Source organism: Hypomesus transpacificus, chromosome 8 (genome assembly GCF_021917145.1).
Source record: "Hypomesus transpacificus isolate Combined female chromosome 8, fHypTra1, whole genome shotgun sequence".
Lineage (NCBI taxonomy): Eukaryota > Metazoa > Chordata > Actinopteri > Osmeriformes > Osmeridae > Hypomesus > Hypomesus transpacificus.
In genome coordinates, this window is record NC_061067.1 from 12088836 (window position 1) to 12377193 (window position 288358).

General features: G+C 42.2%; 5 protein-coding genes, 2 long non-coding RNA genes and 1 pseudogene across 20 annotated transcripts; 3 read left to right on the forward strand and 5 right to left on the reverse strand.

The window, feature by feature from the left end:
• Window positions 1–1892: 1892 nt before the first annotated feature.
• On the reverse strand, window positions 1893–3438 carry LOC124470224. The gene is made up of 3 exons (XR_006956387.1): window positions 3260–3438; window positions 2956–3080; window positions 1893–1917 (listed from the first exon to the last, which is right to left on the reverse strand). It is a non-coding gene; the product is annotated as an uncharacterized LOC124470224 (long non-coding RNA).
• Window positions 3439–30752: 27314 nt separating this feature from the next.
• LOC124470376 lies at window positions 30753–57525 on the forward strand (annotated as a pseudogene).
• Window positions 57526–104775: 47250 nt separating this feature from the next.
• LOC124470307 (melanoma receptor tyrosine-protein kinase-like) lies at window positions 104776–166667 on the forward strand. 3 transcript variants are annotated; one of them, XM_047024137.1, is made up of 27 exons: window positions 104776–105079; window positions 151667–151818; window positions 151895–152102; window positions 152183–152320; window positions 152434–152502; window positions 152575–152693; window positions 152970–153111; window positions 153254–153370; window positions 153446–153572; window positions 153672–153745; window positions 153834–153924; window positions 154036–154238; window positions 156512–156644; window positions 156756–156846; window positions 156920–157077; window positions 158770–158808; window positions 158977–159121; window positions 159315–159437; window positions 159534–159653; window positions 159786–159971; window positions 160623–160778; window positions 163105–163180; window positions 163508–163654; window positions 163743–163840; window positions 163972–164130; window positions 165259–165352; window positions 165443–166667. In XM_047024137.1, exons 1-27 carry the CDS (start codon window positions 105010–105012, stop codon window positions 165817–165819), a joined length of 3612 nt encoding a protein of 1203 aa, XP_046880093.1. In that variant the 5' UTR covers window positions 104776–105009; the 3' UTR covers window positions 165820–166667. The 3 variants fall into 3 exon arrangements, with proteins under 3 accessions (XP_046880093.1, XP_046880094.1, XP_046880095.1); XM_047024138.1 differs by having other exon boundaries at window positions 159534–159632; XM_047024139.1 differs by having other exon boundaries at window positions 104777–105079; window positions 159534–159632; window positions 165470–166667.
• Window positions 166668–167544: 877 nt separating this feature from the next.
• On the reverse strand, window positions 167545–206016 carry rmc1 (regulator of MON1-CCZ1). Its single transcript, XM_047024140.1, has 19 exons — window positions 205829–206016; window positions 179596–179672; window positions 179389–179473; window positions 178353–178409; window positions 178141–178227; window positions 177671–177811; window positions 176975–177078; window positions 176764–176853; window positions 176474–176688; window positions 176349–176393; window positions 176146–176199; window positions 173742–173870; window positions 173503–173609; window positions 173293–173412; window positions 169420–169497; window positions 169037–169141; window positions 168770–168838; window positions 168459–168684; window positions 167545–168242 (listed from the first exon to the last, which is right to left on the reverse strand). Exons 1-19 carry the CDS (start codon window positions 205925–205927, stop codon window positions 168163–168165), a joined length of 1968 nt encoding a protein of 655 aa, XP_046880096.1. The 5' UTR covers window positions 205928–206016; the 3' UTR covers window positions 167545–168162.
• A 1747-nt stretch (window positions 206017–207763) lies between these two features.
• riok3 (RIO kinase 3 (yeast)) lies at window positions 207764–226356 on the reverse strand. 2 transcript variants are annotated; one of them, XM_047023891.1, is made up of 14 exons: window positions 226226–226356; window positions 225956–226019; window positions 222862–222977; window positions 222620–222762; window positions 222424–222531; window positions 222173–222282; window positions 213649–213792; window positions 213432–213559; window positions 209572–209754; window positions 209304–209463; window positions 209144–209224; window positions 208923–209012; window positions 208696–208803; window positions 207764–208620 (listed from the first exon to the last, which is right to left on the reverse strand). In XM_047023891.1, the coding sequence occupies exons 2-14, from the start codon at window positions 225989–225991 to the stop codon at window positions 208513–208515; spliced, it is 1515 nt and encodes a 504-aa protein (XP_046879847.1). In that variant the 5' UTR covers window positions 225992–226019; window positions 226226–226356; the 3' UTR covers window positions 207764–208512. The 2 variants fall into 2 exon arrangements, with proteins under 2 accessions (XP_046879847.1, XP_046879846.1); XM_047023890.1 differs by having other exon boundaries at window positions 225956–226355.
• A 5422-nt stretch (window positions 226357–231778) lies between these two features.
• On the forward strand, window positions 231779–234026 carry LOC124470147. Of its 4 annotated transcripts, none has more exons than XR_006956379.1 (5): window positions 231779–231978; window positions 232722–232855; window positions 233063–233207; window positions 233341–233459; window positions 233693–234026. It is a non-coding gene; the product is annotated as an uncharacterized LOC124470147 (long non-coding RNA). The 4 variants fall into 4 exon arrangements; XR_006956381.1 differs by lacking the exon at window positions 231779–231978 and adding an exon at window positions 232064–232092; XR_006956380.1 differs by lacking the exon at window positions 231779–231978 and adding an exon at window positions 232099–232537.
• A 177-nt stretch (window positions 234027–234203) lies between these two features.
• On the reverse strand, window positions 234204–238624 carry LOC124470086. Of its 5 annotated transcripts, none has more exons than XM_047023808.1 (5): window positions 238583–238624; window positions 237613–237746; window positions 237240–237405; window positions 236787–237080; window positions 234204–236558 (listed from the first exon to the last, which is right to left on the reverse strand). In XM_047023808.1, exons 3-5 carry the CDS (start codon window positions 237362–237364, stop codon window positions 235724–235726), a joined length of 1254 nt encoding a protein of 417 aa, XP_046879764.1. In that variant the 5' UTR covers window positions 237365–237405; window positions 237613–237746; window positions 238583–238624; the 3' UTR covers window positions 234204–235723. The 5 variants fall into 5 exon arrangements, with proteins under 5 accessions (XP_046879764.1, XP_046879761.1, XP_046879765.1 ...); XM_047023805.1 differs by lacking the exon at window positions 238583–238624 and adding an exon at window positions 238498–238538; XM_047023809.1 differs by lacking the exon at window positions 238583–238624 and adding an exon at window positions 238400–238419.
• Window positions 238625–269737: 31113 nt separating this feature from the next.
• LOC124470556 (sterile alpha motif domain-containing protein 3-like) lies at window positions 269738–277836 on the reverse strand. Of its 4 annotated transcripts, XM_047024530.1 has the most exons (8): window positions 277538–277836; window positions 276336–276358; window positions 276203–276242; window positions 273563–273702; window positions 272057–273013; window positions 271690–271842; window positions 271265–271351; window positions 269738–270832 (listed from the first exon to the last, which is right to left on the reverse strand). In XM_047024530.1, exons 5-8 carry the CDS (start codon window positions 272999–273001, stop codon window positions 270527–270529), a joined length of 1491 nt encoding a protein of 496 aa, XP_046880486.1. In that variant the 5' UTR covers window positions 273002–273013; window positions 273563–273702; window positions 276203–276242; window positions 276336–276358; window positions 277538–277836; the 3' UTR covers window positions 269738–270526. The 4 variants fall into 4 exon arrangements, with proteins under 4 accessions (XP_046880486.1, XP_046880485.1, XP_046880487.1 ...); XM_047024529.1 differs by lacking the exon at window positions 277538–277836 and having other exon boundaries at window positions 276336–277529; XM_047024531.1 differs by lacking the exons at window positions 273563–273702; window positions 276203–276242; window positions 276336–276358.
• Window positions 277837–288358: the final 10522 nt, after the last annotated feature.

A 288358-nucleotide genomic window follows, 5' to 3' on the forward strand; every position in this document is an offset into this window, starting at 1 on the left:
ACTAACTTACTTTAGGATATCCGGATGTTCGATTAACCACGCCCATCCCTACTTGAGACACACCTATTTCAGCTCCTTCGTACGCTCTCTCTAACTATGCTAATATGAGAAGACTAACTTTGTATGCCAACGAACTTCTGGTTATGATACACATAGAGCACGTGTATCATAGCTAGCTAAAGTAAAAGTTTCTTACATTACATACAGTCTAGCTATAACTGCATTTAGAATCTAACAAGCTATATCTTACGATAAACTTTATGTAAAGCTGGCTGTATAAAATGTGGGTGACCAGACGTCCTCTTTTACCCGGACATATATTATTTTCGAGACCTAAAAAAATAAGTCCGGCAGGGATTCCAAAATTGTCCGGGATTTTGCCTCATCGGACATTTGTGTTTCTCTGGGTCTTTCACGAACTATTACGCCCTTACAAGTTTTGAAAATAGTTTTAAAATAATGCAGTAATTTGATCAATTTACCAGCTAACATGCTTCGGAAACACTGAACATGAATGGGATTGAACGTTGGAAGAATACAATGTTTGGGAATATAGGTCGAAAATGACACGATATATTCGACCTTCTTCGATTACAATGGAAGTCTATGGAAGTGTTGCAACTCTCTTTTTATATGGCTCTGGGTCTACCTAGCTTTGACTACCAAGCCTTTTAATTTGTGGCGTGCTTACATAGTCTATAATGTCCCAGTATTTTAAGAAAATATTATAAACTATATACATGTTTCTTAATCTTAAAGTATTTGTTATAGTTCTATCAGAGTGAAAGTCGCTAGTTGTCTAACAGCATTAACTGTTAAGTCAGTGGCATTGTTAGACATAAAACTGTACTGGGGCACAGGTCCCTTTTCATATCCCTTCTTCCAAGCGTGTTGCGCACAATGCACTATTAGACTATAGAAACTCTCATTGCTTAACCCACTGACCCACTACTAACAATTCAGGGATGCAAGTTTGATATCAGTTTTGGTAGGGACATCTAATGCAAGCTACAATTTTTTTTTGCTTCATGTAATATTGTTTTTGTTTGAGTAAAAATAGGATTATCGGGGGGCCTATCACTTAGAAACTTTCTTTAGTTGTGTAATGTTTTCTTAGCCTACCTCAATTCGGGCTTGTGTGCCGAGTCCGACACCTGGACTTCTGTGTGCGTCCTGCAGTGGCTATTTGGCAAGCTCAGAAGAGCGCACTGACATGCATTGGTTTGTGTTTTCAGTTAAACTGCTTTGATTTTACAAGCATTGACTGGGATACTGCGTTTATTTTTTTCAGGGTTATCAACCTAAATTAATGCACTGACTAAAATAAATTGTTAAAACTCAAACTTGAGATTTTACTGGGGCACAGCAGATTTATACTGGGCACTTGCCCCTGTAAAAAGGGTCTAAGGACGCCCCTGTGTTAAGTTATGTTTAATAAACCAATACAATAAAAAAAACACTGTCCTCTTAAATTTCTTTGTGTGCTCCATACCTTTTTCATTTAGGAGCACATGTACTCCTTGGTGAAAACATTAGCGTAGAGCCCTGTGAAGGACTGAAAATCTTTATGTCTAATCCAATATGTAATGATGGTAATAAATGACACAAATATGTGTTCTAGAAAAAGTAGTCTGGAGTCGCAGAGGTCCGATAAGATCAGCTTTAATGCAGCAGTTGGAAATCAACAAGTACAGAGCTCTGGGATTGTCTACGTTTCCCTACCCGCAACAGAGTTTGGGCTGGTTCACGAAGTCCAACTGGCTATCTGTCCCTGCCCCAGCATATATTATACAGTGCAATTGAAACAGAAATATTTAAAAAAGGGTTGAGCTTGTTCTCTCGTGCATCAGGGAGTTCGTTCTTCCCCACGCATCCCACCTGCTTGGGTGCTGTCTCAGCCCGGTTTCAAGGTTGCTTCTGAAATGGAGAGATAACGACACAAAATACAGCCTGTTTCCCACACCCTGTGTGAGACACCATGTTTAAGCCTGAGCACACTTCTAAGTTCATAAGACATCAATTTAATAAGCACAATACATAACTTTAATACATGCATCCTTTATAAAGTCGTGCAAGCATTGTTCCCGTTGCTATATTCACTAGGGCACAGTGCCCGTGATGCAGCCAATGATAACAGTTCTAGAATTGTATTGTCATGTATTTAAGCAATAAGCCCCAAGAGGCCGTGGTTTACGCTGATTTTAGAACAGGTAAGGGGAGTTGTTAGGCACGACGCGAAGCGGAGTCCCCTTACTCTGCTTTTCTAAAACTGTTATTACAAATATTTGATATGGTTTAATCAATAAAAACAATTAGAAACAAAATAGTTTAATAATAAACCGTCATTCTTCCGCTACTACAAAGTATTGTTCCTACATAAATCGTTGCCACGCAACAGCCAGATGGACTTCTTTGCCGTCTTTTTCAATTTGAAATATTCGATGCGCAGTAATATGGAATGTTAAAGAATGTTATGAGGACAACCTGTGAGGTTATGCTGGGTTTTACAACGGCATGGAATGCGATATAGCCAATCACAATCAAGGATGGGAACAACCAGTTTTAGAATATAAATTCTTTACCTGCTACAGGACTTATTTAGTTTTCACAGTGTATGCTTCATGTTTTGGCTACCCGCAATGTTTGGGGCTATCTCGTTGCTATGATCAGTGACCTATGCACTTTTGTAAAGCTCTCTTTTGGAAGTCGCTTTGGATAAAAGCGTCTGCTTAATGCATAAATGTAAAGCAATTACAGAAATGTAAAAGTCTCATTAACGGAATTTAATGGCTAAATGTTGTCAGTAGTATGTGGATTAGATGATATACAGTTGATTTGAGTCAGTGTGGCCTGTTTTAGGATGAAATCTAAGCACCGTCATGTAATGTGAACTAGTACAATGCACATGATTTTACTGACTAGGAACACAGAATATCTATTCCAAAGCACCTTTACCATATATAAACCAGCCACAGAAAGCAGGTGTAAACCTGGATGCACGCGGGTTCCCTTCCATATGCCTCCTGGTGAAATGACAGCAGTAATCCGAGAAAGACGAAGACAAAGGCCGAGTAGACGATCTGAAAGGATTTTTGCCACAAGGATCACACTTTTCAGTTGAGTGAACACAAAATCATTATGCGTTACAGATTAAGCAGCCATGCGATATTAAAGTTAGTGGAATTTGTAATTTCGGTCCAGATTGCATTTTTTTTGTGTTGGTGTGGAATTCCGACACAATATTTTTGTTTGCTGTTACCTCATGAACAAGCACAATTTCGTTTTTACTAAATCTTTGTTTTCGCTGTTTTGACTTTGGTGGCTTGTCCATTACAGAAAGAGAGAAGGAGGCCTATTCAATTGCGCGTTTAAATGCTCGCAATTTATGGTATAGTGGGCGGAGAAAGGAGCTGATGACCAGATGAACTGCAGGTTTCGTAAATAACAAACAGCCAGGGCTCCAGGGTCCGTGTACCTTGTGGCCATTGGTTTTTCTATTTTGCAACCCGTGTTGACAAACGCAAAATAGGGCCGTAATATCGTTTTGTCATTTTAGTAACTCAAACACACATTTAAGTATTACGGCATGTTTTTGGTTGTTTTGTTTTTTTGGGAATAATGAAATAACAATATAACACAAATGGTATAACGAGCCATTAATCGTTGTTTTGATTATTCCATATCCTTTATGCTAATATCTGCAAAACATGAATAATAGCCTCGTAATATCGTTTTGTCCATTTTGGATGTCAGAACCAGATTATGGGTAAAGGCTTGGTTTCCGTTGTTTTGTTTAATTTTGGAATTACGGAATATCCATATAACACAAACGGTATAACGAGCCATTTACTCATTTGTTTGACCGGCCGTATTATGCACACTGGCACAAGTGAAAGAGAGAGAGAGGGGGAGAGACGTGTAATGATTGGGGGTGTTATTACTATCGAACACCAGAGGGCAGCAACGACTAGCTAAAAAAAATGTCCTGTGATCTGTAGGCCTACAATCTTGAAGAATTACCAGCAGGTTCTTTAGTAAAAGACACACACCAAACTGGAGGCACATGTTGACCGAGTTTTCTAGTTGCTACTTAATTAATAAATCTTTGATGAACCCAAGTTTCTTTAAAATATATTAGAAACATTACAAGACAGGGCTCCAGTGTGTGTTCAAACAAGGCCAAAAGTGTCAGACGGCATCGGTTGAAAAAGATAATCATACCCTTGCAAGAAACACTCCACGCAATCATAGTGAGCAAGTTGAGGTGATGAAGGCTACCTTTGCATTTTACATAGACACACAACTGACAGAGGCACTGTTGTGGATATTGTTTTCAAAGTTCTGAACATATTCAATGTCCAAATTCAACTTCTTCAAAGTCCATAAACAACACGGAGCAGCAACGAGAGGGTTCCCAGGAAAATCAGATTTCATTTGTCTGTGCTACACCTTTTATATCCAACAAATTACACCCCTGAACTTTTAAAACAAATCTTTTGGCCTACTACAATTGTAAATAACCTATGAATTCTGCTCCAATTGGGCCTTGATGCAATGCTATGTCATATTTTCAGCTGTTTCTGCAACATTTTTGAGGACTAACCAGGGACCCAACCAGTTCCTCTATTCTGCCCTACTACATGTGTTTTCCAACACCAGTCGCAATCAACCCTGGGTTATAGCCCTTCACCATTGAATGGTGCCATTCATTCTTCACAGGTCACAGGCATCAAGTCAAAGTGAATAGTAACTGGTCCAACTCCATATCCAAGCCCATGGTATCTGTGGAGGAATACAGTCATCACACTTGTCAAATCCTCCCCACACAAGTCCAATGACTTTAATAACGTGTGTGTAGGCCCATGCTATAGCAGGTTGCAGACATACAACACAGATGAGAGTGAATTAGAGATAATGGTAATGGGAGGGTGTTGCACTTTTCTGCTTCTCTTTTTCTCCACTCACTTTACCTTCTCACGCTTTCCAATTGTTTAAGTCTCTATACTCTATTCTCTCTGTATCCTGCATAAAAGATGACTGTGTACTGTATATCAAAACAATCCGGCATATCAATCCATATATCTCTCCACACTGAGATCCCATCACCCTTTCCCAGCCCACTGCTGTTTTCAACTAATTTATATACTACAACAGCATAATACAATCCCTGAAATTCAGATATGGCTTTTGATTTTGGAGTGCCACCCCAAGATTTCAGTGGCCCCATCTGGCCACTCCTATAAAACATTTCTGGGGGTGCCATTGCTTTTGCCTGTTTATGCTTGCACTGCAATGAAGAAAACGATATGACAACAATAATGTTTAATGTAACTGGCCCCTCTAACAGCACCACTGGCCCCAATGTAACTGCCCCCCCCCTCATGGTCTAGAACCTCGCCTAGCTACATTGCAAATCAAGACAAGAGCCTTTTCATAAGGCCCAGTGGCAGACATGCTGTCTGAGGCTGTCAAATATCAGCACTCATGGAATGCCTCCTGTACAATTAAAGTAGGCCTACTTGGTTGGAACTAACTTAATATTTAAATTACGAACAAACAACAAGAAAAATTGTATGTAGACACAGCCGCCCCTCTAATTGCATTCATTCTCATTCCTGTGGCTACGGTGGTCTCAAGCTAGTATACTAACTTTAAGCACAGAAGTATAGGCTACTATACGAATCGTCACAAGCAGAACAGTAATTTCCTTTCTCAGGACATTTTAAAATGGTGTGTAACAGCGGGAATGCATTGATGTTGGCTAAACAAGTGTAGTGTTGTACATTGATGGAAAATATTATGTTTTTTATTTTTAAAAGGGAAGATTTCCTCACTGATTGCCTCAATGCACTTCATTAAAACGTACAACAGAGCTGAAAGGTAATTTAGGTGGGGGGAGGGATGGTTGGGGAGGGTTTCTTGCACAGGTGTGATTGTCTTTTTCAACTGATACCATCGGGCCCTTTTGGCCTTGTTTGAACACACACTGGAGCCCCGTCTTGTAATGTTTCTAATATATATTAAAGAAACTTGGGTTCATCAAAGATTTATTAACTAAGTAGCAAGTAGCAAACTCGGTCAACATGTGCTTCCAGTTTGGTGTGGGTCTTCTACTAAAGAACCTGCTGCTATGTCGTCAAGAGTGTAGGCCTACAGATCACAGGTCGTTGCTGCCCTCTGGTGTTCGGAAGTAAAAACACTCCCAATCGTTTAGCATTTCTCCCTCTCTTTTTCACTTGTGCCAGTATGCACAATACGGCCGATCAAACAAACGAGTAGGCTAAATGGCTCGTTATACCGTTTGTGTTATATGGATATTCCGTAATTCCAAAATGAAACAAAACAACGGAAACCAAGCCTTTCCCCATAATCTGGTTCTGACATCCAAAATGAACAAATCGATATTACGAGGCTATTTTTTTGTTGTTGCAGATATTAGCTTAAAGGATATGGACTAATCAAAACAACGATTAATGGCTCGTTATACCATTTGTGTTATATGGTTATTTCATTATTTAAAAAAAAACGAAACAACCAAAAACAAGCCGTAATACTTAAATGTGTGTTTGAGTTACTAAAATGACAAAACGATATTACGGCCCTATATTGCGTTTGTCAACACGGGTTGCAAAATAGAAAAACCAATGGCCACAAGGTACACGGACCCTCCAGACTAACTTTTTTCCTTGGTTGCACTGGTGCGCTTAACTTTTTTATTTAGGCGCACCAGCACAAAATGTAGGTGCACCCGAATTTTTCCTTGCGTCGCCACAATTTCAAGGTCACCTTTTCATCACGCTCCATACATTCATATATATTATGTAAATGATCTTAAACAAGAATAAGGTGTAGGTAAGTATTGGTTTTATTTTAAGCAAAATCTTCGTTTTTCATTTTCGAGGGGGCTAACCAACAGCTAACTTTCCTGTCGGTGAGATTGCGCAAAAGCACGTGTGTAAACCGCCTGATCACTAGTCTTTCAGGACTACATATTTACCTCAACACATTTATTTATTTTACATTTTTGTGAGGATGTGAGGAGGTTAGGTGCACCAGTGCGACCTAGGAAAATGTTAAGTCGCACCCATTCAAATTTTGGTCGCATATGCGACTTTGTTGGCACTCTAGAGCCCTGACAGCGTGCGCAATCTGCGGGTTGGCCATGGCGCTAACCTAGCTAACAACGGACATCCTGGGGACGTTCGGTGACGTTCCTATTTGGTCCCCTATAGGTTATACCGTGACGTTATCCTTAGGACGTTGTGTGGACGTTATTAAAGTTCTTAAAAGGTCACAATTTAGTTATAGACATTTATTTTTAAACTTTCAGGGGACGTTCCAGGAACGTCCCTGGTTGGTTATGATATGACATTATGTTTAAAACTTTCGGGGGGTTCCAGAACGTCATTCGTTGGTAATAATGTAACCATCTAAATTCCGAACGAATATTTTCGTTTGTGGGTCATTATGTGATGTGATCTGCTCGAGCTATAGCCTACTGTCACTCTGGAAACTGTACAGTATTAAATCAGTTGTTTATGTATGGTAACAATAACTTAGTAATACATTATAGGCATAAATAATTTGGGGATGTACCATCACTGAAACAAAACATCTAAGCTGGATCCAGCCTATCCAAGCACCAGCTGTGTCTCTAGAAGTGTTCCATACTAGCCTATTACAGCACATCTCTCGCGGACGTCATTGCTCGTGACGTGAACCCTGTTGTTGAGTGAATTAGTCTTTGAGAGACAGCAAAACTGTTTGATCCCGCATCCTTCATTTATAGGTATAATACCGTTTGATAATCAAACTGTGTAAATTAGTGCTGTCAGTTAAACGCGTTATTAACGGCGTCAATTTTTTTATCGCGCGATTAACGCAGTTTTTGACCTAGCAAACTTAATAGTTTTTTTCACATTTTTTTACAACCACTGACGTTAGAAAAACTACAATACCGCACCGGATCTAGCTAGAGCGGAAACTAAACAACAGGCACGCCACACACACTTGTTTGGGCTTGCGAGCTGGCTAAAGAGTAGTAGCAGAGCCCGTTTACGGATATTAGACATTCTCTGGTAGTAGGCTAACGTTACGTTTTGAGTTGATTGCCAGCGCCAGACGCCAAAATGGATGCCAATAAGATTCTGAATGGAAAGTTTACTTTTAAAAGGTTGCCAAATGGTTCCATTGACAAGACCAAAGTGATCAGTGTGTTCTGTCATTGTGAACTGAGCTATCATCGCAGCACGTCGTGGAGTCTAAAATACAATTTTGATGGCCAAGCACACGGCTGTTGCGAATTCTCCGCCCGCTCGTCAAAGCCAGGCGATTGCAATGTTGTTTTCAATAAAAAAAAAACATTTGCACGAAGCAATCGGAACCACTTTTCCATGTTGATAAGAGCATTACAATTTCAAAAAATAATGGATGAAAAAGGGACAATCAAGGGACATTTAGAATAGATAAAAATGTTCGATTAATTGCGATTAATCGCGAGTTAACTATGACATTAATACGATTAATCGCGATTAAATATTTTTATCGTTTGACAGCTCTAGTGTAAATATATCTTCAACTTAAGTTTTAGTGTTGATAGTTTAGTTCTTTGTTATTGTCTTTTTAATTGTGTTTTTTGTGTAGTTAGCTAGTTTAGAGTAATTTAGCGCACTCCTGTGAGTGGGTCACCCGAAGGACAGAATTTGAGGTAAATGTTTTAATACAAACTTTAGCTCTACTGTCTATGTATTTGTATGTTTATCCAACGTGAAATAGCCATATCGAAAATGTATGTATATTAATTTCTAGCCAATTTGAGTTGGCACTGGTTTTCTAAGTCGGCTAAATTGAGACGTCGTACAGTATCGTCTTAATTTGTACAGTAGCTAACAATGTTATCTATAGCACTAGCTAGCTCTAAATCGGATGCCTACACACTAGTGGTGTCGTCTCTTTAAGGATACAGAAAATACAAAACAGCTGAAGCTACTTTTAGACACACTGTAAAAAATAAATAAAAATTTACCACACTTTTTCTGTAAATTAGGCCGCGTTCACACTTGACTTATTTTTTCAGAAAAAAGCGCTGCCTTCAGCGCCTTGTGAGCGCCTTTTGAACGCCTTTTCAGAAAAGCGCTGGGTGATGTCAAACGCCTTTTTGACGAGAATTATGTAACCTTAACAACGGGAATCATTCATTCTAGCGATACATTGTATTTTCCGTTGGTTATTTAATGACAGCTATCATGGCGAATAAAACGCAATTACTTGCTATAGCTTTGGCGTTTGAGGAGGAGGGTGTTGTTGAACAGCCAAGGCGCCGTTTATGGGTGCATGAAATCCTCCGCAGTAGGGAGTCGCAGGTGGCATTCCGCAACCTGGTCCAGGAGCTCCGCCTAGACGATGCTAGGTTCAAGTCGTTCTTTCGTTTGGACAAGAGCCAGTTTGAGGACCTCCTCATGAGGATTGGACCAGCCATCTCAAAGATGCAGACCAAATTCAGGGAGACCATCAGCCCAGAGGAGCGTCTTTGCATTTGTTTTTGGTGGTTAACATTAACTAACGTGAAAGAGAGAGAGACTGTGTCTGTGTGTTAGAGAGAGAACCCATGTGAAGGAGGGGGTAAAGTAGCCTACATAATTGGCATACATTATGTACATCATACACATTTTAACAACCATGTTTTTTCCTAGGTATTTGGCAACAGGGGACTCTTACCGGTCCATTGCTTTCCACTTCAGGGTGGGAGTTAGCACTGTGGCTGGGATAGTTAGGAGTGTGTGTGAGGCCATTTGGGACTGCCTGTCTGGGGAGTTCATGGCTTTTCCCACTGAGGCTGAGTGGAGGAAGATTGCACAGGAGCTTCAAGACATGTGGGCATTTCCTAATTGCGTGGGTGCAATGGATGGAAAGCATGTAGTTATTGAGGCACCTCCATCAAGCGGCTCCTTGCATTATAATTACAAGGGGACATTCTCCATTGTCCTTTTGGCTGTAGTTGATGCCCATTACCGCTTCAGGGTGGTCGACATCGGTGCCTACGGCCAAAACAGCGATGGAGGAACATTAGCTGCCTCTGCCTTTGGGTCTGCCTCTGCCTTTGGGTCTGCCCTGCGGCAGGGGACCCTCAACCTCCCTGGGGATGCCCGTCTACCTGGAGCAGAGAACTTGGGGCCTATTCCTCATGTTTTCCTAGCCGACGAGGCATTCCCCCTGCGGAGAAATCTCCTCCGCCCCTACCCTGGGCACACTAGCGGGGTAAAGCGAGTGTTTAATTACCGCCTCTCTCATGCCAGGAGAATGGTAGAGTGTACCTTCGGCATCCTAGCAGCCCAATGGAGGATATACCGGAGGGTGCTTGGTGTGTTACCACAGGTGGCCGAGTCAGCTGTAAAAGCCACCTGTGTACTTTACAACTTTCTGCGGCAGGGAGGCTCACCAGACGCACCTACTGGCCCAGCAGAACCATCTGCTGGAATGCAGAATATTGCCAGGGTTGGCAGCAACAACGCCAGCAGAGAGGCCATCACTGTGAGGACCAAGTTCACAGAGTACTTCTCATCTGGAGTTGGTCAAGTGCCCTGGCAGAACCGCCCCCTGCACATCCCACATTCCCTTCAGTAAACTGTTCAAAACTAATTCAGTTGAGGTGTGGTCTTGTGAGTTATTATTTAAAGAACAAATTAATCTGGTGCAGTGTAAGTTGCAATAATGACTGAAAGTAATAGTAAATTGTAAAGAAGTAATATCACGGAAGCAAGTAAAGTAAATATAATGATAGGTTTAATTTAATCAATAATAATTACAACAACAAATAGAATACATTTACTCTCCGAATTCGATGTCAAATAAGGCTTGTTGAAAGCGAAGCCTTGCCATGGCTTGCTTTTGAGGATCAAGGCGGTCAAGTGTGGGTGCCAGACTGAGGAGATAGTGTTCTTTTTCTGTATATTCGTTCTGGGCTTGGTCCAATCAAGAAAGTATTTGAGCTTGGTATGGGGTCATCTCTGGAGAGGCCTTTCTTTTCCCCCTGCCACTAGACGTAGCTCTTGGTGAAGGGTTCAGGTGAGGACTTGGTGTACCAGTCGGTGAGGGATGCGGGTTATCTGGGGTTACTTCAGACATTAGGCTACCCTCTAAATCTAAAGTTTTCTCAGTTTGATCCTGTATGAAAATAAAAAATAAAACCCATGACAGCACTTATTAGAACATTAACATTTTCCAGGTTTAAACATTTACACCCCGGTCCATACATAAACACTGATTTTCTGCAAACACACATTCCTAATAGCCTGCTTAATTACCTGTCCTGTCTCTGAACAAATGTTATTTAGTATAACAGTTGCAGACTGTGACAGATCAAAATTGGAGGTAGTCTTCCTGTCCTGGTTATAGGGCTCTAGGAATGCTAAAATGTCAAGGTATTTCCATTTCTTCTTGACTCCCCCCTCCGCACCACTCCTGGCTTTCTCCAGCTCTTCTCTCTTCTCCTTCCTGTATTTGTCTCCCAAATATTTCCACTTCTTACTGCAGGATAGTCCTATGATAAAAATGTACCTGGCATAAGACTACTCAAAACGGAACACACGTTTCAGTTGAAATCCAAACAGGTTAGCTACCAGTCGTAATCTAGACACCCACCGCTAATGTATAGATTAATTGTTTAAAGAGTTTTCAATCTAGGTTTAAAACAGTTTGTCACTTGTTTAATAGCTGGGGCGGAAATAGGTGGGCTTACGATATCAATGAATATTTACATTTTACATTAGCTCCTCTATATCGTATATAGAATTATAGAGCTATACAGTACAGTATACAGAATATACAGTAGGCCTATATGAATGAGAGTTTACGATGTACAGTACTTACCAGAAAAACCCAAAGACCTACCGATCTGTTCCCACTTCCCAGATGGACTCTTTTATTTGTATGTTTGCGTATCTTTTATTACTCATGTCGTTTAACTCTGAGTAGTACGAAACGGCAATTATAAGTTGTTCGACTGGTACCTTGTCCATCTTGGTCTATTTTCGGGGCCCCGGTAACTACAGTAGAAGGTTACTAGGGAAGGTACACGCGTACCTACTCTCCTCGTCCTGTTTGGTCAGCTGTCAAAAAGGCGCTTGACGTCACCCAGTGAAAAATTATCCAAAGACTCGTAGAAAGACCGAGTCGGGAAATGAACAAATCGTTCGCTTCATCCAGCTACAGAGCCTATGCAGGTCTGGTGAAAAATGTTCCAAAGACTCGTAGAAAGACCGAGTCGGGAAATGAACGAATCACTCGTTGAGAGGACTCGTTACTCCCGAGTCCTTATAAGGATTCGTTCAAAATAAACGAATCGTTCACGAACGACACATCACTAGTCCCCACTTGGTCGACTAGTCGATTTTCTGGTCTATATGCTCTTGGTCGACTTGGATTGTTTTAGTCGAGCTGCCATATGGCAGTGTGAGATCTGATTCCCTCTTCTGTCATCATTGCTGAATTAACGAAATGTTCAACAGAAATTGTAGATTATATTATTTAAGACAAATAAACCAACTCTAAAAATATATAATTTAAAAGAAAAGGTGTTACTGTTTTCCCTTTCGTTAATCTGCGCTTTGTTTTGGTTTGGTATTTTGCACACGGCACAAAATTATAAGCACTGAAACTGCATTAGCCAAGGTAGTCAATAATCTATTATTAGCCTCTGACGCGGGCTTTAGCTCTGTCCTGGTGCTTCTAGACCTAAGTGCAGCTTTTGACACTGTGGATCATGAGATTCTCCTGGAACGTATGGAGAACTATGTTGGGATTTCTGGTACTTCACTTCAGTGGTTTAGATCGTATCTATCTGATAGATTAAATATGTCCACTATGATGGTTGCTCATCCAGGAGCTCCACTGTAAAATACGGAGTACCACAGGGTTCAGTTCTAGGCCCTCTGTTATTTTCACTCTATATGTTGCCTTTAGGAAACATAATTAGAAGTTTTGGGGTACATTTTCACTGTTATGCAGATGATACTCAGCTATACATGTCTATAAAGCCTGGAGAATTTCCACATGCTATGGAAAAATTTGTTTCCGGGTTGAAAACTTGGATGACAGCAAATTTCCTTCTTCTTAATTCGGATAAAACCGAGGTTCACAGTTTTGGCCCAAAAAAACACAGAAATAATTTATCCAATCTGACATTAGACTTAGACAGCGTCAATGTATCTCAAAGCCAGCTGGTAAAAAATCCAGGAGTCACATTGGACCCAGACCTTTCGTTTGAGTACCATATTAAGCAAATCACCAGAACCGCATTTTTCCATCTACGTAATATTGCCAAAATACGAAAATTCCTCTCAAAGGATGATGCTGAAAAACTAATACATGCTTTTGTTACGTCCCGATTGGACTACTGCAATGTGTTGTTCTCTGGCCTCCCAATTACCTACCTAAAAAATGTACAGCGGGTGCAAAATGCTGCTGCTAGACTATTGACTAAGACAAGAAAGTTTGATCATATAACATCTACTCTTATCTCTTTACACTGGCTTCCTATCCAAGCCAGAGCTGATTTCAAAGTTTTACTACTAACTTACAAATCTCTGCATGGATTGGCACCACTGTACCTCTCCGGTCTCCTTGCACCCTATTGTCCCGCTAGGACTTTAAGATCTCAAGATGCCGGCTATCTGGTAATACCCAGTTAAGAAAAAAACAGCTGGAGGTAGGGCGTTCTCATATAGAGCACCTCTTCTCTGGAACAAATTACCCATCTCAATTAAGGAGGCTGATACTGTTTCGACATTTAAAACTAGATTAAAAACGTTCTTGTTTAGTCAATTCTATGACTGTTAAAAGGAAGTATGTGTGTACTTTCTATGTAAACCTGGGGTGTGTGCTTGCCTATGTGTGTATCACATGTCACTTTTAAATTGTAATTATAGCTTATGTTCACATTGCCCATCTAGATGTTACAAATAAAGTAAACCGGTTACTGTATCTTGTTACTATTATAGTTGTTATTACTAGTTGGAGACAACGGGGGACTGGTTGTTTTCATCCTTATTCGTATAAGTATAACCTATTTTAGAGTTCTTTCCCCTGGAACAGATTTCATGTTCCAACCGAGGGGGGCTGTCGCTGTTTTGGTGTGTGGGGCTGCATCAAATACCCTTTTTAGCTCTGTTAAATTGCTGCACTAGTCCACACTTGACCGGTGGGGATCTCATTCTATTATGACTGTAACTGTTAGCTGCTCCTGGCATTCTCTAATCCCTGCTCTCCTCTCTCTGTCCCCCCCCACACATTCCCTGTGGTGTGGGGGGTTTGAGCTGTCAGGACCTGCTTGGTCGCGGTCTGCCAACGTTGGACCAGGTCGTCACCCGGAATCCAGTCTCCATGACGGCCAACAGCGAGTTTCCTGGTCCTATCCAACGTCTATAAAGGCGAACAATGGGTTTTGGTGTTCAAAACCCATTGACACTGTATGACTATGTTTAGCTTGTGTTCTGCTCCTCTCTCCTACCAACCGTCTCTGGAGGAGGGGATCCCTCTCTGAATTGCTCCTCCCAAGGTTTCTTCCATTTTTTCTCCTGTTGGGAGTTTTTCTGGGAGTTTTTCCTTGTCTTCCTTGAGGGTTTAGGTTGGTTGAGGGGCAGTCCTATGGGCGCATGTGAAGCCCTCTGTGACATGCTTGCGTGTAAAAAGGGCTATACAAATACATTTGATTTGATTTGATTAAACTTAACACCATTTAAACTTTAAAATGTTGACAAAACGTGCACAGGAATTTTGAAGGGCAGTTGCTCTGGCCTGAAGAAAGCCCCCCCCCCCGCAAAAAAAAGAAAAAGAAATAGCCTGCCCACTAATGATAATAATTAATGTAATGCATTACTTCCATCATTTATTCTTATTGTTAAAACAAAATGTTATAAACTAACCATCAGCGGACATGTAGCTTAGTTTTCCTACCAAAAAATGTGCATGTGATAACGGTCTGGTTGGCTGGTAGGCAAGCTAGCCATCTGATTATTTAGGCTAGTTGTGGCAAACTGAGCCTGGATTTATGAAGATTTGAATTGATTTCATAAAACTTGATGATGATTGTTCGTTTGTTATACATTTCTACAACTTAAAACTCACCTTTTCTGACAACGTCAAATCAGTTTCTTATCGACACAGAATAAAACAACCGTGACCGTCTCTTAAGTGTAAGAAAATGCAGGTTCAGGTGGCGGGCGCGTGCAGTAGCTACCGCAGAGTAAACAGAGTAGGGGGCATACCCCCCTCCCCCTTGTGACTTCCACTCTCGTTGCCTTTAGGCTTATCGATTTAAAGTTTCAATATTCCTATATGTTTAATGTATGCACCTCCCTGCCAAAGTAAATTCCTTGTTTGTGCAAACATTCATGGCGAATAAAATACTTCTGATTCTGAAGTGAATAATGCTACTTTATGAAATGTTTTGGGTGGCGATTTTTAAAATCTAGGTCTACATGAAATTCTGCAGCTGTTGAAATTCACTATTATTTATTTATTTTCCTCGGAGGGGTACTTTGACTCGAGGAGGGCAAACGGGCAGTTGCCCGGGCAACCTTAGCCATGGCGTGTGCACGTCCCTAAGTCTATATTTTTTTATCAGCTTTTTGATATCTATTCAACTTTTTTTATATCACTGATTATGTTTCATACGTTATTTTAACTGTTTCCGAGATTTACATGGGTGTGTACGTGAAAGCCTAGAGTGCAGACTGAAACGCTTAGAGTAGAGGGGAGCTTCGAAATCAGTTTCTAAAAATACTTCTAGTTTGCCAGCATTGCCACAATTTGTTTCGTGGGGCTCACATTTGTTCAGAGCCCCACGAAAGCGAGACAAAGTCCAACTCTCACCCCATCGAGTCCAATGCAAATCTGGTGACAAATTCGTCAGAAAAGGCAAAAACAACCAGATTTAAAAACTGCCTGTAGAGTCGTATTTCTGACCGCACAGACATATAAAGGACATCTCTGGTCTGAGTCTTGGGTCTCGGAAAACATCCTTATTTTTTGGATTGGACGTATAGTTTTGCGTCTAGGTTAACTTGTTTGAGGTGTGGATTCTAGCAAAATTGTATTTTATTCTCTGCCCTCAACACATTAGCAGCCATAGCTGCACCATCACCCTGGCAACCACACAAACACGCGCCAGTCTCTTACACAGGTGATTGGTATTAGCTGATTAGTGGAGACACAAGACAAGCTATTCAGTCAACTCGTCTCATTAAAAAACTAAGAGCACCACAACACAACTACTACCACTACTGATACTGCTATATCTTATGCCACTACTACAACTACTAATTCTGCAGATGCTGCTAATATCTATTTTACTTACTACTATGCTAATGGTACTGTTTTGTTCTAAAACTGGTTGTTCCCATCCTTGATTGTGATTGGCTATATCGCATTCCACACCGTTGTAAAATCCAGCATAACCTCACGGGTTGTCCTCATAACATTCTTTAACATTTCATATTACTGCGCATCGAATATTTCAAATTGAAAAAGACGGCAAAGATGTCCATCTGGCTGTTGCATGGCAACGATTTATGTAGGAACTATACTTTGTAGTAGCGGAAGAATTACGGTTTATTATTAAACTATTTTGTTTCTAATTTTTTTTATTGATGAAACCATATCAAATATTTGTAGTAACAGTTTTAGAAAAGCAATAAGCCCCGCAAGTCCGTGGTTTACACCGATTTTAGAACAGGTAATGGGGTTTTCGGCTAACAACTCCCCTTACCTGTTCTAAAATCAGCGTAACCCACGGCCTCTTGGGGCTTATTGCTTAATTCTACTACGCCACCGAGTGCGTTCACTTGACTATGAGAAACCCGATAGCCATTGTCGGTTTATGCCAATAATACGATTGTTCGGTTTACATGTGTAATTAGTTATGCGATTACTCAAACAGGTCTACATGATTCTTTTTATTAATCGTTGTATGCTCCACGGACCAAACTTGCACCATCATCCTTTTGCAACAAAGTGTCGCCGTGTCTTGCTGTATCAGCCCTAGTGTTGCATGTTTCATTCAATCAACACATTGAACCCTACTAAGAAAGCCGAGTAAACGCACTCAATGATACATCTGATACTGATATTACTATCCCAAGTAATTTTAGCTGTTAAAACTATAATATTCTTTTTACAACTAGCTAGCCTACTTCTTCTGTTTAACAGTTCAACTTTCAGCTTCTCCCGCATTGTAGGCTATTTAAGCTCTTAGCTTTGTTAGATGATGCAGTTCAGCTTCCACACTGCCTCTTGAAATTCAACTTTTTCTCTGATTGCTTCGCAACGTTCAAACTTATTCTCCCGCATTGTATTTAAGCACTTAGCTTTGTTAGATGATGCAGTTCAGCTACCAACACAGTGCCTCTTTAGTGTGACTCACAATTTTTTTAAATTAATTTCAGCTTGCAGGTATTTTTTCATTTCTGTATTTTCAGCCATTAAAAAAATAAATAATCAGATTTCAGCCTTTTCTAGTTTAACTACATATTCACATCGTTACACTAGCTGGGTAATTCTACGAAAATTGTGGCTTTTTGAACAGACAACTTTTTAAAAAAGTAATTCTTTTTTTAAATACCAAATCTTAGTTAGATAATAGTTACATTATAAATCAATTTAAATTACAGCTTAATGTATTTGGATATATTTACTACATTACATAAAAAAATGATTGTGCTGCCTTTTTGTCACTGGTGTTACCTATATTTTAAATGACAATTGAGGCTTTCCAGAATGTAATTTGACTATCTAATTTTCATATATATTCAAAGACAGGCAAAGTTAATGATAATATTAAGAAATGTTTTGATTAGTAATAATTTACTTTAAACAGGGATGTGTAAAGTTTTATTGTGTGACATTTCTCCATTTCTACCATTGTTTTTTTCGTTGTAACATTAGAAATAATTGAGGTCAAGTGATCAAAATTGAATGATCATTTCCTGAAAATGCTTCCTAATGAATGCAGCAACTGTTAGGTAGAAACAAAAAAACATATTCTTTGAAACTGGGCACTCTGATGCCAGAACACCAATATGCCAAGCAGCAACACCAGTGACGCAATGTAACACCAGTGACGCAATGTGAAACCAATTGCATAACATAATATTATTTCAAACAAGTGTTATCAATTTATTAGTAATTTTACATTACAAATAATTTCAGATTTCATAAAATGTGTTAATTAATTATGATTAATAAAATGAAGGTTATTGGTCAGATTAAGACCAAAAGATTAAGGCTTTTGACTAAATGTGTCTTTCATTGCCTTACAAACATATAAAACATGTCCACTAGAACATTAGAAACACTAACATTGAACGTAAACTAAAACTGATTTCCCAAAAGCACTGATACGAACATTTTGTATGCAGCTAAACATGTTCATGGAATATTTCCTGTACTATCTGTTCTTCACTTGTACATGAGACATGTTTGTCTTTGCCATGTTATTGTGTCGCGTGCCACTGTTATAATCATCGAGCCATTGCTTTCTAACCATAGATGGCTTCTTCACTAGTGGCCAGTTCACATCTGCCATTTTCACACATCCAGGTGCTCCTCTAAGTACTTCCAGATACTGTGGTCAACTGATCTTTTGTTCACTGGCAGCGGCTCTGGAATCAGACAAACAATCTGGTCATCTCCATACCAGTTGATATCATTTCTTGGGCTTGGCCAGTAGAACTTGTTGACTCCATTCCTGTGCATGCACTTTACTTGCACATTATGTTCTTCGACCTCCAGTATAACGCCAGGGTATGGTTGTTTGTCATAGTTCACGATGCACCACTGTCCACTGTGGTGAGACTCAATGGCATCTGGACGAAGTGGAGCTGAGGTATCCGGGTCGATGACACCTGGTTGATGTGGAGGTGAAAGATCACGGCTATTAGCCAACACTGTTGGGAGGGTGACTTTCTTGGAGTCCATAACATGGACAATCCCACACGCCTTCCGCCGCTTGGCAGACACAACTTATGTCTCTATATTTCAGGATGCCAGGTGTGATATTTATAACCTGGTGCATTCGCATGGTTCCTTTTATGGTTACCAAAGGTACCCCAGACATCATCTGTGCCTTTCTTTCCACCTCTTCCTCGCTGACATAATATAACTGTATTTGACTGCCAGAATTCCTCAACTCCTGATAGAAAGACATTGCATCAGTTATGTCTCTCCCGTGACGGACCAAGAGGTCGGCTGCCCTCTTCAATGAACCCCCCACTCCATCCGGAGCACCCTTTCTGTGACTGGCCTCGAAAAAGTTCCACGTAGTCCCCTGGAAGCCTTTCTTGTAAGGTTCCGTGCAAACCATGTAAAAGTTGCCCTTCTGTTTATATTGTGTTGCTGGACCAGAAGCAGAAGGAGATGGGGGGCTCCTTCCCCACATAGAGGACACCAGTGTGGAGCGTCACTTGTTTGTGTGACCCCCTGAAGTGAACTGACTGGATCTCTGAAGCATACTTGCAAGTGAAGTTCTCACTAAAATCTATATGGATCAGGCAATCATTGGTCAGGTTTTCCCTCAGGGTCCGGTAGATGCTGTACTGCCATCTGATGTTGAACAGATGTCTCCTGAATTTAAAGAGCCTATTTTGGAACTGGGTCACCAGCTCTTCCTCTGTTATGGCTATATTCTTCTTCACAGTGATTAAGCTACTTCTCTCTTGTCCTTCATTTGCTCTAGTGTGCTCGATCTTCTCCAGACACCACTGGGTGAGCGACACCTCTTTGTTTGATTGCTGTCTGGACGGTGGTACAGTGGATTGTTCACATTCTTGGCATTCACCATAGGCGCATGTCTTTGAATTGTTACAGACTGTTATCTGCCATCTCCTCCAGATTGCTGGACTGTGAAAGACCAAGTTTGTGCATTTTATCCACCATAAACTGTAAGTTCTCATGGGTCTTGCACTGGCAAGTTTCTCGGTCTCTCTCCTGTGGGGTCACCACCCAAAAGGGTCTCTCCCTGCAGAAGAAGGCATATGAAATGTTTTGCCCATGCTCAGCAACAAATTTCCTGTGGAGGTTTTTCTGGGAATCACAAAGGAGCCTCCTCTGTTTCTTTATTTTTCTGAGGGTAATAGTGTTTTTCTTGCCAGGGGTTTGCCGGTTGACATCGTCTCTTAAGTAGAACTGTCTTATAGCTCTCTTTTTTATTTCGGCCAAGCCTGTTTGTCGAGCTCTGTTTTGTGGCTTCCAGGCTTTGTATGAAAAACCAATGGACTGCTCGCACAACTTTTTGAATCTGTATTTCTTGATCAGCTTTCCTGTCAGTATATTTACAAACCCTTGTTTGGCTTTGTCTGCTTTGTATTTTGCTCTTAGATCCCCCAAGAGAGCATAGTGGAAGTTAAGAGTTCTTTTAATGGATGAAGTGGCAGGACAGTCTTGTAGAGCACTTTTTGTCGTTGTTCTTGGACTTTCAAGGTCTTGATTTTTACCCTGCAAACGGTGACAACGTTTCTTATATTTGTGATATAGTCTTTTGTGCTTTTCTAACTTCTCTTGTAACTTTTGACATTTTCTTCGGCTTTTCTGTGTTTCTCTCCTGCGCAGTCTCTGCCCTTGGATTCGTTGTCTGTAAAGCATAAATATGTAATATATAATTGTATTAGATTTCCAATGTGAGATGCATGCGACATAATATAACTATACACAAAACTATGCAGCTTGTTAAAACAGTATCAGTTCTTGTGCCATGTGACAACTATTGTGTAGGCCTACTTAAAGGGATAGTTCACCCAAATTACAAAATGACATATTGGTTTCCTTACTGTGTAAGTAGTCTAGGGAGAAGGAATGTCTCATGCTTTGGTTTTGTGCCACAAATGCTAAAATGTTAGCATTTGAAACAGTGGCCAGGTAAACAAAAGCATGGCTTGCTGTCATACATTGTCCATAGACTGCATACACAATAAGGAAACCAATATATCAATTTGTAATTTGGGTGAACTATCCCTTTAAGTAACTCGGTAGATAAGGCCTTTTGTTTTCCTACAGAGACATTGTCTTGAATTCTGACCTTGAAGTACTGGGTTGACTGTCTGGAGTGGATGGTGGGGTCAACACTGTCTTTCCTGTGCTCAATCTCTCTCTGTGTTTTGCCTGTCTGACCCGCCATTTCCTTCGCTCCTGTCTTTTTTCCCTTTCTGTGAGATCCTTTTCTGTCTTTCTTTTTTGACTCTCTAAATCCTTTAAGTAAGTCTGGTGTTTTTGTTTAAGGTAAGCTGCTCTGCGGTCTGGGTCAGCATCCCTGCACTGTCTGTAGAGTCTTTGCTTTTCAGCCGCACTTAATTTCGCCATATCTATCAAAAGGAAAGCCATATTATGTGTTTACAATATTGAAACAGTAATAACATGATAATAAGTCTTTATTAATATAATTAGGGGCCAAGCAGCAGCGAAGCTGCTGTGGCACCTATTGTTTTTGTTAGTTTTATTATTATTATTATTATTATTATTATTATTATTATTATTATTATTATTATTATTATTATTAATATTATACTTAGGACTAGGAGTCTATAGCAGCCCATAGAACCGATTGGTGTGAAGTTTTGAAATTTGGCACATTGATTTGGAACGGTCTCCTGATTATCGTCACCAAGTTTCATGTTGATCCCTGAAGCTCTATAGCGCCACCTAGGCGTCAAAGTTGGAGGTGCGTTTACGCCCACAACTTTTGAACTGTGAGACCGTTTTTCTTAATTGAGGTATCATTGGATTCCTTGGATGCAGACGATTCGATTGAGCCCTGTGACGTCATTGTCGTCATGATGGTTTTTACGTCATTTGTATTTTAAGAAATTGCTACTTTTTCGAACTCGTCCTAGGCCGTTGCTCCGATTTTCATGAAGATTGCAACAGATCATCTTCAGACCATGCCGACAAAAAGTTATAAAAATTTTATCGATGAGTCAAACCGTTCACGAATAACGCACAAACGATAATGACAAAGAGGACGCCAAAGCGGACGTGAGGCCTTGACTCTGCGACGGTTTACCGTATGGAGTCGAAACTTTGGAAATGGCATCACGAGCATGCAATCTAATCATCTTCTTACCACAATAACCTTGATATGTCAAAATATGACTTAATTACAGCTGTTTATACTTGGGTCAAATCTGACAAAGCTCGCCACGGGAGAAACAGCTTCCTTTTTTTTATAAAGTAACCGAACACAGCATTTTCCAGCAGCGAGAATAGCTCACTGGGATAAAACGGGTTGCTTTGAAACGCAAGGTCGTGGGATCGAATCCAGCCACCGTCATCAAGCATGTAGTGACACTGGATTATCTGTTTAGCGAAGCCAGGTATGCCACAGTAGCTGTGTAGCGGTATAATCATAATGGTAACGATAACGTTTCATTGTCAGTGGATTTATAGTCAAGAAGAAGCGGAGTTATTGTGCTTTGTAGATATAACGCTGCTACATGTACCCAGGGCATTCTGTCTCAAAATGACATGAATATTTTTTATGAAAATTTTGCTTTTTAGCTACTGAATTTCCATATCGAATGATGCTTGGTCCCTTTGATTGCTGCTTGCAGCTATATTTGTTGATGCTTTTATGAAAACCTAAATTGAGGAGTCACGTGGGACCGCCGAGGGTGATGGCTGCCTAAAACTTTCCTCCAGCAAAATCCCCTAATTTTCATGCCAATTCGACAGTTAAAGCCCAGAATTGTCGTGGAAACGATTTGTAAAGTGTACAAAATACCAAATACGAGTGATTAAGCGTGACTATTCAGAGCTTTTCTTCCCCTCATGGCATTTATGTCGAAGAGTAGAACAGCTAAGCAAGGAGTACACTACGCTAGCATGGCTAGTGGAACTACACCGAAGGCGGGATCCAACTCCGGATGTTGTTCAGCCGGTGTTCCCAGCCCTACAATGGATGCCCTAGCCGGACTTCAGGCAACACTGGAGAAAACAATGCATGAGATGGCTCAGGTTAGTGGAATACTTAAAGAGTTACAAGAGGATGTTTCCCAAGTTAAGAGAACGCAAGCTAAAACTAGCGTGGATGTTGCAACCATATTTGAAAGGCTGGAGAAGACAGACGGTCGAATTATGGACTTGGAAACTGAAAATGCCAGGCTGGCTACTGAATTGCAGAAAAGAGCAAAGCACTGTGAGGAGATCGGACAGAGCCATGCCAAATGCAGAAAACAGGGAAAGACAACTGAATTTGCGGCTGGTTGGATTAAAGGAAAGTGAGGGCGAAAATTTGAGGGAGCTAGCTTGTCAGCTGATAGGTGACGTTCTTGGGGTGAATCTAGCTGACAATGAGCTACAGCGGGTTTATCGCCCAGGCCCAGCTTTCGGAGACGAGGATTCCCCTCCGGGGCCGGTCGTTATGAGATTCCATTCTGTTTTGGAGAGGGATCGAGTGATGGCTGCTGCTAAGGGGAAATACAAGAGCAAGACAGCGCTGGAATGGAAAAGGTCCAAGATCTCGTTCTTTCCTGACGCAACGAAAGCTGTAGCTGAGAAGAGGGCATTTACGGACTTTCGGAAGAAACTTTATGAGATGGACATTCGATTTACGCTCGCCTACCCAGCAAAACCTTTCTTCACTTGGAAGGGGAAGAAAATTACTTTTGAAGACCACAAGAAAGCACTACATTTCCTGAACAAGGAGACGGAAGGCTCTGCTTGACTGTGGGTAGGCTTCTTCTATTGATGCAAACCTAGCATAGTCTATTCTACATGGGACATGTCTTTTAGTAGCCTATTAGGGCTACTGCATCAGTACTAGATGTTCCTTGTGGTGTAAATATTGGTTTGGGAACCAACAGGTTATTTTTTTCAGTTTTACTTTCTTCTACCTAAAACAAGCCACTTTCCAAATATTTTAAAGATTTGGTGATTTTGTAATTTGTAATTATTCAACAAGCTATCTGATTTTGCTTTACATACATGGACCACCTATGTTAATATAGGGCTTAAATAGTGTATTGGGATTAGGGGGATTGAATGGTAACCATTGGATAAGCGCCTCATGGACCAGATCAAGGGAGGGGTTTTCCCCATGAAGCTTGAGGGACAGGTTTTGTGGGGGATTGGGGGTGGAGATGGGGTGTTTGTGTTCTTGACCCTAGGTTCAAGGGTTCGTTCAGGTTGGATTGTGTTTGTAGCTGTTAGTGTATGGGCATTTTATGTTATTTTTGAATATGTATTGTCATTCTCTTTCTGTTTGTCTTTCCCCCCTTTTTTGTCCTTACTGGTGGGTGGTGGTAGTATGCCATGATGGAGCATGATGTCTATGAATGCACAGGATAATAACAGTCATATAAGAGTCATTTCTTGGAATGTAAACGGGACACAGAATCCTACTAAATTGAAAAAGTGTCTGCTTTATCTTAAATCAAGGCAGGCGGATGTGGTGCTCTTACAGGAGACCCATATGATAAATTCAGAGGCAATGAAGCTCAGAAAGGGATGGGTGGGCCATGTATTTCATAGCTCATTTGACAGTAAGAAAAGAGGTGTCGCAATACTAGTGCATAAGAAACTGAAGTTGGTTTGACTAAAGGAGCATAAAGATGAAGAAGGTAGGGTTGTCTGTATTGAAACTATAATTAATGGAAAAAAAATTAACATATGTAATATCTACGCACCTAATGAGGATGACGCTGATTTTTTCCACAAAATCAATAAACTTCTTGGGACATTTGAAGATGGATATACGATACTTGGAGGGGACTTTAATAAGACCCCAGACCCTGTGTTAGATAGATCTAATAATTCGTAATAATTCCTTCGTTAATAATTCGTTACAGTTAATTTGTTAGTAATTTGTTACATTAAATATTAATCCAAAATGATTCACACCTTCACAAAATTAACAACAACTAACATATAATTTCTGCATTATGCATGTAGCAACGCTAGTGCTAAACAACTATTTAACTGGTCGGCTCCATGACGTCTGGTAAGTAGCTAGCTCTTGAGACTTCTCACCAAAAGAACGAAGGGGAAACTTCGAGTACTGTAAGTCGCTCTGGATAAGAGCGTCTGCTAAATGACTAAATGTAAATGTGAGTAAGCTACCTAGCGAAAAGTAGCCTCAACTTTCCTCGACTTTTAGCTATGGCACTAATGCTGAAGGCTCGCTGATATAGCTCTCAGTCTTACTAGAACGGCATATGTATGCATTGTTGCTAACGTGTGCTGACGTTGTGACTGCGTGCATATGTGAGAAAGACGCATGAGTGACAGAGAGATGGAGGGAAAGGAAGGGGAAAGGAAATGCAGCTGAACGAATACGCTGCGTTTTTTAAACTAAATTGCGATAAAAAAAAATATTTTACGAAACGCAATGTGTGGCGGCCGGTGTTGATTCTGTGGCGCACCGCCAAAAATAAGTCTATGTGTGGGAAACACTGTACTGCAAGAAGGCTGAGTATGCCATGTTCAGGCTTAAGGCCAGCTTCTACGAAAGCGGAGAGAAGGCTGGTAAACTGCTGGCTAGACAATTGAAAAAGCAACACGCTGCTAGTGCCATTCCAGGAATTAAAGGAAGCAATGGAAATGTAGTTACCTCAGCTAAAGAAATTAACCAGGTGTTTATGGATTTTTATAAAAATCTTTACACATCAGTTTTTGACTCCGAAAAATTGAGAACATGGTTTTCCAAGATCCAGTTCCCGAATCTTTCAACAGAACAAGTGCAGCTTTTGGAAGCTCCAATTGGAGAGGAGGAGGTTAGGAAAGCCATCCAGTCAATGCAGTCAGATAGGGCTCCAGGGATCGATGGGTTCTCGGTTGAGTATTACAAGCTGTACATTGATGTCTTAGCACCTATCTTGACAAAAGTATATTCAGAGTCATTATCAATTGGTCAGCTGCCTAACACTCTTAATGAATCAATAATTTCTGTCATCCTTAAGAAGGGTAAGGATTGTCTAGATCCAGCTAGCTACCGGCCCATTAGTCTGGCTAATGTAGACTATAAAATTCTCACTAAAGTTCTGGCGATACGACTTGAAAAGATTGTTCCTTGTATTATACATGCAGATCAGGTGGGTTTTGTGAAGGGCAGGTCATCCTCTGACAATATGAGACGTCTACTCCACCTTATGTGGCAAAATAGAGAAGCTGACGAACCTGTTGCTGCCTTCTCTTTGGACGCAGAAAAGGCCTTCAACGGGGTGGAGTGGCGGTTTCTGATTCGTGTCCTAGAGAACTTTGGGTTTGGACTGGGATTCATTAAATGGATTCAGTTGATTTATGCAGAACCTAAGGCATCAGTGCTGACTAACGGAGTGGTGTCATCTTTCTTCAACATATCTAGGGGTGCAAAACAAGGGGACCCCCTCTCTCCACTATTATTTATTATATTTCTTGAGCCACTTGCAATGGCAATCAGAGCAGATACAAGCATACGTGGAATAAAAGCAGGAGGAAGGGAACATAAGCTGTTCCTTTATGCTGATGACATCCTTTGGCTGTCTGTAGATCCTGTCTCCTCAGCTCCCAAGCTCTTGGAAATTATGGAAACCTTCTCGGAAATATCAGGCTACAAGATTAATTGGCATAAGTCTGAAGTAATGCCAGTATCTACAACTTGTCTTCCAATGATTAATAATGCACTTCAGTTCAAGTGGATAGATTCCGGTATGTAATATCTTGGTATTCGGCTTACTCCAACTATTAATGATATGGTACAGAATAATTTTAACCCATTGCTTCAGCGCATAAAAGATAACCTGGATAAGTGGAAACTGATCAACATTAGCTTATGGGGCAAAGTAAACACCATTAAGATGATGGTTGCTTCTCAGGTGAATTACATATCAATGATGGTGCCACTGAATGTCCCAGACTATTTCTTTAAACAGTACAACCAAATAATTAGAGAATTTTCTGTGGAATGGCAAGAAGCCCCGTATGAAGCTTGAAAAGTTGTATACTACAAGAAGCAAGGGAGGGTTGGCTCTGCCTAATGTTGAATTATACAGAACAGCTTTTGAGGTGTCTAAATTGGCTAAACACTGGTGTGGTGAGCATTCAAGTCTGGGATGGCTGGATATAGAGAGGGAGCTGGTGTCTCCATTTGAACCAATTGAGTCTCTGTCACAAGGTCTTAAGAAAAATAGGCACCCTAACCCAATACTGCAGTATTCAAGGGAGACATGGGCAAAAGTACATAAGCAACTGCACATATCCCAGTAATAAGCAAATGTGTTCATCCATTTGGAATAATCCCTCAATTAAAGTAGGGAGGAAACCTTTTGTTTGGACCACCTGGCTGAACCAAAACATTAATAGGTTGAGCGATTTATATGCTGATGGCCTGTTCCAGTCATTTGAGGAACTTAAACTGAAATTCAATCTAAGGGATAAAGCAGATTTCTGGAGGTATTTACAACTGAGGAGCTGTGTAACGAGTCTGAAGGTCTCGCTTGATGGAGACACAAATGAGCTGCTCTGTTATTTTAGGGAGCCGGAACTTGTCCGTACTGCCTCTGCTTTTTATAAGATCATGGCAGATAGTATGTATGGTCACTGTGATTCCTTAAGGCAAATCTGGGAGAGGGACTTGAACTCAAGCATTGAGGGTAAGGCATGGGAAAATGTGGTTTTCAATGCAGGATGGCCAGTGAGGGATGCAATTAGTAAATTTACACACTATAAGGTTATCCACAGATACTATTATACACCAGTTAAGCTTCATAGAATGGGATTAATGAAAGACAATATATGTTGGAAATGTATGAAAGCTACAGGTTCCTACCTCCATCTTTTATGTGATTGCCCTCTAGTTTTTCCTTTTTGGAGACAAGTCATTACGGCTATTGGAGGGTGGTTAACAACAGCATTACCAGAGTCTCCACAACTGTGTCTGCTTGGAGATAGGTCCCTTCTACCACCAGAAGTGTCTAAGGCAGAGTCTGCCCTGGCACTAGCTGGGTTTATCACTGCAGTAAGAATTGTCCTTAGACACTGGAAGAGCCAAATAAGGCCTAGTTTTTCAGATTGGCTGAAGCTAATGACAGACACAGCCTCCTTTGAAGATCTTATTGCAAGAGTGAATGATGGTAGGGGTAAATTCTACCAGGTCTGGTCTCATTTCTTACATTTTATTACATCTCAACTGACTACTGCCCCATAATTAACTATTTTCAGTGTTATTCAATCTTATCCAGCACCCCCCTTTTTTACTTTATTTTTATTTATTTAAATTGTGTATTTCTTTTTTCTCTCTGTTTATTGCCCTGATTGTTGAATAGAGTTTGTGTATTGTGTAGAATGTAAATGTGATGTTAAATGTGAGGTGTATGTTGTGTGTTTCTCAAATGAAAAAACAATAAACACTTTGATTCAAAAAAAAGAAAACCTACGTCGAGAGAAAAGTTAGTGGTGTTATTGATTGTCACTGGTGTTATCGTCATGTCACTGGTGTTACCAGAAGGAACAGTAACACCAGGGACAATAGGTGCGTTCGACATGACCCGACTTCATGCGGCGCCGCTGCAGGCGGCTGACTTGAAAAAGTGCATTCTGGTTAGACTTTTTGTCCGACTTAAGACGGCTCCGAGGACACGTCACTGTGACGTCGCAATCAAAGTACCGTGAGATCGATTCGAGAACTGCCGGCTGTGTAGCCGAGCGCATTTTCTCAAGAGCAACTGCACGGGTTCAAGTGACGACACAGCAATTTCATGATTGGCCAGACTCACACACGACAACTTTGACGCGTGTTTTGGAATGTTCGGACACCTTCAGTTTTGCCAACGCTCAAAAAAGTTTAATTGAATTTAAAATGTGTTGAAGAAAGGGTTTTAGTCAGCCTCTTCACTACCAGAAAGACTAAGTTAAATTATAAATAAAGTAAAGTAAGCAAACAGCGCTTGATCGGCCATGACTTACATCAACGCAGCAAACCACGAGAAGCTGGAATGTCCGACTTCACAGAGCCGTTTTCAACTCCTCCCCGACTGCAAGCGTCTACTCTCGTCGGTCGTTTCATGCAGCCGCAGTCCATGTCGAATGCATCTAATAACACCAGTGACAAATCTGCAGACCACATGGCATATCTAAGATGGCGGCCACAGTAGCTCAAACCACACTTCTTAAATTGCAGATAAATCACTCAATCATGCAATTTGATCAATAATTTAATCAAATTTCCTTTCCCCTTACTATAAACTGTAGAACACCAGTGACACATCTTAAGTCCTCGCATGAAATTATCAAATTATTTATCAAATTACTAAAAGATGAAGAGAGAGTGCACACTCACCTTGTCCTTTTCAAATCAGCCCCGCCTCCAATGAACCTTTGACCCAGGAAGAAGTTGGCAAGGATGTTGCATTTTTTGGTTGTGTTGGTTTTTATAAATTGTAACACCAGTGACATGAAACTGAGGGACAGCTATTCCCTGTAAATTATTTATAATATTTAGTTGATATTTTAGTTTTTTAAGTAGTCCCTTAAATAACTATACTATTTTACTTTGTATCATGACATTTAAAAGGGGAGTAAAAAATGTATTTTTACTTAAAACATGTCACTAAACCATGACCGCTGACCCGAGGGACAAGACAATTTCATGGTACTGACTGTGTTCTACAATATATAAAAACTTATTTATGCGATATGACTGTCTTACATATGTTTTATTAACAATAAAAAACTTCAATTAAAATAAAAAATATATATTTAGTGTCGTTATCTGACAATTTTAAGTGTTTTTCCTGGTGGTCAAGGCCGGGACAGAAAAGCCACCATTTATGTAGAATGACCCAGCTGCAACAGCATTGTCATTCGGTGCCTCTTCATCTCCGAGTGCCACATTTTTGGATGTGAAGCCAAATTGTGTGAATGATACACTCTGGTTAGCTTTTGCTTGCTAGCCATTGACTTTCAATGTTTATGTTTGGCGCACATGGCTAACTATACGTGCACAGGACTGGCAGGCTCCGCTTGGCACAACAATTTGTGAATAAATGTTTTGAATTCTGAATACTGGACATGCTGAGCTTTAAAACATTTTAGTGACCATTAGTGACAATATTTATGTATTTTGAAAAGATTTGATACCCCCTTCAAATGTTGCTTTTGAGGATTCCAGGGGGGCTCATGGGTTATTCGGGGGGGTCGAGCCCGTATTTCACACACTGCATAAAGTCATAGTAACGTGGTTAGTGTACATGACGTAACAGAAGTTAATTTTACAGATTCAGTGTGTACAAATAACTGTCTCAGAGAACACACACTGTCTCAGAGAGTAGAGAACACACTGTTTCAGAGAACACCCACTGTCTCAGAGAACACACACTGTCTCAGAGAACACACTGTCTCAGAGAGTAGAGAACACACACTGTCTCAGAGAACACACACTGTCTCAGAAAGTAGAGAAATAACACTGTCTCAGAGAACACACTGTCTCAGAGAGTAGAGAACACACACCGCTTCAAATGAGCTATACTGAAAACGTGTGACACGGGTAGTGGTTCAACATTTATTAGCCATGTTTCAACAGCCCCCCCTCACCTGAAAAGCTTGCAATGCAGCCGTATGGTCCCACTGAAGCCTAGGAGAGCCAAGAGTCTGGCGCTGCCCTCTTCTCCCACAAACTCAGCAGGGAACCCATGGCACACTCCTCTCCACACCTCCTCACCTCTCCTTTATCAAAGCAATGTTGAAGACATGTTTGGGCTTTTCTGTAGTGACTGAGTGGGTCCCTGTAGGTGAGTATGGGGGACGTGTTTGTTTATCAGGCCATCCACACCATAGAGTACTCTCTGGTCTGCATCTCCAACACTGCCTCCTACCTGCGTCTCTGGGCCCTCAGCCTGGCCCATGCTGGTGAGACCTGCTCAGCACATTCACCTATTAATTTATCCATCCACCTATCCTTCCTAAACCGTCTGTGAAAGCGCACCTCTATTTTGCGGTGAAAAATTCTCCGCCTGTTAAAAGCAGGCATAAACCAGGATGCGCATATGCCTCCTGGTGAAATGGTAGCCATAACCCGAGCAAGACGAAGACATAGGCCAAAGGATTTTTGCCACAAGGATCACACTTTTTGAGTTGAGTGAACACGAAATCATTAGGCGTTACACATTAAGTAGCCATGCAATATTACAATTACTGGAAGAAATCAAAGATTACATCGAATCTCCGACTCAGCGTTCAGATTCCATTCCAGCAGTTGTCAAACTCCTTGCTACATCACAAATATTGGCATCAGGATCATTTCAAACAGTCATTGCTGTTTTGACTTTGGTGGCTGATCCATGATAGAAAGAGAGGTAGGCCCATTCAATTGCGCGTTTAAATGCTCGCAATGTACGGTATAGTGGGCGGAGAAAGGCGCTGATTACTCGATGACCTGCAGGTTAGGTAAATACGACGTAAACTGAGGTATTACACCGTGCGCAATCTGCGAGTTGGCCATGGAGCTAATAACGCTATGTTTGTGAATGTATGTACATGAGGCCCTCAGACTGCACTGGTAACACATCACTCAAACCTAAATCTTAAACTAACACTAAACACTATACCGAAATGACATGGACCCTCTGTAGGTGGACCCCAACGTAACTCTTTTTAAAAGCAAACCATGTTACCATGAATCCCAAGTGGAATCCTTTCAACCACCATGACTGTTGTTCTTTTACAGGGTTGAATTCCAGAACAAGTTCTACCTGGGCTCAGGTTTCAAGTTCACTTTCTTTTGAGCGCCTCCTCAATACACAGTGACTGGCAAACACACACACAGCTTTGTTTAGCCCCATTTGTTTATCTATTTGTAGAGTGAGAGACATTTTGTTGGTTGCCACAGTATCTTGGTAATCAGGGGCGGATTAAGGTGGTCAGGGGCCCCTAGGCTGCTCGTTGTGTGAGCCCCCCCCTCTTAAATATTGTGCTTTACTAGAAAATAAGGTGAACTGACATACACACACATTGAGACAGCCAACTCAACAGTGTTTTCTGTACATTCTTACAGTGCTAGAACCTATGGAGAACTATAGGGGCCAAAACTAAATAAATAAATACTTGAATAAATAAATAATTATATAACACAAAACTTACATAAATGACTAATTATATAATAAAATGCCTAATTGACATACAAAATATACAAATTACAAATTAAATGAGACACTAAATATATAAATGTTACATGTATTTGTGTGTATATATATACATATATTTACGTTTAATGTGTTCACATTTATTTATTTATCCTTACATTTATCTATTTATGCTTACATTTATCCACGGTGTAACTTGCTGCAGCAAAATAAATCTGTTGTCTGCGTCACCAAGTCAGGGGGCGGATTTAAGCCTCTGATTGGTGAATGAACAGTATTACACACCAGGTAGGCTCAACCTGTCGATCAAGCTCTCTTCGATCTAGAGGGATCCTCTATCACCTCAATCTGCAGCTGCTAGGGGTGTGCGATACTGCAAAATGTGGTATTGATACGCCATACGGCGCCCCTGCCAATACCAATATTGCTGATTTGCAATATTACTTTTTACTTAGAAAAGTAGTTAATCTACTTTCGTGTCGAGGGCGCAATGCCTTATAATTTATGAAGTGAATGCAACATCAATATGAAAATTTGAATTAAAATTTAAAATTTGAATTTTCATGATCATTTAATGATTTTTCCTTTAATTACTTGTTCATGATCATGATCATAATAAAACTCAGGACAAAATTTTGTCAAAAATACTGTTAGTGTGTGCCATTTCAGCGAAGCTCTCACTCTGGAGAGACTGTCAACCTTGAATTTACCAAAGAGGAAAAAGATCTTGGAATTGTAATTTACCAGGACTTGTCCTTCGAAACCCACATTGTGTCAATTACCTCTGTAACACGTGGGGCCCCTATAGGCTGCAGCCTAGGCAAGCCTGTGCATTAATCCGCGCCTGTTGGTTATGACTTGGGAGATACTATGACCTCTAAAGGTGAGGGGTGGGTGGGTTGGTGGATGGAGGGATGGATACCACTTAGTGTTTCCGTGTGCTATAATAGCAGTAAACCTTCTCTTATATGGTAATAGGAATACATGAAAATTGCCTGTTTGACTGCACTGTATGCCAATTTAGATTCCTGTTGTGGTAGAGATTAGTAATAGCTGCTAAACAAATGCAATAACTGGCAAAGGATTTACATAGTTTCCACAAGAAGGCAGCACACAAGCATCCCTCAGTATGGGTTGTAATAGTCCCCACAAAGGCAGAACAAAAGAAAAAAACACTATAACCGTTGTGTATCTTAAAATTCGAATCACAATGAAATCCCAAACCAATTACAAACTATCTGTCTTTGTTCTCCGTGTGAATGTTTCTCATGTGGAGTTTGTTGATGCGGGACTGGGTTGAAGGCCAAGGGGAGTCTGCTGGGGAGGGTAATTGGTCCTGCAGGGGCCTATCTGAGATCAGGGGGAGATATCTGGTACTGTAAATATTTGTTAATGAGTAATGTGAGATTAATCGCAGTCAAATATGAACTAAATGTGAATGGTTGTGCGGCCTGACCCTTCCACAAATGACTCACTTCTGCATATATGAAGGACAGCACCTGACAGTGGTCTGTCTGGTTTCCTGGTAACAAGGTGTAGGGACCTGGAGCCGAGGGTACTGGCAACTTTCTGTCTGCTGCTTCAGTGCTTCACTACTCAACCAAGTCAGGCTCTCTACAGATGATTGGTGGAAGAGTTTCTGAGGTAGTAGATGGAGGGTGAATGTGATTGTGTGTGCAGTCTGTATGTGTGTGTAAGTTTGGCTTGCAGGTAAAAGCATGTTGATTGACCAGGTTTAAAGGTAACTGACAGAGTGTTAAAGATTTATGGCAGGTGTATGTGTTCCGTATTGAGGGTTATTTGTGGGTGTGCTTGTGTGTATGCGCGTAGGTGTGTCTGTTAAAGTGTGTAAGCACTTAGTGAGTGTGTGTGCATTAGAGTATCAACATTAATATACACAAGAATGTGTGGGCATGCATGTGGAACATAAAGAGGGCAGAGCTTTCACCCCCAACCCCAGGCAGAGAGGCAGAGGCTCCTCTCTGCTGTGTTGCAGGCTGAGGCAGAGGGAGGGGAATCAGGTAGAGCTTTATGTAATATAACGTTGGACTAATATTGCTATATTTACCGAAATGACAACCCAACAGGGCCGGATCCAGGGGGGTGCAGATTCCCCCCCCCCCCCCCCCCCCCCCACCGATAAAAGCTAAATCAACCTTGAAACTCTTGCCACTCACTTGTTCTCAAAGTTATTGTATATCGGTCTTCTGTGGAGGTTTTTTTACGGATAGTAAAGTGTAGCATTGGCGTTTAGAGGAGTCATTGACTGCAAAACCGAATTTACCTCGTCACAGTTGATTAACGACAGTTCAGTGGGTAAAATGGACATACAGTGAACCTCAACGTCTATTGACAACTCCTTCCTATGCAAATCTCACAATACATTTTTTTGGCTGTAAAACGGTTGGTTTTGAAAAAGCCACCGAACTAATGTCAGTTCGGTGGCTCCACCTTTTTTGGCTCTGGTCTGTAGCTTTGTAACGCCCCCAAATTTGCTGCGCGCTGCTCTGTGTACTTACACGGAATTACAAAGAAGAACGTTTTTCAAGGATATTGAAAATGGACGGTCGTAAATGCAGTGTTCCAGGCTGTACATGCTGACACTTTTTAGAGTCTTCCCAAGGAACCAAACACTCGACGGGCTGTGATGTTTGTCTATGAGAAGATCCCTGTGCAGTTCGACCCTTAATTACACATTTGCTCGAACCTTTTCACAGAGGACAGTTTTGAAAACCTGGGACAATGTAAAGCAGGATTTGATATGAAGCTATTGCTGAAAAGAGGTGCTGTTCCGACCTTATGTTCATCACAACCGCAAGCGTTTTTTATTAGTTAAAACTAGCAAGATGGCTAACTGAAGCTGAGTTGAATCACGATAGTTTGGGAGACCTCTTGTTTTTTCCCAGGGCTATTTCAAAGTGTGCATATGGGCACATAGAACTGCACCCGGGCTATTTTCAGCCCAACCAATGTTACATAGCCTATTCGGAGACCTTAAGGAACACTGTGAAATACCCCCAAAAAACTGTCAATTACCCCTTTAATATTAAACACTGCAATTTCTGTTTCAGTTTGAATCTTTATTTGTTTTCTTAGAAGATTCACAGACTAGTAAAACGTTAACAGTACAGTCTTTTAACTTGCTTAGTGTGAAGGAATGATATCTATACTGCTAATTCAATGCTGCCATTTCATATGTTCTATGTCTCTGTTGAATAACATTCGTGGTACGCATAGATTATTTTTTTTAATCTAGATTAATCTCATTGTAATCTTGGAGTTAATCTATATTAATCTAGATTAAAGTGGCTCATTTGAATTCCGCCGAAGGCATTCAGAATATGTGTGCTACCCAAATATTGACTAAAAGTAAGTCTTTGAGAACGGGTTTCTCAAGCTAGGTGGCGCATTAGACCAGGGGCTCATCTCTGTTTCCAAAATGCATCACAAACTGCTTGAGAAAGCTGTTCTACTATAATAATTGGTGATGAAAATCAATTATGTTCAATAAGATGTACTTATGTTTATTAAATGTTTATTAGATTAGTTAGCTTGGCTGACAGAGCTGTGCTGAAGGGCTTGCCTCGGTTGCTCTCAAACATCGTAGTTTGACGAAATTTTACAGTAACTTCTTGTTCTGTCATTTTACAAAGTTTACCTGCATATTGCAATGCATTGTGGGTCAAAAAACGATTACAGTAGCCAATGTTTTTTTTCTACAATAATTATTGTGAAATTACAGGCATATTTGCGCTTGATTGTAAATGATGTAGTAATACAGTTATTTACTGCTGAATGCGTTGCACGAGGCGGTTAGCTTGACAAAAGACCATTTGATGGCAGATTGCAGAGGAGCAGCCACATTTCCACTCCCCTCATCTACAATATGTACGTATACTATTATAAATAGCTGACATAATTAAATTGTGGTTTAACTTGTTAATGTTGGTTGAAATAACCTACATTGACCGTGTATCAGTCTGGTGCAGGCCCCAATATAAAGTTCACTTATAGCTAGCTAACGTTAGCTGGAGAAATTTCAGAAAGCAAAGCAGTTTAGCTTATGGTAATAGTACTCAATTTTAACTGAGCGTAGCAGTGGAAGTGGAAGTACTAATAGTGTTTTTCAACTGCTGAATTGTTTAGCCTACAGTAGCTACAGGTCAAGGAAAACAATTCTAAAGGGAGCGCCATCGCTGCACAGTGATCAACCACATTACATGGCTGAAGACAATTTTCAAGTAAAAACGTTTGTCAGTTATGCAATTATACCTGAATGTGTAATTATGATCTGTGGCATTTATAAATGTTACAATTTGGGTGTTGGTAGGGAAGCACTAGTAGTCTTCAGGGTTTTTTAACGTCACTGTGTCCAATCCTGACCGCCAAGTTGCTTTTGTCCAAACCCTTTGGACCCGTACTTTCCGGTCTTTTGCCAGCGTTTTCTTTTGCGATCGCCAGCAAAGTGTAAGTAGTGTTATCCTAACTAGAAATTGTACTAGTAAATCGCCTTGTAACGTTCCCAGAATGTCCCATATTGGTCTCAATTACCCCTTTTCCACCAACGCATTTTGGGTGCCCGTTCGGAGCCGGTGCCTAATCGCGAACCAGTTCTTTTTCTTTCGACAGACTGGGAACCGGAAAAGTGGTTCGTACGTGGTTCATACGTGGTTCGCAACGAGCACCACTTCGGAGCTGGTCTAGTTTATGAACCAATAAAGAACCGCTTGGGGCGGGGTTACCGTGACCAACAAAACGCTTTGGCCGCCATTGCTCTAAGTTTTTACAATTCATATTTCAGCTAAACGGTACTTGTAAATTTGAATCTGAATGAAAATGTATCGAGAAGTGGGCAGTGTAGTTGCTGAAAATGTGCTTATTTTATTGATGAAACTGCTAATTTGTAAATTTGCTCCGACTTTTATTATTCTCGATTGTAATCTCTTTCTGTACAAATGGCGAGTTGAACAAACACGTTGGATGCGCCGTGTTTGGATGCCGATGTAGGTTCGCAAAACCATGAGCAACAACAGCAACGAAACGTCCGCCATTGTTGATGTTGTGTTTGTGTTTGGCGCTACTGCGCTAGCGTTGCTGGAAAATATGAGACGTATACAGTGACGTAATGACGTGGCTCTGTGGTGGCTCTCGCCCTTGGAAAAGCAAACCGGTTCTTAGTAAGCTCCGTTCTTGAACCAGCTCCGAACTGGCTGTAGCACCAGCTCCGAACTAGCTCCCGGTTCACTTTGGTGAAAGGAGGGTAAATGTGGAGTAACACGTATGGGCTACATCAACTTTGATACAAATATAAGGACACCACCATGGGCTTTTAGCAGTACTGTAGCTACTTGATTCAACCTGATTTTCGTGTGTGGGTATTAAAATGAAGAAACACAATTCAAGTTAATGATCTTTTATTATCAGACTGGCTGTTGATGCCATCAAGGTCTTAAAAGAACTTAAAAGAACTCCAACACAGAAAAGAGAGAACAACGGAACAGAGAAACATAAGTTTTGCCTACAGTTCCGCGTCTTCATTGGTCTCCGCCACCCTCCGACTGCCGAAATTAGAAGAAAAAAATTGAATGTTTGATTGAAAAAAATCACTGTTAAACCAGAATGTGTTTGCCTATGTGTATGTATGCCTAGTTACTTATTACAATACAACGCTTTGACATAACATGTATATGTTTATTTTGCTCTATTAGCTGCTACATCCCTTTAACATTTCTGACCAGTGTGTCAAGAGCGTAGCCTGGTCATAACCAGACCCTCGTACATTTCATTTGTACAGAGGGTCTGGGATCGCTCCATTGCCAAGCGTTAACTTCCTTGAAGGCGGGTCTTCTGTTGAAGTTTAAAACTATTGGATTTGCCCAGAGCCACTCTGATCTGCCATAACCAATCGCAAGCGTTCACCTTAGCCAACTCCTTCACCACTACTGCAACGGAGCAAGCTGCCATAGCTGGAAAATCAAACTTTTCCCGAACCCCGTGGGGAGGAGGGCCACAACATCATGGCCACCAACAAAACTCAGCAAGGAATGTTCTTGCTCCGACTTTAACTTATGGATATTCGACAGCGTTGCCACAACCGCAGAATAGCTTCGCTCGCATCTTTCTCCGCCACCATTACTGAAGTACTCAAGCTATGTGTTTTCTGAAAACCAACTTCCGAGTCAAACTCCCAGACCTAGTACAGAAGCAAAATCCAAATTGAGCAGAAGTACGTAGGAGGGCAGAGCCAGGCTATCAAGAGCTAGCCTACTGCACTGTAGCCGGTTGGGGTCCCCTTGCGCTACCTCTAGCTATAGCCTAGTTCACTTAAACCTAGCTCATTACAGTACATTTACACATTGTTGTAGGCATAAGCTACAAGCAATACTTATCGCAAAACGTTTTGATATTTTTCTACTTCCATTTACTTACCTAATACTGCTCCTTCTAATGTGAAGATAAATGACGGTTTAAAAAGTGAGCGCCTCTGGCTCGCGAGTCTCTGGCTGCTCATTATGGAACTTTCTTGCTCAAACAGTCAGCGATGAGTTGACGATGAGCCGACGTATCTGCGAAGTTTGAAATAGAGCACAGACAGTATGGGGTGCGGAGAGGGACATTCCTAGGCTTACCAGGTACAGCGCCAGAGGAGCGTTGTGTGGTAATCGTCGGTGATCGTCGGTGATCGTCGGTGATCGACGCTGGTCCAAAAAAAAGTTTTGAACATGCACAAAAGTTCTTTTGTGCAACTTTTTTTTTGGACCAGCGTTCTCCGACGACCACCGAAGACCACCGACGACCACCACACAACGCTCCTCTGGCGCTGTACCAGCGCTATACCAGGGAACATGGACGATTACCAAAGTTTCCTCTAACATCATTGAACGTTGACCAGAACGTTATGGTGTGACGGGGCCTTTACATGGCGTCGCCGTCAGTCTCTCGTTTACAATCCCATCAATCCCATTCAAAAATCCACACGGTCTGGCGGCGACGTATGGTTAGGCTGCTCCTTATCCTTCTCCTGGTAAGCCTAGGAATGTCCCTCTCCGCACCCCATACTGTCTGTGCTCTATTTCAAACTTCGCAGATACGTCGGCTCATCGCTGACTGTTTGAGCAAGAAAGTTCCATAATGAGCAGCCAGAGACTCGCGAGCCAGAGGATAGCGCTGAAGAACGTTTGTGGAACGTTTGACTAACGTTGCACGCGTTTGGCTATTGTTAGTCAGTCGTTACACTAGCGTTACTTGGTTGTTATTCATCGTTTGCGAAAGCAAACAATGTTTTCATTGTTTGCTTTCGTCACACGTCGTCGCGACCCAGTGACACGTCGTCACGCTAATAGTTTCCAGGGGTGTCTTACTTGGTTGCTGTTACACGCTCCTCATGCTTCAGTCCCACGACATGCGTTATAGTCACACGTTATTCACACGCCAGATGTGTCCACCTCGCCCTAGAACGCTCGAAATTGAACGATTAGAACTTTCAGAGAACGTTAACCAGAACGTTATGGTGTGACGGAGCCTTAAGGAACGTGTACCGGCGGCGACGTTGCGGCGACGCATGTTCGAAAGTATAAAAAAACCTTACACCTACTAAGTACGTCCGGTATAACACTGAGGTGAAATCAGTTTCGTATTCGAGATTCAACAGACATTCATATTCATACCTCTGTTCGGGCTCCGCGTCATATTTAGGGACCGGGGTAAACGAGTAGACAATCCGAATGTTTCTTCAATATCTTTGTCAAAATCGACCATACAAACTTCAAACTTGTTGAACATTCGTCTACTACTGACTGACCAATTTGTCCAAGCTTTGGTTTGGTGATAATGTTAATTATTGATTAACCCATAGCCAATAAAATCACACATTTTCCAGTATTTCCTCAACATCTTTGCCAAAAATGACCACAGAACCTTCAGACCTGTTTCAAATTCTTCTACTACTAGCTAACCAAGTTGTCCAACCTATGGTTTGGTGATAATGTTGATTATTGATTAACCCATAGCCAATAAATCAATAAAAACATACATATTTCAGTATTTCCTCAATATCTTTGTCAAAAATGAACATAAAAAAGTCAGACGTGTTGATGATTCTACAACTACAATCTGACCAAGTTGTCCAAGCTTTGGTTTGGTGATAAAGTTGATTATAGATTAACCCATAGCCAATAAATCTACAAAAACACACATTTTCAAGTATTTCCTCAATATCTTTATCAAAAATGAACATAGTAAGTAAGTAAGTAAGTAAGACTTAATTTATATAGCACATTTCATACAGGAATTGCAGCTCAAGGTGTTTTACATAAAAATCAACAAAAACAATGATACAAGTGATAAAAGTAATAGATCTAAAACATATAACAAGCCAGACAAGCCGCACTCTATCTGCGGTCTCTCGAATCCGTCTTAGATCCGAGCTGCCACTTGCAGTTTCCACACATATAACAACCCAGACAAGCCGCACTCTATCTGCGGTCTCTCGAATCCGTCTTTGATCCAAGCTGCCACTTGCAGTTTCCACACATGTAACAAACCAGACTAGGCGCACTCCATCTGCAGTCTCTCGAATCTGTCTTAGATCCGAGCTGCCACTTGCAGTTTCCACACATGTAGATCATAGCTGGACCACCAATCACAGAGGTAGCTGCATAGCATTTTCCTCCCAACAACTGAGGCAGCAAAATTCTGATAGGGTTAAAAACAGGATTTTTTCATTTAACTCTTCACATTACTACATAAACTGAATAGGGCAGGATTGAAGGGTTTATTTCAGAAACATTGTCAATTTATGGATTGATAAAATACAATTATAACAGATCACTTTTAAAATATATATTTTTTGAATATATTAGGCCCTAGAGGGCCCTGACGGTTCTCACTGATCTCGACTACTAAGAGCAAAAATCAGTCACATGCTCCTGACCACAAAGGAAGTTTCTCTCCCTATCCCTGTTGTGTCTAAGCTGACTGACGAATCCCAAACAACCTCCCATGGAACAGAACATTCAAACAGCTTCCTGCAAGGACATGGGCCCTGCACCCCCCGGATGAATTCCCTTGTGATGGAACAGCTCAGTGACATAGACCTTCCCAAAGAAAAGCTATGCTAGGACAGCCACCATGCTATTTAATTAGACACACCGGTCATCATCACAAACAGAAAATGGCATGGTAAAATGCATGGTTACAAGCCTGAAACTAGTATTAGAAGTCACAAAACTATCCATATTCTTCCAACAGATTTATCAACCCCTGTTTTATCTGTCAATACCCCACATATGAAACTGGCCCTTCTAAATGTTTGATCACTAAATAACAAAAAATTTCTAGTTAATGATCTGGTCAAAGAAAACAACTTAGACTGCATCTGTCTAACAGAAACCTGGCTAAACAAAGACACTGCAACAGCAACTTTGATAGAAGCGTAAGCGTGTCCGCCCGATTACAGCTTTCACCAAGTTTCTAGGAAATCCAAAAAAGGTGGAGGAGTCGCAGCTATTTTCTCTTCTGAACTGTTGTTCAAAATCACTGAGCTAGGTAAATTCACATCATATGAATATCTTGCTATAGAGCTCAAAACCGAATCAATACTTTTTGTTATTATATATCAGCCACCCAAGCACTCGCCAATATTCATACAAAAATTCTCTGAACTATTATCACTATGTGTCACTAGATAAGGACAAAGTAGTTATAAACGGAGAATTAAATATCCAAGTAAATAAAAAAGTAGACCCAAGAACTATTGTGCTCTTAAATCTCCTCGACAGTTTCAATCTAACTCAATACATAACAGACCCAACACACCGGCACGGAAACACACTAGATCTAGTGATAACAACTGGACTAAATATCAATGGCCGGGTTTCCCAGATTCATTAAGAAGTGAGTCAGAAAGCTGAGCGGTGAGGGAGTCGGGCTAGTAATCAGAAAGTTGCCGGATCGATTCCCCGCCGTGCCACATGATGTTGTGGCCTTGGGCAAGGCACTTCACCCTACTTGCCTCGGGGGGAATGTCCCTGTACTTACTGTAAGTCGCTCTGGATAAAAGCGTCTGCTAAATGACTAAATGTGAATGTAACAATTAACGCGCGCTTTAAGAGAATTAAGAGCGCTCTTAGAACGTTCTTAAGAGGCTCTTAGCGTTAAGAGCTTCTTAAGGAATCTGGGAAACCCGGCCAATAATATTTCAATAACTGATATACCCCTCTCAGACCATCATTGTATACTTTTTAATGTGGAAATTATCCTAACAAAAACCACAAAAGAATTCTTAGTCCAAAGAAGATATTTAGACGATACAGCTATGATGACATTTTCGGAACAATTTGCTCTATATGAGCCAACTAATCATGATTGCTCTCTGAATTAAATGGTACAGGACCTCAATGATGCACTATTATCTATGTTAGACTCTGTTGCACCACTGAAAACCAAAAAGAAGTGCACAAGCAGAACCTCCCCATGGCTGAGAAATACAAATGTTAGTGAAACGAAAAGAAAATTCCGTGCAGCAGAGAGAAAATTGAGGAAAAGATATAGATCAATATCCACTACAATACACAGATACACTAACCACCTGCAACAAAACCATCCGTCTAGCAAGGAGAGAATATTTCTCCAACATTATTACAGAAAATGCCAGAAATTCCAGAGTTTTTTTCTCCACCATTGACCAGCTGCTAATTACTGTCCCTGCCCCCCCTCCATCCTCAGCAATTAAATGTGAAGAGCTTGCTTTGTTCTTCAAGAACAAAATAACTTTGATCAGAGCTAGTATTATTAAGCGAGTGTTTGGTAGTGTCTCAGGTCCGGTGCTAGAGATTATAAACACATCCCTTAGAACTGGCGTCTTCCCAGATGCCTTCAAAACAGCTGTTGTAAAGCCCCTATTAAAGAAACCCATTGGATAACAGTCTACTTGCAAATTACAGACCAATATCAAACCTTCCATTTATTAGTAAAGTACTGGAAAAGATAGTTTCAGTGCAACTAAATTCTTTTTTTGAAGAAAATAACATTCTGGAAGTCTCGCAGTCAGGTTTCAGGAAATATCACAGTACTGAAACTGCTCTCACCAAAATAATTAGCGACCTCAGACTAAACCTTGATGCAAATAAAGTCTCTATCCTTATCCTGTTAGATCTCAGTGCAGCATTTGATACCACTGATCACGACATCCTAATCAATAGACTGGCAAAGCTTATTGGGTTCACGGATAGTGTATTGAACTGGATGAAATCATATATCACAGGGAGGAAGTTTTATGTTAGTTTAGGGGACCATAGGTCCAAGAAACATGAGAACAACTATGGGGTTGCTCAAGGAAGCTGCCTAGGTCCATTACTTTTTCTCTTTATATGTTACCACTCGGCGACATAATCAGAGAACATAACATAGACTTCCATAGCTATGCGGATGACACACAATTATATATATCCACTGAACCCAATGATGGAATGCCATCAATTCCATTACCAACTGCCTGTTGGCATTAAACAAATGGATGAATGATAACTTTCTTAAATTAAATGAAAATAAAACTGAAGTCCTACTATGTGGCCCCAAATACAAAAGAGAGATGCTTATTAAGAATCTAGGAGGCTTAACCCCCTGTCTTAAACCAGAGGTGACGAGTCTTGGTGTAATCCTGGACTCAGATTAGAATTTCAACTCTCATATTAATAAAGTGACCAAAACAGCCTTCTTTCACCTGAGGAATATAGCGAAGGTACAGACCATCCATAAACGAAAATAATGCAGAGAAGTTAATGTCGTGCAGAGAGGTAAGGTTTTTTCGATGTAAATTTCGACAACCTCTGACACAACACTGAGCCCTCGGTGTAATCCCCAACAACGTAGGAGTAGCAAAAATCACTACACTTTATTGGGTAAAAAAATTCATAATAAAAAGCATTGATACAGTAAACTTCAGGCGGCATACAACACTGGGATAGACAAATGTGGCATAAGGACCGGGGTTTGAGATGGAAACAGCCCAAAGAAGCCGAGCACCCTTTAGCCACCTGTTGCCCACAAAGTGCGCGTCCACATTTAAACTCTCAAAATCGCATTGCGAACTGCCACACCCACCCAAGGACTAGACCAAGGAGCTCACTGCACTCAATTTAAAGACTAGAATATATCACGGCACCGCTGTCATGCGCACACGTTAAAACCCAAGTCACACTTCACGCTCTCCGCGCAGGGTAGGCCGCAGGCCAGGCACCGGGGTCTGTCAGGCCACAGTTAGAATTAATTTCGACCCCAAATCCCTGCCCCTCTCCAGTAGTGAAGCCCTTTCCTGAGTTTAGAACATCCCAAACCCACACAAGCAAGAAATTACAATGGATATTTGTCTAAAATACAAGTTTAATTGAAGTCCGCTTTCCATGAAAGTACCCCCCCCCCTCCCTCGGTAGTCAATGGCGCTGATAGTTCGATTGCGATTGCAACCTCCAACCTCAACAGTTCAGACCCAGCGTCCTTGACCCAGCACTGGCAGTTGGCCACCAATAATGCGTCCGTGTAGTCCCGCACCCGATCGGTACTCCCACACCAGTTTGTGGATCAGTCCACTATATTCCAAGACGACAGCTGGAACCTCCGACGCAGTTCGGCCTGCTGCGCGTCGCTCTTCGGAACTAACAAAATACAAGCATAGCTTGGTTAATACAGGCCAGTTTACTAATATGCTTTCACCAGCTTCGCTCGATGGAAACGTCCCTTCGTCTGGCGGTTCTCGTTGCAACAAGTGTGGTCCGTCCTTCGTCTACCGGCTCTCCCATCTTCATGCGGCGTCCCTCTTTTCTGGGCTTGTGCGCCAAGCGACCACGCCCCCTCCGGAGTCAGCACCTGTTGACAATTATCCAACCCAACACTCCCTCAACCAATGATTACATTTATACCTTATGACCCGTGACATTAATTCATGCTTTTATATCCAGCCGGCTGGAGTACTGTAACGCACTTTTCACTGGTCTTCCCAAGAAAACCACTGAAAGACTACAGCTCATTCAAAATTCTGCAGCGAGATTATTAACAAAAACTAAAAGGAGAGAACACATAAGTCCTGCCCTAGCCACTTTACACTGGCTCCCTGTTACCTTCAGAATTGACTTTAAGGTCCTTTTCCTCACATACAAAGCTCTACACGGACAAGGACCTAGCTACATTGCTAACTCCCTTATAAACTACACACCAGCTAGAACACTGCGATCATCAAATGCAGGCCCATTAGAGGTCACCAGAAGCAATCATAAGAAGATTGGTGATTCGACCTTTGTCAATTACGCCCCAAAACTATGGAACAAATTACCCATAAATATTAGGGAAGCAAATACGCTAGACATTTTTTAAAGACAGCTTAAAACCTACCTTTTTACCGAAGCATTTAAGTAATTTTATCTCAAAAGGGTTTTACTACTTTTATTAGTTATATTATTGTTCTTATAGATTTGCTATTTTATTTATTACTTTTGTCACTTGTATTATTGTTTTTATTGATTTTATGTAAAGCACCTTGAGCTACTATTCTTGTATGAAATGTGCTATATAAATTAAGTCTTACTTACTTACTTGTGTTATCATTGCTGAATTAACGAAATGTTCTACAGACATTGTAGATTATGTTTTCTAAGACAAATAAAGCAACTCAAAAAATATATAATTTAAAAGAAAAGGTGTTACTATTTCCCCTTTCGTTAATCTGCGCTTTGTTTTGGTTTGGTATTTTGCACACGGCACAAGAACAATTTGCTGCAAAACGACAAACTCTGTCATAGCCTACTTTGTCGGTGTTATTAGTCAAAATGACAAAGAAATCTGTGGTATGGCAGCATTTCATTAAAGTAGGCTACATTTACATGTACAAAGTACCGAGTGACTCGAAAAACGTTGAATGCAAACTCTGCCAACAACGGTTTATTTTTCATAGTTCAACGTCGAATATGATGTAGCCTACCACCTGAAAAATGTAAGTTGGCCTAGCCCTACTTCGCTCATGCTAACGCGCTGGGTTGAAAAATGAATATGCCTATTATAAGATCCAATTCAATGACATTATCTTCTCCGGCAAGAACAACAAAATCTTTCTCTGTTCCACGGTTCCCCACTCAGCTTCTACGTAAGTTCGCATGCTGCAAGTTCAGGCAGGGATAAGCGCGCTCTGATGATTTGCATGTTAAACAAACAATATTTGTAATTTGTAGTACATTGTAAGAGGTATTAAATACCATCGGCATTCGGTTACAACAGGACTGGTGATACGAGTCTTATTATTAGTAGGCTATTAGCGGCTGAATCTGCAATGTCCAGCAGCCATTGAGTCAGATCGCGAAACAGTTTGTACGTTTTTTTTGTGTGAAAAAAAGCGTTTCAAATTTCGATTCGTCGATTTTCAGACATTTTAGTCGAGTCTTTGTCGACCAAAGAAAATCTTAATCGGGGACAGCCCTAAAAGTCTCATACATTTTCGTGCGTACGTGACCTATGTGAGATGTCTTCTAAATCACTCGGAGCCGGTCAGTTGTTAACATCCAGTTTTACTTCTGCATTTACAATTGGAAAAACGTATGAATGTAGACGGACAACACCAGGCACGCTCCGCCTTGTAGAAAATCCTCCGTTGCTATGAGGAATTCCCCACAATGCCACGCTATAGCTATTCGGAGAAGGTACACATTTGAACAGTAGATGGTGTAGTTCTGACAATTTAGTGAAATTTAATCTAAACCCAGATAACTATGTTACACATACAATACATTAATAAACATTAAGACAATGATTAGGTTTTTTTTGGGTCAAAACATCCACCTTAAATCAATTTTCAAAATGAATGTTGAACTAAACCGCAACGGATGGCAAAGTCTACATGGCCGCAGTGGGCAACGCTCTTAGCGTAGAAAATGTTACACCTTTGCAAACAGAATTTACGTAGCCTGCCTACTCCCGCCCACATGAAAGTAATTAGCATACATTGTTGATATCCAGAATTTAATTGTTGATATCCAAAATTCCAATTCTTGATATCCAAAATGCAATTGTTGATATCCAAAATGCAATTGTGGATATCCAAAATTCGAATTCTTTATTTCCAAAATGCAATTCTTGATATCCAAAATTCGAATTTTTGATATCAAGAATTCATTGGTTAAATGATAAAACGGCTTGCCATAAGTGTGTTTACTACGAGGATAGAAATGCGGTCGGGTTTGGAAAAGGGCGCACGGCTAATTTACCGGCGCCAAGCGCCTTTTTTTCTGACTCTAAAGGCTAAGCTAACTCTAAATTTTTAAACAATATTTAGCTCGAAAGGTAAGTGGTTAAAGCTTAACGTGAAAAACATTAAATCAGCTGAAAACGATCACTTATATCAATATTGTTTTATCAGAATGTTAGCTAAAATCCTGTCGGGATTGGACACAGTGACGCTATATGTGTGGTGGTCTGCAGGAACCCATCGGATGTTCGCGGCCGCACATTGTTGGCTATAAGCCAAAAAAGTTCAAAAATCGTTTTCTGTCAAAATTGAGATTTTTGATGTTTTGTATAGTTAACATCCTAAACTTCATTGTAATGTACAAAAAGTATATGATTCAGTGTTTCCCCTAGGATTTTTTTTAGCAGTGGGGGCAGTTTAGGTCTAACACCCCCCCCCCCCCCCCCTAACACCCCCCCCCCCCCCGGCCAAAACAAAGTGCTAACCCTATATTTCGGAGCAGCTTAATATAATAGTCTAATAGCTAATGTAATATTGCACATATTTTAGTCCGATTTCCCCTAAATAAATAAAATTAGCCTACTTAAAGACACCTTACAGTATGTTCTAAATGGCATAAATGCTGCCAATTAATAATTGACGTAACAACTTATTGTAAATGCAGTGGCCTAGCCTATAGATTAAGGTAGGCCACTCGGAAGCATGTCCACTGTCTGCTTCATTTGATCTTGATAGGCTAAGTATTCTGTAGCAAATAATAACATAATACCCACTATTTATTCATTAAAACTAGGCTACTTAAGCATAATAATGCACCTAAAATACAAACCTGAGCAAGGGCAGCAATCGCTATCGAATCAACAGACGTGCAATTTCGCTAGCAGGGGAAGAATACAAACAACGGAAATCACCAGTTAACTTAATTTAAATTTGCAAGAACTATAGACTAATACAATAACAGGCTTAAATGAACTGACAACATAAATGATACGACTTTCAGTTCTCAAGGGTGCACACGCGCAATCTCAACTGCGCTGTGAAGCGCGTCTGTGCTATTCTCCGACATGCGCTCTAACAATCACGGCTGATAGACGGCCTAAAATTTTGTACAGCTCTAATTCTGATACCGTGGCGGCAGAAATTTAACCGTGGCGGGTCGCCACGGTAAAATCAACATAGGGGAAACACTGATTACTGGTGAAAACCAGTTAATTTGAACTGTTTTTGGACATGTCAGCTAGCAAGATTTTCAAGCCATGTCAAATCAAATGCTCCGTTAGACTTCTCTTTTGAGTATCCTACTGCAGCAGCCCCAAACAACTGATCAATGATGTCAGGCTGTTAAACTTAAAAATAACTTGCTGAGAAGTTAGGCTGATAATGTAGCCTAGTAGTAAAACTGATTGACAATCTGTTTGAAACAGTCGAGTTGAGTGTTGATGTTTCCCTCATGCATCACAATAGAATTAGAATGACACTGAGTGGAATTTTTGAATGCCGTTTTCTCCCTTGTCACTTTTTGGTGTCATCTTAAAAATGATGTAACTTCAGTTGTGATAAAGATATCTGAGTGATTTAAACTGATTTATATTCAGGCTTTAATTAATGGCACACAGGTGGTTAGTTAATTAAAGTTGTGTGTGTTTTTGTTTGGTGTTTCTTTGGACACAACCTTAATGACCTCTTTCTGTTTTCACTCTTTTTGCTTTTCTTAGACCAACAATGTATCACTGCAAACAGCGTGCCCATGAGAATACAACTATAATAAGTTTTACTCAACATATGAAACGTCACAGTAATGCACCAAACTGCCTTTTTACCTGTGGTGTACCTGATTGTACCCGTGCATTCAGAAATTTGCAGCCTTCAAGTCTCATGTATACGGAGATCATAAGGGGTATACATCTCACAGGAGTGCTGGAGTTGAACAAATTGGCACAACTCTGAATTGTCAGATTGAATTTTGTCATATTACATCTACAAATCTGAAAGAGTTTTTTAGTCATTTGAAAGGCCATATGCAGGAGGGCAGGAAAATAACATGTCCTTTTAGGGGTTGTGAGAAAACATTCATTTTTAAATCCACATTTGCATCTCATATTTCGAGAGTGCACAAAGACAGTTCAGTTGAACAAGTACATGAGGCTGTGTTTCAACACCCACCCCAAGAAGGACAGTTTGAAAACCTGTCAGCCCTCCACCTCTCGCATTGAGAATGATGAACAGCTGGAGAAAGGGGGGGCTTGATGATAGTGTGGATGAAGACCTCTTTTTAAAGAACTTGTCTATGTTTTACTTGAAGCTTCAGGCTAAGCTTCTTTTACCAGTGTCAGTAATTCAGACTATCTTCGAAGAGGTCCAAGAAGTACATGATGTTGCTCAGTCACATCTCTTTTCAAAACTGAAAGAGAAATTGTTTTGGGTCTCAGACATGACTATTACAAATGTCATTGAGGATCTCACAAATGATGACATATTAAAAAAGGGAAACAGCATTTTATGTACAGATCAGCGCCGCAAGACGGTGTTTGAAAGGAGCTTCAATTGTGTTGAACCTCGACCTCTGTATCTCGATAAAAATGACTCAGGAAAGGAATGCTTTGCAAAGTATGTACCAATAAGGGAAACTCTTACTTCTCTCTTTGAGTCTGAGGGCCTCATGTACGTACATTCGCAAACGTAGCGTAATTAGCGCCATGGCCAACCCACAGATTGCGCACGTTGTGAAACTTCAGTTTACATCGTATTTACGAAACCTGCAGGTCATCCCTTAGAAAAAAGCAGTATATTAAAGTATACTATAAGTATGCGGAGAATTTTCAACGCAAAATAGAGGTGCGCTTTCACAGGCGTTTTTTGTACATACTGCCGAATACATAATTAGGCACACTTTGCGCATCCCCTCCCATATCTTTATGGGAAACTCCCACTTTCCCCTGACCCTCCCGTGAATGCATATGCATGACACGGAAAAGCGCAATTTGCCATTTTCAGTTCCCGCGACAGGCAGTCTGGGTTTTTACCTCATCGCAGCATGTTTGTACATACCTCGCCATGCTTTTACGCGCAAATTGCTAAACAAATATGCCTGAAGTGGGCGCAAAAGCGTTAGTACATGAGGCCCTGAGGCTTTTAAAAAACAGTATGAAACGGTCCATTCTCGCATCTCTACCCATGATGTGTTTGAGGATGTATGTGATGGACAGAATACCAATGAAAATGTATTGCTTAAAAGTGAAACATCATCGTTAGCCTTGATCCTTTATCAAGATGCTTTTGAGGTTGTCAATCCGCTAGGATCATACCGAAAAAAACACAAGTGTATCTGACACTTGGAGACATATTGCCCTACAACAGATCACATATGGATGATTGATACCAAAAAAGATCAAGGATCTTGAGGACAGTGGTATTGTTTTGAAGAATGGCAAAGTTATTCGAGGTTGTGTATGTGCTATAGCTGGAGATAATCTTTTTTCTCATGGTATTGTTGGCTTTGTGGAAAATTTCAGCAAGACTTCCTTTTTTTGTAGGTTTTGTGAAATAGACAGACAAACATTTCAGTCATGTCTATTATTTTTACATTTACATTTAGTCATTTAGCAAACGCTTTTATCCAGAGCGACTTACATTAAGTACAGGGACATTTCCCCAAGGCAAGTTGGGTGAAGTGCCTTGCCCAAGGACACAAAATAATTTGGCACGGCCGGGAATAGAACCTTCAGATTACAAGCCCAATTCCCTAACCACTCAGCCACCTGACTCCCTGGTTCCCATTATCTGCTGGTTCAAAGAGAACAAAAGAGTCATATCAGCAGCATGTACACGAATTAGGGGCAACAAACACAGACTCAAAGTTTGACTCCATATTCAACCAGCTCGGTTACTTTCATGTTTGCCAGCCTGGTCTTCCACCATGCCTCGGACATGATCTTTGAGGGCATTGTTTCTATTGACGTGGCGTTGTGCATCAACCACTTAGTAAAACAGCAAAAACAGTTCACTTATGTGGAAGTATAGGTCAGTCTACCTACCTTGGAAATGAAGCAAATGACAAACTTCCTGAGTTCAGCCCAGGTAGCGTGAAGTTAAGTGGTCATGCCATCCAGAATTGGTGCCTGTTGAGAGTAATGCCTCTGTTAATTGGGGACAGGATCAAGAATTCTTGCGAAAATGGTGTTTGGAAGTAGATTTTGCTCCTGAGAGAGATAGTCGCTTATGTATGTGCACCAGCAATTACTGCAGATCAGATTGCTTACTTGAATGTCCTCATTGAGGAATACGTCCTAAACTAAAGCACCATTATCTCTGTCACTATCCTGAGCTTATACTTCAGTTTGGACCTCTCATCCGTCTTTGGACGTTGAGATTTGAAAGTAAGCATACTTTTTTTAAACAGTATGCCAGAAAACTGCACAATTTTAAGAACCTGCGTGCTGCTCTGGCAGAGCGACACCAGCTCCTTCAAGCATACTTAAGTGCTGGAAGTATTTTCCCTCCTGTCATCCAGGTTGAGAAAGGAACAGCATTCTATGTTGATGACTACAATGAGAGCATCAAGGCAGCAACTGCACCATATAACTTCCCCCATGACACTACCAAGTGACTAATGCTGTCACTGTCAAAGGGACAAAGTACAAAAAAGGAATGCATGTGGTTCTAGAACGAGATGATGAGGGCATTCACATGGGTGAAATTATGTTGATTTTGATCCATCATAGTGATGTTGCCTACTTTATTGTGGGGAGGCAGAAGGCTGTGGAACTTTCTGGTTTGGGTATTCACAGTCTAACCGACCATGACTCAAACTACATGTGTGTTAAACAAGATGACCTTCTTGAATATTATCCACTGATGGAGTACAAGCTTAATTGCAAATCACTCATCATATTTCATAATTCCCTCCAAGAGTGAAATGGCAGCACTGGGGGTGGACATTAGACAAGCAGTGTTGGCAGTATTACCTAGCCTACCAGAGGATAAACTTCAGTCCATCCTCATGAAGTTGGAAAGTATTGGAGTGGAAACCAGATCTGATCTTCAGTTCATCAAAGACGAGGACCTCCCTGCCAACATTACACCTATCCAGTGTCGGAAGCATCTAAATGCATGGAAAAACGAAGGTATGTCTTCGATAATGTTTATAAAGTCTTTGAACACCAAAGCCACTTTTATCAAATTAAAAGCTGGTTATTTTTATACACTATACATATTACATACTGTAATTTGTAGCATTTAGGTAGGCTAAGGAATGCATAAGGTTCAGGTAAATGTATTGTTACCCGTGGGTAAACTGATGTTACTGAAAATGTTGGATGTTATTGTATTTAGCGGTGCTATTCTAAGAGAATGTTCTTTTTCGTCTTTTTCTCATAGACCAAACAACATGTTTGACACACGTAGAACCAGAGATTTTCTTCAGATCCACTATAGAAGATCCTCTATCTTCTGAATCCACCGACACCTCCACCACTCCAAGTCTGCCTAGCAGTAATAGCTCCAGTATGAATTTTAATTTAAATGCCTGGCCTGAGAACTTCATTGTTTCATGGAACCAAATGCCTGCTGGTATTAGGACCGCCATTTCTGTCACGGCCACAGCCGTGCCCCCCTATTGTTTTTGGTTTTGCCCTGCCCTAGTGTTTCCCTGTCATTGTCGTCACCTGTCTCGTTCAGTTGTCGTTAGTTTCATTGTGTTCACCTGTGTCTTGTTTGTTTCTGTGTATTTAGGTTCCTGCTTTGTGTCCAGTCTTTGTCTTAGCATTACCCTTTGTCCCTGCGTGTACCCTGTCTGTTTCCCGTTTTGAGAATTAAACCTGTGTTCCTCGCTATGCCTCGATACTCCCCTGCATTTGGGTCCAACCCCACCTCACGTCGTGACAGAATGCTAAGACCCAGATGGGACCCAGCAGAGAGTTCACCCAACCCTTTCCTAGGGACCCGCCTGGCCTTTGGTGGACCCCGAAGCCTGCAGCTCAAGGCCCACCCCAAGTCCTGGTTCCAGCCCCAGCCGGAACCCCGACTCCAGCCTCGGTCCTGCCCTGGGCCCCTGCCTCGATCCTGCCCTGTGCCCCTGCCTCATCCTGAGGTTGTGCCGCCCTGCGCCCGGACGAAGAAGGTTGCGCCGCCCAGCACCCAGACCACCAAGGCTGTTCCTGCCAGGGAGAGTCGGCCGCCTGCCTCCAGAACCCAGCCCCGTTCCTGCCCTGTACCCCTGCCCCGTTCCTGCCCTGTGCCCCAGCCTCGTTCCTGCCCTGTGCCCCAGCCTCGTTCCTTCCCTGTGCCCCAGCCTCGTTCCTGCCCTGTGTCCCAGCCTCGTTCCTGCCCTGTGTCCCAGCCTCGTTCCTGTCCTGTAGCCCAGCCTCGTTCCTGTCCTGTAGCCCAGCCTCGTTCCTGCCCAGTACCCCAGCCTCGTTCCTGCCCTGTACCCCAGCCTCGATCCTGCCCGGTGCCCCAGCCTCGTTCCTACCCTGTACCCCAGCCTCGTTCCTGCCCGGTGCCCCAGCCTCGTTCCTGCCCTGTGCCCCAGCCTCGTTCCTGCCCTGTGCCCCAGCCTCGTTCCTGCCCTGAGCCCCTGCCTCGCCCCGAGGTTGTGCCGCCCAGTGCCAGGCCATCCGAGGACTCCTGGCCGCCTCCTCCTCCGCCCGAGGACTCCTGGTCGCCTCCTCCTCCGCCCGAGGACTCCTGGCCGCCTCCTCCTCCGCCCGAGGACTCCTGGCCGCCTCCTCCTCCGCCTGAGGACTCCTGGCCGCCTCCTCCTCCGCCTGAGGACTCCTGGCCGCCGCCTCCTCCGTCCGAGGACTTCTGGCCTCCTCCTCCGCCCGAGAACTTCTGGCTGCTGCCTGCCGCGGTGCCCGCGCTCCCATGCGCCCCGGTGCCCGCGCTCCCATGCGCCTCCTCGTCCGCGCTCCCAGGCGCCTCCTCGTCCGCGCTCCCAGGCGCCTCCTCGTCCGCGCTCCCAGGCGCCTCCTCGTCCGCGCTCCCAGGCGCCTCCTCGTCCACACTCCCAGGTGCCCCGTGCTCCGGCGTCCGGGCCGCCCCCCGGACCTGCCTCTACCCTCTGCCCTTCCTCCGGGTCGCCCCCCGGACCTGCCCCGACCCTCTGCCCTGCCTCCGGGCCGCCCCCTGGACCTGCCCCGACCCTCTGCCCTGCCTCCAGGTCGTCCCCCGGACCTGCCCTGACCCCCTGCCCTGCCTTGTGGGTCGTCGGGTGACGTCCCTTGAGAGGGGGGTACTGCCACAGCCGTGCCCCCCTATTGTTTTTGGTTTTGCCCTGCCCTAGTGTTTCCCTGTCATTGTCGTCACCTGTCTCGTTCAGTTGTCGTTAGTTTCATTGTGTTCACCTGTGTCTTGTTTGTTTCTGTGTATTTAGGTTCCTGCTTTGTGTCCAGTCTTTGTCTTAGCATTACCCTTTGTCCCTGCGTGTACCCTGTCTGTTTCCCGTTTTGAGAATTAAACCTGTGTTCCTCGCTATGCCTCGGTACTCCCCTGCATTTGGGTCCAACCCCACCTCACGTCGTGACAATTTCACAGGAGAAACGTCCATCCGCTAAAGACCGCTGACTGAATTAAATCCGTCAAAATCTCAATGCCTGACAGTGGCCAAGATAATTGTTAGGCAGCATCCTTGTTCAGCCCATAATATGTTTTTGTTCTGTCCATAATGTTTTAAGTATTGGGTTACTCTTGAAACGTTTGTATGTTCACGTGATTTAATGTGTTTGATATGAGTGTACAGGAAGCAAAGCATGTTTGGATGTTTGGAATGTAAACCAACAGGCATCGTTCACATATCAACTGTCATAGAGCTAAATATCAATTTTATGTATTTTCAATCTGTTGTGTGAATCTTAAAGAAAGCAATCACAAAGTTTTACACGATCATAATATGTATATTACCTTAATACAATGAGTTATATTGTAACTTTGATGTTGTAAAAAGTCAAACACAATCGCTGCAACTGCACAATACTACTGTTGCATATGCTACGTTATGTTTTATAATGATATCAGTTATGTATGTATTAAGCATTTTTCTACTTTCTCTTTTTATTTCGTAGTTTCACTCCGTTTCAATGTTGTCAGCTTGACAAATAGTCAATAAAGGAGCAAGAAGGCTAATTTTCCTGGCTCTTGAAAAAAGAGTTTGGCTCGCTGTTGAATCTAAGTTGATGCTAGGAAGCACAACACGTAGAGAGAACAGTACAATCCTGGAAGCTTTGCTGATGTCATGGGAGATGGCACCATAATTGAAAGTGGCTGTGGATCCCTTTTGACTTAATTAAAAACACGAGTAGAACATGTTAATCGTGGAAGTTCTCTCTCCAGACGAAGGATGCAGAAACAGGTTCCAAATTCAGCTGCAGACATACCTAGAGGACCAGGCAGTTGACCAATATGGATGCGTGAGATGGCAGCCTGACTGTCCACAAGGGGAAACTGACGAGAGTCTCAAAGAGAAGCAGAGTGAAATGAAAGACCTCTACCATGTTGAGTTTGAGTAAGTTAATGGAAACAACCTACTTCCTTCAAAGAAAAGCCATCAATGCCAGCCCACCTCCTTCGATTGCTGAGCTGAAAAATGAGTCGCCCTACCTGTTCACACCAAAAGAGCTGTACAGCCATTTCAAATTACTCACAGACATTTTTGTCCTGGATAAGATGGAGGAGGCTATGGAAAAAAAGGGGAAGCTGATCCTTCAGTTTTTCAAATAGAATACACTAATGCAGATGAGGTAAAGTCAGGGCCAGGTTGAGGTCATCTGGGGCCCGGGGCAGAAGCCTCCCCGAGGCCCCCGCCCCCCCACGCAGAATATTTATATATATATATTATTACAACTATGATTTTTATATATATATATTAGAGAGAGAGAAAGGGATTGGTAATTGGGGTGTGCTTGCCTTCGGCGAGCACAAACCATTGTTATCTCTCATATATATTTATTTATTATTGTTTATTTTCGCGCCCCTAAGGCTCAGTCAATATTTGGACTACATAGACAACGGTGGTGTCAAAAGTTTCGAGTTGGTAGTGATTGCGTTGCTTCTATTCGGATTTACGTTATGTTGCACAGTTTAGGAGGTTACAACGTTTTTGTGGCGACAAAGTGCCTTTAGTCGACGAAGGGTAATCTGTGCTAGCTACGTCACCACGTCAACACACGTTAGCAACGACGCATGGATACAACGTCATAGAGACGTTCTAGCACACAAATTGGAGCTTGGATTAAGAGTGAAAAATCCCACCCCAAAAAATCCCAACCATTTGGCTTTGTTGAGAAAGCGATTTCGAGTGGAACTGAAATCTCGGATGTTTGATTTAGGTTGTCAAAGTCTTTGTAATTTGAGCGAGTGCGGGTCGCCCGTGAGACCGCCTAGTCTTTTAGGCGGCAGCCATGCTAGAAAGCGTCATAGTAGTATTTTCGTAGCTAATTTTATAGTTCAATTTTACACGAAAAAACAGAAAGAGGGAAATTTTATGACGATATGACTATTGTGAAGACAGCCAGGTGGTGAGATTTTAATGTAGGTTGCTGTAAAAACTTGTATTTGTTTGCTACGGGAGAGACCCGTCAGCCTCCATTGACGATTGCGGCAGCAACAACAGTGTTGTCGATCTGCGTCTGATGAGTATTTTCTTAATTTCGTACCAGGGTCAATTCTACATCCAAATGGAGAGCAGTGTTTTAAAGATATGGCGATTGTGAAGACAGCCAGCGGGTCAGCATATTTTTGTTATTTGTGTAAAACCTTGAATTTGAGTGAGACCGCGTCTTGTTTTGACGTTAGCCTCTGAGTCACAGACTCGGCTCGCCCACTGGCAGTGTGTAGTAGTAGGCTACAGTACTGTCTTCAATGCCACAGCTATGGCTAAACTTTATTATGTCTTATTACACGGCTGTTCTTAATACTGTAGAATGCTCCATTCACTTGAATGGGGCTTCCCGACGTTCTGCGGTGAACATTTTTCTCATATTTGACCGTTGCTATGCGTATTTGACAGCTGTCAAGGGAAGTGGAATCGTAGCACTCCGCAAGTAGTCCGGTAACTTTTCAACCCCAGCGTACTCTGTTGCTTAGCGACGTCAGCTGATTTGAAGCCTAAAGAATGTTCAAAGTCTATGAAGTTCAACGTCTTTGGCGAACTATTTCTCTGCTGATCAACAATACGAATGGTAACAAATACATTGTAAAAAGACACACTGTGTTAAGTTATTTTTGTTGGCAAGTAGCCGTGTAATAAGCGGGATAATATATAGAACGCCGGTCATTATTGGGAAAACAAGCCCCGACAGGGCGAACAGCACCCCGACGCGAAGCAAAGGCGTTTTGTTTTGCCCTGAAGGGGCTTATTTTCCCAATAATGACCGGCGTCCTATGCACTGGCTGTGTTCGAAAACTTAGACAGCTGTCTTAATCCTTGATGTCTTACTAGACAGGTGTCTAACGATACAGCTCTTTTTGGGGTAAGGTATCTTAAAAACCGTTGTTTTCGAACAGCCTATGAAGACAGGATGTACGTCATCGCGCTGCGTGTACTTATGTGCTCGCACTAGCGCGCTTTGTCAGACGGCAGTCAATTGCATTGAGTTTATTGTCACACTAAGTCAAGTTAAGCTGTATTTAAACTTGTGTATTTCACTTATTTGATAGGATTATGGTAAAACGCAGCAACTAGCTAGTGTCTGCACTGCACTGCGATGCTAGCTACTGTACGTTAACGAAAAGTCGGAGCAAATTTACAAATTAGGAGTGTCATCAATAAAATAAGTACATTTTCAGCAACTACACTGCCCACTTCTCGATACATTTTTATTCAGATGCAGATGCTTGTACATACAAGTACCGTTTAGCTGAAATATGAATTGTAAAAACTTAGAGCAATGGCGGTCAAAGGATTCTGTTTAACTTGTTGCTCACGGTAACCCCGCGCACAGAGTTATGGGTAATACGTGCCGCCATTAAGACAGCAAGGCAGCTCATATGCTTTCTTAAAAAATGACCGTTATGTGACGTATTTCAAGGTATCTTATTAAACAGGAAGAGAAGATTTAAGACATTTCGAACGGACCTCGCTGTCTTAAAGGAAAGAAGGAAGGAAGGACGCATTTTAAGACATTTCGAACAGAGCCATTATCCATTACAAAAGAAACATTCTCATTTCCGGCGCTTTCAAACAATCAGTGAAGTGTGGATAGCAACAGCAGCTAGCTTGCCTCTAGCAAACTGCTTTTTAATTAGCCATGTCCCCCTAAATAAATATTGAACTTATTTACGTTTTGGGGGGCTTATTTTCAGTTAGCAGACGGTACTATTTGAATCGCAATTCCATCTGAAATACTGCCAGTGACAACGTTGTTACAGTAGCTTGTTTCAAAGGTTTTTTTTTGTTTCAAAGGGTGTTCTTGATTAATTATGCAATAGGCTCTGTGCACAATCGTACTGACGAACATCCGCTGTAGCCAAAATTCGGGAAATCAGTTTCCGGTTTACTGGAGACCATCACCTGAGTTTCCAAAATGCTCAGCTTTAGTAGATGTCTCCAAGACCTGCCTTAAATAAGCGTCAGTGACATCCATCGCATTGTAAATGCTTTTTTCCCCTGCTCCAACAAGCAAGCGGGACAAGGGATTCCAACTGTACATATCCAGTTATCTGCACAACTATGAGCGTAAGTAGTATAATGTGGTGTTCCGGTCGGCTAGCGTCTAAGCAAGCGATGTGTTCATTTTAGTGTACTATAGAAGCTTGTTTTTCTTTATTTGAAACGCTAACTGTCTGTTTTTATGTATTATAATTTGTATTTCTGCCCCTCTCTATCCATAATTGTTTTTCTTTGAAACATGATAGCCTAATATAGCCCGATAGCCCGAATTTTGGCTACAGCGGAAGTTCGTCAGTACGATTGTGCACAGAGCCTATATGAGGGGCCAGAGCCTGTTTAAGCCTCTATATTAGACATTCTCTGAGTAGGCTAAATGCTTGAAAATATCACTAGATGGGAAAACGGACCCACCTGCAACCGACGCAAGAAAGCACACCCTACAATTTCCCCAGAAATTGTACCCTCTCTAGTTAAATTATGACAGACAAAAATATCCATACATTGTTATCAGTGGCGGCTGCTGGTCTTTCAAAGAGGGGAAGCTCGGCCTACATCCTAAAATGCTTTTATTTAGTTCACTGGCTAGTTCACCCCAACGACACTAGCCTAGCCTACTGAATGAACGGACGATCTAACAAAACAATATTAATCCAGGAGAAAATCCAGGAAATGTGGAAATTAGGTTAAACTGAAACAAGGAACGTGGTGTGTAATGGTATGAAATGTATGATGACAGGTGGGAAGCTGACAACCTGGTGACTTGGTGTAGCCAGAACAACTAAGAGCTCAATGCTCTTAAGACAGTGGAGATGGTTGTGGACTTCAGGAAGAACACAGCCCCACTCACCCCCATCACCCTGAGTGACTCCCCAGTCAACACTGTGGAGTTCTTCCGCTTCCTGGGCACCATCCTCTCCCAGGACCTCAAGTGGGAACTGAACATCTGCTCCCTCACCAAAAAAGCACAACAGAGGATGTACTTCCTACGGCAGCTGAAGAAATTCAACCTGCCAAAGACAATGATGGTGCACTTCTACACAGCCATCATTGAGTCCATCCTCACTTCTTCTATCACCATCTGGTACGCTGCTGCCACTGCCAAGGACAAGAGCATACTGCAACGTATCATCCGCACTGCTGAGAAGGTGATCGGCTGCAATCTGCCTTCCCTCGAGGATCTGCACACCTCGAGGTCCCTGAGGCAAGCGAGGAAGATTGTGGCCAACCCCTCCCACCCTGGACACTCCCTGTTCCAGCTACTCCCCTCCGGCAGAAGGCTGCGGTCCATCAAGACCAAAACCTCACGCCACAGGAATAGTTTCTTCCCACCCACTGTTGGCCACTTTAACAAGGCCAAGGACTCACACTGCACATTGCAATTTGCACTATTGTATCATTCTCTTGCACTATCTGTATTTTTAGGTTAGATTGTAAATGATGGCTACTTATATTTTATTTTTTATTCCCCCTAGTATTAGCTAGACCCCCCTTAGTATTAGCTAGACTTGCTCCTTTTGTATAGTTAGTCCACATATTTAAGTTTCAATATTCCTATATGTTTAATGTATGCACCTCCCTGCCAAAGTAAATTCCTTGTTTGTGCAAACATTCATGGCGAATAAAATCCCTTCTGATTCTGATGAAAATTGGTTAGCAATTTTGCCAAGCAAATACCAAGAAATAGGTTGCTGCAGATTGTCTTTCAACTACAGTTGCAAAATCCACGCTGGGACTGAGCTTGAATAGCTTTGGTGACTTTTTGTGGTACAAAATACTGTCATTCAAAAGGAGATGCAGTCTTTCGACAGACCCTCCAATCATCACGCGGAAGCCCAGCATCCAGGCCAGCCCACTCCTCCATTCACCCCCAGAGACGCTGAGCGTCTGATGCGGGAGAAAATCTCAGCAATCATCTAATGACCGTATAGTTTCGAAGCACTGACAAAACCTGTTAAAAGCAGCCCCTTTGAATTCCATGGAAGCTGAGCTTCGACAGAGAAATGCACTGTGCTGCTAAGGGAAAGTATGAGAAGGAAATCAGTCAGTCGACCTACTAATATATTGTAATAAACCTAGAATGTAGCCAGATTATTTTAGGAAGGAGAATGCCCACAAAACGAAGCTGCACCAGACTTGCTGCACCAGAAAAAGTTCAGTCTTTATTATGTGTTTACATGTAGTTAAATTCATGCGGCTACTACCAGTCATGCCGAATAAGGGGAGACTACTAAAGGCCCCAGCAAGCTTCGATATGCCACCCAACGACTGGCCGGTAAGGGGAGAGACAACAGCCACCGATCCAGCGCTCGTAGGTCCCCGCGGATGACGTCGGCGGGAAACCTCTTGCTGAGAAGCAGCCGATGAACTTCTATTTCCCCGCCTTAACTATCAGTCACCCTAATAGCCTACCTTCACCGCCGGCAGCTCTAAACAGCGTGCGAACGGCACCCACCCTGTCTCCCTGAGTGCAGCTCGACGTGAGCCATCTAACGCCGCTTCTCAGAACCCTCACCTGTCGCTGTAATCGCCCTTTTATCCCTATTCACGCGCTCATTATCCCATACCAGGTGTAGCTTATTAATTAACACCCCCAGCTCTTCCCTTTGATCCCTCCCCCCCTACAAGGGTCATGTCACAGTATTGCCCACACAACATCATTTCATCACAATATGTAGCTGATCCGAGATGAACGTGTTCTAACGCATTTACAATAACACAATAGTAAATATTTGACGATTAATTGTCAATTTTAGAGGACGCTCAGCTTCCCTTGCAGTCTTAAAGAAATCGCCACTCATTGTAATACATTGTAACACGCACCCCTAGCCAGCCACGATGTTAAATAAATTGGAACATGCAGTCTAGCGTGCACACACACAGCCCAGCGAACACATATAAACAACTCAATCTAACAATTTGATTATCAGGATGTGGCTGCCTACTGAAAAGAACATAGGCTAGATAGTCCACTCGTCTACGTTTTTGAAGGCAAAGTTACGAATCAAATCGTTGAAGTCAATTTAGCGAAGCAGGGCAAACTCGTTTGACATCACCTTCATGCGAAGCCATTGTTGTCTTGCATGCTTGATACCGGCAACGACACGTGACGCTAAGACAACGTGGACTTCACTACGGATGGGTAAATGCATAAAAAATATGTATTATAATTGTTTTACATTTTTTTATCCCCTGCCCTAGTGGCCGGGGCCCAGGGCAGCAGCCCCTCCTGCCCATTGCGCAAACGCGGCCCTGGTTAAAGTGCATCCTATGGATGTACAACCAAGAAGAAAAGTGTGATCCACGGCCAGTCATAATCCTCCTGCTTATGGCACACTTCAAAGAAACACCTGAAGCACTCCTTCTGCAGGCAGATGTAAGTGTGAAATTATTATAGTCCTATTATGAAGTTTTCAAAAACGATTTTGCAATGATGTTGTTACCACCAACAATGTACAGTTGAGCTTGGGAAAATGACTGTACATTTTGAATTTTATACTATACATTTTTGTCTTTTAGGTGTTGGCAACAGCAGCTTTTTAATCAGTTGTAAAGCATTGCAAAGACAGAGATATGATGGACACACATTAGTTTAATGTGGATATGTTTATGTGGAAGGCCACAGATTTTTTGTTCATGTTTTATGTAAAGGTGAATTGCTCACAGCAACGGTTTGGATGCTGAGCATCGAGGGTCAGGTGGTTGTGCCTCCACATCCCAACTTTGTGGCTGGAATGGCAGCTTTGTTTTCTAGCTACTACAACTTAAATCTGGTGTACCAGGAGCAAGCATCTTGCACACTGGAATGCATTCAAAGGTAACTATGTGTAGTGTATAGATACACAGGAATAATTATTGTTTTATTTTGTATTGATGTGTTATACCATGACCTCTGACCTGACATGTTGATTGGATAAACAGAACTGTATAAATGCAGGCGCGGAATCCTTGAGCGCCATCTTCTTCTCTACTGCCTTCTTACGTACAATTGTGTAATAAGATCATTTTACTACGTTAGCAATAAAACTGGAAATATCCAAAAACCTGTTTCGGAGTATAATACCATCACTGTAGATACACGACAGTAAATTGGCGACGAGGATGAGAATTTTCCTTTTTTTCAATGTGCAACGGTTGACTCCCGTCGTGACCAGTAAAAGTTGAAGAGCTAGCTGCTAGGTCAGTAAAGTTGACTAGCCTATCCTAGACGATTTCGTTGTACAGTACAGAAACTGGACTGCAGTTCGACGAAACGGCAGAAACATTCGAAAACTACGAAGAAAGGCTGATGCAATTTTTGGCTGCGAACAAAATCTAGCAAGATCGAAGACGGGCAGTATTTTTGTCGGTGGTCGGACCAAAGTCTTTTGCGTTGTTGAAAGACCTCATATCGCCTCAATCGTTTAGCGATGTGTCACTCGCAAACTTGCTAAAAGTATTGAAGGATTTTTACATGCCAAAGAAAAACGTATTGGCTGAGAGATTCACTTTTAGAAGTCATCGACAACAGACCGGAGAGACCTTTGCCGATTACATAGCCAGTCTGAAAGGATTAGCAGCCACATGCGATTTTGGCGGGAGCCTTGAAGAGCAGCTCCTCGATCAATTCGTTTGTGGGACATCCAGCAAAGACCTACGTCGACAACTGCTAAATGCCGCCATTGGCGAGGGACTGACGTGGAAGAAAATGGTAGAAATAACAAACAATTTTGAGTGTACAAGTACTGGCTTGGAGAGTATGCAGAAGGGACAGCATGGTTCTGCGCCTCCACGTGCGGACCATGTTGGAATGAGGAGACACCGGGAGCCCAGGGCTGCGCAGAACCCAAGAGAGAAGGTCGGTGACAGCAACCAGGACTGCTACAGGTGCCTCAGGAAAGGACACGGACCGCCGAACTGTCGCTTCAAGGATTTCCAGTGTCAGGGATGTGGAAAGAGCGGACATCTGGAACGCGCCTGCAGTAATAAGCGCCAGGACCAAGAGAGGCGGTTTACCGGACATTCATCTGCACGCCCGCTTCGGAACAAAGGTGGCCCAGAGGTGAACTTTGTGGACCAAGGACATGAGACTCCCGAATTGGTTACAGAGACTGAGTCTACTGAACAGCGAACTGATAAGAGACTGAATACAGTAAAGACTGATCGTGAGTATGTGAAACCTTACAAGGTGATGGTTAAATGCAATGGGGCTAAGATGTACATGGAAGTAGATACTGGGGCAGCAATGTCAGTTATCTCAGAGAGCCTTGTACAGATCTAAACTGAGTGAAGTGAAGTTAGAACCGTGCAACGTTACATTGAGAACGTACACTGACCAATCGCTAGTTATGGGAGTCAGATGGCTGAGCGGTGAGGGAGTTGGGCTAGTAATCAGAAGGTTGCCGGATCGATTCCCCGCTGTGCCAAATGACGTTGTGTCCTTGGGCAAGGCACTTCACCCTACTTGCCTCGGGGGGAATGTCCCTGTACTTACTGTAAGTCGCTCTGGATAAGAGCGTCTGCTAAATGACTAAATGTAAATGTAAATGTAGTTCTGTTGGGTAACATCAAAGTGAATGTGCATTGTGGAAAGCAGCAATTGCAGCTGCCACTGTTAATAGCCCGTGGTAAAGCACCTGCGCTTATGGGCCGTGACTGGATTCGAGTGATGAATTTAGATTGGTCGAAAGTAAATCGCGTGGTCATCACTGACCCAGTCGAACAAGTGTGCTCAGAGCACAGAGCAGTTTTCAGTGCAGACCTAGGCCGAGCGAAGGGTGTCACAGCGTCCTTGCGTGTTTCACCGGATGCTGAACCAAAATTTTGCAAGGCGAGGCCAGTGCCTTATGCGCTGCGGGATACTGTTGATAAAAATTTAATCGAGCTGGAAAATCAAGGAATAATCTCGCCTGTGCAGCATAGTAAATGGGCTGCGCCGCTAGTGTGCATTCCAAAACAAGATGGTTCTGTGCGCATTTGCAGAGATTATAAAGTGATGGTAAATCACTTTATAATCTCACAACAATCAGTGGATGTTGATCAATACCCCTTACCAAAGCTACAGGATTTGTTCTCTACTTTAGCCGGTGGAAAGCATTTCACTAAACTTGACTTGACTCAGGCCTACACACAGCTTGAAATGGATGAGAAAAGTAAGTCGTTTCTCACCATCAATACACATAGATGTCTCTATGAATGCAATAGGTTACCATACAGGGTCGCTAGCGCACCCGCAATATTTCAACGAACGATGGGTGACGTTTTACAAGGGCTGGATGGCGTGGTGTGCTACCTAGATGATATCCTAATTACAGGAAATGACACCACCACTCATCTACGCAATTTAAAGCAGGGGTTACAGAGACTTGAAGAACATGGGGCCAGTTGCATAAAAATAGACCTAGTCTTAGACTTAAATGCAACTTTAAGTCCGACTTGCCATAGACACTTCAATTTACCTGTTGCATAAAGCTTTAAGATCAGTGACTAATGTAAGACTGACTTAGATAGCCTGTTACGCTTTGCATTACGGGTAAAATAAGACACTTTGCGAAAAAAGAAAAGATGGCGGACAAAACAGCGAACGGCGAAATATTGATACATTTAAACCTGATGAAAACCTATACAGTATCTGTTGGGGGAATACAATATTGAAAAAGTTGTCTTATTAACAAATAGTTTATGCGTTTTAAAGCTTCTTAATACAACCCCAACGCTACTTCCATTTAGCTATCAACAACTCCAACGCAGATGGGTGGTGCTAGCGTAGATAAAGTGAGTTATGTTGTCATTTACTCACTCGTTTAATAAAACATTTTATTCCACGGAAAAGCAGAACCCAGTCAACATTTTCTGCAGTTAGCTCTACAAATAACACTCTTAATTCCTTTCGTAATAAATTATGCTAAAATGATGACGTAGCTTACTAACAGATCGTTGGCATAGCAACTCAGCCCTTACAGCAAGGTTTAGCCAGGGGGAGAGGTGGCTAACTTTTTTACCTCAAATTAAGTCAGTCTTACTATTTATGCAACAGACAGGCTTAATTAGACTAGTCTTACCTGACAATTTAAGACAGTCTAAGGCTTAGACCAGTCTTAAACTAAGTTTATGCAACTGGCCCATGGTCTCAGACTGAACAAAGAGAAATTTGCTTTTTTTCAGCACAGTGTAGCCTACCTCGGGTATGTAATCGATGAAGAGGGGGTGCGCCCATTAAAAGAAAAAACTGCGGCAATTGACAAAGCTCCAGTGCCTAAAAACGTGACAGAATTGAGGTAGTTTCTCGCGATGCTTAACTATTATGGTAAATTCATACCAAATCTGTCCAGTGAAATTAAGCCTGTGACTGAGCTTTTGCATAAAGATAGAGAGTGGAATTGGACAGTGAAATGTCAGGAGGCATTTGAACGTACAAAAGCACAACTTGCAACAGCACCAGTGCTTACGCACTATGATCCTAAACTGCCTGTAATGTTGGCATGCGATGCTTCTCCTTACGGCATAGGTGCAGTGATTTCACATCAGTTTTCAGATGGCAGTGAAAAACCAATAGCATACATGTCGCGAACACTCACCAAAACTGAAGTAAATTATTCTCTAATAGAGAAAGAAGCGCTTGGGATCATATTTGGGGTGACCAAGTTTAATGATTACTTATGTGGACGGAAATGTACTTCGTTTACAGAGCACAAACCACTCCTAAAGATCCTTGGGCCTAAGACTGGAGTGCCTGTCCTGGCAGCAGCCAGGCTACAGAGGTGGTCGTTAACTTTGTCTGCGTATCAGTACGACATCCGCTACAAACCCTCTACACAACATGCCAATGCGGATGCTTTATCGTGCTTACCTCTACAGACTCAGGATACAGACTCCCCGTATGATTCAGTGTTTAGGGTCTCATTTTTGGACAAGGTGCCAGTTTCTTCACTAGAAATAGCAAAGCAGACAAAAGCGGATTCAGTACTGCAGAGGGCGAAGCAATTCATATTGAATGGCTGGCCAAAGCATTTAAATGAGGAGGAGTTGAAGCCATTTTTCATTAGAAACACTGAGCTGACTGTCGAATCTGACTGTGTGATGTGGGGTTTTTGTGTGGTCAAACCAGAGGTATTAAGGTCGCAATTGTTGCGGGAATTGCATGAAAACCATCAAGGAATGGTAAAGTTGAAAGCTTTAGCCCGTAGTCATTTTTGGTGGCCGAACCTTGATTCCGACATAGAATCTCTAATAAGTCATTGTCAGGTATGTCAATTGAACAGAAACCAACCTGTTACAGCTCCTGTGCACAACTGGAGTTGGCCTAACCGACCTTGGCAGAGGATACACATTGATTTTGCACTAAAAGGAAAGCAAAACTTCCTTGTTGTGACTGATAGCTATTCACGTTGGCCAAAAGTAGCTTTAATGAGTAGCATGACAGCTGAGAAGACTATAGAGGTCTTGAGGGGATACTTCTCTACTTGGGGTCTTCCGGATGAACTGGTGTCTGATAATGGACCACAGTTTATATCTTCTGAATTTCAGACATTTCTGTCAAACAATAGTGTTAAACATATTAAGAGTTCTGCTTATCACCCAGCTTCTAATGGAGCTGCAGAGCGTTTGGTACAGACTCTCAAAACAGCTGTTGAAAAAGGAAAGAATGGCAACAATGTTTTGTTACAGAAGCACGCCACAGTCTACGACAGGGAAAACCCCTGCGGAATTGTTTCTCAGACGTCAGTTTAAAACAAGGTTGTCTCTAACCAAACCTGGTTTTACAGATTCTATGCAACAGAGACAGGACAAACAACAGTCAAAACAAGCTGAGAAAATGGCTCCAGTTAGATGCTTCCTGCCGAAACAAAAGGTGTTGGTTCGTAACCACAGGGGAGGGGAAGGTGTCAAATGGGTACCTGGTACTATTGTGAAGGGGCTCGGTCCTGTCACTTATCTGGTTAAAGTTTATGGGAAAATGTACAAAAGACATGTAAATCAAATGATCACTACTGAAATGGAGATGAGAAATGTATCAGATTAATTTTATAGGGATGCAAGTGATGTGGGTGTGGTACCAAATGTGTCTCATCATACATGTTTTGCCATGCCTGTAAATGATCCAGAATCCATTGAGAGAGTTGAGCAACAAAGTTCTGGTGATATAGCTTCTACTGCTCTAAGTTCAGAGAGTATTCAAACTCAGAGGCCCCAGCGGAATGTGAAGCCACCTGATAGGTTAGATTTGTAAAAATAAAACGTGATACTGTAATTGTATTGGGTGCAGATTTCAGGGGAGGAGTGTAGTGTATAGATGCACAGGAATAATTATTGTTTTATTTTGTATTGATGTGTTATACCATGACCTCTGACCTGACATTTTGATTGGATAAACAGAACTGTATAAATGCAGGCGCGGAAACCTTGAGCGCCCTCTTCTTCTCGACTGCCTTCTTACGTACAATTGTTTAATGAGCTCAGATAATTTTAGCAATAAAACTGGAAATATCCAATAACCTGTTTCGGAGTATAATACCTTCACTGTAGATACACGACACTATGTGCTTGAAGTAGAAGACGGTTGATCATTATTTTGTAAAGTTTGCTATCATGAGTAACAGATTTTATTTTGCTTTAAGTGTACTTAAAACTCTAACATTTTGAGTAAAAAAAAAAGGGTAAGTTAGCAGTTATTGTAAAGCATTTACGATTTGCTCTTCCTTACTCAAGCGGCTGATGGATTTTGAATGGCTTATATTGTAAGATACAAACGACTTCCTCACTATGTGAATAGTTTTAATGTTTGATTTTTGCCTGTTGTTGAGGTGATGTTATTGTAATCCAGGTCCTGATTTTGAATTGGGTCTTCAAGCAATGTATATGGTGAACTTGAATATAGCTTGACCTCATTGCATCTCTTAATTTGAATATTATAATACTGTAATACTGTATTGCGTTTTAATATTAACAGTGTTTCCCCTAGGATTTTCTTTAGCAGTGGGGGCAGGTCAGGTCTACCCCCCCCCCCCCCCCCCCCCCCCCCCCCCCCCCCCCCCCCCCCCCCCCGGCCAAAACAAAGTGCTAACCCTATATTTCGGAGCAGCTTAATGTAATAGTCTAATAGCTAATGTAATATTGCACATACTTTTGTCCTATTTCCCCTAAAGAAATACAATTAGCATACTTAAAGACACCTTACAGTATGTTCTAAATGGCATAAATGCTGCCAATTTATAATTGACGTAACAATTTATTGTAAATGCAGTGGCCTAGCCTATAGATTAAGGTAGGCCACTCGGAAGCATGTACACTGTCTGCTTTATTTGATCTTGATAGGCTAAGCATTCTGTAGCAAATAATAACAATATACCCTCTATTTATTCATTAAAACTAGGCTACTTAAGCATAATAATGCACCTAAAATACAAACGTGCGCAAGGGCAGCAATCGCTATCGAATCAACAGACGTGCAATTTCGCTAGCAGGGGAAGAATACAAGCAACGAAAATCACCAGTTAATTTAATTTAAATTTGCAAGAACTATAGACTAACACAATAACAGGCTTTAATGAACTGACAACATAAGTTATACTATTTAGGACGCACATGCGCAATCTCAACTCGCTGTGAAGCGCGTCTGTGCTATTCTCCGACATGCGGTTTAACAATTACGGCCAACAATTTTGTACAGCTCTAATTCTGATACCGTGGTGGCAGAAATTTTACCGTGGCGGGCCGCCACGGAAAAATCAACATAGGGGAAACACTGAATAAATAATTGTATCTTGGACTCTGGTTTTATTTAACAGTTAAAGAGAATCTAATGAAATGATTTGTGGATTAAAAGCAAACCTGGTCTCATTTAAAACACTTTACAATAGGCATTAGCAAAGCTGCAAATGTAAAAAACAAAGAATAACTGTAATTGTTTTTACAACAACATATTGTATTGTGAAATATTTACAGCTTTTTGCTGGCAACTCGAGTTGCCAGGTAACATCTGTAATTTGAAAAGAATACAAGATAATGTTGTAAACTAAATTACAATAAAGGGTTGTTTTCTTGAACAAAAAACAATACAATTAAATTCAATACAGTAAAAAAAAATCCAGTATTATACTGTAATTATATTCACAGTTATTAACAGCAATTTTACAAGACGTTAATGGCAACTTTTTGCCAGGTGTTTACTGTCAAATCTACAGTCAAATTTGTTTACAGTGTATGGAAAAAGACAGATAAAGCAAAAAAAGCTGTTGGGGGCTAAAAATACAAAAAGAAAGAGGGAAAATAAGATGGCATGTCAAGGGATGCGACGGCAGTTACATAAGTGCATGGTGCAGGCTGCAGCGTAGGGGCCCCACGTGTGCAGGGGGCCCCGGATTGGCCGGATAGTTTTTTTGAATATTTTTTATGTACTTCAGCGGGAACAAAATAAAGACCCTAATTGGCCCATAAGAAACATTTTCTTTTTTAATAAGCAAGTGATTGGGTAGATTTGAAGTCACATCTACCCAATCAGCTGCTGCTGGTCAAATCATGTCAATCATTTTAATTAGGTTTCCTCCGGTAGGAGGGAACCTATTGTTTTTGTTAGTATTCTTCTTATTATTATCATTATTATTTTTCTTCTCCGCTAAATGGCCCAATAGCTCAAAAAGTCCTGGACCCGATTTTTTTCTATTTGGCCCAATGATTCAACAGGTCACTCATTACTCCCAGACGGCTAGTGGCCCATGTGCGCCCATAGGTGGCGCTATAAAACACGTCCAAAGTGTACGTGATTTCCCCTGCGCCCCTTTACTCCAAAATGCCTGAAAATTGGTGTTTTCTCATGGGGAACAAAAAAGCCTCAAGGACCCATATTGTCAGACTTATGAATTTTCTTGTACTGTCCAAATTTGGTACAACCTTCAAAACCCTTGTACTCATAAACCATATGTAGCGGGTTGAATATTTAGTGTTTAATAAATGGAACCTCGGCACCCCCTTTATTTTTTTTAAACATAAGTTTACAAATTGTCAACTGCAATTGTCAGCCTCCACCAGTGCATTAGAGGGCGCTAGAGTGTAGAGTGAAGTGTGAAGCTAGAAGCTTTGGTGACCAGCAAATATGCGCCAGAATAAAATGGAAACCAAAGTATGCACAGTTTGCTAACTGTCTTCACACGACTTCAATCTTTTCTATTCTCTTTTCTTCTACCACAGTTTTAGAACATCTATGTATCGGCTCAGGCACCCCTAGACCTGAGGCCGGTAACACATAGACCCAATCGACTTGAAATTAATTACAGATGTGTAGAATACATGTCTTTACATAGGTTGACATGGGCTGTGTCTACTACCGCGCACTTGTGCACTTCGAGCAATGACTTTCAGTGCTTAGGGCGCTTCACTCACAAAACCAGAAAAATTCAGTGCACTGAAAGTACCCGGATGGCGCACTGCAAACGGTCCCAAAAAACTGTGTACAACGATGGACACTACTCGCCCTAAACGGGCACCATCTTGGCTACGTAGCGGAAAAGGAGGAGCCCTTTCGGCAGCTTTTTCCACTTGAGTGGAGAAACGTGTTCATTTGGCAGGTTTTGCGGGTGTGGCGAGCAGATTTGCGTCCGTCACTTCCACCAAGTGTTTAACGTAGCAGTGTTCCATTTGAGACAGCACTTATCAACAACGGAGTGCACTGAATATGTAAGTGCACTGTTTTGCAGGGAACTGTATTGCAGTGTACTTCATAAAGTGCCCGGTATTAGACACAGCCATGGAATAAGAAATGCAATACAAAATGGCTGAAAGAAGTGTATTTGTGTAAATGTCCAAATTGCCTCAATATTTTTTTTGTAAATAAATCAAATATAATTTTGACTGATTGTTGTTCAAACCTATTAAGGTTCAAGACAACATCAATCTCTAGTACCATAAACAATTTCACCTTAGTATGTCAATATATGATTGAATTCAATTGAATTGCTCCACAGTGCGCGCGCTCCAAATTCTCACAGACTTATCCTGCCCCTTGACACTAGGGTGACTACCTGTCCCGCTTTGCGTTGTGTCGCACAGCATTTTCACCCCTTGTTCCGCACGTCGCATATTGAAAATGCTGTGCTATACAGCGCAAAGAGGAACAGGTGGTCAACCTACTGACACACGCGCAAGCTTGGCGAGACGCACACACATCCTTTCTGGAAATAGTGTGCTGACCAAGCCCCACCCTCACCCTCATTTCGCTTCCAATCGCAGCTCGCCGTTACGAATATAATTTATTTTTTGGCGGCCATTATTGTTTTCAACTGGAATCACCTGAAAGCCGTGTTGGATGCAGCCACGTTCGTTAAGTCCTATTTTTACACATTTTAAGCTAGAATCAATGATTGGGTTCGTGAAGGTACACTACTTTTGAATTATGGTGAAGGTTTGAGCACTTTGAGACCTTTAGATTGTGAGTTTGAAGTGACGGAAAACCGAACTCGAAAAGTAGCTAGCTTTTTCCCTCTGTGTAATTACTGAATCATGTAGCATCTCGGCGAATTCATCAAAAAGGTAGAGGAGGGCAGCTTTTAGGAAAACAAGCAATTCCCCACAGACCTGTCGGCTCAAAATTTTTATTTGGGTCGAGAAAGTCTTTGTAATAAGCCTATGTGCCAGGGAGACCGCATAGGCTTAGGCGGCAGCCATGTTTTGGTCGCGTCATGTTCATAAGTTCACCATTTCACAGTTCGGTCGACACCAAAAATGTGTTTGTTACCAAACCTCGAGGAGGGAAGCCTTTAGGAGATGTAGGAATTGTGCTTCTAGCCAGATGCTCCGATTACTTTTGTGATTTGTGGAAAACTTGCAAGTGGAGTAAGACTGCGTCCCGGGGGTACATTTTTTTGACTTTGCTTCAGTGACAGCCTCGGCTCGCTCACTCACTGGCAGTGTGTAAACGATATCGTAATTCACTAAATTCTAGTCCTAAAACGTCAGGAAGGGCTGCTTTTTGTAAACAAGAGTCTACTGGAGATAGCCAGTATATAGGATCTTTCAAAACAAGCCTATTTCATTTGTCATTTTCCTGAGAAAGCGACCTACGTTAGCCAGGCTGGTTTCACTTGGTCAGCCTATTTAAAGGTCTCTGACAGTCAGAATCACTGTTTACAGGCAAAGGTCGAGCTGGTCTTAGGTCAGATGTGTATATTGACCAGTTTAGAGCTAAATACTCTTGCCAGAGCCTGGAATCGAGCCAAATGTTTTGAGTGACTTTGCATGGCCGGGTCTCCATCAGTTCAACACATTTGGATTCAAGCTCAAGTAATGCCACTGCATTTCACAGTCAAAACTGTAGTTTATGTCAAGTGCAGATGTAAAAAGCTTCATTCTTCACAACTGACATGGATCCTTTCTTCACTTTTACAGGTCTGGAGGGTCATACAGAGGCCTGCTCAACAGAGGATGCTGAGAGAAAAACTGATCCCTTGCTGGACTACCCCCCTCTAGCTGGACAGAATCAGAATCAGGACAGCTTCTCTTCAGCCCTGACCCCAGGACAGCTTCATCCAGCTGGCCTGCCCTGACTGCCTGCCTGCAGGCCCTGCTTGCCCCTCCGAGACAGACAGTCACCCCACAGACACAGTAGCTTTGCAGACTGCTTTTTTGAGGATATTGATGAAAAAGGACAAACCAGCATTTTTTACTTTGATGAAAGTCTAAATTTGTAATCCTTTCCTTGTCCCAGCATGCCAAGCTGCTGACTTTTAGTGTCTTAAGTAATGAAACCAGTTCAAGTTATAGACTTTTGACCTGAATCCAATGATTAGTCATCTGAATAAAAACCACTCAAGAGAAGTACTGCTTCTTGGATGATTTGTGCTCCACATCAGTACATCTCACACATTTGCCTTTGTTTCCATGGGATTCATGGAATTGCTAGTTTCTGCTCCACCATTGTGTAATAAAAAATATAATTTAGGATAGCAATTCCATTTTTGTGTTATCCTTTTGCATTACACACATTTAGTCAATGTACTTAAACTCAACCAGTTGTTGTCATTTTACCATACTGTTCATATTGAACAGACATCAGTGTTTGGGAAGATTACTGTATATTTCCACTTTCGATCTGTATTTCCATCGTAAATTTCAATTGGAAATTAAACTTGTTTACACCTGTAGACACCCTGTGAAGCCCCCACCCCCCACTCCAGAGACAATTGGTGACAGAGAGGCCCAGACATTAAGTTAAACATAGTTATGCCTTAAGAGTAGAGTACAAAATAGAGACTAAATGTGTAAATGGATGTTGAAACTCAGTTCTCTGAGTTGGTGCATGTCAGTTTAGGCAAAGGTTGTCTTTTAAACCTCTAGGTTTAAAAAGAATTCAGATTTGATTGGAACTCTCTCTTTTATAAATTTATCGTTGGATTTGACATTTAACAGCCTTTGAATTCATTAAGCAAGTAGTTTAACTCAAACAACCATAACACAGTACATATGGTATACAAAGCTGCAGTCGGATTTGGCGAAATTGTTATCTTGGATGTTATCTTGACATATACATGGGGTCTTGATGATGATGCGCACGCAGCTTCAAGGCAGAAAGACGCGTTACATTTCAGGAGACGCCGAGACCTTAGCATCTCACTAGCATCTCGTCATATCACTCAGTCGGAACACAGCTAGATCATCAGCGTCAGCGCTCTTGGGTACCCAGCATGCAGTGCGGCATGTCAAAAAACGCCAAGACTTGTGGAAAATAGTTTGGTTACAACAGCGATGCAAGGGATTTCAGTTGTTGCGTTCGTTTAGTTAGATGTTTGTAATGTTGTTGTTTGTTAGTTAAAATAATCTTGTTGGTCACCCTGAGAGTGCATGTTGTGTGGTTTAATAGGAAGTGAGAGTCGGCCCCCCATTCATTTAGTTGGCAAGGAGATGATCATTGGTTGTGCCATAAACCTTTTGCCAATGAGGCTATTCTTGATTGTAAGATGACTGTGGTTCTGGATAGCGGTTTAAGCCATCTTTGAGAAATTCTGGAAACAGTGTTTCGAGCAATGTGTTTTGATTGTGGGAGGCAACTTTTGGTCGACGTCTAAACTTCATGCATCCGCTACAGCATTTCTGCTTTGGCTTGACTTGTGCTGGGAGGGAGGTAAGCGGCATGGATTGGGGGATAGTGTGCGGGCTGGTGTATTTTTATATAGGGTGAAATGGAATGAGAAATGTAATACAAAATGTCTGAAAGGGGTGTATTTATGTATATGTCCACATTGCCTCAATATCTTTGTGTCAATAAATCAAATATAATTTTGACTGATGGTTTTCAAACCTTATTGGGTTCAAGATGACATCACTCTGAAGTACCATCAACAATTTCACGTTGGCATGTCAAAATATGATTGAATTTGAGTAGTTTAAACTTTGGTTGAATCTAACAACTCTTACCACAGAAGAAACAGCGTACTTTATTATACAGTAACTGAACTTGACATTATTCAACACTGAGAATAGCTCAATGGACTGGGACAGTGACCTGCAAAGTATAAGGTTGCAGGTTTGAATGCAGCCGCAGTCTTTTAGCCTGTCTTAAATTTGAATATCTGTTTAGTTAAACAGGATGACATCATTATGAAATACCATGCGCAATTTCATGCAATTCCACTTTGAAATGTCAACCGCTTCTTAACCTTTGTCCCAAAGCTGACCAAAGCTAATACTGTGACCTTTTTAGTAAGTAAGTAAGCAAGACTTTATTCATAAAGCACATTTCATACAAGAATTGTAGCTCAAGGTGCTTTACATAAAATCAATAAAAACAATAATACAAGTGATAAAAGTAATAATTAAAATAGCAACAATAATATATAAAAGTAGTAAAACCCTTCTAAGATAAAATTACTTAAATGCTTCGGTAAAAAGGTAGGTTTTAAGCTGTCTTTTAAAAATGTCTAGCGTGTTTGCTTCCCTAATATTTATGGGTAATTTGTTCCATAGTTTTGGGGCATAATTAGCAAAGGCAGAATCACCAATCTTCTTATGACTGCTTCTGGTGACCTCTAATAGGCCTGCATTTGATGATTGCAGTGTTCTAGCTGGTGTGTGGTTTATAAGGGAGTTAGCAATGTAGCTAGGTCCTTGTCCGTGTAGAGCTTTGTATATGAGGAAAAGGACTTTAAAGTCAATTCTGAAGGTAACAGGGAGCCAGTGTTAAGTAGCTAGGACAGGACTAATGTGTTCTCTCCTTTTAGTTTTGGTTAATAATCTAGCTGCAGAATTTTGAATGAGCTGTATTCTTTCAGTGGTTTTCTTGGGAAGACCAGTGAAAAGTGCGTTACAGTAGTCCAGCCGGCTGGATATAAAAGCATGAATTAACTTCTCTGCATCATTTTGGTTCATGAATGGCCGTACCTTTGCTATATTCCTCAGGTGAAAGAAGGCTGTTTTGGTCACTTTATTTATGTGAGAGTTGAAATTCAAATCCAGGATTACACCGAGACTCGTCACCTCTGGTTTAAGACAGGGGGTTAAGCCTCCTAGGTTCTTAGTAAGCATCTCTCTTTTGGATTTGGGGCCACATAGTAGGACTTTGGTTTTGTCTTCATTTAATTTAAGAACGTTATCATTCATCCATTTGTTTATTGCCAACAGGCAGTTGGTAATGGAATTGATGGCCGTTGCATCGTTGGGTTCAGTGGATATATATAGTTGTGTGTCATCCGCATATCTATGGAAATCTATGTTACGTTCTCTGATTATGTCGCCGAGTGGTAACATATAAAGAGAAAAAAGTAATGGACCTAAGCAACTTCCTTGAGCAACCCCATAGCAGTTCTCATGTTTCTTGAACCTATGGTTTCCTAAACTAACATAAAACTTCCTTCCTCTGATATATGATTTTATCTAGTTCAATACACTATCCGTGAACGCAATAAGCTTTTCCAGTCTACTGATTAGGATGTCGTGATCAATGGTATCAAATGCTGCACTGGGATCTAGCAGGATAAGGATAGAGACTTTATTTGCATCAGAGTTTAATCTGAGGTCGCTAATTATTTTGGTGAGAGCAGTTTCAGTACTGTGATATTTCCTGAAACCTGACTGCAAGACTTCCAGGATGTTATTTTCTTCAAGAAAATAATTTAATTGGACTAAAACTATCTTTTCCAGTACTTTACTAATAAATGGAAGGTTTGATATTGGTCTGTAATTTGCAAGTAGACTGTAATCCAATTTGGGTTTCTTTAATAGGGGCTTTACAACAGCTGTTTTGAAGGCATCTGGGAAGACGCCAGATCTGAGGGATGTGTTTATAATCTCTAGCACCGGACCTGAGACACTATCAAACACTCGCTTAAAGAATGTTGTGGGTACAGGATCAATATCTGAGGTTGTGGAGTTAGATTCGCTGACAATTATGGAAAGTTCACTAAGTGTGATACAGGTAAATGTGCTCATGGTTATGTTGCAGAATCTACTGATGTCAGTTTCGACCCCACTATTAATTATACTAGCTCTGATCAAAGTTATTTTGTTCTTGAAGAACAAATCAAGCTCTTCACATTTAACTGCTGAGGATGGGTGTGGTACAGGGACAGTGTTTAACAGCTGGTCAATGGTGGAGAAAAGAACTCTGGAATTTCTGGCATTTTCTGTAATAATGTTGGAGAAATATTCTCTCCTTGCTAGACGGGTGGTTTTGTTATAGGTGGTTAGTGTATCTTTGTAGATATTGTAGTGGATAGTGATCTTTGTTTTCGTCCATTTTCTCTCTGCTGCACGGCATTTTCTTTTCGTTTCACTAACATTTTTATTTCTCAGCCATGGGGGGGTTCTGCTTGTGCACTTCTTTTTGGTTTTCAGTGGTGCAACAGAGTCTAACACAGTTAATAGTGCATCATTGAGGTTCTCTACCATTTCATTCAGAGAGCAATCATGATTAGTTGGCTCATATAGAGCGAATTGTTCAGAAAATGTCATCATAGCTGTATCGTCTACATTTCTTCTTTGGACTAAGAATTCTTTTGTGTTTTTTGTTAGGATGATTTCCACATTAAAAAGTATATAATGATGGTCTGAGAGGGGTAGATCAGTTATCAAAATATTATTGATATTTAGTCCAGTTGTTATCACTAGATCTAGTGTGTTTCCGTGCTGGTGTGTTGGGTTTGTTATGTGTTGAGTTAGATCGAAACTGTCAAGGAGATTTAAGAGCTCAATAGTTCTTGAGTCTGCTTTTTTATTTACTTGGATATTTAAGTCTCCGTTTAAAACTACTTTGTCATATCTAGTGACACATAGTGATAATAGTTCAGAGAATTATAGTATGAATATTGGCGAGTGCTTGGGTGGCCGATATGTAATAACAAAATGTATTGATTCGGTTTTGAGCTCTATAGCAAGATATTCATATGATGTGAATTCACCTAGCTCAGTCATTTTGAACAACAGGTTGGAGGAGAAAATTGCTGCGACTCCTCCACCTTTTTTAGATTTCCTAGAAACTTGGTGAAAGCTGTAATTGGGCGGACACGCTTCTATCAGAGTTGCTGTTGCCGTGTCATTGTTTAGCCAGGTTTCTGTTAGACAGATGTAGTCTAAGTTGTTTTCTTTGATCAGATCATTAACTAGAAATGTTTTGTTATTTAGTGATCTAGCATATAGAAGGGCCAATTTCATCTGTGGGGTATTAACAGATAAAACAGGGGTTGATAAATCTGTTGGAAGAATATGGATAGTTCTGTGACTTCTAATACTAGTTTCAGGTTCGTAACCATGCATTTTACCATGCCATTTTCTGTTTGTGATGATGACTGGTATGTCTAATGAAATAGCATGGTGGCTGTCCTAGCGTAGCTTTTCTTTGGGAAAGTCTATGTCACTGAGCTGTTCCATCACAAGGGAATTCATCCGGGGGGTGCAGATCTGTGCAGGGCCCATGTCCTTGCAGGAGGCCGTTTGAATGTTCTGTTCGATGGGAGGTTGTTTGGGATGCGTCAGTCAGCTTAGACATAACAGGGATAGGGAGAGAAACTTGATTTGTGGTCAGGAGCATGTGACTGATGTTTGCTGTTAGTAGTCGAGATCCTCTACGGTTTGGGTGGAGTCCGTCAGCTTGGCAAGGAAGCAAGGAATCTATAAAGTCTTCGGTCTCTCTGATATCTAAGAGGGTTCTGACTCTTAGCTCCAGTTCAACTATCCTCTGGGGGGGGGGACATTGAGTCCGAATGGGCCATGTTCCGGGCCTCTATTGTTGAGGCAGCTGACCGGAGCTGCAGATGCAAGGCGGTCGGTGCATGTCGCGGCGGTAACCCTCGGACCCGGTGGTGGACGCCGGAGTTGAGGGATGCCGTCAAGCTGAAGAAGGAGGCCTATCGGGCTTTATTGGCTGGTAGGACTCCAGAGGCAGCTGATGTGTAACGGCAGGCCAAGCGGAATGTGGCTTTGGCGGTCGCGGAGGCAAAAACCCGGGCGTGGGAGGAGTTTGGCGAGGCCATGGAGAATGATTTCCGAATGGCTTCGAAAAGGTTCTGTACCACCATCCGGCGACTTAGGAGGGGGAAGCAGTGCACTGTCAACGCTGTATATGGTGGGGATGGTGCGCTGCTGACCTCAATGGGGGACATCCTGGATCGGTGGAAGGAATACTTTGAAGACCTCCTTAATTCCACCAACACGCTTTCCGACGTGGAGGCAGAGTCTGGGGACATCGGGGGGGCCCTTCTATCTCTGGAGCTGAGGTCGCCGAGGTGGTTGAAAAGCTCTGCAGTGACAGGGCCCCTGGGGTGGATGAGATCCGCCCAGAGTTCCTTAAGACTCTGGATGTTGCAGGGCTGTCTTGGTTGACATGACTCTGCAACATCGCGTGGACATCGGGGACAGTGCGTCTGGACTGGCAGACCGGGGTGGTGGTTCCCCTCTTTAAAAAGGGGGACCGGAGGGTGTGCTCCAATTTTAGGGGGATAATACCCCTCAGCCTCCCCGGGAAAGTCTATTCAGAGGTTCTGGAGAGGAGGGTCCGTTGGATTGTCGAACCTCAGATCCGGGAGGAGCTATGTGGTTTTCGTCCTGGCCGTGGAACTGTGAACCAGCTCTACACCCTCGGCAGGGTCCTGGAGGGTGCATGTGAGTTCGCCCCACCCAGTCTACACATGTTTTGTGGATTTGGAAAAGGCATTCGACCGTGTCCCTCAGGGGCTCATGTGGGTGATGCTCCGGGAGCTAGAGTTTGGGCCGCATTGCCGGCAGTAAGTCGATCTTGTTCCCGGTGAGGGTTGGACTCCGCCAGGGCTGCCCTTTGTCACCGATTCTGTTCATAACTTATATGGACAGAATTTCTAGGCGCAGCCAGGGCATTGAGGGGGTCCGGTTTGGTGACCTCAGGATCGGGTCGCTGCTTTTTGCGGATGATGTGGTCCTGATGGCTTCATCGGGCCGTAACCTCCAACTCTCACTGGAGCAGTTCGCAAAATGTGAAGCGGCTGGGATGGGAATCAGCACCTCCAAATTTGAGGCCATGGTTATCGACTGGAAAAGGGTGGAGTGCAATCTCCGGGTCGGGGAGGAGTTCTTGACCCAAGCGGAGGAGTTCAAGTATCTCGGGGTCTTGTTCACGAGAGAGGGAAGAATGGAGCGCAAGATCGAAAGGCGGATCGGTGCGGCCTCTGCAGTGATGCGGGCTCTGCATCGGTCCGTCGTGGTGAAGAAGGAGCTGAGTCGAAAGGCGAAGCTCTCTATTTACCAGTCGATCTACGTTCCTACCCTCACCTATGGTCACGAACTGTGGGTAGTGACCGAAGGAACGAGATCGCGAATACAAGCGGCCGAAATGTGCTTTCTCCGCAGGGTGTCCGGGCTCTCCCTTAGAGAGGGTTAGAAGCTCGGTCATCCGGGAGGGGCCCAGAGTAGAACCGGTGCTCCTCCGTGTTGAGAGTGGCCAGTTGAGGTGGCTCGGGCATCTGATAAGGATGCCTCCTGGACGCCTCCCAGGTGAGGTGTTCTTGGCATGTCCCACTGGGAAGAGGCCCCGGGGAAGACCCAGGACACGCTGGAGGGACTATGTCTCTCGGCTGGCTTGGGAACGCCTCGGGGTCCCCCAGGAAGAGCTGGTGGAAGTGGCCGGGGAGAGTAATGTCTGGGCCTCCCTGCTTAGGTTGATGATGGATGGATGGATGGTGTATCTGAGTTTGACACCCCTGCACTACAGCAATTCAAGCTAATGGAGCATTCAGGCAACATTTTGTTTTGGGTTTATTGAAAACAACTGGTACCGTGGGCACACCAGACAATACCTGAATGTAGGCTAATCACGTATTTGGGATTGTCTCAAAGCAATAGCCATATTTACCACGATACCACAGCCCCTTATGAAACTACATCTAACAAATGACTACTTAGATCGTCGCTGTTAACCCAGACAATATGATCAAAATACACAGCAGCAAAAGGAAGAATCTATTTAGCCCCATGGTGGCTTTCTACACTTGCCGTCTTGCACACGAACACGGTGCTCTATTTAAGACTTTGTGATCAATGTTCAATGTTCTGTAGAGCACAATTACCTCTGCTAAATCTTCAATGTGTGCCAAACCATGCTGGGCTGCGTTTGCCGATAACGATGGACTGTAGCAACGATCAAGCAAAAAACGAAACCATCGATATTTCTTATGTGCCTTTCCCAAACATGCTCTTAAGGAGTAGGCTAATCTATGCGCTTTCGAATTTTCAAGAGACACTTTAGCTATGATGTTTTAGGGAATGGCCCGTAAAACTAAGATTCGTTGTACGATGGATTGTACGATCAACTTCAGCTTACGCCGCTTTCGGGAAACGCAGCCCAGATCAATTTGATCTACTAAGGCCAGCATACCATCTCTAACACTACTTATGACTTTCATCATCTCTTGAATCTAGGTGTCCTTGTCTGCCTTCAATCTTGTGCAGCTGCTTTGGTCTAAATATAACCACGCCCCTCTCGCTTGCATGTTGGATTGGAAATAAATACAGCACAGAAATAAATGTGGTGTTCTGAAATAAATGTGGTGTTCTGAAATATATGTGGCGTTAGGAAATAGAAGTCTCAAAAAATAAATAAATATGGCATTAGGAAATAAAAGTCCTGTGAAATAAATAAATGTTGTCTTTACAAAAACTTCATTTTGAAATAAGTAAATGTATTTCTGTATTGATGTAGGTAAATGGATTCAGCTTATATAATTATATGATGCTATATTTATATATTTATTGCCATATATTTTTTATTTCATTGTTTATTTCATAGCCATATTTATTTGTTTATGTATCTAACTATTTTTTTTACCTATCTATTTATTTAATTTTGACTAACACAGCATTCCATAGACATGGAGCAGGCTAGTTCCACCTAGCCTGCTCCTTAATGGAGCAGGACTCTCGCTAAAGTAAGCGAGACTTGTCGAAATAAGTCTGGCCTTTCCTTAATAACACCCCCCAGGTGTCCAGAAGGTTTATTGATGCAGTCTTTATTTATTTTGTGCAACAAAAAATGTAGTTGCTAACTAGCTAATTTTCCTATCCTTGCTAGCTGGATAACATTGACAACTTACAAAGTTGCTGTGGAACTATGCCCTCCCAACCCTTGATCTTCTAATATACTTTCTATATGCACTATTTGTTTGTTGCTTTGGATAAAACCCTGTCCGAAATTAATAAAATGTCAAATAAACTGTACACTCTCTCACTCAGTCCCTCACTCACCACATACACATTCAATAAACACACATATACGTTTACAGTCCACGCAATTAGTTTCAGTTCTGCCTAGCAACAGCATTCCTACAGGCCCCTTTTAATTTTCATCCCATCCCATTGAGAGCACACTGCTCTCAGACATCATGGACAAGGTAACAGACCAGGCATAAGAAGAAATTCTGGGGGGGATCGGGGGGGGGGGGACGACCCCCCCAATCCTAGGCACAATATGATTTGCCCTCCCCAATATACATTACAACGTAAGTAATGTGTTACAGCACTATGTTTTGTGTCCCCCCTCAAAAATTGCTCTTAAGAAAATGTCATGTAATTGTGCCCCCCAAAGTATATATGAGATTTTTCCCCTGAGACCAGGTAAGAGACCAGTTACAGACTAGCTATTAGGCTTTCAGAAATACTTGGTCAGCAAAATGGTCTAACACACAAAGCCTTTAAAACATAAGAAACACACCTAAAATGTTTAAATAATAAATGTGTTCATATATTATTAACGATAAATAATAGATATATTCATAAGAGTAGTGCTAAGTGAATAAAGAGAGTGGAGTGAAGCTGGAAGACTGACAACCAGTAGCCATGGAACACTTTAAGGTGTGAGCAGGGACGGATTTAGGTGGTCAGGGGCCCCTAGTATACGTATATAATAGATGTAAGTGGAAATAATACCAGATATAACCCTTTTCCTCCACAGCCTCAAACAATTACTATGAACGGAATGTAATTATGAACAGCAAAGCAACAGAATACCCTGCATTCACAGTTCAACTGCAAGCTGGTAATCGCTTTTAGCTTTATTAACCAAAAGTTAGGCTACAGCATCTGCATCAGTGCAGAACACCATGTTTTACTGAAGCAAAATCACAACATCAGTGGTGGAAGAAGTATTCAGATCCTTAAAAGTACTAATACCACACACTAGTACCAATACCACTAACTCCCAAATTTGCTGTAATATTACCGATGGCCGATGCTAGCTGGCAGTCCTCCTGCTGTGGATCTCGTCTTCGACTGGATGAAGATTCAGCAGCCTTGAAGTATCCATTCAATTTCGGGATTTGTTTCAGGATATCTCGGTCACGTTGTTCTTTTAACCTTTGTATTTTGCGTTTTTGTCACTATGCCATCTAACAATAGCAGTGAGTAATGAATATGATTGACCAGCAGCAGCTGATTGGACAGATGTGACCCAAGTCACATCTACCCTATCACTGCTTATTAAAAAAGAAAAAGTTTCTTATGGGCCAATTAGGGTCTTTATTTTGTTCCCGCTGAAGTACATTTAAAATATTAAAAAACAATCCGGCCAATCCGGGGCTCCCTGCACACATGGGGCCCCTAGGCTGCAGCCTAGGCAAGCCTGTGCATTAATCCGCGCCTGGGTGTGAGACATGAGCTGCTAAACACATTATTGGATCTGGTTTTAATTCCTTGTTCATAACTGCTGTCCAGAGTCTGTATGTGATGATGTAATTAAGTCTTGGTAGGAGATGATGTCATCATTGCAGCTTGATAGGCTGTTATTGACTGTGCTCAGGTGAAGCTCTATTGTCAAATGGGTCCACTACACATTGTCAAGTTTTAGTGATTGGAAATGTAAATAAAAACCACGGACACATACAGTATCTCTTTATCTCATACCACAGTGCTGTGTTTCCGCTAGTGGCGGCTGCTGGTCCTGCAAATAGGGGAAGCTCATTTTCGGCCTACATCATTTTCCATTTATTTTGCTAGTTCACTGGCTAGTTTTTCCCTACGACACTAGCCTAGCCTACTGTATGAATAAATGAATGAACGATCTAACGAAAAATATTAAACTCGAAGGAAATGTGGGAATTAGGTTAAACTGAAACCAACATTGTGGTGTATAATTTTATTAAATGTATGATGAAAATTGGCTGGCAATTTTGCCAAGAAAATACCAAGAAATAGGTTGCAGCAGTTTGTCTTTCAACAACAGTTGCGAAATCCGCGATGGGACTGAGCTTGAATAGTTTTGGCGACTTTTTACAGTACAAAATTGCTGTCATTCAACAGGAGATGCAGTCTTTCGACAGACCCTCCAATCATCACACAGAAGCCCAGCGTCCAGGCCAGCCCACTCCTCCATTCACCCCCAGAGCCATGGAAAAAGAGTTGCGACACGCTTTGATCTCGCCGACACGTGATCGCGTGGTTCATGTAGCTTGCTGTATATATGTAGTTCCCCAAAAAAAAACACTGCTGTCAACCGGTTTGAATGGTTTTCAATTAAGCTGGCAAACGGAAGTCGCTTTCTCAGGCAAATGACAAATGAAACAGGCTTGGTTAAGCAATCATATTCTGGCTATCTTCAGCTGACTGGTATCTACAAAAGACAGTCCTCCCTGATGTGTTTGGTGTAGAATGGCGTGAAATACAACATTGTGAACACTCACTGCCAGTGAAACAGGAAAAAAGCTAGAGCTTTTTTGTCACGTGGTTCCAGTAGCTCGCTGTAGTAAAAACCCCACTGCTGTCAACCTGTGTGAATGGTTTTCGGCGGGACAGACAGAAGCACCATCTCGATTCACGGATATTTTTGGTATATTAATGCATAATGTCAATTGGTTATTGATGAGTTGTATCATGTCTGATACTTTATTAACATTTATGTATTACATTAACTTGCTATACATAACGCAACATTGTGAAGCAGAGCTAGAAATGTCTATGCTAGCTACCATACTATACATACATAACAGTAGCCTAATGAGGACTATATTGTTCCACTTAACGTTTAACCTTAGACTTTTGAAGTAACTGGGACGTTTTTTTATTCATCAGCCCACATACAATTAACCATATTAACAACACTTATATTTGTAGTACTTGATGGAAGTTGAATCTAACCATTATCACTAGCAACTGTTCAATAGAAAAAAATAGAACAGAATATACAGGACAACCAACTGCATTCAATAAAACTCCTTTTGTCTGTAGTGATCAGGTGATCGAAATGTCTGCTGTTCACAAACATCAGACCGCAGTGGTAGATGCATCTAGTTGACCTAACTAGCTAGTGAGTGGACCAGAAATTCCTGCCGAGCGTTGCTGGACCATAGGGGACCCAAGGCTTAATCTGCAGTTCATTGTTTCTAGCTCTAATCAGATGTATTGGCTAATATGAGCAGACTCTGTAAAATGTGTATGCCAACGAACACCAATAACTAGAACTAATTTGACAGACTTTAAAACAACGATACATTTAATCTAAAGATGGCTATATGAAATACTACTAATAACAATTGATATGTGGTGGTTGAAATATGAAAAAATGCATGATCTTCATCAAATTACCAGCTAACTTGCTTCGGACCCGTTAATCTGCTATTCATTGTTGCTAGCTGTACTAACTAGGCTAATTAGAGCACCTAACTTTGAATGCCAACTAACACCAATAACTAGAACTAATTTGACAGACTATAAACCAACGGGCTTCTGGTTATGATACACGTGCTCTCTAAAAGTAAAAGTGTTGCTTAGATACTAGACTTTCAGTTTAGCCTTTACTCTTTTTAGAATCTAACAAGCTATAATCTTACGATCAATTTTATCTAAAGCTGGCTAAATGAAATACTACTAATAACAATGGATATGTGGTGGTTGAAATATGAAAAAATGCAGGATTTTCATCAATTTACCCGCTAACTTGCTCGGAGAAACTGAAAATGAATGGGGTTCAACCATAGAGTTAATATAACTAGAGTAAGCTACTTTTGTCTTCCAAGATGGCGTCCCCATTCATTTCTATGAAAAGTGCTCAGTGGCGCAGTGAGGCAAGCGAGAGCGCGAGACTGGACCATAGAGTTAATATAACTAGAGTAAGCTACTTTTGTCTTCCAAGATGGCGTCCCTATTTATTTCTATGAAAAGGGACGCATCCCTTCTGCTCGGGTGCTGTCTCAGCCTGGATTCAAGGTTGCTTCTAAAATGGAGAGATAACACACAAAATACAGCCTGTTTCCCACACCCTGTGTGAGACACAATGTTTTAAGCATGAGCACACTTCAAAATTCATTAGACATACATTTAATAAGCACAATACATAACTTTAATACATGCATTCTTAATAAAGTCTTACGAGCATTGTTCCCATTGCTATATAGTGCACAGTGCCTGTGATGTATTTGGTGATTAAGCTGCCAGAAATATTAATAACTGGTAATTATAGATAGTGCCATGCCCGTGATACAGCTAATGATTATTAATGACTGGAATTATAGATAGTGCCATGCCCGTGATACAGCTAATGATTATAGTTCTAGAGTTGTACTTTAATGTATTATAAATTCTTTACTGTACACGTCATACTTTGCGACAACCAGTCGCGAGCATAGATTTATATGGTTACGAGCGTGTGAAATAAGGCATTGCAGTGGGAGATATGGGCAGAAAGTCCGATAAGAATCAGAGACATGATGTAAACTTAACGGAAATGTATTCTGTCACTGTATAGTATTCGTTCCACTTGTTTTTTAGAAATAGGCTATAGGGCTAACTATAGGGCTATTCTAGATGGAACTCATCACATATGTTGCTTTTTTTCTTCGTGATATGAGTATGATTTCCAACGCATTGTATCGGATGAAATAAACTGTTAACATGAACAGCTCCGTCGTTATTCTCGCCAGGCAAAGAAAGCTTAGTTATTTTGGTAACCGAAATCTTCCATAATGCAGACTTACTATAGCTTACTGTCAACTTTATATTCAAACGAAATGCCACGAAATTTACACTGCCTTCAATTTATCATCAGTGTAGAAATGTGGCCAGTGTTTTATATGTTCATCCTACAAAACCAAACGCCTATTAATGGATATAACGTGATCTAACAAGACTTGGTAATAATGTAATAAATAAAAGCTTGAGAACTGTTTCTAAAACATACTTTATTGAACATTTGCCTGTGAAAGGGGCTTATTCACAGAACCATATAGGCTACAAGACGTTTCCATCAGATGTAAGTGGAGGTGAAACATAATCACTGAGGACCTTCATTGTCCCACAAAAGCAGTCTGGCTTGATGACACGATCAAAAAAAGAATAATGGGTGTGTTTAACAAAAGCTTCTGAAGGCAAGACTAATATTATTTAAAATATAAATTGTGGTTAACAGTTAAAGTATTATTCTTCGTCTTTGCTCCAGTTAGACATGTCAACAATCTATGCTCGCTCTTAACACAATATATTTGCCATCATGTCATGAACGTTTTTACGAAAAATCTAATCTGTTTTAAAACAATGGGAATAAACTATATTAACAACATTTCATGTATGTGTGTCAACCATTTACTAAACTAGCTACAACAGGGCAGGCAACTCAAGCCATTTCTCCCTGTGCTCATTAATTAAGTCTATGGCTCATTCAGCTCTATGTAAATCGGCTATCGGCGAATGTGAACTTTTGTGCTCGTGCCCTGTTAGTATCCGCGAGCACATTTGCACGCAACATTTATTGACGTAGGCAAATAAATGGGGTGCTAGTTTACCCATTTCAGATTGGTTTCAAACTTTGGTTTCAATCCGGAAAAAATATTCTATGAAAAAGCTAGTAGTATGAGCCAGGTTCGAGAATGGAACAAAAATTATTGGGGGAGATAGTTTTGTAAATGTTGACTGGAGTTAATAGAATAAAAACGACCGGAAGACATAGGAGTCAGATGGCTGAGCGGTGAGGGAGTTGGGCTAGTAATCAAAAGGTTGCTGGATCAATTCCCCGCTGTGTCAAATGATGTTGTGTCCTTGGGCGAGGCACTTCACCCTACTTGCCTCGGGGGGAATGTCCCTGTACTTACTGTAAGTCGCTCTGGATAAGAGCATCTGCTAAAATGACTAAATGTAAATGTAAGACATGGGAATCTAACCGTAAATGCAATACCTACATCCACCGGGGCCGTTGCTTCAAACCGAGGGGTGAGGGTCTGGGTTCAACGGTGGATAATACAATGTTTGGAACTAAAGGTCGCGTGAGACACGCTTTACTTCCGCATTCCTCATTAACAATGGGAGTATGGAAGTGTCGCAACTCTCTTTTTCTATGGCTCCGTTCACCCCCGAAGATGCTGAGCGTCCAGGGCGGGACATAATCGCAGCATTTCTCCAATTACCATATAGTTTCGAAGCACTGAAAAAAACTGTTCAAAGCAGCCCTATTGAAGTCCATGGATGCTGAGCTTCAACAGGGAAATGCAATGTGGCGCCACAGGAATGTATGAGAAGGAAATCAGTCAGTCGACCTGCTAATATATGTAGCTGATTCTGAACGAGCTCGTCTTCAATATGAGCGTGTTCTAACGCATTTAAAATGTTAACACAAGCGTAAATATTTGACCATTTAATATTTTGAAATGTTAGGGGAAGCTGAGCTTCCTTTGCAGTCTTAAAGAAATCGCCACTGGTTTCCGCTATGTTGATTTTTCCGTGGCGGCCCCCCACGGCTAAATTTCTGCCGCCACGGTATCAGAAATAGGGCTGTACAACATTTTAGGCCGTCTATTAGCAGTGATTGTGTCCGATATATGCTTCTGCGTTTTTTGAAAAACGGACACATTGGAACGCCCTCGTCTCACTGGGACGCCCTCTACGAGCTCTCCGTCAGCCCTCGGAGAGCCTCGGAGAGCTTGACGTGCACCTCCTGAATTTTCTAAAGGCCTATTTATACATCTGCGTTTTTACGGCACGCACACAGGGAACGCCCTCTCCGTCAAGGAACTCTCTCTCCGAGCCCTTGCAGAGCTCTGCGTGCACCTCCTGATTTTCCTGACTTTCCGTCCGTCTGTCCGTCATTTTACGGATACCCCTTGGCTGTGATTGGTCCGTATTAAGAACTGCTTGAGTCAGGGGCGGGGGCGGGGTTGCAGTGACCAACAGAATCCTTTGACTGCTATTGTTGTAAGTTTTTACAATTCATATTTCAGCTAAACAGTACATGTAAATCAGCATCTGAATTAAAATGTGACGAGAAATGGGCAGTGTAGTTGCTGAAAATGTGCTTATTTTATTGATGAAACTACGGTGGCCCTGAAGTGCAAATCACACCCCCTAATATGAGTACATCCCCCAAATGAAAACACTCCCCCCCAATAGGAGTCAACTCCCCCCAAATCGGATGACTTGTTCACCTCCCCCCAATACAAAAACACGCTCCCCCAAATGGAAAACGACATTACATTAACTCAAAAACACATTACATTAACTCTGAACGGAAATGGTAGGTACTACACTTTAGCGCTGATTGGATGCAGTAGGCTAACTAACAAGAAATGACTACAACTAACTAACACAAAATGCAATAGCCTGGCAGAGTTACGTGCACCAGAACATTTGTTTGGCTATTGAAAAATTTAGCAAATAGTAGGCTACTTAGGCAAAAGTATTTCGTGTTAAATGTAAAAATCGATAGCCAAACAACTATCCTGGTCCACGTTACTCTGTCTTTGTGGCATTTCGTTCTTCTGTAGTGGACTATTAGTTTTTTCTTCTGAAAAGTCCTGCTTCCTTCAACTGCGTTTTTAGCGTGCACATAGGCTACTTATATTGAGAAACGTTAACAGCATATCTGAGATTATTTCATAGGAATGACCCTGATTAAAATAAAGAGTAGTGTCATGACAAACGCCTTTGTAAACCTAGATTTGTTAAAACGTTTGTTAACCGAGACCGTAGGTCAAGGTTTACAAACAAATCGTTTTAACAACTCGAGGCGACAAAGCGTTTGCTGACCTGTCAAAGAGTAAACATTTGGTTTCTTATATACTACAACAATATGTGGGAAGATACCAATCAAACACGTCGAATCTGGAGCAGACGCCATGTTGTCAGAGCAATCAGCTGCACTTGCACTGGTGACGTCACTACATCTCCAAGGCAACATATCAACAACTGTGGAGTTTCAAATACTTTATTTCGTGAAACGAACAACTATGGCTGAGATATCACAGAAATTAACTTTTGTATTATGATATACTTATTATTATTTTTGTAAACTGTTTGTTTATTTCTGGTAAAAATTAAAGCTGATGTTTGAACAGTTGGTGAAGTTCATTGGTGGCATGAACGATTGTGGATACTTCACATTCCTCACGTTTTGGACATTCTGCACATCCTGCACAGCCATCTGAGGGTCCACTGGGTTGGGCACTGCTGCATTTTCAGACAAAGCCACCTGACGCTCACTCTCTTCAAGAATCTTGATCATATCTTCATCGCTGATGACTTCCATCGCAAGCTCTTGCGGTGTTTTCAGGTCTGGTGCAGCTGCAGGTGTCACACTTTCAGTATTCACTCTGGGAACAGCCAGAGTAGCTGCCAAAGCTGCAGACATTTCTATTTTTTTCTCCTCAGGACACCTTCTGGAGTAGTTGCGTACTGTGGTTTCACTTCTGTGCCCACTCACTGCAGTGATGTGACGACCTTGGAACCCAGCTTTATCCAAGGCTGTTATGCAGGTGACCCTGATGCTGTGATTGGTGTAGGTCTTGCCCAGGTTGGCATCTTTCAACAGCATCTTCATGAAATTGCCAATGGCATTGTGGCCAAGTCTCTGCTTGTCATACCAAAGGGAGTGTTTGGGATGTTTCTTTGGTTTTTGCCACAGTGCATTCATGTCAGGGTGAAATTTGGCAATGTACTGCTCGAATCTGGCAACCGGGCAGATATCTTTGTCTGAAAGGAAGGGAAAATTGTAAGGAAGGAAGATTGAATCTGCAGAACACTCATGACATTCCATTTCCATTATGGATCCCTTTATCTACCTGGTGTTTCAAATATTTTCCCTTCGGTGGCGGCTGAGGTGTCATCTTCTTTATGATTTTTATCCTCTTCATCGATGACTCGCTCAATATACCTTGGACCTGCACCGTTGTTGAACACTTGAAATGTAGTTTTTGTCATTCCATGAAGGTTTTCACGTCCTCTGCAAAACGATTTTTTAAATATTTTTTTTTACTGTTCTACTAGATCTACAGACACAAAATAAAGATCTAGATTAGTCGTTTCTCAATTTTAAACTGAGCTTCTGCAAGTGTAGTACATCAAGGTAAACATCACTGCCTGCTGGAGTTTATGGGGGCTGATATGCTTGCCCTTATGATCGAAATAAATGGCTAGCCTGGATAAATCATCATCAGATATTACTGGGAAGCTCTTTGTAGTAGCCAATTCCATTTTCCTGGTCTGTTTGGCAACCCCACGGAACATCTCAGTTGACAGAGTGAATCTAGGGTCTGTAATAATATTGATGCTTCGGGTTTCCTTCAAGTGGTGGTTCAATCCTGCCCTGATACATTTGAGGGATGACAGCTTGTAGTGTGCCCCATTTTGCTGTTTTACTGCAATGTAGAAGTCACTCAAAATATCAGGAAGCTGAGCGTCTGGGATTGCCTCTTCATTTGGCAAGTCTTTCTCCAAAAGAAATTCAGAGAATATCCGCAGAATGTTTTTAGTCGCTGTGTTCGTATTTGAGCTATTTCTTTCAACCCGAATTCGTATTCTGTCTGCTTTGGATACTTCTTTAAAACGGGAAGCGATTGCGGGGCGTTTGCGGACCTGTGCAAAAACCATATTTGGTTGTTTTAGGGTTTTTTAAGGCAATTTAGGCTACTTTGTTGCCGAGCAGATGCCAAGTCATTAAGGTCAATTGCTACATCTCCAAGGCAACCGCTTGTTGCTACGTTCGCAAAAACGTTTATTGACCTCTGCGAACAACTCTCTGGTTGGTTAAAAACGTTTATTTACCTCTGCGAACATTCGGGAGGTCAATAAACTGATACGCTGTCCAGAGACGTTCTCAAAAGTCAATAAATCCGTTTATTGACTTTTGAAAACGTCTCTGGACCAATAGGAACAGCGTATTAGTCCAATTATTACACTAGTATATAAGAAACATTAATGTTGCCTTTACATGGACTAGTTGTTTGTGTGACGGTATGCAACGGATGTGGCCATGCTCCGTCACTACAAGGCGTCGTTCGCCACTCGCTGGGCTCGAACGCACAACCTCTGACTTGCCAAGCGCGACCACTACCAGCTACGCCAAAGAAAAGCTAGCTATTCGTTGACGCGGGTAGCCCATTACATACCTAAGGAGTGAGTTTCACAGGTTCACACCCGTTACATTTGGCTATCGATGTTTACGTTTAACACGCAATTTATGGTTTTGCATACGTAGCCTGTGCTACATGCTTCGATACCCAAATAAATGTCCTGGTGCACGTAACTCTGTCAGGCTATTGCATTTTGCACTTCTGTCGATCATTTCTTATTTGTTAGTTAGCCTACTGCATCCAATCAGCGCTAAAGTGTAGTACCTACCCTTTCCGTTCAGAGTTAATATAATGTGTTTTTGAGTTAGCCTAATGTAATGTCGTTTTCCATTTGGGGGAGTGTGTTTTTGTATTGGGGGGAGGTGAACAAGTCATTCGATTTGGGGGGAGTTGACTCCTATTGGGGGGGGAGTGTTTTCATTTGGGGGATGTACTCATATTAGGGGGGGGTGATTTGCACTTCAGGGCCACCGTATGAAACGGCTAGGCTAATTTGTAAATTTGCTCCGACTTTTCGATAACCTAGCTAGCATTGCAGTGCAGCGCTATCTACTGTTCTGCCGGTGAATTGCTTTCAGCACGCAGAGCCGTCGGAGTAGTATAAATTCAACCAATCCGTCCGACTCCGTGCGTGCGTCTGTCAAAATCGGGGATATTCGGTACGTTCCAGGAACGTCCCAGGAAGGTTATGATATGACACTGTTCAAAACTTTCGGGGGGTTCCAGAACGTCATTCGTTGGTCATAACGTATAACCATCTAAATTCCGAACAGATATTTTGGTTTGTGTGTCATTCTGTGATGTGAAATTGCTCGAGCTATAGCCTACTGTCACTCTGGAAACTGTACAGTATTAAATCAATTGTTTATGTATGGTACCAATAACTTGCATTTGAGCGAAGTAATACATTATAGTCAAATAATTTGGGGATGTACTGAAACAAAACATTTAAGCTGGATCCAGCCTATCCAAGCAGCTGTGTCTCTAGAAATGTTCCATACTGGCCTATTACAGCACATCTATCGCGGACGTCCCGCTCGTGACGTGAACCCTGTTGTTGAGTAAAGAAGTCGTTGAGAGACAGAAAAACTTTTTGATCCCGCATCCTTCACTTATAGCTATAATACCGTTTGATAATCAATTCGTGTAAATATATCTTCAACTTAAGTTATAGTGTTGATAGTTTAGTGCTTTGTGTTTGTGTTTTTAATAGTGTTTTTTGTGTAGTTGCATGGCTAGTTTAGAGTAGCCTAATTTAGCGCACTCCTGTGAAGGTGGGCCACCCGAAGGACAGAATTTGAGGTAAATATGTTTTAATACAAACTTTAGTTCTACTATCTATGTATTTGTATGTTTATCCAACGTGAAATAGCCATATCGAAAATTAATGTAGCCTAGTTATATTAATTTCTAGCCAATTTGAGTTGGCACTAGTTTTCTAAGTCGACTAGCTAAATTGAGACGTCGTACAGTATCATCTTAACTTGTACAGTAGTTAACAATGTTCTCGATAGCACTAGCTAGCTTTGAATCGGATGCCTACACACTAGTGGTGTCTTCTCTTTAAGGATACAGAAAATACAAAACAGCTAAAGCTACTTTTGGACAGGTGAAGGCTACAGCTCTAGTAGTCAAGTAGCGTTAGCTCTACTGTAGAGGAACAAGCTACTTTTGGACAGTTAGACTACTGTAGAGCTATAGTAAACCAAGACGTTTTGCAAGAAAAGTAGCATAATGATATGCTACATCGGACAAATGTTCACGATGAGTAGATGAAGGAAAGTTGATTAGCACTAGCTAGATGGTTGTAAATATCTGGATACTGAAGGTCAGGGAAGCTTTCCGTTTCACTTGTTACGGTCCTAAAAATAACTCCAGGAGCATATGGATAAAATACACTTCCACTCGCATTTGATCTGCTGTCTAACTGTAGCTAATTCATGTTGCAGGTGTTGATTCCGGACGAACTGGTGGAGGAGGAGTAGGGAGGGAATGAGGAGGGTTTGACACAATTAAAATATAAGAAAATTAATTCACGCTTTTAAAATGTATTTGAATAAAGTGTTTGTTTATACTGTAAATCGTGTTTTTTATTCTACAAGCATACACATAAGAAGTTACAATACACAATACTTAACAGCAGCCTGTTATACTTAGTTGATTTAAAAAAATAAAGATGTCAAATTACCTTGTTGAGTTTAAGTGAACACATTCAGTTTAGTTTTGCACTATAGGCTAATATGAATTTTATACTTTAAAGTATCCATTAAATGCATAAATGTGACAATAAATTAAGGTTGAGAAATTCATTCTGCATTTGGTATGCGAAAGTTATCAGGACGTCGCAAGGGAACGTCCCCATGACGTCGCAGTCAAACGTCCCCTAAATGTTATGAGGACGTTACATGGACGTCCCGGGGACGTTTGTCTACGACGTCCCCGGGACTTTCAGGGGACCCTACAAAAAAAACGTCGTGGGGACGTTCCCTTGCGACGTCCTGATAACATTCGGGGACGTCATTTTGTTAGCTGGGCCGTAACCGAGTCGGAGAAGTATAGATCGGTCGTATAACTTATGTTGTCAGTTAATGTAAGCTGTTGTTGTAATAGTCTATAGTTCTTACTAATTTCAATAAGTTAACTGGTTATTTTCATTGTTTGTAGGCTATTCTTCCCCTGCTAGCGAAATTGCACTTGTCGATTCGATAGCGATTGCTGCCCTTGCTCACGTTTGTATTTTAGGTGCATTATTATGCTGAAGTAGTTTTACTTAATTAATAAATAGTGGTTATATTGTTATTATTGGTTACAGAATGCTTTGCCTATCAAGATCAAATGAAGCAGACAGTGTACCCAGCTAACACATTTACGTTGCCCTTACGTTGTCGCAACGTCACGCGATGACCAAACATACGTTGCCGCAACGTTTGGCGTTGTGCGGGACCGTGCATCTGTGGGGCGCCAGTAGGTTGCCGCAACGTAATCTTGTGACGTTACCGCGACGTCGTGGCAACGTTTATTTTTCCAACGTTGCCAGTCCATAACCGCGACGTCGTGGCAACGTTATTTTCCGACGTTGCCAGTCGGTAACCGCGACCTCCTAGCAACGTTGTTTTGTGACGTTGCCAGTCCGTAACCGCGACCTCCTAGCAACGTAATTTTGTGACGTTGCTAGTCCGTAACTGCGACGTTAATAATTTACTTAATTATGAAGTAACCTATATTTCATATGCAGACCTCATTTGCCCAGAAGGCTACTTGTTTTGGTAAAATAGATAGCCAACGTTAGGAGGAATATGTTTGTGTGATGTGTAGCCTGACTCAAGCTAAATCATAAACGAGGCAGCATTTCAGAATCAGAAAGTGTTTTAATCGCCATGAAACTTTGCACAGACAAGGAATTTACTTTGGCAGGAAGGTATATACATTCAACATATAAGAATCCTAAATATGTGGACTACCTATACTAAAGGGGAGTCAGATGGCTGATCGGTTAGGGAATCAGGCAATTAAATCAGAAGGTTGCCAAATGATGTGTCCTTGGGCAAGGCACTTCACCTTACTTTCCTCCAGGGAATATCCCTGTACTTACTGTAAGTTGCTCTGGATAAGAGCGTCTGCTAAAATGACAATGCACAAAGTATGCATGTAACGTTTACAATAAAAACTAAAATGGCCAAAATATATACATACGTGATAAAAAGTGCCACTGCAAAACAAACACTGCAAAACAAACACTGCAAAGAAAAAAACACTGCAAAACAAAAGTGCCAAACAAATAAAGTGCAAAAAATGAATTAAAATCTTCCAGTCCCCGCTACGAGTCCTGTCTGTTGGCCCTGACAAGGAAGCACAAAATAAGTTAGTGTTCGATTAACATAATCGCACGTGTGAAAAGGGGCTATACAAGTCTTTAAAAAATCACATCTAAAATAATATACATCATCAATTAAAATATTATGTGATTCTAGATTTGTGTCATAGCCATGTGAAAGATTGGATATGGAAGCTGCAAACATGATTCATTCACCTGGCTTGTTTTGAATGGGCTGCCGGGGTGTGTTTGAGTGTTTCCCCTATGCGGAGCTCCACAGTTTTCTCTCCCAGACCCGTCTTCCACTTCATCACAGCGTCTGGATTTAGAAGTCATGAACTTATTGTCAGCACCAATGTGAACGTTGAATGCGTGTAAGCCATAGTTTATGGGATCTCCAAACACTTACCACTCTCTTTCGCAACTCCAGCACCTTAAGGCGCTCCTCAAGGTCTTGGAGTTCAGCCTGTGTTTGGGCCACCTGTAGGTCCATCACCGGCACCTCTTCAGTGTGTCTGCCCTGTGGTCGCCTGAACAGGAGAGCCTCTCGCTGGTTCTCTTCCAATGTCTCCATCTTCCGGAGCATAACCTGTAATGTGTCTGTAATTAAAGACAAGTGAAACAAGTTTACAAGAGTTTGCATGATTGGCATACACTGTGGTTCTTCTAGATTAGCTGTAACATTGATGTACATAACAAATGTTACCTTGATTGGTCTTTGCCCAAGATGGTACAGCTGAATGGGGTATACAAAGCATTAGTAAGACAACATTTGTTGTTTTGACAAATATGTTTTTTTGGTGTTTTGAGTGTCTTATATTTGCACTTGCCTGGCTGCCAGCTGTTTTCCGGGGCCCCCTATGGGTTCTCCTCCACCAGACCAGAGTTGACACCTAGAGGTATGGCATCTGGTGATGCAAACGTTTTAAGTCATACTTTTGCTTCAAAGCATAGCCTTTAGGGTTGCCATGGCTCATACAATTATTGTCACTGTTATAAACGGTCATTCATTACTTTACCATAATTTCCAAGGGACACAGTACTTGTGATGGTGGTCGGATCACCTGTACAGAAATGAAAGTGAAATGTAGTTTACGTACATAGTATAGACCAATTATTTTTTTGTAAACAATCGGGATGCGCGCGCACTGTGGCTGCAGAAAACCGGGAAAGGATAGCATTTTAAATGGCAAAAGGACCACACGGATAATACAAATAGTTAGATTTAAAAAGACCAAAAGCGTCGAGGAGGACATGCCTTTAGGAGAGAAAGCGATTACCCAATAATCTGTCGCATCAGAATTTTGATTTGGGTCACGAAAGTCTTGAAATTTGAGTGAGAATGTCGCCCGGTACAGACCGCATAGTCGAGCGGCAACCATGTCTTCACGTCATGTCACAAAGTTCATAATTTTACACTTTTACAGTCAATTCTACATTTAAAAAGTCGAGCAGGGCAGCTTTCAAGAGATATGGGAATTCTGCTTTTAGTCAGCTGGTCCGATTATTTTTCAGATTTGTTTAAACTGGCAATCTGAGTGAGACTATATCCCAGTTACACTGTTTTGACGTTAGCCTCAGTCAGACTCGCTCACTGGCATTGTGCACAATGTTGTATTTCACTCCATTCTACACCAGAAACGTCAGGGAGGACTGCCTAATGTAGATACGAGTCTGGTGAAGATAGCCAGAATCTCAGATTTCTTTAACCTGTCTGTTTCATTTGCCTGAGAAAGCGACCTCCATTAGCCAGGCTAGTTTTGCCCGATCACTTGGACAGGCTATTTAAGGGTATAGGGGTCAAGTGACTTTTGTGCATAGACAAGTGAACGTAAATGTATTTATCCAAAGGCCAAGAGCCTCAAAAAGTTAATATCAAGCCCTGCAATCCAGTGGCCAGAGATATATGATGACCTGAACGACACTCCAAGAGTAATAGAACGGGGAGAAGTTCGTCTTTTGCAACCCACATGCGCAGTTGAGCCTGCTTGACAGTTGTGTGATGTAGGGTGATAATTGGTCTATTGGTATATTGATATTGGAGTAGCATCGCACATTTGTGATCGTTCGAAAGCAGGGCCCCACAGCGTAGCGTCGCACGTGTGATTCTGAACATTCCAACCAACTATTTTCCGATGGGCAGAAACTATATGATGAACACTACAGTATGGCTTCAAAATGTACAATTAGTAGGCTAACAAGTAACACTAGCAAGTAGTAGCATATGGAAGCAAATCGTGACCAAAATTCAAATGAAAATGCATTTCCAGAAATGCATTTTCATTTTAAGAATGTGGCTGCATTATTTGACTCATAAATCAAATTAGTATTCAATCATCCTATTTGCATTTTCATTTTCTTCTTTAAGACTGCTCATTCTTTCCCTTAATTAAAATGAAAACGAAAAAGACATTTGAAATTTAATTTTCAAAATATGCCCCAGCAAATAGATACCAAAATTAAATTTGAAATGTAAAATTTGAAAATGAAAATGCATTTCCAGAAATGCATTTTCATTTTAAGAACGTGGCTGCAAAATCGTGACCACAATTCAAATTCAAATGCATTTCCAGAAATGCATTTTCATTTTCAAGAACGTGGCTGCAAAATCGTGACCACAATTCAAATTCAAATGTATTTTCAGAAATGCATTTTCATTTTAAGAACGTGGCTGCAAAATCGTGACCACAATTCAAATTCAAATGTATTTCCAGAAATGCATTTTCATTTTAAGAATGTGGCTGCATTATTTGACTCATAAATCAAATTAGTACTGATTAGTACTGAGCGGACATTGCATTTTCATTTTCATGTTCTGCCCGCAAAGAACTGCCCATAATTCGAAAACGAAAATGCATTCTGAGCGGCGCAGTTGAGTGACGTCAGTAGCCGCTCTTCTTCAGCTCCCTGCTGACCGAGCTACCCATCTTGTTCGGTAGGGGGCGGTGTGCACATACGCATTGCATTACATGGCAAATGTGCCGGGAAATTGATTGAATTGCCGGGTCTTTGGAGGACGCATCACAGATCATGGCGCTCCCTCAAATTGTGCAGACACTGATAGAATTAGCTGAGCTGGTAGAAACTAATAATATATCTGAGTCTGATGCCCGTGACCGAGTAGAACAAGTCACAGAGAGCTTGGCTGCATACTCTGCCGTCACAGACGTACACATTAATGAGGTTGCCATAGTAAACCTCTCTTCAGTCCTGGAACGGCTGGATGCTGTGGAGCCTCAAATGGGACGGGGACGACCAACCATCCACATCCCGTTCGAGTCCATCGAGAACTATTTATTACATTTAGTCATTTAGCAGACGCTCTTATCCAGGTTTTCTTTTTCCTGTGAAAGCAAGCTGTTTTACCTTTGGCCTGGTTCAGACAAAATCTGAATTTCCGCAATCTGAATTTGAATTTCCGCAATCTGAATTTCAAGAAACTGAATTCCTGCAATCTGAATTTTAGAATGTTTTATTTTTAGATCAAAATAATTCAGTTGTATTAAATTTGGCATACAAATAATTCAGATATTATATATTCAACAGCAATATATTTCAGTTTTATGAAATTCGACACACAAATATTTCAGATCTTTCATATTCAAATTCAGATACTTTTGTCAGCTTTCTAGCTCCATAAATCCGTTGCTTTGCATCCTCCGACGGATGGTCTGGTGGCCGACAACAGCTCCGCTATGTCCTTCATTTTTAAACCATTTAATAAATAGTTTAATTCAAATTCAGATTGCGGAAATTCAGATTTTGTCTGAACCAGGCCAAAGGTGAAACAGCTTGCTTTCACAGGAAAAAGTAGACCATTTAATAAATAGTTCTCGATGGACTCGAACGGGATGTGGATGGTTGGTCGTCCCCGTCCCATTTGAGGCTCCACAGCATCCAGCCGTTCCAGGACTGAAGAGAGGTTTACTATGGCAACCTCATTAATGTGTACGTCTGTGACGGCAGAGTATGCAGCCAAGCTCTCTGTGACTTGTTCTACTCGGTCACGGGCATCAGACTCAGATATATTATTAGTTTCTACCAGCTCAGCTAATTCTATCAGTGTCTGCACAATTTGAGGGAGCGCCATGATCTGTGATGCGTCCTCTAAAGACCCGGCAATTCAATCAATTTCCCGGCACATTTGCCATGTAATGCAATGCGTATGTGCACACCGCCCCCTACCGAACAAGATGGGTAGCTCGGTCAGCAGGGAGCTGAAGAAGAGCGGCTACTGACGTCACTCAACTGCGCCGCTCAGAATGCATTTTCGTTTTCGAATTATGGGCAGTTCTTTGCGGGCAGAACATGAAAATGAAAATGCAATGTCCGCTCAGTACTAATCAGTACTAATTTGATTTATGAGTCAAATAATGCAGCCACATTCTTAAAATGAAAATGCATTTCTGGAAATACATTTGAATTTGAATTGTGGTCACGATTTTGCAGCCACGTTCTTAAAATGAAAATGCATTTCTGAAAATGCATTTGAATTTGAATTGTGGTCACGATTTTGCAGCCACGTTCTTGAAAATGAAAATGCATTTCTGGAAATGCATTTGAATTTGAATTGTGGTCACGATTTTGCAGCCACGTTCTTAAAATGAAAATGCATTTCTGGAAATGCATTTTCATTTTCAAATTTTACATTTCAAATTGAATTTTGGTATCTATTTGCTGGGGCATATTTTGAAAATTAAATTTCAAATGTCTTTTTCGTTTTCATTTTAATTAAGGGAAAGAATGAGCAGTCTTAAAGAAGAAAATGAAAATGCAAATAGGATGATTGAATACTAATTTGATTTATGAGTCAAATAATGCAGCCACATTCTTAAAATGAAAATGCATTTCTGGAAATGCATTTTCATTTGAATTTTGGTCACGATTTGCTTCCATAGTAGCATTGGTACGAGTATTATCAGAGCCTGTTTAAGGAGAGCCTGCACACTCCCTATTAATTCCCATTGTACCGAATTTTGTTGCAGTTCCACTGGGAGTGATCGGGGTCGAGTGCATGTTGAATGGGAGTCTATGGAGCTAAACGGCTAAATTTGCCTCTTTCGCCTGATTGTTGTTGATAAATCTCAGATTTGATTATAGTTTTTGCATTTTCAACATGGATTGCAGGTCAAAAGTTTAATGAACGAGTACTTAATGTCCTTTCGATTTCTTACAGGGTAAGTCGTTGTTGCCCATAACACGCTAGCATTCTGCTAACAAATGTTGATTGGTTAGTGAAGGACTGACTACGACCAGAGATCCCGCTTGATGGCATCCGAAGCAGAACCAGAATGTCAGAGCATTAGCAACATTAGCAACAACATTAGCAAGCCAAAACTCTTTCTAGCATGTGTATTGACAGGGAGAGCCTAACCTGTCAGCTGTGTTGTCGATGCCTCGAGAGTAAAGTGAAAGTAACCAGAGCTTGCCGTCAAGCAGTAGCTCTGTTCGTACGATGTGTATGACGTCAATGCCATTTTCAAAGGCTTTTTAGAACAGAAAGTGTGTATTTATTTTGCCTCCCCTTTCGATTTCTGAATTCAAATTACTAGAAAAAAAATTATATCCTGAGAAAAGTGGATTTTGAGGGGTATAGCTCATTAGACCTCCATTCATTCTGCACTCGACCGTTAGCGCCCTCATATGGAACTTGAGTGAAACTGCAACCAGTTCAGAACCCGGAAGTTTCCCGAGAGTGGGAGTTCTCTCTTTATTAGACATTCTCTGGTATTATCTTAGGTTGCTAGGTAACGGAAGCTAATTAAAGCTACATAGCTTCCGTTTTGGAAAAATAACTCACGTACTCTGGTGAAAGTGTCTGAAATATTTAGAACTCACACATCTAAAGGTTAAAACGAATAAACTTATCCAAAAACAAATGTCATGTACAAATTGGAAGAATTAGTGACATGATACTTTTACAGACGCCATTGCTGAGCATGCCATGACCGACTGTGAACGTGATCAGCCACGCGCTAGCGTCTTTGAAAATTCAGGGCTAGCTAGCTAAATAAACTATTTTAGGACAAGGTTTTCTAACAGTTCTGAACGTTTATTTTCACTGATTCTTTTGAGGGTGATTTGTGAGACGCTAAACTTTGATAACATTTTCAGTATTTCAAAATAACTTTCTGGAGGGTTTAACCTAGCTAGCGAAATCCTAACGTAAACAATGTGAATCTGATATAACGCTATAAACAACTCAATTTCAAACCTATATGCCCCATCCAATTTCTGAAAATATTTTTATATATTTAAAACTATGTCTGTAAAGAAACTCACCTTTGAAGTAAATTATTTCCAGGTAAAATCCATTGTGTGAAAGACGGTAGGGCCCCGGCAAAAACTCTTTAGGAAGCCCAGTTTCAGCTATGCGTTGAAATGGGCATGCGCAAAGTTGTTGCTCAGGGGCAGACTGAGGGGCAGGTTTGCTAAGGAAGAATTGTAATATACTGTGATGACTTGTCTTTGAAAATAAAACTCTTAAGAGTCGCTTACCTTTTGGTCACATTTAACAATTTTGTATTACAAAACTATTGGAGCACAAATTTGCATTGTGTGTCACACAGCTTTGGTGTGCTATACAAATAATGTTTGCTTAATCATGTTACTCATCACACATTGATTGCTTTTGTACATGTTTATAGTAAAGAATGAAAGACTAAATTATATTCCACATTCTGTCTTTTTTTTTACTTACGCTATGTGTCTTGAAGGATTTAAATTTACTGTGTCTAATCCAATATGTAATGATGGTAATCAATGACACAAATATGTGTTCTAGAAAGAGTGGTCTGGAGTCGCAGAGGTCCGATAATATCAGCTTTAATGCAGCAGTTGGAAATCAACAGTTACAAGTACAGAGCTCTGGGGTTGTCTACGTTTCCCTACCCGCAACAGAGTTTGGGCTGGTTCACGAAGGCCAACTGGCTATCTTTCCCTGCCCCAGCATATATTATACAGTGCAATTGAAACAGAAATATCAAAAAAGGGTTGAGCTTGTTCTCTCGTGTATCAGGGAGTTTGTTCTTCCCCACGCATCCCACCTGCTCGGGTGCTCTGTCAGCCCGGTTTCAAGGTTGCTTCTGAAATGGAGAGATAACAACACAAAGTACAGCCTGTTTCCCACACCCTGTGTGAGACACAATGTTTTAAGCCTGAGCACACTTCTAAGTTAATAAGACATCAATTTAGTAAGCACAATACATAACTTTAATACATGCATCCTTTATAAAATCGTGCGAGCATTGTTCCAGTTGCTATATTCACTAGGGCACAGTGCCCGTGATGCATTTGGTGATTAAGTTGCCACAAATATTAATAACTGGAATTATAGATAGTGCCATGCCGTGATACAGCTAATGATTATAGTTCTAGAATTGTACTGTAATGTAATATAAATTATTTAGTCTGCATATGAGAACATTGATGACCAATGACATGCTGGGGCTGAGCAGCACATGAATTAGGCCTACATGCAGTGTCTACATTTATATATATAAACCACTATATTGCACTCAAGATCCGTTGTCCTGCGACAAAAATAACGTAACCAAGCCAACCAAGGTACGACGTCATGGCAACGTTGCCCATGGGACCAACTGGCAACATTCCCTTTATAACGTTGCCCCGACGTTGCCCCGACGTTGCCAGAAGGTAACGTCGCGGGTTACCAATTGAGCACTTACTGGCAACGTTGCCGCAACGTCATGTGTTAGCTGGGTAGGCTATATGCTTCCGAGTGGCCCCTTAATCGATAGGCGAGGCTACTGACCATAATAAGTTGTTACGTCAATTATTAATTGGCGGCATTTATGCCATTTAGAACATACTTTATGACTGTAAGGTGTCATTAAGTAAGCTAACTTTATTTCTTTAGGGGAAATAGGGGGGGTTCGGACAGACCTGCCCCCACTGCTAAAATAAATCCTAAAGGAAACACTGCATTGTGTTTGCGTGAGTGTGTGTTAATAAGGCTTTGTTAATACCTGCAGTAGCCTACTGCACAACGCAAATCAGCCCAGACCGTGACTGTTGAGACTTGTCTCCAGGCCATTTCTCTCCTCAGAATCTGGTTAATAAAACCTCAGTCTCAACCAGAAAGCCCTGAAAAGATGAATGTTTGCTAACCAGACCACTCCAATTCAGTCATTCATTCAACAATATGTGTCAAAGAAAAGAGAAACATCGTAAACATGTTTTCTTGCAAATGACAGGCACACGCCCTCGAGTTGCCAAGGCCTACAGACTACCTGCTCATCCTCCTCCCTACGTCAGAACCTAGCAGCGCTCCTATTGACAGACTGCTGACAAGTAGACGGAGTTGAGAGCAGAGGAGTGGTCAGTGCGACCGACACCAGACACAGGGGATAAACTATCAGGATCCCAGTAGAGGACAGTTCAGGCTGCTATTGGTACAAACACCTACGCACCGGACCCCAAAGCGGCCGGGGATTGATTCCTCTAGTGCGTGTGATCGCGATTATAGCAGACAATCGGAGTGAAACACTAAAGTGGAGAGAATGCGCCTGGACTTGGGAATGGTGTTCGCTGCTCTTCTCTGCCGGGTTTGCTGCGTGCCCACAAAGAAAGGTAAGATTCCGTCTCAAGACTTCTGACGGCCAGTAACCAGAGTTTATAGGTTTATAGTATGAATGTCTCCTGTCTCGAAAGCAGATTTTGAACCCTACGTAAAGTGTAAAGGAAGCAAAAAATATCTCACCCAAAGTTCAATCAACTTCTGGTCAGAAAACCTACGTTTTTAATTATGAAATGAGTCGCATCATTTTAGAAGAACAGTAGTAGGCATTTTTCAATTTCGAAATAACTATATGCTTGTGACAGACTGACAACGCTACAAAGTCAGAATGACATGTTTGTTCAATGTTTAAAATATTTGAAAAGAGCTTTAATTATTTCTGAATGTGCTTTGTGTGAAAAGTGTAAACGTCCGCCATGATCATAAGTATTTCTTCTGTCAGTGTTTGAGTTGTTACAGAAGCAGTATACTTTTAGTAAGTATCCTGTAGGATATAAAGAGTGGGAGAGAGGAGGAGAGATGTATTGGTGCAGGTGTGCAAAGTAAAGCTGATGCTCTTTGTTTCTTACACACCTGTACACACCACATTGACAGAGAGAGAGACAGGAGGGACAGTCATTTACAACTGCATGATAGATTAACCATGAGTCAGTGTAAATATCTGCTTTAGCTGATGTCAGCCAGGTTAGCTCTACCGCCAGCCCCAGGGCTGCTCCCAGTGTCTGGGTGACTTGATTGGGGATGGTAGTCCGAGCCATCTTGCTACGGCAGGTTCTGCTGTTGTGTCTTGGAGTTTTAGAGAGAGGACAGAGAGATAACTTTTCTCTTGTTTATCAGAAAAATGTGGCTGTTGCTTGTTACTCTCAGATAAAAATCTCCATATCGCTCCACTTTTCAGAAATCACTTTATTAAATTACAATTATTTGGATGAACAGACCCTCATATTCCTTCTATTTTCGGATATTTCCATTGGTCTAGGTCCCCCAGGCCAACTCAATCAAGCACACATAGTGTTTAATCTAGTGCTTGGTGGTGTTAACATGTGGTCAACCTTTTTTAACCAGGAACCATGTTTCCATGGTGATTGCAAGGTGCTGTCTTGGAGTCTGCAGGTTCTTGAATATAGAATTTGAGGAATTCAGATCAATTCTCACTTGCTGTCTCTGGCATTCTCTCTCCAGGAATAGCAGAGCTGCCCTTCCTAACTCACTGGAGAAAGTAATAGGCAGGCAAACCTCCTATACACTTTATTTGCCTCTACTGTGGGCATCTGCCTGGTACTAAAACACTAGGGGCATGCCCCTAGATTATAGATGAATTAATGAGTCATGTTGTTGTGGAATCCTGTGTCCAGTAGGTATTCTGTCAAACAAAACAATACTGAGAAATGTTGTTTTGCTGTCAATATTAGACAAACAGCTCTCTGACTGTCACACAATTCCTCTCTTTTGGTAATTATACAACATTTACCTCCTGACTGCACATGTAGTCATACTAGATTTTTCTGGACAAGGACACAATGTCCAGGTCCAAGGTCAATCTGACTCAATGCTGGCTGGGCCCCCTCAGCCAACTACAGACCTGCAAGGCTCCCACAATGCAGCTGTGTGGAGTCAGGATACACATAACTAGTCAAGCTACACATTAGCCAGGTTACACATAACTAGTCAGGCTACAAATAATTAGTCAGGCGACACATAACTAGTCAGGCTACAAATAACTTGTCAGGGTACAAATAACTAGTCAGGCTACACATAAGTCAGGATACACATAACTAGTCAAGCTACACATTAGCCAGGTTACACATAACTAGTCAGGCTACAAATAATTAGTCAGGCGACACATAACTAGTCAGGCTACAAATAACTTGTCAGGGTACAAATAACTAGTCAGGCTACACATAAGTCAGGCTACACATAACTAGTCAGGTAACACATTAAGCATTTTGAGAAAGCTCTAGGTTACAGGAGTGTATGTAGTAGTAAATTACTTAGATGCAAATGTATATTTCTTAACCAGAGACATACAAACAGATCTTGGGTATAACTTTAGGTTAATATATTTAGTTTAACTGGCTGCCTTCACTATAACTCAATACTTTTGTAATCGGATTAATCAAAGGTAATTGACCACACATGTTTTTGATGTAGTGCATCAATAAAAATGTCTGCAGAGCAGTTATCAGCCATTTAATCTGTTATGTGTTATTGAGTGCTGAGAGGACAAAGTATTGATTGATGTTATGATTGACCCTCTGGGTAGGTCAGAGATGTTAGGCAATAAAAAGACTCGGAGAGACAAAGCTGCTGATGCTCCTGACCAGTGATGACGATCCCAAATGCAGGCCTGCCTCTACTCTAGCAGCTGGGTTTTTAACTGTGAGAACTCTTTATCATTGTAAAAATTGCTAATAAATGTGTAGGCAAAAACATTGAACAACGCTGTTTTCCTTAGAATTGCTTCTGCAAGTGTGTGGGTTGGAACTTGATGTTGCATCACTTCGTCAAAGTTCTCCTGAAGACTGTTATGATGGATGGTCTGTTTCAACACTGCTGTGATTCATTCAATCATGCCGCGAGCTTCAAGCAACAGCTCATTTCTCCAACTGACCTTGTTAATTGGTGATTCTTTTTTTATTATTTCCACTAATAACATCTGTTATTACAGTAATAATGACCCCTAACTACAATCCCAACCTTTACTGTATTGTGACGGATTGATCTGCACATTCATATTGTACCATAAGCACATCAGCCCTGATAGAACATAAACTCCTTAAGGAGTCTAGGCGTGTGTGTCAGGTAACACTTTATAAGTGTGCTGGTGTATGAGAGAAGTACTGCACACTTTGTGGTTTTACATGTTAGAGTCTGACACAGACCCTAACACACAGGACAGTTTGATGATGTGGCTGTTGAGACATCTTAGAGGCTGGATGTTTGGAGAGCAGAGACATGTTTCCTCTGCTGGGATCTCTGGGTGTGATCCTGCTCACACTGACCTAGACACAAATAAACCTTCTGCAGCAGCCTGATTCGCTAGAGCACACAGTATTTCTGTTCAAACTCTGTTCTGCCTGACTAGACTTAGGCAGAAGGGCCTGAACAAGTGATGAAAAGCAGATTGTTTTGTTATAGGGCTTAATTCAAGACAACTCTAATCTGGTTAGGAAAAATTAAATCTAGAGACAGACTGCAGGGGTACTGCTCTCTCTGTGAGAAACATTCTGATGATTGCCCCGAAAGAATGTTGTTGTCCTTGTAGGCAGAGAAGTGAGAGGGGGTGGGGGGGGGGGGCGTGGAGAGATTGAGAGTAAATAGAGAGAGAGGGTCGAAGGAAGAGGGAGCAAGATAGGAGAAAAACTGGAAGAGCTCAACAAAACAAAACGAGGAAAAGGGAGAGTGCAGGATGAGCAGGAGATCATCTGAAGAGGTTGTGAAATTCCTGTTAGGGTGGTGTAGTCAGGAAGGATTTCCTGTGGACTGCAGACTTGCTTTGATGTTTGTTGTCTTGTGAAGTATTCAGAGCAGCTAGATCAGTTTCTGTGTGTGTGACAGACGTTAGAACAGACACTCGTAATGTACCTGTCAATGTAGTTTGATTCCAAATGTAATTATTCCAACGCCTAATGGTTCCATATTTAATAATACATCAGGACCATTTTCTCAAGACTCAGATGAGTGTGTGTGAGTGTGTGTGGTGGAAAAAGATAGCCTTTATAACGGCTAAAGAATTACACAGATTATACAAAAAGTTTGATTTAAAAAGACCAAAAAGGTCGAGGAGGACAACCTTTAAGAGAGAAAGCGATTCCCAATTGGTCTGTCACATCAGAATTTTGATTTGGGTCACGAAAGTCTTGAAATTTGAGTGAGAATGTCACCCGGTAGACCGCATAGTCTTAGGCGTCAGCCATGTCTTCACGTCATGTCACAAAGTTCATAATTTTACCTTTTTACAGTCAATTCTACACCAAAAAAGTAGAGCACGGCAGCTTTCAAGAGATATGGGAATTCTGCTTTTAGCCAGCTGGTCCGATTATTTTTGTGATTTGTGTAAAACTGGCAATCTGAGTGAGACTGCGTCCCTGTTACACTGTTTTGACGTTAGCCTTGTGTTGCTCACTGGCAGTGTGCACAATGTTGTATTTCACTCCATTCTACACCATTTTTTGGGGGGGGGTAAAAATGTGTTTAAAATTTAGATTAGTTGATTTTAGACGTTTTAGTCGAGTCTTGGTCGACCAAAGAAAATCTTTGTCGGGGAAAGCCCTGGTTGTCGGCCAAACTGAATGTTGCTAAACCTGGAATGCTCTAGCAGAGAAATCCCCCTTGAAATAGAAGCTGGAAATGGAAGCTGGCCATCGAGTGGATGCAGGGTTTTCCAGCACCGGATGCAGTGTTGCAACTGCTTTCCTGCAAGTGTGAACGGTCGTGCAAACTCTCAGACTGCACGTGCCTTGCCAATAGCCTGAAGCGCACTGACGTGCAAGTTGCGAACCTGCAGCAACCAGCCCGTTGATGTCAAGGAAGAGGTTGTAGACCTCGAGGACTCTGATGCTGATAACAGTGAGGAAGACTAGACTGCTGATCCATGGTGTGAATGTTTTGGCACAATCACAAGGACATTCATGGCTACAAATATGCATGAGTAAAACATAGTACATTAACATGCCACAGTAGTGTGGTGAAATTTGGGTTATCCGTAAATGTGCTTGTTGGAACTAGGGCAATTCCTTTAAAGGTCACATGACATGAAAACTTCACTTTAGGAGGTTATTTAACATTAAAGGGGCGATTGATTGCTAAACCGATTTTACCTTGTCATAGTTGAATAACGACAGCTCGGTGGGTAAAATGAACATACAGTGAATATCAAAGTCCATTGACACCTCTTTCCTATACAAATCTCACAAAGAAAAAATTTGGCTGTAAAACGCTAGCTTTTCAACAAAGCCACCGGTGTGACGTAGGACGGGGGACCACCCTTTTTGGCTCTGGTCTGTATCTTTGTCACACCCCAAAATTTACATCCAGACCAGCCCGAGGTAGTGTCTATCTCCAATTCTAGTTTAGCTGCGCGCTGCTCTGTGTAGGCTACTTATAAGGAATTACAAAGAAGAACGTTTTGAATTATAACAAGGTTATTGAAAATGGACCACGGTCGTAAATGCTGTGTTCCAGGCTGTACAGGGAAGGCTAACACTCACAGTCTTCCCAAGGAGCCAAACATTCGACAGGCATGGCTGCTGTTGTCTATGAGAAGATCCCGGCGAAGTTTGACACTCAATCATTCATTTGCTCTGAACATTTCACCCAAGACAGTTTTGACAACCTTGGACAATTTCAAGCAGGATTTGCTAGGAAGCTGAACCTGGAAAGAGGAGCTGTTCTGACCGTATGCTCATTGCAACCGCAAGCTGTAAGGACAGTATGATGTTGTGCTAACAGTTATTAGCAATGCTAACGTGTCCTGTATATAGCATAGGTAAAATGCTAAATAAGTTTCTACACACATCAAATGACTCTAGCTAGACTAGCTGTAGTCGGCATTAGAAGGGAAGCTTCCGAAAAAATAGCCAGAAAACGAACAGCAGTCTGGCTTATTGCTAACGCCTGTCTAGATAATCTATTTGAAAGAACTGGAGAAAGGCAGGTGCTAGATACAGGATACGTTAGCATTGCTAGTAACTGTTACTAGTAACACCTAGACGGTAGGCATGTAGACTAACCTAGTTTAGCTTGCTAACGCAAGAGCATAGGTAGAATGTGTGATAATTTAGCCTCGTTTATTGGCAATGGGGCTAACGTTGTTTCATGTTCCTGACTGTGTTTCATTCAAATAAATAACCCGTGTTATGTAAATGTACAAATCACGATGCATGTTTGTCCGGATCTTTGTCAGGTTATTCTATCAGCAGATATCGCAAAGCCTCCCTTGCACAAGTGTAATTCAGACTGTTACAACCTAAATAAGATATGCAGGGTGATTTCAGGTAATGTGGGACACTTTTTGTAGAGGCTCCAGGAGACTTTCAAAACAACTGTTAACTCACCCCAGTTGTGTTTCTGCAAAATGTTTTAGGGTTTAGGAACATTTTCATGTTGGAATTAAATAGGAATACACAGTATTTTATGAGCTACACACTTTCAAACATAACATGACCCCCTCTCTCACTCAGGCAGCATTTTCAGGTAATGTGGGACAGCTTGTGTGGTAAAGTGGGACAGTCAATGTCTGTCAGCGTAGTATGGTAATATTAATAATAATAGTTCGTAGACAACAATGCTAGGTGCAAGGGTGTGGCAAGATTCATTTAGTTGTGGGGTTTGACTTATACAATAGGCAGAAAGTGTAGCCTAACTGATGTAAACCTTAGTGACCAGCAGTCTCGATGCCACGATGCGTTAGCATTTTGTTGGCCTAGCGTTAGTGGTCACACAAAAAGTCTAAAAGTCTTTTTTGTTGCTAACAAAGCAGTATTTTACACATTTTGGTGTGTGTTTCAGTATGTGGTTACATCCCTTCATTTTGCTGCAATAGTACTCATTGTAACTTAATTTAAATTCCTTTGCCAGCCTTATGATTGAAAAAATAGAATGTCATATGCCACTGAACTTTCGATGCGTTTTTGCCATACGGACCTACTATCAAGCCAGATCACGCCTACTCTGATGAAGTCAGACAAATCAAAACCACTGCATAGTGACTATAAGTGTAGTAGTTACGAGTCAAGATCATCTTTGGGGATTGGATGTTGGTTTTGCACATATTAAATCATCAACTGTCCCACTTTACCTTATTTCCCACAGTACCTGAACTGACCCTACAGGAAAATATGCATAGCCTATGCAATATTACAACAACAATTTGCTTTTGCTTCACTACGTAGCCATTTGTGTGTAGGCAGGCAAGCACAATTCTTATGTTATGACATAGCGGCAAAAATAATTGTAACGGTAAAAAGAAGTAGCCTGCTTTGTAAAGCGATACACTTAACAAATAAATACATGTCTGAAATATCAAGAAGTATAAATGAGTGAGTATTTCTACAACATCTTAGAAAGCTAAAGGAAATGTAGGCCTATCCTTGAGGTCTTGAGAGAGCTGTGTATGCATTGGGATTTTTGGAATGTTGAGGTTAACTTGACTTGAGTAGACAATGTGTTGAAGGGAACTTGAGAGACTAAATCCACTGATTTACTATGCGATCGATCAATAGAAGGGGGATAAGATATCGCCCCTTCCAAACAGCCTGAAAGATGTATTCACGGTTAACAGATCAAACAAAGGAAAATGAATCCTGATAGGCCACAAACTTGATTTATCAAATGCTAATTTTGTTTGCACACAATGCGCTACTGCTCCTGCGTAACCCGACATCCACACTGGGACCTGGAGTCCCAATGTTACAGTAATAAATAAAATGACGAATTTCAGAAGAAATTTGAGAATTTCCAAACAAGATACACTGGCCTCTCATACTTGCAATAGGCCTAGTTGGGCAGTGCCCTGACAATAAATTATGAACAATAAATGTTTTGTCAGGATAACTGGATCTATTGACCATTGAATGTTTATGATGTCCATGTGTTTATACTTTTGACTCAGGACAACGATGTGATTGTCAGCAGACAATCAAATGCCGGTCTATGCATTTATAGACCAACTGCAGTCTAACCCGCAACGTGTATGACATCCTTTATAATAAATAAAACATTTCTGAATTATTGAAGGGCTAGCTAGACCACAATCATTCTAATGAAATAGTCACCGATTATCAACATGGAAATGAATGACAGATTTAGTGTTGTCACGATACCAACATTTTGACTTCGATACCAGTACCAAGTTTAGAATCGCAAAACTCAATACTGAAAACATACTTTAACTGAAATGATACTGATTCAAACAGACAGTCCACAAATGTTGATCGCATTTTCGAATTCAAAGTTTACAGTAGTGATGTTACGTTCGATACCGTGCTCACGAAGCGGTATCGACCTTTCGAAACAATTGGTACCAACACAAACGTGTCGAGCTTGGCAATGTTTCACTTTTTCTACTGTTGGGGTCATTCTAGGAAAAGTCAAGTTGAATTTTCTGAAAAAAATAAAAAAAACATTTAGGGGGTTTTCTCTGTTGATAAACATAGTGACGGGTCATTTTTGACCCCTAAGACAACACAAGGGTTAAAAAGACATCAGAAATCACTAATATTTGTAGGTTATAGAGAAGAGACATAGGCCTATTTACGGACGCTATAAAATACATTCATTGACAGAGCCAGAGATACAGATAGATTGCCAGATCTAGAGAGACAGAGATAGATACAGATGTGAGATAGTAGGTGTAGTAGGTACACAAGCACATAGCCTACATCTTTCTATAGTTTTACCAGCCTTCAAATGTAGCCATCCCTTTCCCGGTTGCAAAAGCATGTTCCAAAACCTTAACCACTAGCCTACATTATCATAAAATAATGTATTCATTTAGCATATACTTCTATTAAAACGCGGTGCTCGGATGCAATCTCACTATGTCTGGGTGAGGGGCAGCGTTCTTACCACTAGGCCATACTCAGTTGGACTGTTTGTGTAATTAATATTATAAGAACCTAAAAATAAATGTTATGAAGGTAAAGTAGCAAAGACGTTACATTGTTTATAATACAACAAGATATATGGTAACATATTTTTGACACTTGCAAATCAAAACATTTGTCACATAACCTTTTTTTATCAAGTTGTCAATGACGATTGTGAGACTTGACGTAATTTGATAACTTCCATCGCTCAATACAGTCGCCATACCATAAACTGACCAGCAGATGTCCCTATGGAGAAGATGTATCGAACGCTTCGAAAAAGCGATACTTTTTCGACACAATTGTGTCAATTAGCTCATTGCTTCGGAAAGCTTTGTTTCCCCCATCACTAGTTTACAGCCTTGTAAGTCAGGTTGCAGTCTCAAACTTGTTTTTTAATTGGGAGTGTGTCTTTTTTAATCGTCCATTCTGTCTGACACTATAGAACCACCTTGACATGTAGCTAGCTCATAAGACACGGACGCGGTCTCTTTTCACAACTTGTATTTTCCCACTGCTCTTCTTGACATCGCCATTGGAAAAGCCCTCACTGACTTGACGTAATGCTTACGTCTGCATCATGCCGACGGCAATTCCCGAGGTACGAAACACCCTTGTCCGTTGAACATAGAAAGGTCTGCTACAGTAGGCTATCCTCAGGATTTGCAAGCTAGCTAAATTTATACTATATATAAAATAATTTTGTATACATAACCATGGATTTTGCCACTAAATGAGTGATTTGATTGATTAGGGGGGTCAGATGGCTGAGCGGTTAGGGAGTCGGGCTATTAATCAGAAGGTTGTTGGTTCGATTCCCAGCCGTGCCAAATGACGTTGTCTCCTTGGGCAAGACAATTCACCCTGCTTGCCTCGGGGGGAATGTCCCTGTGCTTACTGTAAGTCGTTCTGGATAAGAGCGTCTGCTAAATGTAAATGATTTGGCTTTATTTATGGACATCCACAACTGAAGTGTGTTACACAATGCTGTAAGATATGCCTATACTCGTGCATTGCTTGGTATTGTAGCGACAATGCTCTTGGTACCCAGAATGCCCCGCAGCAAGCTAAAAAAAAGCTACGAAGTTAAGGGCATTAGCTTAATTGGGTGTGCTCACGCTTTCGGCGAGCACAACCATTGTTCTCTCTCATATATCTTTATTATTGCATTCTCACTATTGGGCCCTGTCCCATTACTACTACTTCACCCTAGCACTTCACCCTAGCACTTCAATTCTGCGGAGTGCCCCTTCACAACGGAGTGTGAAGTGTTAAGGGATTGAAGTCTTTACCTGCGAAATGGGACACCACTCGATGCGTCATTGCGTCATTAGTAGCCAACAAGTTCACCTACGTCACACGCATCAACGAAAGTAGTAGTAGTAATTCCATTCATGAAAATGCCGGCTCCAGCTGTTCTGTTAGCTTTTATCATCCTTCTCCGTTTAAACAACCAACGGAGAAGAATTGAGACAAACAGAAGACGGCTTCGACACCAACTAGCGATGGTGGATATCTTTCAGGTATGTACATTTGTTTTAGAAATTTTACGTTGTACTGAACTTAGCTGGTATGATTGCGATGTGTTAACGTTAGTCTAACCTGCTCGAGGTGCGTTCACATCATAACGTTACAGTGTATGAAACAAATTTTGCGAACGTTTCTGTTGAAACAGTTATTTACAGTTAAAATTTGAATGACTTTTGTGTTAAAAGTTAGCCTAGTTATCGTAACGTTAGCTATTATCGCCTTATCGCAAATAGAGATACCTGTTGTTATTGTTTAGTAGTAACGTTAGCCCAGTGGCGATCATGGTTAATGTAAATAAAAACACAAAGTTATTTGTTCTTTTATGTTATTATTGCCATCTCTTGTGTCGGAAATTAAGGAAAAATAACATAAACACAAGCACTCAACAAACAGTTCAACTAGATTAGGCCTACTTATTTTTCATTTGAGACATCACAATTCATTGGTAAAAACAGTGAAGTTTAGCCTAGGCCTCTGCATGTTGAAGCTGGTGACTTTTGTCCAATAATATTGATTATTGTTTGTTCTTCAGAGTGGCCGTATGATGACCTACTGTCATCTTAATATCAACGTGCCCATCCTGCGGTTGTGGTTAAATGTAGAGCTGGAGCTAATGGAGGACTTCAGACTGTGCAGACGGGCCGTACATGCCCTGCAGAGACTGCTGAAAAGCGAGCAGGATCATGGCTGGGGTCATGAACTGGAGGTCCTCATCTATGTGTACTGGCTTGCTCATGGACTGTCATATCGTGTAGTGTCACGGGTATTCAATGTACCCCGAGCAACAGTCCACCGAGTCATACACAAACCGCTCAACACATTTGGAGCAACCTACATCGAGCCATCTCATTCCTAACACCTGCAGATCTGGACAATATTGGACTCGGATTTGGCCAACTAGCGAGGAATCCAGTCTTTAATAAAGCTGTGGGTGCCATTGATGGCTGTCATATTCGCATTAAGCCCCCATCACTACACCGGTTGGACTATCTAAATTACAAGGGCTTTTTCTCAATAAACATGCAGGCCATTTGTGATGCATCTGGGAAATTTCTAGATGTGTTTGTTGGATACCCAGGATCAGTACATGACATCCCGGTTTTAAAAAATAGCCCCTTTTACCTGTCTAAAAGGTACCCTCCCGCTGGATACTTCCTGCTTGGCGATGGTGGATATCCTTGTTTGGAGACTCCAATCTGCCTAATCACACCATACAAGGAACCAGTGAATGGACGGGAGAGGCAGCGATTTAACTACCATCAATCAAGGGGGCGTACAATAGTCGAGAGAGCGTTTGGTGTGATGAAGACCCGATGGAGGTCTACTCTTTTCAAGGCCTTGGAGGTGAAGCCCACATTTGCGCCTCGGGTTATCGCATCGTGTGCCTTCCTCCACAATGTGTGCATAGACAATGGGGATGTCCTTGAACCTGATGATGTGGCACAGGACATCATGGCTCCAGGACCTCTGCAGGAAGCCCCTGCACCACATGAACGGCCAGGGAATGCCACGAGGGACAGGCTTGCTGCCCTGATCACTGGTAATATAGAAGTGCCTCAGTAGGAACGCTTCTACAAACTTGTAAATAGTTCATATGCACATGTTCTCATTCAATAATTAGGTGCTCTATTTTCTTATTTATTGTTTATATATTTGTTCCAGATAAAATATTTGCAAAACAAAATTACTGCTCTGGAATTTTATTAACTAGGTTCTCAAATAGGCTGAGGAAACGTTCCGTTGTGGCTTCAGTCTCCTCGTGCCTCTTCTGCTCCTTTGCGGATTCCTGTTTGAGAAATTCCAGTATAGGATTGGTCTTCATGCGTTTCTTCCTGGGAGACAGTGTTGTGGGATCAGGAGCAGTGGGAGTGGTTGGAGGACCAGGACTGGAGGCAGAATCTTCTCTTGGTTCAACGATGTTCTGTACATACAAAATTAATCACCAGATTGGTTCAGTACCATACACAGTAACATCATGTGCACACTGCAAGCACACACAGCAGTAAACCAGGGCCTGAAGGTCCATTCACAATGTTTTGGAGATCCAGTGTTTCCCACAGATTAGAACGCTAGTTGTGGCGGGGAGGGGGGTGGGGGTTGTCAAACCGGGGGGGAGTCATAATAATTCCTTCGTTAATAATTCGTTACACAGTTAATTTGTTAATAATTTGTTACATTAAATATTAATCCAAAATGATTCACACCTTCACAAAATTAACAACAACTAACATATCATTTCTGCATTATGCATGTAGCCATTCTGGTGCTAAACAACTATTTAACTGGTCGGCTCCAGGACGCCGGGTAAGTAGCTACAGTAGGTCCTGAGACTTCTCACCAAAAGAACGAAGGGGAACCTTCGAGTAAGGTACCTAGCGAAAAGTAGCCTCAACTTTCCTCGACTTTTAGCTACGGCACTAATGCTGAAAGCTCGCTGATATAGCTGTCGTTCTTACTAGAACGGCGTATGTATGCATTGTTGCTAACGTGTGCTGACGTTGTGACTGTGTGCATATGTGAGAAAGACGCATGAGTGACAGAGAGACGGAGGGAGAGCAGGGGAAAGGAAATGCAGCTTAACGAATACGCTGCGTGTTTTAACCTAAATAGCGATTTTTTTTAAATCCACGAAACGCAATATGTGGCGGCCGGTGTTGATTCTGTGGCGCACCGCCACAAATTAATCTATGTGTGGGAAACACTGAGATCTACAGACATGATATGTACTTCAGGCCTTAAATATGTTGGTGCCATTGAAGTTTTGCACCGGTTAAATGTAAGAGATCAATTTGAGTGTATTTTCCTTACTTACCATCAGTAATGTTGTGGCATCACTGCCTTCATTAAAAGATGCCACTAACACAGGGGGCTCTATGCATGGTCTGGCACTGAGAACTTCGTGCATATCCCCATAGAATGGCCAGTTGGCAGCTGTTTTCTCCCCGCTATCGGTCCCTGAACCAGTCTTTGGCGTTTTCCGATCCTGCAATAGCAAACATATATGTGCGTGCACACACACGAAAAGCTGATATATAGATTACGCATTCATTTGAAAAGGCAGATTGCGACAACATGCAGCATATATCTCACCAAATAATTACCTTATATTTATTTTTTAAATTCTCCCATTTTTTCCCAACCTGCTGTACATTGACCTTTCCCTCGAGGCCCAGCTGTTTGATCAGTGTCCTGTCTCAGACAACAAACAATGATGTAGATTAGGCTCTGGTTATAGGAATTATCAGAGATATTCATGGTTCATTGGAAAACAAGCATTGTATTTAAGCACTTAGCTTTGTTAGATGATGCAGTTCAACTTCCACACTCCCTCTTTTGTGTGAATCATACATTTTTTAAATTAATTTCAGCTTGCGGGTATTTTCTAATATCTATATTTTCAGCCATAAAAAAAAAAAAAAAAAAAGATTTCAGCATTCCAACGCATTTTCAGCAGGAAATGTATGTTCTAGTTGTGAGTATGCTGTTAAGCATTTTTTTGGCCTTTAACTAGTCCTGCATACTTTCACCGATTCCTAAAATGTTTGTATCAAAATGTTCAGCTCCTTCAGGAGATGATTGCTATGACTTCTGGTATTTCTCACTTTTATACTTTTTAAAGAATTAAGGTTTTTGTGCAAATTATTCTCCCATTAAAAGTAATGGTAAATCCTTTCAAATCATTGAAAAGCTTCCTCCTCTTTCAAACTTAACTAGTTCAACATACTTTCAGCTAGAGACTGTCACAACGTGAGGTGGGGTTGGACCCAAATGCAGGGGAGTACCGAGGCATAGCGAGGAACACAGGTTTAATTCTCAAAACAGGAAACAGACAGGGTACACGCAGTGACAAAGGGTAATGCTAAGACAAAGACTGGACACAAAGCAGGAACCTAAATACACAGAAACAAACAAGACACAGGTGAACACAATGAAACTAACGACAACTGAACGAGACAGGTGACGACAATGACAGGGAAACACTAGGGCAGGGCAAAACCAAAAACAATAGGGGGGCACGGCTGTGGCCGTGACAGTACCCCCCTCTCAAGGGACGTCACCCGACGACCCACAAGGCAGGGCAGGGGGTCAGGGCAGGTCCGGGGGACGACCTGGAGGCAGGGCAGAGGGTCGGGGCAGGTCCGGGGGGCGGCCCGGAGGCAGGGCAGAGGGTCGGGGCAGGTCCGGGGGGCGACCCGGAGGCAGGGCAGAGGGTAGAGGCAGGTCCGGGGGGCGGCCCGGACGCCGGAGCACGGGCACGGGGGCACCTGGGAGCGTGGACGAGGAGGCGCCTGGGAGCGCGGACGAGGAGGCGCCTGGGAGCGCGGACGAGGAGGGCCTGGGAGCGCGGACGAGGAGGCGCCTGGGAGCGCGGACGAGGAGGCGCCTGGGAGCGCGGACGAGGAGGCGCCTGGGAGCGCGGACGAGGAGGCGCCTGGGAGCGCGGACGAGGGGGCGCATGGGAGCGCGGGCACCGGGGCGCATGGGAGCGCGGGCACCGGGGCGCATGGGAGCGCGGACGAGGGGGTGCATGGGAGCGCGGGCACCGGGGCGCATGGGAGCGCGGGCACCGGGGCGCATGGGAGCGCGGGCACCGGGGCGCATGGGAGCGCGGGCACCGGGGCGCATGGGAGCGCGGGCACCGGGGCGCATGGGAGCGCGGGCACCGCGGCAGGCAGCAGCCAGAAGTCCTCGGGCGGAGGAGGAGGCCAGAAGTCCTCGGGCGGAGGAGGCGGCGACCAGGAGTCCTCGGGCGGAGGAGGAGGCGGCCAGGAGTCCTCGGGCGGAGGAGGAGGCGGCCAGGAGTCCTCGGGCGGAGGAGGAGGCGGCCAGGAGTCCTCGGGCGGAGGAGGAGGCGGCCAGAAGTCCTCGGATGGCCTGGCACTGGGCGGCACAACCTCGGGGCGAGGCAGGGGCTCAGGGCAGGAACGAGGCTGGGGCACAGGGCAGGAACGAGGCTGGGGCACAGGGCAGGAACGAGGATGGGGCACCGGGCAGGAACGAGGCTGGGGTACAGGGTAGGAACGAGGCTGGGGCACCGGGCAGGAACGAGGCTGGGGTACTGGGCAGGAACGAGGCTGGGCTACAGGACAGGAACGAGGCTGGGCTACAGGACAGGAACGAGGCTGGGCTACAGGACAGGAACGAGGCTGGGGCACAGGGCAGGAACGAGGCTGGGGCACAGGGCAGGAACGAGGCTGGGGCACAGGGAAGGAACGAGGCTGGGGCACAGGGAAGGAACGGGGCAGGGGTACAGGGCAGGAACGGGGCTGGGTTCTGGCGGCAGGCGGCCGACTCTCCCTGGCAGGAACAGCCTTGGTGGTCTGGGTGCTGGGCGGCGCAACCTTCTTCGTCCGGGCGCAGGGCGGCACAACCTCAGGATGAGGCAGGGGCACAGGGCAGGATCGAGGCAGGGACCCAGGGCAGGACCGAGGCTGGAGTCGGGGTTCCGGCTGGAACCAGGACTTGGGGTGGGCCTTGAGCTGCAGGCTTCGGGGTCCACCAAAGGCCAGGCGGGTCCCTAGGAAAGGGTTGGGTGAACTCTCTGCTGGGTCCCATCTTGGTCTTAGCATTCTGTCACGACGTGAGGTGGGGTTGGACCCAAATGCAGGGGAGTACCGAGGCATAGCGAGGAACACAGGTTTAATTCTCAAAACAGGAAACAGACAGGGTACACGCAGTGACAAAGGGTAATGCTAAGACAAAGACTGGACACAAAGCAGGAACCTAAATACACAGAAACAAACAAGACACAGGTGAACACAATGAAACTAACGACAACTGAACGAGACAGGTGACAACAATGACAGGGAAACACTAGGGCAGGGCAAAACCAAAAACAATAGGGGGGCACGGCTGTGGCCGTGACAGAGACAACATTCAAACTTTAAAATGTTCACAAGACATTCAGCTATTCCCAAATGATTCAGCTTTTTTCAAATATTCAGCCAATTTTGAATCGTGACGGTTTGAAATACATGAAACATTTTGCTCCTTCTTGATTTTTATGATTGCTCTGATATTCAACTAAATTGTCAAACAAATTCCTCTGACATTCATATAGTTTAACTTACAGAAACAAGTTTTACCTTAAAATGTAGGAAAACTTGTCCTCTTTCAGCCAATGTAACTACTAAAGAGCTCACATTTACAGATTTTCAGCTTTGAGCCTTGAAGCAAGAGCAGCCTTTCAAATTCTCTCACTAACTTCAATGGAGAGGTGGGTAAAATTCGTCAGAGAATTTTGAAAGTAGACTGTTTTTAAACTGACGGTAGAGTCGTATTTCTGACCGCACAGACATATAAAGGACATCTCTAGTTTCGGCAGAGTCTTGGGTCTCGGAAAATATCCTTATTTGTTGGATTGGACGTATAGTTTTGCGTCTAGATTAACTTGTTTGAGGTGTGGATTCCAGCTAAATGTGTTATTCTCTGCCCAGCTCGTTAGCAATCACAGCTGCGCCATCACCGTGGCAACCAAACAGACACGCACCATGAAAGCAGAATTGGGTGACGTTTTGGAAACTGCCAAAAGAGTTGTATTTCTGACACATAAAGGATATCAATGGTTTCGGCAGAGTCTTGGGTCTCTATTTTCTGGATTGAACATACAGTTTTGCGTCTAGGTTAACTTGTTTGAGGTGTGGATTCTAGCTACATTTCTCATAATCGAGCTAGCGTGACATGGCTCTCCATATAACTAATAACGGTTCGACCAAACAAGATATGTACAAAGTGTATATAATCTAGCTAGATCGTTTTTATTTTAGCAAGTTTTACAGAAATCTGCAAAAATCGAAGCTCACTGTCATAGCTGACCGTCACGAACAGCCAAACCAGGCCTTGGGTAAGTGTTTGCTGCAGCTGGCGTTAATCCTACGAACAAACGCTAAGTAACTGGAAAACTTTTACTGTTATTTGATGATATTGAACACATATGTAAAGTAACTTGTCTTTACTCTAAATATCTTCTCCGTTTTCAATTTGAAGTTGTACATCTAGCTTATGTAGGAAATCTTCCATTGCATCCTCTCTAGCTTCACGCCTTCGGTTATTATTCAAGCCTACGGTGTTAATGCATACCACTTTGACACACTTGCAAGAAATGATCCGCTGCTTAGATGTATCATGATCTTGTTATTTACGTATAAAAAACTCACCAGGGACATCGACAACATCGGCAACCCTGCACTATGAATTATTATTTTGATGTCATCTTAAAGTGTCTGAACAGGACTGGGTGTGCAGTTACGCATGATTAGTTTCTCCTCCGTCTTGAACCTGAAACCTAGATTCTAGGTTAGAAATGTTGCCAGTCTGTTGCCAATGACCAACGGTTGCTACCTTTTTCCAGCAAGTTCAAGTCATTCCAGTGTTGTCCTTTTACCTTCAAATTCGTTCAACCCAGACTTCAGCAACTGGAGCCGAGTGCACCAGCTGGGCATACGCCTGGACGTACGCTACGTCCAACGTAGAATTGAAAGTTACGACTAACTTAAAGTTACGACTAGTGCACCAGTTAGATTTAAGCCCTTCATGTGCTGTACCTGGGTGTACATTTTACGCCAAGTGGGGAGCAGGCGTAAGTTGGAAAATTGGACTAATATCCATGGTAATTATAATGTAGAACAGTTTGATCGCACATGCAGCGCGTCTTGTTTATAGGCAACATAGGGAAAGGGCATTAAGGCGATAAAAAGTAGTCCGTGATCGCACAAATCCACTGTTAATTGTATTTGCGATCGATATCCAAGCTGATTGTTTCTGTTTGTTTGTGTTGATATTATTAGGCCTACATTTCCCCGTGAGCACGCTTATATTCTGAGTAAATAACTCTAGAAGTTTTCTAATTTGTCTATCAGTAAAATAAATTTTCCTTTTCTTTCTTAAAAAAAAAAATCCATGACTTGTTTTGAAGGGAGATAGGCTAGCTAAGTGCGCTTTGGATAGGCTCTTAAATGTGTTGCTTGGCAACGATCGACGCTTTCGCATTTTCACAAGGACGCACATCTTAAAACCAGGCGTAGCTACGACCGTGTTCTGTCAAGCTTGGTGCACTCGGTGTAAATTCAAATCAAAAAGTCGAACGTAGCTAAGACCGACGTAGGAGTTAAGACCGGAGCCGAGTGCACCAGCTGGGCGTACGCCTGGACGTACGCTACGTCCGACGTAGAATCGAAAGTTACGACTAACTTAAAGTTATGACTAGTGCACCAGTTAGACTTAAGCCCTTTATGTGCTGCACCTGGGTGTACATTTTACGCCTAGTGGGGAGCAGGCGTAAGTTGGAAAATCGGACCAATATCCTATCCATGGTAGCCTAATTAGGGATAACACTACTTTGATCGCACATGCAGCGCGTCTTGTTAATAGGCAACATGGAAAGGGCATTAAGGCGAGAAAGTCGTCCGTGGTAGCAGAAATCCACTGTTAATTTTGTTGTTGATCGATTTCCAGCTGATTGTTTCTGTTTGTTTGTGTTGATATTATTATACATTTCCCCGTGAACACGCTTCTATTCTCAGTATACAAACTATATGTTTTATAATTTCTCTATGAGTAAAATGTATTTTCCTTTTCTTTTGTTTTTCTTTATCCATGGCTTGTTTTGAAGGGAGATAGGCTAGCTATAAAGTGCGCTTCGGATAGGCTCAGAGACTGTCTAATAAGCCCGTGGACTGGCTCTGATAGGCTCTTAAATGTGTTGCTTGGCAACGATAAACGCTTTCGCATTTTCACAAGGACGTGCATCTTAAGACCAGACGTAGCTAGGACCTTGGTCTGTCAAGCTTGGTGCACTTGGTGTAAATTCAAATCACAAAGTCGGATTTAGCTAAGACCGACGTAAGAGTTAAGACCAACTTTTTTACGCCCAGCTGGTGCACTCGGCTCCAGGTTTTCTGCTCAATTTTCAAATTTTCCTGCAGCTCATCTTTCTGAAATTTTCCCCTTTTTGTTTTGCATTTTTCTTCTTTTCTTCTGTTTTCGGCCTTCATCTTGCTGCAGGTCCTTTATAACATACATTTCAGGCCTTTTGAAACTCTAGCAAATAATCTTCTGCTAAATTTTCAAATTTGTATGCATTGTTCCTCTTCTTCTTTCTGATTTTTTTCACTTTTTGTTTTGCATTTTTCTTATCTTTTCTGTAGTTTTAAGCCTTCGTCCAGCTCCAGCCCCTATTTAAAATACCTGTCGGGCGCTTTAAAGCTTCAGCTTATAACTTTCTACAAAATGTTCAGCTTTTTTAGCATGGTCAGCTATCCCCATTCAGGTTTTCAGCATTCTCACTGCTGTTTTGCAGGAACAGCCTTTTCTAGTTCCATATTCTTAGTTCTTCCGCCGTTTTTTAGCCTTTAACTAGTCCTGCATACTTTCACCGATTCCTACAATTTTTGTATCAAAATGTTCAGCTCCTTCAGGAGATGATGGCTATGACTTTGGGTATTTCTCACTTTTATACTTTTTAAAGAATTAAGGTTTTTGTGCAAATTATTCTCCCATTAAAAGTAATGGTAAATCCTTTCAAACCATTAAAAGGCTTCCTCCTCTTTCAAACTTAACTACTTCAGCATACTTTCAGCTAGAGACACCATTCAACCTTTAAAATGTTCACAAGACATTCAGCTATTCCCTAATGATTCAGCTTTTTCAAATATATTCAGCCAATTTTGAATTGTGACAGTTTGAAATACATGAAAAAATTTGCTCCTTCATTTTTATGATTGAGCAGCCAGCTCTTTTCCTGATATTCAACTAAATTGTCAAACAAATTCCTCTGACGTTCATATAGTTTAACTTACAGAAACAAGTTATACCTTAAAATGTAGGAAAACTTGTCCTCTTTCAGCCAATTTAACTACTAAAGAGCTCACATTTACAGATTTTCAGCTTTGAGCCTTAAGCGAGAGCAGCCTTTCAAATTCTCTCACTAACTTCAATGGAGAGGTGGGTAAAATTCGTCCGAGAATTTCGAAAGCAGACGTGTTTTTAAACTGCCGGTAGAGTCGTATTTCTGACCGCACAGACATATAAATGACATGTCTGGTTTCGGGAGAGTCTTGGGTCTCGGAAAATATCCTCATTTTTTGGATTGGACATATAGTTTTGCGTCTAGGTTAACTTGTGGTAACTAGCTTGTCTAGTAACTAGCTTAATTTGTGATTTTCTCTTCCCAGCTCGTTAGCGATCACAGCTGCGCCATCACCGTGGCAACCAAACAGACACGCACCATGAAAGCAGAATTGGGTGACGTTTTGGAAACTGTCAAAAGAGTTGTATCAGAGAATGTCTAATAAAGAGAGAACTCCCACTCTCGGGAAACTTCCGGGTTCTGAACTGGTTGCAGTTCCACTCAAGTTCCATATGAGGGCACTAACGGTCGAGTGCAGAATGAATGGAGGTCTATGGAGCTATACCCCTCAAAATCCACTTTTCTCAGGATATAATTTTTTTTCTAGTAATTTGAATTCTGAAATCGAAAGGGGAGGCAAAAAAAATACACACCACTGGGTGTTAGATTTTTTTTTAAGTCGCCTTTCTGTTCTAAAAAGCCTTTGAAAATGGCATTGACGTCATACACATCGTACGAACAGAGCTACTGCTTGACGGCAAGCTCTGGTTACATTCACTTTACTCTCGAGGCATCGACAACACAGCTGACAGGTTAGGCTCTCCCTGTCAATACACATGCTAGAAAGAGTTTTGGCTTGCTAATGTTGTTGCTAATGCTCTGAAATTCTGGTTCTGCTTCGAATGCCATCAAACGGGATCTCTGGTTGTAGTCAGTCCTTCACTAACCAATCAACATTCGTTAGCAGAATGCTAGCGTGTTATAGGCAACAACGACTTACCCTGTAAGAAATCGAAAGGACATAAGTACTCGTTCATTCAACTTTTGACCTGTAATCCATGTTGAACATGCAAAAACTATAATCAAATCTGAGATTTGTCAACGACAATCAGGCGAAAGAGACAAATTTAGCCGTTTAGCTCCATAGACTCCCATTCATTTTGCACTCGACTGCGATCACTCCCAGTGGAACTCTGGTGGAACTGCAACAACATTTGGTACAATGGGGCTTAATAGGGAGTGGGCAGGCTCTCCTTAAACAGGCTCTGGTTGTATTTCTGACCGCACAGACACATAAAGGATATCATTGGTTTCGGCAAAGTCCTTGGGTCTCTGAAAATATCCTTATTTTTTGGATTGGACGTACAGTTTTGCGTCTAGGTTAACTTGTTTGAGGTGTGGATTCTAGCTACATTTCTCATAATCGAGCTAGCGTGATGGCTCTCCATAACTAATAACGGTTCGACTTTTTTACCACAATCAACCAAATTGGCCAAACAAGGCATGTACATTGAGCTTAAAGTATACATAATCTAGCTAGATCTTTTTATTTTAGCAAGTTTTACAGAAATATGCAAACATCGAGGCTGGACTGTCTTAGCTGACCGTCACGAACAGCCAAACCAGGGCTGGGGTAACGTTAAGTGTTTGCTGCAGCTGGCGTTAATCCTACGAACAAACGCTTCGTAACTGGAAAGCTTTTACTTTTAATTGACGATATTGAACACAGATGTAAAGTAACTTGTCTTTACTCTAAATATCTTCTCCGTTTTCAATTTGAAGTTGTACATCTAGCTTATGTAGGAAATCTTCCATTGCATCCTCTCTAGCTTCACGCCTTTGGTTATTATTCAAGCCTACGTTGTTAATACATACCACTTTGACACACTTGCAAGAAATGATCCGCTGGTTAGATGTAGCATGATCTACGTTTTTCCAGCAAGTTCAAGTTATTCCAGTGTCCTCTTACCTTCAAATTTGTTCAACCCAGACTTCAGCAACTGGTTTCCTGCTAAATGTTCAAATTTTCCTGCAGATCATCTTTCTGAAATGTTCCCCTTTTTGTTTAGCATTTTTCTTCTTCTTTTCTTCAGTTTTCTGCCTTCATCTTGCTCCAGGTCCTTTCAAAAATACCTTTCAAAGCAGTATCTTCCAACTGCCAGTACTTTTGCATTTCCCTCTTTTCTGTACTTTTCTGCCTTCATCATGCTGCAGGTCCTTGCTAACATACATTTCAGGCCTTTTGAAACTCCAGCAAATATTGTTTTGCTACATTTTCACATTTTTATGCATTGTTTCTCTTTCTGTTTTTTTTTTCACTTTGTTTAGCATTTTTCTTCTCTTTTCTGTAGTTTTATGCCTATGTCCAGCTCCAACCCCTATTTAAAATACCTTTCGGTCGCTTTGAAGCTTCAGCTTATAACTTTAAAAAAAAAATCACAATTTTCAGCTGTTTTAGCATGGACAGGTTTTCAGCATTCTCACAGCTGTTTCGCAGGAACAGCCTTTTCTAGTTATTATTTTAATTTTCCCACCCCTAAAAAAAGATGAATATTTGAACTACATAGACAATGTCGGTGTCAAAATGTTCGTTGTGGTCCCGATTGCGTTGCTTGTATTCGCGCTAATGTTCCATTTGACGGTTTAGGCTTAAATTATGTTTTTGTGGCAAAAAGTGCCTTCTGATGCCAAAGGGAACTCCGTGCTAGCCTAACGTCACAACGTTAGCAACGACGCGTTATCAGCGACGCGTTAGCAACGACACATTAGCAACGACGCGTTAGCAACGACGCGTTAGCAATGACGCATGGATACGCCGTTCTAGTAAAACAGATAGCAATGACGCATGGATACGCCGTTCTAGTAAAACAGACGGTCACTGCGATATCAGCGAGCCCTCAGCATTAGTACCGTAGCTAAAAGTTGAGGAAAGTTGAGGCAATATGTCTTCATCTGGTGTATTCCCCTTCGTTCTTTTGGTGAGCAGTCTCACAAGCCCTACTTACTCGGCGTCATGGAACTCACCTGGTAAATAGTTATTTAGCATTAGCGTTGCTACCTGCTAGCTAACTACTACACTTCTGCTGTGTGGGAACCTGTCGAGGGCGTTCAAAAATATAAGAGCACAACATTAGGTACGTTCGACTTCATGCAGCGCCGGCGGCGTCTGCGGCGTCTGCAGCCGGCTGAGCTCTAGTTAGATACTTTTACCTCCCGAATAAAAGCACCCCCCGGACAAATCCTCAAAATCTAATAAAAGTACCCCTGGAATAAAAGTACCCCCCGGAAAATTGCCAAATCAGCACGCAAACTGTGTCCATATGCTATCAAAATGTGTTCCTACCAGTGTAAGTGCGCATCTTTTACTGTCACTTGCAATCACGAATAGAAATGGACAGCAAATATACCATTGCCAGGAAAAAACTCCAACACTTGTAGTTTGGAAATACATAATCATTGTTAGAAAATTTCAAAAAGAGGCTGTCTGGTTACAAATATATGGTAGTACTTTTCCTCCAAAACTTAAAGTCAACATGACTGCCACATAACATGAAAACCACTGGAAATACAGTTATTACAAAGTAAAAAAAAGAGGCTGTGTAGTTACAAACATACACGTACTAGTATTATCACTTTTCCTAAAACAGCTTACAGTCAACATGACAACCACTACCAAATAAAGCATTGCAAGGAAAAATATAAAAAAGTAAATACCCTAGGATTTTTATTTGACGATGAGAGGCTCGTTGTCTATAGGCTGTGACTGTCATGCTGGTGTGCTGAATGGGAACCGTTATGCGAGTGTTCAGTAGCTAGAGCTAACATCAGAGCCATAATGAGGCTCTGGCTAACATTTACTAGCTTGCACTGACAACCTTCAGTTGGTAGCTAATGTCGTTGGCTAATGTAAGCTACTTGCCAGTAGCTAGCCAGCTAAGGTAGCCAACGTTTTCACATCGAAGAGTTCAAATTTATATTCCCTTCAGAAATGCGTGGAATTTTCAAAAATTATGTCTCCATTTTCCCCCCCAAAAGAAACGTACCGTCCAAAATAAAAACATACCGGGTGGATTTTTCGGGTAAAAAAAATAAACGTACCGGCATTTATATGTCGGCACGACATATAAATGTCACAAATGAAATGACACAAATGATCACTATATGATCATTTATTAATACCATAGTAAAAATTGCAAAATACAAATATTAACCAATCTTTTTTGTGCCATTAAGTCCAGTTCTTCTGGGATTTCAGTGGTTGTTTAATTTGTCTTGTCCATATATTAAAGCACTAAATGTAACAAATAATAAATTGTTTAAATGGCCACATATTAAAATAAGAAAATAAAGACACATTCACGTTTCGGCATGGCTGCAGATGTCACGTGCTGTTGTAAACAATGCAAGTAGTGGAGGCGGCAAGGTGCTCAGTGTTGCCAGATTGGAAATGCTGAAGTATCGTACCAAAGGCTCAAAATTATCGTATTTGGAGGGTAACGATTGTGCATCTGGCAACACTGAGAAGGCGGTCGACCAATGACAGTTTTCTCTACAGTCAAGACCTCACGCAAGTCCAAATATTGACAGATCCTTAGGGGGGCAAAAATAAATAATAAAAATATATATGTGAGAGAACAAAGGTTGTGCCCTTGCCGAAGGCAAAGCACACCCAATTATGAGTATTTACTAATTCTAAACATGTTGTTTTTTATATTGAGTGACTTCTTCCCACACTTGACATTTTTTTATATGCTAGAAAAGGAATAATACGTAATGCCTACAATGGCCCCTTTTCACTAGAGCGTGTCACAGAAGCATCTATGAATGTTTCATGATAACTGTTATTCCATGGATCAGTGTCATATGGAAAAATATGGGAACTGTTCAGAAAAGTATTGTGGGTGAAAAGAAATTAGTCAAATCTGAATGAACTTTGATCCTGCCTGGACCCCAGCCCCCTCTTCTTTGTTGACTGTGGGGGGGGGGGGGGGGTGACCTTTGTACCCATGTTTCTCAGAGCATTATTTCCTGTAAAGACAACCTTTACCTTCCAAACCTGCCCAGACTTGAGGGCTGTTGCCTAGCTGTTGCCAGGCTGGATGTGTGTGAATGTGAGCTGAAGTAGAGAGCAGGGTGACTTCACACAAGCTGGTCTGCTTTACTGATATTCCTTGACTGCAGGTCAGGCCAGGGGTAGTCCTAGCTAAATGCTAGAGAAGAAAAAAGACAAAGAAAGAAGTTTGAGAAAAAGTTCAAAGCGGAGAGTCAGGGAGGTGGCCTTGGGTCCCTTTCTCTCCAATGGATATCACTCCCTCCAGTATGTACAGACGCAGTTGAGTCAGCTAGGTCCAGACAATAAACCTGACCTCTGTTACTCCCACCCCTCCTGTCTTCCTTCTACTCTCCCTCTTGCTAGGCTACTTACAAGGTCAAACAGACAAACTCATATCACTCCTCTACTCTGCTCCCTTCACGGGCTTCCTGTAATTTACAGAATCCAATTCTAAATTCTCACCATAACCTATAGGGCTTTACATGGTCAGGCTCCTGCTTATCTTGCCAATGTAATTCACCTACACACCCCCTTCCGGTCTCTTAGATCTATTAATCAAAATCTGCTATCCACGCCACTCACTCGTCTGAAGACAGAGCTTTTGCCGCTATGGCACCCAGACTTTGGAATGCTTTGCCAACCAGCATTAGGTTTGCTGAAAATAAAAGGTTTTAAGGGTGAGAGTCAGATGGCTGAGCGGTGAGGGAGATAAACATTATAAATAAATGTTACTTACTTACTCTCTCTTACTTCCCCCCTCTCTCTTTAGTCCAGGGGACATGTAGCACAGACTTATAGAATTCCACAGGTCTCTGTTAGGGCCAGACAGAGAGAGAGAGAGATAGAGAGAAACAGAGAGGGGGGAGAGAAATACTTTTGATTCTCTTTATTCATGGGTTTCAGTCACGTTACTTTTTTGTTGCGTCTGCCATCTTGAGGACCAATTCGAAGCCTCTCCTCGGGTCTCCTCAGTGAGAATGGATGATGTCCCACACGAAAATAGCGCACCTTAACACAGATGAAAAGCAACAATATTTGTATAACAGGGTATCCGCGGGGTCTTAAAAAGTATTAAAAGTTGACAAATCCATTTAGGGAAAATTAAGGCCCTTAAAAGGTATTAAAAAGTCTTAATCACGATTTTATGAGGTATTAAATTTTGTTCCCGCTTTGTCCAAAGAGTTTGACTTCAAAAAGTATGCATGAATATATTTATTTTCCTCCCCAAGACTATTATAAACAATGACGTGCTCAGTCAGCGAGTCACATATTTTGCGAAGTGCACGTTTAGGTGATGTGTCGCCCTCCACATATCGCGAAACAGACTCTGAAGCCTGTCCCTGAAAACAGGCTTACTGTACATATTGTAAAAAGAAGATTAGCGTAGCTTTGATGGGCATCAATGACGCCGTTGGCCGCAGAGAGCAGCCCAGCAGTCCATTGCCAGTTTCTGTGCTCCACCAGCGACACCACTACCCAACACGACAGCTGAACTGGCTACAAAACCGCTACGACAGCGACTTCTGCGCCTCGTCTGCCGACATCAGGGTGGCTATGGGTGGCACAACAACGATGCGCACAGAGGTTATCTGGTGTCTCAATACTGCGCTCACTGAATTCAAACATTCAAATATTTCTATAAACCTTGCCTTTTATTCTTTAATTTATTATTTTGAGCTCTGCTTCTTCCGAGTTTATCTGAGTTCTGTTGTATGGTTGTGCTCTATAGATTTATTTGCAAAATACAACTGTGTATTAAGTTTAAGGTTTTTTGCAGATTAGAATTTGAAGTGGCGATGAGGTCTTAAAATATTTTGAGAAGGTCTTCAAAAAGTCTTAAAAAGGTATTGAAATTAACTTCAGGATTCCTGCATATACCCTGTATAAGATATTTTATAAGATAGGTTGCAATACACCCAATGCAACTGCCACGAGACACTTGCGTACCACTATCAACAGAACAGTAACTGTCATGTACCAGTGGAGGCGCTGGCATGTACCACTAGTCACTGTCACGTACCACTAGCTCCACTGGCACATACCACTAGGTGCCAGTAGAGGCGCTGTCATGTACCACTAGCTACTGTCATGTACCAGCGAAGGCACTGGCATGTACCACTAGCTCCACTGGCACATACCACTAGCTACAGTACAGTTTCGGTTCTAACTGCCTCTCCGCCTGCAGCCGGCTGCGGCGCTGCATGAAGTCAGTCCAAGTCGAACGCACCTATTGACTCCCCTTGTCACAATGAAAGCTCATAATAAAATACCTTGCATAACTAACGTTACTAATTTAAATTTATATCAACGTTAATCTGGACAGCTGGTATAAGATATAGCTAATGCTAGCATCTTATGCTAGCTGTCCAGAATAACGTTATACATGCTCACTTTTTAAATGATGTTCTGTAGGAGTCCAGTGATCCCTCTCGATAGCAGCAATCCATTTATAATGACGCTAAGGGTTTGTTGGGACATTGTAAAAGGTAATGTATGTATTTGAGATCACAGCCCACAGCACAGCAGATAGAGGGCGTCTTGCAATTCGGTCCCCTAGATGGCGCCGCGACCACTGTGACGTCACATGAAACCCATGCTCTTTATTAGGGTTGCCAACCGTCCCGAATTGTCCGGGACATCCCGAATTATGGGTGATTTTGATTTGTACCGTCAGCGACAGCTCCAGTCCCGTATTCCAATCACAGCCTCACTGGACAATAGGCTAATAGGCTATACTGTAAACGCCCAAAAACTCATGCCAACGTTGCTATGGGACACGGTCGTTGCTTGTTGTTGACAGCGTGTGTGTGAACTGGCCACTGGTGAGCGTTATTGTGTGTCAAAAGGAAAAACTTGTAATAATTGTCTTGATTATTACTATGAACAATACATCCAAGCGAGTAGCTATTAGTGGTTTGCCAAAATTACACAGAAATTTGTAGGTTTATGGCTAATGAAAGCTTGCGATTTCCGTTATTGTTGGTCAGCTGTTGGTGCACGCGCATGTGCGTGTGCGCGCCTGGAAGAAAGTGTCCCTCATTTGGGGTTGAGAAAGTTAGCAACCCTACTCTTTATTGATACCAGAAGTCACTATTGGCTCTCTGAAATGTCGCTAGATAACTTGATAGTCATATATTGCTAGTGATGGGGGAAACAAAGCTTTCCGAAGTAACAAGCTATTTGACACAATTGTGTCGAAAAAGTATTGCTTTTTCGAAGCGTTCGATACATCTTCTCCCTAGGGTCATCTGCTGGTCGAATTATGGTATGGCGACTGTATCGAGCGATGGAAATAATTAAGTGACGTCAAGTCCTCGAGACGTCAGTCTCACAATCGTCATTGACAACTTGATAAATAAAGGTTATGTGACAAATGTGTCAATGTGTAAGTGTCAAAAATATGTTATCATATGTGTTGTTGTAATTTAAACAACGTAACGTCTTTGCTATTTTACATTCATAACATTTATGTTCCGGTTCTTATAAATATATTCTTGTGAACAGTCAAATTCAGTATGGCCTCATGGTAAGAGTATCTATCTATCTGTATCTATCTTTGTCTATCTAGCTCTGGCAATCTATCTGTATCTCTGGCTCTGTCAATTAATGTATTCTATAGCGTCCGTAAATAGCCCTATGTCTCCACTCTATAATCTACGAATATTAGTGATTTCTGATGTCTTTTTAAGCGTTTAAATAAAACGCTGTTTGTCTCAGCTGCTCGTGTGACGTCCGAAGCTTCGGATGTCACTTCGACAGGTAATCACGTGGTTTTTGCCCATTTTAAGCCACGCTCGACACGTTTGTCTCAGTACAAATTGTTTTCGAAAGGTCGATATATACCGCTTCGTGAGCACAGTATCGAGCGTAACATCACTATATACTTTTATTTGGGGGTTGAATGCCCTTGCTAGCTCTCTCCTTTTTTTGTCTTTTATTAAAAAAGATTTATAGGTCCTGGCATAGCAACGAAATGTAGCCTACTCTGACATTATTAGCTTAACCTTAGATCAATAAATGACATCGCAAAGCAAAAAACGACTCATACCATTTTTACATTTTACTAAAGTATTTCAGTTCAAAATAAATTGGTTATAATTTCTTAAAATGTTGAAGACGAACATGATTATTGCTGGCATCGCGGCTGAGCCCCCCACCACGGCTGGACCCCCCACCACGGCTGGGCCCCCCACCACGGCTGGGGGCCCCAGAAAGCTTTCCCCCCTTATGGGCGGCCCTGGATGCAGATAGCTAATGTCAATGCAATAACTTATGTTGTCATCTACTCAATCGTTTAATAGTGCCATTTTAGGGGAAAACCAGGCCCTCAGTTAAATGAACAAACTTAATCCCTTGTGTAATAAATTCTGCTAAAAATAATTACGTAACAGATCATTGACATAGCAACACAGCTCTTGCCTTAAGGCCGTTATATGCTACTCCGTACTTCACGATTACGGACACATGGGAAGGGCCTACACATAGATGGAACGCCCTGAAATGCCCGCTGCGTTGTCTCCGGGGCTGACGGAGAGCTCTCCCGTGCACCGTTGAAATTCCTGTCGATCCGTCATGCCGTGCTGTACAGCGACGGATACCCCTTGGCCCTGATTGGTCCGCTACGACATTATTTCCAAACAACATCATTTCCGACTTCGACAGAAAGGCGTTTTCTCTAAGGTCGTCTTCTTGAAAGACGTCTGTGATGAGAACTTCTTGGAGAGAAAGTTTATTGTGAGCTAGTTTATGCTCTACTCTAGCGAATTCAGAAACGTGAGTTTGTTGTCTGTGCACTGACTGCCACAGCTTAGTGACCTAGAGTAGTACATTGTAGTTTTGACTGTCCATACAGTTTGTATGGATCTTTTTCTTTCCAATTATATCAGTCTTTTTGTTTATCATTTTCCACATTGGATTGTACACTTGGTGGTGGAGAAATGAATTCACAAAACCAGAGCCTTGTATGGTGGCCCTGAAGTGCAAACCACACCCCCTAATATGAGTACATCCCCCAAATGAAAATACTCCGCCCCCATTACGAGTCAACTCCCCCCAAAACGGATGACTTGTTCACCTCCCCCCAATACAAAAACCTGCTCCCCCCCAATAGAGTCAACTCCCCCCAAATCGGATGACTTGTTCACCTCCCCCGAATAAAAAAACGCGCTCCCCCCAATACGAGTCAACTCCCCCCAAATCGGATGATTTGTTCACCTCCCCCCAATACAAAAACGCGCTCCCCCAAATGGAAAACGACATTACATTAACTCAAAAACACATTACATTAACTTTGAACGGAAAGGGTAGGTACTACACTTTAGCGCTGATTGGATGCAGTAGGCTAACTAACAAGAAATAAGAAATTGATCGACAGAAGTACAAAATGCAATAGCCTGGCAAGAGTTACGTGCACCAGAACATGTGTTTGGCTATAGAAGGATGTAGCAAATAGTAGGCTATTTAGGCAAAAGTATTTCGAGTTAAATGTAAAAATCGATAGCTAAACAACTATCCTGGTCCACGTTACTCTGTCATTGTGGCATTTCATTCTTCTGTAGTGGACTATTAGTTTTTTCTTCTGAAAAGTCCTGCTTCCTTCAACTGCGTTTTTAGCGTGCGCATATAGGCTACATATTGTGAAACGTTAACAGCAGATCTAAGATTATTTCATAGGAATTACCCTGATTAAAATAAAGAGTAGTGTAATGACTCTGAATTGTAAACATTAATGTTTCCTCTTTCCTTCCAATCAAAACGATTAAGTTCATGATAATGACAGAGTTACTTGGACTAGTTGTTTGGCTATCGATGTTTACGTTTAACACTGCAATTTATGCTTTTGCATACATAGCCTATGCTACATGCTTCGATACCCAAATATATGTTCTGGTGCACGTAACTCTGTCAGGCTATTGCATTTTGTACTTCTGTCAATCAATTTCTTATTTCTTGTCAGTTAGCCTACTGCATCCAATCAGCGCTAAAGTGTAGTAGCCTACCTACCCTTTCCGTTCAGAGTTAATGTAATGTGTTTTTGAGTTAATGTAATGTCGTTTTACATTTGGGGGAGCGCGTTTTTGTATTGGGGGGAGGTGAACAAGTCATCCGATTTGGGGGGAGTTGACTCGTATTGGGGGGGGAGCGCGTTTTTGTATTGGGGGGAGGTGAACAAGTCATCCAATTTGGGGGGACTTGACTCGTATTGGGGGGGAGTATTTTCATTTGGGGGATGTACTCATATTAGGGGGTGTCATTTGCACTTCAGGGCCACCGTAGCCTTGTCTATATCGCAGGGGTGTCAAACTAATTTTCACCGAGGGCCACATCAGCATTATGGTTGCCGTCAAAGGGCCAGTTGTAACTACGATGTAACGTCAGTAACGATGTAAAAACATGGTGTTTTTGTTGTAGCTTTTGTGAACATAGGGCCTATTATGCTGCAATTGAAGTCCGCCTTTTAATTCTTGGACAATCTGCTGTATCTGTAATCTGCTGAAAAAAACATATATAGCCTATGTCGCACTGGACTATAAGTCGCATTGATTTAGAAATGTATTTCACAAAATCCAAGACCAACAACAGACATTTAACTTGGAAAGGCAATTTATTCAACTGCACAATAGCACACAGAACAACAGGCTGAATAGGTGTCCGGTATGTTAAAGTGGAACTGAACTGATTTATGAAGTACAGCTCATATAATTATTAAAATAAGATCACCAAACTTTATCTGACAACTAAAAAAGCAAAATGATCCATTTGTTAATAAAAACGTTTTACACTTAACTACTGGGCGCGGCCATCTTTGAATCGTCATGTCTGTCACGTCACGAGAATGGTTAGGACTGTGACTGCCGGCTGCTAGCAGTCATCAAGATTGACATTGATAGATTGTCAGGGAGAACAGAGGTAGAAATGGATTTAAACGAACCAGCTAAAACAAGGTGCAAAGTACGATCTTATTGGCTGGTTGTAGAAAAAAAAATTACAAGACAGAAGGCATTTACTATCATGTCCTACCCAAGCGGCAACCGGTTTTACGAAAATGTCTTTTAGCTATACAGCGCCAAAGCCCTAGCCTGGTCCTAACCAGACTGTCGTACATTTCATTTGTACATAGAGTCTGGCCTCGCTCCATTGACAAGCGTTGACTTCCTTGTAGGCGAGTACTCTGTTGAAGTTTTAAACTATTGGATCTGCCCAGAGCCACTCTGATCTGCCATAACCAATCGCTAGCGTTCGCCTTAGCCAATTCGTTCACCACTACTGTAACAGAGCTTGCTGCCATAGGTGGAAAATCAAACTGTTCCCGAACCCCGTGGGGAGGATGGCCACAACATCATGGCCACCAACAAAACTCAGCAAAACTTGTTCTTACTCCGGCTTTAGTTTATAGATATTCGGCAGTGTTGCCACAACAGACCGAATGGCTTCGCTCGCGTCTTTCTCCGCCGCCATTACGAAACTACAACACAAACTAGCGCACAACATCAACGTCATCGTTCTCAGCTACTCCCTCTGTTCGCTGATTCGCTGGTAGAAAATCAACCTGCAAAATCTGACTTAAGTACCGAATGGCCAGACCTAGTGCAGAAGCTAAATCCAAATTGAGTGGAAGTATGTAGGAGGGCAGAGCCAGGCTACCAAAGCCCGCCAGTTGCCCCAGGATTCAGAGTTTGCAGGGATCACTTTAAATAAGTGGATTATATTATAAAACCTGTTAAATACGCTAACGTTACAATACACACACTGGCGTTTTTGTCATTGCTAGCTCCGTTACGTAACGTTTCCTACACTGTAATTTGTTTAACCTAGCAGCGAACAAGTTATCAACTCAACCAGTGAGCATGTTTCACACAACTTGAAGGGACTACTAGTAACTTAAACTTACCAGCTATGTATAGGGCGCTCCAAACTTTCAAGTTCAAGTCCTTTATTGTCTGATGCACAGAACAACACAGGGTCAGACCGAGCACTGATATTCTTAGGACGGACAAGACAACGCAAGGCAACCTGGCATAGCATGACATATAAGTAGCCTACTCAGATCAAGTTCATAGGTTACACCTATGATAAGCTAACATAAAAGGTATTTTTCCTCACACAGCATTGGGAAAGAGCCTGTGCTCAATGATGAACGATCATTTTGGTGGACCACCAACACCGAGGTTATGCAGGTCTGCCTCTTTGATCAGATCGATTCTGTCTGTTGGCTTTGTCGTGCAGTTACGACAAGTAGCTAGCTACATACACCACTCGGTGTTGTTCAATCTCTCAGTGTTAACTATATTTATATCTTCCGACAAAACCACATATTCTGCATCATATAGAACAACTGCGGTCCTGTGGGTACATAATTACGTATTGGTTTGAAAGCATACGCCATATGACGAACAGGGATAGGTATGATCGGTCGATTTTCTTAAATTTTTTATGCAGTTTGGCGGGTTGAAATTGAAATTTCGTGATAAAAAATTTCTTTTTAAGTACGTCATTTACACACTAGAGATTTTGATTATTTATAGAATATGGCATACAGTTGTATGTTATATTTTTTTTATGTCATTAAATGTATATACTATTATAATATCACTGTGTCTAATCGCAGTTCAGTTCCACTTTAACGTAACACTTAAATAGTTGTTCAGCTACACAATAGCATAAAGAACCCGCGGGTTCTCTATCTATCTATCTCTATCTGTCTGCAATACCGCTCTCGGGCTTTATGCAACTTCGGCGCTTTCACGCTTGCCAGGCATAGACGGTAGAAGAAAGCACACGCAGCGATTGACTGGTTGGGCAACCCTGGATACAGAACTGTTAACGGTGTGTTTTTCGCCTCGAAGTCTCTAGAAATCTGGCACCTTATTGAACGAAATTAAAAAGAGTGAAAGAGTTCACAGACACCAGAATGAACGCGTTCACAGTATCGTTCATCAGGTAGTAATAGCCTACAGTACGTTCAGTTCACGTTCACCAAAATTATGAACAAGTTAATGCAGGGGCGCTTTCCTACAGGTGGTATAGGCGGTCGCCTAGGGCGCCACTCAGAAGGGGGCGCAAGAAAATGCGCCCAGCAAAAAAACCAAGAATTATTTTTTATTTTTCGACGGGCAGTTTTTTTTGCGCCCCCTTCATATCTCCAACCGATACTTTGACATAAAAAAAAAATCTAACATTAGGGTAAAATGAGTCAAAAATCGAAAACGGAAGGGTACGTACCTCCTTTGTGTTATCAGAACATGCTAGCACAGTGAGGCGTTTGGTTTGAGTGTGTGTGTGTGTTCAAGAATGTTGAAGAACGAAATAAGAGGCAAAAGCCATCCGTGGCGGAATTTAAGAAGAAAAGAAAGGAAGAAGAAGAGAAACGTGCAAAGGTGAAAGGTAAATCCTTAAATTCTGTTCTTTGCCTACAATGAATTCCAGATAAGAAAACGTTCATGAATGCGTGAATTGCCCGGGCACTTTAGTGGAGTTAAGAAGAAAAGATGTACATGTACCTTATCATTGAAGGTTTTCCTACTCCCTGTCACATAGTTCTTTAAGGATTTTACAGAGGCGGTAGGCCTATATCAAAAATGATACGTCCATTTATTCTACATTATACAAAAAAGATATGATTAAAATAGGGGCGCACATAAAAAGCCAATAGCCAGTGCAACAACTCGACAAATATCTTACTCGTTGCATAGCACACCCATTAAGGAAGACAAACACGGCAATTTGTCACCAAGTGAGGAATACTGGTAAAAATGTAAGTGTTGTATTGTCAACTTTAGCAAATGGATTGTATGTAATCTTGCTAGCTAGTTAGCTAACGCTAGCTAGCCAGTGACTTGTGACGTTCCTTGTTATTGCCATTCAGTCGAAACATCAGTTCAAGTTCAGCTGTACCGCAATTTGCGTAATTTTCGATGTGTCATGAAATACAAATGTGAGTAATCATAACAACGTAAGTTTTGGTGGAGCGAGTCTAATTAAACTAGCCAGTTTAATAAGACATGATTTAACTAATCAAGAGCTATGCATCTTGGAATAAAAAAAGTATGTCAGGCTGTCCAAATACAGCAAAATGCTTAATAACTACATAATAGCTACATTTAACAAATAATGATGATACATACTTTTGTAACATGTGCCACAAGTGACCCAGACCTTTTAAAGTTTTTCTCCATTGCTTTGGCTCAATTCTTGAAACAGAAATTACATTCTCAAAGCTCCACGTGCATTTAGCAAAATAGCCTATATGGTTCAGCACAACTACATAGATCACATTCAAAAGGTCATATCTCACCCAAAACAGTTAACTCGTGCTTCAAAACCAAATCATTTTCTCGTCAGTGCCCCCAAATAGAAAAAATCAATTCCTTCTCGATTGTTTTGGCTCATCTCTCGAGAAAAAAGAGGACATTCTCAAACCTTTAAATACATTTGCCAAAATAACCCAGATGGTTCAGCAAAACACTATGGAACACCTGCAACGGGTCATCTCTTTCCTAAAACAGACAAGTTATCAGTCAAAACTAAATCATTTTCTCATACAAATAGTCAGTGCCCCCAAAATGAAAAGTCCCTTTGGCATTGTGTAAACACTGCAGGTCAAAATGTTTAGATGTTTTGTCAGTATGGCAGTGGACCTTAGAAATATCTCTCATGTGCACTGTGTTATAGTTACTGTAGTAGATGTTTTGTTTCCAGAATACAATGTGTCTCAATCTACATTTACATTTATTCATTTAGCAGATGCTTTTATCCAAAGCGACTTCCAAGAGAGCTTTACAAGAATGCATAGGTCACTGATCATACAGTAACAACGCGATAGCCCCAAACATTTCGGGTAGCCAAAACATGAAGCATACATTGTGAAAACCCCAAATACAGTAAGTGCCAAAGAGAAGAACCATAAGAGCATGTAGCCAAACAAGTTACAACTAAACAACATGAACCTCAAAAGTGCAAGAGTGTACCTGTGGAAAAGCAAGCACCAATACTGCAATGTATGCTTCATGTTTCGGCTAACCACAATGTTTTTGGGGCTATCTCGTTGTTTAGGATCATTGACCTGTGCACTTTTGTAAAGCTCTCTCTTGGAAGTTGCTTTGGACAAAAGTGTCTGCTAAATGAATACATGTAAAATGTAAATGTGTATCAAACAGAAAAAAGATTACAGTAATTCAAGAGTAGCCTACAAGGTTTCACATCACATATTGCACTTACACTGCTATGGAAATTATTACTGTAATTGCCATACATCATGGTTACTGTAACAGGAAATGTGTACAGCACAATATACTGTCATACAATACTAAGCACATCAAAACTAACATTATGTATAACCTACACTAGTAGTATGAGTAACCACAGTAAGTTTCAGGCAAGTGACACTTTCCTAGTCAGAGTTGCAGAGGGTGCATTTCATGGCAAGAAGGAAACACATACAGTAAAAAAGTAAAGCAAAGCAGGAGTTTAACTAGTTGTCGTCCTCACTCTCCTGCTCATCCTCGTGCTCCTGTCTGTCTGGCCTCAGATTTCATTGACATCACATCTGATGTTCTCCCTTGTGATGCAACAGGGGAAAAATCGTTGTGCATGCCTCAACAATCCCCTACACTGATCTGCTGTGACATCATCACAAGCAGCATCCATTGTCTGGAGCAGGAGCTCTGGTTTTGAGCCCGATGCTCATAAACCCTCCAACTCCATGCAGAAAAAACTTCCTGAATAGGACTAAGGAATGGGGAGTCAGGTGATATGAGCACCATCAGCATTCTTTGATAGGCAGTGAACCCTGTTGAGTGGGCGACGGTGGAAGCTTACATTGTCCCACACAATGACAAATGTAAGAAAGTGAGGCCCTACCAAACCCCTCTCATGTAGAGGAATAAAATCGGAGTGCAGGCGGTCCAAGGACACCAGGAGTGTCTGGGTATTGTATGGGCCAAGACTGGGAATGTGGATGACTACACCATTCTCTGAAATGGCAGCACAAACAGCGATGTTTCCCCCGAGCTGGCCTGGGACAAGCTCTATATATTTGATGGAAGCATTTATACTCCTGGATAGCTCCTGTCAGCTAACTAAACTTACTGTGAGATTGGTGATCGAATGTTTCCCCTTGTTTAGTAAAGTTCTAGTTGCACCTGACAATAACTGTAGCAGATGATCCAAGAGATCCATATTACAGTATATACCATTATGGTTTTCATGGTATTATATGCCTGAAAGATTTTGACAGTGGAGTGAACTATTGTGCAGGGGATGATGTACACAAGGAAACAACAGTCAGTTTAGACCAGCAAGATATTTTCAAATGATAGTTGGCCTAATTGAAGGCAATTATACCTAACCATTTCAAAGATGTGCTAAATCATTTGAAATGTGTGCAAACTGTAGGCAATTGCACTTGTCATTTACAAGGATGTGCTAATACAATTGCAATTTGATTAAAGGAATAAAAAATTCCAATCTGTTGTGAACAAGTGCCCAGCGGTTTGGAAGTTTGCACGTGTTGTTTTGAGAATGTCATTTCTGTTTCGTGAAATGAGCCAAAGCAATGGAGAAAAACTGTAAGATTGCTGTTTGCCAGCCATCAACAGAACAGAAGACTAAAAAAACATTATAGGCAGGCGATGAGGGAGTGAATGTGACGGGGGCGTGGCCGGTGTGTAGTTCAGCACAGGCTTGACATTTTCTCAGGGATTTTGTCTTTATTTAATGTTTGTTCATCGTTCAATCAAGTTTGTGTTTATTTGAATGAAATGCAGTCTTGCAGGGTAAAATAGCGTTTGAAAGTTGCAATTCAATTTTTTTTTGGGGGGGGGCCACGAGTGAAGCTCGCCTGAGCGCCAAATGTGCTAGGGCCGGCCCTGAGTTCATGAACTTTCGTTCAATGAACGCGTTCAGGCACAACACTGGTCTGTGTATTTTGCGGCCAATGGATTTTCGTTTTGAAATAATTTTACCAAAATCGGGAAACAAGCTTCCCAACTACCATTTACAAATAGGAAAGGTAGAGGAAAAGAAGAGTAGGTGGCACAACGGTAATGATGTCGTTAGCAGACCAATCACAGCCAAGGGGGTATCCGAAATTAGGACGGATAATTAGGAAATTCAGGAGGTGCACGTCGAGCTCTCCAGGGCTCTGCGAGGGCTCTCGGAGAGGGTGTTCCACGTAGACTAAGGCGTTCCCATGTGTCCGCTTTTTGGAAAACGGAGTACCCTAAATCGGCCTTTAGGTGCCCAAAAATGCCTTCCCTGCCTTTTCCATTGTTTTGAGCATAAACATTCAAACACACACTCCCTGTTGTCTGCAGATTCCCTATTTCCCAGGGATAACAAAAACTACAGTAAAAAAGGAAACCCAGAAAGGGCTATAAGGCTGAAAGCAGAGCCCTCACCACACCGGGAGGGAGGGAAGGAGGGAAGGAGACAGAGGAAGGGAAAGAGAAAGGGAAGCACCGAGGGAGGGAGCAATGTCTCTCCATGACTGGTATGTAGTATCACAAGACCTGTTTCAACAGCGCAGGCGCTGCCCCTGCAGCGTTATCACCACTCTTGTGTGACAGGGAAGGAGAGCTCAGCACTGAGAGGTGAACATGTCTCTGATGAAGACTCCGATAACAACACAGATAGGAACACACATGCAAGCACACACTGTATGCACACAGGCAACCACCACACAGAGCACACTCCACCACTCACTATGAGCATGTTGTGAGGCGAAGTGGCTCCAATATTAATACTCTCATGAAACCTGTTTTTTTGGCAAACATCAAGAAAAAGAAGGAGGATAGCCTGCTCACATGAGCAGTTTAGACAACTATTATCTCTCTGGGGATCTCTGTGTGTGTCTTCTTAGAGTCAGATGATGTCACAAGTCACAATGATAAACAGAAAAAAGCTCCATAAGCATTGACGAGCAGACATATTCTGTCTTATTTCTCCCTCTCTGTGTGTCTCCGCATACGTGACAGTGACAGCAGGCAGAAGACAAAAGTCTGCATTGGGGGCCCAATAGGAGGACAGGAGAATGAGTTGAGGGGAGTTGGAGGGATGGTGTGAACAGAAGGAGAGAGAGTACAAATGAATGGACGGGTGGGAGCAAACAGAGAGGATATATGAAGGAGGGTGATGGAGGGAAGAACCAAACTGGTCCTCACAGGAAATTGGTGAGGGAGGGAGAGAGGACCAAGGGGATTCCAGATTAGACTGTAAGACCAGCCAATCACTGAGCAGCGAGGAGGGTCTGGGGGCTGCAGCTGTATTGTCTTAGTGAGATCAGAAGTTGTGGGGGGCTCCATGCTCACACAAACACAGCAGAAATGACACACAGAATCAGAATTGAGTTTAATCGCCAAGTAAGTGGTCACAAACAAGGAATTTACTTTGGTGCGCAGGTGCAAACAGTGAACATTTAAACATAATGAACAAAGAAAATGTAGAGAATGTACAACAAAATAAAATAAATAACTGGCAGAGCTATACAATGTAATGTAAAATTAAATATATAATAAAGATACAATATATATATAAAATAACAAATAATATAGAATAAAAATAATATTGAATATGAATATGTTAAAGTGACAGAGTATATAAGGTAAGTGACAGTGTCAGTATCAGTTTGGGGCCTTGTTAAAAAGGCTAGCAGCGGAAGGAAAGAAACTGCAATAGACCAATTATTTGTTTGTAAACAATCGGGATGCGCGCGCACTGTGGCTGCAGAAAACCGGGAAAGGATAGCATTTTAAATGGCAAAAGGACCACACGGATAATACAAATAGTTAGATTTAAAAAGACCAAAAGCGTCGAGGAGGACATGCCTTTAGGAGAGAAAGCGATTACCCAATGATCTGTCGCATCAGAATTTTGATTTGGGTCACGAAAGTCTTGAAATTTGAATGAGAATGTCGCCCGGTACAGACCGCATAGTCGAGCGGCAACCATGTTTTCACGTCATGTCACAAAGTTCATAATTTTACACTTTTACATTCAATTCTACATTTAAAAAGTCGAGCAGGGCAGCTTTCAAGAGATATGGGAATTCTGCTTTTATAGTCAGCTGGTCCGATTATTTTTCTGATTTGTTTAAACTGGCAATCTGAGTGAGACTACATCCCAGTTACATTGTTTTGACGTTAGCCTCAGTCAGACTCGCTAGTGTGCACAATGTTGTATTTCACTCCATTCTACACCAGAAACGTCAGGGAGGACTGCCTAATGTAGATACGAGTCTGGTGAAGATAGCCAGAATCTCGGATTTCTTTAACCTGTCTGTTTCATTCGTCATTTGCCTGAGAAAGCGACCTCCGTTAACCAGGCTAGTTTTGCCCGATCACTTGGACAGGCTATTTAAGGGTATCGGGGTCAAGTGACTTTTGTGCATAGACAAGTGAACGTAAATGTATTTGTCCAAAGGCCAAGAGCCTCAAAAAGTTAATATCAAGCCCTGCAATCCAGTGGCCAGAGATATATGATGACCTGAACAACACTCCAAGAGTAATAGAACGGGGAGAAGTTTGTCTTTTGCAACCCACATGCGCAGTTGAGCCTGCTTGACAGTTGTGTGACGTAGGGTGATAATTGGTCTATAAGCACACACACACATAATTTGATCATGTGGGGACACTGAGACATAAGCAGGAATGCCATGTAGCTCCCCCCGGTTTAATGACAACTTGAGAATTCCTTTTACTGGCAATTTATTGTATGTACAACACAAATAAAGTCTTGCTTTGCCGTGAGAACTAAAAAGACATAAAACATATGAATTTACATACTACACAAAGAAACATATAGCTAAACGTAATGTAAATTGAAATTACATGTACACATACCTCATTGGCCGCACAACCAAAGGGAGTAGGTGAAAGTTGTTGTCATTTTCTTAGCTTTCTTTTAACCTTAAACTTAAACTATCAATGAGCACTAATGATGCTGATGCTGTATGAGCATGCTACACGGGAATGGCTGCCACCTGCTTGGTCAAGTGTGTATCACTAATTCAATTCCCCAGTGCAACACATTCCAATTCCTACACATGCATTCAGTAATAACATAATGACAGTAATAATGGGAAAATGTACATTACCTCAACAGTATGCATAAAATAAAATAATCAAGAAAATGTGTTAATTAAAAATTATCAACACAAAAACTCTCTGGCAGTTACATGCCATACCCGTGGTTTTCTAGCTTTCTACTTTGACAACAGTGTCGTGGGTGACAATGTATTGGTCGGGGTGGCAGGGTTTTTGGGCTACTTCTAAATCTCACTGCGGCCGCCGCATTTCTTGCTCGTCGTGGTCTGCTCTGGGAGAGAGGGAAACAGCACAGATGGGGAGATTGTGTTGGGGGGGGCGGAGATGTACATAAAGAGAGTTCTGTCAGCAATCTATGTCAGCACTAAGAGCGCAGGCGCAGTACGATGAAATGTGAGAATAGCAGAAAACAAGGAATATTTTACCGTATTTTACGGAAAATAGTATTTTACGGAAAATATTTTCTAAAAGCCGCATCCCACCAGAATGGCAACTTTGTGTTTGTAAATCATAGTCTAGGCCGCACTGGAATATAGGCCGACTGTTTATTTACCCAGGAACACTTTCATATTGGACAGCTTGGATAGCCATCTAACTAGACAATATTAACAATCATACTTAAATTATCTTAACTACAGACCAAAGCATTACACATATCAAAACAGAACGAACACAACAATAGAACTCCAAACAATGCTTATCTAACTAAGCTAATGCCCTTAACTTCGTAGCTTTTCAGCTTGCCACGGGGCAATCTGGGTACCAAGAGCATTGTTGCTACAATACCAAGCAGCAATGCACGAGTATAGAGCTCCGGACGTCACATGACTTTACTGTTTATGTTGCCATTTTGGCAGGATAGTAGTGGCTAAAATGAACGGCTCCAGCACGGATTTCAACCTGTCCGAGTTCACTGCGCACTTTAATTCAAAAGACATACGCAGCTATCAAGCAAAACTTGATTGATTAAACATCAGTGATCAGCAGTAATGCTACCGGAGTTATTTTTACGACCTTTACGAGTGAAAAACTGATACTTTTGGTGTCCAAATATTTACAACTAATCAACTTTCCTTTTTGTCTTACTTTGGAGAGTCTTTGAAAGCCTACAAAAGCCAGGAGGGATATAAATCAGCGTTGTTTCAGCTTTGAAGTCTACCTGCTACAAATTGCTATGTGTAACGTTAAAGGTCCCATGTCATGAAAACTTCACTTTAGGAGGTTATTTAACATTAATGAGTTCCCCTGGCCTGCCTTTGGTCCCCCAGTGGCTATAAATTTCATTAGGTGTAAACCAAGCCTTGGGTATTCTTCTCCGCCTTTTAGAAAATGAGAGCTCAAATGCTTGGTTTTGAAAATCCCCTATTGTTACGTCACAATAGGGAAGGTTATCTCCCCTATCTCTGCTTTGCCCGCACAGAGAATTTGGCGCACCAATGAAAAAACGATCTACGACCATGCGAGCGCGACATTGTTTTTTCCTCGAGACATCATGGCTTGCAAACGACAGAAGCATGGCGTGTAGCCCCGCTTCTTTCTTCCTCACAGTATCTAAAGCTACAGACACAGACACAGAAACAGCGCGTCCTGAGGTGTGAGGGTATGACCAAGAAGGCACACGAGAACTGAGTAGGGTGCAAAATATTCAGGGGTTTATTACTTACATTTGAGCGGATTGAACACATGGACAAAGTAAATTAAACCGAGTAGTGAAGACAAAACAATACGCAACAAACCAACCAATGCCCCATCTGCACAGAGGTCTTCCTTGTAGGTTGGTTTTCCTTTCTTCCCCCTCTCCTTGCTCCTCTTGGCACTTGTACAAGACTGGGCTGCCACAATAAATATAGGGAGGGGACACTATACATCCTCCCACTTGATAATTGGAGCAAAATTGGAGCAAACACCCCTACAGCCCAGACAGGGATGGGAGCTTCCCATCCACTCTGGAACTCCATTTAAGTCGGACACCCTTTACTGGGACACGACAGCCATGCTGCCCTCATGATGATCAAAGAAAGAGGTAACAAAAAGGCTGAAACTAAACTAACAAAGATATGGTAAACCAAAGGCAATAAAGTTGACATGAGAAATAAGGAAAAACAGCTATGTGACGTGTGTTATTTATGTGAAGACAGTTGTATGGTGTTGCTGAATGTTAACATGTGCATAAAGAAAATAAGGATGTTTAAGTCCCTGTGTGGGCCGCTGTTAGGCATCCATCACATGAGGAAAGCTCATTGTGGGACTGCTCGTAGTGCCTGTAATTCTGCACCAAGGCTGAATTTCGGGAAAGAGACTTCAGATATTACTGTATTAGGGGACCACTAAGGCCTATACAAAAGCATCCAAAAACAGCATGTCATGGGATCTTTAATGCAGTCAGTTTTCCGACTTGTATAGCTAGCTAGCGTTAGCTAGTCTGTAACGTTCCTCAACGGTTAGCTACTAACGTTGACTAACGTACATTATATCAGTGCACTTTTCATCACAAAAATGCCATTACATATGTATTACAGATAAGTAATTCCAAGAGACTGAATTATCCTCAGTTGAAGCCATGGGTGGTTGTCAGGAATTATGGGGTTCTTCTAGCCCGAACCCGGAAATAAAATGCCTCTTCGCTCAATTGGATAGACCTACAACCAATCAGAGCAACGTAGTATGTTAACTTTTACCGAATCCCGTAGGAGGGACGGCAAAAAACGTATTTTCGATCGACAAATACCTTGATTGCGTTTCTCTGTTCCTCCTTCAAAATTAATGCGCTGTCGATGTCTTCTAAAACAGGCTCGATGGCAAAATCTACACAACTCAGCTCTCCAGCGGCAGCCATGTTTGTTGAAAACAAATTAAACCCAAGCGCTCTTTGCTGACGTGGTTGATTATGTTACTGTTGATATCTGTCCATCATTGTATAAAGCCGTCCTGACAATTTGATTGGTACGAACAGCTCTTGTTCTGGCATAGATTTTCCCTAACAGAGCAACCCCAGACCAAACCTCCTGACCAAAAATGTTGTGGGCGGAGCTAAGTTCGGCTGGTACCCAGGCTAGGGTTCTTCTCTCTGGATCTTAGGAATCCTAAGATCCAGCTCCCTTTATATTTTTCTTTTCTCTCCCTTTATCTTTATCTTTTTCCCGATGGTTCAGGCATCCCGGCGCACAGCAGCTATCCACAATGTTGAATTAACGTTTATTGAAATAGGCAGCAAATTAAACTATGTATAATATGTATGTAAGTATATATGTATGTACACTCTGGCACTCCACTTGGCTCTCCACTTTCCTGTCAAAGTGGCGATGACCGGTGCACGCTGAGATTGCGTGACGTCAACTCCCAGAGCTCTATAGGTGATGTTACAGCATTGTGTAACACACTTCGGTTGTGCATAGTATGTCTAAAAATAAAGCCAAGTCACTCATTTAGTAGCAAAATCAATTGTCTACAAAATATTTTTGATATGGTATAAATTTAGCTAGCTTGCAAATCCTGAGGATAGTCTACTGTACCAGACCTTTCTACGTTCGGAAAACGGTCTTTTGTCCCTCGAGAGTTGCCGTACGCATGATGCTGACGTAAGCATTACGTGAAGTTAGTGAGGGCTGTTCGAATGGCGATGTCAAGAAGTCTACCTATTAACCAGTATAGCAACCATGACAGTTTCCTGCTAGCACATGTAGATATCTCAGGAATTTAAGGTTGGCATAGCGACGGACGCGTCCTTGCTTCGGAACGGCATTGTGACGTCAGGTAGGACACTATTTGGCCCTAGGACACTATTTGGCCTGACAGTGCCGTGACCCGGATCACTTGGTTAGCGTCAGCTGACCGCCAGAGTGAGTTTGAGGGGAATGTAGCCAGTGTGTGGTTAAACTTACTCCTCAAGTATGTAACAGGCCACCAGCGTCAACGAATTGAATAAGCAAACTAAGTGGCTGCTTAGGGCCCCCGTGGCCACCAGAGGGCCCCTAAGAGCACATGAAATTACATCTTAATTACAAAATTATACATATTAGATTAAAAGTGTGCGAATAATCAAGCATTAAGAATAATCAATTGTATTGGCATCACCGAGGGGCCCCCAAATCAATTCTGCTTAAGGCCCCATAAAGGTTTGGGCCGGCCCTGGGTGAGGGAGTTGTGGGGCTTATTAGTTGTAAGCTAGCTGTCTTGCTTCAAATTTTTGTTTTCATAACCCAGTCATTTGGAGCAGATTAACATCTCAAAACCTGCAGGGTTACAGTAGACCCAGGGACCAGGATGAATGACCAGGATTGAGAGAGGCTGATATAGAGGGAGTATAAGAGAAGCTGACAAAGTTGAATGTGCTTTTCTTTCTAAAATGTGGATAGCCGGTCACATGAGCTCCGAGTCTTCAGACCAGGGATGATGTTACTGTCAAGTATTGCTTCCAGTTAACTTGTTAAAAACAGTTGTCCAAAAATACATTTCTAGCTTATTTACGTTTTTGGAGGCCTATTTTCAGTTTGCAGATGATACTGTTTGAATCGCGATTCCATCTGAAATACTGTTGGTGACAACATTGTTAGAATAAGCGTCTTTTTAAAAGGGGGTTCTTTATTAATGAATGAATGCAATATGAGCCGGCTAAATGCTTGAAAATATCACTAGAAGGGGAAAACCTAAGGACGTTTAAATCATAGAGGCTAGGACCATTTTTACAACGGATAGCCTAATTTCTTCGTTTTTATGCAACTTTTCAACTGAGGCTTCATGCTTCCTGTGTTTGGTCTTTCATGTTTTTTCCTTTGGAATCTTTTAAGGGAGACTTAATTAAAAAAAAAATAAGTATCCCTACTGTCCCCACAAACATCTAAACCATACCGCAGAACCAGCATGCAGCAGAACCATAAGAACCAGCATACAGCAGAATCATACCGCAGAACCAGCATACAGCAGAACCAACATACAGAAGAACCATAGAGCAGAACCAGTATAAAGGGGAACCATCGGAACCAGCATACAGAAGAACCATACAGCAGAATCATTATACAGCAGAACTAGCACAGAGAAGAACCATACAGCAGAACTAACATACAGAGGAACCATACAGCAGTACAAGCATACAGAGAAACCATACAGCAGAACTAGCTTACAGAGGAACCATACAGCAGTACAAGCATACAGAGGAACCATACAGCAGAACTAGCATTGAGAAGAATCATACTGCAGAACTAGCATAGAGAAGGCCCTTAAATGTACACATATGCAAGGTGCAATAACAACAGAAATCGTGGGGCAGTATACCAAAGTTCCTCTGAAGTGCCCCAAGATAAAAACAGGAAACAGCGTAGAAGTAGTTGTTAGGTATGCTGGAGAGGTAGGCTGTTCAGAGCTGGTCTGACTGGTTCTGCTTCTCAGAGCTGCTGTCATTCTTAACCCTAACCTGGGTCGGATCTCTTACCTGCCTCATACTGGAGCTGCGGATGGGGTTGTGGAGGGGTTGTGTTTGGGCCTCCCCCTTCCCACCTGACCCACAAACTAAGGTTCAACTAACTGAGTCTGCTACTACCTCTCCTTCTCTCCTTCCCTCTCCTCTGTGTGTGTATGTTTGTCAGTTTGCCAGGGCACTAATAACCGCCTGACCCAGCTGGGCACGTTGGATGACCACTACAACAACCATGTGAGGATGTACACTAACTGCACTGTTGTTTTGGAGAACCTGGAGATCACCTACACACAGCCCTACCATGATCTCTCCTACTTACAGGTAGGCCTGCAAGTGTGGGCTTGTGTTTGTGTGTGCTGTCTGTGTACACCAATGAACGGTCTCTCCTCTCCTTCAGTCTATACAGGAAGTAGGGGGGTATGTGCTGATAGCCATTAACTATGTGTCGACCCTGCCTCTCTCCAACCTGCGGCTCATTCGAGGCCACACCCTCTTTGATAACCACTTTGCCTTGGCTGTCATGTCCAACTATGAGAGGAATTACTCCTCTCTTACCCTCAACTACACCAAGGGACTGAGACTGCTGCAACTCAGCAACTTGACAGGTACACACACTCTCTGCCTGCTGCAGACGTCCTGATTAGCACATTGAGGGTGCAGTGTTCTGATGTGTGTTTGTGAACAGAGATTCTGAAGGGGGGTGTGAAGGTGGCCAACAACCCCCTCCTTTGCCACCTGCAGACAGTCCAGTGGCAGGACATAGTGGACCAGGCCAGCGGCCCCCACATGTACATCAAAATACTGGACGCCAACTCTTCTCTCTGTAAGGAGCACCAGGCACTTGCTGACTGGTTGATGGGACTGAACAATGGATGGATACTAAATTAATTGATGAAGAAATCGTGTTGAGTAGTAATCGTGTAGCGTGTGTTCCAGGTGAGAAGTGTGATGCTAGCTGCTTCAACAGATCCTGCTGGGCCCCTGGACCCCAGCACTGCCAGGCTTGTAAGTATAACCCTGTATGAGCCATCCCAGTTCCAGAACACTCTCACTCATCTTTCCCCCCTCCCCCCTCAGTCTCCAGGCTCACATGTGCTGAGCAGTGTTCAAGAAGGTGTCGTGGACCCAGACCCAGTGATTGCTGTAATGAGCACTGTGCTGCAGGCTGCACTGGACCAAGACCCACAGATTGTCTGGTAAGAACTGCATGTCTACCTGTCTGTCTGCCTGTCTGTCCACTGGTCTGTCTGCCTGTCTGTCTACTGGTCTGTATGCCGGTCTGTCTGCCTGTCTATCTACCTGTCTGTCTACCTGTATGTTAGCCTGTCAGTCTGCCTGTCTAGCTGTCTGTCTTCCTGTCTGTTTGCCTGTCTGTCTACGGTCTGTATGCTGTCTGGCTGTCTGTCCTTTCTTTCTTTCTCTGTGATGTTTAGATTGATGTATGTGGTCAGCTAACCCCTGTCCTTCCTCAGGCCTGTAGGGACTTCCAGGATGGGGACACCTGTAAGGACGCCTGCCCCCACCCAATGATCTACAACCCCAACACCCATCAGCTGGCCCAAAACCCTCACGCCAAGTACACCTTTGGAGCCACCTGTGTCAAGACCTGCCCTCGTAAGGACTTGCCTCCTTCAGCTTAGACCTGATAACCTCTGACATGTGATGACCACCATATCCTCTCTAGTCTAAATAACTATGTGATGACCAACTCTATCCTCTCTAGATAACTAAGTGATAATCACTGTATCCTGTCTAGATAACTATGTGATCACGGACCATGGTGCTTGTGTCAGGACCTGTAGTGGAGACACACACGAGGTGGAGAAGGGTGGAATCAGGAGGTGCAAGAAGTGTGAAGGCCTCTGCCCCAAAGGTACATGAAGGGAGAAGGGAGTGAGGGAGAGTCAGAGGAATGGAGGGAGTAATGGCATTTTTTATTGTCTTGCAGTGTGTAACGGAATCAAGATGGGCCACCTGAAGGATGTCATATCAATAAACGCTTCTAACATTGACTCTTTCCTGAACTGCACCAAGATCAATGGTGATGTGTCCATAGTGGAGGTTTCTCTGAAGGGGTGAGACACTGGGACGATGGAGCACAGATCACAACATAATTCATAAATACAGGGACATAGAACTTTCTATAATGCCAGTGTTCTGATTGTCTCTTACAGGGACAAATTTACACAGACTCCTCCCATGGACCCTGCTAAACTAGACTACTTCAAGACTGTGAAAGAGATCTCAGGTATGATTGGTTCAGCTGATGTCAGGAAAAGGTTGGTGTTACTGACAGTTAACCTAGACTGTATGTGTCTGTGTATACGTGTGTGTAGGATTCCTGTTAATCCAGGCCTGGCCTAAGCACCTTGTGTCTCTGAGTCCGTTTGAAAACCTGGAGATAATCAGAGGAAGGACCAAGCACTTGTACGCAAGCACACCAGCTCCAACTCACTCAATACAACCCGTAGAACATTGCAATGAAATGAACTTCTCTGTCTCTTCTTCTCCTGTCTCTCTCGCTCTGGCGCCCCATAGTGGCAAGGTTAGTTTTGCAGTTCTGAATGTCACCCACCTGCAGTACCTGGGCCTGCACTCGCTCAAGGAGGTGAGTGATGGGAACATGGTGGTGAAGAACAACACACAGCTCTGCTATGCCAGCTCCAACAACTGGCGGTCACTATTCAGGTCAGACGAGCAGGACATCCGTCTGGAGAACAACGCCAAACCCAGCAGCTGTGGTACGTTTTCAACTAGAATGGCTGTATTTGTATTTAGAAAATTTACAAGATTTACCACAATTAATCGCAAATTAATCAAATTTTTTACATGTCAAAATTTACTGTAAAGGGAAATGTTTCTATTTGTTATACCCTTGTATATACTGTTATATATAAGTTTTAGACTAAACATACAAGCACACAATTTTGCAGCCTTAAAACCGACTAAACAGAAAGGTTTTTAATCTAGCTTTGAATACCAAAACAGTGTCAACCTCCTTAATTGAAACAGGGAGTTTGTTCCAGAGAACAGGTGCTCAATTTGAGAACGCCCTGTGGTTTGTTGTGATTGATTTTGGGAACCACCAGATAGCCTGCATCTTGGGATCACAGTGTCCTTATTGAGTGATAGGGTGTGAGGATACCAGAGTATTTCGTAGAAGCTGCATTTACAGAGAAATTAGCAGAGGGCCTAGGACAGAACCCTGTGGTACTCCATATTTTACAGTGGAGCTCCTGGATGAGCAGCCATCATGTGGACAAATAGTAATCTGTCTGATAGATACAATCGAAACCACTGGAGTGCCGAACCAGAGATCCCAACATAGTTCTTCATACCTTCCAGGAGAATTGGGGTTAGGGTTAGATCCACAGTGTCAAATGCTGCACTTAAGTAGTAACAATAGTAGATAATAGGGCTGTCCCCAACTAAGATTTTCTTTGCTCAACCAAGACTCAACTGAACACTTCTGAAAATCGACTAATCTAAAATATTGTTTGTATTACATGCAAATCATCAGAGGTACGCCAATTAGAGGGTGCATACTGGAGACTTTTTCAGAACCACAGACAACTTACGGTTTTCAAGTGGTACATCATATTCAACGTTGAACTATGGAATATAAACTGTTGTTGACAGAGTGTGCCACCCGGTACTTTGATGAAATGCTTCCATACCACAGATTACTTTGCCATTTTGCGAGGATTAATATCACGAACTGTAGATAAAGTATGGTAGAGTTTGTAGTTAGGCTAACAGCTACGATTGTGCTCATGTGCCATGTGCAAAAAGAACAAAAACAAAACGCAGATAAACGAAAGGGAAAACATTAACACCTTTTAAATAATTATATATTTTATTAGTTGCTTTATTTGTCTTAAGTAATATAATCTACATTTTCTGTAGAACATTTCTTTAATTCAGCAATGGTGACACAAGCGGGAATCAGATCTCACACTGCAATAATGCTGCTCGACTAAAAAAGTAGAACAAGAGCATATCGACCAAACAATCGACCAGCCGACTGAGTGGGGACAGCTCTAGTAGATAATTGACGACTTTGGGAAGTGCTGTTTCAGTGCTGTGGTGAGGACAAAATCTGGACTGGAGGGGTTCATACAACTGATTTGAGGAGAGAGGTTCAGTGAGCTGTTGACAGATTAAATTGGCTTGTATTTGCTGAGAAATATTTACTGATTGATTGTTTAAAATCGTCAGGGACTTGACCAGTTACAATAGATCAATTACAAATATATATATATTTTTTTACCAACTTGGGGGGGGGGGGGGGGGGGGGGGGGGTCTGGATGTGTCTAGAGAGTAGTGTGTGTGTGTGTGTGTGTGTGTGTGTGTATGTGAGCCCTTGTGTGTGTATGTGTAGAGAGTAACGTGTGTGTGTGTGTCTGGATGTGTCTAGAGAGTAGTGTGTGTGTGTGTGTGTGACTGTATGAGTCTAGAGAGTAGTGTGTGTGTGACCGTATGAGTCTAGAGAGTAGCGTGTGTGTGGATGTGTCTGGATGTGTCTAGAGAGTAACGTTTGTGTATGTGTCTAGAAAGTAGTGTGTGTGTGAGTGTGTGTCTGGATGTGTTTAGAGAAGTATCTTACTGTCTTACTTACACAAGGAATGTGTAAGTAAACAAAATCTGGAGGAGTTGCTTCATTCAGAGGGGTATATTCATCAAGTTTTAGCCAGGTTTTGGTGAATCCAATCAGGTCCAGACTGCATTCAGACATCAGGTCGTTAATCAAAACAGCTTTGTGGATAAGAATATGATGTTTAGGAGTGCAATATTCCAGTATGTCTGTCGCAGCTTTGATCTTAGGAAATATTTCCTCGGAAACAGTGACGCTGTTAGGAGCAAACATAGAACCATGGGCAACGGGGGAGCTAGGCTCAATACATCAAATTGGTATTTTCCTAACAATTGAAGGCTGAGAATTTTGGGAATAAGAGCACCTCAATGGGAAAAACCACACCATCCTGATCTTCATGGTGTCCCTGTGTGTCCTCAGAGCAGCAGAATCGAACCTGTGATGCCATGTGTACAGCTGAGGGCTGCTGGGGCTCTGGTCCGGACATGTGCTTCTCCTGCCGCAACTTCACCAGGAGAGGGCGCTGTGTGGAAACCTGCAACCTGCTGCTGGGGTGAGTCAGACCCCCCCTGCTGGAGGGAGGAGGTACAGCAAGTTACACACTGACTAGGTTACAGGAGCATATATAGACCACCTGGAGACGGACTGTATGTGTGTGTTCCAGAAAGCCCAGAGAGTTCCTGAACAACAACTCATGTGTGGAGTGTGACACTGAGTGCCTGGTGCAGAATGGGACCTCCACATGCCATGGGCCTGTACGTCCTCTCACAAACACACACATTTGCACGCACACACACCTCCCCATCCTCCATCTCTCCTCCTCTCCAGGGTCCTGACCACTGTGCGGAGTGCGCCCACTTCCACGACGGCCCCCACTGTGTGTCCAGTTGTCCGCAGGGCGTGCCAGGAGAGAGAGACAGAATCATCTGGAAGTACGCTGACCACAAGATGGAGTGTCAGTCCTGCCACCAGAACTGCACGCTTGGGTGAGACACTTCTCTAAACACATCCAGACACACACTCACACACACACTACTTTCTAGACACATACACACACACACACGTTACTCTCTAGACACATCCAGACACATCCACACACATGCTACTCTCTAGACTCATACAGTCACACACACTACTCTCTAGACTCATCCAGTCACACACACACACACACACTACTCTCTAGACACATCCAGACACACACACACACGTTACTCTCTACACTTACACACACAAGGGCACACATACATACACACACACACACACACACACACTACTCTCTAGACACATCCAGACACATGCGCACACACACACTACTCTCTAGATACATCCACAAACACACACACACACTACTCTCTAGACACATCCAAACACACACACGCTACTCTCGACAAGTGATTCCCAACCTGTGGGAAGGCAGGTGGGCCGCCAAACCAATAAAAAATTTGTTAAAAAAAAATATTGATGGTAAATGATTATTAAAAACTCATTAACTTAAGTTGTGCATATGCCAATAAGTCAATATAGCAGTTTGCTATTGAAAGTTATGTTTAATGGAACTCTTTACAATGTGTGCTTAGTGTGGCGCTGATGGACACTTTGTCTTCTTTGATCGCTCAAATATATTTAGCTATGAAAGCGAACTGTTTGGCTCCCGTGGTGTTGTTAAACGTGTGATCAGTGCGAATTAAGTGAACCGATGAGTAGGGGGCCCGTAAAACTTTTTGAGCTATGGCCCGCAAAGTGGAAAAGGTTGGGAATGGTTGCTCTAGACACGTCCAAACGCACACAGACACTCTACTTCATAGGCACATCCAAACGCACGTACACACACTACTTTATAGGTACCACCAAACACATGTTCACTTACCAAGTAGGAAACAGCAGTTATGCCAAATTTACTTGTATTTAGTAATGCTGTGAGTGCAATTTTGTTTAGTTTAAATGCAGGATGGGCAAGTTTTGAGAATGTAGCAATTGTATTTAGAGTTTTAAAGGATTCAAACCGGAATATCCCACCCCTCCCTTAAAAAACACTCCTCCAAAACACATGAACGTGCTGCCTGACTACTGCCGGGAGTTAGACAGACAAGTAGCCTTTCCAATCATTGCATTTGGTCCGAATGCCGTCCAATCATTTGTGCTGGTCCGACCATAATGATTGCTTGTGTTTATTACAGTCCTGCGATAACCTCAGTTATTATATGGCAACGACATATATATCATGCCAGCCACGTATTGACCTCATCGCCGGTCCGCGGTCTGATACAGATTATTATTGCCCTCCTCTGACGTCATCTTCAAAATGAGCGATATCGAGGAGTCAGCTGAGTTTTACTATCCAGACGATACGGAAGACATCAACGGAGACGAAGAAATTGTCAATTTTTTAAAAGAGTTGTAATTTGTGTTGGAATTAAAGCCATTCTAGCAGAACCGTGTTGTCCGCTTTCTATCAAAAGTAATTGGTTGCTAGGCAACACCTGACGCACACTGCGAGAAAACATGAGAGCTAGCTACAATTAGCCTACCATTTATTTTCATTTACAAAAAGAGCTAAAAATGCCATATAATAAACAACTTACTAGTTAATATCGAATTTATTTCATTTTACTGTCAAACCTTTAGTTTTATTGGTTGCTATCGGGATGTGACATTTATATCTCTCTCTCTCTCTCCAGATGTTCAGGACCAGATCTGTCTGACTGCACCTCCAGAGAGTAAGACAATAAGCATGATATAAACATTCAACGTGTTTTAATCCTCCAGTTGAATGTTTTACCAGTTCAAAGCGAAGGCTGAGAGGGGTTTCATTAGTGGGGCACCCCTGGGGGTTAGAGGGTGGTATACCAGGGATGTAAAGCAGAATACGCTCTGTCCTCTCCCAGACCCCACTCCCACTCTGTTGTGGCCCAGTCTGTGGTGCTTGCCTTGCTGGTGTTTGTAGTCCTATCCCTTGGCATCTTTGTATTGCTAAGACGACAGCACATCAACAGGAAGAGGACATTACGGAGACTGCTGCAGGAGAGAGTGGTAAGACACACACACATGGAAACATACACACCTGGACATGCACAGCTACACACACACACACACATACTATACCTAGAAACATTCACAACATTCACCTAGAGACACACACACCTAGAAACATACATAAACACTAAGAGACAGAAACACATGCATGCCACCACCCAGCCACCCACCCACAGCCCTGTGTGTGCAGCTGGTGGAGCCCCTGGCGCCCAGCGGAGAGGTTCCAAACCAGGCCCTGCTGAGGATGCTAAAGGAGACTGAGCTTAAGAAGGTCAGGGTGTTGGGCTCTGGAGCCTTCGGGACTGTCTTCAAGGTACACAGAGAGCAAGTCTTTCAGAGCGGCCCACTTGTCCAGCACAGGTCATTGCTGTGTTGAAGGAGTGGAGTACAGCCTGCTGTTTGTCTGCAGGGCATCTGGCTGCCTGAGGGAGAGAATGTGAAGATCCCTGTAGCCATCAAGGTGCTGAGAGAGGCTACCTCCCCTAAAGCTAACCAGGAGATCCTTGACGTGAGTCAACCATACACTATGGTAAATGTGGTATGTGTGTTGTGTGTGGTTGTGTTGTGTCTGTGTGTTTGTGTGCCTGTGTTGTGTGTGTCTGTTGTGTGTGTGTGTTTCTGTGTGTGAGAGAGAGCTCACACATGCAACCCCCCCCTCCAGGAGGCCTATGTGATGGCCAGTGTAGACCACCCATACGTGTGTCGTCTGCTGGGGATCTGCCTGACCTCCACGGTGCAGCTGGTCACCCAGCTGATGCCCTACGGCTGCCTGCTGGACTATGTCAGAGAGAACAACGAGCACATCAGCTCCCAGTGCCTCCTCAACTGGTGCGTCCAGATCGCCAAGGTGAGACACAGTCACTGGAACCCTGATTACAGCCTACCCTGTACAGCAGTATTGACCCTAATCCTGTACAGCAGTACTAACTCTAACCCTGTACGGCTATTGGGTGGACTCTGTGAGGAAGGGTTAGAAACACCTTTAATTTACAGATACTCAAATACCCCATCCATCTCTCTTTCCTCCCTCCTGCTATCCCCGCTCTTCCTCATCTTTCCCAGGATTAGCAGTGACCTTGCCTCAGGCAGGTCTCAGCCGTGTGTTTGTGCGTGCGTGTGAGATCACTCATCTAAGCCTGTTGAGGCTTTCTGTCAATACTGTAAACAAACACACAGACACACAGAACGTGTCTGGTATTAATGAGGTCCTCTGTGTACCCTGACTGGTCCTGGTGTGTTAAGCTCGGACAGGTTTAGCTGCTCAGTAATGAGCTCTAGGACGTCTTCCAGATCCAAGAACCTCTAGATTAATCCAGCTCAGAGCAGCTGTCCATGCAACATCAAGCTAGGAGCATTAAGGGAAATATATTCTCGTTCTGTGGAAGGTCACTAGGTTGATGGCTCACATACAAGATACTCATAAATAAGAGAGACACTGCTGTTGTGTTACCTTACCCTTTCAGTGTGTCTTTGTCTGTGTCTTTGTGTGTGTGTCCAGGGGATGTCCTACCTAGAGGAGCGCCGCCTTGTGCACCGTGACCTGGCGGCCAGAAACGTTCTGGTGAAGTCGCCTCAGCACGTCAGGATCACCGACTTCGGCCTGGCCAGACTGCTGACCGCCAACGAGAAGGAGTACCACGCAGACGGGGGCAAGGTGGGCACGTACGCACACACACGCTCACACACACACGCAACCACACGCACACAATCACATGCACGCACACACATGCGTCTTTTAAATACATGTGAACATTGAGAGCGCAACATCTACGTAACGCCTGTGTGTCTATTGTAAGTGTATGTAAATTGCTTGCGTGCGTTCAGAGGTTTGACATCACCGTGCAGGCATATGCAGGTGCTAGTGAGGCCTTTGCATATTAACCAGTGGTACAGAATGTATGGGGTGTAATCAGTGTCAGCGTAACTGCACACAGAGCATTGACCGCATACCTGATACGGGTGAATTACGGGCAGGCTACTATGGCGAGTTGTAGCAAGTGAGGAATGAATACGGCACCTTACAGTTTGATAGATAATTAGGTGTGAGTATAAACAGGCGTAATTTGTGCATATTGCATTTGATAAGGCATGCGTAAAGGCAGGTGTTATATGTGCTTTGAATCCTGTGTCAATGCAGCACATATAACACCTGCACACACCTGCCCGCCTACACACGTGAACTCTTTAGGCATGGGTTAGAATGGGTTACATGAAGGGATCGCTGTTTCCAAATTCGTTCTGTGCCACAATAAACATCCTCAGCACTTGAAGCGCAGAGCCATATTTCCCTACTCAATGTCCGAAAATGTACTTGCCTTGGGTCAATATGTCATTCATGTTTGTGTTGTTAGTCGCATGTTTTTTGTAGCATGTCCATTGTAAGTCTATGTAAAATGCTTGCGTGCGTTCAGAGGTTTGATATCCCCGCACAGGCGTATGCAGGCGCTAGTCTGCACTTTGCACATGAACCAGTGACACGTATTACACCTCTTACGGAATGTGCCCCACAGCACACACGCACGCGTGCACACACAACACGCACACACACAGGGACGCACACACATTCTTGTTTTACTATCCTAGTGAGGACAATTCACTCCCATTCACAATCGTGTTATCTGTAAGCCCTAACCTTAGGTTTTAATGTACTTCTTGCCATAACACAAATTTTAACCCTAAAATCCCCTGAAAAATGCATTTGAAGTTATGGGACCCAGGAGAAAAGAGCCCCACAAAGTTATTTGGTCCCCACAAGGGTAGTTAAACAAGGCCACATACACACACACTCAAACGTCATGTTGTAACGGTGCGTTCCGTTCCGAAAATCCAACTTTCCCCGCTCGCCTTCCCACAATACCCTACGCGAGCGTCGACGCCCCGCTCGCCTTCCCACAATGCCCTACGCGGGCGTTAACGCCTGGTTACATTGAAAATTAATTGGAACCGACGCCCCGCTCTGCCCGCCCCGCACTGCAGACTTTTTTACCGCTCAGCACCGCCGGCCTTCCCACAGTGCAGACAGATTCATTCAGAGCTGTAGTTCTCTTAAATCACTGTTGTTAGTTTGTATAATGTCATGGCAAATGTGCAGACAAAAACTTTTACACACATTAAGCAAAAATCCGACACGCATTCTAGATCTGACATGATCTTATCTACAGCACACAATAGGTTATCTTTTTCCACACTGTTTTTAGGGCGAGTGAAAGATTAAATGCCACCCGCACTCTATGGAACGGGTCTTGTTCTGGCTGGAAAAAAAGATGCATCAGACATAAACGTTGACATGTGTAACCTTTTTTTATATTACTCGAAATCTCTGCAAATCAATCGCTAGATTATGACTTGCCACTACACATTCACTGTATGGATAGCGAGTGGCTGCCAGCCAGCATTTTAGCGTTGAATGTCAATCGTGTGCCGGGTGAGCTAGCTAGACTATGCAGCTAGCACAGAAAAAGTTACTTAATGTGAAGAAACTGAATTAAAGTACAAAATACAACACACCAGGGACGCCGACAACCTCAGCAACCCTGCGCCAGGCATAATTTTTGTTGTTTATGTCTCTGTAATCGAACATAGACGTATCATACAATACTGGGTATGAAGACACACATACGATGAGTTGCTCTTCCATCTTGAAATTGTCAAACCTAGAAATGTTTACTATGACCAACAGTTGCTACGTTACAAGAAACAAGAAACCAACCCGATTGGCCATTGCTGGCGTTTTCACGCTCGTCATTTACATAAAGTTGAGTAAAATCCAACTTTCGCCGCCCCACTCGCCTTCCCACAATACCCTAAGCGAGCATTGACGCCCCGCTCGCCTTCCCACAATGCCCTACGCGGGCGTCAACGCCTGGTTACATTGAAAATGAATTGGAAGCCAACGCCCCGCTCTGCCCGCCCCGCTGCAGTGTGAACGCACCGTAAGTGTGAGGGTGTTGCTCAGTATTTCCCCCTCTACCACCCGTCAGGTGCCCATCAAGTGGATGGCTCTGGAGGCCATCCAGCACTGGACCTACACTCACCAGAGCGATGTCTGGAGCTATGGTGAGCCACGCTACAGACACTGCAACACAGAGCTGGGGTCAACTTCCAGCCCTGACAACCCTCACATTCAGCAATCAACACAGTGCAACATGTTTCAGATGTCTGTTCTTCTAAATGACTCTGTCAGCTTGAGCCCTGAGCCACACCCCCAGTCCCTGACCCCCAGCCCCTGAACCTGACCCCAGCCCCTGACCCCCAGTCCCCGACCGCCAGTCCCTGACCTCAGCCCCTGACCCCCAGTCCCTGACCCCCTGACTCCCAGCCCCTAAGCCTGACCTCCAGTCCCAGCCCCTGAGTCTGACCCCCAGCCCCGTTCTGCCCCTGCAGGAGTGACAGTCTGGGAGCTGATGACGTTCGGGTCCAAGCCCTACGATGGGATACCTGCCATCGAGATTGCATCAGTCCTGGAGAAGGGAGAGAGACTCCCCCAGCCCCCTATCTGCACCATCGACGTCTACATGATCATGGTCAAATGTAGGTCTGCTGTACATGATCATATATCAATGGAGATGTGTGTGTTGAGGTTCAGCTCTGGGTCAGGCCTGACATCTGCTGTTTCCAGGCTGGATGATTGATGCTGACAGTCGTCCGCGGTTCAGGGAGCTTGTTGCAGAGTTCTCCAAGATGGCCCGAGACCCTTCACGATACCTGGTCATACAGGTAGCTCCTTCTGGAACTGTAATCTCTCTGAACTTGAACCATCTGCAACTTAGACTTTCTAGGAGCAGAGTATGTGTGTGTTCAAGAACCGGAACTTTCTCTAATCTGGTGTGTGTGTGTGTTGTGTTCAGGGTGACGAGGGTATGTTCCTGCCGAGCCCTTCAGACGCTGGCTTCTACAGGAGCCTGCTGAGCTCTGAGGACATCGAGGGCATGGTCGATGCTGAGGAGTATCTACTGCCTTATAAGGGCATGATTAACAATCACACTGGCCTGCAGAATGCTGCCACGGTACACACACATACACACATATTTCACACACACACATCACACATATACCTCACACACACACATCATACATATATATCTCTCTCACACACACACACACACACACAAACAACATACATATACCTCACACACAAGCACACACAAAAGTCATACATACACCTCACACACAAATCATACATATACCTCACACACACACACACACATCATACAATTACCACTCACACATATTGTACATGTATATCTCAACACACTCACACATCATACATATACCTGTTTGTATAGCACTTTTTACAAGCAATGTTGCAGAGGACTTCACATACACCCATAGAACTGCCCCTCAACCAACCTAAACCCTCAAGGAAGACAAGGAAAATCTCCCAGGAAAACAAATTTGAGAAAGAATGTAAAAAACCCAATTCAGTGAGGGATCCCCTCCTCCAGAGACGATTGATGAAAGAGAGGTGCAGAACACGGGCTAAACATATTCATATATCAAGAAAAGTGCCACTGGGTGTTGAAACACAGAAATCAACTTGGATTAGAGTTGGCGAATGTCAATTTGAGCAGTGGTAGCCACAGGGCTGGGGACGTGTGATTGGCACAGCATCACCAGGTAAATGGATGGACAGGAAGGGACCAGGAACTCCCTGTTATCCGTCAAAGGAGACCAATGTCCACTTGGCGACTAGGTCCAGCGTTGGCAAACCGGCGACCAAGCAGATGTTGACAGCTTAACCCCCCACACTACAACGGAGGGGAGAAGAGAGCAGGATTAGAGAATACAAAGGAGCAACTAAGAGTTATAATAACAGTAAGGGTGAAGTGTGAACTAGTGCTGCAGTTCAGCAGACAAAAAAGGGTATTTCATGTCATACATATACCTCACATTTAGTCATTTAGCAGATGCTCTTATCCAGAGCAACTTACAGTAAGTACAGGGACATTCCCCGAGGCAAGTAGGGTTAAGTGCCTTGCCCAAGGACACAACGCCATATTTCACGGCCGGGAATCGAACCGGCAATCTTCTGATTAATAGCCCGATTCCCTAACCGCTCAGCCATCTGATCCCCATCACACATAATGCATGTACCTCACATACACTTACTGACTCAATTGTTGTTACCTCTGCAGAACGGCCATCCAATCAGAGAGGGCAGCATTGTCCTGCGTTACATCACTGACCCCACCCATAACGCCCTAGAAAAAGACGGCTACATCTTACCAGGTAACAGACAAACTCACAAACACACGCACATACTGCATATCTTTCAGACATGTCAGCGTTGTGCACTTTGGCTGACCAAACACTGGTCAGCCAAAGTGTTGTCCCTCCTCCCTCCAGAGTACATGAACCAGATGGGAGGCTCCTCCAGGTTGTCAGAAGTGATGAACCCCAACTATGAGCAGTCAGAGCCAGCCTGGGCTCGGTCCTGTGGGCCCTCCAATCTGGAGGAGCGGTGCCAGGAGAAGCACAGGGCCCGTCTGGGGGAGTTAGCAAGAGCACCAGAGTATCTCAACACTGCCCGCAGCTCCCTCCCCATAGCCATCGCTGAAAGGATGGACAACCTGGACTACCAAGAGGACTTCCTGTCCATGGCCGCACCCACAGGAAGTGGAAGTATATGCCTGCCGGCAGCAGAGAACATGGAGTACCTAGGTCTGAGTGCGGTTCTGCATTCCCCTGTACACTAAGGGTCTCCCACGGGCTGCGGCAGAGGCAAAACTGAGGACAGCTGTCAGTGTGGGAGGTGGAAACCAAAACAGACTAGAGCCAGGACACAATGATTAGAAACTCTCACAGATTTCCTTCACCAACACTCACATTTAGAGTTTCCACATCACCATAATGAGCCAAAGCAGAGACACAGAGGTTCTGGTACATTTTAACACTAATCAGGATTGTTGTTGTTCAGTGTTTGTTGAGCCAAGAATGGCTATGCAGGGAATGTTCATGTAAAAAATGTTTATTTGTTGTTGCCAAAAATGTGAATGAAGAGATGAGACACAAACACAGGCAGAGGATGGAACCCCCACACACTCTTGTTCTAGTGTTACTTATTATACTGTTGATCCTTGCTCTTTTTCTATTGCATGATGTGTACCAAACACCACAGTGGACCCTTCCAAAAAAATGTATTATTGTATGTGAGAACTGGACAAGGGTTCTGAATGTGTTGAACAAGCATGTAGGTGTTTGCATTAACTTACTTCTTGCACAGCAATGTCAATCAGATGCATGTCTGCTGTTGAGTTTAAAACTGTAATACTATAAGTGGAAACTTCACTGGAGCACAGTAATCAGTAAAATATAGCCATTCCATGGCTTGCAGAATTGTCCATAACCGATACTTTACACTTAATCATGAGGTTTTATTGTGGTTGTCTCCCTTTTGGTGTGTGTGCTCCATCAACAACAACAACCTTTATTTATAAAGCACATTTAACACAATACAAATTGATCCAAAGTGCTGTACATAGACATACACATTCTGCATATCAGAACTACGCTATAAAACAATTAAAAGTTTAAAAAAGCAAAAGAATAAAAATGTGTTTTAAGGTAAATTTAAAAATATCCAATGAAGGAGCAGATCTCACATAATAAGGGAGAGCATTCCAAAGCTTTGGCCCAACCACAGAATAAGCCAGATGACCCTTTAATTTGTAGAGACATCGTGACACATTTAAAAGCAAGTGATTTGAAGATCTGAGTGCCCTAGCAGGACAGTATGGCACAATGAGATCACAAATACACTTTGGTGCACAGCCAGACAACGCCTTATAAACAAACATAAGGATCTTAAAATCAACTCTAAACTTAATGGGAAGCCAGTGAAGGGATGTCAAAACAGGAGAAATATGATCCCTTTTTCTAGACCCAGTCTACAGTATTGCAGCTGCATTTTGAACAAGGCATTCCATGGAACCGGTCAGGCCACAGCTAGTAGTAGTAGTTAGGAAGCTCACTTGATACTACCACGTTCACAAACACAGATGCAGTCTTCTCATGTGACTGCAGCATTAGACCGTCCCCTAACTGGATGCAAGCGTACGACTGTAGCGCAGCACCGGACGCTCTCTGTCCACACTGAATCCGTCAAATTCACTTCTGTTCCGTCATGCACACTAACCACGTTACTATGAGTTCATATGCTACAGAGCTTTCAACGTGAGCGACAAAAAAATAAATAGAAACAGGGCGTCTGACAAAGTTCAGCCAAAACGTTGTGTAGCGCTCGCGTCCAGTTAGGACATTTCAACAGAAAACAAGGCAATCGATCTGCCTTTAGTCCCGTTGCTCGCGTCCCGTCGCTCTCCAGGCAACACCTGTGCACTTCTTAAATTTGATGAAAGCATTCTGCTGTGATGCTATGTGATAAAAGGCTGTAAAATAATGCCACGCCTTAGATATGGACATGTACTTATCCACCAGTTTTATTCATAATTACGTATTACCTACATCATCCACACATCTTTTTAGAGGTTTACAGGACGGTTCTGCTCTTAAGTCCATAGAAATGTCTTTCTCATTCAGCCTCACCATTGCAAGTGCGCACACACACACACAAATTGTTTCTCATACCAATTCATACATTTGATCAAGTTGACCAATATGGCAACAAAAGTCATTGGGTTTCCACATATTTACACATGGGCCACACCAGTAATATTATTAGACTTAAAATTGTTCATACATTGTTTGTAACATTATGTACAGTACCTTAAGTTAATATTAGTGAAAATGGTTCTTCATATACTTTACAGACTATGGATCCTACAGTGATGTCACAGTGATGTCATTAGATGTGTTTGACTTCATGCAGCATTGCTGGCGCCGACATCCGGCTGCAGCCGGCTGCCATGAAGCTGAGATTGCCATTGGCTGCTTCAAGTCAGCCGGGCTGTAGGCGACTGCAGGCGACGTTGGTGTTGCATGAAGTCGAATGCACCTATTTTGAGACAGTCCTACTGACAGGGTCAGAGTGGGCGTGACTAAGTACATCTGACATAATGTGTTGGTACATGTGATGCATGTCAGACGGTGGCTGGCTTCATGAGCGCTTGCTCTCCAAACATCTGCTTGAAGAAGCTGACATGTTCCTCACAGTGTTCCCCTACGGACCAATCACAACACAGATCAGGGTGAGTCAGACAATTTAAAGTTCGGGCTTTGTAGCTGGGTCTGATCAGGGTTAAAATTGGCGCTGTGTAGTTGGGTCTGACCAAGGTTAAAGTTGAAGCTGTGTCACTGGGTCTGACCAGGGTTAAAGTTGGGGTTGTGTAGCTGCGTCTGACCAGTGTTAAAGTTGGGGCTGATATTTGGGTCTGACCTGGGTTAAAGTTGGGGCTGCCGCGCAGGCGAAGATTCCTCTGTTCGAAGAACCTGAAGATGGTGTAGAAGAGCATGCCGTCATCCGTCTGCCGCGCCGCATCCAGAAACTTCCTGGCAGAGATGTTGTCATGGCCACCAACGCTTCGGATGAACCTCAGCGCACCCAGAACCTGCTGCTTGGAGAGCAGAACCTCCACTATCTCATCGTTAGCCGTCGACAGACGCTGGACGGACACACACACACACATTTAGCTATATGTTAAATTCCATGAATCTAAAATGTGTGTGTCTTTGATGTGTGTATGCTACCTTCAGCATGTCCAGGGACAGCTGGTGAGCGGGGGGGTAGGTACTCTCCAGTGACAGCAACAGACAGGCCTGGGGAGGGGGACATGATTCACTTCACTGCTGTTACTGACCAAGGGTAAGCTCCTCTAGTCTCCATCTGTTTTGGTACTCATTCAGAGGAGCTGGAATCTTACTTGGAGCTGGTTTGACTCTGGTGACTGAATCAGATTCACTGTAGTTTAATATGGCTTAGATGTAGCTGAGAGGGATTCAGATGACGGGCCTCACCAGGGGTTTGGAGTCGCTGAGGACGTGGTACTGCAGCAGCTGGTGCAGCATGTACAGCAGGTTGTGCTGGACCAGCGTCTTGATCACCAGCTCATACAGGTAGTGCTGCTCAGAACAGGGAGGGGAGAGGGAGACAGATGGGTAAAATAACAACGCAGGGGGGAGAAGGAGAGGGGAATAAATGAGGGGAGAAGGAAAGGGACACAAAGGGGTAAATGAAGGGGGGAGAAGGAGAGGGAGAGGGGTAAATGAAGGGAGCCAGGGGAGAAGGAGACAGGTAAATAAAGGGAGAAAAGGGGAGAAGCAGAGGTAGAGATGAGTCATTCAAAGTCCAGGAGAAGATGTAAATGATGAACAGATGTTGTGTTGCCTGCCGTGCTCACCTGTACAGTGATGTGGAAGTGGTTGAGCGAGCGGATGTACTCCATCAGCACTGCGATGATAAACTTATGACACACTTCCTGTGGGAGACACAAGGGGCAGTGTGTGGAGTCTGTCAGCCTTGTGTGTGTGGGGGGGGGGGGGGGGGGGGGGGGGGGGGGGGGGGGGGGGGGGGGGTGTGTGGGGGGGGGGGGGGGGGTGGTGTGGGGGGGGTGTGGTGTGGGGGTGTATATGGTGTGGGGTGGTGTTGTGGTGTGTAAGTGTGTGGTGGTTAGGGATGCAACAATTCAACAAGCCCACGGTTCAGTTTGTATTGCGGTTTATGGGTGACGGTTTCAGTTTTGGTTCGTTATTGTTTAGCACAGTGGTTCTCAAATAAATGGGCTTGATAACGACCCATTCATTTGAATCAGGTGTGTTTGAGGAGAGAAACATCTAAAACATGCAGGGCAGGGGGTCCCGAGGACCAGGATTGAGAACCACTGGTTTAGCACATTAGTCTGACTCTTTTCGTTTTGTTTAGTCATTCACAAAGAAATGCTCTGAAGTTTCAATCATTTGGATAGTTTTTTATTATATTACTCAAAATCAAATATTTCTGATTGGAGCAAAGTAGATTGACTACGACCACTAAAAGGAACAACCTAAAGGACTGAAGCCCAAGGAGAGCAGAAGTATTTTGGGCTACTCTCCCAGACTGACCACAAGCAAGCAAAGCTAAAGCTTGTTCCCTGTAGAACTATGGCTTGCAACGACTGCAAACAACTTACTCAGAGGATAGTCGAACTGGAGTTAAGAGTCAGAACCCTCATAGATATCAGAGAGACCGAAGACTTTATAGATTCCTTGCTACCTAGCCAGGAGGCTAAGCTACCGGCTAATGAGCCACCCTTGGAACCAGCTTTCTTTCCACCAGCCGGTGGACCGGATGAGTCATGGCTTGCTCTCGGCGCTAAACCAAAGAGGCCCAGCGCCGCTTCTACTTTCATCGGAGATGGGACTGTCACCAAGGATAAAAAGCGAGGCAGAAACTCTTCCCACATCACCTCTCCTCCTGTCCCACTCAAAAACAGATTCGAAACACTGGGAACTTCCTTGTGTGTGGAATCCAAGGCGAAGAGGCACAGGAGTGCTAGCCACGCAGCTTACAAACATGAAGGGCCCAGATCACCGACACACCATGATGGTAGCTACTACACACATGCAAATCCATCACATCATCGTCTGCTGCGACCGGGAGTACCCCATTTCACTCCAAGCCCCTCTCGGACCATTCGGGGCGGTGTTCGACCCCCCATCAGGCCTAATCAGACAACAATACCACAGGATTATCAACTTCCAAGGTATGCTAAGACTACCCACAACCCATCAGCACTTAGAGGAGCTAACGCTGCTAGCACTTTAGAATCTACTGCTAGCATTGACACAATGGCTGACCTTGGTCTAGCAAAAGGTCCTATCATTTCTAACCCAAATAAGCTAAGAACTGGCTCCGCAGCTACTGATCAGGGAAACGTTAGAAATGCAAACACAATACCACATATGGCCACCATCTTGATTGGAGATGCCATGACAGCACATGTTAAACTGGCAAAGACAGAAAATATTTGTCTTAGCAACACATCTGTCGAGGAACTGTCGTCAGAGGTACAAACAATCCTCAACAATAAACCAAACAACCCTAAGATTATCATCCATTTCGTTTTGTTTATTGCGAGTGTTTGATAGTGTCTCAGGTCCGGTGCTAGAGATTATAAACACATCCCTTAGAACTGGCGTCTTCCCAGATGCATTCAAAATAGCTGTTGTAAAGCCCCTATTAAAGAAACCAAATTGGATAACAGTCTACTTCCAAATTACAGACCAATATCAAACCTTCCATTTATTAGTAAAGTACTGGAAAGATAGTTTTAGTCCAATTAAATTATTTTCCGAAGAAAATAACATTCTGGAAGTCTCGCAGTCAGGTTTCAGGAAATATCACAGTACTGAAACTGCTCTCACCAAAATAATTAGCGACCTCAGATTAAACTCTGATGCAAATAAAGTCTCTATCCTTATCCTGCTAGATCTTAGTGCAGCATTTGATACCATTGATCACGACATCCTAATCAATAGACTGGAAAAGCTTATTGGGTTCACGGATAGTGTATTGAACTGGATAAAATCATATATCACAGGAAGGAAGTTTTATGTTAGTTTAGGAGACCATAGGTCTAAGAAACATGAGAATTGCTATGGGGTTGCTCAAGGAAGCTGCCTAGGTCCATTACTTTTTTCTCTTTATATGTTACCACTCGGCGACATAATCAGAGAACATAACATAGATTTCCATAGCTATGCGGATGACACACAACTATATATATCCACTGAACCCAACGATGCAACGGCCATCAATTCCATTACCAACTGCCTGTTGGCAATAAACAAATGGATGAATGATAACGTTCTTAAATTAAATGAAGACAAAACCGAAGTCCTACTATGTGGCCCCAAATCCAAAAGAGAGATGCTTACTAAGAACCTAGGAGGCTTAACCCCCTGTCTTAAACCAGAGGTGACGAGTCTCGGTGTAATCCTGGACTCAGATTTGAATTTCAACTCTCACATAAATAAAGTGACCAAAACAGCCTTCTTTCACCTGAGGAATATAGCAAAGGTATGGCCATTCATGAACCAAAATGATGCAGAGAAGTTAATTCATGCTTTTATATCCAGCCGGCTGGACTACTGTAACGCACTTTTCACTGGTCTTCCCAAGAAAACCACTAAAAGATTACAGCTCATTCAAAATTCTGCAGCTAGATTATTAACCAAAACTAAAAGGAGAGAACACATTAGTCCTGTCCTAGCTACTTTACAATGGCTCCCTGTTACCTTCAGAATTGACTTTGAGGTCCTTTTCCTCATATACAAAGCTCTACACGGAAAAGGACCTAGCTACATTGCTAACTCCCTTATAAACTACACACCAACTAGAACACTGCGATCATCAAATGCAGGCCTATTAGAGGTCACCAGAAGCAGTCATAAGAAGATTGGTGATTCCGCCTTTGCTAATTATGCCCCAAAACTATGGAACAAATTACCCATAAATATTAGGGAAGCAAACACGCTAGACATTTTTAAAAGACAGCTTAAAACCTACCTTTTTACCGAAGCATTTAAGTAATTTTATCTCAGAAGGGTTTTACTACTTTTATTAGTTATATTATTGTTGCTATTTTAATTATAATTTTTATCACTTGTATTATTGTTTTTATTGATTTTATGTAAAGCACCTTGAGCTACAACTCTTGTATGAAATGTGCAATATAAATAAAGTCTTACTTACTTACTTTTCTCGTTCCGGCAAGGGATATGTTTGGGTGATGCCGGCGTAGATGCCCCATCATGTTAGATGTATTACCATTAGCATACTTTACACGTGTCAAGCGATGCTTATAGACGGTCTCTTTTTTATCAACGGCCTTCGCTCCATCGCTATTGTAGTCAACATTAAATCCAACATGTTGCCACACCGGTGAGTTAAAAGACGATGGTACATCCTCAAACGCTAACCTTTTGCATCCACATGCCATCTCCATTCTCCACACATTCTTATCTTGCCTAGCTTCGTATGATTTGCCTCTCTCCAGTTCCTTCCAGTATGTGACTCATCATTGATATCCTGACAGTTCATTGGACAAGTACTCTCCGGGAAAGGGTACGGGAATGGACAAAGGGTGTTTGGTTATGTTTTCTCGTAGATTCGAAAAACCGTGGCTTACATGTAAAAACCGGGTCGTGGTTTGTGTGTTGAACAATTCTTTTTTTTGCAGTTTGGTTTTGCACCCTTCGTTGTGGTGTGTATGTATGATGTGTGTTCCAGTCACCTTTCTCTCAGTGAAGGAGGAGAGGACATGGGTGTACATGTCTGATTGGTCGATGACTGCCTGGGTCCGAACTGGCCGTTTGTGAGCAGCACTGCCTCGACTAGGGCCGGACTCCATTGCCTAGACAAACAACAACAACAACAGCAGCAGCTTTAGCTAGTAGGTGCACTATGTTAGCTAGAGTAGCATAGGTAAATAGATAGGACTCACCACAGTATAGGACTGCTCTGCTTCCAGATACTCTTTGTAAACTTGGTTGAGTTTATCAAACACTGTGGCCACCACTTGTACACTGCCCTTATCCCCCCCCACAAGCACTGAGGGACAGACAGAAGGAACGTTAAAGCTGACTTGCTAAACCTGACAGACCGATAGGTACGTAGTCTGAGAGCAGACAGACAGACAGGTCTGTAGTCTGAGAGCAGACAGACAGACAGACAGGTACGTACTCTGAGAGCAGACAGACAGGATTACCATCTTGCAGTCTCGACGTCGGAGCAGGAAGTCCATGAGTTTGCCCTTGTCCTGAAGGAGGTTGACTGCTGGGGGCAGCTTCACCTGTATGTACCACAGGTAGCCTGGGTAGGGGTGACGACAGACATACTATTAAAAAGGGAAATACCTACCTACCAAATACAATTCAATTTTGCAGGTGGTGGAGTACGAATGAGAAAAAAGTTAATGGATTTTGGAGAATGTTGTCATTTAATGTTTTTTGTGTAACAGCAATGACAAATTATTTAAAGTTTATTCCACGTTCACTTCTGTGTGAAGAGTTTTGAAAATGTGGCTTCAGTTTTGACCAATGCATCAAAGCAATCAAAAAAACTTTTTGGGGTATTTCACACTGTTCCTTAAGGTCTACGAATAGGGTATGTAACATTGGTTGGGCTGAAAATGGCCCTGGTGATGTTCTATGCCCCCTGATACATTCAGTGAAATTTTCCCTTTTATGGTATTCTCATGAATATATAGATGAGCTGCGCGCTGATTGGTTGGTTTACAATGAGTGAAGCTGCGGAGCAACACGGCCAACATCACTCACTGAAACAAGAAGGTGGAGACTTGAAATAAAAACGTACAAATAAATCTATTGAGTCTACACAACACTGTTTTGAACAGATTGACTAGATATCATTTGAAATGATTACTTTAGTTGTTTCCACTTCTGTTGTCGAAGCAAACATGATCGCCTTAGGTGGGTAATGTTAGCATTACAGCTTAGCAAACAAACTATCGTGATTCAACTCAGCGTCAGTTAGCTCTAGCTAGCTTGCTGAAAAATAGATCTGGACAAACACGCATCTTGAATTGTAGATTTACATGACAACACAGGTTATTTAATTGATTGAAACAGTCTGGAACATGAAATAACGTTAGCCCCATTACCAATAAACCAGGCTAAATCATCACACATTCTACCTATGCTCTTGCGTTAGCGAGCTAAACTAATTTACATGCCTACAGTCTGTGTTTTCGCTTTCTAGCTGTTCTTGCATTCCTTGTAAATCAGCGTTAATAAAAAGCAGATGAGCTACTAGAGTCTAGCTAACATGGACTAGCAGGCATGTTTGTCTATACCGTAGCGTAGAAGATCCCTGTGCAGTTCGACCCTCGACACATTTGCGCGAACCATTTCACCAAGGACGGTTTTGAAAACCTGGGACAATGTAAAGCAGGATTTGCTATGAAGCTGTTGCTGAATAGAGGTGCGTTCCGACCTTATTTTCATCACAACCGCAAGCTGTAGTATGATTTTGTTGGTAACAGTTATTTGCAATGCTAATGTATCCTGTATCTAGCACCTGCCTTTCTCTAGTTCTTTCAAATAGATCATCTAGACAGGCGTTAGCAATAGGCTAGACTGCTATTCGTTTTCTGGCAATTTTTTCGGAAGCTTCCCTTCTAATGCCGACTACAGCTAGTCTATCTAGAGTCATTTGCTAAGTAAGGTATGTTGATGTGTTTAGAAACTTATTTAGCATTCTACCTATGCTAGATACAGGAGACATTAGCATTGCTAATAGGCTGTTAGCGACAAAATCATACCAGCTTGCGTTTGTGATGAGCATACGGTTGTAACAGCACCTATTTTCAGCAACAGCCGCTAAGCAAATCCTAAATTGTGTAAGGTTATCATTCAAAACTGTCTTCGGTGAAATGGTTCAAGCAAATGTGTAATTGAGGGTCGAACAGCACAGGGATCTTCTCATAGACAAACATCACAGCCCGTCGAGGGTTTTGGTTCCTTAGGAAAGCCTCTGAAAAGTGTCAGCATTCCCTGTACAGTCTGGAACACCTCATTTACCACCGCAGTCCATTTTCAACATGCTAGAAAAACGTTGTTCTTTGTAATTCTGTGGAAGTACACAGAGCAGCGCACAGCAAATCTTGGGGCGGGACCAAGGTACAGATCATAGCCCAAAAAGTTTGTGCCCCGTTGTGAGGTCACAACAAGGGATTTTTCTAAACCGACTGTTTAACAGCTAAATTTTTTAATTGTGAGATTTACATAGGAAAGAGATGTCAATGGACTTTGAGGTTCACTGTATGTCCATTTTACCCATTTTACACGTTATTCAACTGTGCCAAGGTAAATTCGGTTTTGCAATGACCCCTTTAAAGGTCAGATATTACATATTAAAAGTTAGATATGAGGTATTTAAGGTTAGATACAAGGTATTTAAGGTTAGATATGAGGTATTAATGGTTAGATATGAGTTATTAAAAGGTTAGATATGAGGTATTCAAGGTTAGATATGAGGTATTTAAGGTTAGATATTAGATATTAAAAAGGTTCAATATGAGGTATTCAAAGTTAGAGACTGGTTGCAGCAGCACAGGTGGTCTGACCTTCACTGGCACTGATGATGATGTCAGGCTGGAACACACTCCAGGAGGAGGAGTCTACAGGCCAGTGGTAAAGGTTCAAATGGCACAATGCTCACTAGGTAGAACAGAACATTTTACCAGAGGTTTTAAGAACCAAACAGAACTCTCACCAGGGGTTTTAAAACAGTATGTTGACATGGAGTCAAGATTCCACTAAAGGATACAGAGTTCACATGGCACAGGAGGCTGGGTGGGCACAGCAGCAGGCCCTGGAGGGGGAGGATGAAAAATACACTGTACTATGATATAACCTTGAGTCCTGGCCTGCAGGCCCATGTGTGTGTGCTACCTGTGAGGGGGATTCTGTAGGGGTGGATGGACCGGGCTGGCAGGACAGGCTGGTGGACGCTGGGAGGACAGTCAGCCTCCCTCATCTTTATGTCGAAAACACTGGAGGTCTGGGAGCTCTGGTGATGAACCACCACTAGGTTGTCAACCACGTTCAGGGCAAACTTCCCTGTGGTGTTCAGCTTCAGCACATTGGTCTTCTTACAGGAACCCTCCCTGCAACCCACAGAACATAGAGGTCTGTATGTGTGCGTACGTGTGTGTGACTGGGACTTGTGTGAGCATATTTACCTTGGTAGGTGGTAGAGAACAACCTCAGCACTGGGGCTGTTTACTGTTCTGGAGTGGTGCTTCAAGTACATCACATACAGCTGGCCATAACTGGACAGAGGAGAGACGAGCAAGAGAGTTTCAAGGAAAGTGAGTTGCATCAAACAACACATGCATCAGTACACCTGACTGTATGTACACCTCCCCAACCCACAAACAAACACACACATACATGGTTGCCACGGCAATGTCCCTTTCTGACAGGCTCAGCTTGGCTGGCTTGGGCACCACCGGCAGTTCAATCTCAAACTTGTTCATCTTAGACATGGTTCCACTCTGGAGGACAGGTAAACAAGTCAGGTAAACAAGTCAGGTAAACAAGCCAAGTAAACAAGCCAGGTAACCGAATCAGAGCTGCTGAGGCTGTCCGGGGGCCCGTTCTCCATCCGTCGCGTATTACATCCGAGATCAAATGACACATCCAAAATTAAATCATCGTGCTAATCATGATCTGGCTAATTTGGTTCTTCCAACACCCTTGTTGTTTATTATTAGTATAGCTGGGTTGAGTTATGCGTTGGTCAAAAAGGGGGTAGGTATCAATAGTAGAAACCTTGATCAGCAACGCTGCTATTGACTGCTCACATAAATCTATGGCTGCTCACCATGGCCAAAAAGAGTGCCCTGTGTTTTCCGCAACAGAGCCAAACAGAGCAAGAGCTCGAAGGTTACTCAAAATTAGAAGATTTAATCAAAATGGCAGGGAACACCTCAAAGTCTGCAAAATTCAGGAAAGGGCTGGCAAAAAGTAGCAGGATGAGCTTCGAAGAACCGAACAATCCAAGATCATGACAAATCGTCAACAATCAAATCCAGCTAACTGAGTTAGCGGCGTACAGAGAACGGGCCCCAGGTGTGTGTGCCGTACCTTGAAGGCGAAGGGCTGCAGGACATTTCCCTGCACGGTGGTGGACAGCAGCAGCACAGCCGTCTCAGGACAGTAGATGTACCAGTTCACAGTGATGCTCTGACTCTTCAGCAGCTTCACATTGCGCTTGTCTGGGAACACCTTTCAGTGGTGAGAATAACAGGTAAAAGATGACGGAGAGACAGAGAGAGAGACAGAGACAGACAGAGAGAGACAGAGAGAGAGACAGAGACAGACAGACAGACAGAGAGAGAGAGAGAGAGACAGACACAGAGAGAGAGACAGACACAGAGAGAGAGACAGACACAGAGAGAGAGACAGACACAGAGAGAGAGACAGACACAGAGAGAGAGACAGACAGACACAGAGAGAGAGAGACAGACACAGAGAGAGAGAGACAGACACAGAGAGAAAGACAGACAGACACAAAGAGAGAGAGAAAATAGAGACAGTTGGAACAGACAACTCACCTGGTAGAACTCTATCCCCTGGTCTGTGATGAAGACAATCTCGTTCCAGTTGGTCCAGCAGAAGCCCAGCACACTGGCATTCTTAGTCTGGGCAGGACGAGAAGATCAAAGATGCTCTCTAACACATGCTAGCTATGTTAGCTATGTGGATGGACACAGACATGCTAGCTGTGTTAGCGGTGAGGATGGAACCCATCGAGAAGCCTGCCTACCTTGCATTCCTGAGAGAACTCCAGATGGGGGAAATCTGGAACAAAGTTAATAAAATCCTGCGGAAACACGTGGTGTGATCACATTAGGAGATGAAAAAAAAACAGAGCTATAATGAATCTTCTCTGAGTTGTTTACCCATTGCAGTGTTTCCGCTAGGTTGATTTTTCCGTGGCGGCCCGCCACGGTTAAATTTCTGCCGCCACGGTGTCAGAAGTAGGCCGTCTATCAGCCGTGATTGTTAGAGCGCATGTAGGAGATTACCACAGACACGCGCTTCACAGCGCAGTTGAGATTGTGCGTGTGCATCCTTGAGAACTGTAAATCGTATAACTTGTCAGTTCATTTAAGCCTGTTATTGTATTAGTCTATAGTTCTTGCAAATTTAAATGAAGTTAACTGGTGATTTTCGTTGTTTGTATTCTTCCCTTGCTAGCGAAATTGCATGTCTGTTGATTCGATAGCGATTGCTGCCCTTGCTCACGTTTGTATTTTAGGTGCATTATTATGCTGAAGTAGTTTTAATGAATAAATAGTGGGTATATTGTTATTATTTGCTACAGAATGCTTAGCCTATCAAGATCAAATGAAGCAGACAGTGTACATGCTTCCGAGTGGCCTACCTTAATCGATAGGCTATAGCCTATACTGACCATTTACAATAAGTTGTTACGTCAGTTATTAATTGGCAGCATTTATGCCATTTAAAACATACTTTAAGGTGTCTTTAAGTATGCTAACTTTATTTCTTTAGGGGAATTGGACGAAAATATGAGCAATATTACATTAGCTATTAGACTATTACATTAATCTGCTCCGAAATATAGGGTTAGCACTTTGTTTTGGCGCGGGGGGGGGGGGGGGGGGGGGTTGGACAGACCTGCCCTCTCTGGTAGAAAAAAATCCTAGAGGAAACACTGCATTTTAGTAAGTAACACAAGTATACACAAGTTTACACACTAAGGACCGGAGCTGGATAGAGCCATCAGTGGAGTGTGCAGTTGTTATGTGCAGTTATTAGAGGCAGATTTTACTCACCACAGATTTAGGTGTTCTTTGGACCGCAAGGATCTTATTCCCAATAGAAAACTTGATGCATTTCACCTCCCCTTTGTCGTCCATTCTGAAAGACAATAATGAGTAATCCCTCATTCCCAATCCCTCAGTAATCCCAATTCTTAGACACAATAATTAGTAGGCCTTAACACTCTTCGTCTGCCATCATGTGTTAAGGTGAATTGGTACCTGAACGCTACAGAGCTCTTATCATCTGGTCCTTTGACCACCACTCCTGTAGCCCCGCCTGACCGGACTGCAAACACCTAGAACAAAAACACAAACAATACAAGGAAGACTTAAAAAAATATGTAAACAAGGCATGAGCTTTTCCTCAACCTGATGATCCAGGTCAGACGACGAGGTGACCTGTCTGAAGCGCAGGTGATTTCTCCAAAGCGAATAAATGCTCTCTACCAACAACTCTACTGCAGTCCAACAAAAACCGAATGTACACAAAACAGCACATCTGTTTGCTAGTGTTCTTGTCTCAGACTGAGGTCTTGCTACTTACGCCTGGAACACACTGGCTGCGCCTGGAAGCGCTGCGCAGCGCTACGATTGAGCAAAAGCTGTTCACACAAGACGCTGAAGATGAAGAAGATGGTCAGCCTTTCAGATACTCTCTGAGCTTTCCTTTATGCTGACATGGTACATAATAAACATGGCATTGGCTATATCCCAGCATCAGAGGTGTCAAGTAACGAAGTACAAATACTTTGTTACCTTACTTAAGTAGAAATTTTGGGTATATACTTAACTGAAGTAATTATTTTTCAGACGACTTTCTACTTCTACTCCTTACATTTTCACGCAATTATCTGTACTTTCTACTCCTTACATTTTAAAAATAGCCTTGTTACACCAATTTCAGTTTGGCTTGTATTCATTCCAGCTTGTCATCGTTCAAAAAAACTCACCAAAAAATAACCTATCCAGATAAATAGCGCCATCCGGATAGAGTAAATTTGATTGTGGTTGGATGAGTAGAACATATACAATTCCGACACCCTATTGGTTAGTATGCGATCCATCGCACCTGCACATGACACAAACATGTCACACTCCATTAAGGAAATAGCAGACTTATGTAGCCTAGATGTCCGTGGCAGAGACTCAAGAGAATTCAAGTAAAATGTCACAACCAACGAGGAGGTTGGTAGCCAACCCTTCTACATCCCTGGCCATACCTGGAAGAATTTTTCGAAATGGTTGGATGAAAAAACTACTTTCGAATGCGCTGCAAGCTCTGCACAGCTAACGAGCTAATGGCTTTCAAAAACTTGCCGTCGAATTTGAATAAAGGCTGTTGATGACACACCTCTGAAGTTTGACTTTTTGCACTATTACAATACTTATAGGCAACTAGTCATCATATTTTCCGCTCCATGAAACACATGTTACTGCCAAGTAGTAAACATATATGGTTCTTTAATGTATTTGCATTGTACTAAAATGCATTCATTTTCAATGGGCATAAACAGGTGCAGCCCAAATTTTTCAATATAACATTAGTCATTATGGCCTTCAGAAAAACATTTTTTTGGGGAGGTGGGGTCGAGCATTATAGGCCCCTGTGGCATGGCCTAAGCTTTTATCCTTAATTTTTTCCCCTTACATTACTACTTTTACTTTTATACTTTAAGTAGTTTTGAAACCAGTATTTTTATACTTTTACATGAGTAAAAAACTTGAGTTGATACTTCAACTTCTACAAAAGTATTTTTAAACCCTAGTATCTATACTTCTACTTGAGTAATGAATGTGAATACTTTTGACACCTCTGCCCAGCATTGATTCATATCTACATTGTCCTTGTTAAATTGTTGCTGGGGGTCATACAACTCCCTGTGCTTTTCAGCTTTGAAAATTCATTTGATGTCCATCTCCTTGAATTTCTCGCTGATTTTCAAAATCAACTTGGGGGTTCTCTCTCGGTAGGCTGTCTGCACGCGTGTGTTGTGTGCAACGTGTGACAACTCGTTTCTCTCAAACAAACGAAATAACTACGGGCATGGTAGCTCAACAGATCAATCTGTTTATTTTCATTCATTTTCATCAGGGTAACCACATGTAAAGGCCGTTCGTTACCAACATTATGTAGTTAGGTTTTATATAGTGAATATTACAGCACGGAGCAGCAACAAGAGGGTTCCCAGGAAAATCTGATTTCCTTTGTCTGTGTTACACCTTTTATATCCAACAAATTACACCCCTGAACTTTTAAAACAGATCTATTGGCCTACTACAATTGTAAATATCCTATGACTTCTGCTCCAATTGGGCCTTGATGCAAAGCAATCTAATATTTTCTGCTGTTTCCGCAAAGATTTTGGGGACTAACAAGGGACCAAACCAGTACCTTGTACCCAGTTACTCTATTCTGCCCTATTACATGTTTATTCCAACATCAGTTGCAATCAACCCTGGGTTATAGCCCTTCACCTTTGCATGGTGCCATTCATTCTTCACAAGTCACATGCATCAAGTCAAAGTGAATAGTAACTGGTCCAACTCCATGTCCAAGCCCATGGTGTCTGTGGAGGAATACAGTGATCACATTTGTCAAATCCTCCCCACACAAGTCCATTGACTTTAATAACTTTCGCGTAGGCCCATAGTATAACAGTTTGCAAACGTACAACACAGATGAGACTGAGGAGAGTGCACTTTTCTGCTTCTCTTTTTCTCCACTCACTTCACCTTCTCACGCTTTCCAATTGTTTAAACAAGTCTCTATACTCTATTCTCTCTGTATTCTGCACAAAAGATGACTGTGTACTGTATATAAAACATTCCGCAATATAAATCCACGTATTTCCGCACTCAGATCCTGTCACCCTTCCCTATTCCGCTGCTGTTTTCAACTAACCTATATACTACAACAGCATAATACAATTCCTGAAATTCAGTTATGGCTTTTAATTTTGGAGTGCCACCCCAGGAATTCAGTGGCCCTATCTGGCCACTCCTGTAAAACATTTCTGGGGGTGCCACTGCTTTGCCTGCACTGCAGTGAAGAAAACTATATGACAACAATAATGCTGTCTGAGGTTGTCAAATGTCAGCACTCATGGAATGCGTCCTGTCCAATTAAAGTAGACCTACTTGGTTGGAACTAACTGTAGTGTACACATTTATATGCAAATTATAAACAAACAACAAGAACAATTGTATGTACAAATAGCCGCCCTCTAATTGCATTCATTCTGATTCCCATAGATATGGTGGTCTCAAGCTAGTATACTATTTTTAAGCACAGACGTGTAGGCTAATATACAAATCGTCACAAGCAGAACAGTGATTTTCTTTCAAAGGACATTTTTTAATTGTGTGTAACAGGTTATGAATGCATTTATGTAGGCAAAAAGTTTTGTACATTGATTGATGTAAGGCCAACAATTGTATTGTCACTACAAGGCCTTTTGCAAAATTAAAATAACAATTTAATGTTTTGGGTCAAGTTAACTTAACATTTTATCCAAACTGAATAAAAGTTACATGAGAAAATAATATGTTTTTTTATAAATAAAAAGCGAAGATTTGCTCAATGATTGCTTCAATGCATTTCATTAAAATTCAGGGGTGTAATTTGTTGGATATAAAAGGTGTAACACAGACAAAGAAAATCAGATTTTCCTGGGAACCCTCTCGTTCCTGCTCCGTGCTGTTTTTGGACTTTGAAGAAGTTGAATTTGGACATAGAATATGATCAGAACTTTGAAAAATGTATCCACAACAGTGCCTCTGTCAGTTGTGTGTCTATGTAAACTGCAAAGGTAGCCCACATGACCTCAACTTTCTTACTATGATTGCCTCAATGCACTTCATTAAAACGTAAAACAGAACTGAAAGCAGTCATTTTGGTTGGGGGGAGGGAGGGTTGGGCTGTGGAGCGTTTCTTGCATGGGTGTGATTATCTTTTTCAACTAATACCATCTGGCACTTTTGGCCTTGTTTGAACACACACTGGAGCCCCGTCTTGTAATGTTTCTAATATATATGAAAGAAACTTGGGTTCATAAAAGATTTATTAACAAAGTAGCAACTAGCATACTTGGTCAACATGTGCCTCCAGTTTGGTGTGTGTGTCTTCTACTAAAGAACCTGCTGCTAATTCGTCAAGATTGTAGGCCTACAGTAGCCTGGCTGCCAGCCCAATTTAGGTCCACCCACAACAACAACAAAATGGTCTGGAAGTTGGGTCTGGGCAGAGCCTGTTTAAGGAGAGCCTGCCCACTCCCTATTAAGACCCATTGTACCGAATTTTTTAGCAGTTCCACCAGAGTTCCACTGGGAGTGATCACAGTCGAGTGCAAAATGAATGGGAGTCTAAACGGCTAAATCTGTCTCATTCGCCTGATTGTCGTTGATAAATCTCAGATTTGATTGTAGTTTTTGCATGTTCAACATAGATTACAGGTCAAAAGTTGAATGAAAAAGTACTTATGTCCTTTCAATTTCTTACAGGGTAAGTCGTTGTTGCCCATAACACGCTAGCATTCTGCTAATAAATGCTGATTGGTTAGTGAAGGACTGATACAAACAGAGATCCCGCTTGATGGCATCCGAAGCAGAACCAGAATGTCAGAGCATTAGCAACAACATTAGCAAGCCAAAACTCTTTCTAGCATGTGTATTGACAGGGAGAGCCTAACCTGTCAGCTGTGTTGTCAATGCCTCGAGAGAAAAGTGGAAGTAACCAGAGCTTGCTCTCAAGCAGTAGCTCTGGTCGTACGAGGTGTATGACGTCAATGACATTTTCAAAGGCTTTTTAGAACGGAAAGGCGACTCAAAAAAAATCTTTGCCTCCCCTTTCGAATTCAGAATTCAAATTACTAGACAAAAAAATGTATCCTGAGAAAAGTGGATTTTGAGGGGTTTAGCTCCATAGACCTCCATTCATTCTGCACTCGACCGTTAGCGCCCTCATATGGAATTTGAGTGGACCTGCCACCAGTTCAGAACCCGGAAGTTTCGAGAGTGGGAGTTCTCCCTTTACTAGACATTAGGTGCGTTCGACACAGACCCCCACCCCTCGCCCCTCGGCTTGAAGCAACGGCCCCGGTGGATGTAGGTGGTATTGCATTTATGGTTAGGTTCCCGACTCTTCCGGTCGTTTTTATTCTATTAACTCCAGTCAACATTTACAAAACTATCTCCCCCAATAATTTTTGTTTGATTCTCGATATACTACTAGCTTTTCATAGAATAATAATTGGTTTTAAAACCAATCCGAAATGGGTAAACGAGCACCCCATGTATTTGCCTACGTCAATAAAAGTTGCCTGCAAATGTGCTTGCGGATACAACAGGGCACAAGCACAAAAGTTCACATTGGCCGATAGCCGATTTATATTGAGCTGAATGAGCCATAGACTTTAATTGAATGAGCACAGGGAGAAATGGCTTGAGTTGCCTGCCTTGTTGTAGCAAGTTTAGCAAATGGTTGTCACACATACATGAAATGTTGTTAATATAGTTTATTCCCGTTATTTTAAAACAGATTTGATTTTTCGTAAAAACGTTCATGACATGATGGCAAATATATTTGTTAAGCACCAGCATATTGTTGACATGTCTATCTGGAGCAAAGACGAAGATTAATACTTTAACTGTTAACCACAATCGGAAATTATATATATTTAAATGATATTAGTCTTGCCTTCAGAAGCTTTTGTTAAACACACCCACTATCCTTTTTTTGATCGTGTCATCAAGCCAGACTGCTTTTGTGGGACAATGAAGGTCCTCAGTGACTAAGTTTCAGCCCCACTTACATCGGATGGAAACGTCTTGTACCCTATATGGTTCTGTGAATAAGCCCCTTTCAAAGGCAAATGTTCAATAAAGTACATTTTAGGCACAGTTCTCAAGCTTTTATTTATTACATTATTACCAAGTCTTGTTAGATCACGTTATATCCATTAATAGGCGTTTGGTTTTGTAGGATGAACATATAAAACACTGGCCACATTTCTACACTGATGTTTGTACCTCGCCAACAGTTCTGGTTCCGGTAACAATTCTGGTTAGACTTTTTGTCCGACTTGAGACGGCGCCGAGGATACGTCACTGTGACGTCGCCATCAAAGTACCGTGAGATCGATTCGAGAACTGCCGGCTGTGTAGCCGAGCGCATTTTCTCAAGAGCAACTGCACGGGTTCAAGTGACTACACAGCTATTTCATGATTGGCCAGACTCACACACGACAACTTTGACGCGTGTTTTGTAATATTCGGACACCTTCAGTTCGCCAACGCTCCAAAAAGTTTAATTGAATAAAAAATGTGTTAAAGAAAAGGTTTTAGTCAGCCTCTTCACTAACGGAAAGACCAAGTTAAATTATAAATAAAGTAAAGTAAGCAAACAGCTCTTGATCGGCCATGACTGACATTAACGCAGCAAACCACGAGAAGCTGACATGTCCGACTTCACAGAGCCGTTTTCAACTCCTCCCCAACTGCAAGCGGCCACTCTCACCGGTTGTTTCATGCAGCCGCAGCAGGGGCGGCTCCAGAATATTTTCAGTGGAGGGACACAGGGGGGAGCAGCCGTGAATTGGGGGGGGCATCCAATTAAGTAATTAATACAAAAGTAATGTCACCACTGACATTTTAAATTCGATTAATGGGCATTATAGCAACACAAACATTTAGTTTCCTTAAATTGCATGATACCATATCAAACCATCAAACCATATAAACCACACCATATTATTTTGTTAATTTCCATGCTTTTTTTCAACAGACTCACTACCTCATGTTTTGTACTTAGGTAACGTTAGGTTACACTCAACGTCACTAACCCTCTTCTACAATACCTCAGCACTATGATGAGAAAATCAATGAATGCAGTACTTAACTACAATTGACTTAAGATGTTACCCAGATAGCAGAGTAGGGAGGACAAACGTTCTGCTCTCAATGTAATCACAACGGAGAGTTCCAAGCGTCAACAAATGCAAAACTGAACTTATTGCTCATTTAACATTGTGATAAAAAAAACACAATTGTGAGATTTAATGTACAATACGATGTACGCTGATCAACCTAGCTTGGAATGCCCACGACAGACTGAGGTGGCTTTGTTTGAGTTTTACAGTGCTTGAGTGTGATGATATGGCTGCGTGTTGATGTTTTTGGTACATTGGGCTTCATATAACATTTCAATTTTGAGTACTTGTATGTTGCAAGGCTTGCTATAAAAAAATGTATGTATGTTCGTGCTCGGAAAAAGGCGCCCCTCAACTCCGCCATCTAGTGAAGTTTTTGTTAACTGATCTGCACTATCTTCAATCACCAGCACATATTAGGTCTATATCACATAGATTAAACAACAAATTTAGCCAATCCCAAATTTAAGTAGGCTACTGTGTGAAAGATGTTATGGAGGGCATTTGGATTTTAATGAGTGACAGTGATCAGCTCGACGTGACCTTCACTGTCATCAAATGACAGTTTACGGCTAGTTAGCTAGCTTAGTCTGACTTACCCTAGCAGTTACATTTAGCTAGCAATTTAAGTCGACATCAAATCCTAAAAGTCTTGCATTACACTAACAGAATTACAATAATGGCTAATATTTATATTTTATTTAGCTAACTATATCAATATCATAGCTTTGTTATCTTAACTGTTAGACCAAGGGAAGAAAGTGCTACTTACAAAACGGACTCATGTAACATTCAAACTGGTTGTTTTGAGAATGAACGCGGGTCCTGAGAAAAAACTACAGTAATGCTGCTGAATGTTGTCGCCGCAAAAGGCCAATTCAGCAATAAAAACTGTGCTATCTGGGGAAGGTGCGATTTAAATAATATTGTATAATTATCGGGATGCACCGAATATTCGGCCACCGAAAATATTAGGCCGAAAATGTCCAAAAACACAATTTTCGGTTTCGGCCGAAGGAGTAAAAACGCCGAAAAAATTACACCGAACCTTTCTAGTTTTTATTTTTTTTAAAGCAACCAGTGTGGAATGAGCCTAGTGCGCTTCTAAAAAAGACGGATTAAAAAAGAGCCGCAGGTAAGTTTGTTAACAACTAACTGACAATAAAGGGAGACGAAAAAGGGTCCGCATGCACTTGTAAACAACTAAATGACAATAAACGGAGATGAAAAAAGAGCCGAGCGCACCTGTTAACAACAAAATACCAAGTAGAGAGAAAACAATCTGCGCACAATTCATGCAGCAAACATGTCAGCAGTGTGGAAGCATTTTAAAGTGTTGGAAAACGGAGAAAATAAGGCCGTTTGCAGACAGTGTTCTGCTGAACTTTCTAGAGGGGGAACATCTGCGAAGACGTTCACCACATCAGGCTTGATTCATCACCTTAAATCCAAACACCCCAGACAACATGAGGAGTACGAGAGAGACACCACCGCGGCAGCAACTAAAAGGAAAGTAGGCCTACCCAGCTCACACACTCCATCTGTGGCTGACGTTTTTGAAAAGGCAAAAAAGTTTGGCAGTGACAGTGCTGAAGCTAAGGGCATTACAACTAAAGTAATGGAATTCATTGCCTTGGATGACCAACCCTTCTCAGTTGTAGAGGACGTAGGGTTCCGTAGGCTAATGGGACATATTGAGCCCCGTTAAACTGTCCCAAGTAGACGGCATTTCTCGGATGTATGCTTACCCGAAATGTATAACGTTGTGTCAACCCACGTCCACGAGCTCTTGGCTACAGATATTGCAGCCTTTAGCTTCACCACAGATATATGGAGCTTGGATGTCAGTCCCACCAGCATGCTGAGTTTCACGGCACAGTGGATAGACACAGAGTTCAACCTACAAAAGGTTGTTCTTCACTCGCAAGAGTTCAGAGGCTCCCATACAGCCGCAGCCATCTCAGATGCATTTGCCAAAATGTTTGACACTTGGCGTATCGACCCATCCAAAGTGCATGCGATAGTGAGTGACAATGCAAGAAATATGACCAAAGCCATGGAAGACAGCAACCTTAAAGGCATAAGGTGCATGGCCCACACGCTTCAACTGGCCGTCAATGAGGGAGTGTTGAGTCAGCGCAGTATAGCGGATGTAATTGCGACCGGCAGGAAAATTGTGGGCCATTTCAAGCATTCTCCGCTTGCCTATGGGCGCCTACAAGCAATCCAAGAGCAATTGGGAATGCCACCGAAACGTCTCCAACAAGATGTGAGCACAAGGTGGAACAGTACGTATTACATGCTGGAAAGCCTTTTTGCACAAAAGCGAGTCCTGGCTTCATACATTGCCGATCATGATCTCCCCGCGACATTCAGCGCATACCAGTGGGTTTTAATAGAGAACATTCTCTCTTTCCTTGCCCCCTTTGAGCAGATAACGAAGGAGATAAGCTCATCGGGTGCATCTGTGGCAGACATTATCCCCTTACTAGCAGCATTAAAGCGTCTTTTAGGCAAAGAGGCTGAAACAGACCACGGAGTGAGAACAACAAAAAAGCGCGCTCTTAGATGCTGTGAACACTCGTTTTAGCAAGGCAGATTCCGAACCGCTGTACTGCATCGCGACAGTACTTGATCCAAGATATAAGGATCATTACTTGGATGTGGGGAAAAAGCAGCGCACAAGGGACATGATACAGGCTGAGTTGGATTTGCAAAAGCCGCTGTGTGATGGAGACGGTCGCATGACGCACAGCGCAGCAGAACGGGGAGATGGCGTGGAGAAAAATAGGGCACGCACTACAGATGATGAGCTGCGCAAACCCTTACTGTCTGACATGTTCGAAGAGATTCTCCAAGAGAGCAATCCAAATACCAGTCAGAAGACAAGCTCAACAGCTCAACAACTGGATGCTTTTCTATCAGAAGTCCCCATCCCCAGGAGCAATAACCCTCTCGGATATTGGAGGGCCAATCAAGGCCGCTTTCCCCACCTGGCACAGACGGCACGCAGGTTAGCTATTTAGGAAATTGAATTTAATATGTTATTCATAAAGTTCTTGTTATGCTATATATTTTGAACTATTATACTTTAGTGTGGAAAAATCAAAACCTGAACGGCATTCAAAACTTTAATCATTTCTTAGGCAGAAAAGAAACACATGCCGTCATCAATTAAAAAACTACAAAAAAATGATAGCCTACAATGTCGATGCTATGAGATAACTGTTTCGATTCTCCGTTCCCATCCTAGATACTTGTCTGCTCCATGCACAAGCACCGATAGCGAGAGACTGTTTAGCGCTGCTTCTCACGTCATCGATGAGAAGAGGAACAGACTTTCATGTGACAAAGCAGAGAAGCTCCTTTTCATCAAGAAGAACCTGCCACTTTTCCTGAAGTAGACTTAATTTAGTTTATTAAAGTTGCCTGTTATTTAAATACACTGTCAGAAATAGGGCACGGCCCCATTTGTGTTCAGCCCCCCCGGTCCCCACTTTTTTTTTTTTTTTTTTTTTTAAAGCAGTTGTTAATGCACTTTTTTTGTTGTGAGCATACAGAGTAAATGCAATTAATTTCTTGTTTAAGGCCGATGTTAGGGGGGCTCAAAGATGGCCAAATAAAAAGTGTTTTGTTTTACTAATTTATTTAAGGGTAAATTGTTCTTAAATTAGGTATTCTGGAATGTTAGAAAACGTTCAGTATTAAATAAATTGTTTGTATCAAATATGTAATTGATTTTGTTTTACTGAAAAGCAAGACAAAAAAGTTTATAAAGGACATTTAATTGTTTTATTCATGCAATGGTGAAAGATTAAAACAAAATGAATGAAAAACAGCAAAAGCCACATTCGGTATTCGGTTTCGGCTTTCGGACAACTGTTTCAGTATATTCGGTTTCGGTTTCGGCAAATAAATTTCATTTCGGTGCATCCCTATATAATTACAATTCATGTATCCTATATACACACACCATCAAAACCTACCTCAGTTTACGCTGTCCACAGAGTGTAACCTTTAGGGAAAGAGGGGATAATGGCTTCTGTCATGTTCTGTCCAGGAAATTATTTCTTATTGAGATTGACATCATTCAGAGCCAATGAAAATAGGGGTTGGGCACCTGAGAACCAATCAGATTCCAGGGGGGGCACGTGCCACTCCATGCCCCCCCCCCATTGGCTCCGCCCCTGAGCCGCAGTCCATGTCGAACGCACCTATTCTCTGGTCTGGGGTCGCTAGTTAACTGTCAGGGCCGGCTTTATACGATGATGGACAGATGATCAACAGTAACGTAATCAACCATGTCACCAAAGAGCGCATGGGTTCAATTTGTTTTCAACAAACAACATACTGCGTTGCTCTGATTGGTTGTAGGTATATCCAATAGAGCGAAGAGGCTTTTTTTCGAGTTCGGTTGAAACACGCCCTATCCTCACAGCCCAACGGAGTGGTTTCAGACTCATATTCTGACTAGAATTATGAGTATGACAACGTCAGGCTAGGCCTACAGATCACAGGAAAATGTTTTAAAAAGCTAGTCGTTGCTGCCCTCTGGTGTTGGATAGTAATAACACCCACAATCATTACACGTCTCTCCCTCTTTCTCACTTGTGCAAGTATGCATAATACGGCCGATCAAACAAATGAGCAAATGGCTCGTTATACCGTTTGTGTTATATGGTTATTCCGTAATTCCAAAATGAAACAAAACAACGGAAACCAAGCCTTTCCCCATAATCTGGTTCTGACATCCAAAATGGACAAAACTATGCTATTTTTCATTTTTTGGAGTTACCAGCATAAAGGATATGGAATTATCAAACAAACGAGTAAATGGCTCGTAATACCATTTGTGTTGTCTGGTTATTCCGTTATTCCAAAATAAGACAAAACAACGTAAACCACGCATTTCCCCATCATCTGGGGGGTGTTCCATCAACGTCGGTAACGCAAGTCGCGCTAACATGAATAAGTCTCACTTGGGTAAACGTCAACTTCGACTCAAACCGTTCCACTAACGTTCTGTTCCATTAACAGGCAACGCTAATTCAAGCTAGGCCTCAATAAGACTGCAGGCCGGATCAGGCGACAGCATAGAGTTAATATAACTAGAGTAAGCTACTTTTGTCTTCCAAGATGGCGTCCCCATTCATTTCTATGAAAAGTGCACAGTGGCGCAGTGAAGCAAGCGAGAGCGCGAGACTGGACGCGGCCATCTTTCGACTTCCGTGTCTTCCTGTCTAGCTTTTAAACAGTGGCTCTTTTTTTCCCTAGCTCCGAGAGCTCATGCTCATCGGCTATCGGCCAATGTGAACTTTTGTGCTTGTGCCCTCTTAGTATCCGCGAGCACATTTGCAGGGAACTTTCATTGACTAAGCAAATAAATGGCTTGCTAGTTTACCCATTTCGGATTGGTTTCAAACTTAGCAAAAATCTGGAAAAATTCTTCTATGAAAAAAGATAGTAGTATGAGCCAGGTTCGAGAATCAAAGAAAATTATTGGGGGAGATAGTTTTGAAAATGTTGAATGGAGTTAATAGAATAAAAACGACCGGAAGAGTCGGAAACCTAACCGTACATGAAATACCACCTACATCCACCGAGGGGCGAGGGGTGGGGGCTTGGGCGACAGTCAAAAAGAGGAGTTATGTCGCAAACAGCAAAGCGTAAAGCAGCAGAGAGGTGTCGTTTCAGCAGCGTAAATTGATTTGAGTTTTTTTTTTTTTTGTCCCCAAAAAGGGCAATGTTGCCGCAATTAACATGGCAAGGGAGACAACTTGTCAAACCATTACGACTGTTAAAATGCGTAAATTGTAGACCTATCAAATCTACTTAACATATATATGCATTTAGGACTACTAATAATTAGCGTAATTTGATGAGCTGTCTGAAACCGTTCTGACAGTAGGCTAGCCTATGGCCGATATTCTCAACAGGAGATCGAGAATAATAGCCCAAAAAAGAACGTGGCAGCAATTGAAAATTGTAGGATAAAATTCAAAACACTGAAGAAGGCCATGGTTAATTGCGCTTGATGTGGGCTAATAATGTTTTTGTCTTCACATCTTGAACAAAATCAATAAATCACTTCAAAATAACTTTGCCACACGCATTTATTAAGTGATAGGCTAAATGCTGAACTTTAAGATAAAATGGATAGATAACCATGACTAAAATAGGGATTCACTGAAATGACTACAGTGTTTCCCACACACTAGAAAACTAGTTGTGGCGGGGAGGGGGGTGGGGGTTGTCAGACCGGGGGGGGGGGGGGGGGGAGGGGGGGTTAGGGTTAGGGTTAATAATTCCTTCGTTAATAATTTGTTACACAGTTAATTTGTTAATAATTTGTTACATTAAATATTAATCCTAAATGATTCACACCTTCACAAAATTAACAACAACTAATATATAATTTCTGCATTATGCATGTAGCCACGCTAGTGCTAAACAACTATTTAACTGGTCGGCTCCAGGACGCCGGGTAAGTAGCTAGCTCCTGAGACTTCTCACCAAAAGAACGAAGGGGAACCTTCGAGTAAGGTACCTAGCGAAAAGTAGCCTCAACTTTCCTCGACTTTTAGCTACGGCACTAATGCTGAAAGCTCGCTGATATAGCTGTCGGTCTTACTAGAACGGCGTATGTATGCATTGTTGCTAACGTGTGCTGACGTTGTGACTGTGCATATGTGAAAAAGACGCATGAGTGACAGAGAGACGGAGGGTGGGCATGGAAAGGAAATGCAGCTGAACGAATACGCTGCGTGTTTTAACCTAAATAGCGATAAAAAAGTTTCACGAAACTCAATATGTAGCGGCCGGTGTTGAATCTGTGGCGCACCGCCACAAATTAGTCTATGTGTGGGAAACACTGGACTAGTATTGCACAGATCCAGCACTGACTTTTTAGATCAGAAGGTGGCCCAAACTGCACACATGGCTTGGCAGAACAGTCATTTAAAATTGCTCAGCATGACTATCATTATTATATTACGCGTATTTCCAATTAACATAGTCTGCCTCCACAGATCCAGAGTGGGCTTGGACAGTGACAGACTGTGGCTGTGCCAAGTGTGGTCACAGCCTCACTTTGGGAAAGGCATAATCTACTGGGAACATTAGGGGAGACTGTTGGGCACAGCATCTAATTGTCTTTATTGGAAAGGGCAACATTTGGGACCCTGTATAAAGGGCACTTCATAACAGCACCCTTTTCCATTGGAAGTAAGGGCATGGGAACTGTCCAATTTAGGCCATTGTAAGGGCACCTTATAGGGTACTGCATCCAGTTTCTATACTATGGAGGAACTCATTAAGACATGCTTTTACATTTATAGAGGGCACACTGTCATTTATTGCATGGGGCATCCTATGCACTCAAGCATATTTCAAAATGTGAATGGCAGGCAGTAGGGCACTTGGTCTAATTGTTGCCACTCTAGAGGGCATTTTAGAAACACTTTCAACCATGGGGACACCAGGTAGTTACCCCCTGAGTCTCCCAGTGGGCCTGTATACACCCATGGGGACAGTATATTGCACCTATAATATTGGGGAAGCCAGAGGAGAGGTAATATAGAGGCTTGTCAACATATAGGCTACTTTAAACAATGAAAAAACTAAACAAATAAAGTCTCATTGATTCTTTGTGTTTCAAGATACCTGAAAAACTGATGATAATATTCAGGTACTGCTTTGGAGCAAGGTATACCCTTTATATTTTCTGGCATAGTTGCCCGTTCAAGAATGTCCCACATGCAAAGACATAGACAGATGCAGACAGACTGAACAGTGTCAAGGCTTGACTACAGTGGGTTTGCTTCCTTATGTGTGATTCCAGCAGACTACATAGTCTAGGCCTACCTACATAAACTGCAGTCTACTACCCTCCTTTCTACTATTATAGTCTACTCCTTTCTATTACTTTCTACAAAGGATGGTGGCTCTTATGTGTTCATTGCCATCCTTAGAGTTGCTAAAGTGTTATTTTATGTAATATATTACATAAAATAACACTTTAGCAACTCTAAGTATATATATATATATATATATATGTTTTTTTTTTTTAAGAATGACAATTAAATCTATCTAGATAAACTATGCTGGGCGTGCTGAACCTATACTTCTTCCACAGATACTGGTCAGGGAAGCATTATTTCTGTTTGAAGACCCTTGGGGCTGGTGGGATAAATGCTCTTTGTATAATCTGAGCACCTTCATCCACCACAGGGTTGTCAAAGAACGGATACACCATAATTGATTGTAACTTGTCTTGATGCTCTGCTTAGTTTCTAAGGCCTTATTTTATGTCAATTAACCAATGGCTTTTGAAAACAGATAAAGTGACATTATTTCTTAACTTGTTTATTTTAATTAATATATTTTTTGGAGATGAAGTAGGCCTAAACACGTTAATCATTCATGTATGCACTTCAAAAAGTCTGAATTTACGTTTCCGAACACGGACTAAAGTAGCCTGGTCCTAACCAGACCCTCGTACATTTCATTTGTACAGAGGGTCTGGGATCGCTCTATTGACGAAGCTAGCTGCCGTAGCTGGAAAATCAACCTTTTCCCGAACCCCGTGGGGAGGAGGGCCACAACATCATGGCCACCAACAAAACTCAGCAAGGAATGTTCTTGCTCCGGCTTTAACCTATGGATATTTGGCAGCGTTGCCACAACCGCAGAATAGCTTCGCTCGCATCTTTCTCCGCCGCCATTACTGAACTACTCAAACTAGTACACAACATTAACTTCATCGTTCTCAGCCACTCCCTCTGTTCGCTGATTGGACCTACGATTTTTTTTTTTCTGAAAACCAACTTCAAAGTCAAACTCCCAGACCTAGTACAGAAGCAAAATCCAAATTGAACGGAAGTACGTAGGAGGGCGGAGCCAGGCTAAGACTAAAGTCAGAGCCTGTTTAAGGAGAGCATGCCCACTCCCTATTAAGCCCCAGTGTTCAACATGGATTACAGGTCAAAAGTTGAATGAACGAGTGCTTATGTCCTTTCGATTTCTTACAGGGTAAGTCGTTGTTGCCCATAACACACTAGCATTCTGCTAACGAATGCGGATTGGTTAGTGAAGGATTGACTACGACCAGAGATCCCACTTGATGGCATCCGAAGTAGAACCAGAATGTCAGAGCATTAGCAACATTAGCAACAACATTAGCAAGCCAAAACTCTTTCTAGCATGTGTATTGACAGGGAGAGCCTAACCTGTCAGCTGTGTTGTCGATGCCTCGAGAGAAAAGTGGAAGTAACCAGAACTTGCCGTCAAGCAGTAGCTCTGGTCGTACGATGTGTATGACGTCAATGACATTTTCAAAGGCTTTTTAGAATGGAAAGGCGACTTTTAAAAAATCTAACACCCAGCGGTATCTATTTTTTTTTGCCTCCCCTTTCGAATTCAGATTTAAAATTACTAGACAAAAAATTATATCCTGAGAAAAGTGGATTTTGAGGGGTATAGCTCCATAGACCTCCATTCGTTCTGCACTCGACCGTTAGCGCCCTCATATGGAACTTGAGTGGAACTGCAACCAGTTCAGAACCCGGAAGTTTCCCGAGAGTGGGAGTTCTCTCTTTATTAGACATTGGCTGTTTATCAATCCGAAGAACGCTGAGAACGCAAGTACATTCTTTTGAAGAACTTTCTTGCAAGCGTCCTTGCAAGAATTGTCTTGCAGTTGCAAGGACAGATGAATTGAGATGGTTAGGGATTTCCTGGACTCGCAGCATTATGATAACACTGACTAACTACAAAGACTAGATAACAAAGCTAAAAAATGGTCAGTCTACCTGTAATTTTACGTTTTCTGTAGCCCTTGCTAACTTACAGTACCTAGTGTCTGCACTGCACTGAGATGCTAGCTAGGTTATCGACAAGTCGCAGCATATTTACAAATTAGCCGTTTCATCAATAAAATAAGAACATTTTCAGCGACTGAACTGCTTATTTCTCGTCACATTTTAATTCAGAGACTGATTTACACATACCGTTTAGCTGAAATATGAAAAGTAAAAAATTACAGTTGTGAGGTTTGTCCACGTCGCTTGACATCTTGCAATGGGAGGACAATAGAACGCGTCATTTTTGGCCTAGGCTAACCAACTGTCAAATACTGTGGAACGCCGGTAGCAAACGCATTAAATCGAATTCTAAGTTAGCCTGAATGTAGCTAAGAACGCCACTGAGAAATCTGGCACCGGAATTTTAAGGTCCACGTCCTTTTCTTAGCTCTATAACTAGCGACTACTATAGAGATATTAAAAACAAACATGCCAGTTAACATGTAGACACTTACCCCTTAATGCTATCAAATGTTGGTTGCAATACATATTGAGGAAGTGTGTGAAAATAATGTTTATAGTTTTTGCTGCTTTGGCTACCTTTCATAGAAGGTCGGCACCACCGGGAGACATATCTTAAATGAAAGAGTAGGTTGTTTTCTTCAAAATAAGGTATATTTAGTCAATTTTAAAACATATACATTTTGAGAAAAATCAAGTTGAAGACATGTTGCTGAAAATCCCATAGGAATGCATTGAAATCTGAACATTCTATTGAAAAAAAGGTTGGTTTTTCCCTTGTAACTTTTTCCCACATGTCGGCACCACCCTGATACTTCCTGGAAAGCAAGGTTACGTAGAAAGACGTCATCAGTCAAATTTGAAAGAAAATCGAAAGACATACATTTTGTGTTTTGGCTCCCTGAATGAGTGTCAGAAACCTGTGACGTCAGACGTTTTAAGCCTCTGTAACTCCCGCGCTTGACTCATGCTAGGCTGCTTCCAATGCTCACATCAACTGATTGACATAATTTGAGTGCTACTAGCCTTATTATATATAACCGTATGTGGATGCAAGTATCGGGCATGGTTACTGGTTTGAAAGATAAATATTTTTGACACTTTACATGTATCTTTACAGTGTGCAGAACAAAAAACAAAGGTTGGTAATATAAAACCCACTCTCTTGGTGACTTTTAAATAAATGTTTCTACCGAAATGATTCATGGTAGTGATATGCAAATGTTCTTGTCACGTAGCACAAATCGGAACCAATCATAACCTTTTTTGTCTGTCAGGAAATGCAAAACTTAAAAAAAGCGTGAATATTCTTTCTTTCTGGCAATCAATTTTGCAAGAAAAGAAATTCCATGGCAGATAAAAAAAACAAAAACTACTGAAATTGCATTCATAGGTGAGGGAGAGCAACACATAGCCACTTGCAAAAGTTTAGGTATAATTTTAGATCCAAATAGTCTTAGGGTTTGTGGTAAATTACCATTAGAAACCTTAACAAATGGGATCATGATCGACATTATCACGCGTAGTCACAAATTAGTATTTCAAATGCCAGCGCACCTTGTAACGTTTAATATAATTAAAAATAACTTTAAACTCCACGAACATGACTTTGATGATAAAATATGGAACAGAGTACATACTGTTGTAAGTAAACTGATGAAACGATTTGATAATTTAGTCAGTTAGTGATAAAGAATCGTGTCTCGGTGTGGTGTTTGAGCTACTGCCTCCATAATATGGGCGTGAAGTTGTAGAAACTCCGCCCAAGCGTCTCATGATGCCAATGAGACAAGTCAAAATGACATTTTTGATGTTAGAGAAGCTAATGATTTAGTAATTGGTTTACAGGAACACGTTAGCATTGTTAACGCCACTAATATAGAGTACCAAATAGTAGAAGTAGATAAATCAACTAAGGAACGTAAATATATGTGGCTTTAAATATACCAGGCTGGGAAAGAAAGAAAAGTCTGGTCAACGTAGCCTACGTAACATACATAGAAAAATTAAGAGGAAAGACAATCACATAGATCACCTTGAAGTTCGATGTAAAGGGAATTTGCAATTGTTCGAGCAGGTAAATGCAGAGCTCAAAACAGAGAGAGATTAGAGCAGAATATTGACAGCTTGCAATTCCAAATGTTTGTTTTAGGGTAAAAGATAAAAGCAAAACCCACAAGAGGAAAGATGTAACTTTACCGGACAAAATGAACAATTTAAATGACCAAATACTGTAGGCCTACTGGCAGGGCCGCCCATAGAAATGGCTGGGCCCCTGAAAAAGTCCAGTGAATGGGCCCCCCCCTAATAGGTCTTTAGGCTACTCATATTAACGCATGTACGTGTGCTCTCTCTCATTTCTACATAGTCATTTTTATGATTTTGAGTTTACTTAAGGACCTTTCTCCTCCTGCCACAGTTAAGTGGTTAAGGTAAAGTGCAGAATATCCTCAGAGCAATGAGCAATGCAGAACATGCGCTTTCTCAGTGTCAGCTTTGCTCAAACTAGTGTAGGGCTGCTTTGGCAGCCCCTTTGTCACTGATCACCCAGACACTCGTCTGGGACAGTCGTTGATTTACATGAATGCTAAAATGACAATCACACCTTAATGACACACCTCTGGAGAGGTGGTTTCAACAGTTGAAGAGGAAGATGGACAGAGGAAGACTCTGAAATTATCATTAAAAGTTGTGTTCTTGAAAATAAGGTTCTAAACAGCTTTTAATGTCATGTTTGATATGCTTTTGTTTCTTATTTTATGTATTACATGCTTGTAATAATTGTAATACTGTAACATGTACATGTACAGGGTTTACAGAGTTTGTGCCTACAGCAGACCAACATGTGTTTAACATATTCCCCTGTCTTGCAAGGGAACCACTTGGTCTACTGTAGCCTTGATTAATGATCCACATCGAATTTGTATGCGTTTAGACTACTTTTCAGTCATGTGACCGGTGTCCCCATTTTAGTCAGGTTTGGGTGTATATAGGAAGAAGTGTTACCAATCACTTCGAGTTTGGTTTACGATACAGCTCCGGTGCGTTAGGCGCCTAGTCTTCATTGTGACATACCTTTGTTAACCATTGCTCTGAAGGTATGTTTTGTATTTGATGATATTTCATTATCATTGTATTGATTAACTTGCTATTTAGATAATAAACTATTATTGTGCATTTTGACGTTACTTGTTCTCTTTGAAACGTATCTATCAGGCTACGGCGGTGAAAACTTAGATTTAGTCTGGTTGATGCGGCTAACTGATTATAAACATAGACTTTTGAGTAGGTTTTAACTTAAGGCCTCTGAGTCACTTACAGTGGATCTCCACGCTCCGAAGGAATTTACCGGGGCCTCTGAGTGATCGATTACATATCCTACTAGGTCGACTATGGTTAAATCTATATTATAGTAGAGATAAACGACTGTTTAATGAACACGCATACTTTAGGGTCGGTGCTCTGATCAAGCAGACGATTTTTACCTACGTCAGAGTTTCATGTCATTAACTGTTTAGCGCTCGAGGTTACAGGTAACGCACTCGTGCACGTGTCTTAAAATTGGAGTCAGATATTAACGAGTCAATTATCTCCCTGAGAATCTAACCTAAGGTGAATTGTGGTTCCCAAGCCAGGGACGAACACCAAGCGTCTCTGGCCTTTCGATTCACCGACTACACAGATATTAACGAGTCAATTATCTCCCTGAGAATCTAACCTAAGGTGAATTGTGGTTCCCAAGCCAGGGACGAACACCAAGCGTCTCTGGCCTTTCGATTCACCGACTACACTAGCTTCCTCTTGGCTAGCATCGTGGCTACTGCTGCTCGTCTCTGCCATAGATGTATCGATGGTCTCTGCAGCCTGGCTGGGAACATCTTTCGAAGTTGACTGGAAAGCAAGCAACAACAACCATTATCTAGCATTGTCACCGGCTAACTAGCGTCTAGCGTTATGTTGTGTAGTCTGTCCTGTACCCTGACTCTGTTTAATAATCAACACTTGGTCCAACCCTGCGTTCGCACCACTCGTTACAAAGGGTGAGGTCTTCACCCGTTAAGCCAACAATACAATGTTTATGTTAGCTTTTTTTTTTAGTAGGCCCTAATCGTGAGTATTTCAGTTCAAAATCAAATTGGTTATCATTTCTTAAAATATTTAGGAAGAAACATGATTATTGCTGGCATCGCGGCTGGGCCCCAGAAAGTTTTCCCATATATGGGCGCCTACTGAACATGTATTAGCAATGAATGATAGGTATAGAACGCTTGTTATAAAGTTTAGAGAGTGGCAGGCAGACAGCAGGCAGTTTATGAAGGGTGAGGTCACTCTGTTTGAGGATGTAGACATCCACAGAGGACCCATCTTAGATAGGTTGTTGGAGTCAACATCAGAAGAGTTTGATGCTATGACTCAACAAGTTCTTGAACTTGTATCTGCTAGTTTAGTGAAAGTTTGCTGTAGGTTGGTAGTGGACCACTTGGAACATGGACGGTATGATGATGTGTCTGAAGATCAGTATCATGTCCTCAGATCAGTGCCCAAAACAAATGTTTCATGCGAGAGGGATTTTGGGATATTTGATTAGATCAAAGTTCAGGGCAAGTAAAATAGCATTAGAGGGTATGGTCATGTTTAAGCAGAATAGGTCCTGGGAATGGTTGTCAGGGTTAGATCCAGATAGAAAAGCTGAAGTTCTCGCCTCAGCTCGGACATCTGTGAAAGGATTTATAAATAGGTTTGTAGTCTTGCAATTGGTATGTAATATTCAGACTGTATTGGGTAAATACTCATTTGTCATTCATTAATATCTGATAGCTGCATTGGGTAAGTAGTAGTAGTATTTGTTTGGTTTTAGCATTGGGTTGTCTGATCAAGTGGGCCTGTGCGGACAAAGACAGACTTAGCTTTGCAATATTGAAACAGACTATGTCTATAAAAGTAGATACAGGTAGGATTAGAAGTAGTAGCTGATTTAAACTGTTGTATTCTATTTTAGTTAAATAAGCAATAAGCCCCAAGAGGCCGTGGTTTACGCTGATTTTAGAACAACAAGAAAGGTAAGGGGGTTTTCGGCACTCCGCTTCGCGTCGTGCCTAACAACTCCCCTTGCCTTTCTTGGAAGTCGCTTTGGATAAAAGCGTCTGCTAAATGAATAAATGTAAATGTAAGTAGTACAGTTTGGTGATATGAGACAGGGGCCCTGTAATGGGGTGACTCCCTGTTAAGCCAAACTGTCATAGCTAGTATAGAAGTAATAGATAAAAGTTGCTCCCCTGAACCTTCACCATGGATGCAGAGGTGCCCAATTGTCCTCTGAGAGCTATCAACCTGTAGTTTTTTTTCACAGGAAATGACTACATTTTGGACCATAAGTTTCATATCCCTATAAATAAAGTATATTATTTATAATACGATTAGTGTATACTTTTTATCCATCATAATCAAACAGACGTGTTCAAATCAAGGTATTTGAAAATAATGGGCAATGTCACAACAAGGACACACAAACACCCTGTTCAACGTTAAATACACCCCCAAGTGGCCAACATTTTACATTACAGCAGTAATGCTAAACGGGACAAACATTTGCATATTTGTGGTCTCGATTTAACATAATTATTTATAGCGAAGTACTGGACACCGCATTAGCTCGCAATGTACAAAGAATGTAAGTCTGGATAAGAGCAGAGAATCTGATAAGAGCATCAGCTAAATGACAAATGTAAGTCATATTTCCCGCCCTAGCTAGAAGCAGAGCTCTGTGACGTAGAACAATGGCGTTCTTAAAGGGAGCTTGACAGCTTCTCGGTGCCACAAAACTCAAGGCTTAAAGCGGTGGAACGTTTCAAAAAGAAGCGCTCTCGCTGGTCAAGTCCAGAGCCATAGAAAAGTATCTTTTTCTATGGCTCTGGTCAAGTTACCATCCGATGCATCCTCGATAAAAGGGGCGGATCAGGAACATTTCCGGGTATTTTTGGCGTGACTTGTGTTTTTTGGATTGGAACTGTACTTGGGCAATAAAAGATGACGTCAAACGAGTTCGCAAGAACGGAACAAAACGTGGATTGATAAACAGCCATTCTCTGACTAAAGTGCTTTACGCGCAGGAATTTACTCGACGGAACTATCTTTTGAGATTCTATTTCTGCCTGTTTGAAATTATTTGCAACACATTTTAGTTTAGCTTGACCTTTCAGGCTAGTTCTGAACCTTGGTTACGTAGCTAGAACTAGAATGATCCACCTTAATGGAACTGAACTATCGCTAAAGTGAGACTTGGCGAAATAAGTCTATAAGATATCAGCATAAAGGATATGGAAGAATCAAAACAACGATTAATGGCTCGTTATACCATTTGTGTTGTATGGTTATTTCATTATTAAAAAAAAAAACGAAACAACCAAAAACAAGCCGTAATACAAATGCGTGTTTGAGTTACTGAAATGACAAAACGATATTATGACCCTATTTTGCGTTTGTCAACACGGGTTTCAAACGGGTTTAGTAACTCAAACACACATTTAAGTATTACGGCTTGTTTTTGGTTGTTTCGGGTTTTTTTAAATAATGAAATAACCATATAGCACAAATGGTATAACGAGCCATTAATCGTTGTTTTGATTATTCCATATCCTTTATGCTAATATCTGCAACAACAAAAAAATAGCCTCGTAATATCGATTTGTTCATTTTGGATGTCAGAACCAGATTATGGGGAAAGGCTTGTTTTCCGTTGTTTTGTTTCATTTTGGAATTACGGAATATCCATATAACACAAACGGTATAACGAGCCATTTAGCCTACTCGTTTGTTTGATCGGCCGTATTGTGCATACTGGCACAAGTGAAAAAGAGAGGGAGAGATGCTAAACTATTGGGAGTGTTTTTACTTCCGAACACCAGAGGGCAGCAACGACCTGTGATCTGTAGGCCTACACTCTTGACGACATAGCAGCAGGTTCTTTAGCAGAAGACCCACACCAAACTGGAAGCACATGTTGACCGAGTTTGCTACTTGCTACTTAGTTAATAAATCTTTGATGAACCCAAGTTTCTTTAATATATATTAGAAACATTACAAGACGGGGCTCCAGTGTGTGTTCAAACAAGGCCAAAAGGGCCCGATGGTATCAGTTGAAAAAGACAATCACACCTGTGCAAGAAACCCTCCCCAACCATCCCTCCCCCCACCTAAATTACCTTTCAGCTCTGTTGTACGTTTTAATGAAGTGCATTGAGGCAATCAGTGAGGAAATCTTCCCTTTTAAAAATAAAAAACATAATATTTTCCATCAATGTACAACACTACACTTGTTTAGCCAACATCAATGCATTCCCGCTGTTACACACCATTTTAAAATGTCCTGAGAAAGGAAATTACTGTTCTGCTTGTGACGATTCGTATAGTAGCCTATACTTCTGTGCTTAAAGTTAGTATACTAGCTTGAGACCACCGTAGCCACAGGAATGAGAATGAATGCAATTAGAGGGGCGGCTGTGTCTACATACAATTTTTCTTGTTGTTTGTTCGTAATTTAAATATTAAGTTAGTTCCAACCAAGTAGGCCTACTTTAATTGTACAGGAGGCATTCCATGAGTGCTGATATTTGACAGCCTCAGACAGCATGTCTGCCACTGGGCCTTATGAAAAGGCTCTTGTCTTGATTTGCAATGTAGCTAGGCGAGGTTCTAGACCATGAGGGGGGGGGGGGCAGTTACATTGGGGCCAGTGGTGCTGTTAGAGGGGCCAGCTACATTAAACATTATTGTTGTCATATCGTTTTCTTCATTGCAGTGCAAGCATAAACAGGCAAAAGCAATGGCACCCCCAGAAATGTTTTATAGGAGTGGCCAGATGGGGCCACTGAAATCTTGGGGTGGCACTCCAAAATCAAAAGCCATATCTGAATTTCAGGGATTGTATTATGCTGTTGTAGTATATAAATTAGTTGAAAACAGCAGTGGGCTGGGAAAGGGTGATGGGATCTCAGTGTGGAGAGATATATGGATTGATATGCCGGATTGTTTTGATATACAGTACACAGTCATCTTTTATGCAGGATACAGAGAGAATAGAGTATAGAGACTTAAACAATTGGAAAGCGTGAGAAGGTAAAGTGAGTGGAGAAAAAGAGAAGCAGAAAAGTGCAACACCCTCCCATTACCATTATCTCTAATTCACTCTCATCTGTGTTGTATGTCTGCAACCTGCTATAGCATGGGCCTACACACACGTTATTAAAGTCATTGGACTTGTGTGGGGAGGATTTGACAAGTGTGATGACTGTATTCCTCCACAGATACCATGGGCTTGGATATGGAGTTGGACCAGTTACTATTCACTTTGACTTGATGCCTGTGACCTGTGAAGAATGAATGGCACCATTCAATGGTGAAGGGCTATAACCCAGGGTTGATTGCAACTGGTGTTGGAAAACACATGTAGTAGGGCCGAATAGAGGAACTGGTTGGGTCCCTGGTTAGTCCTCAAAAATGTTGCAGAAACAGCTGAAAATATGACATAGCATTGCATCAAGGCCCAATTGGAGCAGAATTCATAGGTTATTTACAATTGTAGTAGGCCAAAAGATTTGTTTTAAAAGTTCAGGGGTGTAATTTGTTGGATATAAAAGGTGTAGCACAGACAAATGAAATCTGATTTTCCTGGGAACCCTCTCGTTGCTGCTCCGTGTTGTTTATGGACTTTGAAGAAGTTGAATTTGGACATTGAATATGTTCAGAACTTTGAAAACAATATCCACAACAGTGCCTCTGTCAGTTGTGTGTCTATGTAAAATGCAAAGGTAGCCTTCATCACCTCAACTTGCTCACTATGATTGCGTGGAGTGTTTCTTGCAAGGGTATGATTATCTTTTTCAACCGATGCCGTCTGACACTTTTGGCCTTGTTTGAACACACACTGGAGCCCTGTCTTGTAATGTTTCTAATATATTTTAAAGAAACTTGGGTTCATCAAAGATTTATTAATTAAGTAGCAACTAGAAAACTCGGTCAACATGTGCCTCCAGTTTGGTGTGTGTCTTTTACTAAAGAACCTGCTGGTAATTCTTCAAGATTGTAGGCCTACAGATCACAGGACATTTTTTTTTTTTTAGCTAGTCGTTGCTGCCCTCTGGTGTTCGATAGTAATAACACCCCCAATCATTACACGTCTCTCCCCCTCTCTCTCTCTTTCACTTGTGCCAGTGTGCATAATACGACCGGTCAAACAAATGAGTAAATGGCTCGTTATACCGTTTGTGTTATATGGATATTCCGTAATTCCAAAATTAAACAAAACAACGGAAACCAAGCCTTTACCCATAATCTGGTTCTGACATCCAAAATGGACAAAACGATATTACGAGGCTATTATTCATGTTTTGCAGATATTAGCATAAAGGATATGGAATAATCAAAACAACGATTAATGGCTCGTTATACCATGTGTTATATTTCATTATTCCCAAAAAAATAAAACAACCAAAAACATGCCGTAATACTTAAATGTGTGTTTGAGTTACTAAAATGACAAAACGATATTACGGCCCTATTTTGCGTTTGTCAACACGGGTTGCAAAATAGAAAAACCAATGGCCACAAGGTACACGGACCGAGTCAGATCTCAGGCGTGTCCCAGGCCTCAGAGCTCCATAGCAGGATAACTTCAGCTGTCAGTAGTAATGGAAAACCGATTGTTACCTGTTTATTAGCTTCGTCGAAGAACACATTATTGACGCTAGAGGCATTTTCAAATTGGACCGGGTTCTCACATAGTTCTAGGTAATGTCCCTCGCTCATAGTGCAGGGTGGATACGGCTGTAGGATTAAAGATTTCTAGACTTTAGAAAACAATTTCTGTACAGGCTACTTCCGGAACACAATCACGTGACAGTAGGCTTAAAAACCAGGGTTGCCAGGTTTGTTCTTCCACCCTACAGCGTAAAGATTAGTTTTCGTGAATTTCGATTTCGTGAAGACTGCGTTCATTTAGTTCATGGATGGGACAAAAAAATTAAATCTGCAGATAAATGATCTTATATGTGTTGATGTGACGTTTGTAAAACGAATGTTCAGGCATGTAATTTACAATGCAATTACTGGTTGCAGTGGCGGATTTAGTGATTTGGGGGCCCCATGCGAAGACAGGCATGGTGCCCCCTTAACTCCTATTCTCACTCGTTTCAATCGTAATTATTAATATAATAATAATAATAAGAGGGTACCATTTCTCGTGAAATTGTAGGATGTGCTTGCTAGCGTCGGTTGTAGAAGGGTCAGTTTATTAAGTAAATTGTAAATTTATTTAGGGGGAAATGGCTAATTCAAAAAAAGTTTGCTGCAAGCGATCAGTCAGTAACAATGCAAAATTTGGTCTCAGTATAGAGACCTGCGTGGAGAAGCTGACCCCGATAAATTGTGCAACGAGCAAGCTAGCCTACAGTAGCTGCTGTTGCTAGCCAAACTTCACTGAGCAGCACTTGTGCTAGCTACCGCATCATTGGATAGCCTGGCTCTGCCCTCCTACGTACTTCCGCTCAATTTGGATTTTGCTTCTGTACTAGGTCTGGGAGCTCGGCTCTGAAGTCGGTTTCCAGAAACAATTTTTTTGTAGGTCCAATCAGCGAACAGAGGGAGTGGCTGAGAACGATGACGTTAATGTCGTGCACTTGTTTGAGTAGTTCAATAATGGCGGCGGAGAAAGATGCGAGCAAAACTATTCTGCGGTTGTGGCAACGCTGCCGAATATTGGTTAAAGCCGGAGCAAGAACATCCCTTGCTGAGTTTTGTTGGTGGCCATGATGTTGTGGCCCTCCTCCCCACGGGGTTTGGGAAAAGTTTGATTTTCCAGCTACGGCAGCTAGCTCCGTTACAGTAATGGTGAAGGAGTTGGCTAAGGCAAACGCTTGCGATTGGTTATGGCAAATCAGAGTGGCTCTGGGCGGATCCAATAGTTTTAAACTTCAACAGAGGACCCGCCTTCAAGGAAGTTAACGTTTGTCAATCAAGAGATCCCAGACCCTCTGTACAAATGAAATGTACTGGTTAGGACCAGGCTAATCATTGGATACCAGTGGAGAGAAAAATAACCTTTCCTTCAGTAGTTTCAGTTTGGCAACTACGTTTACTCTCCTCTTTTGTCTTTCTCTTTTGTGCTCCGCTCGGGGAGTTGCGTTCGATTTAGCAAATTGTTTTTTGCATTCACTTCACTCTTCTACTGTCTCGTATTTACCAACTGAAATGACGTGCTTTGCTGCGCAGTTGCTGCAATCAATGGAATAGTCCACAGTTGAATGGGGTGGGAGGGGAAGCCTGCGTTGACACAAATATAATAAACGCTCTGTTGGTACTTTGTTGATACTTTTGGGGAACTTTTTAATTTGACTTTTAATTGATTTGTATTTTTATTATAGTTATTATTGATCATATAGTTTTTTTTATGGAGTCTTTCAAGGGGCCCCCTGGCAGCTGGGGGCCCCAGGCGGTTGCCTTTCTTTGCCTAATGGGTAAATCTGCCCCTGACTGGTTGCATGTGACAGTTACACTGAGACAATAACACCTTACAAATACTGTCCTGTATCTTTGTCTAAGTGTTAATACATTTTCAAAGTTCAAAAAGGCAGCTCTGAAATCCAACAGAATCTGATGCTAAAAGTTTATTTGTGTTTCAAAAAGTCAAGACAGCAAATGAAGTTAAATAAATTACACAAGTGTGATAGTAGTGTGAGTCATTCCAAACAATACAAAACATTTATTTCCAACCAATTGTATTAATCATCATGCTGTTGCAGTTACAACGAGCAGCAAACACCACACCCTCCAATAAGCCCCGCCTCTCATACAGAACCAGTCTCCATGTAGAACACCCTGTCTTCACTAACAAGCTCAGCACTAGGTAACACTGGGAGCACGTTGGTGTTGTGAGAATGCATCAAACTCACTCCTGTTCCTATCCTCACGCTACCACTGACTTCTGTACCAATCAGAGATCGGTTTCTAATCACGTCATAAATGCTGGTTTATTGAATCACTCATATGAAAAGCAGTTTAATATTGTTGCCTTCCTAATCCATATTTCAGTCACTCCCCACTAGCGTTCTCCACACAGCCATGAGTGGAGATGGAAAAAAGGATGGATGGAGGTGTCTTATAGAGATGCAGAAGAGAGTTAGGGTCAGGATTCCAAAGAGGAGGATCCCCTCCATCAGGGATGGTTCAGATCAGATAACCTTTTAACCTCGACCTTCCACTCTCCTCCTAATGTAACGAGACCCCAGGATTGGCTTGCCGCCAGCTCCTCCAGCCTCTGCTCCCTCCAGTCAGCAGTTCCCCTCAGGGTCCATGAAGCAGCCGCCATCATGGTGAAGAGGGGGAGCGTTCGCTAGTCATCTTCCTGGGGCAGGAGAGGGGGGGTCTGCCTCCTCGCTGGGGGAGAAGCTCTTCTTGCCCCTCCTCTGGACGTGGTCCTCGTTCCTCTTCTCCAGAGCCTCGATCTGAGCACAGACAAACAGACAGTGTTTTAAAGACACACCACGGCTGGCTCACAGCTTCCTGTCTCTCCTACATACCTGGGCAAGGAAGTCAGCCTCATTGTCTCCGGTGATGTTCAGCCCGGTCACGGCATTGAACAGCTCATACACATTCATGGCCTCGCAGACCCCACCCTTCAGGAAAAACTGGGGAGCAGAAACAAAACAAACACACCCTGGGATGACACTAGCAGCTGGACAGCTGGGCTAGCTGAGAATGTGAAGAACTGTGTACTGTGTGATCTCTGTGTGTGTGTGTGTCGTACCGTAGCCACGTTCCTGCAGTCCCTGAAGAGGAACTCCAGACCATGAGGATGGGTGGGCTCGATAGACTGACTCACGTCTATCAGCCACACCTGAAACACATACACCGCTATAGTCAGGACACTAGAGATCTCTCACACACACTGCTTCAGTCAGACAGTAGATATCTCAAACACACACACCAGTTTAGTGAAGAGTAGTTTCCATCCAGAGTAGAACCTACCTTGCCATCGTGCCACAGCATGTTGTATTCACTGAGGTCAGCATGGACCAGGTTACACTGCTGGTACAACTGCTGCATCATCTGGGGACACACAACCAGCACTGTACACAAGACTGTTCAAAGGGAGGCTCGAGTGAGGGTGAGGGGTGAGGCCACTCACATGCAGGACCTGGAGGTAGGCCCTGGCCAGGTCGTCGGGGCCCAGATGGGCCTCCTTCAGCTTGGGGGCAGGGACGTGGTCCTTCCCTATAAAGGACATCACCAGGATGTGCTTCTTCAGCACCACCACGTCAGGACACGGGATCTCTGCTTTCTTCATTCTGTGTAGGGCAAGGGAGAAATGAAGAGGAGAAGGATAGAGGAGGAAGAGGATAAAAGAGAGAAGAGAGGAGGGGGAGGATAGATGAGGAGGTCTGTCAACCAGTCACCTAGCCAGGTTGTGCATCTCCTTCTCTGCCCAAAGACGGATGATCTTGCGAGGGTTGAGCTTGCTGAAGCGGTCCTTAAAGCGGTAGTCATCCTTGATATACTTGTCTCTGTTCCTGAACTCATTCAGTGTCGTCTTAAACACCTTCAACACACACTCCGATGGGACGGGGCTGTCTTCCAGACTGTAGGTGATAAGAGACAGATTTTCAATATGAGGATTAAAAATAGTTGTTGTAATGTAACTGACAGATAGCTGTCAGTTTTGACTGCCCAATAAAGCAATTATTTTCAAGTCAAAGTAGGGCTGGGCGATATGGGTAGAAAATGATCAATATTTATATTTCCATTCAATAACGATAATTAAGACAATAGACCACAGATCCGTAGTAGTAGCAAAATAAGTCTCTTCCTCAACTTTATCCCTACACTTGGCATAAAGTTTAGGCAGTGCGGTGTGAGAGAATTGTCGGCCAGGGAGCACGTACCTGGGGTCAAGTCATTTAAGCTTTTTAAAACCTTGCTTTTTATCAATACCTTGGCGCAAACAAGTGATTTTGCTTCAGGTGGTAAAAGGTTTCTTACATACTAGTATTATAATTGGACCAATACGCTGTTTTTATTGGTCCAAAGACGTTCTAAGAAGTCCGCAAAAACGTTTGCAGACCTTTCCAGAGGTCCCCAAACGATTTGCGGACCTAGCTAGCGTTTGCCTTGGAGATGTTGACAACATGGCGTCTGCTCCAGATTCGCTGTGTTTTTCCCCACGTATTGTTGTACTATATATGAAACCAAATTGACCTCGACCTACCCCAAGGATACTCCCGGTTAACGTAAAAAAAATCTCTGCTTACAAAGGCATTTGTTGACCTGTCGAGAAGTCCACATTTGCAGTTTGTCGTATTACCAGACTTGGTAGCCACCTGTTTGTTTACTACACAATTTGCACCAAACATTGCTCTGCTCTTTGGCGGATTACAAAAAGCCAAACCACTTCCAAATAACTGAAGATGAACCATTTTTATCAATAATTTCTTCATTGGAAGTTTCTCCCTCGCCATGGCTATCGCTGGCACAGTTTTTGTCAATAACACTCATTTTCCGCGGTTAACATTTGCTACTCCATTCTAGGTGCTCAGTGTATTTTAGTGAGCGTAGCTACCATTTCTCCACAACTTCCTGGCTGCATCACAGAAATTAAATGGACTGCTGTTCTTAATAATTCTCTATCGAGATTATTGAAAATGCATTAATGTTACAATATCTTCAGGGATGCAAACACATGTATGGTCAAAAAAGAGAGAGGTAATTGAAGCCCTCGCCCTGTGGCAAATATCCATATACTTAGATTGCCACCAACCCCCTGACATCCCTCGCCCACCCCTATATGAACATTGAGTAAAATTTGTTGGAAAAATTTAAGATGTAACACATTTATCCTGTATAATGATGATTTTGTGTTCAGCATTACTTGAGTGTAGAGAGACCTACCCCCAAATCTGAACTTTGGGTAACATGAGGCATACGTAAACAAGCTGACCTATAGGCTGACCATTATCTTACTAGAGGTGCAATAAATAACCTCACCTGTGCTGAGTGAATCATATGGTCAAGCCTAGGGTCAGAGAACTCTGTAAGTTTCCACGCACACAGGTCTATGCAAGGTGAGATGTTTTTGTCTCCTTGTGGGCCGGCCGCAAGCAATAAAGCTTTATTAAACTTGTTCACCGACTGACTGGCTTGATAGATTAATAATTCTGACAAAATTACATTTTGAAGATCAAAATACACCAACGCTAATTTGTAATATTCAATTTCATTTTTTATTCCGAGACAAACTCTTATTAAATTATCTAGCACTTCTTCTGGTTTTACTCCTTCTTCCTCTTCTTCCTGACCACCTTTAAGGGCACTGAATGTTGATCATCCTAGCCAACTCCTTCAGCTGAGTAACAGCCTGGGAATGGCCCCTCACCACAAATTCAATGGAGGACAAGGCCTGTAGGTTCTTACTTTTGAGAGGTAGTTTGTTCTACTTGCCACAAGCTGTGTATGCCTTGGTAACCTTCCTAATAAAATCCATGACAGTAGGAGATTTCATTAAGACTGCAAGGAAAGCTCGGCTTCCCCTAAAACAGGGGTACTCAATTAGAAACTCAAAAGGTCCATTAACCAAATTTCCATTCAGTCCCGGGTCCGAAACCGACCATGGTATATTTTGCTGGCCCTTCCCTCTCCCATTGACTCCCATTCAAAATTGACTTAGGTTTAGGAGGGCACAGTGCCCGTGCCCCTGGGCATCTTTCTCCCATAGACCAGAGTTCTGGGGGTAATTTTGTTCAAAGTGTCTATGCTTTGTGTCATAGTGACATTTCACGTTAGCTCTACCACTTTTGACACCGGAAACCGTCTCATTGCAGATTAAACACATCGGTTTTGTCCCCACCGGCAACACATATGCGTACTTGTCAGTCCATTCTGTCTGAAATTTGCGATTTTCAGAATCAACTTTTCGCTGGGTTTTGTCAACCAATGATTTTTTCCTAAGGAAGAAACACTTAGGCTAGCTACCATTAGCAAATCGATTAACCTGCGTTGTTGCGGATGACACACACAACCTGCTTTACCCACAGAGGTTGCGGCCAACGTTGAGTGAGTGAGTTGTCATGGTGATTATTGTTATTACAGCTCCTGATTGGTTGGACACGGAAGATATAAAGCACATCTAGTAGGAAAAAAATATAGGCTATAGTACAAAATCACGCACCAATGAATTGCGTCTAGGTATTGCGGTCCGGATCGGAGTCCATTTATTGAGTACCCACCGCAGACAGTAAAAGATACGCAGCAAGAAGAAACACTAGTGGTTCACGCTTGTGCGCATAGGCTACTGCTGATTTGCTTATTTCCTATTTACGTGTTTGGTGGAGGCAATCCAGAATTACTGTTGTTGCAATTATAGGCCCCGTCCACACTAGCCTGGGTACATTTAGAAACGCATACATATGTCTGCGTTTGCACCTCCCGTCCACACTAATACAGCGTATTCGTACACTGAAAACTGAGCTTTTCGAATACGCTCCCCTAGCCGGAGACATTTGAAAACGCCGGGTTCTCGTAGTAGTGTTGACAGGGTCCACGGAGCTTTTCAGATATGATGACGTTAGTTGCCATGGCATTGGGGGTAGCATGCACTCTATAGCTATAATGTCAAGATGAACATGGAAGGTGAAAGAAATATGCTGCTCCATCTCTAGAATTTATTTACCAGTTTAGTTAGTGTACTTCAGATACAAGTATTATCACTTAATAGATACGTGTTACTCCTACCCAGAAGGCGAGCGTTGTACTCAGGTGTGCCTGAACGATAGGGGGACAAGAAAAGACGGTTTAAACCAACCATAGAGCAGTGATTCTGGATGAGACCGGGTTGAACAGCTAGCTGGTGGGACATTGCCCGAGGAGTATGTAAACAGAGCAGGAGCGGGAGGGAGGGTAACCATGACAACGATTGTCATGTACCCGTGTTAGTGTGGACGGCAAACATTTGGAAAACGATATGAAAACGCTAGTGTGGACGGAGATCGTTTTCAACTCGAATACGCGTATTAATATTTACCCGGGCTAGTGTGGACGGGGCCATAATCAGACCCCCCTCCCCCCTTAAAAAATAACTTCAGATCTGCACGATTCACGCAAGTCACCCAAACTGACGTGAAAAAAGCGGGAGGCGCCGAAAAAAGCGCCTTTTGCATCCCTGTATCTTTATTGAGGGAAGTCATTACTTCAATATATTTTTTTTATAGATTTATCGCCCAGCCCTAAGTCAAAGTCCCTCTCCATCCGTCCCTCCTTCTCTCACCTCCCTCCATCAGCGTGGAACACCACAGACTCCTTCCCAGTACTGATGCAGCCATTGATGTTCTCCAGCAAGCCAGCGTTCACCATCTTGTACATCAGCAGACGAGTCCTGGGGTCCACCGCTTGCTCCTGGGGGGGGGGGGGGGCACATTCCAGAGCCTCAGCACACAGTGTACATGTGTGTTTATATCTATGTGTGTACATGTATGTGTACTTACGGAAGTGGAGTGTTCCTTCTTCTCGTGCAGGCGTGCGCTGCGTCTCTGCTCGCTGTAGCAGTGCTGCTTCAGGGCATTGTACACCTGGTTGGACAGCTTCAGATCCATGCCCAGACCATCCCCCACATGAACCTCTGGAGCAAACTGAAACACAGACACACACAGGGCAGGAAGAACATTAGAGATGAACACACACACAGGGCAGGAGGAACATTAGAGATGACCAGGAGGAACATCCAGGACAGTGACATATGAATGCAGTGTTTCCTTTATGTTGCCACAGCTAAATTTCTGCCACCACGGTATCAGAAATAGGGCTGTACAAAAGGCCGTCTATCAGCAGTGATTTTTAGAGTGCATGTCGGAGAATAGCACGGACACGCGCTTCACACAGGGAGCAGCACTGTGCATCCTTGAGAACGTATAACTTATGTTGTCAGTTCATTTAAGCCTGTTATTGTAATTATTCTACAGTTCTTGCAAATTGAAATTAAGTTGACTGGTGACTTTTGTTGTTTGTATTCTTCACCTGCTAGCTAAATTGCACATGGCTGTTGATTTGATAGCGATTGCTGAACGCCCTTGCTCACATTTGTATTCTAGGTGCATTATTGTGCTGAAGTAGTTACACTGCATTAAGATAATGTAATGAATAGTGGGTTTATTGTTATTATTTGCTACAGAATGCTTAGCCTATATGTCAAGATCAAATTAAGCAGACAGTGTACACGTGCTTTACAGTGGCCTACCTTAATCGATAGGCTAGGCTACTGACAATTTTCAATAAGTTGTTATGTCAATTATTAATTAGCAGCATTTATGCCATTTAGAGCATACTTTGAGTGGAAGGGGTGTCTTTAAGTAGCTTAACCTTGATGCTTTAGGGGAAATAGAATGAAAATATGCAATATTAAATTAAAATTTTAAAGTTTAAAAAAATTAACGTTATTATTTTTTTAACGCTGTTTAAAACAAGCAGCATATTCGTTCAGCAGCATTTCCTTTCCCTGCTCTCCCTCCGTCTCTCTGTCACTCATGCGTCTCACATACACACGCAGACACGCTCGCAACGACGCTATGCGATGTCAGCGAGCCTTCAGCATTAGTAGGCTCCCGTAGCTACAAGTCTAGGAAAGTTTAGGTGACTTTTCGCTAGGTACCTAAGAACATGTTTTCATCTGCTAAATAAGTGTATTCCCCATCGTTCTTTTGATGAGCTGTCTCTCGAGCCCTACTTACCCGGTGTCATGGAGCCGACCAAATACTTATTTAGCACTAGCTTTGCTACCTGCATATATGCAGAAATTGTTTACAATATTTTGAGGCTTCAACCAGTGCTGCTCAAGCAGAAAGACAAGGTCAGGGAGAGAAAGAGATAGATTCATTATGGCTTTTAAGAAAGAGTAGGAGAGGATATATTACATTTATATTTAATTGAAAAAAAAGTTATGTGTAACGACCCCCCCCCCCCCCCAGTAGTTTGCTGCTGCTCGTCGGACGGCTTAAATCCGAATCAAGTCTAAATAATGGATGTTGCACCGGTCTTTTTCACCAGCTTTCGCTTTCAGCCATAGCTATTCAAGATGATTAATACGATGATGCGTTGCAGGTTGTGACTCTAAATTTCGTGGGTAGATTGCATCCTACATGCATTATTGTGATAGAATAGATAGATTTTAATTCTATCGTAGGCCAATTTTGTATCGTTTATATTGCATATCGTTTATATCGCCCATTTCTAGTCAGTAGACTATTACATTAACCTGCTCCTCTTAGGGATGCTCCGATCTGATCGGCGCCAATCCATATTGGCCAATATTTCCATTATTGATTCTGATCGGCGTTCTCAAAACGTTAGAGATGCCAATGGTAAAAAATAAATAAATAAAAAGACAAAAAACTTGTGATTGGCTGTCTCTCCATGTTATTACATTTCATTGGCCCCCCATCTTCGGTGGCGGGTAGTTGAAACCACTGAGACAAAATGGCTTCGCCGGTCTGGCAATATTAGATATAAGATAACAAATTTGCAGTTTGCAACGTCTGCTCAAAAGTAGTTCCCCGTGGAGGAACGCATCAAAGGGGTTTCAATACCACGAACCTCATACGGCATTTGAAGGAATTTGAGGAGTTTACGAAGTTGGCGAGCGCTAACGCAGAGAAAGACAACGAGCGTGCTACCACTTCCCAAACGCCACTCACTCAGCTGACCGTAACAGAGACATTGAAACAACAGCAACGACAACAAGAGACAAAATGAATTAAATGCAAAGGTAATGGAATTAATTTCTCTTGATCAGCAGCCGCTGTCTGTTGTGGAAGACACCGGGTTTCAACGCCTCGTATCCTTGGATCCACGCTATGCTTGGATCAACGCTATACGCTGCTGGGCCAAAAATACCTAACTGACAAATGAACAAAATGTCTACAAGCACATCGAGAGCCTTATGAAGGACTACATCAGGGCAGTTAGCTTCACGAGTGACATTTGGAGTTCGAGTGTCTGTCCTGTGTCTATGATGAGCCTAACTGCGCATTTATTAATGAAAACTAGGAGCTGACCAAAGTGGTGCTTCACTCACAAGAGTTTCCCGGATCGCACACCGCGGAGGCTTTTGCTGCAACTGTCACAGACATGTTCCAAGCATGGGGAATCCCACAGGAATAGGTGCACGTTATTCTGCGGGATAATGCCAGGAACATCGAGAAGGCCATGAGGGACTTTTCAGCACAGCAGGACATTTTCTAGATAAGAGGAACAGGTTGACTCCTAAAAATGCTGAGATGCTTATATTTATCAAGGGAAATCTGCCAGTGAAACTGCTTAAACAGAAGTAAGGTTAGAATACTCTAGTATGCCCCCTCTCCGAGTGAGTGAGTGCGTCCGTGAAGTGAGAGAGTGAGTGAAGCATGTAAGAGTGAGTGAGAAAGACACTACAGATAGATATACATGTTGAGTTTTTTGTTTAATTACTGACTTCCTGTGCACCTTTAATCTTGATTCTGTCTGTTATCTCCTCCTAAATGCAGACAAATCGACTTGAAACTGACTGACTTGAAACATATTGGATATTTGGCTATAGCCTGTTTATGTTGCAGTTAAGTTTGTATTATCATTTTAAATGTATATATGTAGTTGTTGCAACAGCATGTAAAAAAAACTACAAAGTTTGCTAGGCCAAAAACAACGTTAATCGCACAATAAAAGAATTGACGCCGTTAATTTGGGTTTGCGTTAACGTAGTTAATAATAAATAAACTGACAGCACCAGGGCTCGAAATTGGCACCCGCCAAGCACCAATGGCGTGTAGATTTTTGGGCTGGCGACTAAATCGTGTCCGATGATCCGCCATTTGGCAGTGAAATTGCGGAGGACAGCTCCCGATTACCGCGCTCGTCATAATTTTTTTTTATGTGCACGCATCTAGGTGGCAGAAAACCGGGATGGTAGCCTTATAACAGCTAGAGAATGATACGGATAATAAAAATTGGAAGATTAAAAAAGACAAATGGTCGAGGATGACAGAAATTAAGAGAGAAAGCAATTCCCCATTGATCTGTCACAACAGCATTTTGATTTGGGTCACGAAAGTCTTGAAATTTGAGTGAGTGCATCGCCAGATAGACCGCATAGTCTTACTAGGCAACAGCCATGTCTCTTTCTTGGTCGCGTCAAGTCACAAAGTTCATAATTTTACAGTTCAGTCAATTCTACAACAAAGGTTTTACGCCAAAAAAGTCAAGCAGGGAATCTCAAGATATGGGAATTCTGCTTTTAGCCAGCTGGTCTAATGCAAAGACCAAAACTCATGGACAAGGAGAACCAGGGATGCAGTGGAGGCTAATTGCACGTAAACGCCGTTAACGCACCTCCCGAAATTCTGAAATAGCATTTAACCACCTCTAAATTGCGTTGATTCACCTCTAAATAGCGTTTATGCGCGTTTACGCACATGCAAGTTCCCTGCGCCTCGTATTCTGCCGTTGGAATAATCCAAAATAAATTTGGTGTAATTTTAAAACACCAAAGATTAAATTTCATATTGTTGAACATAACGCTGTAGGCTGAATAATTTCATCTGCGCTGTATATGGTCTGTGACCCTCCAATCAATGCGTTGCGGCGGCGACGACACCAGTCAGGATCCACGACGAAGTAGCCTATGTAAACACACATTGTGGATTACCTGTTCGTAATGGATTAATTAGCCATCGATATCATCCGATTTTTTGGAGACCATCGAGTGCTCCCACTCCCACAGATGACGGCAAAAGGCCTCAAGTACAGAGTAAGATCAATTCACGTTTGTAAAGGTTGTTTTGGTTCGCACAACATTAGATTAAGACGGGGACAAACGGCGGCTAGCCTACTATTAATAACGTGCTTTCAAATACGATGATGCAGGTACAAGCCAACCTTACCGGTTCCATCTAAATAGGCCTAATGAAACGTAATAATCAGGGGTGCACCGATCCAATACTAGGATCTGATATCGGCCCCAATATTGACAAAATAGCTGGATCAGGGATCGGAAAATGTAGCTGATCCACTGGCCGATCCATGCAACCTTTAGATGAGTGAGTTCTAAATATTTCCGACGGTGACCACAGCAAGCATAATACTCGAAGCGATGCTACTAGCATGCTAGTGTTACCTGTTAGCCTTCTCATTAGTACATATTGAAACCATACAGCGTTTGTCGCATAGTTTTTTTCTATCGGAAAATATTCAGTTGGAATTTTCGAAATCGCATATGCAACGTTACACTGTGAGACCCACATTCGAACGATCACATATGTGCGACACTAGTCGTTCTACACTGTAGATTATAGAGCAGGCCTGGCCAATCTGCGGCTCCCGAGCCGCATGCGGCTCTTTGCTTGGTCTCGTGCGGCTCTTACATTCATATCGATATTTGTGTTAGTGTTTTTTTTATGTATGTGTGTTCAATGTTCATGTTGAGGTCAATATTTACATCCCAAGCAAATGCACGTCTGACCTGAATTTTCGCATGATCGCGTCTGTATACATTCACTTTGTATCTAAAATAAACACGCGAAACGTGTTTGGTGTGGACTAACATAAAACTCCACGCTGAGCTTGGAGGGAAGGAAAACCTTGTTGTTGAGTAAACAATTGGTGTCAAGTTCGCTCTGAAAATGGCAGGGGAAAAATGTTTAGCAAAACGCAAATATGAAGATAAACATGGGACGTTTTTAACAGATGAGTTTATATTTTTTGTTGAACGTAATGGCCATTCTGCCTTATGCCAGGCGTCATTAGCGCATTTCAAGGCTTCAAATCTTCAGCGCCACTTCAGCTCACTCCATGCTAACATTGACCAAGAATTTCCAAAAGGGACTTAATTTCGCAAGAACAAGGTAATCACTTTGAAAAGTCAGGCAGAAAAGCAGATACAGTTTCACAGTTGTTTGTTGTCACGTTAGTCTTATTTTCTATTAAAGTAGGCTACACAAGTAGGCTACACATTCTGACAACTCAGCCTCTGCATGGGTTATACCATGTGAGGGAGTTCTCCCCTTCCAAATAGAGTTGGTTGGGTCCATAACCCGTCTTTTCTAAAAAAAGTTCTCAGATAGGCTACCGATAGCGGGGCGGGGGACCCCTACCGTAACGATACGCGTCAGCGAGGATGGATGGGAGCAGGGCCGGAGTGATGGCATCACTAGTCAAGGTTTTACCAATTGAAAAACGTCATGTTTATTTTACATTTAGCTCAAAAAACTGTTTTGCGCTCAAATAATGGCCAAATGTTCGCTCGCGCGCTGTGCACGCTCGCATTAAGTGTGGAAGTCCCTATCTTGCATCACATCAAACTCATACGTCCTATGGGGCTAAGCCCAGAATTAGGGGTGGAACGGTACACTGAAGTCACGGTTCGGTTCGTACCGCGGTTCAGACATCACGGTTCAGTACAATGGGAGGGGAAAAAAAAAATGCAGAAGCAGGGCTCCAGACTAACTACTGTACATGCAAGTCTTAGCTAAATGTATAATGCGTTTGTCGATCAGTCCTCCTATACCACGACACGATAGGCTACTAGCTGAGCAACAGCGCAAACACAGACAGGGATACGGTAGCAGCAACGCCGGCCCTGGTCCCTTACATGTACAACAAAACACGGACGTTGATGGAGCGCGAGTTGTCAGCTGCACCCTCCGTTTCACTAACGACTGATGGTTGGACTTCTCGTGCTACCGAAAGCTACCTCACGGTGACTGCTCATTTTATTGACTGAGTGGGAAATGAAAGCGTCAGTTCTACAGACACGGCCCCTGTATGAGCAGCACACAAGCACTCACCTAGCTGAGAAGCTACAGAAGATCGTGGAAGAGTAGAAACTAGAGGCCTGGAAATTTTGAATTTATTGGGTGTGTACAACGTCAGCACACGTTAGCAACAACTCATAGATACTACGCTCTGGATAAAAGTGTCTGCTAGACTAAATGCACGTTCTAGTAAGACAGCAATATCAGCGAGCCCTCAGCATTAGTACCGCAGCTAAAAGTCTAGGAAAGTTTAGGCTATTTTTCGCTATACTTACACTACGAACATTCATATTTCGCACTAGCGTTGCATAGGCTATGTCTTTAGTGCTGCTGCTGCTGCTAGCTATTTCTGACTCACTCAGGCACAGCTCGGCTACACAGGTGGCGGCGCAAATCAGTTTCAGAGCTAAGGCGGGGCTACAGATTGTCCCTGATGAACACGAATATCTTACAGTAGTTCCGCATTACATTAATTTATTTGCACGCAAGTTTTATTAATTTTTATACCGTGTATTCTCCGTGTAATTTAACGAGCCGAACCGTGACGCCCGTACCGTACGGTTCGGTACGAATACATGTACCGTTCCACCCCTACCCAGAATGTTACAACATCTAGCTCCGCCTGATTAACACTGGTCGTTAAGCAGTCTCAAAAATGGTATCAATATAAAAAATAATACGATCCCTTTCTGTAATCATGATACCCCCCAGAAAAGTTCACTGCACCCCCAGTCAAAGCAAACTGCATCAGGCTCTGTTTGGTATGCAAAAAAAGTGGGCCAGTTTTGGGCCTGAATCTCCTGGGCTGAAAAGTGGCCCCACTCCGGCCCTGGTGACATGTACAGTAAATCTGTCTGAGCAGAGGTCTGTGTCTTTCTGTCTGTCTGTCTCTGTGTGTGGTATGTATGTATATGTGAGTGTGTGAGTGAGTGAGTGAGTGAGTGAGTGAGTGAGTGAGTGAGTGTGTGTGTGTGTGTGTGTGTGTGTGTGTGAGAGAGAGAGAGAGAGTGAGGAAGGGATGGGGCGATGTTCATGTGTGCCCGAGTGTAGGATGTGGCTCTTTGCAGGAACAAGGTAAAAAAAAATGACTGACTGGTTGGCCACCCCTGTTCTAGAGTATAGTAGAGTCGTTGAGCTGCAGGAATTCGGCGTGCTCCTAGCATTGTGCTTTTGGATGTGCTTGATTAAATTGGTACTATTGTACTTTGCAGTCCTACCACCCCTCAAAACATTTACTTTGCAGACATTACAAACAGCCGACGAACTACTTGGCGTTGCAAGCGTGAAATATCTCCACACAGCTAACTCTTTGGCTCGCTCGATGTTGCTTTTAAGTTTCTGTCCACTGGTTGGACACGAGCTGTACACCGCACGATGCAATACTTCAAGCTAGAAACGTCCATGGTATACACACCAGCGACAACAAATAAATAAGAATTCAAATATTTTTACATGTTTACAATGTTTGGTTGCTGTTTGATTACTATTGTATGTTTGACCAATACACTATTATGTTTACACTGCTACATTTTATTTATTTTAATAAGCCCTGCGTTTGATTACATTCTATTTTCGCATTTTGAATGCACAATTGTTTTTTAAATAACAAATAAATAAGAATGCAGTAGATTACACCTGTTATTTTGTCTTAGTTAGGAAAGTCTTTAGTCTTTTCCACATGGTCCTTTAGTCTTTTCCACATGGTGGAAGGAAGGTATAAGGTGGGAGGTATACAGTTTATTATTAAATCAACAACGGTATTGGATCGGTATCGGGTATCGACAGATACACAAAGCCCAGGCATCGGTATCTGGACTGAAAAAGTCTGATCGGTGCATCCCTAGTAATAATAAATAAATAAATAAATAATAAAATTCATAGTTTACCCACCTCTAATTTTACCACTACACCACCTGGAACCCCCTGAATTAATACATTATTTCAAAAAGTACTTTTTTAAAATTTTGTTTAGTTAATTCTGAGAGTGATTTACAATGATATTAAAATCAAAAATAAATAATGCTACACAATGAATAGAATGCTTCAATCGACACCGTGATCGGTATTATCGGATCGGCAGATACTGATTTAAGTGATTGGCACCAAAAAACTTGATTGGAGCATCTCCGAAATATAGTGAACTTCGTTTCGGCTGAAGGGGGTGGGTTGTTGTTCGGACAGACCTGCCCCCATAGCAAAAAATCCTAAAGGAAACAATGTAATGGAGGCTCACATTGTCCATGCGAGATGTATTCTTCCTGCCACACAGCACCTCGTCATGCTTGGTAGTGATGTTCTTCCCCTTCCCACTGAAGCCCTTCTTCGGAGCACTCTGGGGCTTGTCTGGGAGAGAAGTAACACCTTAGAGTGTGTATGATGGTGTGTGTGTGTGTGTGTGACAGACAGACAGACAGACAGACAGACAGACAGACAGACAGACAGACAGAGAGAGAGAGAGAGAAATAGAGAGACACAGCAGTTCACCAGCTTTGTAGGGGTCGTGGCGGGTGTCCTGCCAGTCCACCTCATCTTCTGAGCTGTCACTGTCTTCGTAGGGATGCACCTTACGGTAGTTCTCAAATGAAATGGACACTGTACCCACACACACAAACACACAGAGGATCACACAGAGCCGCAGGGTTAACCCAGTCCATCCCAACAAGCTAAGCTCCCCACTCACCCTTACTGTCCCCGTTTAACTTCTTCTCTTCTATGCGAAGTTGGGTGTCAAACTCCCTGTCAAACTGCATCTGCAGCATTTGAGCAAGCATCAGGTCACTGTCTGTGTCCAGGTGGTCGGCTGGGAGCAGGACCTCACCGGCCCTGGGGAGGGGAAGTGCCTAGGTGAGACCACTGAGGAGATATCCAACCTGGTTCATGGACACGAACTGTAAGTGTGCATTTTGAAATGGGATCACTTACTCAGGGAACCCTGAAAAGCCACTGTTCTCATCTTCTAGTTGCTTAGCCAGCTGCTCACTCATAACATCAGTCAATGAGCATGCAGAAACCACGGAGGGGGCAGGTCCCCATGGGCTCTTGGGACCAATCACATCACACCATTAAGATTCATAACAATAACGTCCACAATATAGGTTAATGTGAGTCAATAATGAGTCATATTCGTTGATAAGCATGTTAAGAGGAAGGCATCGACCATGTACCAGATTTTTATAACTTAACCAACCCTACCCCTAGCCTGACGTTGTCATACTCATAATTCTAGTCAGAATATGAGTCTGAGAACTCTCCGATGGGCTTTGAATACAGGGTGTGTTTCAAACGAGCCTGGAAAACAAATGCCTCTTTGCTCAATTGGATAGATCTACAACAAATCAGAGCAACTGAGTACGTGACGTATGTTAAGCACCGCATAGTTGTTGTCAACAGAACTAAACTACAAGAAGACTTGAAGTATGCTTGAAGAATGAATACATACGATTTTTGCCGGTGTTGTAAAATTAATTAAAGGGTAAGGGGAGTACTTGTTCACACGGTCAACCTTTTTGAGCGAGACAATAAAGGGCAATGCATATACGAACAAGTTCTCCGTTTAGGATTACAACTCCACAAAAGAAAAGGACAAACCACAATGGCCACTAGGTTTTCATTGTGTCCCATCGCGACCATCAGGGCCAGTTGATAAATTAAACTTTTACCGAATCCCGTAGGAAGGACGTCAGAAACATATTTTCCATCAACAAATGCATTGATTGCGACTCTCTGTTCCTCTTTCAAAATTAATGCGCTGTCGATGTCTTGTAAAACAGACTCCAGTGTTTCCCACAGATTAGAAACCTATATGTGGCGGCGGGGGAGGGGGGGGGGGGGGGGGGGGGGGGGGGGGTTGTTTCATGTCAGACCGGGGGGGGGGGGGGGGGGGGGTCGAAATAATTCACAATTCAACAAACAAATAACTTCTGCATATGCAGGTAGCGACGCTGCATACAGGGTGCTAAATAACTATTTAACAGGTCAGCTCCATGACGCCGGGTAAGTAGCTAGCTCTTGAAACTTCTCACCAAAAGAACGAAGGGGAACCTTCGATTAAGACATGTCCGTCGGTACCTAGTGAAAAGTAGCCTCAACTTTCCTAGACCTTTAGCTATGGCACTAATGCTGAAGGCTCGCTGATGTAGCTGTCGGTCTCACTAGAACGGCGTATGCATCGTTGCTAACGTGTGCTGACGTAGTGACTGTGTGTGTATGTGAGAAAGACGCGTGCGTGAAAGAGACGGAGGGAGAGCAGGTAAAGGAAATGCAGCTGAACGAATACGCTGTGTGTTTTTACCTAAATAGCGATAAAAAAAAATGTTTTACGAAACGCAATGTGTGGCGGCCGGTGTTGATTCTGTGGCGCACCGCCACAAATTAGTCTATGTGTGGGAAACACTGGACTCGATAGCAGAATCATAACATCCCAGATCTCCAGCGGTAGCCATGTTTGTTCAAAACGAATTCAACTTAAGCGCTGTTTTGTGACGTGGGTAATTACGTTACTGTTGATCATCTGTCCATCATCGTATAAAGCCCGCCCTGGCAATTTCATTGGTTCGCCCAGATTCTGGTTTTCTGTAGTTGGTCTCCAATACGAGTAGCCTGACGTTGTCATACTCATAATTCTAGTCAGAATATGAGTCTGAGAACTCTCCGTTGGGCTTTGACTACAGAGCGTGTTTCAAACAAGCCTGGAAAACAAATGCCTCTTCCCTCAATTGGATAGATCTACAACCAATCAGAGCAACAAAGTATGTGACGTATGTTAAGCACCGCATAGTTGTTGTCAACAGAACTAAACTACAAGCAGACTTGAAGTATGCTTGAAGAATGAATACAAACGATTTTTGCCAGTGTTGTAAAATTAATTTAAGGGTAGGGAGAGTACTTGTTCACACGGTCAACCTTTTTGAGCAAAACAATAAAGGGCAATGCATATACGAAGTTCTCCGTTTAGGATTACAACTCCATCGGGGCCAGCTGATAAATTAAACTTTTACCGAATCCCGTAGGAAGGACGGCAAAAACATATTTTCCATCGACAAATGCCTTGATTGCGTCTTTCTGTTCCTCTTTCAAAATTAATGCGCTGTCGATGTCTTCTAAAACAGACTCGATGGCAGAATCACAACATCCCAGATCTCCAGCGGTAGCCATGTTTGTTCAAAACGAATTCAACTTAAGCGCTCTTTTGTGACGTGGGTGATTACGTTACTGTTGATCATCTGTCCATCATCGTATAAAGCCCACCCTGGCAATTTCATTGGTTCGCCCAGATTCTGGTTTTCTGTAGTTGGTCCCCAATACGAGACCCTCCAGACCCAATTTCCCGAACAAATTTATTTTGGGCGGGGAGAAGTTGGGCTGGCAGCCAGGCTACAATACGAGACCCTCCAGACCCAACTTCCCGACTAAATTTTCTTTGGGGCGGGGAGAAGTTGGGCTGGCAGCCAGGCTACCCTACCCCTAAACTACTTAATCTTACATTTAACGAACCGGGTGGTACTGGACATAGACATATGTCTATGATACTGAACTCCAGTGCCCAGTGACGCCCCGGAGACGACCTAATGTTCCGCCTCAGACAAGTCTAGACATGTTTCCAATAAACAGGCGTGACGATGTAGCGTCAATGCCCTCAAGCCGTAGAAGGCCATCTGGTCCACTGCGCTTGTATTACTGGATACGGACACTAGCAAGTTGGTAGCTAACGTGAATACAGTTAGCTAATTTACTAACTGTGTGGGGCTTGTTAGCTACATCGTACACTGTTAGGAATACTGTGTGTTCTCAGATCTGGCTTGCTAACCAGCTAGCTACCTAAATTTAATCTAGCATGCTATGGTCAACTAGCCAGCCGACGACAGCCGTGTCCAAAAATTAAGTTAAGCCTTTTATGGCTTCTGACCAATGAGTGTCTGTTTCACACACAACCTTCCAGGTTTTTATACCTAGTAGTAGCCAACTTAGTCTAGAATATACTGTACGGTACGACATGAAAACAAACAGCTCTACTCACCTTAGGTCCTTGTGCAGTTACGCTTGTCTGATCCATGATTCGATGTTCAGCCTGTGTACAGGAGCTATCTCCACGTATTGTAATTAATATTATAACCGAGAAAACGTCAATGTTTGCTTGCTAGCGAATTTAGCAAAGTTGCACGGTAATGCCTCGTCCAACAGTACCAGTTTTCTACGGAGGTTTTGGCTATGAGGCACCAATAGCTAAATGTTGAGGTAGTTTTAGTAGAGATATTAGTAGAGAATGTATTAGCTCTAATGTGGTTACCTTTTGTACAGAACAGAACGTCTTATCAAGGTAGCGTAAAAAAATCGGCGGCCCGTCGTCTTCAAGAGAAATAGAAAATGACAGTTGCTTCTTCCGCCTTTTTGGAAGATTGCAACCAACGTTTATGAGGTGCATTACCGCCACCTACTGTTGGGGGATGTGAAGCTGGTGGCATACACTTTCCCAAAATAATCGAGCAAATCAAATCAAATTTATTTGTATAGCCCTTTTTACACGCAAGCATGTCACAGAGGGCTTCACATGCGCCCATAGAACTGCCCCTCAACCAACCTAAACCCTCAAGGAAGACAAGGAAAAACTCCCTGAAAAACGCCCAACGGGAGAAAAAATGGAAGAAACCTTGGGAGGAGCAATTCAGAGAGGGATCCCCTCCTCCAGAGACGGTTGGTAGGAGAGAGGAGCAGAACACAAGCTAAACATAGTCATACAGTGTCAATAGATTTTGAAACACCAAAACCCATTTTTCGCCTTTATAGACGTTGGATGGGACCAGGAAACTCGCTGTTGGCCGTCATGGAGACTGGATTCCGGGTGACGACCTGGTCCAACGTTGGCAGACCGACGACCAAGCAGGTCCTGACAGCTCAAACCCCCCACACCACAGGGAATGTGTGGGGGGGGGACAGAGAGAGGAGAGCAGGGATTAGAGAATGCCAGGAGCAGCTAAGAGTTACAGTCATAATAGAATGAGATCCCCACCGGTCAAGTGTGGACTAGTGCAGCAATTTAACAGAGCTAAATAGGGTAGTTGATGCAGCCCCACATTCCCAAACAGCGACAGCCCCCCTCGGTTGGAACATGAAATCTGTTCCAGGGGAAAGAACTCTAAAATAGGTTATACTTATACGAATAAGGATAAAAACAACCAGTCCCCCGTTGTCTCCAACTAGTAAAAACAACTATAATAGTAACAAGATACAGTAACCAGTTTACTTTATTTGTAACATCTAGATGGGCAATGTGAACATAAGCTATAATTACAATTTAAAAGTGACATGTGATACACATATAGGCAAGCACACACCCAGGTTTACATAGAAAGTACACACGTACTTCCTTTTAACAGTCATTGAATTGACTAAACAAGAACGTTTTTAATCTAGTTTTAAATGTCGAAACAGTATCAGCCTCCTTAATTGAGATGGGTAATTTGTTCCAGAGAAGAGGTGCTCTATATGAAAACGCCCTACCTCCAGCAGTTTTTTTCTTAACTTTGGGTATTACCAGATAGCCGGCATCTTGAGATCTTAAAGTCCTAGCGGGACAATAGGGTGCAAGAAGACCGGAGAGGTACAGTGGTGCCAATCCATGCAGAGATTTGTAAATTAGTAGTAAAACTTTGAAATCAGCTCTAGCTTGGACAGGGAGCCAGTGTAAAGAGATAAGAGTAGATGTTATATGATTAAACTTTCTTGTTTTAGTCAATAGTCTAGCAGCAGCATTTTGCACCCGCTGTAAATTTTTTAGGTAGGTAATTGGGAGGCCAGAGAACAACACATTGCAGTAGTCCAATCGGGACGTAACAAAAGCATGTATTAGTTTTTCAGCATCATCCTTTGAGAGGAATTTTCGTATTTTGGCAATATTACGTAGATGGAAAAATGCGGTTCTGGTGATTTGCTTAATATGGTACTCAAATGAAAGGTCTGGGTCCAATGTGACTCCTGGATTTTTTACCAGCTGGCTTTGAGATACATTCACGCTGTCTAAGTTTAATGTCAGATTGGATCAATTATTTCTGTGTTTTTTTGGGCCAAAAATTTGAACCTCGGTTTTATCCGAATTAAGAAGAAGGAAAGTTGCTGTCATCCAAGTTTTCAATCGGGAAACACATTTTTCCATAGCATGTGGAAATTTTCCAGGCTTTATAGACATGTATAGCTGAGTATCATCTGCATAACAGTGAAAATTTACCCCAAAACTTCTAATTATGTTTCCTAAAGGCAACATATAGAGTGAAAATAACAGAGGGCCTAGAACTGAACCCTGTGGTACTCCGTATTTTACAGTGGAGCTCCTGGATGAGCAATCATCATAGTGGACATATTGTGATCTATCAGATAGGTACGTAGGTATCAGATAGGTATCTAAACTACTGAAGTGAAGTACCAGAAATCCCAACATAGTTCTCCATACGTTCCAGGAGAATCTCATGATCCACAGTGTCAAAAGCTGCCCTTAGGTCTAGAAGAACCAGGACAGAGCTAAAGCCCGCGTCAGAGGCTAATAATAGATCATTGACTACCTTGGCTAATGCAGTTTCAGTGCTGTGGTGAAGACGAAATCCAGACTGTGAGCAGCCCCTCATTGTATGAGTATCAGAATACTATATACAGTATATGAATATGTATAGGCTACATATACACAAACATATATGTAATTATTTACTGTATGTGAAGTTTCACATTCCATGATGTGTTACAACTTTGTCAGCTGTTCTAAGACACATCTCTGGACCAACTTCAAATGAGAGGATAAACAACTTTTCCTTCAAACATGTTTTGTTTCATTCCAGGAGAAACTAAAGACATCTCATTCCTGCAGGTCAGGACTGATCTCTCTAAGTTCATATGGAATGGCTGGCTGGGTGCTGGGCGTGTTTATGAGTGTCTAACTTAATCTTCTGTATCTCCACAGAACTTCAAGGACACAGTGAAAAGGTAAGTGACCTGCCTCCTGTCTCTCTCTTCACTGTGGTTGTGAACCCAACCCCACAGCAGCTCTGACACAAGAATGTTCTTCCAGAGCCCTGTCCACTCTGCCGGATCTCAGGAGTGCTGATAGATGTGGCCCAACACCTGGGCAACCTGACCTTCAGAGTCTGGGAGAAGATGCAGGATATTGTCACATACTGCGAGAATTAGATCATGTAGCAATACTCAATATAGTACTTACAGTATTCTGCATTACTGATCATGATCTGTCTTATCATGATCATATCTGTCCATTCTTGACAATACAGACTACATACTGTACATTACCATTATTACGTTATCAAATGAACTGCTCTACTAAATCTCACACCAATATCAGCTAAATACACCAATATATGTTTAATACAACATTATACATACATGTAGAAAACCCCTGACATCCACATACATGATATGTTATCATTACTGGGTTTGTCATGTTATCAACTCCTGCTGGGTGAGGGTCTAAACATAACACACTGCATCAGTAGAAACCTGATATCTCTCCTCAGCTTATGTGACTCTGAACCTAAACACTGCCGATCAAACCCTCATCCTGTCTGAGGATTTGACCAGTGTGAGACAGTCTGGAGAGACAGCAGCTTCCTGACAACCCAGAGAGTCCTGAGCTCTGAGGGTTTTACCTCAGGGCCACAGCTGGAATGTTTTTTTACTTTATTTATTAGTTTACTAGTTTACTTAGGAATGGTTTGCTGGACCCAATGTTAGTTTCCACAAGGATCACAATGACTCTTGCTTAGAGACTTGTTGCTCTTGTTGGTTAGTGGTAACTGATTTAAATTGTTGTACTCACTGTGAAATATTTTTAACTGTTGCTTGCTTTTCTACAGGTACACTTGCACTTATAGCGATTCATGTTGTTTAATTGTAACTTGTTTAACTACATGCTCTTATGGTTCTTCCCTTTGGCACTTATTTTGGTTGTTCACAATATGTGCTTCATGTTTTGGCTACCCGCAATGCTTTTGGGGCTATCTTGTTGTTATTATCAGTGACCTATGCACGTTGTAAAGCTCTCTCTTGGAAGTCGATTTGGATAAAAGCATCTGCTAAATGAATACATGTAAATGTAAATGTAGTGTATATGTCAGGGACAATGCAGCGCACATTATTACATACATAATTATCACAGTCAAATCCATAACAATAAGTGTAGATGTGTTGCATAACAGGTTTCTAGCCAATAGGCTAATTTGCAACCCCAGTCCCTGGTCAGGCCTTTCTAAAAAGATAATCCAAATATAATTACTATTATTTTATTTTTTAAACAACTGCACATTGTGAGTTACACAATCATGCAGCAGATACATTGTATACTTATACATTGCATCAACATTTCACAGATTCGTGACCACATTACACACAACAGCACATCACGTAACAACACAAAACCCAAGCACCCAGCCGCTCGCACCCGCTCACCTATACCCGCCCCAATAGTGAGGGGCCCGGGCCACTACATGTTTAGTTGCCATACCCAGACCCCGCCCCGTGGGGTGAACCTTTGAAGCCAATTGCAAACAGCCAGGTATCTAGCACAGACAAAGGTCTGTGACGTAGGAGGTAAGAGACAGTAAAGACTGGACACTGGGTGTGGTAGCAAAGTCTGCCCAGAGGAAAGGAGGCATACGGAGTGGATGCTGGGAAATCTGGTTCTTCTCATCAAGTCTAGTCACTGTTCTCAAAGTGAGACAGAAACCCTAGAAGATCAAAGTGCAGCTGGACTGGAGCAGAGGAAAGCTGTCATTCTCTGACCCTAATAGAAAAAACACACTCCTACACACACTCACACACACCTTCACTGAGATAATTTTTCCATTCATTCACATTTAGTCATTTAGCAGATGCGCTTATCTAGAGCGACACAGTAAGTACAGGGACTACTACTTAGCTGTAAGAGTAGAACAGCACAGTCATTAGAGCTGTTACCATCTCCATCTGTAACAGTAACACAGCACAGTCATTAGAGCTGGTATCTAGGTCAATGACATGAAAGGGAGTTTCTATAGCCGAGTAGTGTATTGTGCAGAGCACGCTTGGAAGAAAAAAATAAATAGGGGCCTGTGCCCCAGTAGAGTTTTATGTCTAACAACGCCTCTGAACTGTTGACTAAAACACTTTTTGTATTTGAATTTTTTGATTTATTATTCAGTATATTTTTTGTCATTATTAATGTTGTCAGGTGGCACAACTGATAATAGTCAGGTGGTGCAACCATGTAAAATATTAAATTCAACCAATAATAATAGGTTAAATTGAATAAATATGTATTAAATGCATTCATTTGTAGATTTGGAAAATCATTTTTCTGTCTTTAAATGTAAAATCGGACGCTGACGCCTGGGACACACTGGCTGAGATATGGAAAGCCAAAAGGGTCATATGTACGCGTAATTTTAATGCGTATTTTTGATTGGACACCCGTTTAGGAAGCGCCTGTAGCTGTTTCATAAGCGGCTGCAGCCGTAAATGTGCAGGCGAAAGTTACACATGAATGTACGCGTTAGTTAAGGCTTGCAGGCGTTAAATAAACGCCTGTATATTTACATGTGCATTTGGAGGCGTTAAATAAACGTGTGTATATTTACACGTGCAATTGAAGGCGTTAAATAAACACGTGTATATTTACACGTGCATTTGCAGGCGTTAAATAAACGTGTGTATATTTACACGTGCAATTGCAGGCGTTAAATAAACGCGTGCATATTTACACGTGCAATTGCAGGCGTTAAATAAACTCCTGAACGCCACATGCAAATCACTGCCCACAATTTCCCTAGCTCCTCCTGCAGTTAGCTGGGCTTGTGTGATTGGATTCCTCCCTGTATTTTCAAGTACCATGGATCCTCCCCACTGTAGAAGCGGCCGATTCAAAACAAGTTTAGCCCAGCACAGTCAGAAGTTTAAGATGGCAAGAAGGAACTTCCTACGAAACTGCAAGCAGACCCTAAATGACTGCACTCGGCTTTTGTTATCCGATAACGCTGGACACGACGACCTTCAGTCCACGTTGACAAGGTACAGTTTTTTTCGAAATCATTATTTGTGATGAATCATTATTGTCGTAATCTTCACCGGCTAGCTAGGCTAACATGGGGTTTTACTTGCTCACTGGCTTTGCGGATAGCTTTTGTATGTTTGTTTTTAGCAAATGGTTGCTACTGTGATATTTCTGCCTTGCTAGCTAGCCAGTAACTGACTAGTCTATACTGTTAGATAAAGACTAGCTATTTGCGTTTCGTTTTTATCCGTGAAAGCTGCCATGTTAAGGCTGGACAGTCCATATCCAACCATCTGTCCACTAGTTATGTAGCTAGCAAAACGAGTTAGCCTCCGGTGCTGCAAACTCTTGAGATTTGTCTTTTATTGTTACTTTAAGTCGATTAGTCAATCTAGTTTGTATTTTGAGGCAAACTCGCTGCTGAAGGCAAACAAGCTTAACCTTGTTAAGGCTGGCTGGCGTTAGCTTTTTCTTTTATCTTAAAACGAAACTTATCCTATTTCATTCAAGCCTGTGTTGTTACCGGACCACCACAGGGTGCAATGCGACCACAACTTTTAGCTTCTAATATTACTGGTATTTCTCCCTTTGGCTATTGGTATTTCTCCCTTTAGGTTATTTTCAGTTGTTAGACGATTTATTATGGAGACTATTTGTTCACGTTCTTATTCCAGATACACATGGTCGATAAATTATTACTGGTTTGGATACAACAACAACAAATCTAGCCTTGTATACTTTAACACCAGTCTTCTTTCAGGATGGAAACAATGCAGCGAAGCCTAGAGTGGGCAAGGGGTACGCTCTTGAATGTTGCTTCAGCAGACGGCCTGATAGCCTAAGTATCCGAGTTCATCGAGGAGATTCGCACCTATGGTCGGCATGCACAACAAGGTGAGAGCCTTTTCAGTGGGGTTGGGTGCTTACAGCTCAGCTAGTCCTTTGAGCTGTTTCACACATCGTTCTCTTGCAGTTGCCATTGTTCAGTATTTTTTGTGTCCATTGGTGTTAAATTCCAGTGGTGTTTAACAGTGCATGCCTGGAGTGTGCAAGTTACAGTCTCTTAAATGTTCTAAGCACATCATTGTATTATTGTTGTAGCCAGTTCCGGTTACCAGGCTCCATTGACTTGGACTGGAGCAATGGGGGCTCCTCATTATCACATCACCGGAGAGCAGCTGAGGGGTCTGATGATGGATGGAAGATATTCTCCACGTGTTCCACTACACTCAAAACCACATCTGAGGTCAGTTGTGCTTGGGGTTGAATGCTATGAAATGCAAAGCTTTTAAATGCATGGTTTCCACAATTTTGGCATGAATGGATTGTCAATAATCAATTACTCTAGTGATGCATTGTCACTCTTTGTGTCTTGTCAGATACTTTGCATTAAGCTGAGGGCAGCTGCGTCCCATCAATGTCGCAGAGGCTGCACAGAAAGTACAGTGTTGCTGCTCTGAATTCTTGATGACACATCGATGGAAACTACAGACTGACGGTAGATGCTCACTCACTCATTTTCTTAGTATGTCTTGGTTATTGAAACTGTAGGTTGTAACATCTCAAACACTACCAGGTAGCTCACTTGTTCATCAACTAGAGCAAGAACTGACGTAGATAAGAATAGTTTCATGATGTTGCTGCTGATTCGGTTATTGATACAGTAGTAGCACCTTGAAATATAGATGTTTATATTGACAAAGTCTAATGTTATGTTTGTTGTGATTTCAGATGGAGGATAGTCATCCATGGTGGCATTGATGGTCACAGCTGCCATGTGTTTCTCCACGCTTCCAGCAACAAGTGCAGCATTACTAAATGCTGAGGCCAGACAGTCCGTCCAGGCTTAGAACAGGATCTGGTAGAAGCTAGATTTTTGTGATTGCCACCTTTTGAATTGGATAACCATGGACCAGAACAAGATAATCAATGTTTTCCTGCAGTAGTGAATGTATGTTACTGCTCTACATTAAATTATAAAACGAGAAGAAGTGAATGTAGCTTGTTTTATAACAAGATGGGTTGATGGAGTGATATGGAGGGGTGATTGTCATTGTTTGTTTACTAATTCTTAAACATAAACAATGTATATCTTGAATCTGCCCTGAGAGCTGTCCTTGTGTCTTGCCTCTCTGACATTACACATTTGTGGTTGAGGTCGAGTGACTGCAAAAGCCGTAGCAAATAGAATAGAATATAACTTCACTTTTCCAGAACTTTACGGTGTCAAGACACATACAAAATGTACTATGCACACAGGCATGTGCAGTATTTACAGGTATAAGAAAGATGATCTGATCCACTGACATGCGGTCAATGTTGAGTCATGTCCAATACAAAACAGTTCGTCCTAGCATGCCTATCCACACCAAAGGAAGCATCCTCATGCAGCCTATCCATCCACCAGAGGTTCACCACCAGCAACAGAAGAGAAGGAAGTGGTGGATCCCCCAAAGCCCCATCCATCACACAAATGAAGTATAACAGATTAGAGTTTAACTTATATTTCCTCAGATAACTTTGATATGTATGTATAATAGAGCATAGGATAAAATAATGAAATGAATCAGAATACGTCCATTGCGAAAGTATTTTGACCGGGGAGAAGACAGAACCCTGTGTGTGTTAGGAATTTAATTATCTGCAGTATGAATCAAGGAGTAACTCATGTTTAGTAGTTGTATTCACAATAGACGTGTTTACATTCTGTTAAAGGCACTATAGATATTCCACAAACACAAGCCTTTTAGTTTTTCCAGATGGGAATGTACATGATGCAGCAATGTAAGGGCAGCATCATCTAGACTTCTACTCTTCATGTAGGCAAACTGGAGTTGATCTGCCAGGTTCTGGACTGTCTCTTGTAGTTACAAAAGTATCAGACATTCAAAACTCTTCATCGACATTGATGTAAGAGCTACAGGTCAAACATCATTACATATGCTGACAAAGCCTCATCAAGTGTGTTGGCAAAAAACACTGACCATTCTGTGTTATCAAAGCAGTCCCTGAGATATATGATTGTCTTTACCTAACAATGAGCTAATTACACTTTGCTAAACATACAACTGTTAACATCCAAGTTGAAGATAGAAAGTACTATTTGTGGGGAATACTGCTTTGGTCGCACTCTTTTTGGTCTTTTGGCGAAAATCTAGAAATCCTAGAACTGCGGTGCTGAAACTTCAGCTCCAAAATGTTGCTCTCAAGAATGGTTGATGGGGTGGAGGGAATAATGAAGAGTTGGATGGAAAGATGCAGGTGTATTTGGTGGAGGGGTGGATGGATGTGATACTGCAATTATTATTGTTTATTAGGGTCTTATTTTCCCGATAATGACCGGCGTTCTATACATTATCCCTTACATACATATTACTAGTCAAAAGTTTGGACACATTTTCCCACTGTATATACACGTACACACTTAGTGTGTAATAGAAATTCAGGGCCCGCAACACAAATTGCAACATGTGTTGTTCTAATTGTCCACTAGATGTCAGTCTAAGCCTATATACCATGTAATACGTTTCTGTGGTTATCAAGTATGATGGGAGTGGCCTGCAGTGTTAAAAAAATTATTTTGTGCACAACTAGCACCACTGGTCAACAACTTGGCACCAGTTGATGAAACATCAAAAAGGTCAATAAAAGACAAAAAGCAAAAAAAAAAGTTTACAGAGTAAAGTAAGTAGCAGTGCAACTGGCAGTGCAAATATAATTCTCATTTCGTATTCCTTGTCTGAAAGTCCAAAATCTTATTGGTCATTTGAGGACTCCAGGAAAGAAATGACCTCTTGCAGGATGTCCATTCCAAGGGCTGTTCTGAGGCCTCCGAGGGGATTGATTTGTGCGGCAAGTACTTGCATGAGAGCATTTCCCAAAGTAAACTGGTTTGGAGGTATGGTCACTCTCTCTGGCCAGTGAACAACAGGTGTCCCTGCCGCCCCGCCCTGAGCCGCCCCGCCCTGCCGCCCCGCCCTGAGCCGCCCCGCCCTGAGCCGCCCCGTCCATTCCTCTGGGTACAGTGCTGTCTGCCCTTTCACCTCCTGTGGGTGTGGCAGCAAAGAGGTCCTGCATTGCAGTAGTAGGTAGCCTCTGTTGTACAAGGCAGGTTCTAACGAAGATCTGCAGAGGGGACTGGTGCCTCTCAGTCCTCAAACCATGGTGGTTCCACTGCTGGCAGAAGTCTGCCATGTCTCTATTTATTCTAGGGAGATACACATAATGCAGAGCCCAGACATGCATTTCATTGTCAATGTCCACAATCCCCTCACTCTCAAGGAAATTGAACAGATGGTAGTAGACATTGGTCAGGCCACGCCACAGGTCACCCCACAGTCTCTCAATCCTCTGATTGTGTGTGCTCCTTCCCCTCAAAGTACTGCCTCTACAAGACCCTCGGAAAATGTTCATGAATAAACAGACAGCGTTGTTTTCTCCTCCGTGGTCTGTTCTGACCCTGGATGGAACACCATATCTGGTCACTGCTTTCATAAAGCAGTCCATTACAGTACTGCTGCGATTGTTGCTGGAAGCACGGAGAAACACAACAAGGCGACTGTAGCCATCAATGCCACCGTGGATGACTATCCTCCACCTGAAAGCAGAGAAGACATAACATAGGACTTAAAAGCTGTCAATAAAAGCTGTGCTTGACAAAGTGCAGCTGCACTACCAATAACAGCAGAAACATCCTAAAACAATTATTATCCACATGTCCATGTATGTTTTTGCTTTGGTTGATAAACAAGTGAGCTACCTGATAGTGTTTGAGATGTTACAACCAATAGTTTAAATAACAAATACAGTTGGTGAGTAACCTTACCTTATCAGTTGGTGGTTTCCATCCAGGTGCCATAAAGAATTTGGACCAGTGACACAGTAGGACCTTCTGTGCAGCCTCTGCGACATGGCTCTGAGGGCAACCGCCCTCGGGTTAACGCGAACCATACTGTCCCTCACTCTGCGTCTCTGCACCCGGATTCCCTCTGCCCTCAGTTGTGCTCGGACGGACTCCGGTCCAACTCTGTCATTCCCAGCCACAAGGTCCTTAACCTTATCGTCCATAGCAGTGTCTGACAAGTCTGAAAAACGCCCTGCCTGTGAAAGATTCAAGCGTCTGACGAGACAGAAACAGTAACAATGCCCAGATGAGACTATGCATCACTATAGTACTTGATTTCTTGATTGTTGACAATCAACTCATGTCTTCAAACTGTGGAAAGCATGCATTTAAAAGATTTGCTTTTCATAGCATTTTACCCCAAGCACAACTGACCGTAGGCGCCGTTTGACTGTGGAACGGGACACATGGAGGATCTCAGCCATCTGAGAGAGGCTGAAAGCACAGGACATGAGAAACCTCAGCTGCTCTCCGGTGATGTGATAATGAGGAGCCCCCATTGCTCCAGTCCAAGTCAATGGAGCCTGGTGACCGGAACTGGCTACAACAATAATACAATGATGTGCTTAGAACATTTAAGAGACTGTAACTTGCACACTCCAGGCATGCACTGTTAAACACCACTGGAATTTAACACCAATGGACACAAAAAATACTGAACAATGGCAACTGCAAGAGAACAATGTGTGAAACAGCTCAAAGGACTAACTGAGCTGTAAGCACCCAACCCCACTGAAAAGGCTCTCACTTTGTTGTGCATGCCGACCATAGGTGCGAATCTCCTCGATGAACTCGGATACTTAGGCTATCAGGCCGTCTGCTGAAGCAACATTCAAGAGCGTACCCCTTGCCCACTCTAGGCTTCGCTGCATTGTTTCCATCCTGAAAGAAGACTGGTGTTAAAGTATACAAGGCTAGATTTGTTGTTGTTGTATCCAAACCAGTAATAATTTATCGACCATGTGTATCTGGACTAAGAACGTGAACAAATAGTCTCCATAATAAATCGTCTAACAACTGAAAATAACCTAAAGGGAGAAATACCAATAGCCTAAGGGAGAAATACCAGTAATATTAGAAGCTAAAAGTTGTGGTAGCATTGCACCCTGTGGTGGCTAATCGACTTTAAGTAACAATAAAAGACAAATCTCAAGAGTTTGCAGCACCGGAGGCTAACTCGTTTTGCTAGCTACAAAACTAGTGGACAGATGGTTGGATATGGACTGTCCAGCCTTAACATGGCAGCTTTCACGGATAAAAACGAAACGCAAATAGCTAGTCTTTATCTAACAGTATAGACTAGTCAGTTACTGGCTAGCTAGCAAGGCAGAAATATCACAGTAGCAACCATTTGCTAAAAACAAACATACAAAAGCTATCCGCAAAGCCAGTGAGTAGGGAGGACAATAGAACGCGTCATTTTTGGCCTAGGCTAACCAACTGTCAAATACTGTGGAACGCCGGTAGCAAACGCAATAAATCGAATGCTAAGTTAGCCTGAATGTAGCTAAGAACGCCACTGAGAAATCTCGCACCGGAATTTTAAGGTCCACGTCCTTTTCTTAGCTCTATAACTAGCGACTACTATCGAGATATTAAAAACAAACATGCCAGTTAACATGTAGACACTTACCCCTTAATGCTATCAAATGTTGGTTGCAATACATACTGAGGAAGTGTGTGAAAATAATGTTTATAGTTGTTGCTGCTTTGGCTACCTTTCATAGAAGGTCGGCACCACCGGGAGACATATCTTAAATGAAAGAGTAGGTTGTTTTCTTCAAAATAAGGTATATTTAGTCAATTTTAAAACATATACATTTTGAGAAAAATCAAGTTGAAGACATGTTGCTGAAAATCCCATAGGAATGCATTGAAATCTGAACGTTCTATTGAGAAAAAGGTTGGTTTTTCCCTTGTAACTTTTTCCCACATGTCGGCACCACCCTGATACTTCCTGGAAAGCAAGGTTACGTAGAAATACGTCATCAGTCAAATTTTAAAGGAAATCGAAAGACATATGTTTTGTGTTTTGGCTCCCTGAATGAGAATGTGAGCAACCTGTGACGTCAGACATAGTGTGCCTCTGCAACTCCCGCGCTCAGTGCATGTCAGACTGCTTCCAATGCTCTCACCGATTGATTGTCATTGACTCTTTGCTTGCTTGTCGTTAAATATATACCCGTATGTGGATGCAAGTATCAATCACAGTTACTGGTTTTAAAATATATATATATTTTAGACACTTTACATGTATCTTTTCAGTGTGCAGAACAAAAAACAAACATTGATGATATAAAACCCACTCTCTTGGTGACTTAAAAAAAAAAATTGTATCGAAATGATTCATGGTAGTGATATGCAAATGTTGTTGTCACGTAGCACCAATCGGAACCAATCATTACCTTTTTTGTCTGTCAAGAAGTGCAAATCTATTTAAAAAAAAAAGCGCGAATATTCTTTCTTTGCAGCAATCCATTTTGCAAGAAAAGAAATTCTATGGCAGATAAAAAGACAAGAACTACTGAAATTGCATTCACAGGTGAGGGGGAGCAACACATGGCCACTTGCAAAAGTTTAGGTATCATTTTAGATCCAAATAGTCTTAGGGTTTGTGGAAAATTACCATTAGAAACATTAACAAATGGGATCATGATCGAGATTATTACGCGTAGTAACAAATTAGCATTTAAAATGCCGGCGCACCTTGTAACATTTAATATAGTTAAAAATAACTTTAAACTCCACGACTGTGACTTCGATGATAACATATGGAAGAGAGTACATACTGTTGTAAGTAAACTGATAAAACGATTTAATAATTTAGTCAGAGTTAGTGATAAAGACTCATGTCTAGGTGAGGTGTTTGAGCTGCCGCCTCCATATGGGCGTGAAGTAGATCCTGCGCGTCTCATGATGCCGGTGAGACAACTCAAAATGACATTTTTGATGTTAGAGAAGCTAATGATTTAGTGATTGGTTTACATGAACAAGTTAGCATAGTTAACAAAACAAAAATAGAGTACCAAAAAGTAGAAGTAGATATAGATAAATGAACTAAGGAACGTAAAGATATGGGGCTTAAAATATACCAGGCTGAGAAAGAAATAAAATCGCTTAGAGCTAAATTAATCAAATCGACGGAAAGACAAAGTCTGGTCAACGTACGTAACATAAATAGAAAAATTAAGAGGAAAGACGATCAAATAGATCACCTTAAAGCTCAATGTAAAGGGAATTTGCAAGTAGCGCATGAGTTCGAGCAGGTAAATGCAGAGCTCAAAACAGAGAGAGAGAGACTAGAGCAGAACATTAACAACTTGCAATTCCAAATGCAAGGTCTTAGGCTAAAAGATAAAAGCAAAAACCTCAAGAGGAAAGATGTAGCTTTACCGGACAAAATGACCGATTTAAATGACCAAATACTGTACTGGCAAGATCGAAGTGATAAAGCTGAAGATCAGACCAGAAGCGGGTTAGTCTCAACGTTAGATGGTCGTGTATATAATGATAAAACTAGACAAACCGTAATGGAGCTGACTTCGGTATTAGGGGTAAGTATGAATAAAGCACCGGAGGTAATCGATTGCGTTTTAAAAAACATGTCAGGATTAGAAACGGAGCGTTTACCTAGCGTGTCAACGTGTAAAAATGTAACACTAGAGGCCAGACATGTATCCTTGCAGCAGATTAAAAGTAGGTTGATAGAGGAAGACAACCTCACCCTTACAACAGATGGTACAAGTAAACTGGGCCACAAATTCGGAACCGCTGGGGTTTGTTTTTCTGATGGGACTATATAGGTCTTAGAGAGCAAGCATCCGGCTCTGCCCAATGCACTTTCGACACAATTGTTGAAATGGTGCATGATGTAGTCAACACGGTGCATGTAGAGGACGATAGGGGTGGGCTCTCAGACAGGATCTTTACAAAAATTACTAATTTGGTAGGCGATAGAGCAAGTACTGAGAAGAAATTTAATGAAATACTCTCTCAGTACCGTATGCAAATATTGCCAGAAATGTCAGGATTAGAAACGGAGCGTTTACCTAGCGTGGGGTGACTCCCATGGGGTGACTCCCAGAAATAGTCGATGGTTATACTCAGTTACCTGACTCAGAAAAGTCTAAACTTGCTGTAGTCAATGAATTGTTTTGTGGGATGCATGTCATTGATGGACTGGCACATCAAACAGGTGTTACTTTAGATATGTGGGAGACACTAGTTTTTAAGGGAGATAAGGTAGGTTGCGTAAAGTTAGATTCAACCCTTAAATCAGGTGGGGAGAGCGGTACCGTGAGGCTCATCCGTTCTGTTTGTAAGACCGTGCAGGAGCGCGGCTGTGAGAAGAGTGGCAAACCCGTCCAGTTCAGAACCTTCTTGTTTAATAAGCACGGTTCTGATCATGTTCCATTGGTTCCATTCAAAGGTAACCGTATTAATGTAACGTTCCATAATGCAGCAGGAGTTTACTATCTTTACCCTGACTTGTTGGAATTTACACGGTTATCTCAAAATGAGAACAGGTTAGTTCAGGCTGTCCATGCTGACCTTAATATTAGTCAGTTTATAGCAGGTTGTAGGGCATTAGGGCTCATCTCCAAACAGGTTACAGAACCATTCTGGAGAGTTCTTTCCAAGAAAGAACATGTATTAGCAATGAATGATAGGTATAGAACGCTTGTTATAAAGCTTAGAGAGTGGCAGGCAGACAGTAGGCAGTTTATGAAGGGTGAGGTCACTCTGTTTGAGGATGTAGACATCCACAGAGGACCCATCTTAGATAAGTTGTTGGAGTCAACGTCAGAAGAGTTTGATGCTATGACTCAACAAGTTCTAGAACTTGTATTTGCTAGTTTAGTGAAAGTTTGCTGTAGGTTGGTAGCGGACCACTTGGAACATGGACGGTATGATGATGTGTCTGAAGATCAGTATCATGTCCTCAGATCAGTGCCCAAAACAAATGTTTCATGCGAGAGGGATTTTGAGATATTTGATTAGATCAAAGTTCAGGGCAAGCAAAATAGTATTTGAGGGTATGGTCATGTTTAAGCAGAATAGGTCCTGGGAATGGTTGTCAGGGTTAGATCCAGATAGAAGAGCTGAAGTTCTCGCCTCAGCTCGGACATCTGTGAAAGGGCAGAGGGCACTGTTCTGTGAAAGAATGCATAGAATTAGAGAGGATAGATTGCATGTGCTTAGAAACCAACAGGATAGGCAGGTAGTTAGAGAGGTTCAAGCAGTGCGCAGGAAACAACAGCTCACTCTTGAACTTGGTAAGTATGGTGGACTATGGACAAGCGAGGTAGAGGTTAATGAACAGGTAAGTAATTTAGGGAGAGATTCAATACTAGCAGTAGTTGCACAGTTAAAGTTCCGTCGTTTTGTGTTGGGGCAGAAAAATGATAGTGGGATTTTAAATATATCAAAATATGGCAAGAGGCTCCCTGTAGATCAGCTCATCAGTAATCTGAAGAGTGTTGTTGTTAATGCCATCGAGCCTGTAGACACTAGTTTAGATGAAGGGTGTGGAGCTGCACCGGCTGATCTTGTTGCTGATAGGAAGGTAGAGTTTTTGAGGGATGCTGCTGAACAGCACCTTAAGGCACAAGATCTGGGGCGGAGGAGGGGAGGGTTGAGTATAGTCAGACTTCCAAGTATTGAAATGCCACAGCAGTTACTTGGTAAGAGAGTTAAACATTTGTATGTAGAGCGTGGGTTAGATAGGTGGTTTAATGGGACAGTTATAGATTGTAAAAGAACAAAAGATTACATTTTGTTCAAAATAAAATACGATGGCTATAGAAAAATGTACTGGTTGCCCTTATGGACCGACTACCAGGAAAATAAACTAGTATTAATACCGGTTAGTGCAGAGGATCTTGTAGGGAAAAGAATAGCGCACATGTTTATTAACAGTGAGGACGATAGTGTATGTTGGTGGCCAGGCAGAGTAGTTAGTTTTAATGGGAAAGATGGGTTCTTAATAGATTATGAAGAGGAGGAAGATGATAGAGTAGCCAGCTCAGTGGTAGAATACCCATTACTCACAGATTATTACGAGAATGAGGTTAGGATTTATAAATAGGTTTGTAGTCTTGCAATGGGTATGTAATATTCAGGCTGTATTGGGTAAGTAGTCATTTGTTTGGTTTTAGCATTGGGTTGTCTGATCAAGTGGGCCTGTGCGGCACTGACAGACTTAGCTTTGTAGTGTGTCATTTAGCTATCGGTATGTAATATTCAGGCTTTGTGGTAGCTTGAGGATATTCATGATGGACCATTTGGTGATATGAGACAGGGGGCCCCAGTAGGGGGTGACTCCCTGTTAAGCCAAATGGTCTGCCATAACATCTGATAGCTGCATTGGGTAAGTAGTAGTAGTATTTGTTTGGTTTTAGCATTGGGTTGTCTGATCAAGTGGGCCTGTGCGGCACTGACAGACTTAGCTTTGCAATATTAAAACGGACTATGTCTATAAAAGTAGATACAGGTAGGATTAAAAGTAGTACAGTTTGGTGATATGAGACAGGGGGCCCTGTAATGGGGTGACTCCCTGTTAAGCCAAACTGTCTACATAAAAATAGATACAGGTAGGATTAAAAGTAGTACAGTTTGGTGATATGAGACAGGGGGCCCTGTAATGGGGTGACTCCCTGTTAAGCCAAACTGTCTACATAAAAATAGATACAGGTAGGATTAAAAGTAGTACAGTTTGGTGATATGAGACAGGGGGCCCTGTAATGGGGTGACTCCCTGTTAAGCCAAACTGTCTACATAAAAATAGATACAGGTAGGATTAAAAGTAGTACAGTTTGGTGATATGAGACAGGGGGCCCTGTAATGGGGTGACTCCCTGTTAAGCCAAACTGTCTACATAAAAATAGATACAGGTAGGATTAAAAGTAGGGTGACTCCCTGTTAAGCCAAACTGTCTACATAAAAATAGATACAGGTAGGATTAAAAGTAGTACAGTTTGGTGATATGAGACAGGGGGCCCTGTAATGGGGTGACTCCCTGTTAAGCCAAACTGTCTACATAAAAATAGATACAGGTAGGATTAAAAGTAGTACAGTTTGGTGATATGAGACAGGGGGCCCTGTAATGGGGTGACTCCCTGTTAAGCCAAACTGTCTACATAAAAATAGATACAGGTAGGATTAAAAGTAGGGTGACTCCCTGTTAAGCCAAACTGTCTACATAAAAATAGATACAGGTAGGATTAAAAGTAGTACAGTTTGGTGATATGAGACAGGGGGCCCTGTAATGGGGTGACTCCCTGTTAAGCCAAACTGTCTACATAAAAATAGATACAGGTAGGATTAAAAGTAGTACAGTTTGGTGATATGAGACAGGGGGCCCTGTAATGGGGTGACTCCCTGTTAAGCCAAACTGTCATAGCTAATATAGAAGTAATAGATAAAAGTTGCTCCCCTGAACCTTCACCATGGATGCAGAGGTGCCCAATTGTCCTCTGAGAGCTATCAACCTGTAGGTTTCCAAACGCATTACAACAGTCACCATTCACACACACACCCCAACCCCCCACACCCCAACCCCCCACACCCCCCCCCCCCCCCCCCCCCCCCCCCCCCAAAAAAAAAGTTTACTGTTTGTTTTGTGTTGTTAAATAGTTCATCAAATATATCAAGTCCCTTAACAGTTGCATGTAATTCCCCCCACAGGTCCAAATGTCACAGGAAAATCACATCCTTGTAAAGTAAAGTGCTGCAATTCTCTTCTTTCTTGTGATTCAATTCACAAAGAATATGAGATAGTTGCTACAAGGGCCTTGAAGATAATGTATAGACACTGTATTTGATTAACAGGGATATATATGCGAGAGATTATCACTTCACTGTTTCCATTCATTTTTGAAACCATAAGTGCTGCTCAGGAGTCTTATTCAACCAAGTGAATATCTTAATTGTTTATCTCTATTTAAGGCTATTTTGCTCATGTTTGGTTTAATTGCGCATTTGTCACTGCCTTTCAAGGCTGCAATTCGCTTTTCTATCAGTAGGTGTCGCAAGGTGTAATTGTTTGTTATGATTAGCATCCAACATCTGCCTGTTATATAATAGGGTTTCCCGCTTCTTCTTTTTCAAACAATGCAAGGCAAACATCTGCCTGTTTATTTGCCGCCTGTTTCTGTGTTGTTTTTATTCAAAATATTGCCAAACAAACTCTCATTGGTTGTTTTTTTCTAAATAAAATTATCATGAAACGCCCCTTATAGTAATTGGTTGTCCAAGATGTTAATCATTAATTTGATCCAATCGCGACAATATTTGCATACAGTAAAACCATTCACACCTCGTTTACTGGACCATTCTGACTTCATTTTACAATGACTACAAATACTTCAATGTACAGGCCGCATGTCCCTCGACCCTTCAGGGTATGCTGGCAGGATCGTGTCACCTCATTTGGCGCAGGTATGTTTTTTTTTTTACTTCTATCTCTACATTGTACATGGGTATTTTGTCTTATTGTTTTTACCAAGACAAAATACCCATGTACAATGTAGAGATATTCTATCATTTTTTTTCTGCCTTAAACGAAATCCAGGAGTCTGCAGCACATATAACTATTCATTTTAATGTAGCCTATTCCTAAATACATTTCATGCATTGAAAATATGTTTTTAATTATTCATCACATTAAAGCATATACAGTGCCCTCCAAAAGTATTGGAACAGTGAGGCCAATTCCTTTATTTTTGCTGTAGACTGAAAACATTTGGGCTTGACATCAAACGATGAATGTGAAACCAGAGATCAACGTTTCAGCTTTTATTTCCAGGTATTTACATCAGGATCTGATGCACAAATTAGAAAATATCACCTTTTTGTTCGAACCCACCCATTTGTCACGTGAGCAAAAGTATTGGAACATATGACTGACAGGTGTGTTTTGTTGCCCAGGTGTGTCCTATTACATACATTATTCAATCAATAAATACCACTGAATGTCTACACTCAGGTTCAGATTGGGTAAGATAGGTTTTGTCTATGCAGACTGTATTCAGAGGTGAAAACAACATGAAAACCGGAGCGCTGTCTTTGGGTGAAAAACAAGCAATTGTGAGTCTTAGAGAAGATGGAAAATCAATCAGAGCCATTGCAGAAACATTGGCCATAGCCAGTACAACCATTTGGAATGTCCTGAAAAAGAAGAAAACTACTGGTGTACTAAGTAACAGACGTCGAACAGGTAGACCAAGGAAAACATCAGCAGTTGATGACAGAAACATTGTGAGAGCTGTAAAGAAAGACCCTAAAACAACTGTTAGTGAGATCAGCAACAACCTCCAGATGGCAGGAGTGAAGGTATCACTATCTACTGTTCGCAGAAGACTTCATGAACAAAAGTACAAGGGCTACACCAGAAGATGCAAACCACTCATTAGCAAGAAGAATAGGAAGGCCAGGCTGGAATTTGCCAAAAAGTACAGAGATGAACCTCAAAAATTCTGGGACAAAGTTTTATGGACTGATGAGACAAAGATTAACTTTTACCAAAGTGATGGAAAGGCTAAAGTTTGGAGAAAGAAAGGAACTGCTCATGATCCCAAACACACAAGCTCATCTGTGAAACACGGTGGAGGTAATGTCATGGCTTGGGCTTGCATGGCTTCTTCTAGGACGGGCTCATTAATCTTCATTGAGGATGTAACACATGATGGCAGCAGCAAAATGAACTCGGAAGTCTACAGAAACATTTTGTCTGCCAATTTAAGGAAAGATGCAACCAAACTGATTGGCAGAGCCTTCATCATGCAGCAAGATAACGACCCAAAACACACTGCCAAAACAACAAAGGAGTTCATCAGGGGCAAGAAATGGAAGGTATTAGACTGGCCAAGTCAATCTCCAGACTTAAACCCTATAGAGCATGCATTTTACCTGCTTAAGAGGAGACTGAAGGGAGGAACCCCACAAAACAAACAACAACTGAAAGAGGCTGCAGTGAAAGCCTGGGAAAGCATCAAAAAGGAAGAATGCAAAAGTTTGGTGACGTCAATGGGTCACAGACTTGCTGCAGTTATTGAAAGCAAAGGATTTGCAACTAAATATTAAGTCTTATTCACTTAAATATGTTTTAAGTATATCTGTTCCAATACTTTTGCTCACATGACAAATGGGTGGATTCAAACAAAATGTGATATTTTCTTAGTTGTGCATCAGATCCTGATGTAAATACCTGGAAATAAAAGCTGAAACGTTGATCTCTGGTCTCACGTTCATTATTTGATGTCAAGCCCAAATGTTTTCAGTCTACAGCAAAAATAAAGGAATTCGCCTCACTGTTCCAATACTTTTGGAGGGCACTGTATTATAGCAGCACAACCTGAAAACGATAGTACTGTTAAACAACAAACATTCTCTTTTGTTCAAGGTCGCACTGTTGCCATCTGGGGGGACAGCATAAGGCGCGGGGTGGAGGTGGCAATCCCGGAGGCTTTGGCGTGGGTACACCCGGGAACCACACTCCAGAGGTCAGCTCACCAACAGCTGCACCACCTCACCACCGTTAGTGGCCCGCTGCAAATATTTATAAATATCGGAACTAACAACGTAGCGCAGGGGGATTCTCCTTATGATATCCTCAGGGGAATGCGGGAACTGATGGACAAAGTTAGGGAACGGTACCGGTATGAAGTAAGTTTTGCCGTGTGCTCCATTCTCCCCCGGCCGGTGGATGATGCTACCACCAAACACATAGTTAGGGAAACGAATCTTCTCCTGGAGCATCTGTCTTTCGAAAACGAGGGTGTCATTTACCTTAGGACAAATAGATTATTTTTGAGGCACTCGCGTCCTGTTTTGGAATTTTACAGCCCTGACCGGCTTCATTTGAGTAATGAGGGCAAGCGTAGGCTTTTTGATTATTTAAAAAACTTTTTGTTTCATTATGCTAGATAGGGTAGTTAGGGAAAGATTTAGCAGTTTTGATTATTATATTATTTTATTTATACTTTGATTTCAGAGTGACATCAATATTTTGTTTTTTTCTTTTTCATTACATTTTCTTTTAGGCCTTAGTATGATGTCCAGTGATTATGTTCCTTGTTGTTGACCAAAGATTAATTGGCACTAAGGCTCTTGACGTTCGTGTGCATTCCATCACTAGAATATGAGAGCTTGTGCCAACATACTGTACCATTTTTACATGTAGGTAAATCAGTCCGTTTGTTGTCTCGACGTTTGTTAAGTTATCATGTTGATTGGTTGACGGTCAAAATTAATAGGCTTAGCTCTCCTCGTTCTTGTGCATCCCGTCACTTGAACAAAGGGGCTTGTGTGTATGTGCATTCTCGGTTTTAACACATTACTAATCGTTTTCTCTTTTTTCACAGGCAATGACTACATTTTGGACCATAAGTTTCATATCCCTATAAATAAAGTATATTATTTATAATACAATTAGTGTATACTTTTTGTCCATCATAAACAAACAAACGTGTTCAAATCAAGGTATTTGAAAATAATGGGCAATGTCACAACAAGCACACACAAACACCCTGTTCAACGTTAAATACACCCCCAAGTGGCCAAAAATTAACATTACTGCAAGTAACGCTAAACGTGACAAACATTTGCATATGTGGTACTGGACACCGCATTAGCTCGCAATGTACAAATAATTTAAGTCATATTTCCCGCGCTGGCTAGAAGCAGAGCTCTGTGACGTAGAACAATGGCGTTCTTAAAGGGAGCTTGACAGCTTCTCGGTGCCACAAAACTCAAATTTTGGTCTGTCCTCCCTACAGTGAGCAAGTAAAACCCCATGTTAGCCTAGCTAGCCGGTGAAGATTACGACAATAATGATTCATCACAAATAATGATTTCGAAAAAAACTGTACCTTGTCAAAGTGGACTGAAGGTCGTCGTGTCCAGCGTTATCGGATAACAAAAGCCGAGTGCAGTCATTTAGGGTCTACTTGCAGTTTCGTAGGAAGTTCCTTCTTGCCATCTTAAACTTCTGACTGTGCTGGGCTAAACTTGTTTTGAATCGGCCGCTTCTACAGTGGGGAGGATCCATGGTACTTGAAAATACAGGGAGGAATCCAATCACACAAGCCCAGCTAACTGCAGGAGGAGCTAGGGAAATTGTGGGCATTGATTTGCATGTGGCGTTCAGGCGTTTATTTAACGCCTGCAATTGCACGTTTAAATATGCACGCGTTTATTTAACGCCTGCAATTGCACGTGTAAATATACACACGTTTATTTAACGCCTGCAAATGCACGTGTAAATATACACGTGTTTATTTAACGCCTTCAATTGCACGTGTAAATATACACACGTTTATTTAACGCCTCCAAATGCACATGTAAATTTACAGGCGTTTATTTAACGCCTGCAAGCCTTAACTAACGCGTACATTCATGTGTAACTTTCGCCTGCACATTTATGGCTGCAGCCGCTTATGAAACAGCTAAAGGCGCTTCATAAACGGGTGTCCAATCAAAAATACGCATGAAAATTACGCGTACATATGACCCTTTTGGCTTTCCATACTATGAAGCGCCTGGACTCGCCCCGAAGCGCCGCGATCGCAACGATCGGCTACGACTGCAAAAGCTGTTCACACCAGACGCACATTTCTCCGCACCGGTCACCAAGCCTGAGCTTTCCTTTAAGCTAACACAGGGCCGATGTTGTATCACCCAATGAATGACTCTCTGGATTGGCACCCCTTCGCGGGAACGCGCGAATCAAAGAGTGAAGGATTTCGTCTTGATATTGCAACCAAACGAAGGGGAACAAGGGGAAAGAGAAGTCTCACATTATACCTTCTTTGTTATAGAATTCAAGAGAAGAATGTCGGTTATCTGTGTAAATATCAGATGCTATTTTTAACACAAAATCCTTAAAATTCGTCATTCAAACCGTAACGAACGCGAACCAGCATTCTTGCTCCACGACATCGCATTCTGAGGAAATATACCCCAGTATGATTACCAAAGGAAATTTATTTTGTGTAGCAGGTTCAAAGTATTTCATATGGCTCTTCATACTAATGTATTGGTTCAAAGGCATACAATTTTAATGCAGTTAGCCTGCGCATAGGGTGGGTTACTCAGACAGGTCGAAAACAACAATCTTCTGATCCAGAATAGGCTATCAGCTGTCCTGAGAAGGGACCAAAGGTTCACATGACTATATCCTATAAAAGACAAGTACTAAAAACTATATATCAACATCAAAATAAATGTTCTCACCATGAAATCATGTTTTAAGATATGATATATTACTCTTATTGTTTAAGTCAATTCAATAAATGAACAAATAAAACAAAATTATCCCCCACCTACCATGGACTATTCTGTTTTCAGACCTGACCAACCTATACACATGTATTGGTATTAAATTGATGCTATTAAATGTACATAATGCTGGAGTAGAAGGGAAGAAACGTATGCGGGGAGGGAGCATTTCATGGCAGGCCTTGTTTTCCATTTGATGCAAGTGCAATGCACCCCCTGCTAACACCGACTAGGAAAGTGTTACATGCCTCATACTAGTGCCCTCAGTGTACAGTAAGAATCATTTGATGCTGGGATATACAGAACAGACAATAGAGGGGGGTGCATCCCTCGACAGGCTTAATGCCCCCCCGCCTAACACTGACTAGGAAAGTGTTACATGCCTGAAACTTACTGTGGTTACTTATACTAGTGCCCTCAGTGTACAGTAAGAATCATTTGATGCTGGGATATACAGAACAGACAATAGAGGGGGGTGCATCTCACAACAGGCTTGTTGTATTCCTTCTTGTCATGAAATGCACCCCCCGCTAACTCTGACTAGGAAAGTGTCACATGCCTGAAACTTACTGTGGTTACTCATACTAGTGCCCTCAGTGTACAGTAAGAATCATTTGATGCTGGGATATACATATCAGACAATAGAGGGGGGTGCATCTCACGACAGGCTTGTTGTATACCTTCTTGTCATGAAATGCACCTCCTGCTAACTCTGACTAGGAAAGTGTCACATGCCTGAAACTTACTGTGGTTACTCATACTAGTGCCCTCAGTGTACAGTAAGAATCTTTTGATGCTGGGATATACAGAACAGACAATAGAGGGGGGTACATTTCATGAAAGGCTTGATGAGCCACTATGGGTAATGTATTTCTAAAAATCATGACATATTTTTCAGTTTTTAGACTTCAAGATTATTTTGATTGCTGTGATCATTATAAAGTTGTATTTCATTATTACAAGCATGACTTAATCAGAAACAGTACGATTATTACTAAACACTCAGTTTAATAGAAGTGATGGTGCCCAAATTAAAGGACTCAAATTTTTCCTAAGATCTGCTGTAAAAACTGTGGGAGGCCTAAACTATAGGAGGACTACTCGTGCCTTGCATGCAGATAATCCCCCAAAATGAGTCATTTGTTCTCATTTGTTAATTTGTCTGTATTGTTCTATATTAGCTCATGTGTTAAACAAAGTTTAATTATTATTTATCTATTTTCAAGTCAATTCCTATGACTTTTGTCTAAAAAGGTTTGTTTTTATGTAATTTAATTTGTTTTGGCATTAATCATTGTTAGGCTGGTTTATTTACATTAAAATAATACTTTTTTGGAACAAAGGCTTCCTTTATATTTGGGGATTACCTACATGAGTGAGTTTGGTGAGTGTGTGCCATGGGTGTAGATTTAGGGGGGGACGCTAGGTACTTGTCCCCACCAACATTTGAAAATGACAAAATTGTCCCCACCAATATTTTTAGCGAATTGTGCTGCTATTTGGATCGATTCCGACGGCCAGGACGCGACAGTAGAAGAAACGCCATAATTTGATTGGCTGAAAACCCGAAGGGGGAGGGTTATCTGACACGCGACACGCACAGGAAGAAGCACATGCTACTTTGCTTGCTTGCACTGGCAGTGGCAGACAAGCTAGCGGGTGTGTCGGCGACAACGGTACAGCTAACTTACCAGGGGTGCGTTTCCCGAAAGCATCGTAAGCCTAAGGCCGAAATATGCTTCTGCGTCTCCGTTCACGGATGGGCGGGCGCACGGATACGCACGGATACGGACGGATAGACTGCGTTTATGGTTCTCCGTAGGCTGTGGGTGCTGAAAACAATTCACCGCCAGAAGAGTAGGTGGCGCAACGGTTTTTTGTTTAGACGTCGTCGAGTGTTCATTTACCTAGGTTACCAAAAAGTCGGAGCAAATTTACAAATTAGCCGTTCCATCAATAAAATATGCACATTTTCAGCAACTACACTGCCCATTTCTCGTCACATTTTAATTCATATTCTGATTTACATGTACCGTTTAGCTGAAATATGAATTGTAAAAACTTTACACGCAATGGCGGTCAAAGGATTCTGTTCGTCCTGCTATCACGGCAAACCCGCCCCTACCCCTGACGCAAGCGGTACTTAATACTGACCAATCACAGCCAAGGGGGTCTCCGTAGCTACGACGGAGAGTTACAAAATTAAGGAGGTGCACGTCAAGCTGTCCGAGGCTCTACGAGGGCTGACGGAGAGGTTGTAGAGGGCGTTCCACGGAGACGAGGGCGTTCCCATGTGTCCGTTTTTTGAAAAACGCAGAAGCATATATCGGCCTTTAGTTGTACGGGCCGTTTCCCGAAACCATCGTAGCTAAAGAGGCACTTGAAAATCGTCGTAGATTAACGAGAGCTCCAGACCAGTCGTAGATCGCTAAGTGCATCGTAGCACAGAGACTCAGTGGAGACACACGTAGGCTGACCATGAAAACTACATTAAACTCATGCTGAAAGTAACTTCCGATGGAAAATAAGATTATTTTGGTCCTCTTTTTACACCAGTTACGCTGGAACTGGGATATTTCTTAGTGACCCTTACAAGTTTAACTGCCGAAAAATATCTGAATCCGGTTTATTCTCAAGTAAATTTAGGTTACACAAAATAATTTGATTTAGTGGGTTTGGCGCATGCAATGAAGGTATTTAAAAAACAAATGTCAGTCTTATTCAAAATACTATAACATTGAAATATGGCTGTTGTAATGTGCGATAGTAACTAGAAATGCATTAACGTAACGCTTTTACGAGTACAAGAACACAACAACAATTGAACATTGAAGATGTTTATTAGAATTATAGGGCTGGTAACACGCCAAGCCCGGTGGATGAAGAGGCTTGTGGCAGAGCCGAGCCTGATGTTAGGAGATGGTGGCTCCCAGGAAATGGAAAGACTCCACAGGGTTGACTGGGAAGTCACACTGTGAAGGGGCTGGGAGGGAGTGAAAACTCGTACAAAAATCATAAAAGCCATTGCAGACTTGTCCCCTCTGATATGGGGAATTGGATGTGGTCTGGGATGTGGCAAAGTAATGCAGTTGTGACAGCCTGCACAGATCTTGACACTGAGGCCTTGGCGAGCCCATGTCCCTCTTCAATAACCTCCAGAAAACTGCCAGTGGCATAGAACCTTAACACTGCCAGTAGTTGGGTTGCAGGGGTCAGTGCAAAGGACCTCCTTGTTAGCCTCTGCAGGTCTGCTTCTATGTGGTTCATGAGCATCATGATATCATGATGTCATCTGACATATCTTACACTCATAATGTATAATTGATCAACCATCAATTAAAGTAGAGTTGATTATTCATGTCAGAAACAATGATTCCATGTTGAAGACAAGGGGTATTCATTTCTTATGTGTTTGTCATTTGTCACAGGGGCATTTGTGGCCAATATGTGAGAATTATGAGATTGCAAACATGGTCTTGGAAAGCTGTTGGCCTATGCAAGATTGTTTATATAGTCAGCACTAGAAAATAAGACAGTAAATATGTTGGATTGAGATGCTTGTATTTGTACATTGAATTATTTAGGCTGCTAGGACATGCCATGTGTGATACCATTTATATGCATGGTTTTTAACCTTGTAGTTCAATCAAGTAGTAAATATAGCACTCATATATATATATGCCTATGGAAAGTGGAGTACCAAGAAGAGTTAAAAACCAAGGCACAAGTAATTTGAGAAATAGTTGTTTTATGGGAGTTTGTTCTCCCTGCTCCTGCTCCTCACATGGATCTATAAGGTGAAAAAACATGTAAGGATTGGACAGGCAACACTGAATATATGATACAATACACAATTCAGCCTTTACTTAATTTAAATAAACATTGTATGCTTAAGGCTATGAGGTAACCTAAATTTGACACTACCTTGTTGATTGGGCAGAAGAATAGGCACAGAAATGGAGGGCCTTGTGAACTTCATCTCTTCAAACAAAAGCTTCCTCACCTCAATTTGGAGACGAGCCCACTTAATTTCCAAGACCTCCTATTGGTATTTAGCATCCTGTGTCGCTGATTGCAAGGTCCTAACACCGGTGTAAAACTCAAATGCAGCATAGTTTGCACGTTCACCTTATTGTCTTTACCTTCATGTAGCATCATACAATGTACAGGGTTCAACATTTAAAAAAATTGCGACAAATTTACTGGCCCCAAGGCCATTTTTACTTGCCCCCCCTCCAAAAGTTGTAATTTATCATTGTTACAACAACACCAAACATAACTTGTTTATAAGTTAACTTATAAATGTACAGAGTTGCCCCTCTTTGTGCTTTGTAGATCAGCTATGCTTCCACCCAAGAAGAAGAAATGGGACATACAAAGCTTTTTCAAAATGCAGATTCTACTGTGGAAAAAGTATTAACTGGTGATATTATATGTTACCCAGGATATTGTTACAGCTAAACCTAGCTTCTGTAGCTAATCTTTCAACCAAGGTTAGGAGTCTAGCCTAGGACGAATTCACAGTTGATGGATTGTCACTGCATTGCTAGACAGGTGCTGGAAAAACCAGTTGGCAATGTGAATAAGTTAACACTGTTGGTTATTCAAATATAATGAATCATTATTTGATTATTAATGTCCAAATAACACTGTATACAATATGGTAGGAGGGTTAAACTTGCTAGCCATAGGAAAGGCTACAAAATGAATGAACCATTTTGTATGCAGGAAAGACGGCATGAAAACACTCCAAAAGCAGAGCAGGCTGAGGAAACAGCATCAGGGCTTCAGGTGAGGTTCTAATTAGTAAAATTGACAATTTATTTGGAGTGATCAGCATTGATGTTTGTTTTAGGATGCTCAACCAATCATATTTATTCAAGCATGGTTAATTTATTATTTATAGGAAACAATACTAGCTCTTTAGGGATAGTACAGAATGGCATCTCGATTTGCGCTCCGGGGGGGGGGATGTCCCCACAAAGTCTGAGATCAAACCTATGCCCTTGGTGTGTGCATTGCACAAGATGGGGCTAGTACGTGTAACCACAGTAAGTTTCAAGCATGTAACACTTTCCTAGTCAGGGTTAGCAGGGGATGTATTAAGCCTGTCATGAAATGTACCCCCCTCTATTGTCTGATATGTATATCCCAGCATCAAATGTACTTAATGTACAAATGTACATTACTGTACACTGAGGGCACTAGTATGAGTAACCACAGTAAGTTTCAAGCATGTGACACATTTCTAGTCAGTTAGCGGGGGGTGCATTTCGTGACAAGAAGGAATACAACAAGCCTGTCGTGAAATGCACCCCGTTTCTATTGTCTGTTCTGTATATTCCAGCATCAAATGATTCTTACTGTACACTGAGGGCACTAGTATAAGTAACCACAGTAAGTTTCAGGCATGTAACACTTTCCTAGTCGGTGTTAGCAGGGGGTGCTTGCACTTGCATCAAATGAAAAACAAGGCCTGCCATGAAATGCTCTCCCCCCGCATACGTTTATTCCCTTCTACTCCAGCATTGTGTACATTTAATAGCATCAATTTAATACCAATACATGTGTATAGGTTGGTCAGGTCTGAAAACAGAATAGTCCATGGTAGGTGGGGGATAATTATGTTTTATTTGTTCATTTATTGAATTGACTAAAACAAAATAGTAATATATCATATCTTAAAACATGATTTCATGGTGAGAACATTTATTTTAATGTTGATATATCGTTTTTAGTACTTGTCTTTTGTAGGCTATAGACATGTGTGTTCAGTTAGCCTTGCAGTATTAAAACTCATGTTAATAAAACAGTGAATATTTTCCGGCCCTCTTGAATGTTTAACTCAACACTTCACATATTCAAGCATAAACAGGTTTATAAACTAAGACTGTTTTGTGTTATCTCGTAACTTGAACAAAGTAACAGCAGTCAACATTTGTACATTTCTCATGTCTGTTCCTTTCCTTTTTTTTCATTTTTTTTTTCACGAACAGTCAGTCAGTTAAGTACACTGGAGGTACCCTCACTCTGGAAGGGACATGTCTTTCTTTTACTGGTGTCCGCTGCCCAGAGTCACAGGGGATTGCAGGTGTGACAGGTGTGTTCACCGCAGCGGATGCGGCATGCTCGGGTAAGTTGGTGTGTGTCGCTGGTGCTATAGGAGTGGGCGAGAGATGGTATCGGTTTCTTCGCAGAGTGCCCCTAGCCGTCTCTACAATATAGGATCTCGGAGTGCCTGCATTGGACATCACTGTGCCCCTCTCAAGAATGTCCTTGACCCACACATGGTCACCTTGTTGCAGGAGTGGCATGTCGTGCGCTCTGTGACGACGGTCCTAGTTCTGTTTCTGCTTCTGTCTGTATGTTTGTTCAGTTCTTTTCAGGTTATCCATGTCTGTCCAGCCTGGGTTAAGCTGGGATGGGATGACAGGGATGGTTGTTCTTATCTTCCTGCCCATGAGGAGCTCCGCTGGACTGTGTCCGTTCGACAGAGGTGCGGCGCGGTAGGCCATGAGTCCCAGGTAAGGATCACTGGACTTCAGAATACCTTTGATTGTCCTTACGGCCCGCTCAGCCTCTCCGTTGCTTTGTGGGAAGTGGGGGATTGAAGTGACTTGGCTGAAACCCCACTCTCGTGCAAACTTTCTGAAGTGCTCAGATGCAAATTGTGGCCCATTGTCAGAGCGCACCACAGCAGGTACGCCATGACGCGCGAATATGGATTTGAAGTGCTCCACCACAGCCTCAGACGTTGAATAGGCGAGTTTGGCCACTTCAAAGAATCTAGAAAAGTAGTCTACGATGACCAGTTAATGTTTGTTATTTTCTGTCTGGAACAAATCTGCCCCCACAGTGGACCACGGTCTTGCTGGGAACTCGGTGGGTTGCAGTGTCCCTTTAAAGTTGGTTCTCTCTTAACTGTTAACTCGCCTGAGTATTGCAGGTAGGGACAGAATGCTCTTTGTATGGAGTAATTATCCGGCCAGCCCTTCTGGCAGTATCCCTTCAGTGTGTGTAGTAGAGTGTCTTTGTCCTGATGTGTTTCTATTTTGTTCAGTCTTGTGTCTGTAGCTGGCAGGCTTGCCATCACAGTATCCACATACAGGTTCACCTCCTCTCCCTTCTGCTGTGTTCTCCACTGGCGCTCTGGAGAGCATGTCAGCAGTGGCGATGTCCTTGCCTGGCATATGTGAGATGGTGTAAAAGAACCTCATGAGTCTCATACGTAGACGCTGTATGCGAGGTGGCAGTTCATCCAGACTCTTTGAGCCTAGCAGGGGAACCAAAGGCTTGTGATCTGTCTCTATGTGGAAGGCTTTCCCGATGAGGAACTCAGCAAATCTCTCACAGGCCCATGTTGTGGCTAAAGCTTCCTTTTCAATTTGAGCGTACCGCTGTTCTGTGTCGCTCAGGGCTCTCGAAGCATATGCTACCGGCATCCAGTCTGTTTCATTTCGACACTGGAGAAGAACGGCACCCATGCCGTATGAAGATGAATCGGCTGACACGAGTGTGTCAGCATTTGGGTCATACAAGGCAAGACCCGCAGTGTTGTAAGCTCAGTCTTGATCTGCTCAAAGGCTTGCTGCTGTTATGGACCCCAGGCCCACATATTGTATTTCCTCAACAGGTCTCTGAGAGGGCACGTTTTCTCAGCCAGGTGAGGTAGGAATTTTCCCAGGTGATTGGTCATTTCCAGAAAGCGCCTCACCTCACTGATGTTACTGGGCTCTGCCATGGCCTTTACAGCGCCCACCTTGTCAGGGTCTGCACTGACTCCTGAGGCATCGATTATTTGTCCCAGGAACTGTATCCTGCTCTTTGAGAACTGACATTTGTCGTTGAGTGTAATTTTTGCCTCCTGCAGCGTCAACGTCTTCCTGAGCCTCTCGTCATGCTCTCCCTGCGTAGCACCCCAGATGAGCACATCGTCCATCTGACACAGAACACCGTCCAGGCCTTCAAGAATACGAGACATGCGTTTCTGGAAGTGTTCTGGGACAGACAAAATCCCAAAACAGAGACAATTGTAGCAGTACTGCCCAAATGGTGTTATAAAGGTGGTGAGGAGAGAGATCTTTGGATAGCGGAATCTGCCAGAATCCAGCATTGGCGTCAAGCTTGGAGAAGATGCGAGCTGTCCTAAAGTGTGTTCAACTGATGGCAACGGATGCTTCTCCCTCATCACTGACTTGTTCAGCTCTGTGCAAATCCTTACTTTGCCGGCACGCTTGGGCACCACAACCTTGGGTGCACACCATGCTGTAGGCTCCTCCACCTTTGAAATCACTCCTTGCTGCGCCATGCGGAAGAGCTCTTCGTCGCGGTGTGGAGAGGGAAAAGGGCTTCACTCCAGGCTTCAGTACGATGGTGTACGCCCCATTTTACCTAGTCCAGAGAAAAGCTTTGGAAACTATCTTTTTACAGTCTCTTTGGTATCCAGGCTAATATTATTCAATCGAGCAACCAGTTTGAGTGTCACGGCGGCTAGGCCACCCAGTAGTGGTGTACGTAGCCCATCAACAACATAAACTTCCTCTTGTGTGCTGTTATTGACCTTACTGAGAGTAGCTGTGAATTTTCCATTTATCTTTAATGCCATCCCTCCTGGCCCATAAAGAATCTTTGTGGCTCTGGACAGTTTACCGAACTGGCCCTGCGTGTTGAGTTTTGCTGGGATTGCAGTGACATCGGCTCCAGTGTCTATATTAAACACTGCTCTGTGATTGTCCACTTTTACCTCTGTCATCCATAGACTGGCCCCTGTGGACTCCACAGAGCCTAACCGTGTGTGTCCACTACAGCGGAGCGGAGCGTCGGCTTCCAATTCATTTTCAATGAAACCGGACGTTGACGCTCGCTTACGCTCCCAAAATGCCCTACACGAGCGTCAACGCCCGGTTTCATTGAAAATGAATTGGAAGCCGACCCTCCGCGTTGCTCCGCTGTAGTGGACACGCACGGTAAGAATACTGCGTCCTCATCGCTGTCCTCCTCACTCACTGCAGCTACATTAGCTCCCAGTTTCATTTTAGATTTGCAGACTCTAGCATAATGTCCTTTCTGTCCGCACTGGTGGCACACAGCTTCTCTAGCTGGACACTGCTGCGGATGATGCCGTCTTGTGTCTCCGCATCTGTTGCATTGTGTTTGTCTATCCTGTATCCTTTTATTACATTTACATTTATTCATTTAGCAGACGCTTTTATCCAAAGCGACTTCCAAGAGAGAGCTTCACAAAGTGCATAGGTCACTGATAATAACAACAAGATAGCCCCACAGCATTGCGGGTAGTCAAAAACAAGAAGTACATATTGTGAACAACCAAAAAATAGTGCTAAAGGGAAGAAACCATAAGAGCATGTAGTTAAACAAGTTAAAATTACACAACATTAATCTCTAAGTGCAGGTGTACCTGTAGAAAAGCAATAAAAATAGGATTAACTAAAAAAGAATACAACAGTTTAAATCAGCTACCACTAACCAACAAGAGCAACAGTCTAAGCAAGAGTCATTGTGAACCTTGAGGAAACTAGCGTTGGGTTCAGCAAACCATTCCTAAGTACCATTGTACTCCCGGAACAAGTGCGTCTTGAGCCTTCTCTTGAAGGTGGAGAGACAGTCCGTGTCTCTGATGGAGATGGGGAGTTGATTCCACCACTGGGGTGCCAGGCAGGAGAAGAGCTTGTGCTGGGACCGGGCGGTCTTGAGAGGTGGGACCACCAGGCGGTTGTCTGAAGAAGACCGTAGGTGGCGGGTGGGGGTGTAAGGCTGCAGGAGAGACTTGATGTAGTCGGGCGCAGTCCCGTTCACTGCTCGGAAGGTCAGTACCAGGGTCTTGAATCTGATGCGGGCCGTTATGGGTAGCCAGTGGAGGGAGATGAGGAGCGGGGTAACGTGGGAGCGTCTGGGTAGATTGTAGACCAGACGGGCCGCTGCGTTCTGAATTCTCTGAAGAGGGCGGGTTGCGCATGATGGGAGACCGGCGAGCAGCGAGTTGCAGTAGTCCAACTTGGAGAGGACAAGTGCTTGGACAAGCAGCTGGGTGGAGTGCTCAGACAGGTATCTCCTGATCTTCCGGATGTTGTAGAGGGTGAATCTACACGACCGGGAGACCGCAGCAATGTGGGCCGTGAGGGAGAGCTCGTCATCCATGGTAACCCCAAGGTTCCTGGCAGAGGATGAGGGGGTCACCGTCGCAGATCCCAGGGTGATTGAGAAGTCATGGGAGATGGAGGGTTTGGCCGGGATGATGAGAAGTTCCGTTTTGGCAAGGTTCAGCTGGAGGTGGTGCTCAGTCATCCAGGCGGAGATGTCTGCGAGGCAGGCCTCAATCCTAGCTGAGATCCCCGGATCGGTCGGAGGGAATGACAGGTACAGCTGCGTGTCGTCAGCGTAGCAGTGGTAGGAGAAGCCACGGGAGGTGATGATTGGTCCAAGTGAGGTGGTGTACAGAGAGAAGAGGAGGGGACCAAGGACGGAGCCCTGTGGGACACCAGTGGAGAGCTGGCGTGGGCCTGACAGTTTGCCTCCCCAGGAGACCTGGTAGGATCTTCCCGACAGGTAGGATGAGATCCACTGGAGTGCAGTGCCAGTGATGCCCATCTCAGAAAGTCTGGAGAGCAGGATCTGGTGGTTAACCGTATCAAACGCCGCAGAAAGGTCCAGCAGAATGATGACGGATGACCTGGAAGCCGCTCTGGCAGACTGGAGGGCAGTGGTGACTGAAAGGAGGGCAGTCTCTGTGGAGTGGCCGGTCTTGAAGCCCGATTGGTTGGGGTCGAGCAGGTTGTTCTGAGAAAGGAAGTTAGACAGTTGGTTAGATACAGCACGTTTAATTGTTTTAGAAAAGAAGGGCAACAATGATACCGGTCTGTAGTTCTGGAGGACGGCAGGGTTAAGGGAGGGTTTTTTGAGTAAAGGGGTAACTCTGGCCTGTTTGAAGGCAGAGGGGAAGGTGCCAGAGGTAAGAGAGGAGTTTAGAACATGGAGCAGAAAAGTTATGATAGAGGGGGAGATGGTTTGAAAGAGAGGGGAGGGGACAGGATCAAGGGGACAGGAGGTGGGGCGATGAGAGAGAATGAGGTCAGAGAGCTCTGCCTCGGACAGGGGAGAGAAGGAGTTTAGACATTTATTTGGGTCAGTAATGGAGGGTGAGGGGGTAGGAAGGGTGGGTTTAGGGAACCGACTGCTAATGTTGGCGACTTTTTTCTCAAAGAAGGAGGAGAAGTCGTCTGCTGTCAGGGTGGAGGGAGGGGGTGGGGGAGGTGGGTTAAGAAGGGTGGAGAAGGTAGAGAAAAGTTTGTGGGGGTTTGAAGCGGAGTTAATTTTGTTAAGAAAGTAGAGGGTTTTGGCACCAGTTATGTGAGAAGAGAAGGATTTGAGGAGGGAGTGATACTTATCAAGGTCCAGACCGTCTTTGGACTTGCGCCATCTCCTCTCAGCTGCTCGAAGGGTGGACCGTTCTTCACGAATAACATCCGTAAGCCACGGGCAGGGGGGAGAAGATCGTGCAGGCCTGGTAGACAGGGGACAGAGAGAGTCAAGTGATGCAGTTAAAGTGGTTAGCAAGGTGTCGGTGGCAGTGTTAGTGGGGTGGGACGAGAACTCGTCAATGGGAGGGAGGGAGGATGTTACAATAGAGGAGAAGTGGGAGGGGGATAGCGAGCGGAGGTTGCGCCGGAAAGTTACGAGGGGAGGGGAGGTAGGAGGGGTTGGAGGGAGACAGACAGTGAATTGGATAAAGTAGTGATCAGAGATGTGCAGTGGGGTTACAGAGGTTAAGTCAGTGATACAGTTACGTGTCAGGACGAGGTCTAGCTGTTTGCCTGACTTGTGGGTCGCCGGTGTGCTCAGCAGCGTCAGGTCGAAGGAGGTCAGGAGAGACAAGAAGTCGACAGCCTGCATTCCTTGGAGGTGGATGTTGAAGTCCCCAAGGACTATCAGGGGGGTTCCATCATCCGGAAGGACGCTGAGGAGCATGTCCAGCTCCTCCACAATTCCTTTATGAAATTTCTGTTTACTTTGCTGATCGCTTTGCTGTGCTGCCCCGCTGCCACGCGTGCATACTGTCTAGCTGAGTGCTACAAGCTTCTGCTTTAAAGTTTGTTTTCAGCATTTCAAGTTGCTTCTTTACCTGTTCGCTTGTTCGTGCCCTGTTAATTGCCTTCTCCAATGTCAGTTCAGGGTCCATCTGCAACTGTTCTGATAGTTTATCTCTCAGGCCTACAACTAAACGATCTCTCACCATGTCGACATGCAGAGCTCCGTATCCGCAGAACTCCGATAGGCAATGCAGCACGGTGTGGAAGCTGTCTGCTGACTCGCCGACTTCTTGCTGTCTTTGGTTGAATTTAGCCCGTTCAAATATAATGTTCCTGCGCTACGAAATGCCCATCCAGTTTATCTTTCACTGTTGCATATTCACCCGCTTCTTCCTCGAATGCAGGGAAACTATAATGTCCTCGAATGCAGGGAAACTATAATGTCTTCTGCCTCTTCTCCCATTGAGTAAATCAACGCATTCACCTGGTTTTCCTCATCCTGTAGGTCCAACCCAGACGCGATGCGAAACCTTTCGAATCGTTTAATCCATTTCGTCCACTCTTCCGACTTGAACGACTTTTCTGGAGGCTTAACTTGGTAATGAGCCATCGTTGCTCCCATCTTGGTGATGCTAGCGCTAGCCGAACTATCTGACTAACTTAACGAATTTCACTCGACGAATATGCACGCAAACAATGCGCTCTAAACTTGTGCACTATGTAGTTGACCCTACACCATTACCGTATGGGGTTCCATTTGTGCCAAAAAAGTTGAAGCTTTTGTACAATGGATCTTGGCGATTGCTTTGCTCTCAGTCGTTTACTTCGCAGCAGTTCTTGTGATTTGCAGCGTACCATTTGTGCCAAAAATAAGTCGATGTTGCGTTTACGATGTGCCACTTCACCTGTCGTTTGCTGTGGTCGTTGCTTTTGTCTTTGGCTATTGCTTTGCTCTCAGTCGTTTACTTTGCAGGGTTGCGTTTACAATGTTCCACTTCACCTGTCGTTTGCTGTGGTCGTTGCGTTTGTCTTTGCATCTTGACGATCACGTGGATCCTTGCAGTTACTTGCAGTTACGTAGTTACGTACATTGGTTTGTAGCGCTAAAACTATTTTTTATGTCGATTTTATTTGTCTGAGCCTCCAATAATCAAAACGAATTTTAGGGTATAATATAACCCCCCCAAAATAACCAGACGGCTGATGGATAATGTATGTGTTATGTATCACGTTACGTTGTTATGTTCACACAGCCTACAGTCCTTATGTCAAGTTTTCAAAATGTCATGTTTCAGACTCATCTTAATATTGACTCAATTCATTTGTGAATATTTCAACAATTACACACAATACACAACAATAAACTATAAAAAATATGACTTAAAAAAATATACAGACAGAATATCCACAAGTTTCCTGAGGCCTGTTCCATAAAGCGAGTTTACCGAATAAGCCAGACTTATGTCAGTTAGTCTGACTCATTTCTTGTTCATTCGGTTACATAAAGCTAGCTCAACGTAGTTCAACTCGGTTACTATGGCAACTTGGGCTGCGAAACTAGTCTGGTCAGGGTCAGACTAACTGTCAGGCTTAGCGTGCCTTGGTGCTTAAACAGACGTTCCTGTAACACTGACCCAACGGGAAGACGATGATTTACCACGTATTTTATCATTTTCTTATTATCAGTTCAATATGTTCAACATTGATAGAAAATCAACGTAAATAACCTACATAGGCTACAGCATTTAGCCTAATGCTGAACAATGCTTTGATAGGCTTCGCACCATAGCCGTTAGCTAAATGTATGGATGTTAGTTTGTGATTTCAAATGTTTAGGCATCAGGCATAGGCCTATATCTCAATCTAAATTATCCGAGTATAATTATCATAGCAATATAATTGTTAACAGTAGCCTACAATTGCAAAACGAACCTAAATCCGCCCTCCATTTCCCCGACACAAAACCCATGTTAAAAAGTTAGGCTACTGGATAATGCTTTGATTAATAGTAGGCTATTTATTTTAAACGATGTCAAAAAAGTCTCTTGTTTTTTAATCAACGAAGGTCTATAAAGTCCTTGACCTACATAGCCTATCGTTCACGACGTCAATCATGGCGTGTCATTTTATTTTGATTGAAATGGTGGATGAGGGAGCTGTCATTGTAGGCTACACGATTTAAAGGGAACGTTCTTTCTGGAAAAAGTAACGTGGCCGCGTGCATTGCTTTCGCCTTGGTGGAATGTATGATCCATGTTTTACCTCTAGGGCTGCTTAAGAATAGGGTGCACGCGCAATTAGCTTGACTACTTAAATCTGACTTGCATTAGTAGGACTGCGTGAGCTAAAATTGGCCGTTATGGAACCGCTTAAGCCCCGCTTGACTAATTAAACTTATTCAAGTCTGGTTTAGGACTTTAAGTCTAGCTTTTTTGAGCGGCCTTTATGGAACAGGCCCCAGGGGTGGTTGCTGGGTAAACGTTTGTGGGAGATACTTCCGGTGGAGTACTTCCGGTGGAGGCTAATCACATCGCTGCTGTTGCTAGCAAATAACTTATATTTCTTCGATACTCTTTGTTGCTAGTTAATATGTCTTTAAAAAGCTCGGGAACAACGTGTGCCGTTCGAGGGTGTACTTACAACCGGACAAAACTCAACACTTGGTTGAAATCGGAGTGTTTTGACAACAAGCCAAAGAATAAAAATGAGTGATCGTGCCCGAAATGGTAAAGCTTCCATCCACTGCCTAGTGACGACGACGACAAGTCTAAAAGAAATTGGCTTAAACACCTATACTTAAAACATCCTCCGAAATACTGTTATGTCTGTTCGTTTCATTTTGTGGACAAAGCGCCAACTGAAGAAAACCCTTACCCAACGCTTTACATGGGTTATGAGAAGCCTCCTGAGAAGAAACGCCGAAGAGTCGTCAGGATGATCGTTGACAGTCAAGTCGCAACAACAACAGGTAGGCTTAACGGCTAAATTTGGTATTGACGCAATATTTTTTCATGCAACATTACGTTAGCACACAATATACTCACGGTATTAAAGGTATCCTTGATTTTCTGCGCTTAAACATGTCTTAAGTAATACTTACACAAGGGACACAGGGATTGAAAACATTAACTAGATCTATGCTGTACACCAATTCATGCTGAATTCCAATTATCTCCATCTATGATATGTCTCCATCTTATTATTACCTGCAGACCAAGCTGATGTGATGGTAGGGAGGACAGACCAAACATCTCCTATCAGTTTTGCTCCGTTTCTCTTTCAATTCCGTATGTAACCTAACGTAACTTAAACTAATCCGAAGTCAGATTTCAGTTACCTCTATTAGTTCTCACAAATCCAGTTTTTAGGCGTGATTTTAGGAGATTTTTTTAAACGTTCCACCGCTTTAAGCCTTGAGTTTTGTGGCACCGAGAAGCTGTCAAGCTCCCTTTAAGAACGCCATTGTTCTACGCCACAGAGCTCTGCTACTAGCCAGGGCGGGAAACATGACTTACATTTGTCATTTAGCAGATGCTCTTATTAGATTCTCTGCTCTTATCCAGACTTACATTCTTTGAACATTGCGAGATAATGCGGTGTCCAGTACTTCGCTATAAATAATTATTTAAAATCGAGACCACAAATATGCAAATGTTTGTCACGTTTAGCATTACTTCTGTAATGTACATTTTTGGCCACTTGGGGGTGTATTTAACGTTGAACAGGGTGTTTGTGTGTGCTTGTTGAGACATTGCCCATTATTTTCAAATACCTTGATTTGAACACGTCTGTTTGTTTATGATGGACAAAAAGTATACACTAATCGTATTATAAATAATAGACTTTATTTATAGGGATATAAAACTTATGGTCCAAAATGTAGTCATTGCCTGTGAAAAAACCTACAGGTTGATAGCTCTCAGAGGACAAATGGGCACCTCTGCATCCATGGTTCAGGGGAGCAACTTTTATCTATTACTTCTATACTAGCTATGACAGTTTGGCTTAACAGGGAGTCACCCCATTACAGGGCCCCCTGTCTCATATCACCAAACTGTACTACTTCTAATCCTACCTGTATCTACTTTTATAGACATAGTCCCAGTGCTGCCAACTCTCACGGTTTCGCCGTGTGACACACGCATTTCACCCATTTCTCACGCTCTCACGGCACACCTTGTATATCTCACGCTGAAAAGGCAACGCCAAACAAGTAGCCAAACTAACGTTGTAAACATTAACGGACGACGCGCAGGTTAACCGAGTGAAGCAACATTGACGCGCAAACAGCCATGCATGGCCGCGGGAACTAGGGGTGCTCGAGGGTTCTGCAGCACCCCCTGACAGCACGAGAATTTAAAATGATATGACTTAAAATTCCACCACCGTCGCACAGCTCCGCAGTAGCGGACTGGCATTCGGGAGCACCGGGAAAAGAATAACTATGGAAAACCAGGGTAAGAAACGTAGGATGGGGCTGAAAAATTAAGAGAAATCACCTTTACTAGACAAGGTTTTACCAATTGAAAAACGGCAGTTTATTTTACATGAAGCTCAACTATTTTGCGCTCAAATAAAGGCCAAAATGTATTTTGCGCTCATATAAAGGCCAAAATGTTTTGGCTCGCGCGCTATGCACGCTTGCTTTAAGGATTGAACTCCCTAACTCGCAACATTAAGCCCCCGCCAGCACCCCCCTGATAAAATATGTTCCCGCGGCTATGCAGCCGTGTAAACTCGCCTTTGGGGGGAGTGAAGCTCGCAAAAGCTCGCCCGGGGGGGGCTACCAAATCTCACGCCAAGGTTTTTGGAAAAGTTGGCAGCCCTGGTATCACTCCTGTCTTTGATACCAATACCCAGGCCTTATGATGGGTTGTTTTAAGACTCTGAGTTGGCTCTATTTTAGCTTTCAAGTAGACTAGGTCTTCTGTGATCTCTTTTAGCCACACTCGCCTGACTTTCTCGCTGTGCAAATACTGGTAAGCTTCAGAGCTTTTTAGGTTCCTCATTGCCTGACCATCGCAAGACACAGACTCAACAAAGTATGCCAAAATGCTGCTGTATGTTATCCTAGGCCAAAGGTCCTGGGAAAGGATAGTGCCCAGGAAGCGGAAAGACTCCACAGTGTTGACTAGGGAGTCGGACAGGGTGATGGGGGTGAGTGGGGCTGTATTCTTCTGAAGTCCACAACCATCTCGACTGTCTTAAGAGCATTGAGCTCTAAGTTGTTCTGGCTACACCAGGTCACCAGGTTGTCAGCTTCCCACCTATAATCAGACTCGTCCCCACTAGGGGTGTCACGATACCAAAAATTCAGTAGTCGGTGCCAATACCATTAAAATAACACGATTCTCGATGCCAATTTCGATACCATGGTAAAAAAAAGAGGATTGTCTAAGATTCCATGTAGGCTACTTGAACCATGAACTTCTTTAAAATATTTGAAAAATAGCAAAATGTCCTACAAAGACATACAAAACATGTGCAATAGAGCATAGCACAACATAATAAAGTGCAATTAAGCCATTCAGCTAACAAGATAAACATGACATGAGTTTACCTTCTAAGCTATGGGCTAACGTTAAAACTACAGCTAACCTAAACTATGTACATAAGCCATTGTAACACACGTGCCCACCATCTCAAACATCATGTAACGTGTATTTTAGTATGACAGATTAAACAAACAGAAAAAGAGCATTCTTTGGATGTATTCAGAATTTCGCCGCAACTTCAACGAACATTGATTTATTTTGTATGATGCCAGATGTTAGCATCGGTGCTGCGCCTCTTCTGGAACTGAATCAGAACTTGCCTTGAATTCTTTAAATAAATCCAGATGACGATCTTTCAGGTGCTTAGCTAAATTGGAAGTATTCCCCCTTGGTCTGAAGACTGCGGTAGCATTTTTTGCATAATGGCTTCTGCGGATTAATTATAACGCCACGGTCATCTGCCTCAAACGCAAACTACTTTTTTTGCCTTTCTTGTCAACAAGTCGAAGCGGGGCGATCGCTAAAGCAGCAGTTGTTATCTTGTTTTTCTTAATGTAAACGTCGACTGGAACACTCCTGAAGGCGCAGCACCGATGCTAACATCTGGCATCGGCGCTCACCGTACTTACGGTGCTTCAAAAAAATGGGCATCGTCGGTGTTTTGTTATTTTAGCATCGGAAGGTACCGTAAGTATCGGTTCTCGTGACATCCCTAGTCCCCACCAGAGATGAGCCCAATGAAGGTGGTGTCGTACGCAAACTTCAGGAGTTTGACGGACGGATGACTGGAGGTGCAGCTGTTGGTGCACAGGGAGAAGAACAGAAGGGAGAGGAAGCAGCCCTAAGGAGATCCGGTGCCGATGGACCGGGAGTCAAAGACTTGTGTTCCCAGCTTAACGCACTTCTTCCTGTCAGACAGGAAGTCTGTGATCCACCTGCAGGTGGAGTCGGTCACTTTCAGCTGGGAGAGCTTGTCCTGAAGCAGGGCGGGGATGATGATGTTGAAGGCAGAGCTGAAGTCCACAAACAGGATCCTGGCGTAGGATGCTGGGGAGTCCAGGTGCTGGAGGGTGAGGTGGAGGGCAATGTTGACTGCGTTGTCTACAACACTGTTGGCTCTATAGGCAAACTTCAGGGGGTCCAGTAGAGGGTCTGTGATGGATTTGAGGTGTGCCAGCACCAGGCGCTCGAAAGACTTCATTGCCATTACTGTGTAGAAACCAGTACTATAGTTTTATAAATCTGCAATGATTCTGTGTTCTAGAAGCGACCAGGGCAAGTGCTGCTCCCCCCAAGACATTGACACAGTCAGCCAAAAAGAGCCACAGAACCTGGACTTCCAGTTCATTCTCTCCTGCCACAGGATTATTTGACAAAAATCAAATTGTTATTCAAAACAATTATTTTAATAATTGTTTACCTCAAATACTGCACTGTAAACCCGAACTTGTTGTTTCAACTCAAAAATTCAAGTGTCCATGCTGCCTTGAAATTTTATGTCAAGATAACTAAGACAATAAGTTAACTTAAATAGATATTTCTAGTTGACTCAACTCCATCTTCAGTCTATATTACTTGAAACCTTTAGTTGACATAACTTCATCTTGAGTCAAAACTACTTAAATGTATTAGTTGATTAAACTTAAATAGCAGTATAAGTAACATACATTTTCTTGTTGATGTAACTACAAAACTAGTGAGATGTACTTACATTTATGAACTGATTGAAGACAAACCCCAATCAAGATGACATAAATTTAAAAGTTGATTTAACTGCAATACTAGTGAGTTGTACTTAAATTTATGAACTTATTGAATATAAACCTCAATCAAGTTTACATAAATTTACAAGTTAATTTAACTGATGTACTAGTTATTTGCACTTACCAATATCTTAAATACTCTTATTAAGATCTACTTACATTTCTAAGTGGATAATATTTCTTTTTAACCTGTAAAAACATTGCTCAATACATATTATCTGCATACATCACATTTCATTACGTCTAAGGATTTTTTTTCAAGAGTAAATGACGAGCCTTTACACCAGAGATTCTGGCAGTCACAGACCAACAGTTTTATTGTAGGCCTACCTTTTTCTTTTTTTTTACTGAAGATGAAATCTTCACATATAAAAAAATACAAAACAGTAACAAGTTACAACTGTACCGACATTTCATCAAAATAACAAATCTGTACTGCTGAGGATTTTTACAGCCCTTTTCTGCATATATTATTTTGTTACCAATTGTATTATGCACACATATTCGCCAAATACTTGTTATTTTAATGAATTTAATTTAGGTATCAATCCTAAAATTATTTCCTCCCCCAAATTTCTCCTACAGATTTGTATTGTGATAACATTAGTTGGCATTCAACAATTAGCTTTTACAAATAGTGCAACAAAACATAAAAAAGGGATGCAGGGGGAAAACTAGTCTGAAAATATGCATTTCAAGTTGTAAATGACTACCAAAAATACACATTATATATAGGTGGTGTCAACTTGAAAAAATAATAATTTGTTGCCATGCAACTATGTGGATTTACAAAAAGTGCATAAAAAATTATCAGCAAGTAAACAACCCAGAATTGTCTGTATTGCTGTCCCCCACATCTAGACAGTGTCTAAATCTTCTACAGCGGTGACATTTGGTTGTTACCAAAACACAGTAAACTCTGCTTGAACTCTTAAACATGCACGGTTTCAACAACTTAAGTTCTTACACCATGAACCAATGCAGAACCTTGCTTTGTTCAGATCGCAAACACCTAACCTTAAATGAGTCCATTTAACACTCAACAATGTTCACTTTTGCGTAAACTGTGCTTTTTAAGCTTACATTTTCTTCCTCAAGAGTCGGTTTTTTAAGCCATGAACCAAGGCAGAGCATTGCCCTCCACCAATGTCCATAAGCACCTTCTGAATAACTTCAAAAGTGTACCTAAGGCCCCTGGGGTAGTCGATGTTAAGGGCAAAGAGCAGACCCATCAGCAGTGCCACAGCAGTTGGGAAATCACTTATGCTTGGAAAGATGATCTCTTCCTCGAGGACCACTGCGAAACGGACCAGCTCATCAATCTGTGCCACCATGAGGATGCCGACTGCCATTCCCTTTGTCCAGTCCTCCTCTGCATCTGTGACCTACACAAAGTGGACAAATATGTAAAAAAAATATAAAACTTTACTGATACCCATGGGGAATTTCAGGTTTCATAACAACAGCAGTAACAGATACCAATATTAGGGAGTGCACAATTCTGCCATATTGGCCAATTTAAATAAATTCCCAAAAAATGTAGATAATTTATTTTGTGATCCATTAAGTATGGTTCAAACACTTGTGACAAGATATATTGGAACTTTTCTTTAATTGTAATATGAATTGGGAGAAGCATTACAAATAAAATCACGTGGGACATTTTTAAACAGATTAAAGGCAGAGTATGGAACATTTACGATAAAACAAAGTAGAGTCACACTAATAATCCCTCTCAATGATCACTTCTGCCGCTCTAGAATGTGTGGTGCTGGTTTATCTGGTGTGGTCCGGTAAATTATTATTGAAAAACATACCTGTACTTTCTTGTACAGTGTGGACCCATCTTTTAAGTAGTGGGGGAGCCCCATCAAAACAACTGCCCTTTGCCTTTGGTTGGAACCCTGTAAAAATAATAAACATACAGATGGGATGTCTTAGACCAGAAATCAGAATATAATTCTAAGTGATGTTATATATTCTACTTAAGTCTTCATACTTGTTTCAGTTCAGAAATAGTCAATATGTTCGGAAAAGATGGCTATTGGACTAAAATGAAATAAATAACTTTTCATTATAGAAGTATGCCAAAAGTTCTAGCTCAAAATGTGAGTCTACAAGAGGTTTTGAAACTATTGCTCTATGATCTGTAACACATGGGAAGGTTATGGACTAGATAGATAGACAAAAAATGGATTAGGTAGATTTAATTGGCTTTGTGTAAACAGACTTATCCACGGACGTCAATGTCCAGAGTCCTCAAAAGGCTGTTCAGCTCCACCAGACCCATCCTGGCCCTGTACACCCCAAGGAACCTCAGTAGATACTTGTCAAGGCCAGCGAAGAGGGAGTCTTTCAGGTCAACAGACGTAAGGCGAGCAAACTCTGCTTCAATCTGGTAGGCAGAAAAAAGCAAAGGAACACAAGCGGTTGGCTGTAAATTCAATTACTTTACTGTTGTTGCAGAAAAACATGTTTTAAATCGATGCATTCTTTATACCAAATTATTCATGACTGATTAACCATTCTTAAATAAATTATTTAGCAAATCTTAAGCAATTTCAAATCTGATCCACCTAACCGCATCTGAAATAGAAAAATACTTTTACCTGACGTTCAGAGAACAGTGCCGGCCATCTTTCTCTGACATCCGCCACAGGTGGCTCATCCTCCACAATTTCTTTTCTCCGTAAAGAAAAAGTGCTGGTCATCAATCCTTTTATTTTCTGCCAATCAATTTTCCTTTTCTTCATTTCGGTGACCATCTCGGTTCTTTCCTCTTCGAGGGAAGGTTGTGTTTTTCCCACTGGAATGTCTGGCAGGAAATTGACTTCAGATTTTCTGGCCCTCTTAAGTTTTCCTTTCCCAGGTGTACCTGAAGAGCGTGAGTTGATCTTGAGCTCTGGGCATCCAGCCAATCGTAGCTTCTGTCTGAAGTTTCCCATTTTGAACTTCAAGCTAAATTTCCAACAGTACCAACCGCTGACAGATCCTGGTTCCCTCAGACAGGGATGTTTGTCGACGAGAGCTTGTGACACCAAGTCATAATCTTCACGTGTTGGGTATGCGTTGTGGACATAGATGGCTTCCGCTATTTTATCCAAAATGTCTGATTTTGTGTCTTTGGACACATCAAGAAGGGTTCCATCTTCATGGAAGGCTTCATTTCCTTTCTTCAACTTAAGTTCCACATCATACGAAAAAGTAGGGATGTCAAATGGCTGTGGCAGCTGACGGGTATGACTGGTAGAGGGGATGGGGCTTCCCTCAGAGGATGTGGATAGGCTTGCCGTGTCTAAGGTTGAGTCTGTATGATAGGATTCAAGATTCTTGCTGTATACTTTCAAAGTCACTTTGTCCTTAGGCAGCTCTGACATGCTACTCAAGTTGCAAAGCTCATTATCGAACTCCGGATCTTGGAACTGCACCACCAAGTCACCTTCCAATCCAAGCTTGTTCTTCAGCATCAAGTGAAGGCCATCAACAGTCTCTGGCATGCTGTCAATTGTTATCCTCCGGATGTCGTCTTGGCTAAGGATGACGCGCAGCAACATGGTGAATCCCAACTAATAAAAAATAGAAATTATGTTACAAAAATGGTTGTGTCATGATCAGATATCATAAATTGGCCTATGGATATCATACGAGTAACTTCAAGGTGAAATAAAATGTTAAATTTTTGTTCTGCCAGACTATAAATTGAATGCCTTAATTAAACCCAATGAAATACCTGAAAATTGGTTTTCAAATTTTGTATATTTTGGCAGTAAAGCTTAAGGTAGAGTCAGCGATTCGGGGGAGAATGCTTATCATAATCAGTGAATTTCTCCTCACGATCTGCTACCTGTCCGTACTCTTTGCTGCAAAAAAATGCAGTGGGAATACAAAGCCTAGGCTCTATAAAGTGGCATGTTGCTAGCTATGGTGGCCCCTTTGTTTACATTACAGTTTACAGAACCTAGGCTGTGTATTACCATTGGATTTTACTATTGCTCACAAAGTACGGACATGTAGTAGATCATGATAGTAGTAGATATTCACTGACAAAAAAACAACAAGGGTCAGGGTTAGTGTACAATTACAAGTATTCACAAGACAATCAGCAAAATTATCACCTCAGTGCAGTAGGGATGCCTTCGGAGAAATCAGGTGTCTTCCTTGCACAGTGTAGGCTGACAGAGGAGCGTAGTGGTTCAGCTCTGCAGGTTCGACCACAACCAGTTGGAGATCATCAGCGCTGCAAACTTCAAAACATCTGAAGTGGTCCAGGTACCAAGCAGAGAAAGGTTGAAGAATAAAGAATGCCTTGTTGTCCACTACCACAATGTACAGAATTTGACAGAAATCAGGAAGTCCGCTTGTGCTTCCAAATGATACATACATTCCCTTTACATATTTTGTCCCATGTATAAAGGCTGTTGTTGCAAGTGATGCACTGGTCAGATGACTGAATTTGTGCTGAATAGCTTGTCTGACTGAGGTTGACAGATTTTCAAGGGAACTGTATGTTGCTCTTTCTACTTCCACTGCTGGCTTGAACAGGCACGGCATGTCAAAAAAGTATGACAACATAAGTTGGTGTCTGTTGGCCAAGGACAAAACAATGTTCTTGAAGTTATTTAGATCACGGACCGCTTTCTTGAAAAAGCTATGTTTAGCTTCAAAGCGAAATGTCCAGAAGTCAACCACAGGTCCAAAGCATCGAATTAGACAGGGATAATGTTCAAGGAAATGATGTTTGAGTTTTACATCAGGAAATACTTCTATTAAAAGTGTCCTATGTTCAAAGATCTTTGCTTCCAAGTAAGAGAGGCTTTCTTCTGTGAAAGTGGACGATACCAAGATTTCAACAATGTCTTTCAGTTCGAGAATCACAGACCAAGCGTTATCATTTTCAGGAACAACATCACCAATAATTAATGGCAACAACCTTAACAGAGTCCAATTCTCATGGCCATTCCCTCCTATTGTTCCAACCAAATGAAAATTTACTGGAATCTTCTGAGGGCAATTGGTTTTGTCTGAGAACTTATAAGGGAAGTGCTGTATGGCAGTATTTAAATAATCTACAGTGAAATATTTCTTATCAATTAATTTTTTCAAACACAAACACAGCTCAAAGGGTACAATGCCTTCCAACAGGTCGTGCAAAAAGTCAGGTGGAAACCCTGTGATGCAATGAAAGTACTGTAGCTCATTTAGAACACAGTCCCTTTTTACCCCATTCACACTTTTCAAAGTCACATTTTCTTTAAGCTCAGAGAGGTCTAGGTTATGCGACTCTCTTGTTCTCAATACAAATGCACCACTTCTTACAGAACAAGTTTGAATATCTTTACGACTTGCAAGGCAAAATCTGCAAAACTTGTCAACATTAAATGATTCTTGAAAGCCAGCAAAAGAATGTGCCCCCAAATTATCTGATGAAATGTAGAGTACTGTGCCTCTGACACTAGTTCCCAATCTGTTGATGTAAATTCCTTGATTTTCAAGCAATTTTAGATCTCTTAGTAATGGTTGAACAATTGGACTGTAACCAAATGTTTTAACATCTTGACTTTTGCATAGGGCAGCCAGATATATAGTAGATAATGATGATCTGTCTCTTACAGGTAAATTAGCAATTATCCAATAGATGGCACACAATTTATGTTTTTTTCTGGATGTCCCTAAAGGATTACAGACTTCGAAATCATCAATATACAAGCCCAGAGAAATACTCAGATCTTCACCAGAAATAAGTGGATTTTCTTTACAGTATGATGCATCAGAAAATGATGTATAATGGCCAGATTGTGATTTTTGGCTTTCTTCTAAAACTCTGTCAAGTACATCACCCCTATTTAACAATACTTGAAGAACACCCAAGATTGACACATAAACAAATGTTCGTTTTGATGACAAATCTAAAACGAATTCAACTGGGTTAATAACACTGAAGTTCTCTTTGAAAAATGATAGCCTTCTTTTGTCAGTTCCCAAAGACCCACCTTCAGAAAGACAGCTAAAATGATTAGCCTGGCACAAAGTATCTTTAACTATATTTAAAGTGTTTTCATCAATGGTACAACCATGCTGCCTCAATGCTTTATCAAGAGTGTTTTTGTTTAGCTCACCAACTAAAACACCAATATCCCTCAATTCTGTAACTATTTGCTGAACCGCTGTCTTTGAGACATGCAAAACTGTTTGCAATCGCAGAAATAAAGATGCAAGTCTTGCCTGAACTGTATCAGTGTTAACCTCCTGCTCAGTTATATTCTCACCCCCAGAAAATTCAGCATCACTGATATCTGACTGCACTTGATCAACCAGGTGCTCCTCATTTACATTTGTTTGAATAACAAGCTCAGATTTCAAGTCTTGCAGTGTGACATTGTTATGAAAACGACTTTTGTGTGAAGTAAAGGTAGAGTAAACACTTGATTTGAAAGAACAACGATTTAAGGGGCAGGTAACAGTCTCTTTGCTTTTAAGATGTTTCCCAAGATGAGAGAAATACTGTTTTATAGTCACTGGATCATTGAAATTGCATAACTGACAGTTAATTTTAAAGTTTAAATGTCCAATAGGTCCATGCTGTGAAACTCCATGTTGTCTCAAGTGGTTTTTCAGAGATTGTTGTGATCGGAAAACTAGATGACAGTCACTGTAGATACAGGGCAATGGACAGTTTCTTCCAAAATGTCCATGGACAGCTCTATAATGTTCAATTATTCTTCTACGATTTTCTGAGAAGTAAGTACAATACTTACAAATCCACCGCATTTACGTTTGCATTCAAAACATGTAGACCTGGAAAAAGAAAGAAAAGATAATTAGGAAAGATATTTTACTTTAATAAGCATTTTATATTTCTCAAATAAATTTACAAAATAAAAAACCTACATTTGCATTTTCAGCATGTAAAACTGGAAACAGAAGGGAGAAAAAAGGAGAATTAGGATTAGAATTAGGACAGATATGTGACTTGGTAGTTAAATAACCATTTCCTATTTACATACAACAGTACACATATCTCCATAATAAGTCTAAAAGTTCAGTGTAAAAGACAGTTAAGCTGATATTGATTTATTTGTATTGATTTATTTGTTAATGATTCTTAAAATGCCAGGGCAATTCATAACAAATATAGCACTTTCTCATTTCTATTCAAAGGGGCATCTTAAAGCATGCCACGTGCACCGGTCTTGTAAATGGCAAAGTTCCATTTACAATACTTTAAATCTATTGGGAGCTATTGAAGACCGCTGAATAACGCTATGGTCCAATTCAACCTTGTCATGCGTGTGTGCGCGCGCACAGGTCCGCGGCCAGCCAAGAATAAATACAACACGGAGAGACAGAGAAAAATAAACAACACCGGTCGGATGTATTGTGCTCTACTGCCCGCACTTCCTATCAGCGTTCTTCCCCTGTCTTAAATGTAGGTTAACTAAAACAGTTAAAGAAAGCGAAGTGGAGGTGGCATTAGAGCACTCCACTCTTTCCCCTCCCTTCTCCTCACACAAGCACAGCAAGTAGGCAGACACTAAAATGAGAAATAACTCCCGACGCTATAAACAGTTGTAGAGCCGACGTCGTTTAGTTCACAAATGCCACTAGGAAATGGACTATTAAAAAAATTAAAATATGATGCGGTTGTTACTAACCCATGAGTCTGCGATGCCCAGCTCTGGCATCGCTGACTGGAGCGGAGACGTCGTTTCTGGTGTTTGAACTAACAGGCGACGAGGGCGCTGTGTGTAGGCCACAATCCGGCAGCCATTTTAACGGTGCCGCCTCGTGTAAAACGCTAGCGTTAGGCCTACTTGTTGACATTTTTTAATTCGTTTTTTTGCCACCAGTGACAATGAAAAGTACAACTTTCGATGTAATTTAATGTCATTACACTCGATATTTACTGTGCTGTCGAACATATATGTTTAAGTAGGCTAGCTAGTAGGCTAGTTAAGTGGTTAAGAAAAACTGCTCAGTGTAAAGCTTGCATTTTTTTCAGTTAAGTTTACAATTAACGAGTATCACGGAATACCAAACACATTAAATGTTTCAGAAGTATTACATGTATGTTTATAAGAATTTGCACTCACCTTCTGTCGAGTAAAAGAGTCCAAAAAGATGGCGGCAGTGCCTTCCCGTTCCAGGTGGATTCAAAGTCATGGAGGCACGCGTGAAGTCGTACCACGTGACTCTCAGCGTACAACGTGATGACGCATAAACGACCAATTTTAGCCTGGTTTTTTAACTCAACTAGGACTTTCTAGCTAACATAACATTGATTTTCAATTTGGTTAACTTCCATGTAGTTGAGGCGCTGTTAATTGATTATTTGAAGTTATATCAACTTTCTACACACACCCATGTCATATTGACAAGAAAATATTTGTTAAGATAACAAAAAAGCGAAATCCGGGTTTACAGTGTGTTAATGGAATGTTTCAGTAAAGCTGAACTACTAAGTAAAGCAGGCGATCAGGACGAATACTGACCGTCATCCTCTTATAGTTTATTAACAGATCTTATTAAAATAAAAAAAGTATGTTAAGTGAGTGTGTTGTATGTTTAACATAAAATCAACTGACTCTTGAGTCAAATAGCGTTTCAATTATGCAGTTACGTCTGAATATAAAATAAAACTAATATCAGATATCAACTAATAAAATTGTAAGGATCATTTATGTGTTAGGAGCCAGCACATTGTTTTATAATCTGTCGGGATACTTATGTAAATAGATTTTTCAGTCATATTTACATTTATTAGACGCTCTTATGAGCGATTTACAGTAAGTACAGGGACATTCCCCTGAGGAAAGTAGGGTGAAGTGCCTTGCCCTAGGACACAACGTCATTTTCCCGGCCCCGAATCGAACCAGCAACCTTCAGATTAATAACCAGACTCCCTAACCGCTCAGCCATTTGACCCCCACTATAGGCTACTATTTATAAAACAATCCAAAATGTATTGTTCTGTATTGTGCGTAATTGTTGAGGTATTCACAAATGAATTGAGTCAATTTTAAGATGAGTCTGAAACATAACATTTTGAAAACTTCACATAAGCACTGTAGCCTAGGCTGTGTGAAGCCACATAACAATGTAACACATACATTATCCTGCTATATGGTGATTTTATACTCTTAAAATTCGTTTTTGATGATTGGAGGTTAAGACAATTAAATCGAAATAAAAAAGTTTTTGCGCTGCAAACCAATGAAATCGGCAGCAGGAGAAATCCGATTTAAAGGCAGCAGGTAGGCTACGTTAGCCTGGCCCTCACCAGACCCTCGTACATTTCATTTGTACAGAGGGTCTGGGATGTGTCGATTGACAAACGTTAACTTCCTTGAAGGTGGGTCCTCTGTTGAAGTTTAAAACTATTGGATCCACCCAGAGCCACTCTGATTTGCCATAGCCAATCGCAAGCGTTCGCCTTAGCCAACTCCTTCACCACTACTGTAACGGAGCTAGCTGCCGTAGCTGGAAAATCTAACTTTTCCCGAACCCCGTGGGAAGGAGGGCCACAACATCATGGCCACCAACAAAACTCTGCAAGGAATGTTCTTGCTCCGGCTTTAACCTATATTCGGCAGCGTTGCCACAACCGCAGAATAGTTTCGCTCGCATCTTTCTCCGCCGCCATTACTGAACTACTCAAACAAGTGCACGACATTAACGTCATCGTTCTCAGCCACTCCCTCTGTTCGCTGATTGGACCTACAAAAAATGTGTTTCTGGAAACCGACTTCAGAACCGACATCCCAGACCTAGTACAGAAGCAAAATCCAAATTGAGCGGAAGAACATAGGAGGGCAGAGCCAGGCTAAGGCTACGTAACTGCAAGGATCCACGTGATCGTCAAGATGCAAAGACAAACGCAACAACCACAGCAAACGACAGGTGAAGTGGCACATTGTAAACGCAACGCTGCAAAGTAAACGACTGACAGCGAAGCAATAGCCAAAGACAAAAGCAACGACCACAGCAAACGACAGGTGAAGTGGCACATTGTAAACGCAACATCTACTTATTTTTGGAACAAATGGTACGCTGCAAATCACAAGAACTGCTGCGAAGTAAACGACTGAGAGCAAAGCAATCACCAAGATCCATTGTACAAAAGCTTCAACTTTTTTGGCACAAATGGAACCCCATATTATATTATTAGTTGATATCTGATATTAGTTTTATTTTATATTCAGAGGTAACTACATAATTGAAACACTATTTGACTCAACAGTCAGTTGATTTTATGTTAAACATACAACACACTCACTTAACATACCTTTTTTATTTTAATAAAATCTGTTAATAAACTATTAGAGGATGACGGTCAGTATTCGTCCTGATCACCTGCTTTAGTTAGTAGTTCAGCTTTACTGAAACATTCCATTAACATTATTTGAGGTAAACAATTATTCAAATAATTGTTTTGAATAACAATTTGATTTTTGTCAAATAATCCTGTGGCAGGAGAGAAGGAACTGGAAGTCCAGGTTCTGTGGCTCTTTTTGGCTGACTGTGTAATTGTCTTGAGGGGAGCAGCACTTGCCCTGGTCGCTTCTAGAACACAGAATCATTGCAGATTTATAAAACTATAGTACAGGGTTCCTTCATTGCCACTACTGTGGTAGTGAAGTCTTTCGAGCGCCTGGTGCTGGCACACCTCAAATCCATCACAGACCCTCTACTGGACCCCCTGAAGTTTGCCTATAGAGCCAACAGTGTTGTAGACAACGCAGTCAACATGGCCCTCCACTTCACCCTCCAGCACCTAGACTCCCCAGCATCCTACGCCAGGATCCTGTTTGTGGACTTCAGCTCTGCCTTCAACATAATCATCCCCGCCCTGCTTCAGGACAAGCTCTCCCAGCTGAAAGTGACCGACTCCACCTGCAGGTGGATCACAGACTTCCTGTCTGACAGGAAGCAGTGCGTTAAGCTGGGAACACAAGTCTTTGACTCCCGGTCCATCGGCACCGGATCTCCTCAGGGCTGCGTCCTCTCCCTTCTGTTCTTCTCCCTGTACACCAACAGCTGCATCTCCGGTCATCTGTCCGTCAAACTCCTGAAGTTTGCGTACGACACCACCCTCATTGGGCTCATCTCTGGTGGGGACGAGTCTGATTATAGGTGGTAAGCTGACAACCTGGTGACCTGATGTAGCCAGAACAACTTAGAGCTCAATGCTCTTAAGACAGTCAAGATGGTTGTGTACTTAAGAAGAATATAGCCCCACTCACCCCCATCACCCTGTCCGACTCCCTAGTCAACACTGTGGAGTCTTTCCGCTTCCTGGGCACTATCCTTTCCCAGTACCTTTAGAGGGAACTGAACATCAGCTCCCTCCCTATGGGATTTGCTTTCATTCAGCCAGAACAGCATTAGTGTAATCGTGCACTGATGAGACCTGCCATATTCATCCCAAAGGTTGTTGTGTTGAGGTTGGGGCTCTGTGCAGGCCAGTAGTGTTTTTTCACTTCAGCTCTGTATTAATGTCCACACACTTTTGTCCAAAGTCTAGATAATTATGTCTAATTCCATCTTGCTTCTAAAGATCAGCAAAGGATGCAGAAAAAATAAGAAAATGTTCAGCATTACCAGCATTATTTGTGGGTACACAAATTGGATTACAACCCATTATTTGCCCTTCAATCCACAGTTGTGGATTTTTTTTAGTTAGGGTCACAATTTTGTTGTTTTTAACATTTTATTATAATAAAAAAGGTATGTTAAGTGAGTATGAATCATTGTATTTGAAAGCTGTTCAGATTTGGATGGTTTTGCTGTAATAAAAACTTTGACTGTTGAGTCAAATAGTGTTTCAATTATGCAGTTACCTCCTTGAGTATAAAATAAAACTAATATCACATCAAATACAAAGGTAAGTAAGGATCATTTATGTGTTAGGAGCTGGCAGGTTGTCTTTATATTCTGTCTGTATATTTTTTTAACTCATATTTTTTATAGTTTATTGTAGTGTATTGCGTGGAATTGTTGAAATATTCACAAATGAATTGGGTCAATATTAAGATGAGTCTGAAACATGACATTTTGAAAACTTGACATAAGGACTGTAGGCTGTGTGAACATAACAACGTAACATGATATAACACATACATTATCCATCAGCCGTCTGGTTATTTTGGGGGGGGGGTTATACTATACCCTAAAATTTGTTTTGATGATTGGAGGCTTAGACAAATAAAATCCACATAAAAAATAGTTTTAGCGCTGCAAACCAGTGTACGTAACTACGTAACTGCAAGTAGGCCTAACTGTAAGGATCCACGTGATCGTCAAGATGCAAAGACAAACGCAACGACCACAGCAAACGACAGGTGAAGTGGAACATTGTAAACGCAACCCTGCAAAGTAAACGATTGAGAGCAAAGCAATAGCCAAAGACAAAAGCAACGACCACAGCAAACGACAGGTGAAGTGGCACATTGTAAACGCAACATCGACTTATTTTTGGCACAAATGGTACGCTGCAAATCACAAGAACTGCTGCGAAGTAAACGACTGAGAGCAAAGCAATCGCCAAGATCCTTTGTACAAAAGCTTCAACTTTTTTTGGCACAAATGGAACCCCATATATGCATAGTAGATTAATATTTGTATTGTCACATGAATATTTGTTTATCCATGATCGTGTATTTGAAAGGTTACCGTCAGTTTCGTAAGGCTATGTGTAAGTTAACATTGACTCCCAGCTCGCTAGCTCTAGCCAGTTCATTCGCTCGCGCAATGTGTGTGATTTTAGCCGTTAGCTCCGAAGTTCAACTGTCATATTTAGCATAGGCGAACCTGACCTTACCAATCTTTAGAAAAAATTAGATTACTGAGATTCCTAAATGTAAATAGCTTAAAACCTCAGACCCACATTAACCGTAAATACGAAACGGTAATAACATTGTGTAGTGGCTATGTTGTACTCACCTGCCAATAAATTGCGTTGTCGTTTGATGGTCAGCCTTGGGTACTGTATCTAACCTACTAGTAACTGCAGTAGAAGCTAAATCTTTTTTTGCGTCATGCACGTCCATATGGACGTCCATAGACTGACGGCGATGGCTGCTGATCTTTGCATGGATGGACGGACAGCGATGCTGTTCAGAGTGCCGTCCATAGAGGGAGCATATATTTTGGAGAGCGATGGATTAGCAGGGACGTCCGTTATGGCGAGCGGAGTTATGGCGAGCGGACACGGCACTCTGAACAGCATCGCCGTCCGTCCATCCATGCAAAGATCAGCAGCCATCGCCGTCAGTCTATGGACGTCCATGACGCAAAAAAAGATTTAGCTGCCTCTCAGTAACTGACGCTAAAACCTAGACTTCAGCTACGTTGTGGACTTGAAAACTGTAAAACACTGCTATTAAACAATAAATTACACGAAATATAAAAAACACTACTGTAAGTTACTGTACACGTCTACAGCTAGCTTTATGAGCTTCGCTTAAAAATACTAACAACCTAGAGCTAACCTAACTAACTATACTCTAACGCTACCGGAACACTAAACAAGAATTGTCAAAAACTACTGTATATAAAATATTAAACGACTAAATTCAACTATTAAACTACCAACTATCAACCCTAACTATATTCTAAAAGTCTCTTAATCTCTCTCTGTCTTATCTTGCTGAAAACCACCATCAACTGCGAAAGAATAACGTTAGCATTTGAATATGTTGCTAAACCATTGAAGGATTCAAAATCTTTGTGTCTAATCCATTATGTAATGATGGTAATCAATGACACAAATATGTGTTCTAGAAAGTGTGGTCTGGAGTCACAGAGATCCAATAATATCAGCTGTAATGCAGCAGTTGGAAATTAACAAGTACAGAGCTCTGGGGTTGTCTACGTTTCCCTACCCGCAACAGAGTTTGGGGTGGTTCACAAAGTCCAACTGACTATCTGTCCCTGCCCCAGCATATATTATACAGTGCAATTGAAACAGAAATATCAAAGAAGGGTTGAGCTTGTTCTCTTGTGCATCAGGGAGTTTGTTCTTCCCCACGCATCCCACCTGCTTGGGTGCTGTCTCAGCCTGGTTTCAAGGTTGCTTCTGAAATGGAGAGATAACGATACAAAATACAGCCTGTTTCCCACACCCTGTGTGAGACACAATGTTTAAGCCTGAGCACACTTCTAAGTTCATAAGATATCAATTTAATAAGCACAATACATAACTTTAATACATGCATCCTTATAAAGTCGTGCGAGCATTGTTCCCGTTGCTATATTCACTAGAATTGTATTGTCATGTATTATAAATTCTTTACCATCTACGAGACGGCCGGGACCGTGCCCTCAGGCTGTATAAACACATAGCCAAACACTATGTTTTGGTGTGTTAAATTAGTTAGCTCTGTAACTAATATAAATGGAGACATTAAAAGAAGTGACTTCATGTATGGTAACCATAACCAATGTTATCAGAGAAGTGTGAACAACAGAGTCGGATGAACCAGTCAAATTTGTAACAGACTTCCGATTTGTAACAAACTTCCGAGCAGTGAACGGGACTGCGCCCGACTACATCAAGTCTCTCCTGCAGCCTTACACCCCCACCCGCCACCTACGGTCTTCTTCAGACAACCGCCTGGTGGTCCCACCTCTCAAGACCGCCCGGTCCCAGCACAAGCTCTTCTCCTGCCTGGCACCCCAGTGGTGGAATCAACTCCCCACCTCCATCAGAGACACGGACTGTCTCTCCACCTTCAAGAGAAGGCTCAAGACGCACTTGTTCCGGGAGTACAATGGTACTTAGGAATGGTTTGCTGAACCCAACGCTAGTCTCCTCAAGGATCACAATGACTCTTGCTTAGACTGTTGCTCTTGTTGGTTAGTGGTAGCTGGTTTAAACTGTTGTATTCTATTTTAGTTTTCCTATTTTTATTGTTTTTCTACAGGTACACCTGCACTTAGAGATTAATGTTGTGTAATTTAACTTGTTTAACTACATGCTCTTATGGTTTCTTCCCTTAAGCACTATTTTTTGGTTGTTCACAATATGTACTTCTTGTTTTTGACTACCCGCAATGCTGTGGGGCTATCTTGTTGTTATTATCAGTGACCTATGCACTTTGTAAAGCTCTCTCTTGGAAGTCGCTTTGGATAAAAGTGTCTGCTAAATGAATAAATGTAAATGTGAAATGAATAAATGTAACAGTAAATGTTAATAACATGCAACAAATAACACTTGTTTTGTCACTGATTATAATGTACCCGTTGCTGTTAAGATGATTTTGTTCACATGATTGCACTGCAATGTATTTTACATTGGGAAATCTACATTGTAGGCCTGTACTTTTATGCTAAATGTGTTATATCCAGTACTGTGTGTACATAAGTAGCAGAGGGAATATGTTACAAACATGCACAAGTATTTGTTTTCCACTCATTGACTCTTGATGTCACTATTAGCCTGTAATGTTCACATGTATTCTCTCAAAGTAACTTTTGACCTCAAGAATTCTTAATATAGAGATATTGATCTACTAAATACTACTGTAAAACTGGTGTTAGCTTAATACAATTTAACTCTATGTCTCCAGTTTCAAATTCCTGGCTGTCCACACCTCTGAGGAGCTCTCCTGGTCCCTCATCTTCCTGAAGAGAGCCTGCGGAGGGCTCGGGGCATCACCAGGGACCCCAACCAGACTGTTTGTCCCCCACCTCTTTGCTTCTGCACCAACAGGTACAGAAACTGCACTACCACACATACAACTACAAAACTACACCCATACCACATACCTAGTCACTTCATATTTACATGTCTCACTACATATAATTATGTATTTACTTACAGTGCATGTACAGTCAGGGGATTGTTTTTGGATCCCCTGCTGATTTTGTATTATGGTATGTTTATTTGAACAGTGAGAGACAAAATACAAACAAAACAATCCAGAAAAACGCATGTCAATTTTTTTTTTATTGATTTGCATTTTAAGGAGTGAAATAAGTATTTGACCCCTTTGCAAAACCTAACTTAGTACAACGTTCAAAATCAGCAGGGAATCAGCATTTTTTCCCTCACTGTATATTGGTATGCATACCATATGTGTAATACTACATATACCTGTGTAAATGCAATTCTGGTTCGAAGCTACAATTTTTTGTTGTTGTCTTAGTACCTGAAGGCTGAAGTACCTGAAGTTCAATCTGAATTACATATGTATTTTATATTTCAGTATTTTATTAATGGAGCAAGGTGATATAATTACTCACTTGTTCATGACATGTCATTGTTGTAGAAAGTAAACCTATGAAAATGATCTTGTATTAGAATACAAAGAATGAACATCATATCTAGAATTGGCTGCAAATTTTCAACTGTGTCTCTCCTTCTTTTACCTGGTCTTCTCTCTTAGCAGCGAGGAAGGCTAGCAGAGGAAGTTCATGGCCAGGAGGCCGAAGTCCTAGAAGCATCCACTGCCAGCTGTGCTGCTTCAGTGTGTGTGTGTGGGGGGGGGATAGATCACGGCAAAAGTAGACCTGCATAGTATCTTTCCTCACTAGCATTTTTATGGACAGGTCTTTGAGCTGCAATCTCTGTACGAAAATGTGTTGTATCAATACAGTTATTATTAAAAGGCCCGGCCACCAGGCGCTCGCCATCGAGCCCCACCCCCGGGCCTGGCTCCAGGGGGGGGGCCCCGGTGACCCGCTTCCGGGCAGGGGCAACTGAGAACCATTGTTGTGTTTCTTCATGGTTGGTTTTTTGAGCCACGCTTTGTCTGGTCTTTCACCTGGAACCTGTTTGCCTTGGGTGACCCTACCAGGGGCATGAAGCCCCCGACAACATAGCTTCCAGGATCACTAGGACACGCAAACCCCTCCACCGCGGTACGGTGGTGACTCAAGGAGGGAATCAACACTCAATTAAGTGTTGATTCCCGCTAGGAATCAACACTTAATATTGTGCGTGATTGAAATCCATGTGGTAGCTATATATTTCAAAACTCTCACTTGCAAAAGGTTACAAACTGTTAAAATGAAAATTCACTTGAGATCTGTTGTGGTCCCATGACCAAAACAACGTCATCACGGAAATTGTAGCCAACCCATCTTCCTCACTGTAATGCAAATGGATTAAGGAATGATCATGTTACAACAATTTACAATAGAAGAAGGTGATATGAAGTTGCCTGTCTAGGTTTATTTTTAGGCGTCGTATTAATTGTAGCCTATCCCTAGTCAAAAAGTCCTATAGGATTCCGATAGAAAAATCCCCTAAAAAATCCTATAAGATTTTGGAACCAGTCCAATTGGATATATTCCTATAGGATATAAATCCTATAAGAAAAAATCCTTTAAATCCAATAGGATTGGTTCCAAAATCTTATAGGATTTTAAATGGGATATTATCCTTTCATTTTCTTATAAGATCATGTACTGCAGAAATATTTAGCTATGTTATGGAGTACAAAATGTGTCAGTAAGATTTAGGCAGCTATGCAAGTTTGTCTTGTGAAAAAACAGGGGTAACTTAATTAAGTTAGCCACACTATGAAACATGAAATAAAAGTGTTACCTTGAATTGTGTTAAATCACATGGATAATAGAAGAATAACATGACATTAATAATTGTACACTTTAGTTTATTACTGATAAAAACAATACAATGGATCCAGCTGCCTTCTTGTGGAACCCCTTAATAGCTTGTCCTCCTTCTACAAGAGAGAGAGAGAGAGATAAGGTTCAAGAGAAAGATATCAGTCTACTGTCATACTGGATGACATGTGAATCAAGCACAGTAGTACTGAAAGACCAAATTAATATACTTTTGTATGAGGCATGTCTCTATTTTCAAGCTGCTGATATGGCTTTGCCAAAACTGAGACATCTTCAAACATACCTTCATCTCATGCTGATGCTTTTCTCCTCCTTGCTAACTTTTCCTCATCTGTGCATTTTTGAGCAATAAGTTTTCTCACTTCTGCTTTGGAGATTCCAGATTTGGCACTCATGAATTCTGTAAAAAATAACACAACAACAACAGGTTAACAGTCTTTATATTTTTTACAAAAACATTTGAGAGTGAAATTACTGTATAAAGCTCATTCTTAAGAATGTTTTGCTTACCAAGTATGTCAGTAATTTTTGCAGGGTCAAGTTGTGGCTTGGCCTCTTTTTCTTTGAAGGCATTGGACCTTCTGCCAGTCACACTGAGACTTGCAAGCACCTGCCTCCCAAAGACCGCCATGCACAGTTCTTAGATGGCCTTTTTAAAATCCCCCCATTTAATGAATGAGTATTGGCAGGGACTGATAAATGTATTAGGGCCAATCTTTACCTTCAAATTATGAAAACATAAAAACAAGCAATAAAACAATGTGTGTCAGATCAACATGCTATGGCCCCCACCATCTCAGATTATTATGCATGTTTATGTACTTAGATAATTTAAGATAATTGATAACATCATCATAAGATTTACATTTAAATGTTTAACCTAATGAGAGGCATAAAATCGTTACCTTTGGAATGTCCCTAGGCGAGTCATCACTGCTCACATCTGTTCTTGACCTAGGCTCATGATCCGTTTCAGGACAGGTCACTGTAGCATTCAAGCAGGGCTCAGGAACTTTTGCTACAGGAGAGGAAAGTAAAACAAAAATACTGTCTTTATTACAGTGTTACCAATAATGACATTACATGGGCTTTTACATTATGCAGCAACACCTCTTACCTTTATTATCAATACTTTTTTGAAGACAAGCCACTTGGGCTTGTAGGCCTAGAATAAGATGTTTTAGTTCTTCTAATTCGGACTGAATTCTCACTGCAGGATCTTTCTTCCACCCTTCCTGCTCTTTTGCATGGTTGTTGTCATCTTGGCTGTAGGTATCCTACAAAGTGACACTTGAGTAACATTTTACAATCTGCATTGACAA

What these genes read in the sequence shown, in the direction of transcription:
- rmc1 (XM_047024140.1), bottom strand. Translation starts at nt 205,927, where the DNA reads ATGAGCGAGGGACATTACCTAGAACTATGTGAGAACCCGGTCCAATTT. An exon ending in TCGACGAAGCTAATAAACAG is followed by an intron (nt 179,673 to 205,828) that starts GTAACAATCGGT and finishes TTTTTGTTCTAG; the next exon opens with GTGTTTGCAGTCCGGTCAGG. An exon ending in CCTGTCTGTCTGCTCTCAGA is followed by an intron (nt 173,610 to 173,741) that starts GTACGTACCTGT and finishes TCTGTCCCTCAG; the next exon opens with TGCTTGTGGGGGGGGATAAG.
- LOC124470307 (XM_047024137.1), top strand. Translation starts at nt 105,010, where the DNA reads ATGCGCCTGGACTTGGGAATGGTGTTCGCTGCTCTTCTCTGCCGGGTT. An exon ending in CCTTCGGGACTGTCTTCAAG is followed by an intron (nt 159,438 to 159,533) that starts GTACACAGAGAG and finishes GTTTGTCTGCAG; the next exon opens with GGCATCTGGCTGCCTGAGGG. An exon ending in GAGCGATGTCTGGAGCTATG is followed by an intron (nt 163,181 to 163,507) that starts GTGAGCCACGCT and finishes CTGCCCCTGCAG; the next exon opens with GAGTGACAGTCTGGGAGCTG.
- LOC124470556 (XM_047024531.1), bottom strand. Translation starts at nt 273,001, where the DNA reads ATGTTGCTGCGCGTCATCCTTAGCCAAGACGACATCCGGAGGATAACA. An exon ending in CACTGTTCTCTGAACGTCAG is followed by an intron (nt 271,843 to 272,056) that starts GTAAAAGTATTT and finishes TCTGCCTACCAG; the next exon opens with ATTGAAGCAGAGTTTGCTCG. An exon ending in CACTGTACAAGAAAGTACAG is followed by an intron (nt 270,833 to 271,264) that starts GTATGTTTTTCA and finishes CACTTTGTGTAG; the next exon opens with GTCACAGATGCAGAGGAGGA.
- LOC124470086 (XM_047023808.1), bottom strand. Translation starts at nt 237,364, where the DNA reads ATGGGGGCTCCTCATTATCACATCACCGGAGAGCAGCTGAGGTTTCTC. An exon ending in ACAGTCAAACGGCGCCTACG is followed by an intron (nt 237,081 to 237,239) that starts GTCAGTTGTGCT and finishes CTGTCTCGTCAG; the next exon opens with ACGCTTGAATCTTTCACAGG. An exon ending in GGAAACCACCAACTGATAAG is followed by an intron (nt 236,559 to 236,786) that starts GTAAGGTTACTC and finishes CTCTGCTTTCAG; the next exon opens with GTGGAGGATAGTCATCCACG.
- riok3 (XM_047023891.1), bottom strand. Translation starts at nt 225,991, where the DNA reads ATGGATCAGACAAGCGTAACTGCACAAGGACCTAAG. An exon ending in GTTAAACGGGGACAGTAAGG is followed by an intron (nt 222,532 to 222,619) that starts GTGAGTGGGGAG and finishes GTGTGGGTACAG; the next exon opens with TGTCCATTTCATTTGAGAAC. An exon ending in AGAAGGAACACTCCACTTCC is followed by an intron (nt 213,560 to 213,648) that starts GTAAGTACACAT and finishes CCCCCCCCCCAG; the next exon opens with GAGCAAGCGGTGGACCCCAG.